At 42.4% G+C, this 288,358-nt stretch overlaps 5 protein-coding genes across 14 annotated transcripts; all 5 read left to right on the forward strand.

Moving 5' to 3' along the window:
- Positions 1 to 53,792: 53,792 nt before the first annotated feature.
- Positions 53,793 to 65,523, forward strand: leap2 (liver-expressed antimicrobial peptide 2). Its single transcript, XM_078211646.1, has 3 exons — positions 53,793 to 53,945; positions 59,911 to 60,062; positions 63,387 to 65,523. The coding sequence occupies exons 1-3, from the start codon at positions 53,877 to 53,879 to the stop codon at positions 63,421 to 63,423; spliced, it is 258 nt and encodes an 85-aa protein (XP_078067772.1). The 5' UTR covers positions 53,793 to 53,876; the 3' UTR covers positions 63,424 to 65,523.
- A 5,353-nt stretch (positions 65,524 to 70,876) lies between these two features.
- phka1a (phosphorylase kinase, alpha 1a (muscle)) lies at positions 70,877 to 165,166 on the forward strand. 8 transcript variants are annotated; one of them, XM_078211655.1, is made up of 33 exons: positions 70,877 to 71,265; positions 77,335 to 77,493; positions 79,026 to 79,073; positions 79,878 to 80,046; positions 85,443 to 85,525; positions 87,315 to 87,395; positions 87,834 to 87,932; positions 89,745 to 89,891; positions 92,176 to 92,229; positions 93,765 to 93,887; positions 96,585 to 96,680; positions 100,120 to 100,227; positions 102,451 to 102,529; positions 106,064 to 106,198; positions 107,837 to 107,946; positions 110,031 to 110,175; positions 112,943 to 113,021; positions 114,847 to 114,926; positions 119,263 to 119,439; positions 123,057 to 123,142; positions 136,127 to 136,266; positions 136,386 to 136,542; positions 137,340 to 137,419; positions 137,506 to 137,584; positions 138,819 to 138,948; positions 142,400 to 142,504; positions 145,816 to 145,922; positions 153,065 to 153,106; positions 155,261 to 155,305; positions 157,310 to 157,483; positions 157,580 to 157,633; positions 162,653 to 162,853; positions 163,637 to 165,166. In XM_078211655.1, exons 1-33 carry the CDS (start codon positions 71,188 to 71,190, stop codon positions 163,808 to 163,810), a joined length of 3,624 nt encoding a protein of 1,207 aa, XP_078067781.1. In that variant the 5' UTR covers positions 70,877 to 71,187; the 3' UTR covers positions 163,811 to 165,166. The 8 variants fall into 8 exon arrangements, with proteins under 8 accessions (XP_078067781.1, XP_078067782.1, XP_078067785.1 ...); XM_078211656.1 differs by having other exon boundaries at positions 142,400 to 142,501; XM_078211663.1 differs by lacking the exon at positions 70,877 to 71,265 and adding an exon at positions 71,436 to 71,550.
- Positions 165,167 to 177,913: 12,747 nt separating this feature from the next.
- On the forward strand, positions 177,914 to 227,918 carry hdac8 (histone deacetylase 8). Of its 3 annotated transcripts, none has more exons than XM_078211647.1 (11): positions 177,914 to 178,040; positions 180,442 to 180,494; positions 186,244 to 186,374; positions 191,833 to 191,974; positions 196,854 to 196,966; positions 201,679 to 201,756; positions 201,847 to 201,955; positions 211,667 to 211,839; positions 212,844 to 212,938; positions 218,978 to 219,083; positions 225,669 to 227,918. In XM_078211647.1, exons 1-11 carry the CDS (start codon positions 177,945 to 177,947, stop codon positions 225,689 to 225,691), a joined length of 1,119 nt encoding a protein of 372 aa, XP_078067773.1. In that variant the 5' UTR covers positions 177,914 to 177,944; the 3' UTR covers positions 225,692 to 227,918. The 3 variants fall into 3 exon arrangements, with proteins under 3 accessions (XP_078067773.1, XP_078067775.1, XP_078067774.1); XM_078211648.1 differs by having other exon boundaries at positions 177,937 to 178,040; positions 201,853 to 201,955; XM_078211649.1 differs by lacking the exons at positions 211,667 to 211,839; positions 212,844 to 212,938; positions 218,978 to 219,083; positions 225,669 to 227,918 and adding an exon at positions 205,047 to 205,909 and having other exon boundaries at positions 177,928 to 178,040.
- A 15,816-nt stretch (positions 227,919 to 243,734) lies between these two features.
- On the forward strand, positions 243,735 to 247,488 carry cited1 (Cbp/p300-interacting transactivator, with Glu/Asp-rich carboxy-terminal domain, 1). Its single transcript, XM_078211666.1, has 2 exons — positions 243,735 to 243,779; positions 246,886 to 247,488. The coding sequence occupies exon 2, from the start codon at positions 246,910 to 246,912 to the stop codon at positions 247,363 to 247,365; it is 456 nt and encodes a 151-aa protein (XP_078067792.1). The 5' UTR covers positions 243,735 to 243,779; positions 246,886 to 246,909; the 3' UTR covers positions 247,366 to 247,488.
- Positions 247,489 to 261,347: 13,859 nt separating this feature from the next.
- Positions 261,348 to 273,268, forward strand: rps4x (ribosomal protein S4 X-linked). Its single transcript, XM_078211665.1, has 7 exons — positions 261,348 to 261,416; positions 261,924 to 262,001; positions 263,683 to 263,863; positions 264,859 to 264,956; positions 267,105 to 267,276; positions 271,314 to 271,471; positions 273,104 to 273,268. Exons 1-7 carry the CDS (start codon positions 261,414 to 261,416, stop codon positions 273,203 to 273,205), a joined length of 792 nt encoding a protein of 263 aa, XP_078067791.1. The 5' UTR covers positions 261,348 to 261,413; the 3' UTR covers positions 273,206 to 273,268.
- The last annotated feature ends 15,090 nt before the right edge of the window (positions 273,269 to 288,358 follow it).

A 288,358-nucleotide genomic window follows, 5' to 3' on the forward strand; every position in this document is an offset into this window, starting at 1 on the left:
TGTGGAACTTTTAAAAAAAAAAATCCTCATTGCGAAGCATGGTGCAATGTCTAAAATAAAGAATAATGAAGAAAAGTTTTGGGCAAAGAGGCAAAAATGAAAAGCTAACCAATGCATACTGCAAAATGCAACAAAGAAAACATGATTATGGGATTTATTTCTTCAAACTTCTCTTTGCTCTGTAAGGGATCAGCTTTACAAGTAAGCCCGGAGGATTCCTGTGGCATCTGCTCCTTTAAGAGTAGTGCTTACGTTGTTGGTGGAGTCTCACAAGAATGTCTAAAATTTGGGCCCTGACAATTTAATATGGGATTTCCATATTTGAATTATACCCTACCTAAAGATAATGCAGTCTCATTTTCACTCCTAAATTGCAAGCCAGAAAATTGGACTCTCAAATGATTGTGGAAGGTCATGCAGCCAATTTTGTACAATCCTGCTAGCACAGGACATCCCAAAATCTCTTAAATAAAGTGAATCTTGAGCTGATTCTCAAGAAGGTACATTTTCAAAGACCTGCCACCAGCACGTCCTGAGCCATGGGTGACACTTAATGCAACCAGTATAAGTCCTTTGAAAATTTACCTTTAAGTTCATCAGTGAAAAATTGAAACATGCAGAACAATGATAATTCCTGAAATAAAAACAGAAAGTTCGAGAAGTAATCAGCTGATCAGGCAGCATCTATGAAGTGAGATAAGATTTGAACTCATTAAAAATCCATCCACTTACAAAGAGTTGAAGTCAAGCACTTTATTAATGACCTTTCATCCACTGATGCTGTCTGACTTGCTGATTATAGAACATAGAACATAGAACAGTACAGCACAGAACAGGCCCTTCGGCCCACGATGTTGTGCCGAGCTTTATCTGAAACCAAGATCAAGCTATCCCACTCCCTATCATCCTGGTGTGCTCCATGTGCCTATCCAATAACCGCTTAAATGTTTCTAAAGTGTCTGACTCCACTATCACTGCAGGCAGTCCATTCCACACCCCAACCACTCTCTGCGTAAAGAACCTACCTCTGATATCCGTCCTGTATCTCCCACCACTAACCCTATAGTTATGCCCCCTTGTAATAGCTCCATCCACCCGAGGAAATAGTCTGGCATTTTCTGCTCTTCTTTCAAATCTACAGCATTTGCAGTATCTTGGTCATGATAATTATTGCATCTGGTCTGTTCTGAGTTATGGGGCTGAATTTTCGCTTTGGGAATGGGAAACAGGAAACAGGCACTGCCACTGCTTAGGTGCCCAAACCTGCCCTTGGGGGTGGGAGGTGAGAATCAGTAACTGATCAGGGAGACTCCCTTTGAAATAGTATGGAGACAGGTACTCTGATAAATTAAGGGCGGTGGGTGAGTTCTCAAGGACTCCCAGTTTAAGAGAAGCAGCAGACTGCAGTAAAGGGTAAGTAATTGAGGAACAGACACTTTGATGGTATCTTCTTACCAATGTTTTTAAAAATTCAAATAAAAAACAAGAAAGGAGCCAGACCACTAATGTTGGTGGGAAGAGGGGGTGGGGGTAAATTCATTTACAGAGCAGCCTTTCTCTGTCTGCACCCACTCCCAGGCAGACAGGGAAGGCCTCCAAGCCTGCCTGGGGCAATGGCCCACAACTTGCAGCCTGTGACTATGTGCCTATCTCTAAGCAGTTCAACCTCTCTCCCATTACAGTACATCAGAAACCTAGAGGCCGACTGGAAAATCCCAGTTACTCTTATTTTAGGGCACTTAGCAAGGCTCTTAATCAGCTTCATTGGCAGGTATTGGTATTTTCATGCCCTATCTACCTCCCTTCCCAACCTCAATGGGATCCAGAAATTCTGCCCAAGAGGGAAGCAATCTGAATGTGTTGTGCTTTTGGCCATTGTTCCACAGAAAGAATTTAGAAATAAGAGTTTCCTTTAATGTTTTTAAGCAAAGCATAATAACTCCACTCAAAAAGAAAATCAAGAGGTTCGTTTGCTAAATGGATGTTGTTTTCCTTATAGATTAAGCAACAAGAAATTGATTAGGTTTCCTCTGTAATAGAAGAATGCTCACACCCACGTTGATATTTCATTGTCGTAACAGAGAGATGAAAAGGGACAAAAAGGAAGAGATATTTGAACCAGGAAGCTTCAAGGCCAGTCAGGTTTGACAAATGGGCCTTCACAAAAGCAAAAGGGTGAGAAATACCGATGACTAGTTAGAAGAGATCTTGTATAAGTCAAGTAACACAGCCTCTTGACAAGGCAAGACAGAATCTTGATTTTGTATCATTATGTGAAGAAAGATTTCACTGCTGGAAATAAGTGAATTTAATTACATCACACATATTCTGTATGTTTACTTGCTGTGAAATAAAGCAGCTTAATGATTCATACCGAGTTTTAACTCCCAGTTATTTGTTTAGTCCACTTATGGTAGGATTGAAGAAAAACATTAGTGAAAGGACACAAATAGCTGATCAGGTCACAAGGAGATACTATTGTTATGTCCCCTGGTTAATCTATTATATAAATAGACATAGGACGATGGGGCAACTTCTATAAAATTAAGACATCCAGATTGCTTACAAATGGCTGATCCCAGTGAAGTTAAGAAATTATCTATGGCAGACTAGAATTTAAAACAAGGGGTTGCAATTTATGGGGGAGATGGTGGCATGGTGTTACTGGACTAGTAATCCAGAGGCCCAGATTTATGTTTTGGGGACAAGGTTTCAAATCCCACCACAGTAGCTGGTGGAATTAAATTCAGTTAATAATCTGGAATTGAAAAGCTGGTCTCAATAATTCCAATTCCCTTCCGGTACCTCGTGGTGCACTAAGGTAGACTTTCATCTGTTTTCATAGCTAATTGTTCCTGGAACAGGTCGCTATTCTGTCGCCGGGGCATGTAGTTTGAGGGGCGCTACTTCACATCAAGCATGGCTGACCAACAGTCTCCTGCTTTTACCACCAGCCATTGGCATGTTTGGAAGGATTTGCAGGTTGACACTCAAGCTGTTTAGCCGCGTTATGAATGTGCCTTCCTTGGCCATCAAGTCCTGAGGTGGGACTCGATCCCAGGGCTTCTGGTTCAGAGGCAGGGATGCTACCAACTGCACTACAAGAAGTCTCAATAATGGTGACCATGAAACCATTGTTGATTGTCATTAAAACACCATCTGGTTCACAAATGCAAAAGGAAATCTGCAATTTTCACCTGATGTGGCCTACATGTGACTCCGACCCACGCCAATGTGATTGACCCTTAACTGCCCTCTGATATGGGCTAGCAAGCCACTTGGATTAAGAGTAATTAGGCATGGGCAACAAATGCTGGCTTTTTCAGTGATGCCCACATCCCACAAAAGGAACAAATAGAACAAATTGGTCACAGGATGGGGAAAAATGGTTATATTTCCCATGAATTAATAAATGAAAATTCTGCTGAAAGTTTACATCTATTGGTGACATGATCAGTCTCGGCTGTGATTCTTCCAGTGAATAATCATGTTGGAAGAAACTCTGTCAGGTTCACACATCAATTATGGACACTTGGTGATCAGCGCCAGTGGAATTCTCCTTGAGTGAGAGGTCAATGCTTTCAAGGGAAAAAGGAATGGGAGGAAATGAAAAAGAAAAATATATGAGGAAAAAATGATTTCAGAAATCATTCACCTGGCTTTTTTTCTCCTTCTTCAAAAACACGTTGCTCTCATTCAATGATAATCCCAAGTAGTAACATAAAATTGTTCAGTACTCCTCATGTGAAAGAATATCTAAGAGTTCTTCACAGAAGGTTACTGAGCCAGAACTTAAAAAACAGTAAGTGACCAAAGACTTGGACTGGAGTTAAGGAGAGAAGTAACAAGAAAAAAAACTATCCACAGAAATCCTTTCCATCTTCAATTTTCCACCTTATTTTATCCCGATCTACCCAACTCAGGTTGCCATGCCTCCTGCTAACATTTGGCCCCTACATTTCAACTGTGATTACACTTCATAAAGTATTTAGTTGATAGCAAAAGGCTTTGGGATGCCCAGCAGTGTTTTATAAATGCAAATTCTTTATCCTTATTGGTGTTGGTGGTTGTGTTATACCTCATGCAATTTATCGCTCTTTATGTGACCATCTGGCCTGTTGACTGATCATTCATTGTTAGAAGAAGGGGTTTTGCAATAACTTGGCGGACACGTGTATTAAACTGGTGTGGTACTGCAGTCCCAGTGACCAGATTGTGTGATTCTTCTTCTTCGCTCTTTTCTCTGTCGGCTGTAGTTAAAGCACTTCAACTGGCCACAATGTTGCTTGGTCAGCTGTGAAGCGAGAACTCGGCCAGTTACCTTGCAGGGCAGTGTGCTTGTGTGTGGGTGTTTGGTGAGAACAAAACCTCTCCTGTGGTGTACACAGCTGAATAGCTAACCAACACACACACAATTAAGATTTAGACCAGCAATTCGAATGAACACCAATAAAACAGTACCCAGAAATAGTCTGCACCTTCAAGAGAAGAGGGGAGAAACCAATAAATCCTATTCTGTACAGAACGCAAAATACTATCAGGAGAAAGTTAAAACTCATATAGACCGGCAGGAACATCCTGCTATTATACTCATGAGCAGCTGTGTGATGGAGAGGAGTCTGAAAAATTAGCAAAGAGAGTAAGCAGAGCCTGATGCGCTCAATGGTTATATGATGCAACAGAGACCTTGCAACTTGTACAGCATGCAAGTATGTAAGTGATACTGGAAAAGGTTACCCTAACTCCCTATGATGTTTCTGTGCAATCATTAGAATTATAGACATGCAAATCTCACCCATTGCTTTCCTGCCTGTTATTTATCCTGTCTGACTGTGACAGTAATTACATTCCGACACATCACTGAACATATCTGTGAGATCAAAACCAAAGCAAGTACAAGCCAATAAACAGGATGAATGCGTTTCTTCCCTACAGACTAGTGCTCAAAGATTTCCAACCTCTCCATCTGTAATGCACTCCATTAAACCCAAAGCAACCTCACACCGAAGATTAATAAGTGATGCAAATATATATGAAGGAGATCTGCAGTGGCAATGCTCAAAGATAACTTTGTTTTATGAGAATAAGAACATTATGCCATGAATATACCCTACATTCCTTTGTTGCTAAACCGCTGATGTGGCTAATCTGCAACCCTACATCAAATTTCAGTTCTTTGCCACTGCTCGCTCAACACAATATGAAGTAGTAGTTGCGGTTACTTTATCCAAACAGTTTAAAATGTTTTATATTTTTATGAGATTCTCCCATTACTCTTGTTCTTTACGAGTGATGAAGTTTGAATTTTTCTAATCTTTCCTCATAGCCAAACCCCTTTTTACCTGAGTGCAGTTTTACTGTTCGTTTCTTTACTCTCTCCAATTCAGATGAACAGGATTAAACACTGCATTCCTTTAAAAGAAAAGTCTCATAAAGGATTTTCATCATAATTTCTTTTTTAATTTGCAATTTTCACCCCAATTCCTCTCTTCTCTTGCCTGCAGGAAAAGATGGCTGAGCATGCTTGATGGGTTTAGTGGCATGGACAGTAGGCATCCTTATGTTTCTTACTCGGTTGATGAATACTCATGGTGACACGAACTTAGAGGACAAGTGTTGAGCAGCTATTCAACTGTGAGAGTATCACAGCTGTGTCTGATCTTGTTGCCACTCAATATACACTTTCCAGCAGGTGTCACTGAATAGTAATCATTAACAAAACACCCTCTCTGGCCTTAGAATTGCAAGGGTTAATTACGGTACTCCAAACCAACGACTATCGGTTAATTCAGCAAAATGGAAAATTAATCTCTCTCCAGCCTGCATGACAGAGCATTATAGCATCGTGCTGTTATCTCTTAGGATAATCTGGAAAATGTGTTTAGTTTTGTTGTTACTGGGAGGTCAAGGGAAAGGGTTAAACCAACACAATGAACAGTGACTGTTTATTCTTGTGTCTGGCTGATGAATTTTTGATTTGATTTGATTTATTATTGTCACATGTATTAGTATACAGTGAAAAATATTGTTTCTTACGTGCTATATAGACAAAGCATACTGTTCATAGAGAAGGAAAGGAGAGGGTGCAGAATGTAGTGTTACAGTCATAGCTAGGGTGTAAAGAAAGATCAAGTTAATGCAATGTAGGTCTATTCAAAAGTCTGACAGCAGCAGGGAAGAAGTTGTTCTTGAGTCAGTTGGTATGTATCCTCAGACTTCTGTATCTGTTTCCTGATGGAAGAAGATGGAGGAGAGTATGTCCAGGATGCGTGGGGTCCTTAACTATGCTGGCTGCTTTTCCAAGGCAGCGGGAAGTGTAGACAGTGTCAATGGATGGGAGGCTGATTTGAGTGATGGACTGGGCTTCGTTCATGACACTTTGTAGTTTCTTATGGTCTTGGATGGAGCAGGAGCTATACCAAGCTGTGAAGCACCTGTAAAAGTTGGTGAGAGTCGTAGCTGACATGCCAAATTTCCTTAGTCTTCTGAGAAAGTAGAGGTGTAGGTGGGCTTTCTTAACTATAGTGTCGGCATGACGGGACCAGGACAGGTTGTTAGTGATCTGGACACCTAAAAACTTGAAGCTCTCGACTATTTCTACTTCATCCCCATTGATGTAGACAGGGGCATGTTCTCCACTATGCTTCCTGAAGTCGATGACTATCTCCTTCGTTTTATTGAAGTTGAGGGAGAGGTTATTTTTGTTGCACCAGTTCACCAGATTCTCTATCTCTTTCCTGTACTCTGTCTCGTCATTGTTTACTATACGACCCACTATGGTGGTGTCATCAGCAAACTTGAAAATTGAGTTGGTGGGGAATTTGGACACACAGTCATAAGTGTGTAAGGAGTATAATAAGGGGCTGAGGACACAGCTTTGTGGGGCACCGGTATTGAGGGTGATCGTGGAGGAGGTGTTGTTGTCTATCCTTACTGATTGCGGTCTGTGGGTTAGGAAGTTTAGGATCCAGTCGCAGAGGGAGGAGTGGAGCCCCAAGCCACGGAGTTTGGAGCTGAGTTTGGTAGGAATATTGGATATTAACAGGAAGCAAGCACAACAAGTGACTCCTGCTGAAAACCTATCTCTTGTGAATGATGTGACATGGGAATTTGCTGTACAACAGATGGGAGGCACCAGAGTGAGGTGTCAGGGAAAACACTTTCTAAAAGGGAAGTCTCGTTATAGAGAGAGGATCCATGTTTCACAAAATTAACAACTGTCTAGAGAGATTAGAGGTTAGAATTTTTTTTTGTTTTCACCTTTAGAGTCGTGAAAAAATAGAGCAGACTCCTGGGAACACACATTGAAAGTAAAATTTATTTATTAGTACAAGTAAGGCTTACATTAACACTGCAATGAAGTTACTGTGAAATTCCCCTAGTTGCCACACTCCGGTGCCTGTTCGGGTCAATGTATCTAACCAGCACGTCTTTCAGGAGGAAACTGGAGCACCCGGAGGAAACCCACGCAGACACGAGGAGAATGTGCAAACTCCACACAGACAGTGACCCAAGCCGGGAATTGAACACAGGTCCCTGGCGCTGTGAGGCAGCAGTGCTAACCACTGTAGCACCATGCCGTCCATTGATTACACAGCTGCTGTTATGAACTGTTTCAGAATGGAGCTGTTGGTTATTGGTGATAATAGACTGAGAGTTGTGCAGAAATCTCCCTCCAGAAATTACATTAGTGAAAAAATGTCCTTTACATTTCAGACAGAGGATACCTGTAAAGCATATGACATGTGTGGCAGGCAGGCCCAACGTGTTCTGTAGGGGCAGTATCAGAACAAGGTTCGCTCCAGTTAAACCACTCTCTACAAACCCACTTACATCAACTGTTATTCGTGTTAATTTGGTAACCAGTCTCTATTTGTGGGGTCTCATGTGCATAGTAACAGCTGCTTCTCTGTTTCTCTGCACATCCCTCTTTTCCTCATCTCTGCCCAGCCTCATTTCATAGTCCCATACAATCACTACCAACATGGGACCCTTCCTTCATCAAGGACATTCTAACATTCAGAAACTGCATATGTAAGTATGAGGTCAGAATCCATCCAGTTAGTCTTTACAGCACAGAAGGAGGCTAATCAGCCCATTGAATTCATGCAGGCCAGTCAATTTCCATTTCCTTACTCTATTACAGCAGTCCTGGAGACATTTCTGTCAAGCCCGATTCAATTTAACTGTCTCTGCATCCACCACCCTTGTAGGCAGCGAGGTTTAGGTCATTGCCACTCACTACATATAGTTCTTCCTTACACTCCTTTGGGGGTGATTTTACCATTGTGTTGTGCCCATTTTTGGGTGCGATGCGGTGGTAAAGTGAAGCATAATGCTTTTATGCGATTGGCACCGGTCGCAAAAACCGGTGCCATTTTACGAGTGTCGGATTTCCGGCATGGTTAGCCTCTCTCCAGAAATGGGGGAGAGGCAGGTTAATGTATTTAAATTTATTTTAATGCTGGTTTACAACTGCTTAGAGAGCCCGGCGCTTAATCGTCCAGGCTCGCCTGCCTTTATTACCTCGCCGGGAAAGGTTCTCGCCGGCCAGGAATAGACATGCTTCTAATGAACGGGGAGCAGTTGACTTGGCCTCGCCAGTGGAACCAGAGGCCATTGAGGCCCTCTGAGGAGGTTGAGGGCAAGAGGGGTGCCCCTTGGGCAGTGCCAGACTGGCAGCGTCACCCTGGCACCTGGGCAATGCCCACTGGCCAATTGGGGAGGGGAGAGTGGAGGCGGGGCTAAAGGGTACAGGGCTAATGGGGGAGGGGCTAATTGGAGGAGGGGCCCGCTGCCACTCTGCAGGGATTAGTGGAGGGGGGGAAGAGTGTTGGGACCATGATTGGTGTAGGGAGGGCGGCAGGTTCATGATCGGTGGGGGGATGGCGGCGGTCTGCCATCAGTGGGGGATGGGCAGCAGTTCCGCGATTGGTGGGGGGAGGGTGGCGGGACCACGATCAGTGGGGAAGGGAGGGTCCACGATCGGTCTGGGCAGCAGGGGAGGGGGATCGGCGGGATCTCTCGGGCCGCGCGATTGCAGGAAGGGAGCTGCTTCAGGCGGCCTGCAGTAGCAGGGGCCTGACAGCTCTCTCTTTTCTGTTTGACCCCTGCTACTGCTAATGCGCATGTGCAGCAGTGGGGGGGGGGGGGGGGGGGGGGCGGCGGGGGGGGGGGGACGGCGGGGGGGGGGGGGGGCGGCGGGGGGGGGGGGGGGCGGCGGGGGGGGGTGCGGCGGGGGGGGGGGGGGCGGCGGGGCGGCGGGGGGGCGGCGGGGGGGGGGGGGGGCGGGGCGGGGGGGGGGGGGCGGGGGGGGGGGCGGGGGGGGGGGGCGGTAGGGAAGGGGGGGGGCCGGTAGGGAAGGGGGGGGGCTGAAAACATGCCCGAAAGACGGAGCTGAAACTCCCATTTTCAAGTCCGCCTGGAACTTAGAAAAACAAATGGTAGAATCGCCCCCAGAGTGTCTCGTGCCCAAAACCTTAAGTCTGTGCCCCCTAGTCTCTGTATCATCAGCAATGAGAACAGCTTTTCTATGTCCATCTTATCTAAACCTGTCATAATCTTGTACACTCCTCTCAGATCACCCCTCAAATTCCTTTGCTCCCAGGAGAACAACCCCAGCTTCTCCAGTCTAGCTAAAATCTCTCACCTGTGGAACGATTCTGGTAAATTTCCTCTATACCCTCTCAGAGCCCCTCCTTCCTAAAGTGTAGTGGCCAGAACTGGACACAGTACTCTAGTTGTGACCTAAAGAGGGCTCTATAAAGGTTCAGTGTCACTTCTCTGCTTCTGCACTCAGTGCTTCTACTGATGTAACCAGATCACATATTCTACTTATGAAAGCAGATCACATATACGTTTCTCTCAGTTTGTCCTGTCATCTTCAAAAATTGATACACATGAACCTTGCAAAATGCATCACCTCATATTTCTCTGTATTAAGCTGTGTCTATCTGCCTGTAGATCGATCAACCCAACTTTACTTCTCCAAGTCTTTTGCTATTAATTCCGGGATGAGTTCAAGTTTGCTTAGAAAATCTAAGTTTTTTTTGGCTTCAATCATTACCTAAATGCTTCTGGTGTACAATCTCAGATCAACCCTAAACTGAACCTTTCATCCATCAGCTACCCGATTGTCAAATTACTTTTCACCTCCAGGGCATTTTGTACTTCTGACCTCTTTCCCACTGCTGCTCAAATCCTATTTCCAAAGAATGGATTAAGGTAGGAGTGCACTCATGGTCCACACCTTTGACATCGGTTTGAAGCAAAAACAAAACACTTTGACGCAATGTTTAATATGGCTTGGAGATTGGGTGATGTTAGAGGGGTTTAGGATAACCTGGGACTAAAAAGACTAATAGATCAGAATACGTTAATTTAGAGTGAATATAGTATAGTAAAAGTACAAAATACCTGGAGTTACAAAGGTACCGTTTGCATAGAAACACATATAACCACTGTTAGAGGATTTAAACATGTATTTTTGAAAACATATCATATTCTGTATCAAAGCATATATCTTGGCCAATTGCACAGTGCTCTAAGCATAATGGGATATACCTAAGTAAGAAGAACCACATTCCTTGAAAACAATACAGCTACAGAGAGAAGCAAATGAACTCTTTTATCAAGTGAGCTTTAGAAAGTACAAGCTTCCCAGACAGTAGAATGAATGGAGTAATATAATGTTCCTGATAAGAAGACAGTGGGAAAAGAAACTTTTGAACTCTACAAACTTACGTATTCTCATGCTGCCAGGGAATGAAATGTTATTGGCCAAAGTAAATGATTCATACTGAAATGATTGGCTCACTCTGGCCAGGGTGAGCAGAGTAGGCAGGCAAATGATTTTTGAAAAAGTATGGGCCCGATTCTCCCATCACGACGCGCATGTTTTTTGGTATGTCAGGTTGGGAGATACACATGTCGGCCATTTCATGGGATTTGCGCATGTGTTTCCGACGAATACGCGTCTCCCACCTCCAGAGAGCAGGCACAGTTGAGATCACGCTGGAAATTGGCGGGAAGACCAGGTAAGTGATTTAAATCTGTTTTTAATGTAATTTAAATGTCGTTATCAAGCCCGGGACTGAATTCTCCAGGCCCGTTAGCATCTCCCACCCCACCAGGAGTGTTTTACTCTGGCGGGGTTTAGAGTAGCTCCCCACATTTGGGGAACTAGCGGGAGACCCCACTGGAGTGAAGGGGGACAATTGGGGCCCCCCAGGGGTTGGGCATTGGGGGGGGTGGTACCCCCCCAGCATGGGCATCCCAGCAATGCCAGCCTGTGCCGCCCATGGGGCAAATGCTCATGCCCAGAGGACACCATGGCAGAGCCCACCAGCCATAGGGCATTTCCAAGGGGATAGGGCCTATTGTGGGCGATGCTTAGGGGTAATCGGTGGTGGTGGTGGGGGGTCCCACTGCCACTCTACATTGGGATTTGGTTGGGGCTGGAGGGTGGCCAGCGATTGGGGCAGGCTGGGGAGAGTGGTCTGCCGGGTGTCTTCCTCCCGGGGGGATAGGATCTGCCTCCCGTGGGGGTACCTTCCGGGATGGGGAGGTCTGCCAGAGTGGAGGGGGTGGGGGGGGGTGGGGGGCTGGCACGCTAATGGACAGGGGGACCATGATCAGGCCGTGGGGGGGGGGGCTGCATTGCGAGGGTCCCGGGCTGGACAGCGATCGAGCTGGCCAGCGATCGGGAGGATGACAGTTCAGGGCCACTGTGCATGTGCAGAGGCCCAAAACTGTCAGCCTCCAGTGTGAATAGGCCCCGTCCCCCGAGCTTTTAATGAGATTCACGATTGTGAGCTCTGCAATGCACAGAGTGTGGGAGATTCTAGTCTGAACTGCCATTGAAAAAACAATCGTGAATTACACTGTTTTTCCCGCTGTGGTGAACCATAGATGGTTGTCACTATGGGTACTTGTACATATGTTACTCTTGTTACTGTTGGGGTTAGGGTTGGGGTGTTCCACCTATTGGTATTGTTCTGTGGTACACTCCGGTTGGCTCCGCCTTCCTATAGGAGTATAAAGGTCACTGCACTTCCTAGTGACCCTTTAGTCTGGGATAGTATTGTTAAGCAGTATGCTCCATTCTTGTTGCGAATAAAAGCCTTTATTTCCCGGGTACGATCCAGCCTCCCGAGTGAATTAATCGCGCATCACCCGCCAATTCAGCACTTAGAATTTTTTTGGAAGAATCTGGCCCTATAATTGTGATACTAATAAGAATGCAATTTAGAATACTTTGTGCTGCCCCAAATCATTCTCCTACATGTGTGGACCAGGCCTGGGCAAATAAAGTAGGTCTTCAACCAGAATTACTGTCTCCGTGAGTTCTTTGTACTTGCTGAGCTGTAATTAATAAAGAGAAATCTCACATGAAGTCCAGCATAATACATAGGTCTATGAAAAGCCCCTACAGGTGCCAAGGCCCATGTTGACTCCAAGGTAAAGTGGAATTAAACTGCTTCCATCTGGAGTCAGTTCAGGCCAGATTCAGGCTGTTATTCTACTGCAATTGTACGGTTACAGCGTGCGTGTTCTCTGGAAAATCAGGAGATAAATTGTGACTTTACCAAAATGAGGATGAAGAGAATTGCTTTAGAAGATATTAAATTTCACCGTGATAATACTTGCAGGACTGCAAAGAAGCAGAGCTCCTTCCACCCAAAATGTTATCTCTGCGCAGTGTAAGTGCATAAATACAGAATTGACCCAGATTGCAGATATTCCTGAAGGCAGAAGTGTTCGGTTAGTTTCATCTGCCCCCACATATCTCTGCTGTGTATGGTTAAAGGCACTCTCATATTACATGAGAATTTAAGACCTTCTTTCTCTTTTATCACCATTCAGTGAGGTTTCCATCTCATGTACTGTATGAAGCGAGGCAACACAAAGCTCATTCCATTCTCCTTTGTGACACAATCTTCAATCTTTGTAATCTTGCCTTCAAACAACTTTCAGAAATTTCTTAGCACGCTGAAAGAAAATACCATTTCTTTCAAGTGATTAGAAGAGAAAAGAATAATGCGATCCCAGTGGGGATTGCAGCAACCTGACTCCACAAATAAAATAGACTGTGTCCCATGATGGAGCGACACTTCAGGCAGAAGGACAGTGTTCAATTAGTCTGGCATTTTGTGAACATTCTGTTCTGTCTCTGCAGTAGCTTGAGTTTTGGAAGCACATTTTCTTTCTTTCTTAACTTTTGAACTTCTGGAATATTCCTTGACTCTCCAGATTTTTTAAAATTAATTTATTAGATGTGGGCGCTACTTGCTAAGGCAGCATTTATTGCCCATCCCTAATTGCCCTTGAGAAGGTGATGGTGAACTGCCTTCTTGAACCATTGCAGTCCCTGTGATGTAGCTATACCCACAGTGCTGTTAGGAAAGGAGTTCCAGGATTTTGACCCAGTGACAGTGAAGGAACAGGACATATTTCCAAGTCAGGATGGTGTGTGAGTTGGAGGGGAACTTCCAGGGGGTGATGTTCCCACTTGTCTGCTGCCCTTAGCTTTCTAGATGGTAGTGGTCATGCGTTAAGAAGGTGCTGCCTAAGGAACCTCGGAGTTCCTGTACTATATCTTGCAGATGGTACACACTGTTCCATAGTTCGTCCGTGGTGGAAGGAGTGAATGTTTGTGGAAGGAAGGCCAATCAAGCAGGCTGCTTTGCCCTGATTAGTATCAAACTTCTTGAATATTGTTGGAGCTGCACTTATCCAAACCAGTGGACAGTATTCCCTCTCACTCCTGACTTGTGCCCTGTAGAAAGTGGACAGGCTTTGAGTGACAGGAGGTGAGTTACTTGCAAAACAATTTCCAGCCTTTGACCCTCTCTTGTAGCCACCTTATGTATATGGCTAGTCCAGTTCAGTTTCTGGTCAATGATATCCCTCAGGATATTGAATGGATTTAGCCATTGCAATAATATTGAATAGAGAGAGGTGATGGTTGGATTCTCTCTTGCTGGAGATGGTCATTACCTGGCACTTGTGTGGAGTGTATGTTACTTGCCACTTGTCATCCCAAACCTAGATATTGTCCAAGTCTTACTGCATTTGGATGTCAACTGACTCAGTATCTGAGGAGTTGGAACTGGTGCTGAACATTGTGTAATCATCAGTGAACATCCACACTTCTGACCTATTTGATTTGATTTATTATTGTCACATGTATTAGTATACAGTGAAAAGTATTGTTTCTTCTGTACTACACAAACAAAGCATACCATTCATAGAGAAGGAAAGGAGAGAGTGCAGAATGTAGTGTTACTGTCGTAGCTAGGGTGTAGTGAAAGATCAACTTAATGCAAGGTAGGTCCATTCATAAGTCTGATGACAGCAGGGAAGGAGCTGTTCTTGAGTTGGTTGGTATGTATTTTTCCCAATGGAAGAAGGTGGAAGAGAGTATGTCCAGGATGCAAAGGGTCCTTGACTATACTGGCTGATTTTCCGAGGCAGCAGGAAGTATAGACAGTCGGGAATCGAAACCAGGTCCCTCACGCAGTGAGACAGCAGTGCTAACCACTGTACCACTGTGCCGCCCTGCCCCCATGCCAGAATAGAGTATGTCTGGGGTGCATGTGGTCCTTGATTATGCTGGCTGCTTTTCTGAGGCAGCGAGAAGTGTAGATGGAGTCAATGGGTGGGAGGCAGGTTTGCATGATGGACTGGGCTACATTCACAACTCTTTGTAGTTTCTTGTGGCCTTAGTCAGAGCAGAAGCCATACCAAGCTGTGATACATCGGGAAAGGATGCTTTCTATGGTGCATCTGTAAAAATTTGTGAAAGTCATAATGGACATGCCGAATTGAGAAAGTAAAGGCGTTGGTGGGCTTTCTTAACTATAGCGCCAGCGTGGTTGAACCAGGACATCTTGTTGGTGATCTGGACTTCTAGAAACTTGAAGCTCTTGACCATTTCCACTTTATCCCCATTGATGTAGACAGGTACATGTCTTCCACTATACTTCCTGAAGTCAATGACTATCTCCTTCGTTTTCCTGACAGTGCGGGAGAGGTTACTGTCGTCGCACCATTTCACCAGATTCTCTGGCCCGATTTTACCATCGCTTTGCACCCATTTTCAGGTGCGAAAGCTTGGTAAAATCGGGCATGAGGTGAGTAGCGCGAAGCGCGCCCGCCTCCGTGCTGGTTCCCCCTTTACCAAGGCCCGAAAATGGCCACGATTGGGACCACCCCCGGGCACAACAGCCGTTTAAATGCATTTGCATGCATTTAAATTGGCTTAATGGGCTGCACTTTACTGGCACTTCCCCCTTTTACCACCGCGTTCGCCCATCCAGAGTCGGTGCGAAACAGACATGCTCCACAGAAGTCCGATTCGGACGCTCCAGTTAGTGAGGAGGTAGATGCCGAGCGTCCGATGGCTCTCGGCTTGAGATCGGTGGGACGGGGTGGGGTGGGAAAGGTGGGTCTGCTGCCACTCTGCCTGAGATCAGTGGAGGAGAAGGGACCTGCGATCGGGCTGGGTGGCGGGAGGGTGGGGGGATAAGGGGGTCAGTAATGTTGTGGGGGGTGGGGCAATGTCTGTGGGGGCCAGGGGGAGGCATTATCCAGCCCAGGGGCGATGTGGCAGGGGAGCAGTATTCTATCTTTTTTTTTTTCTGCGCATACGCAGTTGGAGGTGTCGACCGGAGCTGCAATGTTTCGGATGTGTTAAGCCCTGCCCGCAGGCTTGAGCAGCGCGATTCAGACTCGCTGATATTTTTTCAATCAGAGTGTGTATGGGGGCTCCTGAGAACGGGTCTAAAAGTCAGATCTGAAACTCTCCCAGTTTCAAGTCCACCCAGCACTTAGAATCAAAATGGTAAAGTAGGGCCCTCTATCTTTTTCCTGCTTTCCGTCTCATCATTGTTTGAGATCCGATCCACTATGGTGGTGTCATTAGCAAACAGGAAATGGAGTTGGAGTGGAATTTCCCAACACAGTTATAAATATATAAGGAGTATAGTAAGGGACTGAGGACACAGCCTTGCAATGCACCGGTGTTAAGGATAATTGTGGAGGAGGTGTCGTTGCCTATCCTTACTGATTGCATTCTGTGGGTTAGGAAGTTCAGGATCCAGTCGCAGAGGGAGGAGCTGAGCCCTAAGCCATGAAGTTTGGAGATGAGTTTTGTTGGGATAATGGTGTTGAAGGCTGAGCTGTAGTCAATAAATAGGTGTCTGACATAGTGTCTTTGTTATCCAGGTATTCTAGGATTGAGTGTAGGGCCAGGGAGATGGTGTCTGCTGTGGATCTGTTGTGGCAATAGGCGATCTATAGTGGATCCAGGCAATCTGGGAGACTGGAGTTGATGTGTGCCATGACTAACCTTTCAAAACACTTCACAATGATAAATGCCACCAGGCGATAGTCATTAAGGCACGCTGTCTGGCTTTTCTTTGGTATAGGGATGATGATCGTCTTCTTGAAGCAGGTCGGGAGGGGAACATGAGTGAAGCCTCCTCCTCCAGTGAGATGTTTAATTGTTCACCATTCATGAATGTATGTGGCAGAACTGCAGAGCTAAGATATGATCTGTTGATTGTAGAAATGCTTAGCTTTGTCTATTACTCACTGCTTATCCTGTTTGGCATGCAAGTAGTGTTGTAGCTTTTCTGGAAGGGACGATGACAGAGTGGTTAGCATTGCTGCCTCACAGCGCCAGGGACCAAGGTTCTATTCTGGCCTTGGGTGATTGTCTGGGTGGAGTTTGCACATTCTCCGCGTGTCTGCATGGGTTTCCTCCGAGTGCTCTGGTTTCCTCCCACAGTCCAAAGATGTGCAGGTTAGGTGGGTTGGCCATGCTAAATTTCCCCTTAGTGACCCAGGATGTGTGGGTTAGGGGGATTAGCATTGTAAATGCTTGGGATTACAGGGATGGGGGGGTGGGCCCGGGAAAAATGCTCTGTCAGAAAGTCGTGAAGACTCAATGGTCTGAATGGCCTCCTTCTGCACAGTAAGAGTTTTAACAACACCAGGTTAAAGTCCAACAGGTTTATTTGGTAGCAAATGCCCAACCCTAACCCTAACCCCCACCCCGTGCCTCTGCCAACTCGGAGTTGGTGGTGTTGGCACACTGAACTGGAAACTAATTGGCGAAGAGGATCAAGGGGATGAAGGCGGGCAACGTTTCTCCTGAATGGGATGTTCCCAGTGGGCCAGTCAGATTGGAGGCACCACCATCTGGACCTCGTTACATGCAAATGGACTCGGGATTCTGAATAATAAAACGGAAATAACTGAATAATAAAACGGGCATTTGCTACCAAATAAACCTGTTGGACTTTAACCTGGTGTTGTTAAAACTCTTACTGTGTTTACCCCAGTCCAACGCCGGCATCTCCACGTCATGCCTCCTTCTGCACTGCAGAGGTTCTATGATTTAAAACTTTCCTTAAATAAGGAGACCAAAACAAGTAGTGTTGTAGTTTTTCTGGGAGGGATGGTGACAGAATGGTTAACATTGCTGCCTCACAGCACCAGGGACCAAGGTTCTATTCTTGCCTTGGGTCACTGTCTGTTTGGAGTTTGCACGCTCTCCCCGTGTTTGCGTGGGTTTCCTCCGGGTGGCTCCGGTTTCCTCCCACAGTCCAAAGATGTGCGGGTTAGGTTGATTGGACATGCTTAATTAACCCTTAGTGTCCCAGGGTGTGATAGGTTAGACGGCTTAGCAGGGTAACTAAACGGGGATAGGGCCTGGCTGGGATTGTTGTTGGTGCAGACTCGATGGGCCGAATGGCCTTCTGCACTGTAGGGTTTCTATGATTTCTATGAAAACTGTACACAGTATTCCAGATGTGGTCTCACCAGTGTTCTGTGCAGCTGATGTATAACCTCCTTACTTTGTAATCAATTCCCCTCGCAATAAATGATAACATTCAATTAGCTTTCCTAATACTTGCTGTGCCTGTACACTAACCTTATGTGATTCATGCACTAGGACACCCAGAGCTCTCTGCACCTCAGAGCTCTGCAATCACTCACCGTTTAGATAATCGGCTTCTTTTTTGTTGTTCCTGTCAAAATGGACAAATTGCCCATATTATACTTGCCAAACTCTTGCCCACTCACTTAACCTATCTAATTCCCTTTGTAGCCTCCTTGTGTCTTCTTCAGCAGATTTTGTGGTCAATCTCACAAAAACGAGTTTGCTAAAATTCAGGTGGCCGACCTTGGACATGTGGTGGATTGAGGATAAGTGCTGCCTGGAGTTCCGAAAGCATGCCTATTAGAGAAAAAAGCAGGAGTACTGTCGACAGATCCAACAGTTTTTGAGAAGCTGAAAACCACTTTAGCAAAGGAAGCAGCAGCTCCAGACGTCAACAAAACATTTAAAGCAACCATTAATGCTATTGATCTTAGGGTAAGGGCTTTCCTCATCCAAGAGGATGAATCAGGTGCAGAGAGACCGATTGGAGATTTCTCCCAAGAAATTGAACATCAGAAACACTGTGGAGAGAGAAATCTTAGGATTATTCCGAGCGCTCAAACACTTGGAGATACATGTCCAAAATGGTTACACAGAGACCACAGTCTATACAGAACACAATGCTTTGCCCTTTGTGGAAAAACTCAAAATCAAAAATCATTGTATTTTGTTACTCCAACCATATCACTTAAAACTGAATCACATTGCAGAAAAAAGCAATGTGATAGCAGATGCACTTTCCAGAGTTTAAATCCCACATTGGAACAACAACCCGGGAAAATGTGAATGAATGTATGAGTATGGGTTCTGGTTTTTGTTATTATTTTTCTCCAGTATTGTAACTAAATGGGAATGAATCTAATTTTGACCCACATGGGGTGGAAATAGCACAAGGATTTTTTTTTAAGATACAATTTTAATTTTTCTTTTTCTGGCTGGATTGAAACAAAGCTGAAACTGTCTAAAGGCAATGGAGACTGCCCAGACTGTTACAATACACAGCTTGTATTCCACCAAGTGGGATTCATAAGAACATAAGAAATAGGAGCAGGAGTAGGCCATCGAGCCCCTCAAGCCTGCTCCGCCATTCAATAAGATCATGGCTGATCTGATTCACTAAGTGAGAAGCAACTTAAACTGTTGATCTCTGCTGTACGCGATGGAGGCAACTAAAAACTGAATGTGACTTTAGTGATGTTAAACAGGTCAAGCAGAAAACACAAATAATCAAAGGTTCTCTCTCCAGTCCACTATGCCAAAAAGCACTTGAGGAAGATAAAAATCTGCCATAAATGCTGGAGTTACAAGACTGTTATTGCTTTCAGAGCCAAAGCTACTGAAGTTGAGACTGCCTACTATCACACCTGTAAACATTGGACATTGCTTACGTGCCAGGAAACCACCTGTGAAACACAAAACAATCTATCAGAGTTGCGACTGGAAGAACGTTTCCACTCAGGCAGTTCTTCCTCACACCGGACAGAATGTCCTGCTGCTGGCAAACAGTATGAATCCCATGGAAAACTCAACTACTTTCCTTGTGTTCATCGTTCATCAGCAAAATCAACTCCAACAATCAATATCAACAGAAGGATATCATGTCCATGTATCATGCAAAAGGCTGAGAGAATGTTGCCAATATGGAGAGGAAAGACCTTGAATTTATTTTGATGCTCTCTTTCAGACACATAACCAGCACATATGACCATTGGCTGCTTGAATATAGATGCTCTCATAGATACAGGAGCCTCTATGAATGTTATGGGAGACAAAACAATCAACATATTTCAGGATTGCCCCATTCTCTGCAAACTAGGGAGTACAAAAATCCTCAATCCACCCACTGAACAGCTGAGGTACTTCAGCGCATGATTCAATCTCCACTGTGTTACAGACAGGAGGGTGGTTAATTTAAACTGCTTTGAATTCGTAGAATCGTAGTGCAGAAGGAGGCCATTTGGCCCATCAAACCTGCACCTATCCTCCAACAGAGCGTCTTACCCAGGCCCTATCCCCGTAACCCCACATATTTACCCCACTAATTCCCCTAACATACACATCTTGGGATGGAACTAAGAGGCAAGCGCTGTATGATTCTATGAAACTGGAGCATCCGGAGGAAACCCACGCAGACATGGGGAGAACGTGCAAACTCCACAAAGACAGTCACCTAAGGCCGAAATTGAATCCAGGGTCCTGGCGCTGTGGGGTAGCAAAGTCCAACAGGTTTATTTCATATCATGATTTTTCGGACCGCTGCTCCTTCATCCCACACAGACACGGGGAGAACGTGCAAACTCCACTCAGACAGTCACCTAATGCCGGAATTGAACCCAGGTTCCTGGCACTGTGAGGCAGCAGTGCTAACCACTGTGCCACCGTGCCACCCTCAATGAAGGAGCAGCACTCCGAAAGCTCGTGATACCAAATAAACCTGTTGGACTTTAACCTGGTGTTGTGAGACTTCTTACTGTGCCCACCCCAGTCCAACGCCGGCATCTTCACATCATTTGTAAGCAGAAAGGTGTTTTGATATTTTGTTTGTTTCCCTGTTTATTAGTGGTGGTGTATTTTTCCCAGTCTTTAAATTTGGAATGTTCCAATCCACAATGAATAACTTGTAAAGCGAACTCGAGGTAGGATAAAATATGTGTGTTTTAATTACACACACATGCACACACACAAACATACATACACATGTGTGCATGAGGGGTTTCACAATGCATGCACTTTTACATTCACTCAATAATTGGGGGATAAGGAAAAAGGGAGAGGGCCCAGAGCATGATCATAATACAAGTTATGGGTTTATGTGAATCCAGATTCTGGAATCAGACATGTAATTTAATGTCCCTTCAGAGGAGAAGTTGAGACTTCCACAATGGGAGTGAGGCAGTCTTTGAGGCACAAGTTCCAATTTTCCAGTGGTTTGCAGTTTTGATGAGGGTCAGTATTCTTTCTGCTTCCACCAGCTTGATGGTCGACAGCACAGGCTGTTGCCTGGAAACCTGCTTTCCGTGGTTCAGACAGTAACTGACCATTGGGTCCAAAGACTGTAGCATTACAGAAGTTCAGACAGTCCAGGTCTCAGTCATGTGATACTGGTTTGGAGTGGTTTACGAGGCTCCCCTGTTGAAACCATTATGTTGGAATAGTTAATGCCGAGGCCATTAGAACCATTATTGGAGATTAGGACTTGCAAACGACTGTCATTGTCCAAAGCTGCCTGGAGCAAGCTGACCATCTGCTGGGCCATTGTGTTAGATTGGCTGCAATCTTTATGTGATGCAAAGAGTGTTACATTCCAGACCTTTTGAGGTCTTAATCTTTGTTCACTTTGAAACTGCTCAGAAACTTCTGGAAGCCAGCATGTGACCAGCTGGAACCTCCTTGTCAGCTCAGCCATTGTGTCCTTTATGAAAAGCACAGAAAAAAATGGCTTCATAAAATAGTAAGAAGTTTAACAACACCAGGTTAAAGTCCAACAGGTTTATTTGGTAGCAAAAGCCACACAAGCTTTCGGAGCCTTAAGCCCCTTCTTCAGGTGAGTAGGACTTTAACCTGGTGTTGTTAAACTTCTTACTGTGTTTACCCCAGTCCAACGCCGGCATCTCCACATCACTTTATAAAATAGTCCAGCTGATGAATATATATATATTCTTCATGTCTCTACCATGACAACTGACAACTGCAAGGATTTGCAGGCAAGCTGAGCATCATTGATGACATTCTCATCTATGCTCACAAAGTAAATGAACTTGAGACATATCCACATGCATGTCTACAAAGTCTTAGAGAATGTACCCTCATCTTGAACAAAGACAAGTCCCTGTTCAATGAAAGTAGAATTGAATCCTTTGGTCATGAAAGATTATCACCTCACCTACGAAACTATGAAGCCATTGCAAATGCTGTGCATCCTACAAATGTGCAGGAGGTCTAGAATTTTTTAGGACTTCTCAAGTACTGTAGTCGCTTCATTCCTGATTTTGCTACATTATCTGCCCCCCTCTGTGATCTGACAAAAGAGACTACCAAGAGGGAGTGGTCTAAATCACGCAAATGCTACATACATTAGAAAAAATGATGGTTGTCAGAAAATTACTCAAAAGTCACTTTTGACCCTTAGAAAACCACCTAGCTAGTCATGAATGCAAGCCCAGTTAGCCTAGGTGCCGTTCTCCTGCAGAAAGACAAGACAGATAACCAATCAATTGCTGTGATGGCAAGCAGATCACTAACCCTTTGGAACAACGTTATTCACAGAGAGAGAAACACACTCAATCACATGAGACACCTTATACTTTCATCTCTACTTGTATGGAAGTGAATTTGTAGTAATACCATTGACCACTAGTAAGTTTGCTGAACCTTCCACAAAGCAAACCACCTACTGGAATAGTGTTTTGGGTACTCAAACTACAAGAGTAGGTGCTCCATGTTGATTATCAGCTTAACCCAGCAGACAATCATTCTCAACATTCTTTAATAACAGTTAGTTCCAGTGGTCATGAAGAAATGTTGCTAAATAATATTTTAGCTATGTTAATTTAAACACAGTGCTCAAGTTGCTAAAGTCGGCTGGCATCAAAGTGAAAACTAAACAAGGTGAGGCATTGGGATTATGTATGACAGCTATTGAATCACAAAACTGAGAGGTGTGATTGAGAGAGTGTCTACACAACAAGATCTGCACAATGTTCAAAATGAGCTCGCTGTTAGAATAGAATCCATAGAATCCCTACAGTGCAGAAGGAGGCCATTAGGCCTATCAAGTCTGCACCAACCACAATCCCACGCAGGCCCTATTCCCCATACCCCACATATTTACCCCACTGATCCCCCTGATACCAAGGGTCAATTTAGCATGGCCAATCCACCTAACCTGCACATCTTTGGACTGTGGGAGGAAACCCACTCAGACACGAGGAGAATGTGCAAACTCCACAGACAGTGACCCGAGGAATTGAACCCGGAGCTCTGGCGCTGTGAGGCAGCAGTGCTAACCACTGTGCTACCGTGCCGTCACTAAATCAGATCCATACACAGCAACAATACTGTTATTCCACACTCATTGAAGGAATATGTTATAGATACAGGACATGTAGGTCACCAGGGAAGTCTCAAACCACACAACTCCTTTTTGGAAAAGACATGGTTCCCAGGAATTGTAGAACACAAAATCAATCAGTGATTGTCATGTCAAGCAACCACAATGTCAAATCTTCAAGATCCACTCAAGTAGTGTGATTTTGAGCCCGTATTCCCCATCTGCGGGAATGGTGGCTCATGCTAAAAATCCAGAATCATAGAGGTTTACAACTTGGAAACAGGCCCTTTGGCCCAACTTGTCCATGCTGCCCTTTTTATTTAACCACTAAGCTAGTCCCAATTGCCCGCATTTGGCCCATATCCCTCTATACCCATCTTACCCATGTAACTGTCTAAACGCTTTTTAAAAGACAAAACTGTATCCGCCTCGACTACTATCTCTGGCAACTTATTCCAGACACTCAGCACCCTCTGTGTGAAAATATTGCCCCTCTGGATCTTTTTGTAACTCTCCCCTCTCACCTTAAACCTATGCCCTCTAGCTTTGGACTCCCCTACCTTTGCGAAAAGATATTGACTATCTAGCTGATTTATTTTATAGACTTGGATAAGATCACCCCTAAGTCTCCTACACTCCAGAGAAAAATGTCCCAGTCTATCCAGCCTCTCCATCAAGTCCTAGTAAATCTTTTCTGTACTCTTTCTAGTTTAATAATATTCTTTCTATAATAGGGTGACCAGAACTGTACACAGTATTCCAAGTGTGGCCTTACCAATGTCTTGTACAACTTCAACAAGACGTCCCAACTCCTGTATTCAATGTTCTGACGAATGAAACCAAGCATGCCGAATGCCTTGTTCACCACCCTGTCCACCTGTGATTCCACTTTCAAGGAGCTATGAACATGCACCCCTAGGTCTCTTTGTTCTATAATCCTCCTCAACACCCTACCATTAATTGAGTAAGTCCTGCCCTGGTTCAGTCTGCCAAATGCATCACCTCGCATTTATCTAAATTAAACTCTTTCTGCCATTCTTCAGCCCACTGGCCCAATTGATCAAGATTCTGTTGCAATCCAAGATAACCTTCTTCACTGCCCACTATGCCACCAATCTTGGTGTCATCTGCAAACTTACTAACCATGCCTCCTAAATTCTTATCCAAATCATTAATATATATGACAAATAATAGCGGACCCAACACCGATCCCTGAAGCACACCGCTGATCACAAGCCTCCAGTTTGAAAAGCAACCCTCTACAACCACCCTTTGTCTTCTGTCATCAAGCCAATTTTGTATCCATTTGGCGACCTCACCCTGGATCCACTGAGATTTAATCTCATGCAACAACTTACCATGCAGTACCTTGTCAAAGGCCTTGCTAAAGTCCAAGTAGACAACATCAACTGCTCTGCCTTCATCTACCTTCTTGGTTACCCCTTCAAAAAATTCAATCAAATTTGTGAGACATGATTTTCCACTCACAAAGCCATGCTGACTGCCCCTAATCAGTCCTTGCCTCTCTCAATGCCTGTAGATCTTATCTCTCAGCACACCTTCTAACAACTTACCCACTACAGATGTGAGGCTCACCGGCCTGTATTCCCAGGCTTTTCCTTGCAGCCCTTTTTAAACAAAGGCACAACTTTTGCAGAGAATGTGACACACACTGGTGAGTTTCCGAATTCCGATCTTACCGGCCCCTCGCCGGCGGATTGGCGTGAAACATGCCACGTGACCGCAGAAAGTTCATTTTAACACATCAGCATGTCATTAGCAAGCACTCTCTCTGGAACTTCCCTGTTCCAGGATATTCAGTGGGGGGGCTGGCTCAGACCCGTGGGGACGTGGGCAGAGAAGATGGGATGGTGCCAGATGATCGGGGCAGGGGAGAAAAGGACCAATGATCAGTGGGGTGGGGGGTGAGGGTGAGAAGTGCTGACTCTGATCGTGGTGGGGAGGGAGGAGGCACAGCGCCCTTCATTGTGGGCTGGGGAGGGAGGTTCTGATCGGAGCACCCTTTAAAGATGGCGCCCCGATCTCTGAGCAGCGGGGTTTTGCTGGTGGGCTGAATCCTCGTCCCCATGTATGACGTGTGAAACATGCCACCTTTATTTTATTGGTGGAGTGTCTTAAGATCTGGAGAGAAAACCCACCGGTTTCTCTGGAGAGAAACACACCAGTTTTCTCGCTGGAAACAACATTGCCAATTTTTTGGAAAGATTTTGCCCAAGCTGTCTGAATTATCTCCAGGAGCACGGAATCAGGTCTGCATTGATTTTGCAGACTTACTGGTGAACACCTTCTTCTTGTTACTGGTGACTACAGCAGATTCCCAGTCATAGAATTAGCTACATCTACCTCATTGACAATCTTCATCCCAAAGCTTGACCAGATTTTTGTTTTGTTTGGCCTCCCTCAACCAGTGAGAATTGACAATTGACCCCATTCAACAGCAATGTGGGCACTTGGCACAATGATTAGCACTGCTGCCTCACAGCGCTAGGGACCCAGGTTCAATTCTGGCCTTGGTCACTGTCCGTGTGGAGTTTGCACTTTCTCTCCGTGTCTCTGTGGGTTTCTCCTGGGTGCTCTGGTTTCTTGCCACAGTCCAAGGATGTGCGGGTTAAGTTGAATGGCCATGTTAAATTGACCATACAGTCAGGGGGATTAGCAGGGTAAATGTGTGGGGTTATGGGTATAGGACCTGGGTGGGATTGTGGTCGGTACAGACTCGATGGGCCAAATGGATTTCTTCTGCACCGTACAGATTCTATGATTCAATGAGTTCAATAAATTTGTGAGCTATCAGGACTTCATTCATTGAATAATCACAATTTATGGATTTATTCGAAAAAATTCTCCATACTGCTACAGCTGAGAGCAAGTTGTGGAAGTGAGAGTTGTATCATTTTCTTTGCAATTACAGAACGATTCCTCACTCGAGTATTTCCAACTTTACTTATCGTTGCACGTCCTGTGCATACATACCTTCCTGAGCTTTGTTGTAGAGCTAATGATCAATATAGGCGGCACGGCAGCACAGTGGTTAGCACTGCTGCCTCACAGCACCAGGGACCCAGGTTCAATTCTGGCCTCGGGTCACTGTCTGTGTAGAGTTTGCACATTCTCCCTGTGTCTACGTGGGTTTCCTCTGGGTGCTCCGGTTTCCTCCCACTGTCCAAAAATGTGCGGGTTAGGTTGATTGGCCATGCTAAATTGACCCTAGTGTCAGGGGGATTATTAGGGTAAATATGTGGGGTTACAGGACCTGGGTGCAATTGTTGTCAGGTGCAGACTCGATGGGACGAATGGCCTCCTTCTGCACTGTAGAGATTCTATGCTTCAATGTATGTGAACAAGATTGAGAACAGAAGACTCGAATGAGAGTAAATGCAGAGCAAAACATGAAATTTAAGTTACACTGCTGAAGCCTAGAGGTAACATATTGTGAAACAGAAGGGTCAGGTTGGAAAACAAACAACCCCTCTCTGACATCCAACCATTTGTTGTGATCAACACAAAAGGATGAGTGATCATTGCTAAGCACGGTTTGCAAATCATCACATGAAACACTTCATCCTTAAAAGCACTGAAATCACTGTTTACATGCTTTGAACCTGATCAGCATCTTAGTTGAGATCGCATCTGATGTAAGATGATATTCTACTGGTGAGAGAAAAAGTCCACCATACTTAAGCGATTATGTTACAAGGTGAGCCTTGTAACATAAAGGTATTTTCAGTTGATGAATAAATCATCCATCTCATTGCATATGAGTGAGTGCATTGTTATATTTGTACAAAAGTCAGAATATGTAATACGGTGAAGTTAAATGTTCACATTATGTTTAAATTTACATTTTACACTTTTGGAAAGAACACATTGACATACGTTGTGCCTCTCATTTACTAAGAAGGGGATATGGTGTACTGAAAATTGCATTGTGCATTGGCTCTTAATAATATATCAGGAGCAACTATTGTAACATTTACTGAATAGCACAGAACTTGACTCAATCCCTCCACCATGTGGTCAAAATAACAAACAGGTCAGATGCAACTGGAAAAAATTGCTTCCAAGAAGCTGCCATTTCAGGTGAATTCTGTGCCTTCATGTTTAGGCTCTGAAGGGCTGATTTTAGCTTTTCAATGAGGTCAATGTTGCTTTTTTTCACCATTGCCAAAAGTTAAAAAGAAAACAGAATTCAAATCTCTGCACTTAATTAGTTTGGAATCCATTATTCATTCGATTTGCATCAGTGTTACAAGCAGATTCCACCACATCATTATCCACAGCGTTTTATACAATACACACTAGAGTATTAGACCTAATTAAACACAGTCTACAATATCTATCTTGCATGGCTATCCACAAATGGATCTTTTGAGTGTGCATTGAAATGTATCATCACATTTTTCTGCCTGGGCTATACAGGTGGTATCTTTTAAGTTAATTACCATAGAATTCACACACTGCAGTAAGAGGCCATTCAGCCCATCAGGTCTGCATTGACTCTCCAAAAGAGCCTTCCACCCAGGCCCTCCCCTCCGCCTTATCCCGTAACTCTGCACATTTACCGTAGCTAATCCATCTTTTGGACACTAAAGGGGCGATTCTCTGACCTCACTGCGCCTAGAGCAAGTCACACCGATCACAAAGAATAGCATGTGGGCCTAAAAATTGGTTTTGCAGCTAGTTCATGATTTTCCCGGCCTCTTTCTAATGACACAAATAGGATTGCACCCAGAAAGGGCGTGAGACCGATTTGCATGAGATTGATTGGATTGCAATCTCATTAGCGACTTCGGCACGTGACCCACCCCCCCCCGCAAAGCCTGTCCACCATCTACAAGGTACAGGTCTTTAAGTCTGTCTTCACAGTGGAAAACATAAATAACATGCCAAAATTTGATGACAAGAAGGCTATGGCAGGTGAAGACCTAGAAACGATCATTGCCACTAAGGAGATGATGTTGGGCAAGCTAATGAGGCTAAAGGTAGACAAGTCTCCTGGCCCTGATTGAATGCATCCCAGCGCACTAAAAGAGTTGGCAGTGGAAATAGCAAATACACTTGGAAAGGGAATTCTTTAAGGACATTATAAGCACGGTGGACAGCGAGGAATCAGTGGATGTGGTTGATCTGGATTTCCAGAAGACATTCGACGAGATGCCACACCAAAGGCTGCTGCATAAGATAAAGGTGCATGGCATTACGGATATGTATTAGCATGGATAGAGGATTGGTTAACTAACAGAAAGCAAGGAGTGGGGATAAATGGGTGTTTTTCTGGTTGGCGATTAGTGACTAGTGGTGTGCCTCAGAGATCAGTGTTGGGACCGCAATTGTTTACAATTTACATAGATGGTTTGGAGTTGGGGACCAAGTATAGTGTGTCAAAGTTCGCAGATGACACTAAGATGAATGGCAGAGCAAAGGGTGCAGAGGACACTGAAAGTCTGCAGAGGAATATAAATAGTTCAAGTGAGTGGGCAAGGGTCTGGCAGATGGAGTACAATGTTGGTAAGTATGAGGTCATCCATTTTGGTAGGAATAACAGCAAAATGGACTATTATTTAAATGGTAAAACATTGCAGCATGCTGCTGTGCAGAGGGACCGGGTGTCCTTGTGCATGAATTGCAAAAAGTTGGTTTGCAGGTAGTTAAGAAGGTATATGGAATTTTGTCCTTCATTGCTAGAGGGATGGAGTTTAAAAACAGGGAGATTATGTTGCAGCTGTATAAGGTGCTGGTGAGGCCACACCTGGAGTACTGTGTACAGTTTTGGTCTCCTTATTTGAGAAAGGATGTAGTGGCACTGGAGGGGTGCAGAGGAGATTCACAAGATTGATTCCAGAATTGAGAGTGTTGGTTTATGAAGAGAGACTGAGTAGACTGGGACTATTCTCTTTGGAATTCAGAAGAATGAGCATCTTATAGAAACATATACAATTATGAAGGAAATTGATAAGATAGAAGCAGGGAGGTTATTTCCACAGGCAGGTGAAACTAGAACTAGGGGGCATGGCCTCAAAATAAGGGGGAGCAGATTTAAGACTGAGTTGAGGAGGAACTTCTTCACTCAAAGGGCTGTGAATCTGTGGAATTCCCTGCCCAGTGAAGCAGTTGAGGCTATCTCATTGAATGTTTTTAAGGCAAGGATAGATAAATTTTTAAACAGTAAAGGAATTAAGGGTTATGGTGAGCAGGCGGGTAAGTGGAGCTGAGTCCACAATAAGATCAGCCATGATCTAATTGAATGGTAGAGCAGGCTCGAGGGGCCAGATGGCCTATTCCTGCTCCTAATTCTTATGTTCTTATTAAGTCAGGAGTGTGATGGAATACTCCCCCATTGCCTGGATGGGTGCAACTAGTACTAGTAAAATTGTTCATTCTTCCGAAGTACCAGCTATCACCACACAATAAACAAAATCAATCACTCAAATTATTTTCTCAGATTTATATTGATTTCATATTGTTTCCTCTGCCATTCATTATATGGACTAAATATAAAATTCATTTCACAACAAACATATAGGGTGGAACTTTTCCATCCAAACCGCCAGGGGAATCATAGCGGGCGTGGATTGGGGGGGCGGACCATGCAACGGTCCATTGATCTCGGGCGGGATTTTCCGGTTTTGGGCAGATCGTGGCTGGAAAATTCCACCTAGAATGTTTTGAAACAATTCAGCAAAATAACCAAAACTTCCCAATAAAGTTAATAATTGAACATTAGACATGCTTCCACCAAGTTTCCCCTTCCCAGGCTGGCCCTTCTGTCCGGAATCTGGGGCTTGTGTCCTACTTTGTTCTCGTAAGGTAGATGGTCTAATGAAAGCAATATGCAAAGGAATTGTAATTGCTTTACACATGGCATGAATGATGTGTTAAAGATTAAGTTTGTCGTCTGAAAAAATAATTACTAGAAAATATTAAGTGAATTTAAGGATATGGCTGAAAAGTTATTGGTGGCTGGATCATGCATACATATGAACATATGAATTAGGAGCAGGAGTAGGCCATTCATCCTCAAGCCTACTCCACTATTCAATAAAATCATAGCTGATCTACTTGTAACTTCAACCTCACATTCCTGCCTACCCCGATAACCTTTCACCCCCTTGTTAATCAAGAATCTATCGAGCTCTGCCTTAGAAATATTCAAAGGTTCTGCTTCCACTGCCTTTTGGAGGAAGAGAGATTCAGAGACTAATGACCCTCTGAGAGAAAAGAAATCATCTAATCTCCATCTTAAATGAGCGATCTTTATTTTTAAATAGTGACTCCCTAGTTCTAGATTCTCCAACAAGAGGAAATACCCTATCCACATCCACCCTGTCAATTTACTTTCCTATCTTTGTCTCATCAGCAAATTTAGCAACCATATCTTCAGTCCCTTCATCTGAGTCATTTATATAAATTGTAAAAGGTTGAGGCCCCAGCACTGATCTCTGAGGCACACCACTTGTCACATCCTGCCAGCCAGAAAAAGAATCATTTATGCCAACTCTCTTTTTCCTGTTAGCTAGCCAAACATCAACCTATGCCAATATGTTACTCCCTACATCACAAACTTTTGTTTTACGTAATAACCTTATCAAATACCTTCCGGAAATCTAAGTAGACCGGTTTCCCTTTATCCACAGCACAAGTGACTCATTCAAAGAATTCCAATAAATTGGTTAAACATGATTTCCCTTTCACAAAACCCTGTTGCCTCTTGATTGTTTAACTAGTATGTTTTTCCTCATGCTCGATGGGAATGAGGTGTAGACCTCACTGGCAAGGCCAGCATTTGTTGCCAGCTCTCTAATTGCTCTTGAACTGAGTGGCTTCCTCAGTCAATTTAGAGCCAGTTAAGAGTTAACCACATTGCTATGGGTTTGGAGTCACACAGTAAGAAGTTTAACAACACCAGGTTAAAGTCCAACAGGTTTATTTGGTAGCAAAAGCCACACAAGCTTTCGAAGCTCTAAGCCCCTTCTTCAGGTGAGTGGGAATTCTGTTCACAAACAGAGTTTATAAAGACACAGACTCAATTTACATGAATAATGGTTGGAATGCGAATACTTACAACTAATCAAGTCTTTAAGAAACAAAACAATGGGAGTGGAGAGAGCATCAAGACAGGCTAAAAAGATGTGTATTGTCTCCAGACAAGACAGCCAGTGAAACTGAAAGCAATTGATTAAACTGTGGGAAAATGTCACATCATCCAATATCATGTGAATGGGTATAATGTGAGGAAACCTCTAGGAATACATGCAAACAGAGTTAGCAAGCCCAATTCTTCATATGATGCATTCTTTAACCTATTCAGGTGAACCCTGGTAATTCCTCCTCTGCAGGGAGTCACACGCAGGCCAGATTGGGTAAGGATGGCAGATTCCCGAAAGGACATTGATGAACCAGGTGGGTTTTTGTGACAATTGATGATAGCTTCAATCACCATTTCTGAGGTTAGCTTTATATTCCAGATTATTAATTGAGTTCAAATTCCACCAGCTGCCATGGTGGGATTTGAACTCATGGCCTCAGAGCCTGGGCCCCAGGATTATTAGTTGAGTGACTTTACCACAACGATTTCCCCCAGTTTTGGGATATTTGTCAAAAAGGAACAATGGGGTAATTGGTTTTGAAGTTTGGTTAGTGATATGGAGTAAAAAAACAATTGTGTGTAGATTCTGGAGTACATTTTCTGCAGAGGAGGAATTACCAGGGTTCACCTGAATAGGTTAAAGAATGCATCATATGAAGAATTGGGCTTGCTAACTCTGTTTGCATGTATTCCTAGAGGTTTCCTCACATTATACCCATTCACATGATATTGGATGATGTGACATTTTCCCACAGTTTAATCAATTGCTTTCAGCAGCAGGGAGAATCACCCCCATGCTGTTTCCTCCGTTTTAACTGCTGCATGTCATGGATCTCGCTTATGTCTGAGTTCTGCTTTATGGGATTGATGGCAGGGAGGGTTTGGCGCCAGAACTTGATGGTGACACATCTGAAATCCTCCACATGCAAACCACAGGGATGCAAGCTGGAAACTCAACGTCTGCATTTTCTCCTGGACTGTTTGCAGCAGTGCCATGTGTTTTCCATTTAACAGACTCCAGGGCAATCTCTGAAGTTTGGCAACCTCACTTGGAACTTGAACTTGATAGATATTTAAACTAGTTAACATTGGGAATACCTGTGATATTCTCGGAGAGTTGTATGAGTTGCTGTTTGAAACCACCCTTACAGAAGGCTGATACATTTAGGGTAGGGATTGACAGATTTTTAGATACTAAGGAAATGAAGGGATATGGAAATACTGCAGGAAGGTGGTCTGCCACAGCTCTTCATGTGGCTGAACAGGCTAATTCTCAACCCGCAGATCTTTAGGCACAACTCACAAGGCAAAGGGATCTGGACTACAGGATTTAGGGGCATAGGAATATAGGGGAGCTGGAGTAGGCCATTCAGCCCATCGAGCTGGCTCTGGCATTCAATTAGTTCAGGGCTGAATATATGCAAATTAAAGTTGCCCATTATTATCATACTCACTACATTACAGTAGTTCTAATTTCTTGATTTATACTTTCCCCAATATTAGCATTACAGTTTGGTGGCCTGTACACAACTCCTACCAATGTTTTGCTGCCCCTTGCTGTTTCTTAGCTCCATCCAAACTGACTCTACATCGAAGTGATTCTAACATCTTCTCGCACTGGTGTACTGATCTCTTCCTTTATTAACAATGTTACCCCACCTCTTTTTCCTTTTTGTTTCCTTCTCAGCTGCTGCTCTGCCCCATCTTAAGGCATTTGGACTCAAAGCATGATGTAGCTTTATGGACAAGTTGTCGCCATTTGGAACGATTGCTATCAAGCTCCTCTCAGTCATTAATGCGAGTGCTGCAGTGCTTCAAGGAGAGCTTTAGCCTGTCTTTGGAGTGTTTTCTTTGTTCCAGCCTGAAACGTTCACCATTTAAGAGTCGAGAAGCCAGGACATGGTGGAGAAGACAGTTTTCGGCCATCAGGACACAGTGTCTAGTCTATCTTAGTTGGTTTTTCAGGCGTTTTACCTGACTGCTTGTGGGGTTGACTTCCAGTTTGTTCAGCCCTCCCATTAAATCCAGAGGATGTGGCAGGGACATCGCTGATAGAATTTCTCTAGCGCTCATAGGTATCGCTGATACACAGTCCAGGTCTCACTGAAATATAAGAGTGTGGAGATGACAACTGCTCTATACACAAAGACTTTTGTTGACTTGCGGAGGTATTTGTTGACTAACACTTGCTGCCTTAGTTCATAGAGGTCTGAACTGGTGCAGCTGATCCAGTGTTGGATTTCCTTGTCAATGGTGGCCGTTTGAGAGAGGTGGCTGTCAAGGTCTCTGAGGTGCTTAACATATTCCAAAGTCTCTCCTTCAACATATAAGGGAGGTGAACTATTTATATGAAGTTTTGCTTTGGCAGCATTCAAGGACATGTTGAGTTGCTTGTATGCAGAATTGCAGAGATTGAGATTGGCTTACAAATCTGGTGCAGAGGGGGAAACTGACACTGCAGCCTTTGGCAAACTATAGATCAGTATGTCTATGGTGGTCAGTTTGGTTTTGGCACAAAGACAACTGAGCTTAAAGTGTTTTCCATCGAGGCAATATTTAATACTCATGCCAGAGGGCATTTGTTCTTTAATGAGGAGAACAGCCACTGCCAGATAGATTGTAAAGAGTCTGGTATCCCTCTGGAAGGTCTAAAGCCACACTCTGTCTCTGGGAGGATTTCCTCGAGCACAGGAAGTAGAGATTCAGGATTTTCCCTGCTATGGACAAGAGGAAATGACACTTGCAAATTCCGCTCCAAGTCGCACACCATCCTGACTTGGAACTGTGGGGGCCATATTACCATTTTTTTTCCTACGTGCTGGGCGGACTTGAAACTGGGAGAGTTTCAGATCCGCCTTTTGGCCGTGTTTTCAGGCCCCCCCATACACACTTTGCCTGCAATATTCTGAGCGAGCCTGTTGCTTGCTGCAGAAGCCTGTGGGTGGGGCTTAAGACTGCAGAGGGAGGTAGTATGCGTGTGCAAGCCTCTGATATTGCACATGTGCATTAGCAATAGCAGGGGTCTAACAGAAAAGAGAGAGCTGTCAGGTCCCTACTACTGCAGGCTGCCTGAAGCAGCTCCTCCCTGCAATTGCGGGGGCCTTCGGCCTGAGAGATAGCCCCCGCCGAACCCCACTCCCCCCCTGCCACACAGACCGATTACCGGCCTCCCTCCATCATCGATTGTGGGCCCGCTGCTCTCCCCACCGATCGCTGCAGAGTGGCAGTGAGCCCCATTAGCCCTGCCCCTATTAGCCCACCCCCATTAGCCCTTCACCCATTAGCCCCTCCATGAGCCCCGTCCCCACTTGCCCCTCCCCATTAGGTCTGCCCCCACTGGCCCCACCCCCACTGGTCCCTCCCCCATTACCCCAGATCCCATTAGCCCCACCCCCATTAGCCCTTCGCCCATTAGCCCCTCCATGAGCCCCGTCCCCACTTGCCCCTCCCCATTAGGTCTGCCCCCACTGGCCCCACCCCCACTGGTCCCTCCCCCATTACCCCAGATCCCATTAGCCCCACCCCCACTGGTTCCTCTCCCATTAGCCCCGCCTCCTGGATCTGCCCAGTGAGCATTGCCCAGGTGCCCGGTGGACGTTGCTCAGGTGCCCGGTGGACATTGCCCAGGTGCCCAGTGGGTATTGTCCAGGTGCCAGACTGACACAGCCCAGGTGCCAGGGTGGCACTGCCAGTCTGGTACTGCCCAAGGGTCACATCTCCCCACCTTGCCCTCGGCCTCCCCGGGGGGCCTCACTAGTCTCTGGTTCCACCGGCAAGGCCAAGTCGACTGCTCCTCGTTCATGGGAGCATGTCTATTCCTCACTGGCGAGAACCTTTCCCGGCGAGGTCATAAAGGGGGGTGGGCCTGGATGATTGAGTGCTGGGCTCGCTAAGCAGATGTTAAACAGCAATTAAATAAATTTCCATATATTACCCTGGCTAACCACGCCGGAAAAATGGTGCTCGTTAAATGGCACCGGTCGCGGAAACCAGAGCCAATTGCGCTAAGTGATTTGTGCCCCACTCTACCATCGTGACATGCCCAAAAATGGGCATAACACAACGGTAAAATCTTTCCCTGTATTTTCGTTTCTTCACTGTCGCTCGGTCAAAATCTAGGAACTCCTTCACTAACAGCACTATGGGTGTATCTACACCACATCGACTGCAGCGGTTCAAGAAGGCCGCTCATCACCACCTTCTCAAGGGCAATTAGGGATGGGCAATAAATGTTGGCCTAGCCAGCAACACCCACATCCCGTGAAAGAATAAAAAATCCTTGATCGTTTCCGCAACATGACTTATCATCCTTCTTGAAGATAGTTTGAAGATGGCATTCCAGGATTTAGATGCTTTAAGTGAGATGTAGAGGGTGACAAAAGAGATGGGGATATTGTTTTGCTGATTAGGGAGAATGTTACAACTACACAGAGGGAGGACACCTTGATGGGATCATGCAACGAGGCTATATGGGTAGAACTCAGGAACAGGAGCGATGCAATCACACTGTTGGGGTTGTACTACAGACCTCCCAACAGCCAGCGTGAAGTGGAGGAACTGATATGGGAAGATGTAAAAACAACTGGGTTGTTGTGATGGGCGATCTTAACTTCCTCAATGTAGACTGGGATTCCTTTAGTGCCGGGGATTTGACGGGGCAGAGTTTGTTCAGTGTGTCCAAGAGTGCTTCTTGAGACAATGTGTAGATAGTCCAACTCGGTAAGGGGCGACCTTAGACCTGGTTCAGGGAAATGAGCCTGGACAGGTGATTGATGCCTCAATGGAAGACCATTTTGGGAACAGTGATCACAATTCTGTAAGTTTCAAGATACTTGAAGAAAAGGATAGAAGTAGGATATCATGATTGTCAGCATATTGTGGGATCTCTCGAGCTTTCGCTTCCCATCACATGTCCTTTCTCTTCCAGATTTGTCTTTGGGTGTCAGCTTTGAGCTGTTGGCATGCTAACCTTGCAGCATTGGCTTGTCCTGCCAGGCAATGACAGCTGCTCATTTTTATTCCAGGAGGTCATATATTTCAGCATCATTTTTGTCAATCAGTGTAGGTGATGATGAATCTTGAAGCCAATGTTTATTTGATGCCACTGTTCCAAAGCTGAGTTGGATGTGTGTTGTTTTCCCAGATGGGTTTGTGAGCTGCATTTAGAATTCCTCTATTTTGTTGCGCTGCTTTAGGGCTGAGACATTGATCTTCTTCCTTTTGGACCTTTGATTCTTGTGATATCTTGGGGACAGCTGGATATTCATCACTGATTGAACAAATTGACGTTTGTCCAGCATGTATCAGTTCCTCACATGAATCGAATGATCTAAGACATCACTTACACCTAGACTCGAATGATGATAGAATCCAGGAGGTTCCAGTACATTGATCTAGGATGTCCCTGTGTGGTTTTATATTTGTCCTTCAGACAGAAGAGGATGCTGATTATAATGTAGCCACGCTGAGCATATTATGTCAACAGGATGAGACCATTTGCATTGGCTTTTCCCACCCTGTTTTTCCCAATGGTTCCTGACCAAATATCAAAGTAATTGCCAGCACTGACATTGAAGTCCCCCAGAAGGATGACCTTCCTTCTTTTGGGATAGTAGGTGGACATCATCAAGGTTAGAACAAAGAACAAAGAACAAAGAACAATACAGCACAGGAATAGGCCCTTCGACCCTCCAAGCCCGTGCCGCTCCCTGGTCCAAACTAGACCATTCTTTTGTATCCCTCCATTCCCACTCTGTTCATGTGGCTATCTAGATAAGTCTATAACGTTCCCAATGTGTCCGCCTCCACCACCTTGCCTGGCAGCGCATTCCAGGCCCCCACCACCCTCTGTGTAAAATATGTCCTTCTGATATCTGAGTTAAACCTCCCCCCCTTCACCTTGAACCTATGAGTAGAACTTTTACTTAACATCTTCATTGGAGTCAAAGGTCAGGGCATAATCGTTGATTACAGTAACATATTGGTTACTGCTGCACTGTAGTCAAGTGCCATGAAATAAAAGTAAAATACTGCGGATGCTGGAGATTTGAAGTAAAAACAGAAAGTGTGAGGAAAGCACAGCAGGTCTGGCAGCATCTGTGGAGAGAGAAAAAGGGTTAACGCTTCAAGTCCAATATGGCTCTTCCTTGGAACTCTCATTCACTTTCATTTATACAATTGGGCAGTTCTGGTTGTGCTTCCAAGATCTTATTCCAAGCCAACTCCGTAGACATGAGGGTCACTGTCAGCCTTTCCTTTCCAGGAGGATGTGCAACCCCCTGCTTGTTTCTTCAGCTGCTCCTCTGTGGGAAGTCAGATCTCACTGAGGATGTTTGGAGCCTTGATAGTTCATGTAGTTTGGTTGCAGTTCTACTTTCTGGATGGTCACTCATGAGATTATCATGAACGTTCTGAAATTCCAAGTTTCCAAATTTAGTTTTCTTGTTTTGACCAAAAAGAAGATGATCTGGGCAAGGTGTGGTTTCCCAGCCAGGAGAAATTGGGACAGTCTGTTTCTCGGCCCTTCCCCATTTGGGGTGAGCAAATTATAGTTGTCATTGCTCAAAGACACCTCTGTCCCATCACAGCTGCCCAAAAACCTTTCTGCATCTGTCCAGGTTCACAATCCTGTCCTTGTCACCAATTCTTCATCGCCACAGGACTTGACAAATGGACCCTAGTAGAGGATTTAAACAAAATCACTTGTAAATTTGAGAAAAGTACAAAAATCGCTGCTGCAATTAGAAATTCAGGCCAAACTAATAGCTTGCAGGTTGAATTAGAAACATTTGATGCATGATAGGGTTCGTGCCTCTAACTCAGAATTACACAAAAGCCAAGGGATAGTGTTACAAATGTATTTCTCGACCTCAAAGGGCTAATGAAGCATGGTTTCTGAGCACAGAGCATTAGAAAGCTTCCCCCAGGCATATTACAGCATTCTATCCATAGTCATGAATTTTGCATGTGTGTGTTTTATTATGCAGACAGATTGCTGTCTAGGAGACCAATGATGGCTTGTATAAATAGCCTCGCCTCAACCAACCATAGATTTATAACTGGGACTGCACTGTGTCCCATAACGTAATAGATAATTATCCTGTAGAAATCTTTATCATTTATGTTTGTCCTTATGAATTATACACTTGTCTAGTTACTATTTTTTTTAATTAAATGGTGGGAGTCGGCTACATGTATCTACCAACCAGTGAGAAACAAAAATGCCTGGTTTCAATTGAGGTCTGTTATTTTTGACTTCATATCCACTAGTCCTGTCGCCACACTGATTTAAGTGAAATAATATCTTATTATATTTCGAGCCTGAATTACTTGCTCCAAATATTCTTTTATTTAGCTTATTTGAACACAATGCCCAGTGAAAAATTTGTTATAGGGTCACAGGACCTAGTTCAAATCCCAGACTGCGCTGAGCTCATCAATCTCAAGCAGGTTGTCAGTTGACTCACTACAGTTGGCTTCAATGCCTATTTTAATGTCCCAATTGAAGGGGCAAAATGTAATAATGGATTTTACTCCTAATCCCAGTCAACCCCTCTGTCAGGAAGATTTGTATATGTGCGTGGAAGACAGGTGAGGACAGAATCAAACTCAGATGCTCTCTTCAATCAAACAGCCTATCAACACTCACTGTCTAATGTAACACATGAAGAATGGCCACTTGGTTGAAACATTGAGGGTATCTTCTACTGTGCGCACAATCTTCTGCTCTCACTGGTGGTGAGCTTGGAGCTGTAATTAGGCCAATGCACCAGAACCCCACTGACTTCCCGCCACTGTCAGAATTAAGTTCTGGGTGTGAAGGTCCCTGGTCATCTTGCTGTCCCGCCACCTACTAAGCCCTATAGGTAGCCAATTAATGCCCACTTAAGGGACTCATCCCGCTGTTGCTGGTATTAACCCAGCTGCAGGCAGGCCTGTTACTATGCGGCATGCACAGTAGGTAAAACTGTACGGCCAGTTTGTCACCTCCAGTGTGTGGGGATCCCTTGATCAAAGGCACCCAGTGCCTGATTGAAGAACCCATCATTGGAAAGGGAGGGGGTTCTGAGGGCAACCCCCTGCATTGCCCATTCTGCCAAACCCTTGCAACTCCCATGAAAACCAATAATCTGCCTCCCATACCGTGCCACCTCCTCCGAGTAAGTGTTTTTGCTGCGATAGCCACCGCTCCCCTGTGGCGTGGTTGAGCACAAGGGTTGCCAGTCTCGTATTGGTCGGCAGCTCTCAGTAGGCACAGCTTCTGACGCTGGGGTCTTGATTCCAGGGGATGGCTCATTGGTAGCCTCTGCCCAATTGGTTCGTGGCTCCTGAAACGAGGCAGCACTGGTCTCTTGTCGCTCTCCAGCTGAGCTGGCAGGTGAGACCCCCCCACAACACCTCAACAAGATTCTGCCCTCTGTCGCAGTTTCAAGAAATGACAGGAGTAAACTGGAGAATGGAAATTCCTCTTTTTTTCTGGTGGAAGCATGATTCGTTCTGTAAGCCTGAATCATTATTTACTGCTCCTGGAATCATCCAAGTTATTCCCTTTGTATTCAACCCTTATTTGCAAAATATCCTTTCACACTGTTTACTAAATTTGGATTTACCACTGGATCACAGGAGGGTCCCCCATTAACAAAGCCATTAGAATCAAATGGCAAATGCTATTGGAGCAAATTCAGTCCATAACGTCCATTCATAGGTGCTGTTCTGAAGTCTTAAAGTTTTAAACTTTATTTATTAGTGTCACAAGTAGGCTTACATTTACACTGCAATGAAGTTACTGTGAAAATCGCCTAGTTGCCACACTCCGGCGCCTGTTTGTGTACACTGAGGGAGAATGTTTTTTTTAGAATGGCCAATGCACCCAACCAGCACGTCTTTCGGATTGTGGGAGGAAACTGGAGCACCTGGAGGAAACCCACGCAGACACAAGGAAAACATACAGATTCTGCAGACAGTGACCCAAGCCGGGAATCGAACCCAGGTTCCTGGCACTGGGAGGCAGCAGTGCTAACCACTGCGCCACCGTGCCACCCCATTTGTGCTGCATTTTCATGCTTGACTACAGGCCGGTGAGCCTTACGTCAGTGGTAGGGAAGTTATTGGAGAGGATTCTTTCAGATAGGATTTACCCCCACTTGGAAATAAGTGGACGTATTAGCGAGAGATAACATGGTTTTGTGAAGGGGAGGTTGTGCCTCACTAACTTGAACGAGTTTTTCGAGGAAGTGACGAAGATGATTGATGAGGGTAGGGCAGTGGATGTTGTCTACATGGACTTCAGTAAGGCCTTTGACAAGGTCCCTCATGGCAGACTGGTGCAGAATGTGAAGTTGCATGGTATCAGAGGTGAGCTGGCAAGGTGGATACAGAACTGGCTTGGCCATGGAAGACAGAGGGTAGCAGTGGAAGGGGGCGTTTCTGAATGGAGGGCTGTGACAAGTGGCGTTCCTTAGAGATCAGTACTGGGACTTTTGCTGTTTGTAATATATATAAATGATTTGGAGGAAAATGTAACTGGTTTGATTAGTAAGTTTGCGGACGACACAAAGGTTGGTGGATTTGCGGATAGCGATGAGGACCATCAGGGAATACAGCAGGATATAGATCGGTTGGAGACTTGGGCGGAGAGATGGCAGATGGAGTTTAATCCGGACAAATGTGAGGTAATGCATTTTGGGAGGTCTAATACAGATAGGAAATATACAGTAAATGGCAGAACCCTTAAGAGTATTGATAGGCAGAAGGATCTGGGAGTACAGGTGCTTAGGTCACTGAAAGTGGCAACGCAGGTGGAGAAGGTAGTCAAGAAGGCATACGGCATGCTTACCTTCATCGGCTGGGGCATGGAGTTTAAAAATTGTCAAGTCATTTTGCAGCTTTATAGTACCTCAGTTAGGCCGCACTTGGAATACAGTGTTCAATTCTGGTCGCCACACTACCAGAAGGATATGGAGGCTTTGAAGAGGGTACAGAAAAGATTTACCAGGATGTTGCCTGGTATGGAGGGCATTAGCTATGAGGAGAGGTTGGAGAAACTTGGTTTGTTCTCACTGAAACAACGGAGATTGAGGGGCAACCTGATAGAAGTCTACAAGATTATGAGGGGCATGGACAGAGTGATAGTCAGAAGCTTTTTCCCAGGGTGGAAGAGTCAATTACTAGGGGGCATAGGTTTAAGGTGCGAGGAGCAAGATTTAAAGGAGATGTACGAGGCACATTTTTTACACAGAGGGTGGTGGGTCTCTGGAACTCGCTGCTGGGGGAGGTAGTGGAAGCAGATACAATAGTGACTTTTGAGAGGCGTCCTAACAAATATATGAATAGGATGGTAATGGAGGGATATGATCCCTAGAAGGGTAGGGCGTTTTAGTGCAGTCGGGCAGCATGGTCGGTGCAGGCTTGGAGGGCCGAAGGGCCTGTTCCTGTGCTGTAATTTTCTCTGTTCTTTGTTCTAATGGTGAGTTCCCAATTCTAGCAGAGTTACTCAATGTTCCTGCAAAGGGAAGAAAGGGAAATCAGTGGCTGATTAAACTCTAGGCTACTTTCACTTGCATTCAAGTGGCTGGTTCTGAGTTATATCTCCAGAGGTTTAATCCATCTTCTCAGGTCAAAGTTAATAAGTTACACAATGCTATTAGAGAATGGGGACAAAAATAGAAGCAGAATAATTTTTTTTAAAACCTCAGCTTTTTGAAATGTCCTGTTTTAGTTATGTAGCATTAAAAAAAAACACAGCCTGTGGATTAAAAGTTGTCTCAAGGTCGATTTGCAATAGGTTTGTGACTGACTGATGACCTATGATAATATGACTCTTTGAAACCAGTCTGTTGGGTTACATAATCGTTTTATGAAGAGTAATGAACTCAGTTAAAGGACAGAACACAAGTTTCCAAGAATTTGCCAATGGCATAGAATAAGCTGCAAAATGCAGCTCCCCAGTCTCTGTGGTTTCAATGCTATGGGTGCAGTTTAACATCAAAGTGCTGTCCACGCTGTGCTCACTCATTATGGTGCACTTGCGCTGGTGAGGGTGATACCACTGGCGTTAGGAGTGGGCAACAGACTGTACAGAGTAGAGAGTACAATGCTGATTTGATGCCAGGGTTGCCATTTTTCCCTCACTGCTTGAGCCAACAAAAAACTTCTTTCAGGTTAGTTGCTCATTGATATTTACCTCCTCGGCTTGAATTTATAGAGAAACGGGTTCCTTCTGCTGTTTAAAGTCAATAAAGCTGACAGGGAATGATGCTGAAGACCTTACCTTGACTTCAAGGGTTCTGCTCATACCATTTTCCCCCAGTCATGGACACTGTACTGATCATCCGCCTAGACCTGCAGCATGTCAGGAAGATTGAACAGAGGCAACACAGATGAGGACAAGCTGCTTCACAGAGGGAGGAGGGAAATGGAGAGAAAGGGGCTCTTAGCAGGAGGCCTTATCCATTCAGAGTCTTCAGGAAACTTCAGTAACAGTGCAATGTCTCCATTTTACCATGGAGGTGCTCACTGAAATCTGTCACCTCTTCCAGGCAGACCTGCAGCCTCAGGTCAGGGTGAGTTCGGCATTGCCAGTGGCTGTGAAGGTGACTGTGGGCATAAATTTCATCTCTAACATCTGATAGTTTGCCTGCTGTAAAAGGGAGGCGGATAATGCATTTTATGCCAGGAAAATACACTGTATTCTCTCTAACCAGAGAGAAAAACAGGTGGAGTGTGCACATGGGTTCATCAGGTTAGTGGACTTCCCCATGGTGCTGGATGCCAACGACTGCACACATGTGACTTTGCAGGTGATGCATTTAAATGCAGAGATGTAGCTGTAATTGTAAAAGGTTCCACTCCCTAAACCTGCAGTTGATGTGCAACCATGCAGTTGGATCCCAGTATCCTTCATTGGCATCACCTTCCAAACTTGCTCTTCTGCTACCTAGAAGGACAAGGGCAGCAGGCACATAAGAACACCAGCAGCTGTAACTTTCCTTCTAAGTCACACACCATCTTGACTTGCACCATATCACTGTTCCTTGACTGTTACTGGGTCAACATCCTGGAACTTCCTCTCGAACAGCAGTGTGGGAATACCCACACCACATGGCCAGGAGTGGTCTAATTAAGTGACTCATCAACACCTTCTCGATGGGGATGGACAATAAATGGTGGTCTATATCTCATGAATAAATAGAAAAACCTTGGCAACAGGATGATGCCGTTATTCTGCAACAGTGTACGATTCTCTCAGGATAGGAACCATCGTATCAAACCAGTAAGTGGCCACTGGAGAACAAGGGTGATTAGCTGACCACCTGGCTCATGACTCCTTTGTGAAACCCAAACATATACATGGGCAACATGTACACTGTCAGACTTACGTTACCACAAGAAATATCACAGAGAATGCTGCTGAGATGTGCAATCAACACCTCCACTGCCTGGAATACGCTGGAGGAACCCTGCAGTACTCATTGGAGCATGTGACAATTTATGATGGCTTGCATAACCCTACCATCATGAGATCACAGACTTTGCCATGGGAATTGGAGAAGGTGGAAGAGGAGTAGAAGGAGGTGCAGACACGTTCCCTTTCTAACTGGTTTATCCATGAGTGGATCATATGACTGTGCTAACAGTGAAAATAAACCATATTTCCCAGTTCCCCACAGCTTGCCTTCACTCTGGTCACTGACCATTACTTTGTCCTGTTGGCTAAAATCCTGAAATTAAATCCACCACAAAACAAATGACAACACATTGAGATTGCACAATCTCTCGCTGCATTTCCACTGCATTCAGATGTTGAGTGGCTTATGCTGCAATGGAAGCTGAGACATTGACCGTCAGACTCTCTGTAGTTGAGCTCATGGCTGTAAGTATGAGTTTGAGTGTTAGTGGCTGCATCTTGTTCCCTTTGAACGTCATGTTTCTGGTGCCACCAGCTGACCAAATCACAACTCTTGGGTACCTGGAAGAGAAAGGTATAGGGCTAAGGTTAGGGAAAGAGAAGGAGTGGAAGCAAAGGTGAATGCTTACAGAATATGCAGCTGGTAAATCAAAAGAGAATATAGGATGAGAGTGAAGTGGGATGGGAGATAATGAAGATAGGAAGATACTTTCACTTTCTATGGTTTCAGCCCCACCGCTGGCATGGCCTCTATCACGGCTCCTCTAATGATGACTGTTCCCTCCATCACAGCTAGTTAGCTCCTACTGTCTGTGTTACTTTGGCCAGCAAGAAATAGTGAAGTGTGTGACTTAGTATGATTCAATGGGTTTGAGTGCTGTGCCTACATTAGTTGAGTAGCTTAGAGTTTGTGTAAGCTGTGAGATGTGGGTGTGAAACTTGGATCAGTGAGCGGTGTGTGAAGGTAAGATGAAGCTATGAATGTGAGGTCTGAGTTATGCTTTACATTATAAACATAGGATTACATAGGAGATGCAGCAAAGAAGCAAGGCATTTGGCCTAACCAGTTCGAGCCAGTGTTTATATTCCAGAGGAGCATCCTCCCATTTTTTCTCGTCCAAATTTACCATTTTAACCATCTGTTTCCTTTTCCCTCACATGCTTGAATCATTTCCCATTAAATGCATCTGTACTATGCACTTCAACATTCTCCCTGTGGTTGTGATCTGTACATTCTTAACACTCTTTGGGGTAAGGAAGTTAATTTTGAATTTCTTATTGGATTTCTTGGTAGCTATCTTATATTGATGACCTCTTTGTATCCTTTTCCCCACAGGGTGAAACATTCTTTATGTATCCACTCTATCAAAACCTTTCCTGTTTAGAAATACCTCAATTAGATCATCCCCTCAGACTTCTATTTTTTTCAGGAGAGGAGATCCAGCCTGGCTATCCTTTCTTGATATGTATGCCCATCCATTTCTGGTATCATCCTCGTAAATCTTCTCTACCCTCTCGCCAGTGCTTTTCTATAATTTTTAACATATGGCAACCAGAACTGCAGGTGGTCCTCCAATTGTAGCCGAACCAACTTTCAATACAGCTTGATAGTATGGAGGCTAGTGATTCATTTGTTCAGGATTTTTGAGCCTCATCCAAGTTTTCCCTCAGTGACCTTAAGGACATGTTGGACGTGAGTTTCCTGACCAAACACAAATGTTTTATGAAGCTCAAACTTCAGCCATTATCTGTGGTTTCTTCAGCTTTTATTTACTTTAGATGAGAGATTTGACAAGAGCTGGACTTGAAAACTCACCTGAGTACGCGTATTGTAAACAGAGAAGTTATCTTGTTTTAACTGATATTTTATTTTCTGAGCCAAATGCTCTATTCTTTGCTGGACCTTTGGACAGACTGTTGTGCAGACTCAGGACATTTAATTTTGGGGGAAAGATAGCAAAAGAAAAGAGTGGCCATGAACAGTCCTGTTCCGTAGATCCGCATGTTCACCCAGTTGATTGTGAAGCCATAGTTGGATCCATAGATTACAGATTAAATGTAAGAGATTAGAATAGAGTGTGGGAGAAGAATTGGGAAACTGGGGAATTTTCTTCCAGAGTTAGTGTTTGAAGCAGAAACTTTCTGGATTAGTTTGAATAAATAGATGAAAGGAAAAAGGGTTGAAGGGCTTTGGCAACAAACTTGTTGGATGAGATGGAACTATTTGCCCACGTGGTGGTAAGGGGAGCAATAAACTCTGACACTGATTGAATAGATTCAATGGCTTTTTCCATGCTGTGATTTATCTGTATTTCAAAGTATAACAGTTCTAAAATGTTCATTAGCTGTACTGATACTCACCCAGGGGACAAAGGTGTTTTTGGATTTCCAAAAGGCATTTGATAAGGTGCCTCACAAAAGGTTGCTGAAGAAGATTGGGTCACACGGAGTTGGGGATAGGGTGTTAGCGTGGGTTGGGGATTGGCTATCTGACAGGAAGCAGGGAGTCGGAATAAATGGGTGCTTTTCTGGTTGGCAGATGGTAACTAGTGGCGTGCCGCAGGGATCGGTACTGGGGTCTCAACTATTTACCATTTATATAGACGATCTGGAGGAGGGGACTGAGTGTAGGGTAACAAAGTTTGCAGACGACACAAAGATAAGTGGAAAAGTGAATCGTGTGGAGGGGTCTGCAGAGAGATTTGGACAGGCTGAGTGAGTGGGTGAGGATCTGGCAGATGGAATATAACGTTGACAAATGCGAGGTTATTCACTTTGGAGGAAATAATAGCAAATTGGATTATTATCTAAATGGAAAAAAATTACAACATGCTACTGTGCAAAGGGACCTGGGGGTCCTTGTGCATGAGACGCAAAAACCCAGTCTGCAGGTGCAACAAGGTGATCAAGAAGGCAAATGGGATGTTGGCCTATATCGCAAGGGGGTTAGAATATAAAAGCAGAGATGTCTTGCTGCATCTGTACAGGGCATTGGTGAGGCTGCAGCTGGAATACTGTGTGCAGTATTGGTCCCCTTATTTGCGGAAGGATATACTGGCCTTGGAGGGAGTGCAGAGAAGGTTCACCAGGTTGATACCAGAGACCTATAAGATAATGAAGGGGCTGGATAGGGTAGAGGTGGAGAGATTCTTTCCACTTAGAAAGGAAGCTAGAACTAGAGGGCACAGCCTCAAAATAAAGGGGGGTCAGTTTAGGACAGAGTTGAGGAGGAACTTCTTCTCTCAGAGGGTGGTGAATCTCTGGAATTCTCTGCCCTATTTCTTATGTTCTTAAAGAGGAGCTGCAGTGATGGCAGGATGGTGAAATGTGCTAATCTTATTAATAAAAAGAGATTATAAAGTAGAAAATATAGCACATTCAGCAGCTGAATTTGATAGATTGTCCAGACCAGAAAGTTTCAGATTTAATCCCTTCTCTGATACCCAGTATCGGCTGGACATTGCAGTAGGTATTTATGTCTTTTTGAATAGGGAAGGAATATATTTGGCAGAGTACTTACCCTTTACTGCCATCCATGGTTTCGGATGCAAGAGCACGTGGCTGGTTATTGGTTAAGGACAGAACTGAAAATTGATACGATGCTGCCTTTATATGTTCCAGAAATGCAAACAAGGAGTTAGCCACAGTTTGCTGAACTGGATCAGGGATCCTCTGGGTTGTGGGGAAACCTGCTACCTATTGGCAGCCTACGCCTCTATTTATTGTCATGAGAAGCATCGACCAGTCCTCGATGAAATAGTTCTGCATGCTTGTTGAGAAGCTGGAATGGATTCAATTTGTCCTCAGTTACACCTCACCATTATGCCTTTGTGTGTAATTAATTCAAAGGTTCTGAATAAATATATGTCATTTTGGCTTGGTTGCCACTAACTTTCTGTGGGATCCTGGAAGTGAACTTGTTGTCTCAACTGTAAAGGCAGCATGGTGATACAGTGGTTAGCACTGCTGCCTCACAGCGCCAGAGACCCAGGTTTGATTCCCGGCTTGGGTCACTGTCTGTGTGGAGTTTGCATGTTCTCCCCGAGTCTGCATGGGTTTCCTCTGGGTGCTCTGGTTTCCTCCCACAGTCCAAAAGACGTGCCGGTTAGGTGCATTGGTCATGCTAAATTCTTCCTCAGTGTACCCGAACAGGTGCCGGAGTGTGGGAACTAGGGGATTTTCACAGTAATTTCATTGCAGTGTTAACGTAGGCCTACTTGTGACACTAATAAATAAACTGAAAACTAAACTTTACAGTTCTGTACTGACATTACTATTAGGCACATTGGTTATCTTCACTTGCAGTTTTAAAAGGTACTCTCTGCTTTCTGAGAGAGTAGAGTGGGTAAGAGTAGGTAGATTGGTACACGCTGGTCTGTCAAACATAAACTCTGGCAATGATGGAATAGTTGCACTTAAAGGTGACATTCTCAGATATAACATTGCAATGTGTGGATCTTGTTTGGTCAGTCTACATTTGAGAATTATGGATTTCACTATTATTAAATATGCCCCTCTGGACTAAGGATGCATAAAGCATCACAATGTCGGCTTGATAACTTGAACACCAGGAGCTCTTTATTTAATGTGTGCACTGATTCACAATCATGTCTAAGACTGCCCAACAAGGTCCCACACTGGGAGGAGCTAATTGCCCAGGGGTCACCTGCCCACATTCTTAAAAGGGCAGTCTGCACTCCGAACCCCAACATATAATATACATACATCACAACTATGTAAATCATTCATTCAGTTAGATCTAGTGTAATGAGGAGAAGTGGTGTGATCGTTACCTACTTCTCACATATATCCTGAAGTGGCCTGAAATTGCGGACTGTTATTTGTAATAATCTCTCACCGAATAAACTGAAAATAGCACTTGGTGTGAGTGCGACAGCTGTGCTGCTGTTTTGCACAACTGTCAAATGATGGGCTACTTGGTAAAGTAGTCGATGATTACAGTGAAGTGTGACTTGACTTCAATGTCTTTGTTCTTTTTTTATTCATTCGTGCGATATGTGTGTCGCTGGCTGGACAGCATTTATTGCCCATCCCAAGTTGCCCTTGAGAAGGTGGTGGTGAGCTGCCCTCTTGAAACACTAATGCAACTGAGTGGTCTGCTAGACCAGGGCAGTTTAGAGTCAACCACGTTGCTGTGACTATGGAATCACATGTAGGCCAGACCATGTAAAGACGGCAGATTTCCTTCCCTAAAAGACATTAGTGAATCAGATGGAATTTTCTGACAATTGACAACGGTTTCATGGTCATCAGTAGATTCTTAATTCCAGACGTTTTATTGAATTCAAATTCCACCGTCTGCCATGGCAGGATTCGAACCCGGTCTGCAGAACATTAGCTGAGTTTCTGGATTAATAGTCTAGTGGTAATACCACTAGACCATCACCTCTCAGCTCATTCCAGCTAATAGACTGTGAATCTTTTTGTAGAATCTATGCCTATGTGTGAGCGATGATGTTGTTGAAAAATATCAGGTCACAAAGATTCAAGTATGATGACCTGCCTGGAAGATGCCTAACTTACCCTGATAAGGCCAAGTTGGTCTCACCCATTTGATTTGAATCAGTCCATACTTCAATGATAGTTCTCCAATTTCTGCCATTTCTTTCTTGCAGCTTTGGATAGTCAGATGCTCTTTTCTACAGTAGAAAAGTCAAGTACTAAGGGACATAGGTATAAGATGCGTGGGGAAAAGTTTGGAGGAGATGTGCGAGGCAGGTTTTTTACACAGAGGGTGGTGAATGTCTGGAACGCGTTGCCCGAGGTAGTACATTCTTCAAAATGTACCAGACCAATTGTTGGACTTGCATTTGCCTGTAATGTTGCAGCTCCCTTGAAACTGCTAGTTTTGTCAAAAATAAAACCTGGATATTTCATATTAGTTTGTGAACTGAGGTGATAGGAGCTGTTTCAGAGGTCAGTCTGCTGTGTGGTGTCTGACTAATTCCATGGCCCTAACTCTCCGGTCTTGCACGCCCCACTGCCATTGCCAGCGAGAACGGAGAATTTGGAGGTCAACAAAATTTCTGTTCATAGCATCGGGACCGGAAAATCCCAGCTGCAGGTGAGATCGGAGAATCTGACCCCATGTGTTATCACTAGTGTGAGATCAGAGAATCCGACCCCATGAGTTATTACTAGTGTGAGGTCATGGAATGCTGGTAGACTTGCAATCATCTGGCCTTCAGTCTCCACAATGTCACATATCTGTGAACACCCAAGAGGATTGATTGTACTTGCTCTCCAGAACTATGGAACCTGCACATGGCGTTAGTAAACCATTTTATGCTGAGAGCTTCACTGCAATTGATTTCGCCATGGCCTTGAATGTCGATGGATATGTGTCTTTTAGAACTCGCAGAGACAGTATGTTTGCACTTTCCCCTGTGTCAATCTTGGCCAGTAAAAAGTAGTTAGTTACTTACTTACTTAGGGCAGATAATTTGAATCTTGATAAACACTTCGGATAGTGTGATGGTATCTGTGTTTCCCATGAGATTGATGACACGAAACATGTGTTCACCGCTCTTTGTCCCATCATGCACATCATCATCAGTTTCTGGTTTATCAATCACCTCATGTATATGTTTCTGACAGGATACTGGATGGTCATTCTCATTGATTGAAGTATCCATTGTGTACAGTCTGTTTGGATCAGTGCACGGCTCTTTGTAGCTGCATCATAGAATCATAGTATCATAGAAACCCTACAGTGCAGAGGGAGGCCATTCGGCCCATCCAGTCTGCACCGACAACAATCCCACCCCAGGCCCCATCCCCACAACCCCACACATCTACCCCGCCAATCCCCACAACCTACACATCCCGGGACACAAGGGGCAATTCAGCATGGCCAATCAACCTAACCCACACATCCTTGGACTTTGCTCTAGTGCATGCCTCTGCCGATTGCCCTTCCTGCCACAGGGTCGCACAGTGGCACAGTGGTTAGCACTGCTGCCTCACAGCTTCAGGGACCTGGGTTCAATTCCTGGCTCGGGTCACTGTCTGTGTGGAGTTTGCACATGCTCCCCGTGTCTGTGTGGGTTTCCTCCGGGTACTCTAGTTTCTTCCCACAGTCCAAAGATGTGCGGGTTAGGCCGACTGGCCATGGTAAATTGCCCCCAGTGTCCTGGGATGCATAGGCCGGAGGGATCAGCGGGGCAAATGTGTGGGGCTGCAGGGGCGGGACCCGGGTGGAACCGTTGTCGGTGCAGACTCGACGGGCCAAATAATCTCCCTCTGCAATTGGAAATGCAAAAGGAGGCTATTCTTTGGAAAGCTGGGCATTTCCTTGGTTCATGCAGAGGACCACACCTTCCTATGTCCTGTTAAACTTAGATGTTCTGGTAAGTGCATCAACATTTGGAGTTGTGGTTATGACCTGTAAGTCTCATCGACTTGCAAGGATTGCTTTGTACTTGTTTCCATCCTTGTGTAATCTCTCAATGCTATACCTTTTGGGCTTGTTTAGCAGATCTTTCTGGAAAGGTCCCATGGGAATGAATTCAACTAACCTAACAATAGACTGTTAGTTCTACATCTGAAAGTCACAGTACGTACCCTTTTCTCTGCATCTGCTGACATGTCGATGACCTGTAGGCTGTTGTCAAAATGACATGAATTCTAGTCGATGAATGTGGAAGTTTAGTGAGTCGGAACCTGTCTTTCAATGTTGTGCATCTTTTGGGGATCCTTTAGGTCTTCTGCTGTTAATCCTGACATGTTGAGCCTGTGTAGACCTTCATTCCCAATTACTAGGTGAATTTCTATGGCTTATTTTTCTGGTTCAGACACACCTGAAATCACATCATGAAACTACAGCTCTGAATGCTGTCAAAACATTTTGGGGGGAGATTTTCCTAAAAATATTCTAAATGCCGAATTTGCGTAAAACTGGACTAACTCTTGCTGTTTTTTTTAGCAGGATTTTCAAAATGAATCTCGCAGCCTCTGAGCATTGCAGAGTGCCCTAGCAGGATTCACTCTGAAAATCAGGGACGTGGCCCATTCTCGCTGGAGAGGCTGGCAGCATAGCGCTGAGCAGGCCACTGCGCATACTCCGATCTGTCAGCGCTCAATCGCTGGCCAGCTCCACAGCTCTGCTTTGCTGCCCCTCTGACCCACCCCCACCCGTTTGCTGGCCTTCCCGACCTGTCCGGGCAGCCCCAATGTCCCCAACACCCAGCTGCCAGCTCCGATCCCCCGGCAGTCCCAACCTTCCTTACCCCTCACCCAGATAGCCAATCTCAATCACCCCTTCCCTCCCTTTGCCTGCGATTTCGATTGCAGAGTGGCAGCGGGACCGCCCCCCCACCCCACCCCACAGATCGCTCCCTATAGACTCCACCCAATAGGTCCCATCCCCTCTGGCCCCGCCCCTTGGCACTGCCTGATGGCATTGCTAGTTTGCTCCTTGGGCGGTGTCAGGGGCCCAGGTTGATATTGCCAGGCTGGCACTGTCCAGGAGGCACTGCCCTAACCCTGGACCTCCTGGGGGGGCCTCCATGGCCTCTGTTCACTCCAGCCAGGTCGACCGCCAGTTCCCCGTTCATGGAAAGCTGTTGTTAACCCTGCTGGAGTGAAACACTCCTGAAGGGGCGGGAGGGCCTAGCGAGCCCAGAGACTTCAATTCTGGGCCCACTGACTTCAGAGACCTGGGCCTGCGAATGAAATTGAAATTGAAATATTTAAATCAGCTCCGCACCGATTTCTGGCGCGGAACTGATTATTCCAAAAAACCTTCAGCGGAGATGCACGGAGGCTGTGGCGCCCAGCGGGGAGCCCGCTAAATGGGCTAATGTCTCCTGGTCCGTTGCCCCACTAGAGCAGTGCTGGGAGAATCACACTCTTTGGATTTGATAGAAGATCATTTGCATTCCAATTCAAACTTTTAGACATCCTGACAGTATCCCACTGACCTTCCTTCTCCTTGAATGAGTGTCACTGTAGCCACTTTCTCATGCTTTTCTGAAGCTCTGCCTGTTATAATCCCAACCCCTTCTGGCCAGATTCTTATGACATTTTTGTTTATTTTTTTTGTCTGACCCTCTCTCTTGCCATTGATCTAGTCCCTATGTTGATGACTTGGCTTTTCCCCACTGAGCTAGCCTGGTGCTGGTCCTCTTGATGCCGTTCCCCACTCACTGAATTGGATCTGTCTGTTTAACCAGCTCATCACTTGAGCATAGTGTCTTCCGACACTTTCAGATGTTGTGACCTTTCTGCAGTACAACCAAAATATCAAGGGTCATCTCATGCCTAATAGCATGATCCAAAACTGTTCACCATGTCTTACCTGTATTGAATATTGCTGCCAAGCTCAGCATTATGTGTGGGCGGGATTCTCTGGCCGCGCTCTCCCCAAAGCTGGAAAATTTTGCCCAAGGTCAACGGACCTATGCATAGGTGTGGTATAATGACATAAAAGCACCAATCACTCATAAGGGATTGGGTAAACATGTTGTGGGTTCATTTATTAATTCTAGGTACATGCAAACACATATACATGGACAGAAAGCTTGTTGACATCAGAGCTGCAGAGCTGTGTGTACTTTTGTTTTAAATCAGAAGTGAAAATAAAACTTAATCCCATGACACACTTCCTTCTCATGATGTCATGCTGCACTTCCTTAAAGACATATTACGACAATACCATACACTGACAGGAAAATGTGTGTGCATGTGAAAGGTTAAGGCAGGTTGGAGGCTGGTTTTGCACCCCTCCATAATGGAATAGTTTTGAATAGACAAGCAGCATTTACTCAAGGCTACATTCCCTCAATAGGTGTCAGCAAACAACACATTTTGGTGCGGGGAGGGGTGCAGTAGATTTGCTACCATTTTGGGAGGAACTTACTTTTTTTCCTGCATTTATCCCAAAGGACATGAGGGGGAAAATATTGTATACTCCCAGTTCTGAAGTATTTGATTTTTTAAAGTTTAAAGTTTATTAATTAGTGTCACAAGTGGGCTTACATTAACACTGCAATGAAGGTATGGTGAAAATCCCCTCGTTGCCACACCCCGGCGCCTTCTCAGTTCGATTTGTGAATGTATCTGCCATTCCCAGTTAATTAATAAAACTGACAACGTTTTCACCAGAGTCCAGTCTTGCATTTTTTTGTTCCCTCTTGTTTGAGGAATGACTCATATGTGGTTCATTGCTAAAAGATAATCTTTAAAGTTGCCAAATACTTGGCAAATAATCTGATGCAAGAGCCAATCTGTGCAGATACTGAGAGGTACTGAACAGTCGCTGTCCTTGAGAACTCTACTTATAGAGCCAGACTAGATCCCGCAACCTGCAAACTTCACAACATTTGCCTGACAGGTTTGAAAGATGGAAGCTACAGGTTGGAGAACAGGACTAATGATTGTATGTGTTACTTTATTGGCCTTATGTTCTCAGGTGAGTGAGATTGTTAATCTGATCTGGGCACTTGCAAAATTACAAAAGGTGATTACATATGATAGATGTTTTGACAAAATTCCTTCTTGGGTGGCACAGTGGTTAGCACTGTTGCCTGACAGCGTTAGGGACCCGGGTTCAATTCCAGCTTTGGGTGTCTCCCCGTGTCTACATGGGTTTCCTCCGGGTGTTCCGCTTTCCTTCCTCATTGCAAAGATGCGCAGGTTAGGTGGATTGGCATGCTAAATTACCCCTTAGTGTCCCAAGATGTGTAGATTGGATGAATTAGTCATGGGAAATGTTTGGGTTTATGAGGATAGGGCGGGATTAGGGCCTGGGTGAAATGCTCTGTTGGAGAGTCGGTGCAGACTCTTTGGGCCAAATGGCCTCTTCTGCACTGTAGGAATTCTATGATTCTATGATTTCTGCTTACATAGGTTTCTTTATTTTGGGAAGGAACATGTAAAATCATTGAAGAAAGCACAGGGCAGACATACTGAAGTTGAATCTAAATTCATATTCATTAGTAATGTGTTGTCTTGTTGATAATGTTAAATATTTGAACAGGTCCGATACAAATCTTCTTCATATTTCAAAACAACACCAATTTTAAGAGGTGGAAGTATTTATTTTGAAATCATTAACTGCTCACATGCCAACCAGGTGCATCCAGCAGTTAAAATAATGGGTAGAATTTTCATGCAGCTTGTCCTGAACATTCTGTATAACTTTTAAACCCTAGAGAAATTCCTGAAAAACAGAATACTGCTTCAGTGACACCTAAGAATTAAGAGATCCCTCTGGAAAATCTATCCCAATTACCCAAAATAGTAAAGATAAGAGTTTAATACAACCAATGCTCTAAAAATGGCACATTGAGTAAGTTAGTTGACTAACTAATTCACTCATCAACTATTGCTTTTAAAGGAATGTTGGTTATTCCTTTGGGGTTCTATGCCACATAGATGAACATTGATAGAGAGGCTTGCCTATTCCTTGCTCATTTCTGTTCTAAGATGTATTCTTGTTATAAATTCAGAACTACTGGAGACATCTCATTGAGCTCAGTACTCCTTTAAGTGGTCTATTTTTTATGAAAGATGATTCTCCCAAGGACCTAATATTAACTCATTCAAAAGCCATTCACTTACACAGAGTTAAAACCAGGCCCTGACTCTTCTACATCAACCAGTGCAATAGTAGGACCACAAGGTGTAGTAATGAACTTCACTTATGATCTGCATCAGATTTTCATGGTTTCCGCCTGTGTATTCTTTAATTGAAGGTGCACTTGACTAACACAAATGTGATGCAGTTATTCAAAATGTAAACTATTTTAATCCATGGTAAATTAAACATATAGGACAAAGAAAGCCATTTGGAACAATTGTACAAGATTGATTTATGTACTGTGACAAAGATAAAGAACAGAAGTGCCTGCCAGCTCACTCATATGATTCAACTTAAAGGAACAATCTCTCGGTATCCTATTTTTTAACACCAAGCTATTAGTTGTCAACCTGAATGGTCAGACATTTTAATACATTGGCCATAGTTGGTCTCTGAGAGAAACATCATTCCATCCAGCATATTCATTACTTTTTGTCTGCCTACAGACCCATTACCCTGTGCAGGACTCAGGATAACTACTTTCAGGAAAGCTTTTACCCAAAACATGCTAAACTTTGCTCTTGTCCAGGCCTTTAGTGTGAAAGATTGGTCAAAGAATTCTGAACTCTGAACATTGGCTCAGGGTTCCATAGACCTACAGGGGGAAATTTACTCTGTCTCCATGTAGTAAGATTGGTAATGAGTTCTTTATAAAAGCATTTAAAATTTTCATGCAAAATCATCGACATGAATTCTTCCAGGTTAGTGCTTTAAATTCCTTTGGATCACTAACTCTGTGAGTGTTACACATTCCTTAATTAGTCTGACTGGGTTTGATTTGTACACAAAGACCCCAGTATTTATAGGAAGTGGAGAGAAAATAAAGCTGCTTAAAGTGTTCAACAAATTTAACGTGTTTAACACAATCTAATGGCAGGACCTTTTTAAGATTTATTTTTTCCATTTCCCACATAGCAGCTGGCCAAACTGGTATGCTGGTCGGCTGCTGGGCAGGCAAACCAGTGCCAGGAGGACACAGCCAGGTAGATATGGGAATGGTCCCCAGTAATCTGGAGGAGGAGGGACCAGCGATTGGTTTTGAGTGTGATGTGCGTTATCACACACGAGGCTTGAGATGCTCAGGAAATAAAGGCTTTTATTTGCTGTAACAACGAAGCTACTAATTATATACACGATCCCAGACTGAGGGGTCCCAGACAGAGCAGAGACCTTTATACCTCTCCCAGGAGGCGGGGCCCGACTGGGATGTACCACAATAACTATAATACAAGGTGTAACAGCCCAACCCTAACCCCAACAGCAACAAGTAGAACAACCCATCCCTAACCCCAACAGCAACATATATACATACTTGTAGTACTGGCCAGACCCTGGCTCAGTACTATCTAGTGGGAACCAACGATGGTTCACCACAGAGTGTGGTGGGGAAAGATGGTGATCGTGGTAAGGAGAGAGAGAGAGGCTGACATTGGCAGAGGGGAGGCCGAAGTTTTCCTAAGGAGCAGGATCGGGACACTTCTTCTCCTCTTGGCCTACAAATGTGTTAAAAGGCCATTTAACAGGGGAGACAGAAGCGTAGTGATAATCCAGAGGCATGTGTTCAAATTCTACCAGGGCAGCTGATGGAATTTAAATTTAATAATAAATCTGGAATATAAAGCTTGTGTCAGGAATGACAATTATCATCGTTCAAAAAAATTCTGGTTCATTAGTGTGCTGAAAGGTAGGAAATCTGCCATCCTTACCCAGTCTAATCTATGACTCCATGTGGACAGCAATGGCTGACTCTTACCTACCGCTGAAATGGCCTAAATGGTACTCATTTCAAGGGCAAAATTCAGGCCTAATGTCCACACGTCATGAAATAATTTTTTGAAAACTGCTTGAGCTAGCAATTCCCTTTTGCTACCAGGTTTTTTGAGCTCTGGCAAACTGGCGTGGCAACTGTTAAATACAATTCAGGCTCCCAACTGCATAATGGAAGCTTGATTTGAATATGTTAGTATTTGAAGATAAATATGAACCTCTCCCCCAAGTCAAACAGTTTTAAGCTACAAAACTACTGAGGCATAGAATCGTAGAGGTTTGCAGCATGGAAACGGGTTCTTCGGCCCAACGTGTCCCTGCCGCCCTTTTTTTAAACCCCCCCAAGCTCAGCCCAATTGCCCACATACTCTCATAGCCCTCCATACCCATCTTGCTCATGTAACTATCTAAACGCTTTTTAAAAGACAAAATTGTATCCGCCTCTACTACCCCCTCTGGCAGATTGTTCCAGACACACTTGCATCTGTGTGAAAAAATTGTCCCTCTGGACCCTTTTGTAACTCTCACCTCTCACCTTAAACCTATGCCCTCTAGTTTTAGACTCCCCAACCTTTGGGAAAAGATATTGATTATCTGGCTGATCTGTGCCCCTCATTATTTTATAGACCTCTATAAGATCATCCCTCATCCTCCTACGCTCCAGAGAAAAGAGTCCCAGTCTATCCAGCCTCTCCTTACAACTCAAACCGTCAAATCCCAGTAGCATCCTAGTAAATCTTTTCTACACTCTTTCTAGTTTAATAATATCCTTTCTATAACAGGGTGACCAGAACTGTACACAATACTCCAAGTGTGGCCTTACCAATGTCTTGTACAACTTCAACAAGACGTCCCAACTCCTGTCTTCAATGTTCTGACCAATGAAACCAAGCATGCTGAATGCCTTCTTCACCACTCTGTCCACCTGTGACTCCACCTTCAAGGAGCTATGAACCTGTACCCTCAGATCTCTTTGTTCTGTAACTCTACCCAATGCCCTACCATTAACTGAGTAAGTCCTGCCCTGGTTCGATCTACCAAAATGCATCACCTCGCAATTATCTAAATTAAACTCCATCTGCCATTCGTCAGCCCACTGGCTCAATTGACCAAGATCTCATTGCAATCCGAGATAACCTTCTCACAGTCCACGATGCCACCAATCTTGGTGTCATCTGCAAACTTACTAACCATGCCTCCTATATTCTCATCCAAATCATTAATATAAATGACAAATAACAATGGACCCAGCACTGATCCCTATGACACATCGCTGGTCACAGGCCTCCAGTTTCAAAAACAACCCTCTACAACCACTCTCTGGCTTCTGTCATCAATGTCATCAATCACATTTCCACTCCATCTGACGAAGGAGCAGCGCTCCGAAAGCTTATGGTATTTGCTACCAAATAAACCTGTTGGACTTTAACCTGGTGTTGTGAGACTTCTTATTCTGTCATCAAGCCAATTTTGTATCCATTTAGCTACCTCACCCTGTATCCTGTGAGATTTAATCTTATGCAACAACCAACCATGCGGTACCTTGTCAAAGGCCTTGCTAAAGTCCATGTAGACAACATCAACTGCACTGCCCTTATCTACCTTCTGGGTTACTCCTTCAAATGGGATAATCAAGGGGTAACCACTGCTGTGTAGTAGTGGTAGGGATGTGTGCAATGGGTTGAGGACACTTATCCTGTTGTAAAGTTTTGAACCTCTGCATAATCCTCTCCTGCCCATTGTGTAGGAGTTAATATTGAGGTGCAAAGTCTTTGTGAAGAATTACTCAAAAGATCTTTAGCATTCAGTGTATGTAAATAACTGAACTATTTGGTCCTTCCTAATGTTTTCCGCACTCTACTTTTCTGCCATCCAGTTACTCCATGTAACATTAATGTGAAGAGGATAAGAACATAAGAACATTCAAAATAGGAACAGGACCTTATTGCTTATCGATAACATCATGGCTGAACTTCTCCAGCAAGTCCACCTTCCTAATATCCCGTGTTTAGGTACCTGGAGAAGCCTGGGAGCCAGATTTATGACAGCCAAAGAATGTAGTTCAGTGTGGTCATGTGCTGCTTGTTGCACAACCTCACAAGCCACAGATGCCTATACAGAGCAAAGGCAAGGCTGTAGCAGGGAAGAGAGAGCTGGAGATGTCAGAGATAAGTTGATTGCTCAGAGCCTCAGTTGATGTGTTCATTGCACTCAAATGTATGTAGATTCACCCTAGCACCCTGGACTTTACCTGTCCTCACCCTGCAGTGAAGATCATTGAACCAATTATCTATATATAGGACACCCTGACAATGCAAACTCCCAATTTGCTATGAAAAAACATTGTAAACTGCAAGTTGGGAAATAGCAAGTTTGTTAATTCTTCAGACAATAACCTTAACAATGTGGATGACACGGTGGCACAGTGGTTACCACTGTTGCATCAGAGCATCAGGGACCCAGGTTCAATTCTGGCCCCGGCTGACTGTCTGTGTGGAGTTTGCACGTTCTCCCCGTGTCTGCGTGGGTTTCCTCTGGGTACTCTGGCTTCCTCCCACACTCCAAAAATGTGCGGGCTAGGTGGATTGTCCATGCTAAATTGTCCCTTTGTATCAGGGGGTTTTGCAGGGTAGATACGTGGGTTTACAGGGATAGGACTGAGTGTGATTGTGGTGGTGTAAACTCAAATGGGCCGAATGGCCTCCTTCTGCACTGTAGGGATTCTGTCATCCGTTGTCAGCCCATAGTCCCTTATTTCAATGTTGTTTTAATATTACTATTCCAAAGTGGTTCCTCTCCAGTGACTTCAGCACAGCTGCTAGGTTGCTCAAATGAGAAACCTTGAAATGCTTACAGTCACCCTTTTGTTCATCTCCTGGTCTTTTTTTAAAGTTCTTGTGCCTTTTAAAGTATTGTAACTCAGCTGAATTAATTCATATGCAGGTATTGATTATGAACTTAATGTTTATTTGTGAGTATATTTTTATTTTTCTATTTAGCAATTATTTTGCATTTTTCAAAATTCTAGTTGGATTCAAAGCCCATCCAGAAGGAAGCCTTTCAGATATCTCCTCTTAGACGTGTTTATCGGAACACCCCTTTCTGGAGGATGGTCAGTGGCAGTAAACCCATTCAAGCCTACTGTCAACACAACTATGAGTGTAGCACAAAATTCTGCAGGTACTGCCAGTGTAAGATAGTTATGTTGGGGACAAATAACTGCCTGTGCATAATCCTGTGTAATTGCCAATATCTCCAATCCAGTTCACACCCTACATGTGGTATATCAGCTCAGGCACCAAATGCAGCATAATAACATCAAACATCCTACTCCACATGCACAGTCAAGGTTTGATTTTTGATCCAAGTGATGGGCTGGAAGGAGGAAATGGTGAGAAAAAAGTAGGGGGTGGGGTGCCCATCATTTTTCCACTGCCATGCATTTTACCAGTGGCAGAGAAAGTGGAGAACAATCTCCCACTCTGAAGTCAATTAAGCCACCTAAATGGCCAATTAGGAGAGTTTCTTCCTGCCACTGCTGACATTTTACAATAGGCAGGTGGGCTAGAGTGGCCATTGATGGAGGTCAAGAATATCTGACACCCACCTTTCTTGATCCATGACACGGAAGGAATTCACTTGGCACTAACCTGGATGCCAGGATGAATCTGGTGAACTGGTCTGCTGAGCAGTGAACTATGTGGCTCCTGACCTGGATCTAATCTGGTTATCAATTCAAGTATGTAAGATGGATACTACAACTGAGAACCAGGCCAAATATAGAAGGTTCAGAGGGGAATTGGAAAGGCAAATAAGACAAGCAGAGAGAATTGCAGAGGCACTGGCCATCATTTTCCAAACTTCCTTAGACTTGAGTCAGAGGACTGGAGAATTACAAATGTTATACTCCTGTTCAAAAATGGTAACGATAAGTGCAGCAACTACAGACCAATCAGTTCAACCTCAATGAAAGTTAGAGTTAATAAAATAAAAGGGACAAGAGCAACATGGATACAAAATTGTTTGACTGACAGGAAACAAAGAATAGTGGTGAATGGTTGTTTTTTAGACTGGAGGAAGGTTTACATTGGAGTTTCTCAGGGATCAGTTTAAGACTCCTCTTCTTTCTGATATATGTTAATGACCAAAATCTTCCTGTACACGGCACAAATTTAAAGTTTGTGGTTGACAGAAAACTTGTGAGTATTGTGAATCATGAGGAAGATAGTGTAGATTAGAAATTCAAAAGGATATAGGCAGGTTGGCAGAATGGGCAAACAAGTGGTAGACGTAATTTAATACAGAGAAGTGTGAAATGATTCATTTTGGTGGGAAGAACACAAAAGACAAAATTAAATAAAGGGTATACTTCTAAAGAGGGTGCAAGAGCAGAGGGTCCTGGGTGTATATGTACATAAATCATTGAAGGTGGCAGGACAGGTTGAGGGAGTGGTTAATAGAAGATTTGGCATCCTATGCTTTTTCAATAAGGGCATAGATTACTAAAGCAAGGAAGTTATGTTAAACCTATATAAACCACTGGTTTGGCCTCAACTGGAGCACATCCACACTTTAGGAAGGATGTGAAGACAATGCAGAAAAGATTTAAAAGAATGGTTCCAGGGATGAGGAACTTCAGTTATGTGAATAGATTGGAGCAGAGAAGATTGAGAAAAAGGAAGTCAACGGTGCTATTTCTGATAGAGGTATTCAAAATCATGAGGGGTCTGGCAGAGTAGATAGGGAGAAACTGTTCTCATTGATGAAAGGATTGCGAATGAGAGGGCACAGATTTAAGGTAATCGGCAAAAGAAGCAATGGCAACATGAGGAATAATGTTTACACACAGTGAGTGGTTAAAATCTGGAACATCTGAGAGTGCAGTGGAAGCAAGGTCAATTGAAGCTTTCAAATAGGCATTGGATAATGATTTGGAAATGAAAAATTTACTAGGCAATGGGGAAAAGGCGGGGGAGTGGTACCAAGTGAAGAAAGTATGGACATGATGGGCTATCTGGCCTCCTTCAGTGCTGTAATTATTCTGTAATTTTATGATCTTTTGAATAACAACCCTCCCTACCACAAAGCAGGTCATAACCTAACCTTTTGGTTAGAACTTGGTACCTGGAGTGGAAATGTTACACACGGAGAAAATGTTTGATGATCGAATTTGATCACTCTCTTAGTATGTGGAATCTTCAGTCTCAATCTTTGTATTTTAAACCTTTTACCTCTCTGAGTGTAAATGGCACAATAGTGTCACATACAAGAGTTTTGTGTTGTATGTTTATGGCTACTATGTCTTGAATTGTAACTGGAAGATTGTTGCATACTTTAGAGGGAACATATTTTCAGCCATTTAATTTGGGTTAGGTTCCAAACCAGGTCCCAGATGCAAAAAACTCACAGGGCTGAATTTTGGTGACTGAGTAAGAGAAGCTCAGGGGAAAATTAACCCTTATGTCTAGCCTAATGTATTATCTGGAGTACTGACTCCCAAATAACTTCCATGGGACAGTCTCCAGCTTTAGTAAAAAGGGATTTTGTTATCGATATCTAATCAGCTAAATACAGATTTCCAAATTACATTCAGTACTCTTAGTATTAACATAAAAAACAACTAGGAACTTTTACATTGAAGTTTTGGATTGATCTCCTTAATAAATTATAGAAATAGCACCATTGACTTCTTTTTCCTGTGGCCATTCCCAATAAAACAAGTGGTATGACAGTGCTGTTTGTATCAACGATTCATCACATATTGAGTCTTGGTTGAAACCATGGGACAGAAGTACCAATGGAGATTGGGTGTTTCCTCACCTTTAATTGTTTTTATTCATTTCCCGGTTTTCTCATTTTCTTTCCTGTTCATAAGGTATTGATATCCTAGGGCACAGCACCAGTTATGTGGTACCTCAACTGTTTGGTCAGTGTTCATATTTGAACTTCACGTTGGCAGGACATTTCATTAAAGTAGCTAAAACTAATCCTGTCCTTAACTGTTGTCTGAATTCTTGGCACAATGTTGTGTTTTAAATATGCACTTGACCAAATAGAAATATATTTAATTTGTCTTTAATTTAATGAGACAAATCAATATATTTCTATTTGGTCAAGTGTACTGCAATTCCTTTGATGACTTTTTAAATTAATTTATTTTCTCAGTGTGACAAAAATACAATATAGTTTAATAGCATTAACTGGATCTAAGCTATTGCAAAGACATAAAGAGCCTTAGCCTCTTTCGTGTACATAATCTCTGACTTAAGAGTACTAAGAGTTTCCAAGTATGTTGTGTGAAATTTCAGTTGGGAATGTGCATTGCTAATGGAAATAAGGAGTAAGGATATCTTAGGAATTGAAACAAAAAAAACTTTGACGGTCTCTTTGATCAGCAAGATATGATTTTGGAATACGCTAAGACTTTACTAAAGATTTGCATTGATTGAACAGATATGATTATTTGACATTGTAAAGCAAATTGCATTATTCTGTTTTTCACAGAGATGGGCATTGCACACATTCAAAATTTGTATCCTGAAAAGTCATCCGAGTATGTCATCCATCAAGACAAACCGCATTAAACAAACTGAATGAGGTGCTGATCCAGGATGAAACCTATATTTAGGAATCTTACTTACTCTCCTTTTCCTTTTCATGCTTTTGTTCTGTAAGTAAAAGCATTGTTCACTCCTCCCATACCTCTTCCATTTTTAATTATTTCTATATGACGTTGTACGTCTCTTCTGTTTTGATCTCCCTATGAGAGACAATCAGTGTATTGCTGTTGTTGTTGTGACGTGACCAGTCTGCTTATGGATACAATATTAATATTAAGCATTTATTATTTTATTATAAAATGAATGAAAATTGAAAGAAAAGCATAACTATGCAAAATTGGAATCCAATCTTTTAGACTACTTGATATCCAAGTTGTCTGTGGGTATCCTGAACATGGCTCTGGTCAGTGCAGTTGGTTTGAATCCTTCCCTTTTACGTTAGGTTGAGTGTTCTAAGCCAGCCCAAATTAATGGAATGGGAGTTACCTGTCTCCGTTGGTTGTAAGAACTCAACTTGAAATGTATCTGTCATTCTTCTCCTGGTTCCTGGTGTGAGCTGGTTTTTAGAACAAAACTCCACAATCAGGAGGTCAATCAGCCTGGCTTTTCAATCCAGAATAAAATAAACTCACTTTTCCTATCCCTCCATCTAACTATCTCTTGAATATCTAAGGCATTTGCAATCATTTTTGTACATTGAAAACGATTCAAAGAGCATTTTTTGTATTAAGGAATATTTCCTGACAACTATCCTAAAATTTCCCTTCACTATTTTTACTCTTATCCTGGCTTATCTTGAAATAGTGTTTCCAATTAACCTCACCTACACTATTTATTAAAAATCAGGAGGTCTTGGGCACAGTGAGTAGCATCCCTACCTCTTAGTGTGAAGCTCTGGGTTCGGATCCCACCCTAGATCTTGATGGCCAAGGAAGGTGTGTTCATGTGGTCAACAGCTTAAGTGGGAATCTGCAAAATATTTCCTGCATGCCAATGGCAGTCAGTAAGAGTGGGAAAGATCCCTGGTCAGCCATGCTTGGTGTGGAGTGGCACCCCTCAAGCTATAAACCTCTGGTGACAGGCTAGCAACCTATTCCAGGTTAAAAGAAACAAATAAAAGTTTGCCTTGTGCACCACGAGGTGCAGGAAGAGAAACAACATTTAATATCTTGTATACTTCTAGAGTTATTTTGAAGTAGGCTTCTTTCAACTCTAAAGAGCTCCAGTTTGTCCATTCTTTCTTTGTAATTTAATCCACTGATGCTCTGCATCAGCTCCTCTCTGTGACACCATCATGACTTTCATGTGCTTTTTATTTCATGGTATCTAAAACACAGAACTGTAGGTGAGATCTGAAAAGGGCACTGTCCAGTGATATGCACTAATTGGAAGTGAGCTGGTGGTCAAGAAATATGGCTGATGATGGATTTCGAGAAATAATGTTATGATGGGGTGCTCTTAAGGGTTTGATATTACGATACAGTACATTTTTGTTCTGAAGTTGGTGGAAAGGCATATCACCAAAAAACATCAAGAGTTTTACTCTGTATTTAATGTATGCCATACCTGTTTTAGGAGTGCTTGATGGGGAAATACAAGAGGATCTTTACTTCGCCTCTGATCTTTGTAATACTTGAATTGGAAGTACTTGTAAACAATGGGTATAAAAAATGTTGTTTTGTTGAAATAAATTACATATTTACAGTGCTATTGTGCTTAAAATATTGAACTTAATAAGGGTCATCCGAACATAAAAAGAATCCTTGGTCCCTTTTCAGGTATTCCTTACAAAGAATGGAAGATTATAACGATCAGATTAAGGACAGCAATTGTTGGTATTTATTTTAGTATCTCAAAACCAAACAAATCGTTTATCATTTCAAATGAGCAGCCCTTCTATGTTGAAGACTCCAGAAGTACATCTGCATGTTCTGCAGAATGATATGTATACCTGCACCCAAACTACTTGCTCTGTATATAAAAATGTGTAACATAAAGTAAAATGCATGGTAACTGGAAGCATCAGAGAAACATTAGAAGTGACATTTATTAAAAAGCCCATTAAAAATATTTGAGCCTTTTTTTAATGCAAGTTTTCTTTTATGTCTTTTATCTCTATCTTCAGTTTGTTAGGCTGGGACACCTCTGTGGCCAAGGATCTGACTGATTTGTTGTTTTTAAAAAATTCTTTCATGGGATGTGAGCATCACTAGCAAGGTCAACATTTGTTATGCTTCAGTAGTTGCCCTTGAGAAGCTGGTGGTGAGCCACCTTGATTCATTGCAGTTCTATTTCACTAGACAGCCATTCAGACCTGCCAGAGTTGGCTGTTGTGAAAAATAATTCTCTATTCCCACATTTCCTTACTCACTGTATGAAGAGACCTCAGTGCTTTGAGTTTCACTATTCACCAGGAATCCATCTTTTTGTTATAGTAATTGTTGTTATGTAAGAAAATATTCTCACCCCTGAAAAGTTGAGAATACTGACAATTGAACCAACCTGGCACAAGTTAAGAGACAGAGTGGCAAAGAGGGTGCTCAGTAGAGTGCATACCTCCGTCACACTGTGTTAACATTATTAAAATTACACAACTCTTTGCTGAAGCTTTTTCCTGCTTTGTAACTTTGTAACTATGAAGCTGAAAAAAGAATTTTTTTTTATTGAAAGCTTCCATTTCACAATGGCACAAGACCAATCCACACAACCTGCTCTGAAGACTTTGCTCACATTTTGTGGCAAATTGGACAATAGCAGTTGAGGCAATCCACAACATTCTATAAAAAAGTCAATGTGCCCTGTGAGGTGGCCGTCCCTTTAAGGGTCACATGACCTGGGAAACCAAACAGGAACCAGGTTGGGGGTTTACACCGGTAAGCAGGGGTTTCTGTTCCAGAGCCATCTTGGCAGCTGGCTGCAGCCACGAGGCTGTAAGCCTTGGTATAGCCTTTACCTGTAAATAAACATGTTGTTTTTCCCTTAACTGGTGAACAAGAATGATTACTTTAGCAATGAGGGTAAAAGCCTCAAACTGTGAGCATACAGTTTACATTGAAGTTGAGACAAAGAACAGTAATTACAAAATGCTCCTATTTGAATGGATAGATTCTGTTGATGCCTCCATGGAGGACTGGACACCGTACACAGAGCATTTTGGCCAATACTTTCAGGCCAACAAAATAGAGGAGAAGGGGAAGAGAAAGGTAATTCTCCTGAGTGTGTGTGAGTTTACAATTTGATTTGCAGTTTCACAGCCCCAAGCATACCCAACTCCAAGTCATCCAGTGAGATCATTGAATTGGTAAAGTCACATTTTCATCCGAAACTATTGGTCATATTGCAGAGAGTTTAGTTTAATTCAAGAGGGAGAACCCAGGGCAAACTATTGTGACGTATATCACCGAGTTGAAACAAATCCAGGACCACTGCAACTTTGAATGATGTGCTATGGGACAGATTGGTCTGTGGGATGAATAATGAGGCTATTCAATGTAAGTTACTAGCAGAGACAGATATAAATTTTAAGTGAGCATTGGAGATAGTGCTGGCAATAGAGAATGCTGAAATGGGTGCACAAGAGTTACAAAGCACGCAAAATGGCGACATTCATCAGTTAGGGCAGGAACCTGCAGTCAGTATTGGCACCAACAATGAAGATTTAGTAGTAAAGTGGGAGTGAATTCTGCCACAAATAAACCAAGAAGATTGAGAAGAGGAAATTAAATGGTAAAGATTGAAGCAGGTTATTGTTGTTGGAGGCATCACTCCCCTGAATCCTGCAGGCATAAAGAGGCTGAATGTTTTCTTCTGTCACAGGAAAGGCCATTTAATGCATCAGTGCAAAAGCAAGTCTATCCAGCAGCCAATGATGTAGAGCATCACAAGTATATAATGCGGAAGAAGCTAGCACCAGCAATTTAGATGTTCATTCCCTGTTTAATGCGAAAGTAGGCAAGATAGCCCCCATTACTGTAATGCTCTTGGTAAATGGAAAAGCTCTTAAGATGAAAGTTGACACCGGGGCATCTGCCACTGTGATAGGTCAACATGTGTTTCAGTACTTGAGAGGAGCCTTGCCATTGAATTTAAAGAGTAACGTAGCAGAGTTAACAACTTACAAATAAGTAACAAATATAAAAATAATAGGCACAAGAACAGTACATGTAATCTATGGGCAGTAGTCTGCTCAGCTCTCAGAAACAACAGTACAGGTGAAGGTAAAAGGCTTCTGGGTCACAATTGGCTTCAGGAAATAAAGTTAAATTGGACCAAGATTTTCCAAGTCTGGGAAGGAGGCCTGCTTGAACTGATGAAGAATGGGGAAGTATTTTCAGTGATGAGTTAGGCAAGATAAAAGGCCTGGTGAAGATCTATGTGAACCCAAATGAAAGATCTGGATGACCCTTCATCAGAGCTCTGATGAAGGGTCATCCAGACTTGAAACATTGGCTCTATTCTCTCCCCACAGATGCTGTCAGACCTGCTGAGATTTTCCAGCATTTTCTGTTTTTGTAATGTTCTGGGGACCCTGGTTCATATCTCACCACAGCAGATGGTGGAATCTGAATTCAATAAAACATATCTGGAACTAAGAGTCTACTGATAACCATGAAACTATTGTCGATGATCAGAAAAACACATCTGGTTCACTAATGTCCTTTAGGGAAGGAAATCTGCTGTCCTTCCCTGGTCTGCCTACATCAGACTCCAGAGCCACAGTAATGTGGTTGACTCTCAACTGCCCCCTGAAATGGCCTAGCAAGCCACTCATTTGTATCAGTGTTTCAAGAAGGCAGCTCGTCACCACCTTTTCAAGAGCAACAAGGGATGGGCAATAAGTGCTGGCCAGCCAGCGACACTCATGTCCCATGAATGTGCCTAGAGAGATCATTACAGATAACAGCCCACAATTTCAAGCCATTTCAGGATATGTGTGAGAATTGGGTATTGATCACACCACTTCTTCTCATTATGCTCGATTTAACTGAATGAATGATTTAAATAATTGTGATGTATGTTGGGGTTTGGGGTGTGGACTGCCCCTTTAAGAATGTGGGCAGGTGACTCCTGGGCAATTAGCTCCTCCCAGTGTGGGACCCCATTGTTAGTATATTTCGATCCATTTAGAAAATGGGTGTGAACCTGTGATGCCTCTCCATATGGTTTTGGTGTGGTGTTGTCCCATCAGATGGATGACAGATCTGAAAGGCCAATAGGGTATGTCTTGGGAATCCTCTCAGAACCATCTCAGGAGTTGGCTGCAGGCACAAGGTTGCAAGCCTCTGTATAGCCTTTACCTGTAAATAAACATGTTTTTCCCTTAACTGATGGAGAAGCATTATTATACCCAGTCTTCCAAAGCTAACAAATCCTTTAAAAAATTCCAGGATTTGAAAGCAGATCCACATCTTCATCAAAAACTAACCAGTACCTCTTTGGGCCATATCCTATTTGTGTACCAAGTTTCGTTGAAATCCATCCATTAGATTTTGGGACATATTGTTTACAGCCAAACAAACTAAGAAACAGGGCAGAATATTGGGCTGAATTTGATTGTTTCTGACAGGGTAAGGGAGTTGGAATGGGAAATGGTCTCCACCATTTCCACATGTCAAATAAAACACAGGCTGGCTGGTGGGAATACTTGCAACATAGTCTCGTGGGGCGGGGATGCTCCGTGTCCAATCGAGCATCAAGGGCAGGAGAGGGGTTGGGCTGTGAACCAGAAGTCAGTTCCAGGCACCAATTCTCTCTCTCTCTCTCCTTAATTATGACATGCAGCTATGGTCCTATTTGGAAGTTTTTTCATCAGCCCTTGTGTCGTTTCCTGATACCTGTCGTAAATAATTCCCAATGTTTATTTCTCTCATGCTGCGAGCAAAAAATGGACTGGGCAATGAAAAATGGCAGTCAAATGGCTTTTTAAAAAGCTTGAATGCCTTCATTGAAGTACAGCTCCTCTCTCCAGAGATTTATTAACGTTGTTACTTTTTGTTGCAATCTCTCACAGCTCACATTCTCCCTCCTTTCAGTTCTGACAAAGAGCCAAAGCACTCTAAACATGAACTCTGCTTTCTCTCCTTACAGATGCTGCCAGACCTGCTGCGTTTTTCCAGCACTTTCTGTTTTTTATTCACCTTCTGTTCTTTGGGGGACTGGCAGGATGACATTGGATTGCTGACCCAATGTCCTTGCACCATAAGCCAGTGCGGAGGTGGGGGCAGCCACAGGGTGACCATTTCTAATGAAATAAGGGACACTTCAATCAGAGGTGTTAGTGTTGGTCACCATAAGGGCCAGGGGGAGATGATTTCTCAGGTCAGTGGAGACCCCCAGGCTCAGAATCCCACAGGCTGCCCTCGAACTCCGACAAAAGACATCCCTTAAGGGACTAACAGTCAAAATAAGGGAGAATAGGCCCGAAAATCCAGCCCATTCACTCCGCCCACCAGAAAACCGGCGGAGGGAAACATGAAGGAAGGCCCTTTGACGGTAAGTCCAACTTTTTGACAAAGACACACAAATCATCTGGCAAAATACCAAATAAAACGTCCGGCTACCCACCGCACCATGTACACAGGCCCATTAACCACGTCCATAAATTGTGCGCATGTGCGGTAGGCAGGAGCACCCCCTGGCGGTTGGCGCCGGTGAAGCGGTTATGGGGCGGGGTTTGTGAGGGGGCGGGGTTTGTGAGGGCGGGGCTTACGCGCGGAGTTTCTGGGGGCGTGGCGTGCATGTGGGCGGGGTTTGAGCGGCATCTGTGTCGGGGGAGGGGCTTGATTGTTCTCTGTGGGGACGGGTCTCGTGTGGCGCGACGGGGTTTTAACGGGGTTTTAATCTGGGTGGGCTGTGCGAGGACGGGATTTGACTAGCATTTACTGGGGCGGGGGGTGTGAGTGTGGTGGCGGCGTTTGAGGGGGCTTTAAGGGGACAGTTTGGTGGGGAGTAGTGTTCGAGGGGCCTCTATAGGGGCGGGTTCAATGTGGGGGTGGGGTTTGACTGGCATTCACGGGGCGGGGTTTGCGCATTTGGGGGCGGGGTCAGTGTGGGGGCGTGGTCAGTGGAGGCAGGGTTTGACTGGCGGCAGGGTTTGACTGGCATTCACGGGGGCGGGGTCTATGCGTATGGGGGTGGGGTCAGTGTAGGGGTGGGGTCAGTGTGGGGGTGGGGTCAGTGTAGGGGTGGGGTCAGTGTGGGGGCGGGGTCAGTGTGGAGGTAGCGTTTGACTGGCATTCTCGGGGCGGGGTTTGCGCATTTGGGGGCGGGGTCAGTGTGGGGGCCCGGGTTTGACTGGCATTCACGGGGGCGGGGTCTGTGCGTATGGGGGTGGAGTCAGTGTGGGGGCGGGGTCAGTGTGGGGGCAGTGTTTGACTGGCATTCGCGGGACGGGGTCAGTGTGGGTGCCCGGGTTTGACTGGCATTCACGGAGGCGGGGTTTGCGCGCTTGGGGGCGGGGTCAGTGTGGAAGCCGGGTTTGACTGGCATTCACGGAGGCGGGGTCAGCGCGTTTGGGGGCGGGGCTGCCATTCGCGAGATGCTGGCTGTTTCCCGAGCGCGGCATTGCAGGCAGGCCGGAGCGCCGGTGGCGGTTCGAGGTGACGTGGGCCGCTGGCAGGCTGGTTGCTAGGGGCGGAGACGCTGGGAGCTGGGCCCCGCCTCTGGGCCGGTGGCTGAGGTGAGGTTGCCCCCCTGTCCGCACTGCCCAAACAGCAACTCGGAGCGAGCCGCTCGCAGCTCCGAGGATGAGGAGCCGAAGTAATTCCGGGGTGAGGTTGGACTATTACGGGCGGCTGGTGAACAGCACTATCTTGTGTCACCAGGTGGGTATCAGATATACCATCCATTCACCTTGTCTTACCTGGTGCAGCTTGTCGGAACTACCACCGGCCGCATAATCAATATTGACACATGAAAAGATCGCATTCTTCATGGAAACACTTGGTGCAACTCAGCTTTTGAGCACTTCCATGATATTGTCAGTCGCGATTGAGGTTAACGAGCTTTTAGTTTGCAATTGAAGACAGAGACTCTTTTAGAACATCTAGTATGACATTTCGAAACTCCAGTCACGCTGTCAGTCGCAACAGGTGGTTAACTCGCCAGTGGTATGAATCTTTGCTGCTTTTATCTGCCTTATTTTCTTTTCCCCATTGGGGTTTGGGAGGGAAAAGTACGGTGACTTGCAATGTAGGCAAACTCACAACATTGTTCCCACGTTTTGGATGTCACTGGAAATTTTGCATTCATTGCCTGTCCTCAGGGGCATTAAAGCCAACCATGTAAAGTGGGACTGGAGTCACACATGGGCCAGTCTGGTTCGTGATGACAGGTTGGGTTTTTATGACAATCCAGTACATTCATGATTTTTTAATCTGCTGCCAGCCACAAATCCTAACAGAATTACCATGAGTCCAATACTATGATCACTACCCTCTTGTACACATAGCTGGCTAGGGCAAATTAAAAAAATAATCTTCTTTTGTTAATGTCGATTGATGCAGGGAAAATTGGTGGGAGGAAACTACAGCTCTATACCCTTTATGTAGTACAGTGGGATGTTTAACTTGCATCTGAACCAGCGAAACAGGGCAATATTGGTTTCCATGTAATCTAAAGATGTGGAGATGCTGGCGTTGGATTGGGGTAGACACAGTAAGAAGTCTCACAACACCAGGTTAAAGTCCAACAGGTTTAGTTGGTAGCACGAGCTTTCGGAGCGCTGCCCCTTCACCAGGTGAGTGGCCCCTTCATCACCTGATGAAGGGACAGCACTCTGAAAGCTCGTGCTACCAAATAAGCCTGTTGGACTTTAATCTGGTGTTGTGAGACTTCTTACTGTGTAATTTAAAGGAAAGCACACATGATTATTACTTGTCTGTCGGACTCTACCATGGCATAGTGGTCTTGAAAGTTTCACAAAACTCTTTAAGAAAACACCTGCAAAGGAAAGTATTTGTGCATGCATCATTCCTTTTCAATTGTTTCCAATCATATGTAAACAAAATATTAAAATTACAAGTCTCTAGCAGTATAATAGCACCCTTACTCTGTTGTTTCAATCTCTCTTTTTCTTCATCTCCTTTAATGTTTTAATTTATTACCTCTATTGCTTTACTTGTGCTCTCCTTTTTCTAATCTACTAAAGAGGAAGTAAAATCAGACGCTACATAATGGCAATGAAAATGACTCCAAACAGTGTCCATAAATTACATAACTAACATTCCACCTATCTTTGTATTAATTTATATTAGCCATGGGAAGAATCTCGGCCACTCATTTTTAAACTGTTCCAGTGAATCTTCAATTGCCATACGAGCCTCTAACTTATTCCAAATATTGATAACTGCTCTGCATTATGAAAAAATCCCCAACATTGAACTTAGTTCTATGTTTCAAAATATTAGATGCATGACCCAATTTTTCTAAGCCTAGCTGATTGAACTAGCCTGTCCACATGAATGTAGCCCAAGTCTTCATAACTTAAATTTGTCCCATTAAATTTCCCCTTCAAGAATAAAAAGCTTTTAACCCTTCTTGCAGCTTACATGCAGCAAGACCCAGAACATATTCAGGCTTGGGCTGGTATGTGGCCAGTAACATATGCTTTGCAACTGCCGGGCAATGACCATATCCAACAAGAGAGAATTCTAACCACTTCCCCTAGACATTGAACTGATTATGATCAATGGGCTCCCCATTATCAATTGCCTGGGGGTTACCATTGATCAGAAACTGAACTGGACCAGTCATATAAATACTGTGGCTGCAAGAGGGTGGGAATTCTGTAGTGAGTTACCTGTTCACCATCTATAAGGCAAAAGTCAGGATTGCAATGGAATGCTCTCCACTTGTTCGAATGAGTGAATCTCCAACAACATGAGAGATTTCCACCAACTAGGGCAAAGCTTAATTGGCACTCCATTGACCATCTTAAACATTCACTCCCTCTGCCGTCATGCACAGTGGCAACAATGTGTATCATCTGCATGATGCACTGCAGCAACTCACCAGGGCTCCTTAGACTGCACCTTCAACCTACAATCTCTACAATACAATGTAATTGTTCCTGGTAGCAGTGGCGGAGAATCCCAGCCAGAAACGCTACATCTCAGTTAGCATCATTAGAAGCAGCTGTCTGCCTTAGCCTATCTGTGCTGCAAATACTATGTAACTCAATGTGATTCACTGCTATATATTATATATATAAATAAATGTGTGAATGATACCGGATTTAGCACATCTCCAGAATGTATAAATGCAATGTTGGGTTCAAATGATGTTAGTGAATTGAAGCTTTGTTACACATTTATTCTTCTTTGATGGTCCTGCTTTATGCACCATTTAATCTGTATGTAAATGCAAATCCACGTAAAGTTCATTTTTAATTTTAAGAAACCAAATATTGAATTAGAAGAAACAGATTTGTCAACGCTTAGAAGGGTTTTCCAGGTGTGATACCAGAGGGAAACACCAAATAAGAAACAGTTGGAATCATTGGACTATATGCTCCTTAAGGAAGAATGAATGAAAAGGCCTTCCACAGCCACTTTGATCATACAGCATTTACAAGAATGTTTCCATATTGGAGCTCAGACTGCCTCCTGGTTTGCAGTCTGTGAGTGGTTGATAGTTTTCGCTACTATTCCTATAATGTCCCTGACTTTATAGTATTGCAAAAGCTGAGCCATCCAGCATTTTGAGGATGCAATATCATAAAATATTCATTTTTAAATTTTAAAAGATGTATTCTAATGACTTAAATCAAAGTAGCATCACAACAATGTAAAATAACTTTAGAAAATCCAACTGACTTCTCTAATGACTGTGTTTAAAGTTTATTTAGTGCCATGAGTAGGCTTACATTAACATGGCAGTGAAGTTACTGTAAAAATCCCCTAGTTGCCACACTCCAGCACTCCTGAACAGGTACACTGAGGGAGAATTTAGCATGGCCAATGCATGTAACCAGCACGTCTTTCAGACTGTGGGAGAAAACCGGAGCACCCGGAGGAAACTCACGCAGACATGGGGAGAACGTGCAAACTCCACACCAACAATGAACCAAACTAGGAATTATACCCGGGTCCCTGGCACTGTGAGGCAGCAGTGCTAACCACTGTACCACCGTGCCACCGTAGAATAGTCTTCAGTAGTAGTACAAAGGCACCGGATTTAGTCCCTGATCTCTCCTGCAATCCTATGCTGATAGTGCTGTTATTTTTCACCACAGTTCATCTGAAGTTGGCCAAATGATTGAAAATAAAACTGTGGAACTTAAAGTACGAATTATGTCCTGCACATGTCCAGTTTTTATAATCTTCTGTGCTAGTTTGAACAACATTATACTATTATCTGATCCTCGTAACAGACTGATGGACACAGCTAGATTGAATTAATCACCGTTATGAATTTCTGTTAATTGTGCCCGTTTATATCAAGCTGTTTCTTTAAGGTGCTAGGATACTAATAGGTATGTGTGTAATTAAAAAAATTGAATTTTTAGAAATATGCTAAGAGTATGACTACTGGATGCCAATATATTTATTGAATGATTTTCCTTGTAACATTATATCAGTGCTTAAAGGAGCATTGTCTGATATTTGGGAGGAGCTTGTCCTTAATCACACACTGAACCCAGTAGAAGAAAAGTTAAGATTCTTCAATTGCCACTCTCTATGGAGCTCTGGTAGAATAAAAGGCAGGTGAGGAAGGGTAAATAGAAACCCATGTAGGAAGAAAAAATGTAAGTTAGTTCTCTTGATCTGATCCCTTCCTAGCATGGTTGGATGTTGCCACCGGAAAATCGAAACTTCAAAGAGATAACTGTCTCAATAATCCCTAATTTTACTCTCAAATATAGTTTTTGGTTCAATTATGATTTGTAAAGTTGTTTAAAATTCCTGATGCTGAATATTGCTATGCAGTACAATCGCTGTACTAATACTAGGTGGATGTTTCCATTTGTTGGAGAGACTAGAACCAGGGGACACAGTTTAAAAATAAGAAGTCTACTGTTTAGGATGGAGATGAGGAGACTTTTTTTCTCTCAAAGGTTTAGTAGTCTTGGTTCCTCAAAAAGCTGTGGAGGCTGGGTCATTTAATTTATTCAAGATTTTGATAGATAAGGGAGTTGAGGGTAATGCGGGGCATACAGCAAACCGACGTTGAGACCACAACCATATCAGTTATGATCTTACTGAATGACAAAGCAGTCTCTCAGTGCTAAATGGCATACTACCATTCCTAGGTCCTATGTTCCAGCCTCACAATAATGCATTTAAAGGGAGCTAGCTAAGTACATGTTACAGAAAGAAATAGAAAAAGATACTAATGGGTTTTGTTGAAGTTAGGTGGAGGAGCTTGTTTGGAGCATGAGAATTGGCATTGATTGGTTGGATTCCATAGTTTGTATCTCTGCTATAAATTCTATGTAATATAACTGGCAAATGATTTTGCATAGATTTTTAAAGTAATTTTCAGTTATTTAAAATTGAGTTACTTGCGAATGGAAGACTAGGCACTAATAGAAGACTCCTTATCTTTTGTGGTAAACCCATTTTCTGTATTAATATAACTTTACCAAGTTATGTACCACTCTTAAATATATCAAGGAATGTTTTTAAAGCAAAATTTTTTAAAAGTCTCAAAACTCTGCCTGATTGCATTGGTGATATACAGTTCAGCCTGGCGGAAACTTGAAGCAAAAACCTTTTGAAGCCAGCACAGTTTTAGGCCCAGTTCTTTCTTCATTGCCAAATGTACCCAAAGTGAAAATTCCGGGCCCACATATCAGTGTTAGCAGTTGGAGGAAGGATTATAGTTGGACTCAGGGTCACTGTACAACGGAGTGAAAAAAAAGTGAACCCGTGTTCCTGCTGCTAACCAACAGCTAGCAACATAGCTATAAACTGCATAGATGTATGATGGGTTATTGATGCAGTAACCCACCTTGCAAAAATCAGGTGGTCTTTCAACATTACTTGCAAGGTATAGTTAAGGTAGGCAGGCTTGGACTGTTTTCAAGCAGGCAATATTCAAGGATGTGGATATAAAATTCACAAGCTTAGAGTAAGATTGGCAATTAGGTTATGCGTTTTCAAAATCAAAATGCATATGTGGTTGGAATTATTGTCTGTATAGATGGAAAATAGTCAAATCTGGTTTATATACCTTTGAAAAGCTATTCAATGAATAGCTGTCAAGAAAGGGAATTGAGGGTTCTAAGAATATATTTGTTTAATTGTTAGGACTTTAGTGAAGTGTATAGAGAGTCTGATGGTGGTGTGACAAGGGGCCCACGTGTAGATTATGGAGGTAAAAGGCATTTATTTTGAAGCTGATGACTTTTCCTTATTGCCAGACTTTCCTGTATTCCTGTGTAGACATTTACACCTAAAAACTGTTCACTTTGGTGAGTTACCAGAGGAGAGTGAGAATGAGCCATGTAATGATTAGCTCTTTGATTTTTACCCCTACTTTCAGCAAACTTGACAGCAGAATGTGACTCAATTATAAGTAAACATTTTATTACGTTAAAGGTTCTATATATTTATAAGTTGTTTGCAATTGAGATTTGCTGATGCTTTCTGTTTTGCAACCTTGTGCCCTTCTATAAATGATCTGGTTATTTATGTTTCGGTACATTATATGCTTATGGAATTAGCATCAAGGCAACAGTTTTTGACGGTGGCAGAATATAATAGTACTGTTCAATTAGTATTAATGGCAGCATGTAAACATCTGCAATATTTAACTGTTTAGGTGGAGAGTGACACTATGCTGCAGTGAGTTACACTAAAAAATACCTGTATGTCATTGAAGTGCTATTAAACCGACAAATTATTTAATGCTGCTTAAAGTCTATATATAACCAGTCCCTTTTTTTGTAGAATACTGTAACGGGATTACTGCCTGCTAGCTCTGAACAGCAGGATGCTTGGGTTCGTGATAATGTGTATAGTGTCCTGGCAGTATGGGGCCTGGGAATGGCCTATCGCAAAAATGCTGATCGAGATGAGGATAAAGCAAAAGCTTATGAGCTTGAGCAGGTGAGTGACTGCACATAATTGATATTTCTTGTTACAAAGTGGGTGGGTGGGAGGAGCAATGCTCTTACTAACACCTATAAAGTTCTAGTTCTTTTTAGTTTTTGGTAATTACGAGCAGTCATCAAAAGAACATAAATGAGGATTGATAAATGAGTAAATTGATCTCCCATGTACCAGGTTCACTTGGATTTTCATCTACCTCCTTTCTTGGTATTAAATCTTTTTAACCTGTTAAATTAGAATCTATCCACTTTATTTTATTTCTCAGCCAAAGCCTTGTTTACTGAAGTGGGTTGGTGTCTCTTTCAGAAGTTAACCATTCTTGAGTGTGAGCTAGTTACGCCAAGCTATGTTCAGATGGAAGTTTCCTTGTCTCAATCTGGTTAGTCTTGTTTACTCCAGTTTACGTTTGTTAAAATCCTGGCCTTCATGTCTTTCAGCCTTTGTGCTTCTATTGGGTGAGTTGTTTTAACCAATGATCTGCCAGGTTGCCCTATGGATATTATAGAGAACAGGAGCTTTCTGCTGGTGCTGGGGTTTTGAGGAAGAGGCATCGTCATATAGGGAGAATCACAGTAGAGAAAAGGTGACTGAAATATAGCTGTTCAATGGCTTGAGGAATGTCATAGATGGTAGCATAAAACTGCATGTCAGACTGACATAGCCTGCTAAGTAAGGACATCAAGAACATCATGTTGTGCCTTGGGTGAGCCATGAATACATTTTATGGAATTGAATCCAACAGATCAGCAAGATCCTGAGTTTGTCATGGTCTGTGCTGAGTTAGTTGATTTCAGCTATGGTGGTGATGAGGACGTTACATTTGTGCTTGGCTTCTCTGAGATAACGACATGGAAAAATATCCAGGGTTCCTCAGGATTGACTATCCAGTGATGTCTGCTGGAAAGTGCATTTGTGTGAACACAAAGTGAGGGCCAGGTCTGATTCAACTGCGATGCAGTGTGCCCAAATAGACTATTGCCAGTCTAGGTCCATGTGAAGAACAGCTACTTGTACTGAATTTCTGAAAACTGTTAATGTACTCTGAACAGTACCCAGGAAATGGAAGAAGCAGATATATGTGCAACAATGTGTGACACCCCCCCCACCCCAATTTATTTTTACCAGTTGCGGTAGCTTACATAAAATAATTTAATGAATAGTAATTGAGAAGGAACACACTGTATGTAAAATAGGGAAAATACATTTTAAAATGGAGCAAAGTAAGTTTTTTGTGTGCTAGAATTTTTTGTGATTATTAAATTCTTTTTAAAGTAATTCTGTGTGGTTAGGAATCTTGATTTCAGTTTATTTGCTTAGTATGCTTTCAGTGCTAAAGTTTCTCTATAATGGATCTGCCAAAGTAGTTGTAACTTAATCTCTGAACAGTGTCATCTCAGAACAGTTTGAAAATGTCATGTGAAAGCTGAGGTGGTTGCGGCAATGCCAGGAAAGGGCTGCAGGAGGGTCATGGCCTGATAGGAATTGCTGACTTCATGTAAACATGTACTGGTTTTTATTTCATCTTCCAGAGCGTGGTGAAACTGATGCGAGGGTTGCTGCACTGTATGATGAGACAGGTACGAAACCATTCCAGATGTCACATCAGATCCTTTGCTCATAAAGTAATTAGTCACGTTTATCACTTCAGTTTACTCTGAGTCCTGACATTGGTCCTTGGAGCATAAGTGGACTGTGTTGCTAACTATTAAACAAATCACCATGTTATGAAATCTGCTGAGTTTTTGTGTTTTGTTTGAAATGCATAATGTAAAATGATTTAACTGGTCGAAATTTAACACTGAATCTTGATTTGGGATTTATGAGCCTTTATGTTGAATTTGAAAGAAAACTTATGGAGTAGTAAGACTTAAGAAATATTAGAGTTATATCATGATCTGGAAAAGTGATTAGCTAGGCTGATTAGTAGGACATCAGTTTTCTTTCATCTTCTCCTGAAGACGTGCTCTGATATGGTTCTGTAAGCACTGAAGTATTTCATTCGTTCACTCAAGTAGTTACTCTTCATGTCTGAGGCTACTTAGAGGGTAAGCAGACCTTTAGACAATGGGGAAATTTGCACTTGAATCCTGTTTGGTTCTTAAATGCATTCGCGCACACATTTGTTTCAGAGTCATTGGCTAGTGATTAGGAGCAGGAAACTTTCTCAGTATTTTCCCCCTTCCTAGACTTGAGGACTAGCAGTCTGCTCCAGAACTTCAAGTGCAAAACATGGGTAGTTGACTCATCTCGGTAGCTGTATCTCCCAGCTATGCAAATGGGAAACATTGCCTTATAAAGTTTACGGGGGTCAGTGCAGTACATTAAGATTGATCAATCTACAGTCTCTTACAGGTGACAATTCTATTATTTTATATAAATAGATAAATAAAGTTGAACATTTCAAGCACAGCCAGAGTACAAATGATGCCCTTCATGCAAAATACAACACTGGAACATGTGCTACAGTGGTTCAAGATAATGAGTGGGGTCACCTGCAGATTGACGCTACCTCCATTTTCCTGCTTTTTCTTGCACAAATGACTGCTTCAGGTAAGGAGAACTAATCAAAATTGTCCCAAACACTAGACTGCTAGACAATTTCCGAATTATTGGTGGTGATCCTGGTTTACTACTTAAAAATTTCTGACAGTTGTAGTTCCCAATAATTTGTATAATTAACGGTTTGGCGTTATAGTAGCTTACAAGTGTGAACTTGCATCCTTTATATGGTTGGTTTTGATTAGTAATAAAAACAGAAAATGCTGTAGTAATAAAAATAGTTTTTCCAGCATTTTCTATCAGGTCTGGCAGCATCTGTAGAGAGGAACAGAGTTAACGTTTTGAATACTTATGACTTCTTCAAAACTGAAAAGAGGTGGAATCTAAATGTAGATTGGGTGACCACCTTCGCTCAGTTTGCTAGCATGATCCTGACCTTCCTATTGCTTGCTATTTCAGCTCACCATTTTGCTCTCATGCTCTGTCCTTGGCCTGCTGCAATGTTCCAGTGAAGCTCAATGCAAACTGGAGGTCATATTCCAATTAGGCACTTTACAGACTTCTGGACTTAACACTGAGTTCAACAACTTCAGACCATGAACTCTCTCCTCCATTTTGATCTTTTTTTACAATTTTCTTTCCCCCAACCTCCTCCCCCCACAGGGCAATGTTGTTACTTATTCTTATGTTTTGCTTCCACTGAACAATGACTCTTGTTCTTCTTTTAACACATTGTGCTACCTTCCATTTATGCCACTATTAGCATTCTTTAGTCTTTAACACTATCATTAACACTTCCCTTGTCTTGTGTCCATGATATCTTTGTCAAAACTCTCTTGAGCTCTCATTTAACCCATGACCTATTTTGCTTCCCTGCTCCTCGCCCCTCTTCAACAATATAAAATCCATCAAATTTTTACCTCTCTTCAGCTCTGAAGAAAGGTCATATTGACTTGAAACGTTAACTGTGTTTCTCTCTCCACAGATGCTGCCAGACCTGTTGAGTTTTTTCAGAATCTTCTGTTTTTATTTCAGATTTCCAGCATCCGCAGCATTTTGATTTTGTTTATAGTTTTGATTAATGTTGAGTTCAATTCTAATTAATTCTAATTCTTCACATTGCATCATGCTTATTTCAGTTCACATTTGTGAGCATTTGGCAATGGTGCAGTATCATAACGCCCTTTCTCGCTGCTGTACCTGTGTCATTTAATTAAAGAGATGATATTGCCAAATAGGCCTAATGAATGGTCACTAATATGATTGTAGTCTGTGAATATTTTCAATCAAACTGGTCTAGAAATTGGTCCAAGCAGTGTTCCAGTTTTCAGGCATTATTCTGACTACTTTCCTTACTGAAGGAAGGATGTATTTGCCATAGAGAAAGTGCAGTAAAGATTCACCAAGCTGATTCCTGGGATAGTGGGATTGCCCAATGAGGAGTGATTGAAGGGACTGGCCCGTAGTTTTTTTTAGAGTTTAGAAGAATGAGAAGCATTTCATTGAAATTCAACAATATTATAGGAAGTCAACAGGGTAGATGCAGAAAGGATGTTTCTCTTGGTTGGTAGGGGGAATGTCTAGAACCAGGGGACACAGTCTCAGAATAAGAGGAAAGCCATTTCGGTCTGAGATGAGGAGGAATTTCTTCGTTCAGAGGGTGATGAATCTTTGGAATTCTCTATCCCAGATTGCTGTGGAAGCTCAATTATTGAGCACATTCAAAACAGAAATTGATAGATTTCAGGAGACTAATGACATGAAGGGAACTGGAAATAATGGTGTTGAGTTAGATGATCAGCCATAATCTTAATTAAATGGTGGAGGAGACTACAGAGGTTGGATGGCCTTTTCCTGTGTTTTCAGGACAAGAAGTGTGAGTTTGTTTCTAGACAGGTGTGCTGCCTGTCATGCTAAGTAAGAACAAATAAGAAGCCTCCTCTACTCACACTTGTCCCTTACTGAAAGGCTCCAATGCCTCAAATAGGTTGTAAGAGGAATTTTCTTACGTGTCCCCTGGGGTGCCCTGTATTTGTTGACTTCACTCAGCCAATACATAGACTGCAAAAGACAGTATATAGTAAAAGACTGAAAAGGAATTTATTTGCTAATGCATGCATCAGGAGGGAGACACAGTCAGTGAGGATTGACTGTCCTCTCTGAGCTAATATTGCCCGGTAAAATTATTATATTCTGAACATTTCAATATCCCACCGAGTTACATCAATCAGACTGGAGAGTTCAATCAAAATATTACACGTTATTACCTTAGCCAATGACATTCTGCCTGTCAACAGGAATAGGAGATTATTAGCTCCTGCCCATGCAAGTCCCTCCCCCTTTACCTAGGAACCTAACCCACATCATTACTAGTGTCCAAGACCATAGCTAACATCTGTGATTTTTAATTGGTGAAGGGAGTCACTCTTTTGCTGGAACCGGGGCCTCGTTTATCAGCATGAGAGGCTGCTCCAGCCTCGCTACCCATGAACGAATTTACTCCCTTAAATAGCAGGCCTATTAAACTTGCCTTTCGCATATCCGAAAACATAAGAGAAGTTGTCTTTCTGTGCTCCATTGTATTAAAAGAAGTTGGTCTGTCTATCGCTGTGTTTCCCATTATGGTGCATTCAGATCGAAGTTGGCCAAGGCACACAATACATATATGTTTAAGCTTATAATACTTTGGTTAATTTGTGGTTATACCGTTTATAATACCTTTTAAGTTTATAATACCTTTGCATATTTTGTTCCAGGCACATTGTGAATTCTCACAAGGCATTTTATAATTACTTTAACCTAGTTATGGGCCTCATACTAAAAATTCTATACAACCCCCTCATCATGGGTATTAGAGCCTTTCCTTCAATGTATATGCAAAGGGTGTAATGCTTGACTACCCCACTCCCCTCCCCCACACTGATCAACGCCGCCAGTAAGATTTTTTTGTCCTAAGCTGTATCCAAAAAGGCAAGTAATGTAGCAGAATGTGGAGTCAGGAGAAGCAAAGGTGCTCCTTCATGTCCCTACATTAAAGGAACAAATCACCTACCACACCTGACCTCCTTCCTTTTGTGAACCCTGCACCTGCTTTTCCAGTCCTGTGTTTCTTGCACTCCCAATCCCCTGGACCCACTTAGCTTAAACCTATGCAAGCAGTAGTTAGATTTTCAACCACTCTTTGCTGACAGGTTATAAGACCACATTGGTGCATTCATCCTTTTTGCCCAAGTGTGCTCCTGAATTTCTGAGCCACTATGTTGGGTAAATCCAGTTTGATTCTCTGCTTTTGCTTTACAATGTTGCTTCTTTACGCTGCATTGCATCTTGATCAATTGGGCCAGTGGGCTGATGAATGGCAGATGGAATTTAATTTAGATAAATGTGAGGTGATGCATTTTGGTATATTGAACCAGGGCAGGACTTACTCAGTTAATGGTAGGGTGTTGGGGAAAGTCACAAAACAAAGAGATCTAGGAGTACATGTTCATAGCTCCTGAAAGTGGAGCCACAGGTGGACAGAGTAGTGAAGAAGGCATTCAGCATGCTTGGTTTCATTGGTCAGAACAGTGAATACAGGAGTTGGGACGTCTTGTTGGAGTTGTACAAGACATTGGTAAGGCTTGGAATACTGTGTACAGTTCTGGTCACCCTATTAGCGAAAGGATATTATTAAACTAGAAAGAGTGCAGAAAAGATTCACGAGGATGCCACCGGGACTTGATGGTTTGAGTTATAAGGAGAGGTTGAATAGACTGGGACTTTTTTCTCTGGAGCGTAGAAGGCTGAGGGGTGATCTTATAGTGGTCTATAAAATAATGAGGGGCATAGACAAGGTAGATAGTCAATATCTTTTCCCAAAGGTAGGGGAACCTAAAACTGGAAGGCATAGGTTTAAAGTGAGAGGGGAGAGATATAAAAGGGTCCAGAGGAGCAATTATTTCACACAGGATGGTGAGTGTCTGGAACAAGCTGCCAGAGGTAGTAACAGAGGCGGGTACAATTTTGTCTTTTAAAAAGCATTAAGATGGGTGTAGAGGGACATGGGCCAAATGCGGGCAATTGGGACTAGCTTTGGGGTTTTTAAAAAAAAGGGCAGCATGGACAAGTTGGGCCGAAGGGCCTGTTTCCATGCTGTAAACCTCTATGACTCTATGCTTCCTTTTGTTCTGGCCTGATGCAGACATGGTGGTTGGTCAACAGTTGTGATTTTTTCCACAGTTTGAATCTCCAATGTACAGGAAAGTTAGGAAGACCATGAATCTCTCTACAGAACGTTCTGGAAAACTGGAGCATGAATCACTGTTGGTTCTAATTATTTGGTCTATTGAAAGAGTCATTGCATGGGTATCTTTGGCAGAAACTTGGGAATTGTTGTAATTCTTACAATGAGATTTATTCCTGTGGACAAAAGAGTGGCAGAACTACTGTTTGAGTTTCATTCTGTCCATCCCCTCAGATGAGGTTGATCGATTGCGATTTCCAAGTCCTCTAGTCTAGGAATTACAACACAGAAAGGGGAACTTCCCAATGGTGTTACTATTGTTTTAAGTTTTGTTTTAAACCTTAATTTAAGAAAAAGCAACCTTTTCTAATGGAAAATATTGTAATTGAATGCACATTGAAAACTTCTACGCTGCAATTCAGATCTACTTGAAGTTACGGCTGACAGATTACAAACTTTTGCTCCATAAAGTTATCAAGAAATTTGCATTTTTTGTGTGATTTCTTCACTTTTGTTATTCTGTGAATGGGGTTGATGTGAATCTGCTCTGTTGAGTTATTAAGACTGCACAAATCATCATGCTATTTTCCAGTTAAGCAGATATGAAAGTTTTCCTTTGTTTTGTAGAGCTATTTTCTTTTGAGACATTTCCCTCCTGTGGTTGAGAAAGCATGGCATTCATACCCAGACTTCTGCTCGTGCTGTTACATTCAAGCCTTAAAACAGCAGCCTGGTGATGACCTGCCTGTTTTAATTCCTTCCTGCACCTGAGATTGGGAATTCAATGGCATAGGGAATGGAACTTAAGTATTTCTACCTTAGTACACTGTCACAGCCCGAGCATTACAGAGCCAGCAGAAGCTCTGTTTACTTCATTCCAACTATCTGTGGCTTTGTTTAAATGTGTGGTTTTTAAATGTTTTTGACTGATTCAAACCCTTTGATATCTTTAAATGTTTTCCATAGATGTGAAAATCTATTGACATCACTGATATCTAATTATAAAATTAAGCATCCAGATAAATTTCTTAGATGTCGCTGATTTATGTTTTTCATGGAAAATTGAAGGAATTAAGGAATTCAATCTCAAATACTGGTAAAAATTCTGTGTTTCATATGTAATCAAAGTTGAATCGGAGTTATTTATTATTGTAAACTGTTGTGCCTGATTGTATTCAATTGAATACATTAATAATAATAGGTGTTTGTTTTCTCCCCCTAGGACTTCATATAATTTTTACTCTGGATGAAGTGAATTTTATACAAAATCTTGTGTTTTATATTGAAGTGGCCTACAAAGTTGCAGTGAGTATAAAGTTAAAGTAAAAAGTTTATTTATTAGTCACAAGTAGGCTAACATTAAAACTGTAATGAAGTTACTGTGAAAATCCCCGAGTTGCCACAGTCCGGCGCCTGTTCGGGTACACTGAGGGAGAATTTAGCATGGTCAATGCACCTAACCAATCTGTCTTTCGGACTGTGGAGGAAACCGGAGCATCTGGAGGAAACCCACGCAGACACGGGGAGAACGTGCAGACTCCCCACAGAGAATGACCCAAGCCAGGAATCGAACCCAGGTCCCTGTTGCTGTGGGGCAACAGTGCTAACCACTGTGCTATCGTGCCACCCCAGAGTATCCAGATTTCCTGAGTCTTCTGATTTTAATTTACAATGTCATTGGAAAAGATCATTGTCATTCTCCTAATCTAAATCTTATGGTAGAGATTTAGATAAAACATTCTGAATAGCTAATCTCTGCCACTTTGATATGCTTGCCTTTATATAGTTTTGTTACAAGGTTCGTAGATTCACTGCAGTTGTGTACTGAATCATAATGTGACAATGAAAGGTCCACCTCCACGATACCACACGTGTATGCTGTTTGTTTCAGAAATCAAGTGGAGACAGGGTGTTTCCATAGCTTTGGAAATAGTGAAGAAGAAAATTCAACATTGTTGCAGTGTTTTTTTTCCAAGCATAAAAATGAGCCTCTGCTAACTTTGTGGGGCTTTTTCTGTTGATCATTGAGCCTCTATCTCAGTTGTTTGCTGAAAATGTGCCATCTGTGAAACACCCAAAGATGAGCCATAGTGAATTTAGCTTCCAATAATTTATTGTGGCTCTGGTGGTAACGTCAGCAAATGTACAGAAAAGAATTTAATATTTCCACTTTTTTCCCTTACAAAATATGGGTGGGAGTGGTCATTTAAAAAAAATGTCAAAATAATCAACCTGGAGAATTCCTTTAATATAATCATTTAAGCAAACTGTAGCGTTACTGTTCCATTATTATGTCAGTTGGTAAGTGCATTGCTTTGGACTTGAGCCATGCACCTCGAGCCAGAGAGGACTAACCATCCTGTTTGTTAGTATAAAGATGGTTATGGCTACGGAAGAAATGCAAATCTAGGTTTGATTTTTGGTCTGTAAGAGCTAGCTGATCTCAGCCAGGGTGGGCATGAGCACAAAATGGTTTAAATTATTTTTTATTTTCACAACAGCCGTTGCATGATATGAATACTTGTAGTTTTGTTTTTCTTGATATTTGTTTTTCTTTCTTTATGTTGTAGTGTCTTCTCTGCCTTTCACATCCCAGAGATAGAGATAATGAACATACATTCTCTTTTCCTTGCCACATTTGTCTGGAGAGAGCCTTTGGCCTAGTGGGAGCATTGCTGCCTTTGAGTCAGATGGTTCAAGGTTGGACGCCTGCTCCATACAAACAATTCTGGGTAGACAGTCAGCAGGATATTCGCATCCGGTGGTTGTTGATGGAGCCCTCTTGCCAGATAGGACTAGCCACCCTATTTGTTAGTATAAAGATGGTTATGGCTACGGAAGAAATTTTAATGTAATGAACAGGCTGTTAATCAGCTTGCAATTCCTTCTGCTAATTTCCAATATTATCAAAGAAAGGAACACGATGATACAAAAACAATGACTATTTTTGTATCTCTTCCTAATTGTCTCTATCTGCCTCTGGTATGCATGCATGGCCTCTCCTCCTCCTCTTAGACATACTTTTTCTAGTGTTTCTCCCATATGGTGATTATTAAACTTTATGCTGACATTTATTGCTTTCTTTTTGTGCTAGGATTATGGCATGTGGGAACGTGGTGACAAGACAAACACGGGAATTCCAGAGCTCAATGCCAGTTCTGTAGGTATGGCTAAGGTAAATGATAACTTATATTTTAAGACTCCTATTGTGGGGGTGGAGGGGAAAAGCAATGGAACTGGACTATACAGTGTGTTGGCGTGCTTATTTTTGACGTTTTGAACCTGGACTTGAATCTGACCCAAGCTTGTGCTATGAAAGTCACCTTTCTATGTCAGCTGCACAAATCCTATTATGACACCCCAGTCCAATTCCCTGTGCGTAGAGATTCTCACAGCAATGTGTTTACAATATTCTTGTTCAAAAAAGCCAGTTAACGGGGGGAAAAAACATGTTAATGCTATTCTTGAGTTTGGGACAAGTCAAAGTTGCTTTAATCTGCCAAAAACATGGAAGGGGGATAAAATTAAATAAACACAATATCCTCCTAGAATATCTTCTCAAAATTGCATTTTAAGCAAGGTCAGAAACTCAAACCATTTTTTCTTACCGCAGGCAGCTCTTGAAGCACTTGATGAATTGGACCTCTTTGGTTCTAAGGGAGGCCCCAAATCAGTTATTCATGTCCTGGCTGATGAAGTACAGCTCTGTCAAGTAAGATCTAAACAAAGATGTTGCAATTAAATGTGTGTTGTGGTGACACTGCATTCTAGTTTTTAAAAAAATGTTCTCAGTCAAATTTTAATTATTTCAAGATTTGCAGATTTATCCATGTAATTCAAAATGTTGCCCTGGCATTTTTGAAATGCACAAGGCATTTATGTTAACTTAAATTTTATAGCCAGAATATTTACCCTTAAAAATTGTTTTTTTTCCTGTTACAATGTACTTTGTGGTATAAAAGTCTGTTACACATAAGTAGCATATTGTTTGACTTAGCTGTCCTACAGGAAATACTGTATAACATTAAAATATTGGGAAACAAATAATTTATGCACAAATTTACTCTGCATGCATAAGTATAACTCAAGAGTTTTATATATTAAATTCAGCATGTGAACTGTGCATTTCACAGACTAGTAAGAACTTGTTTCTATGAATAAATCCATTACAGTCCCTGTAGTGCTAATTGTGCCACTAGGTGATACCATTAGGGGTTTTCAGTTTTCTTGTCAGATTTACACTTGCTGTTACACACAGTAGGAACAATGTATGCGTTTAAAAAAACGATTTAAAAAAAAACTCAGCAGTTTCTGGTATAGGACTTGTAATTTTGTTTTGTTACTTTTCCACTCACCTGATGAAGGAGCAGCGCTCCGAAAGCTCATGATACCAAATAAACCTGTTGGACTTTAACCTGGTGCTGTGAGACTTCTTACTGTTCCAACTTTTAGACTTCCATTTTGGTAATTTACCCACAATTCTCCCTGTGGCCATCCATACAGCAGTTAACTGGGCTGCCATTCTCCTTCTCTCCATGATTTCTATAGCCTCCAATCTGAGATTGGAACTCATCTCAGAGTCAACTAGAATGAAAAGGTTGTGAAGGGTTTGGTTCGGCCTCATTCAATGAACGGGAAGAGGGACGTAATCAGTGGCTAAGGAACTGAGATTCTGCAGGGGACCCAAGACAGTGACTTCAGTCTTCCTAATATTTAGTTGGATGAAATTCCAATTGATCAAGATTGTCAGACAAACAGCGCAACAAATCAGAGATGGTTATGAGAAGGGTGGGTAGAGCAGGGTGTCGTCAGTGTATGTGTGGAATGTTACGTCACATTTTCAGATAATGTTACTTAGAGGCATCATGTAGACACAAGTGGAGGATGCCAAGGAATCTTTGGGGGAGACATTAAAAGTAATTGTGAAGGATTGGGAAGAGAAGCCATTGCAGGTCATTCCCTGCTTACAATTAGATAGATCAGAATGGAATTGGGTGCAGGCAGTTCTACCCAGCTGAATGACCGAAAAGAGGCACTGGGCCGAGAATGGTGTGATCAAACATGTCGAAGGATGAGAAGAGATAGTTTGCCAGGCTCACATCTTATAGGATATGATGTATGGTTTTGATCATAGAATCATAAAATGGTTACAGGATGGAAGGAAGGAAGCCAGATGGCCTATCATGTATGTGCCAACTCTGTGCAGGAGCAAAGTACCTACTCCAACTCCCCTGACTATTCACAAAAGCAAAATACTGCAGATGCTATACATTTGATATAAAAACAAAGTGTTGGATTTTAATTTTTTTCCTTGACTCAGTAACATGCTACATTACTTTAGTATGTTTTTCATATTCATAACAATGAGTGAATGACTATTTGTTTTAGAATGCAGTAAAACCCAGATAGCAATCTCAAATTATGTTCCTGGTTGCAGTTTATAAGCAATGACATAGTTGTTATGTTATTAATTGTTTTGTTTCACTATTTTTGCTGATGAAATTATGTGTGCATTTTATTTCAGTTTATTCTACATTCAATGTTACCTAGGGCATCAACTTCCAAAGAGATTGATGCTGGTCTCCTCTCGGTCATCTCCTACCCAGCTTTTGCAGTTGAGAATAGTGAACTTGTAGAGTTAACTAAACAAGAGATCATTACAAAGCTTCAGGTAAGTTTTTTTTTCTCAGTTTGCTCCCCTCTTGATTTAAGACTGATTGCAGTAAGATCCAATTCTATACATATTAGCAGCTTTCTGATACCATTCTAGGGTATCAGAAGTAATACCACTAGATAATACCACTGGGTACCCGGATTTAGAACCTGCCCTGGCAGCTGGTGGAATTTGAAATCAATAAAAAAATATCTGGAATTAAGAATCTACTGATGACCATGAACCCATTGTCAGAAAAACCAATCTGGTTCACTAATGTCCTTCAGGGAAGGAAATCTGCCATCCTTACCTGGTCTGGCCAAATGTGACTCCAGCGCCAGAGCAATGTGCTTAACTCTCAACTGCCCTCTGAAATGGTCTAGCAAGCCATTCAGTTGAAGAGCAACTGGAGATGGGCAATAAATGCTGTCCAGTCAGCGACAGTAAGAAGTTTTCGTCTGATGAATTCCAGCCTGCGACGCTCATGTCCCACGAATAAATTTTTAAAAATTGGCCATTCTTGCATCATCACCTTGGTAGTCAGCGTCAATATACTGTTTGACAATGAGGCAAATTTCAGCTCACTACAATATTGTTACTCATGATGATATAAGTGGTTAGCACTCAGGACTGCAGCTAATAGTTTTTTTTTTCTCCTTCTGACCTGGGAGATACTTGGGCAAGTTGTAGTAGCACGATCACTACGCTGTCTCAGATGACTAACTTATTGTACGGTCTCAGCATCCTGTATCGTGTTAATCAGTATCTTGTAAAACCACTGAACCAGTAGTGAATTTGAGTGAATGGAAGTGCAACTTGAAAGAGGTTCTTCAGCATAAGGATTTGTCCACAATCTTGCAAAGTACCGATCACGAGGGGTCACGGGCTCAAGCTGAGAGGGGCGAAGTATTACTCCGATATCAGAGGGACGTTTTTTACACAGAGGGTGGTGGGGGCCTGGAATGCGCTGCCAAGTAGGGTGGTGGAGGCAGGCACGCTGGCATCGTTTAAGACTTACCTGGATAGTCACATGAGCAGCTTGGGAATGGAGGGATACAAACGATTGGTCTAGTTGGACCAAGGAGCGGCACAGGCTTGGAGGGCCGAAGGGCCTGTTTCCTGTGCTGTACTGTTCTTTGTTCTTTGTTCTTGTTAATCTTCTGCCTACCTGCAGCAGACCGTTGTTGAAATTGGGACTTGTCGCATTATTGTCATTGCTATGTGCAGGCTGGTTGACCATAGATAACCTCTAGCAGCACATTGGGATATAATATTTTGCCAAAATGCACAGATTAATAAAAAAAGAAGTGCAGTCACTTGGTCTTAATTTCCTGTTTTATGTATTATTTGTTTCATTTCTTTATTTGTGATTTTGTTTTGAAAGACATCTCTTGAAGTGACTGAGTTAAAATGGTCTCCTCACCAAAATGCCTTCAGTTGATTCTCTGCTTTCCAATTCTGCGTTCAGAACTGATTCAAGAGCTAAGATTAGGAAGTCACTCAGAGAATTTTGGCTGTAAAAACATGTTTACCGATTCAGTGAAATTGAAGTCCAGCTATGAGAATACTGATTGAGTCAAAGTTATTTCACTTATTCCATATCTGACTCACTTTAGGGCTCATGAACCCGATCAAATTGACTAAGTTTGATTGGGCTTAATTTCTACTCTAAAAAATAAACTTGCTCTCTCTGGTATCAGCTCATGGCTCCCAACCTTCACGTAAGCTGGCCTACCTCTGTCCCTGGCGCCTGGCTTCTGCCCTTTCTCGCTACCTCCTGCATGTGCTCGACCCCTGCTCACTGTCCTGTGCATGCTCTGCTGCCCTGCCCACCTGCCCCCATGCTGCTCTGACCTCTTTCTCCCTGTCTCTACTTCCCTCTCTCTAGTCCCGAGTTGCACCCACTCTCTCCCATGCCTAAGTCCTGATTGCTCTTTTTCTCTGACTACCAGTTCCACTTGCTCTGGATTTGCCTTTTTTTTTTTGCTCCTACTCTCCAGCCTGAGATCAGTCAAGTCAACATAGAATGAGAATAGACTTGAAATCTTCTGGTTCTCTATGACTTAATATGCACTTGTTGCAGTTATATTAATTCTTCATTGCTTTCTGCTCGAACTTCAAAACAAATTATTGCAAACTGCTACTCTTAAAATTCCCAGTAAATCAATTGTATTAAAGAGATGAATTTTAGACATCATGTTCAACGGACGATTGAGTGATGCTGTTAATGATACAGACAGTTTGAATGTCAGTATTGATCACTTGTATCTAATTGTTGTTGCACTTGTCTGCATTACAACAGGGTCGTTATGGTTGCCGTCGGTTTCTTAGAGATGGTTACAAAACTCCAAAAGAGGTATAGTGGTTTTTCTTTGAGGTTTTTCATACTATTCATTTTTCCAACATTCATGCATTGCCTGTAACATTAGCATGATTCATGTTCACATATTTTAAAAAGATTGGTCAGCAGGGAAATGACAGCACTTGCCACCAACCTCAAAGAAAGCTACCCACAAAGATCTAGTGATCCCTGTATCATGTATTTTCCCTCTCTTGGCATTCATTTGAACCTAATGCCAAGTCAAGGGGATTTTCAGGCATCCAGCAACAGTGATGTCGTTAAACAGGGTAAACAACCAGTCACATTGAAGAATTCTCACAGACAGAAAACCAGGAAGTACTCCTTCTCTGTCTATAAATGTTACAAAGTGTGAAATAAAGATTGAGCCATACACATTAGAAGTTTAAGTGTCATTAAAAAATTACATTAACAATCGAGTTTTTAATCGTAATGGAACATTACATATGTATTAAATATATATTATGTAAAGTCATGGCGGGCATAGGATAATTAGAGCAGGATAGATATCTGTTATTGAGTCTTCATTTTAGATTTGTACATTTTGTTCTTATTTTTACTATCTTTCAATTTTTATATTTTATACTTCTATGGTTGAATTACAAAATATGATTAGAGTTGTTTAGACATGCATGCCTCAGCTGTGTCAGATGAGAAGATAGGAGCTATAAAATAGCGCCACCAAGGAACAAAGAAAAGAACAAAGAAAATTATAGCACAGGAACAGGCCCTCCGGCCCTCTAAGCCTGCACTGATCATGCTGCCCGACTTAACTAAAATCCCCTACCCTTCTGGGAACCATATCCCTCTATTCACATCCTATTCATGTATTTGTCAAGACGCCCCTTAAAAATCACTACCGTATCCGCTTCCACTACCGGCAACGACTTCCAGGCACCCACTACTCTCTGTGTAAAAAATCGGCCTCATACATCTCCTTTAAACCTTGCCCCTCGCACCTTAAACTTATGCCCCCTAGTAATTGACTCTTCCATTCTGGGAAAAAAAATGGTGGAATGATTTAATTATGTGACAGGTTTACATGAGAAGTTTCCATTACAAATCTAAAAGTGGGATGTGCATTTTGATGGAAGATTTTTAACATGAATCAATTGATACATCTGTGATAAAAAAAATTTGCGTGTCATGGGTTGTTTCCCAAGTGGGCCGGTAACTATCCCAAATTCATTGACAATGTTCTTTATTGGCTATAAGGAGATAAGTACAAAGGGTCCAAGAAAAAGTTGTCCTCCTGTAGCAAGTTGAAATAACTAACTCCCATCCAACACTCTCGCTCCATAGTTCAACTAAGATCAGGGGATTCTCATTCATGGAGTCACTGATGTGAACCTCCAGTTTACCAATCTGATGCATTCCAGGGATTGCCCTGCCCAAGGGCACCTTGAAAAACAACTGGCTCCCACTTGCTGATACAACAGCTTGGCTCATTCATTGTGGATCATCACTATTTGGGTAGAATTATTTTGGTTTCACTAAGTTAGCTAAAAGTATTTGCCTTGATTTGTTTTCAGGATCCTACCAGGCTTTATTATGAACCTGCAGAACTGAAGTTTTTTGAGAACCTAGAATGTGAATGGCCTTTGTTCTGGACATACATGATACTTGATGGCTTGTTCAGTAAGAATATGCAGCAGGTAAAACAAAGTGTGAAGTAAATTAACTTGAAATGTGTAAATCAAAATATGATGTACTCTTAGATGGTAAGTTATAGTTGCATTACCTAAACTGTTTTTGTATTTATTTCCAAGATATATGGATGATTTGTCAGCTCCTGTGGTGCATAAAAAGTATTTTATAATTGGGATATCTTGTTTCCCTGCAGGTGTCTGCCTTTATTCTGAGGTAGCACTCTCATCTTTAAGTCAGCATCCATTCCAGAGATTTGAGTGCAGAATCTAGACTAACATTCATTGGTGTATTGGGGTTTTGTTGTATTGTTAGAGGTGCGTATCTTTCGAACAAGATTTAAAAGGAGGTCCCATCTACCTTCACAGGTGGATATAACATATCTTATGGCATAAGTATCCTGGTATCTCAGCTATAACATCTCCCTCCTCCAAAACAGAGTATCTCATTGCTGTTTGCTGCATGCATATTGGCAAGTGCATTTTGTGATGTTACAACACTGTTTATTCTTCAAAACAACTTTATTAGATGTGAAAATGTTTTAAAAGACCCTGGGACCATAAGTGGTGCTATATAAATGCAAGTTCTTTATCTATTTCTCGATATACCTTACAAATCTTTAAGAAGCAACCCATTCAACAATGGTATGACTGCCAATGTTGCAGACTTGCCCGCAATAACTGAAGGTGGGCCCAGAACAGTTGATGTTAGCTTTGTCTTGGATAGATTCAAAAATTTAAAGGCACACTGTCATAGTATTATCATAAGGTTTTTTGTTGAAGTTATTGAATGCAGTAACTTTTCACAAAATTAATAAGCTGACAATAATAGCTGCCAATTACTTGCATTGTCTAATTAGCATACACGGAACATTATTGTATGCTCGTGCCATTCTTGAACCTATATTAAACATGTTATTGAGTTGACAATGCGTTCAAACATGTGCTTAATTTCATATTTGTGTTAAGAACCAACAGTTAATTTCACGTAGTGGGGGTGATTCTCCCAAAAGTGCTGAATTGGCAAGAAAACCGGTCTAGATCATGATTGTTTTTTCAGTGCAATCTCCCCACTCTGTGCAATGCAGAGGTCACAACGTAAATATCGTTAAAAACCCAGGGGGAGGGTGGGGCCTATTCACGCCAAAGGCTGACCGCACCTGAATGCTGTGCATGCGCAGTGGCCCCAATCTGTCAGTCTCCCCATTTGCTGGCCAGCCCGGGATCCTCACAGTGCTGCCCCTCCAGCCCCCCCACGGCCTGATCGTGACTCCCGCAAGCATTCCTGGGCCAGCTCCAGCCATCGCCCTCCCCGCGGCAGCCAGGAGTGCCCCAATGTCCGGTCCCCCCCTCCCACCCAGCAGTGACGACCCCCCCCCCCCTCCTCCGATGGGAGGCAGGCCCGCCCCGATTGCTGACCTCTCTCCAGTCCCGACCCCCACAGATTGCCCCCTGGGCCTCGCCCACAGTAGACCCTGCCCCCTTGCCACTGCCTAATGCCCAGTGGACTGTGCCAAGGTGCCCCATTGGCATGGGCATTTTGCCCCTTGGACAGTGCCAGGAGTACAGGCTGGCACTGTCACAGTGCCCATGCCTAGGAGATGGGGAGCTCCTCTAAACCCCGCTGGAGTGAAATACTCCTGGCAGGGTGGGAGATGCTATCGGGCCCGGCAAGTTCTGTGCTGGGCTCGATAATGACATTTAAAATACATTTAAAACACATTAAAAAAAGGTTTAAATCACACACCTCTCTTCCCACCGGTTTCCAGCGCAATCCCGATTGCGACTGTTTTCCGGCTGTGGGCGACGCGCATGTGTTCGGAATGCATGCACAAATCCCGCAAAATGGCCGACACGCGATTCTGTCATCCCGATGCGCCAAAAAACGTGTATATTGAGATGGGAGAATCGCCCTCTGTTTCCCAATGCTCTTTCATGAAGAAGTGGATTATTGTAGTATTAATTACAGACAGTGAAACAGTGTGATATGTTGGTGGGGTGGGGGAGTTACTTAGGTTGTTATTATTTGTGAGGGGTAGAAGCAATTAAGTGGTTTGGGCAAATGAAAATTGTGGGTGTAGTGAACATTGAGAATGAAATTTAAAATGTAAGAATTATGCCACGAATGGAAGTAGGCCCAGTGCTGCAGATCAGCAGAGGGATTTGGAAACTGATTCATAAGACATCAAAAGAAACACCCTAGTAAGATGAGATAAAATAAAAGGAATTAAATTCTGGATTTTACAAGATCTATCGAATATAAAAGCCAATAACATGATGAGTTGACATAAAAGTTTAGTAAGACCTCCTTTTGATTACTGTATATAATATTGGACCCCACACTTAGAGGAGCGGTATTAGATTTAGGAGAGGGTGCATTCGGACTTCTGTGAGAAAATACAAATAAAATGAAGACTGACTTGGAAATTTAATTTTTCCACCTTTTTCTTTTGTTATTCTCTGATCTGATGATCAGTGCAATGCAGATTACAGAGTGATAGTGAAATATTAACATTATAAATGGTGGGTACAGCACTATAGTTAAAAACATAATTGATGATCAAGAACAAGGGGCAATCAATGTAAAAATACATGAAGACCAACTGAACAATTTTTGCAAATATTTATCATCCAATCTCCTGTCAGTGAACATTTATGACTTGAAAAAGAATGAGACTTATTCTTTGTGTTTTTTTCCCATTAAAGGTCGAAGAATACAGGGAAGCCCTGGATGGAATTCTTGTCAAGCAAGAGGGTGGAATACGTTTATTACCTGAGCTTTATAGTGTTCCAGCTGATAAGGTAATTTAAAAATACTTCCTAATGGGTGCAGGATACCTGATTAGAAAATAGGAACAGGAGTAGGTCACTCAGCCTGTTGAGCCTCAACACCAGCCTCTACCTCAACACCACTTTCCTGTGCTATCTTCATATCTCCATGTCATTAGTCACTGGAAATCTATTGATCTCTCTTTTGAATATGCTCAACGATTGAGCTACCACAGCTTTCTGGGGTAGAGAATTCCAAAGATTCACCAACATAGTGAAGAAATTCGTCCTCATTTCAACTAAGATACGGAATTAGTTTGAGTGGAGGTAAGAAACAGCAAGAGGAAGCAAACATTGGTGGAGTTGGTTATCGGCTACAAAATTGTAGTGCAAATGTTGGGCACGGAATAAATCAGGAAATTAGAAATGCATGTAATGTGGGTAATAGAGTAATAATGGTCAACTCCACCAATGTTTGCTTCCTCTTGCTGTTTCTTAGCTCCACTCAAACTGATTCCACATCTTGATCCTTTGAACTAAGATCCTCTCTTCCTAATGTACTTATCTTGTCCTGGGGATTGGGAGCAATTTAAAACCTGACAAAAGAGATATAATGCAATCTAACTTTTTCTGTTAAGCATGGTTGATTTACCTTTGGGTGTTTGTGTCTTAGATTAATATATATTTGTTTTAGACTGGGTAGTATTTCTTTAAATACTAGCCACTTCCTGTATACCATTACATTTTTTAGTGTATTTCCCAATCCACCACAGCCAGCTTGCCCCATATACGATCATAATTTATTTTCTTCAGATTTAAGACTCTACTTTCAGAATGAAAGCATTCAAACTTGATACAAAATTCTATCATATTATGGTCTCTATTTCCCAAAGGCTTCTTTACAAGAGTGTTATTAATTAGCTCTTTCTCATTGCACAATACTAAATCCAAAACAGCTGGATCCCTAGTTGACTCCTCAATGTACTCTTCCAGAAATCCATCTCATACACACTCCAGAAATTTCTCCTCCAGAGCATCAATGTCCGTGTATATTGAAGTTGACAGTTATTACTCTATTACCCACATTACATGCACTTCTAATTTCCTGATTTATACCTTGTCCAACATTAGCACTACAACTTAGTGGCCTATAAACAACTCCACCAATGTTTGCTTCCTTTTGCTGTTTCTTAGCTCCACGCAAACTGATTCCACATGTTGACCCAAGATCCTCTTACAAATGTACTTATCTTATCCCCTATTAAGAGTATTACTCCACCCCTTTTTCATTTTTCCTTGTCCTCTCTAAATGTCGAATATCCTTGGATGTTTGGTTTCCAATCTTGGTCACCCTGTTGCCACTTCTCTAACGGTAATTAAATCATATTACATTAAACTTTACATTAGTTTGTCCATTCAAATCAACAGTTTTGCAAATGTTACATGTATTCAGATAGAGTGCCTTTAATTCTGCTTTTTTAACATTCTCTATTCTGCTCTTATTTGGTGCTTGCCTATGCTTCGTCTGTCTTCTGATTTTGCTTTTTTCTTTTCTATTTCCTTTTACCAGCTTTGCTTCCCTCGAATCTGAGTTCCCTCTCGGGTTTCCACCCCTCAGTCAATCTAGTTGAATCATTTTTTAAAAATGAGATTACATCCAAATCAGGCAGAATATCTTTGTTCCCAAGTAACTTTTAAAAGTATATTTGTCACCAATTACTTACCTACTGTCACAACGTTGTTGACTAGAATAGCCATCTAATGTACATTCTTTCCTTGTGTTAATATGCCAAGCCCCTGAAAACACATTAACTAGGTGTTGGAAATGGAGTGTAGAAATACCAGTCCAATCCCTTGCATAGTGTATTGGACATTTGTTTTGTCTAATTATCACATGCTTTCATTGACTCGTCTATCTGTAATGTATAGCTAACTATCCTTTGTCTGTCTCATGCGAGAATTAAACCCTACTCTTATTGGTGACTTTGTAACACTGCAGTTCTGTCTTTCCCAACTATTCAATCTGTACTGCAGAGAAATTCTTCAGTTCCAACAAACTGTTTCGCTAGCAATGGCCAATTTAAGCATCTTGAGAGACAGATTAATTTGGCACACCTCTTGTAGCTGAATAAAACACTGTGATCTTGGAGTCTTGGCCAATCAATGTTCTGCCTCCTTTCAACAAACTCTTAATAGTCTAAGTAAGATCCTTGTTCCACACAGCTAACCATGTGATCCTAATCGAGAGTAATTGCATCCAGCATACTGTTTTCCCATCGTCCTACCAGAAAACCAAACACCAAGCAATTCTCATATGCAATATTACACTGAATATTTTGATACTTCTGTTGTATCAAAAATGTTTTGTAATAACAAAAACATTATTTTGTTTTGTTACTGTGCATGCTACTTGTGACCACACGAGTTTGTATATGCACTTTTAAAAAATTTCTATTGGTACCCAGGACTAAGAGTTTAAGGTGTGGAAAACTGGAACTTGATTTATTTGAGTGAAGCTGATTTTTTTAACTCCTTCATATCAGTCTCTAATGTGCATGTCCCAACCTTTATTCCATTCTCTGTAAAATGGTTAGAAGGATAATCAACACAGATTTTTTTTTGGTTTGCTATATGTGATAATGCTTCAATATGATTGTCTGCTTACCTTGCATACTGACATCACTGTTGTTGGATGCCTGGAGATAACCTTCAGTGGCGACAGACTAAAATTAATGTCAGAAAAAGGGCAGTCCATATCCCAGAGATTGAGAAATCATTTTGGGCAGCTTTCACTGAGGCCAGCAGATAGACCGACTGCAAAATCTGGATCCATGTTTGTTATCGCTTGTATGGTGCATACAATTTTATAATGGAAACTGTCATTTTCTTATCTCAATGTTACTCTCACCCACATATAAATTACTTTGAACAGACGTGTACACTTCTTAGTTTTGCATTTCCTTACCTTAAGAATTTTATTTTATATTTCTGACTATTTGATATATTTTACTGTCTTGCCTTCTTGCTCTTTCTGCCAATGAAATGTCCTAAGCTCTCGATGTTTCCATACAGATGCAAACATTATGGTACTCACAGGTAATTGAGAACATTAACCATAGAATGGAGCAGTTGTGAAACAAATCACATGTGAGTTAGGGGTGTGGCAAAGTCATTTAACAGACTTTGTTTTAGAGAAAATGAAGTCCCATGTGTTTCATGTATCCATTGTTCCTTGGACTTTGAAAGTAAGTTAGTCAATAAACTATTATCTCTTGATTCCAATGGATTTTCTAACAATGTGGCCAATAGTTGCCAGGTCAATGGATTCTCGTCTTTTTATTTCAATCTGATGTTGTTCGAATTATATTTTGAGATTAACATTTTCTTTACAGAGCTGTACCACCATGGCAATTTTTATGAAGTTAACGGATAATGCAAAAGTGATAACTGTCACATTCATTTTGTTTTCCAGACGGATGAAGAGTGCAAAAATCCACATACTGTCAATAGGTCTCCGATGGGCAAGTTACCACATATGTGGGGGCAATCCTTATACATCCTAGGATGCCTTGTGGCAGAGGTAATTATCACAATCTAAAAGAATGCTTTATTTAAAAGTAATAATTTCTTGACTTTGGGGAGAATGTTCCTGTTCTGTCTGCTACGGGAATCATAGCGGGCAAGGGCTGAACCATGGAAAGGCCTGTTGACCTTGGGCAGGATTTTCAGGTTTCGGGGCAAGTGTGGCCAAGAAATCCCACCCTTTGTGTTATAAGATTATTATGGGGGAAATCTTACCAAAATAATTCCAAGTGCCAAACGAGTGTGAAAATGGGAGAAATTTGCACCTTTTTTTTGGACAACCTTAAAGTCAAATCTTACCACACTCTGGCAAACAAATCTTGACAAACTTGAAATGTGGGGGCCAGTTTGACCCCCACATTAGTGGTCTGTGGGATCATTATGTTCGGGTGAACCAATTGGATCCAGACAATTGATTCCACAAACACAAATGCCAGTGTTGGGAGAATTTTTATGCACACAACTGTTTTTGTGTTTTGCAAATATAGATTTGTAAGTTTCACTCTTTTAGATTTTAATTTATTTTCTCTAGTCAACCTGCTACAAGTAAGTTTTTTTTCCCCCTTTTACTATTTTAATTTTAAATCATCCACTTTCACTTTAGTTGCTACTCATTGTGTTCTAGTTAGATTGCTCTCTCATACAAGCTGTTCTCTCATACTTGCAATTCCTGTTCCTTAATCTCCTAGCCTTTCTGACTTTGGTTTCTACTCCTCTTAGTTTACTTTCTAGTCTTGTGTTCCTTCTCTGAAACAAAGTCCATTAAATTACTTTACTGTTCCCTAACTTTACACACTTGATTTGTTGCCCAACTGCTCCACTCCCTGGCTCATTTCCCCAATTATCTGTGAGTACCATTACATTTGAAGCTACTTGGAAACATGAGCCTCTGGTTAATTTATTCTTAGCCGCACAATTTGGACTGGGAGCTCTCGAATTACGTAATTGCACGCATGATCCTTTTTATTACGACCTTGTGATGAGACATGAATACTTAATCTGGATGTGTGTTTGCATTGTATGCAAAAGATGACCCGGGACAAATCCAGTTGCATAGTTTGGGGGTATGTAGAGTACTCTTAACCAGAATGTAATGGAAAATACCAGTTCTGATAAGATTTTGAGTGAATGAACAAGTAATGTTTCTTGAAATTTAGTGATGTGAAGTTGTTAGCTGTGTAGTTGTATGTTATTTGAGAAGGTGTCTACGATAAAAAATTGCATTTTCAGCTGAATTGAGATATTGATAACCAAGCATGGATGATTTCACAGCTGTTTTGACTCGATGAGGGTGATTTTAACCTAACTCACCAGGAGGCAAATCTGTAGAATTGGGTGAAATGATGGTTTTACATTCTGCCCCATATTATTGCCCATTAACTTCAAAGAAGAATAAAGTTGGTGGAAAATCACTGTAGTACCCAATCTCATTAATTTCCTGACAGGAAGGTTGGGTTAAAATTGTCCTAAATATTCCTTGCAAATTACCATTTTCAGGAGTCTATTCTGTTGATTAGCGAGGTGTGATTTTGGTTTTTTTAAAAATAAATTGGCGGTGCCTGCATTAAAGGACTGTGTTTTTGAAAGTGCCCTATTAATTGAAAGGGTTGTCAGCCTGGCTTTAGACTTTACTATTTAAAAAAAAATTTTGTCTGCAGGATTCCTTCCTGGAGCCCACTAGAGAGCAATTTGCTGACAGTATAAATGGTATTCCTAATATTTTTAATTAGATTTACTGTGATGAGAGAATCTTTCTCTGTTAGCTCAGTATGTCTGTTGGAAAATATCACACTTCTCATCTCTGCTGAGTCTTGCAATCATTTGCCAAAGAATGGAGGGTATAAAATGGGCAGCTCGCAACTGGATCATAGTGAATGTGTGAAGATGGACAGTGATGAGAGACCTTGCTGCATTTGGCACCATTTCTTAACCCTTCTTTGTTGTGATGCGCGTTTCAGCAGAAGTGGTGAGAACTGGAAAGTGGAATGGTGACCTTAACCAGTATACCCTTTCTTAACTAGTAGGCCAATTTTGTCACCCCAACTACTGGCTCACCTGTGATCAACAAGTCAACACAGATTGAAGGTCATGATTAAAGTCTTTCAAAATTGTACATCTTAGCTACACACTACCTGTACCTTTTTAAAAAAAAAGGAGAGAAGAATATTGTCCTTGACTGAAATCTTCAACCTATGTCTTACTACAAATGTGTTACTTCCAGGGATTTCTTGCTGCTGGTGAAATTGATCCATTGAACAGAAGGTTTGCGACTGTTCCCAGACCAGATGTTGTAGTACAAGGTATATTTTTGAATTAGAATTAGGTTCTACTTTAATCATTGTTATAACAGTATTCTAATTTGGACTAAAAGTTTGGGCAGGTTAATATGACCAAAAATACCAACAAACCAATTTAATCCAGTATAGGTTGATTAAGTTGTGCGTTATTCAATGCTTCTACTTCAAATATACATATGAAACATTTGTAGACAGATGAATTCTGAAGTTTATATTCCCAGTTATATTCTGAACATTGTATATAACAGCGCTGGCTTGCAAGACACATGGACTCTTTGACATTGAGTGTGGCACATCCCTTGTGCTGTGAAACCATTACATTGCACATTTGAGGGAGATAAATAGCCAGGTGCAGCTTCGACCATGAACAGCTTCCTTAGGAGAGAACCGGGGAGCATGCAGCAGAACTGGGGAGGGTTAAGATCAACTGTTCATTTCAGCCTGTTGCAAAAATACTTTGGGATTTTCCTGCTAATCTTATGCAAGGTTGTGTGACCCCGAGCACCACTGTCTCTGTGGCTCCCTAACCCACCCTTTCACTGCTAACTTTCCAGCTTGTGGCCTCTGTCTGGAAAGGTAGGAAACAATGTAATAGCGAACAGGGGTTTAAGAATCCACTGTAAGGTAATCTGAATCAAACTTGTTATTCAGTAGGTATATTTTTTTAACCTCGTCTGATTTTCTATTTTCGAAGAGCAAGGCTGTCAAAGTCATTTAAGCAGTGAGTATGTGCTTGGCAGTGAGTATGTGCTTGAATGTTATTGTAGAAGATTTGCCACAGTCTGAATTTTGTGGGAAGGAATTCTGGAAGAAAAGAGAGGTAAAATGTGTCTGTCAAGGTTTTCTGTGTCTTGTGGCTCTTGGGTGTCATGTGGCTCCAGCTTCAAAAGGTTTGGCCACCCTTGGTAGATAGGTTTTCCTATGTTATTTCCAAAATTGATTTAAAAATAGGTCTTTGTACAAGTAAATGAAAAATTGAAATGTACAGTGTTTGACATTTGGTATTTGCTAATACTTGATTGCAATGCAAGTGAAACTAGTTTGAGCAGATCTCTATCCCATTTCTTTAATTTTTTTTGATCCGGTTAGTGATGCACTGTGGAATAAGGGAGGTGGAAATAAGAGATATACACCAGTTAGATTCACCCCATTTGACACTAAGGGTGGTATTTTACCATTTTTTGTCTAAGTGCTGGGCAGACTTGAAACTGGGAGAGTTTCAGATGTCTTTTGGGTGTATCTTATTCCCCCCCCCCCCCCATTGCAGAAGCCTGTGGGCAGGGCTAAATGTGCCCGAAAGCCTGCAGAGGGAGATGGTGCGCATGTGCAGGCCTCTGATGCTGCACATGCGGATTAGCAGTAGCAGGGTTCTGACAAAGAGAGCTATCAGATCCCTGCTACTGCAGGCAACCTGAAGCAGCTCCCCCTTCCTGCAATCGCTAGAGCCCGTGGTCGTAGATGCAGCCCCCACCAACCTCCCTGCCACCCAGACTGATCGCAGACCCCTCCCTCCCCCCCACCGATCACTGCAGAGTGGCAGTGGGCCCCACTGGACCTGCCCCCTTGCATTGCCTTTGGGCATTGCCCAGGTGCCAGGGTGCCAGTCTGACACTGCCCAAGGGGCACCCTTCCTTGCTGTCAGCCTCCCTGAGGGCCCTCAATGGCCTCGCGTTCCACTGGCGAGGCCAAGTCGACTGCTCCCCGTTCATGGAGAGCATGTCTGTTCCTCGCCGGTGAGAACATTTCCTGGCAAGGCCATAAAGGCAGGCGAGCCTGGACGTTGAGTGCCAGGCTTGTTAATGACATGTAAATGCTTATTTAAATAAATTTTAATACATCAACCTGCCTCTCGCCCATTTCTGGCGAGAGGCTGACTGCGCTGGAGTCTGGCACTCCTAAAATGGCACCAGTTGCGAAAACCTGTGCTAATCGCTTTGCATCCCACTTTACGACCACGTTGTGCCCGAAAATGGGCGCAACGCAATGGTAAAATCCCAGCCTAGGAAATGGCTAAGTGCATTGGACAAAGCAAAAGCTGAGAGCCCTGGCAAAATCCTGGCAATGTGTCAAATACCTGTGTACTGGAGCTAGTTGCTGCTCTATTGAAGCTGTTTTTGTACAGCCAAGACAGTGTGCAATCCATAAAACCAGAATATGTCGGCCCTGCCGATTACTGCACTATTTTCATCCTCTCAATCACTGGTAAAGTGGTATTAATAATCCAGTCAAGCAATGCCTTTTCACCAATGTTCATATTGGGTTTTGCCAGTACAACTAGTCTGTATTTTATCACAAGTTTGATCCAAGTGTGAACCCAAAAACTGCATGTTGAAGGGGAGATGAAAGTAACTGCAGCTCATACCATGACAGACATTGACTGAACATGGTACAAAGGAACCCTAGAAAAACTGAAGTCAACAGGCATCAAGGGGAAAACTGTCTAATGGCTGAAGTCATGGGTGGCACAGTGGTTAGCACTGCTGTCTCACAGCGCCAGGGACCTGGGTTCGATTCCCGGCTTGGGATACTGTCTGTGTGGAGTTTGCCCGTTCTCCCCGTGTCTGCGTGGGTTTCTTCCGGGTGCGGTTTCCTCCCACATTCTGAAAGATGTGCTGGTTAGGTTCGTTGACCCGAACAGGTGGCGGACTGTGGCGACTAGGGGAATTTCACAGTAACTTCATTGCAGTGTTAATGTAAGCATTACTTGTGACTAATAAATAAGCTTTACTTTACTCATCCCTAACACAAAAAAGATGGTAGTGATTGTTGAAGATCAGTCAAGATGGCTGACTGTGCAGATGATCATTGGGGAAATTGATTTAATTTGATTTATTATTACCACATGTATTGGGATACAGTGTAAAGTATTGTTTCTTGCGTGCTATACAGACAAAACATACCATTCAGAGTACATAGGGGAGAAGGAAAGGAGAGAGTGCAGAATATAGTGTTACAGTCACAGCTAGGGTGCAGCAAAAGATCAGCTTAATATATGGTAGGCCCATTCAAAAGTCTGATAGCAACAGGGAAGCAGCTGTTCTTGAGTCGGTTGGTTCGTGATCTCAGACTTTTTTATCTTTTTCCTGGTGGAAGAAGGTGGAAGAGAGTATGTCCAGGGTGTGTGGGGTCCTTGACTTTGCTGGCTGCTTTTCCGAGGCAGGAGGAAGTGCAGACGGAGTCAGTGGATGGGAGGCTGGTTTGCATGATTACCTGTGCCCAACCATTTGCAGCTATGACATCAGTGACTTTCCTTCTGTCTTTGGTTCAGAGGCACAAATGATGATTTCTCTAAAATTCATAACTCCTCTAATAGTTAAGTAACCTGTACCAGGTTACAGTAGGAACTGAAAGATATATAGTTGGGCTGACAAGTGGCAGTTAAATTCGTACGACATAAGCGCCAAAGGTAAGCCCAATCATCTTCCCTGAACCTTCACTGGCAACGCCATTAATTAAGTCCCTCGGTACAAACTTGGCTCACAGGTGAAAAAACATTACTTTTTTTTCCATTTCAAACATCTTTCTGTTTAATTTCAGTGGCAATATTGGCAGAAACAGTAGGAATAAAGGAAATTCTGGAGAAGCAAGGTATCAACGTACAATCTATAGCAGAGGTTTTTCCAATCAGAGTGCAGCCGGCTCGTATTCTTTCTCGTATCTATGCAAGACTTGGTGAGAAAATCTCTCCTCATTTAGTGTTACCATGAGATTATTTAATAGACTGAGATGTAATTTTAGCTGTTTTCTGGACATTAATCTTTCCTGTACAGCACTAATGATGATGAATTAACGAGGAAAAATATTAATGGGCAATCCAATATTTTGCAATCATAAATGTTGATGCTGAGTAAAGCACACAAGCCCATTTCAGTTGCAAAGTGTCAGAATTGAATCAACAAAGTCTAGCAAAGAAATTGCAAAATAAGACTGCTTATTCTTTGCCCAGTAATGTGCCCTTGCACAAGGATCAGAAAAGCACCATGTGCACTATAGAAATATTTTTTATTTATGTATTTATTTACATATATCAAATATATATTTATTTAAATCCTAAAATTAACATAAAAGTACAACATGGGCAGAAAGAAAAGATCATCACACCCAACCAATCAAACATTTTGCAGCCACATATACCACCCAGGTGTCCTCTGGCCATGTTGAGCTGAGAATAACAGGCTGCTGTGGTCCCTGTGCACCCCACACTGGCTAAATGTCAGGGGGAGGGCCTATTCTTGCTTTGAACAGCTGCATCACAACTCGACACAGGACTTCTGCCCCTCACCAACAGCAAACCTGGGCAGAATTCTTCCATTTTGAGATTAAGTGCTGTGGTGGGGGCTGGAACATGGAGTGTTTCCCATTGTGGTGTCTGGCAGGAAAGCATGCCAGATATTCCAGCCCTGACCTCGTTAATTATGCACCTGGATGTTTCATGCCAAATTCAGTGGCAGAACAGACCTGGATGGCACATCAACAGCCATTGTGTCCAGTTGCTATATGGAAAAAGTGTCCAACATCACTGACCCACTATTGAAGAAAGAAGGTGGGCGTCCTGAAAATGAGGATAGACTTCTGGGAGCACTCTGTGGGCGGAAGGTGGACCTCCTGAGAACGAAGATGGATCTGCAGGAACATCCTGAGGCTGGAAGATGGACCTCCTCCAGGACACCTAATCTGGTTCTAGGGTTGCCGGCGGTCTCCCTCCTGAACTCTGGAGGCAGTTCCAGGTATTGTTCAGATGATTCCTGACATCTGCATAACATGTTGTCTTTTACACCAGGGTGTTTTCTGTTGGCATCATGGAGAATCTGACATGGGCGGCCAGACCTTCATCTGCATCCCATTAAATGAATTTCACGCTGGTCTCTGGCGGGTTTACCAACCCACCATGGCGGACCCCAGCGAAAGACCTCGCTATCAATTCATACTGGTGTGAAACTGATTTGTGGGCTTCTTGCTATATTCTCCCTTCATACCTGTCATCAGACACACCGATGGGGCCTTAGGAGAATTCTGTCCCTGCCCCATCTCAGGGAGCAGCCTGCCATTCAGAAGATACCATCTCTCCAGTACTGGCAGTGTCACTGGGAGTGGTGGCCATTGCTGGTTTGTAACGAGGCTTGAAGGAAGGCATATTTATTTTGGAGCCAAGACTACAGGTAAGCCTGGGGGTCTCGTTGGGTTGTTGTCCTCTGCAGCTTCTCTAGAGCTTTTATGTTCTTCATTTGGGGACATAACATCCTGGGTTTGCGGATTAGTGGCTTTGGTCTTTAAGACATAACTTACCCACAGATCCAATTCTGTCCACAGGTCGCAATAAGAGACTGATGCTGAGTGGTCGTCCTTATCGGCACATGGGTGTTCTTGGTACATCCAAATTGTATTTCGTTCGGGATGAAATCTTTGTTTTCACACCTCAGGTAAGGGCAGATTCACTTAAAAAAAAAAATTCCATTCAGTTTCCTTTAATGAATAATATATTTCCTCCTTTAGGTTCACAGCAAACTACTTCATAGTCCAGATTCCTCAGCACTTCCCTGATGGCAGCAGATTACAAATTTAGTCAGAACATAGAAATAGGAATAGACCATTTGGTCCCTGTTCTGCTGCTCAATGAGATTATGATGGATCTGTGCGCTTGTTTCATATCTCTTAATACCTTGGTTAAAAGAAACCTGGCAATCTCAAATTTAAAATAACTGTTGGCCCAACATTGACTGCTGTTTATGGAAGAGAGTCCAAGACTCCTACCATGCCTTTCAATGTAGAGTTGTTTCCTAACTTCATCCCTGAAAGGGCTGACTCGAATATTTAGGTTATGTCCCCTAGTCTTCGATTCCCCAAAGAGCAGAAATAGTTTCCCTCCATCTACCCTATCTTTTAAGCTAAATATCTTAAAAACTTTGATAAATCATCAGGATCTTCTCAATTCCAGCAAGTAGAATCTTAGTATGTGTAATCTTTTCTTGTGATTTAATTTACCCCACGGTGTTCAGGTAACATCCTGGTAAATCTACATTGCACTCTCTCCAAGGCCAGTATATCCTTCCTCGGGTATGGGGGTGAGATTCTCCCCCAAAAATTCTAAGTATCAAATTTGCATAAAAGCTGGAGTAAATCACGCTGTTTTTTTCAGCGGGAGTTTCAAAATGAAACTCCCACTCTCTGTGAACTGCAGAGTGCACTAGTGTAAATCACTCCAAAAATCAGGGGGTGGGACCTATTCGCACTGGAGAGGCCGGCAGCATAACGCTGAGTGGGACACTGCGCGTGCGCCGATCTGTCAGTGCCAAGATCAGCACATGCGCAGTAGTCCCGCACTGCCGGCCTCCCGATTGCTGGCCAGCCCTGCGACCCCTGCATCGCCAGCCATGTAACACCACCCCCTCCATGGCCCGATTGCTGACACCCCTGGATGTGTCTGGGCCAGCCTTGACTGACGCCACCCCCCACCCCCCCGCCCCTGCCCACCTCACCTTGCCTCGATCTCTCTCTCCCCCCGCCTCCCACAGCCCTGATCTCTTGATTTCCACCCCCCACCCACCGGCAGCTCCAAGCCCCCCCCAACCCTGATGGTCAGCCCCACTTGCTGGCCTTTCTCCCCCTGTCACTAAGCCCGAGTGAAGAGTGGCAGCAGGACTCCCAATTCCACTGATTGCCCCACCCTCTTGGCACTGCCTGATGCCTGGTGGGCAGTGCCAAGGTGTGGCCCCTGGGCGTTGACAATTTGGCCTGTGGGAAGTGCCGGGGTCTCAGGCTGGCAATGCCCAGGGGGCACCCTCCCAGCACCTAGCCCTCTGGGGGGATTCGATGCCCCCCCATGGGGGAGCTGCAGGGGGGTTTGGGACTGGGGGGGGGAATCAAGACTTGGGGGGAGATCAGGACTGGGGGGTGTTGGGGGGGGGGCGGGGGGGAGGTTAGGGGTAGATTTTGGCGGGCCGTGGGGAGGCTTGGAGGGGTGGGGGCAAGGTTGGCCCGGACACATTCGGGGGGCCCCTTCACTCCAGCGGGATCGGGCCACTAGCTCCCTGCTAGTGGGGAGCTGGAGTAAACCCTCTAGGGAACCACTCCTGCTGGTGAGGGGGAGACGCTAGCGGGCCTGGAGATTTTAGCTCCGGGCCTGCTAATTATATTTAAAATATATTATAATTAGAATTTACTTGCCTATCTTTCCTGTTGCACCTTCCTCAATTAATGAAGCAACATGTTCAATTTTTCAATCTGAAAGGAAATTCTTCGGACAGATTTTATACTTGTGTTGCTGCTGGAGAAAGATAGAATAGCCCACTGTAATATTTCGAATTTCATATAGCATGTTCAGTAAGTTGATCACTCTCATTCCTCTAATAAATTCGGATGCTACTCCTGATCCTACCTATCTCTGATCATTCTGTGATGTGGATTAATACAGTAGCATGTTGTCCAAGCTGGAACTTGAGTACCCTTGCATGGTGTTTTCCTTTTGTATACATCCAATCATTTTTAAAAAAAAATCTGTTTACAGTTTATTGATAAGCAGCAGTTCTACCTGGCCCTTGATAATCGAATGGTTGTTGAGATGCTTCGAACGGAGTTGTCATTCTTGTGTCGTTGCTGGCGAAAGACTGGACGACCCACTGTGACATTTCCAATTTCACAGAACATGCTCGGTAAGTTGAGTACTTTGATTTCTATAAAACGATGCAACTTATGATGAAACATTTTTTTTTAAATCCCCAAATGTTTAATCCTGATAGTACTGAGCTCAGCTAGTATGAAGTTGCTCAGACATTAGCAGTGCTCTGGCATCTTGCATGCACCAGCGGTTTGTACTTCATATTTCAACCAACCAATAAGTGCTGACCAGCTATTCAAGTATGGGTAACATCCGAGCCAATCCTGATTTTGTTCAAATCTGCCATTTACATGCATGTACTTTCTAACAAAGATGCACTAGCTCATGATCAGAAGTAGGAAATAGTCAGGTTATTAATTTATAATATATTACGTATGCCTGTAATCTGTATACTTAGCCGGTGTTTCCTGTGTTTCACAGTTCTTTGTTATATTTCAAGTCTCTCATTCAAATATTTGTGCGGCACTTCAAAATGTAAATGAAAAAAACAATCACATATGATTCTCCCACAACTATAAAAATCCATAGGGAGAATGTCTAGAGCTTTTTAGTTGACCACTTTATTAACTCATCAAATGGTTACTTACTTAGAAATTGCAGTTTGTAAATTTAAAGAGACACATGTAGAAACAGAAGAATAATGCATTTATTTGCTGGTATAATGTTACTGTGCTTGTAAAATGGCAAATTTTCTGACTTAATGGCTGGAAGTCTCTGACCTCAACTGCGGCTGGGATTCCCTGGTCCCATTGCCGTGAGTGGAGATTTGGTTGAGTGCCAAATTCTCTGTTCTCGCTGGCGGGATCGGAGAATTCTGGCCAATGTAAGTAAGAACATCTATTTGTTTATTAAATATGGCATATCAAGGTCACATGATATGACAGATTAAGAGTTATCTTGTGCTATATGCTTCTGAGCTTGACCTTAAATTGACAAATGCATTACAATTTGTAATGATTCTTACTGAAATAGCAAATTAACTCTGCAAGTTGGAGAACTGGGTCCTTCAGACTTCAGCTAGGTCAATTTGTAAAGTACAGAGTTGCCAGTAATACAAAGTTAACAGACCAAACAGCAGCTAAGTTTTCTAAATTGTGAAATTCTGGGCCCACTTTTACCATTGCGTCGTGCCCGTTTTCAGGCGTAAAAGCTTGGTAAAGTCGGGCGTGAGGCCATTAGCATGATCCGCACCCACGTCCACGCAGATGCCCACTTTACCAAGGCCCGAAAATGGCCGCGATTCGAATCTGGCGCAACAGCGATTTAAATGCATTTGCATGCATTTAAGAGAGGCCTGATAATTCTCGGTGGAGGGTGGGGGGGGCAGGGGCAGGGGGGGACCATTGCCACTCTGCGGGCGATCGGTAGGGGGGAAGGGGGGGACCGCTGCCACTCTGTGGGCGATCAGTGGGGGGGAAGGGGGGCAGAGGGTCAGATAAAGCTCGGCACAACATCGTGGGCTGAAGGGCCTGTTCTGAGCTGTACTGTTCTATGTAGAGGGTCGCGATCGGTCTGGGTACCGGAGGGGGGTGGGTGGATAAGGGGGACAGTTCTGTTGTAGGAATGGGGCAATGTCTGGGGGCCATCGCTCCTGGTTTATGCTCCCGGGCCGGTTTTTCTGCTTTTTGCGGCCCGGGAGCAATGTGACAGGGGTGCGTTTTTCAAATTTTGTTTTTCACTGCGCATGCGCAGTTCAAAGCTCCGATCGGAGCTGCAGCGATTTGGGTGCGATAAGCCCCGCCCACAATGCAATTGAGACCTGCGATTGTTTTTCAGGCTAAGTGCGTATGTGGGTGCCTGAGAACAGGTTTCCAAGTCGGATCTGAATTGCGCTCAAATTCAGCACTTAGAATCAATATGGTAGAATTGGGCCCTCTATTTACTTAAGGTTCAACTTCGGGCTGTGAAAGAGACACATTCAACTAATTTTATTATTCATTGATGGATAGAAACACTGGGCAGTATTTAATGTTCCGCAGAGACATTCTTGTTATCAAGCAGCAAGGTGGAAGGTGGCGATGCCATCACTTTCCTGAAACCCCAGGTTAAGTTCTGGACAGAAGGGGGTGAGGATGGTCTCCCTACTCGGAAACCAATCGACCTCAAGTGATCACTTAAAGGCCTGTTTCAGACAGGGTTCGATTATCATTCTGGATCCTGCATTGAGAAAATTTAAAGGTGTTGATGGCAGTGATTGAGAAGGAAACCTGAAACATTCAAATGTGCATGTCCTAACATATACCAGACATTGCATATAAAGTTCTTAAGTTAGCAGCTGTTGGGTTGATTTGTAAAACGCTACTTGTAGAGAGTCAAACAACAAGCAGATCTTGAGCTTGCAGGCTGGATGAGATAGCGAGAGAGAGAATCCATTCTGGGTCATGTCTCTTCTGTTTCTGTCATTGGCCTGGAGAACAGCAGTTTCTTAAGGCACAAAAAAGGGTTAGTTGGCTCATCACATGATCCCCTCTCACCAACTGACCAATTATCCAAACATGGTAATTATGAGATGATTCTAGGTCCATGGATTAAACATGACAAGTTTGCGGCTGGAAAAGCTCTCCTCTCCACCTAGGGTTCATTGTTCAAAGTGCATCTAATGGCTTTTTCCTCATCCAGTTGTTTGGTCTTCATGTTTCCAGACCTTTACATTCAGTTACAGCTGTGCAATAACCAATTTATTTTGAGCAACGCAGCTCTGCTAGTTGTAAAATGAGATGGAATTTTGTTTTGACAAAATTGAATGCAAGTTATAACTCTGATCCCATATATATGACTTTATGTTGAATTTAACTTTGCAGTTGACAATGGAACCAATATTCATCCAAATATTCTATCAACATTAAAAAAACTTCAAGATGGATATTTTGGAGGAGCCAGGTAGGTAATAAGACATCCAATGTGTAGCTGAATGATTGCACATTTTTGAGTAGAAGCCATTGAATAATTATGAGGAACAGGAGATATGACTAATCATTTATATACACTTGCCCAGAATTACTAGAAAAAAATGTATTTGATAATGGCCTGTCTTGATTGAGATCTGCCAATTTGGCAGCGATTGAGAAGGAAACCGGAAACCTTCAAATGTGCACGTCCTAACATATATCGCACATTGCATATAAAACATAGACATTGATAGCATATGGGCTTTTTAATAATCATCCTTGTTCTGTCGATGAGTAAGATCTTAAAAACAATTTACTGCCAAACACTCCTGTGGTATAAAGCAACTTTCTGGTGATTGTAACTTTTTCCTTTCAACTTTTCCCCCTCTTCATTGATTTGATTCTTGTTAAGACTCAGTTCCATGGACACTGATTGCCTTGCATACCTTAGTTAAGTGGGATTTGTACACTCGAGTTGACTTATGAGTGTTGACAGACTGTTCTACCATAATACAAGGGCTTCACAGCTGAGCTAGCTGCTGTCCTTTGATCTCGTTTGTGTCCATATTTTCTGCAAGGCTCATTGAGTAGCTACTAGAAATTTGGATTTTGGTTGATTTTCTCTCTCTTTGTATAGGGTACTGAGCAATTATGCCCTATTCTTACTCTGACAGATCGGCTAACTGGAAATTGAACCTCTCAATTACCAACTGAGTTATTGGGGAAGTCTAGTTTCAATTTATAAAAGTGGTAAAATGTTCCCTCTTGATGTTGGACATGCATATTTGATATTAATAATGGTATAGATGACACAATCCAATTGATAACTTCTATAACCTTTGGCAAATTATATATTGCTGTAGATGCCAAATGGAGGTTGTGTTTTAATTGATTGCATTCTCGGTCTTGTATTTCCTTCTTTGGCAAAGAACTGCAATTTTCTTTGGATCAATAGATCAATATCCCCCACTATTCAACTATTTTTGGCATTACACTTAATGTTTGGTATTTTTAATTTTTTGTTTAATTTCCTATTAAAGAGCAGCCACAAAACTGGATTTTTAAAAATTCATTTGTGGGACATGGGCGTCGCTGGCTGGCCAGCATTTATTGCCCATCCCTAGTTGCCCTTGAGAAGGTGGTGGTGAGCCCCCTTCTTGCTTCGCTGCAGTCCATGTTCTGTGGGTTGACCCACAATGTCGTTAAATCCCTCTAATTTGCTCTATCTTAGATGTTGAACTGCGAAGGAAGGAATTCTTTAGTGTTTAATATAAATATTGTTTCCATTTCCGTTGGCAAGACAAACAACAACCATTCAGTCCAATCCATTCATCTTAACATTTCGGTTATCACTCAGGAACTGGCACAGATCATTTTCACCGTCTTCCAAAATCATAAACCAGGCTGAAACACTCTTTCCCCCTCATGATTTTAGGACCCTGTTGCAGAATTTGGCATTTAGTTCTCAAGGGGTGATTGTGCATTGATCAGGTGCCCCATTTGTTGATCTGCTGATCTGTGCACCAAGCAAATGTTCTGCTGCCTTCAATTTCCATATAGTGCAGAAGGAGGGCATTTGGCCCACCGAGTCCGCACCGACACCCCAAAAGAGCAAATCGACCCTGGTAGAGCTGGAAGCACATACCACAAATTTGTATTGTGCATGAATTTCCAATCACTTCCTTTCATGGCATAGTTCAGAAAATTACTCCTAGAAAATTTCCCCGAACCCCATGATTAAGTGCGCTTGTGGCAGGTCTTGTTGCTCAACTTGAATTAAGATTGCGAAAAACCACTCTTCCTTTTTTTGTTTGCAGAGTTCAGACAGGCAATTTGTCATCATTACTGGTAACTTCATGCTGCACGCATCTCAGTTTTATGGATTTAGGACCTGATGGTAAGACACTTACTGAATGGCTTGAATCGCACACTACAGTAGAAACAGTGGAGCATCTGCATGAATTTCAGCTTTTAGATCTCGGTAAGGATGAGGATCTACACAATTGCCATTTATTTAACAATACAGATTTGACTGCACAAACTGACATTGGTTTCTCAATAATTAGATGTTTGTAAGTGTTTTGTAATTAGGCTATTTTCAGTCTACCACAGTGTTGTGACTGAGTGTGCTGCTGAATAATCCAATAAATTTTAGTCATGCTTTTAAAGTAAGAGCATTCGATTTCAAATACGTACAATTTTTACTTAAATTATAGAGTACTTCTATATTCGAAACTAATTTAAATGTAACGTCTTACAGGAAGCATTAATTACTGTTTGACAGTAGGGTAGATGCTTGTTTAGAGTATTGTTTCATTTAGTTGAACTATGCTCTTAATGTTTGCAATATTTTCATTTTAAAGGAAGATATGGAAGGGGGAATAAAAGGAAACTGCCTTTTTGTATTTCAGAGTGATATTATGTGCATGATGAATAATACTAAGGAAGGCATTTAGACATTTTTGCATTGCACTGATACAGTATATTCTGGGAAAACATCACTTTCAGCTGAATTGTGCACACTTGCTACATTGTGCAGCTTTTCCCAAAATAATAATTAGACGCTCTCTTTTTGCTTACTTTTCAAATTTTGTCTGTATTTCTTCAGAACCCAATGGCTCCAGCTGAGACAGAACTTGAGAGCTGCTGAAACTCCTCCAATAATTTGCTCATTTAGCCATTCTTCATGTAGAAATCAAGATTGTGAATATTTTCAGACAGACCTATCAGTGGAGCAGTGCAGCCTAGACTATCTAATGATCACACACAAACTTTCCAACAGATTGTTTATTTTTCTTTCTGAATCTCTTCTTCAGCCTATTGATGACAGTTGTACAATCCTTGCTACGACCTTGTCATTACAACGCTGATTCTGTTTTCATGCAATTTTTATGTACATTGTAGCAAGGTTTTCTGTTTTCTGAACAGTGATCAGAAACAGGAAACATGGCCATTTTCCTTCCTAGACCAGTTGCATCTAACTCCAGACCAAACTTGCGATATTCCTGATCTGTCTGATTAAAATGGTTTGTATTTAACTGGAATTTAATTATAGGAGAGAAGTGATGTGGTTAGCAATAGCACAAAGATGATTAGCTTCAAACATTTAAAAACTGGTATCCAACTTTCTGATGATATTTATGTATTAAACAAAAGTTTTGGAGAAAGCAGGTTTAAACTCCCAACATGAGTAGATTTTATTTTAGTGGAAGGTTAAGGTATTAGAAATATGAAACAGGAACCCAATTTACCTGCAGTCTCCCAGCTCTGCTTTTAATTGAGGCAGGATGAAGGAGGGGAGTTGTGGTTGGACTAGGGGTGCGGTTGTGATTGGAGTGGTAGGAGGTGGTGACCAACCCGTTCACAGGTTGTAGAAACCTCATGAAGGCAAAGTGCCTCCAGTTTTACAGGGTTTCTATTTCTAACCCAATAGGCTGTGCAAAACAAGGCAAGAAAGGCTGGATCTCTCAGGTAGGTACATTTACAGCACTGCTTATGGGCAAGGAAGAGCAGGAGTGTTTCTTCCAGGCCCAATAAGCTTACCTGTAAGCCTCCTCCACCTTAATTCACCACCACCCCTCCCCACTACCCCCGTCACATCATCACTGATTTCTCCTATTCTGATCTTCTCGCCACAACTCTCTTCCTCTATGCATTACCAACCCCTATTGTCAGTCATCTTACCATCTCTTTCCCCCACTTCTCCATTTTCCCCCTTACCCCTCCAATAATATTCAAACAGCTAGTGATCAACCATGACCCTTCAAACTGCATGTTATGTTGCCCCCACCACTTGCCTAGATTCCAGAAAAGGAATCTTTATCTTAAAAAAACCCCACATGGTATAGTTAAAATTTGTTGTTGAAGAATGGGCAGAATATGAAAAGTACAACGGAAGTTATTTTGAACTGAATGTCAGTCATTCTATTTTATATTGTGAAATGAACCGCTCATTCTCTCATTATTGGGCCAAATGGAATCGAGCTTTATTTTGTGGTCTGTGAAAATCCTCATCGTCATTACATTAAGGTGATTCTGGATTCTGTTGGTGATTGGAATTTGCATTTCTGGTTTTGCTTTATTGCCTATTACGTTATTCCAAATTTTTAGCTATGCTTTTTTAAAAAAGGGCATATGAGATGAAGAAAATCATTTTGCTTTCTGCTCTAGTAGAAGCTAGGTGCATGGATATGTTGAGTCACTTAAGCTTGTCTTGCACTTGGCTATTTACGGTATTAAGTTGTGCATTTTTAATAACATGAAAGTGATGAGGAAAATTATAAATAATGATATACTACGTCGATCTCATTTGCTGTGTTCCGTTTTGATGGAATTTCTGTAGTTCAAGATGTTTCTGGCTTATTGAGGAACTGAAGAGCATGTCAAGCTGTCACCATCTTGCAGTGTGAATTTTACAGCTGCCTTCTGTCCTTTGCTGTCCCTCATTCTCTAGCATAAATGAATCAGGATACACTTAATTTCTGCTAAGATATGAATTTGATGTTGATGTTTCAAACTGGATCTGCTGATTTTAAAGGTTAGCTTGTCATCTATTTTGATGCTTTCAGTACTCTTGAGCAGATTAACTTCTAGCTATCAGAATTTGAGAATGCCAAGCCTGAAACCTTTGTGATTTCCCCCTCTTGTTGTCCTTATCTAATATTTCATCTTTTGTAAATTCTACTATACATGAACTTAAAAATGTTTATATCTATTTGTATCCGTGCATTGACTGGGACTGGGGAGAGACAGATGGTGACACCTTAGTTTGCTCCATTTAATACCAGACAGCAACCTGGTGTTCAAAACATGTATTTTTTTTTGTTTCCAGTCTAGTACTCTCCACAATTCTCCTGAAGGCAGTGACTCATTCAATTCCCTAAGTATTGACATTTAGCTGGTCCTCACTTCAGTGGCCATTAGTCATTTGCGATCATTGGCAGATTAAGGGAAGCATTGCAAATCCAATTCTGTACCGCCCTCACCTGACATCTATGCATTCCCACTTTCTAGGATGTGTTACTGCACAATTAATAAGCATGGGATCCCCTGCCTATCATAGGAACAGAGACGTGTTGTCATTCCTGTATTGCTGTCTTGCTTGAGATAAGTTCGTTTAATAGTAGAGTTTCTATGATTCTATTCTATGAAATCGGTATTTTTTATTTAACTTTTCGCATTTTAAGAAAATTTGATTATGATCAGAAAATTATTTTGTCTAGTGAGCATTATTAGATCTGGAAACAAAGCTCATTGCTACACATGCGACATTCTGAGTAAACTTATCCAATTGAGCACACATTTGCACAAGGCCACCAGCAACTGTATCAGTGTTACTAAGGAATGTGGACCTTTATGAACAGTGAATTCAGAGTTGGACCTAAGATGCACCTCAGCAGTACTCATGTGATGATTAAATCTGGAGCTCCTGTTCCTGTTTAAACTGAAGAAAGTCTTTGCAATCTTCCACAGCATGCAGGTTCATCCAGTCTGCATGAAACCAATGTAGAGATGTGCAGCTGAATACAGAATACAGTAAAACATCTTTAAGTCTACTCTAGCCTAGATCCAAATCAATTTTATGCATTGATATAGGACCTCAGTAAACATTTGGGGTGGGATTTTCCGGCTGTGCTCGCCCCAAGTCTGGAAAATACCGCACAAGGTCAACAGACCTTTGCATGGTCCTGTCCTGCCTGCTACAATTCCCATGGCGGGCGGGATGGGAAAATTCCACCCTTGGTTGGGAACAAGAGGCTAAATGGATGTAGACTGAGATGAAGCACTCATAGAAATAGTTGTTTCTGTGCTATATGGCAGGAGGGCATTGCCATTGTTGCTACTACCTGTTGAAAAGGATATGTAGTCTGTTTCTTTGCCTGATTGTCTTTGGAAAGCAGGAAATCTTTATATAACTGATTTTCTTAGATTAAATGGGTGAGATTAGAGTCCATTCTGAACAGTACATAATCTGCGCAAGGAGTAAATTGACAGACAGGTCTTATTCTTGTTTTTTTCATTGGCTATATTTTCGGTTGTATTACCAAGTTGAATCAGCCAATGTGTTGACTGCAATGAGAACTTTTCATGGCTGCTGCAGAATGCTCATTTCATGTGCATGCATTTGCAAAGCTCAAGGCCTCTTTCTCACTGCCTGTATGGAAGTGCTTGTGTCTTGCTTGACGTCCATCAGGATTTGTACCCATTAAGTATGAGTGTCTTCGTTGCCACAGTGGAAAGACGGGATGAGTTAACCGTGTACTTAAACCAACTGCTGGAGAGCAAGCCGTCACAAACTGAATTGCTGCCGACTGCACAGAAAAAGGGTCTGCATCGTTTCCGTGCTGTTGCACATGCTACCCGGGACCTCCTGTCTCTGGCAAACAAAGCAAAAGGACTTGACATTCAAAGTTAGTTTGGTATCATTGATTTTTTTTCTAGAAAATTTGCTATGACTTTGAGCACTTTTAAGAGGTAATCTGAACTTAAATCTTTGGACAGATGAGTAGCATGCCCATTTGATGAGCCAAGTGATTGTTTCTTCCACAAACAAGGGGACGGGATCCCATCTGTTTCCCTCTTTAAAATAAAGAGCTCTTAGAAAAGTAATTATAACTTGTAACGACGTATTTTTGATGCTGTACGAATGATTATTTTCTCATTTTTACAGTTGAGAAATTATTTTGTTGCCATCAATTAAGAAACTGATGAAGGGGATTTTAAAATTGAATGTGTTAATTCAATTGAAATTGCATATTTCGCAGAAGCACCCAGGACTATTGATGATCTGTATTAATACTAAGACAACTCCATTGGTTGGGTTCCTGGTTCCTTTCTTTCTCTCCATCTTCTTTCCTTGGCTCATTTGCTGTTTGAACAAGAAAGAGATAATATGCTTTAAAGAAGTACTGATGTTTATTACTGTAGCTCACAATTTTACCCTTTACTTTTATTGTCAGTTTTAAAGCAATCCTTATCACTTTTTAAAAGTAGAGGTTATGAGCAGTGTCTTGCAATTTTTATGAATAATATTTTTCATCTAACTATTTTTCAACATGTTTTGGGAAGAAGTCTTCTGTCTGCACTTGTCTAATTCATCTAACCTATCAATCTTGCAAAGGAACCCTCACCCTCTGCTACCTTTATCTGCTTTTCTCTCTCTTGGCAAGGAAAATGAGAAAAAGTCAAAGCCAAAACATTCATATTAAATTCACTGAATTAATAGCACAGATGAATATGAATATGTTTGATTTAATAACAGTTATGGAGTCTTGGTTGCAATGACCAAAGTTGGGAATGAAATATTCCAGGATACTTCTCTTTCAGAAGAGATAAGCAAAATGAAAAAAGGGAGGAGAGGTAGCACGGGTAATAAAAGATGGGAGAAACAAAGTGAAGAGAAAAGATTTTAACTCAGAAAAACAAAAAGTGGAATGTGTGGTGCTGTGAAACAGCAAGGAGCAGAAACGTTGGTGGTAGTTGTTTCAGGCTCCCTAACAATTGTAGCCTCGGGTAGAGTGTAAATCAGGATATTAGAAGCGCACATATTTGGGGTAATGCAGTTATCATAGGGAATTTAAATCGGTATTTAGACTAGGCAAATTAGCAGTAAAAATTGTGGCGGAGTTGTTCACGGAATATATGCAAGATATCATTCAGAATCAGCATGTTGAGGAATGAACTAGGGAGCAGGTTATCTTGAATCTAATATTGTGCATTGAGACCCCTTTACTTCGCTTGGGTTCTGTCATGATCCTTTTTAACTTTGCTGGCCTGGTTTCTGCCCCTTTTGGCTTCTCCTGAACCGCTTCAATCCTCATGGCTTCCAGTATTTGGGCTGATGGTAGTTTTTTCTTCACATGACGTACTCAATCTTGTGCCCCTTGTTCCCAGTGAAACTTATTGTTCAGGACACCAATGTTAGCTTGTGAGGATGTAGCTTACAAGACAGATAATGAAAAATCGGTGGACATAGTACATTCGGATTTCAGAAATCATTCAATATGGTGTCATGCTTCTTGTTCAAGGCCTTGCCCACCCAGTGTAAAATTGCTGTGTGGCTAGCGCAGGCAGGAACTCGGACAGAATTCTGTACCTTCAATTTCACATTTTTCAAATCCCCGCCTAAATACAAGCCGGAGGTGGTGCATGAAATTCTGGCCATATAAAATTATTAAGGGCTGGCAGGTTAGAAATTGTGATCATTTTTCCCCTGGTTGGAGAATCTAGAACATGGGGTTACAAATTCAGAATAAAGGTTTAGAACTGAGGTGAGGAAAAGGTTTTGTAAATCTCTACCCCGGAAAGCTGTGTATCCTCAGCCATTGAATATATTCAAAACATGTTGTTAGATTTTTGGGTGATAAGGAAATTGAGGGAAATGGGGAAGATGGAGTTGAAGTAGAAGATCAGTTATCTTGCTGAATCATGGAGCAGGCTCAAAGAGCCACAGGCCTATTCCAGCAACCATGTTCTTTGTCTTGCTCTCACACTCTCTGACTCATTCTCAATCTCTTTCTGTTTAACAGTCTGTTTCGATCTCTGTCTCTCTTCCTATCTGTCTGTGTCCCTCATGTGCTGCCATCCCACCCTGCTTCTGGCTCTTCACTGATTATCCTGCAGCTAAACTCATAACAATCAAATTTTTAAAAGTTAAGATACATAAATGTAAATTGCTCAGTGAATGCCTCATCTCTTCGCTGCAGCACGTACTCAAGGCTACGTAAGTACCTGAGACTTTACCTCCAATCCAATCAGAGACCAGGAAGCCTGTCTCTCGTAAGTAAATATAACAATGGTCATGACCAGAGAACCAACCAGGAAGGTGTGTGAATATTTTCACCTACCCTCACTGGAGATATGTCTCAGTTGGATAATTCACACCTTCCTCAAGTTCCAATCAAAACTATTTTCTGGCCAGTTTTCATCGGATGAAGGGCAATTATTCAGCCCCTTGAGTCTTTTCTGCTATTCAATGAGTTGACCTGTGTCCTAATAATGTCCACAGACCTTGGGTCCATTTCTCTTGATGCATTTGGCTAGCAAAGGTTTATTGATTTCAGATTTCAAATTACCATTTGAGCTAGCACTGCTTTTTATGGGTGAGAGTGTTTCACACATTTATCACCCTTTGCAAATTGAACCTTTCTACTGAATGGTCTGACGCTGATTTTAAGGTTATCCCCTTGCCCTGTACTCCACTGCCAGTTGAAAATGTTTCCTTCTATTTACACAAACAATTGTCTCAAAATCCTAAATTAAATTGTCCCTTAGCTTTCTATATTTAGGGAAAGCAAGTCTATGTAATCTTTCCATGGAGTCCTGGTAACATTCTGGAGAATTCACATTCATTCCTTCCAAGACTAATATATACTTGCTAAGTTGAGTTCCCCAGACTATATACAACTCCACATGTATCTAGCCAAGGCTTTTTGACAGTAGAAAAACTTCCTCCCATATATTTTCTAGACACTTATTTATTACGGCTAATATCCATTTACCTTTTAATTTTTTTTTGTACTTGACTATTATCAATACTAAATGTATCAGGTCCAATTTGAAGTCCTAGCGTTACACAACTTCACTTAAATGGCCAATTCCTGATTTTCTCCTGTAATCAGTGGATTATTTCAGTTAATGTTGAGTTGAGCAGGACATCTAATGTATTTCTGTTATTTCTGTTGGACTTCTGGACATGATTCAAAAGGTTCCAGTTGAAGAGTTGCAAATGTAATAAATGTACAAGAAGGTGTGAAATAAACATGCAGGGCTCTGGGGAAAGAGCAGAGGAGTAGAATAATTGGACAGCTTTTTCAGAGAACTAACACAGGCGATGATGGGCAAATGACCTCCTATGTTGTAAGATTCTAATAAGCATATTCAGTGTAGTCTGGACATAATGGTATGTTGCGTGTTAAAGCTGAAATCTAGGGCAACGGGTTCTTTCTTAATGACTAAATACTTGTTCTAACTAGTTCAAGTAATATTTTAAATGTAAAATAATTAATTAATTTATTTTCTATTGTAGATCTTTCTCTTTATCTACCCAGCAGCTTGTTAACTATCCCTCGTTCATCGGTAGATCATTCAGACCTACCAAAAGTCAATCAAGAGGTAATAACTTTTTATTTTTACTTTTCATTTAATTGTTACATAGGCCAGGATTTTAAGGCCCTGCCATGGTGTTTCCCCTAGCAGATGCTTTGGTAGGACAGCAATAGAACACCAGGTGGCTAGCGTCACTGCTTCTGAATCAAAAGCTCCTGGTTCGAGTCCCACCCCAGGACTTGATGGCTGGCCAAGGAAGATGTGTTCATAATGTGGCCAATAGATTGACTATCAAACTGCAAAATCCTTCCAACACATGCAGGTGGTGATAGTGGGAGAGAATCCTGGTCAATCAAGCTTAATGCGGAACGGTACACCTCAAGCTATAAGCCTCTGGCAAAAGGGTAGCAACCTGTTCCAAGAAAAGCTAGCTACGTAAACAGATTAAAGTTTGCCTTTTGCACCTCTAGGTATGGGCAAAAAGAAGCAACAGCAGACAAACATTGGTGTTTATCGGGGATGAAATTGGGAGAGGTTATAATGAGGCCCAACATGCTGATCAGCTGCAGAGCAAACCAGACATGTTGGGATGTTGGGTTAAAAAGTTGGAGATGTTGCTTGATGTAGAGGAACACAAAGTTGAATAAACCAGAGAAGGAAAATCATGCAGGTACAACATAAATGGGAACAACCTCCAGGAAATGTCACCAGAGACGAATCTGGGCATTTTACTAGAAAACACCTGAAAAACATCACAACATCGTGCAGCAGTAGTGATTACAAACAGGATGTATTGTTCAAGGAACAGAGTAAAAATCTCTGTGATAATTGGTTTTTACAAAGCATTGCTTCAGCCCATCCTGTTCATGATGAAGACATCCGTGAGGGAGTACAGAAAATGGAGTTATGTCGATAATGGAGTACTATACAGAACAGTATGAATACTGTGTATCTTTATATCAGAGGGTAACAATAAATCAACTAGAATCATGAGTAATATTTTGATATTACTTTAAGCTTTAAGGTAAGGGTAAATGGATTCAAGCTTAGTTGTTACAACAAAATATAATGGGGGCAATTCTCCCAGCTCGCTGCGCTGTTCTAGCAGGATTGAAGGCTCCGGGTCTACTAATGTCTCCACATCCCCTTGCCAGGAGTGTTTCACTCCAGCGGGGTTTACAACAGCCCCCCACTAGCTGGCATTGCCAGCTTGGCAGTGCCAGCCTGGCCCTCTGGCACTGCCCAAGGGGCAAAGTGGCAATGCCCAGGGGGCACCTTGGCACTGCCCATTGGGCAGTGCTAAGGGGTTGGAGCTAGAGTGGGGGGAGGGAGATCGGTCGGCCTACTGGTTGGGTCAGGACCGTGTGGGGGGGGTTGGTGGTAGGGAGGAGATCAAGGTGGGCCAACAGGGAAGTGGGAGGGCAGGTAGGAGCTGGCCTGGACGCATCCATGAGGCCATCGATTGGGGAATGGGGGGTCAGTAAGCCAGCAATGTGGGGTTGCCCAGCAATTGGGAGGCCGGCAGTGCGGGGCTACTGTGCATGTGCCGATCTCTGCTCTGACAGATCGGCACATGCGCAGTGGCCCGCTCAGCGCTATGCTGCCGGCATCTCCAGTGGGAATAGGCTCTGCCCACAGCTTTTCAGTGTAATTCACGTTAGGACACTCTGTAAGGCACAGAATGTAGGAGATTTATTTTTAAAATTCCACTGAAAAAACCAGCAGGATTTATTTCAGTTGTTATGCAAATTCGGCACTTAAAATCATTTTGGAAGAATCCCACCCAACTTTTTTCACACACTGGTATGTGAATAGCCAACTGGGGAGGCAGTAGAAGCAGAGAAAAATCAAAATTTGAGAAGAATGTTGACATTAAGGTTTTGAGCTATTAAAATGGGAAATCTTGTAAAATCTGGGATCTTCAGAATTAGGCTTGTGCAACCAGACTTCTCTGATCCTTTAATATCCTACATTTCTGCATTGGAAAAAATCCATAGTGTGGGGTAGGCATAGTTAAGTATGTTAAGTAATGTTAAAGATTTAACCACAAAATCCAAGAGTTTGATTATGTTAGAAAATTAGAAAATAATTTTCTGCAGTTATCCCACTTGGTTTTTCTTTTTTCCCAGAAGACCACTTACTAGCAATTGGGGTGGATGGTGAACAAAGTTCCACCTGCGAATTGATGCAGTGAATATTAGTAGTCTTTTCTTGCCCTTTTTTAATATCTGTATAAACATTCTTAATAGATACATGAAAGTTTATTGTCTTCAAAGCTACCACACTAATCCACTACTTTTGTTGATGGAGCATAATATGTCTACTTGCAAGTTGCAAGAAGTTGTGAGGTGAATTGGGGCTTTTTTACTTCTGGTTTTGTATGTCATAGAGTTTTACGTGGCTGACATCCCTTCCCTTGAGGACCTTCTCAGCATCATCCCCTTTGACATCCTCACTGGGGGAAATGTGCCACTCCTCCATTTCCTTCTCAGGCAGTTCCTACTCCCATTGCTAACCAGGTTGTGGGGGGAACAGCCAGCGACCACAATACACGGCACCCTCTGCAGATTATATTGCAGAGCTTCACCAGACCAATGCAGGCTCTGGAACTGAAACTTCAGCATCCTTATGGTCTTCTACAAAAGTGAACATTGCAGCATGAGCCTCATTGTATCTTGTCTCAACTGCACTCTGTGGCCTTTGCACTGGCGTCATCAGCCACTTCCTCATTGGGTAGTCCTTGTTTCCAAGGAACCAATCCTGCGGCCTCTGTGAATCCTGGCAGATGTCAGGGATCTGAAAGTGGCTGAGTATGTAGGACTTGTGCACAGTCCCTGGGAATCGAGTACACACCTGCAGGATCTGTTTGATGTGGTCGCAGACCAGCTGGGTAATCAGTGAGTGGAAGCCCTTGCAGTTCACCTTGTTCAGAGCTTGATGCCATGAAGCTGTGAATACTACATGAGTGCAGTCGATTACATCCTGTACTTGTGGGAGATCTATGCAAATCCCATTGCTCTTGCATCATGGCTTGCCTGATCCCAATTGAAATAGACGAAGCTGTGTGCCCTCAAGAAGATTGCATTTGTCACCTCCTGGATGCAATTTTGTGTGGAGACTTGCAAAATCCCTATGGTCATCAATGGAGTCCTGGAAGGACACATTGGTATAACAATTGAATGCTACAGTAACTTTCAGCGACACTGGCAGTAGATGCTCTCCAAGTCCACGTGACAACAAATTATGCAGCAGGTGGCAGATGTGACCAACCAGTTCCCTGGACATACGTTGTCTTCAGCAACGCAGGTTCTGGGACATTTGCAGGTATGTTAGGTGCTGCCTGTAGATTTGATTTGATTTATTATTGTCACATGCATTAGTATACAATGAGAATATTATTTCTTGCGTACTATACAGACAAAGCATACCGTATATAGAGAAGGAGAGGAAAGGGTGCAGAATGTAGTGTTACAGTCATGGCTAGGGCATAGAGAAAAATCAACTTAATATAAGGTAGGTCCATTCAGAAGTTTGATGGCAGGAGGGAAGAAGTTGATTGGTACGTGACCTCAGACTTTTGTGTATTTTTCCCAATGAAAGAAGGTGGAAGAGAGTATGTCCGGGGTCCTGGGGTCCTTGATTATGCTGGCTGCTTTTCCGAGGAAGTGTAGACAGTGTCAGTGGATGGGAGGCTGATTTGAGTGATCGACTGGGCTTCGTCAATGACCCTTTGTGGTCTCTTGCGGTCTTGGACAGAGCAAAAGCCTTACCAAGCTGTGATACAACCAGAAAGAAAGCTTTCTATGGTGCATCTGTAAAAGTTGGTGAGAACCGTAGCGAACATGCCAAATTTCCTTAGTCTTCTGAGAGAGTAGAGGTGGGCTTTCTTAACTATAGTGTCGGCATGGGGGACCAGGACAGGTTGGTGATCTGGACACCTAGAAACTTGAGGCTCTGGCCAATTTCCACTTCAAATCCTGGGTCTAATGAGGTGCTTCCAAGCGGTGGCTCTCTAGGGTTCATCCTCTGTATGCGGAGCAGGCACTGTCACTCCTTCCTCTTCACGGTTCTGCTCCTGCTTTTGGTGAGCTCGGTACTGGCGTATTCTACTTCTTCTCCCCGGCTATAAGTTAAAAAAAATGGCAGTGAGGTCTCCAGGCTCCATCTTCATGATGGTCTTCTCACTGCAGTATCACAGAGAGAGACTTAATGATTAGCATTTGTCCCAAAAACCACTTTTTGTCCATTCATCATCTGAAGCTGACCCTCAAAACCCACTGACTCATGTACTGGCCACAATGTTGATGGCTCGTCCTTCGTTCGAATGCTGCTTGGATAAGACCCCACACTACCCTTGCTCCACACCATATGACTAGTTAACCACTTTGCTGAATCCTGAGCTCTCATCTCAGATGCAGACATTGGCCCAAGCTTCATTCCAAGGCCTTGCACTGCTCTATGGACAGCACTTGCCAATATGCTCCTCAGCACACAGCCAAGGATTTGGAATGCAGTGTGGCATTATCAACTGTCTAAGAGTGTATAGTTACCTGCCTAGCCGGGCAATGGTACATGCACACCATGGCAGTCATTGATTTTGGAAGTCAGTGCGCCAAGGGTTAAAAGGATTGAGCAACAGCCAGTGGCGCACACACAAGTGGTGCCTGAGTGGGCATAATTGCATGATTAGTTAGACTCCAAGCATGTTGAACCGTCTGTCTTAATGACTCCCCATATCCCTCCATGCTTCCTTTCTGTGTGTGAGGCCCTTCCAAGAAGCCCATGCCCGAGACTTCCCATCTCTCTGCAAGGCCCTTATAAGACGCCCGTGTCCCAGAAGGCATCCTCCAAAGCACTGCTTTTCAGATTTGTCTGTGAAACCCTCCACATTGCTGGAGTCAACATCTGATATTCCAGGAGTCAACGGCCAGTCTCCCCCAAGTCTAATCCGGTACCCCCTTGCTCAAACCTGTGTCCCGTGAGTCAGCCTTGGTACCCACTGGGTCAAGCCTTGTTTTCCTCGAGTTAACATTCGTACCCTCTCTCCACCCTAGAGAATTGGAGATGCTCTATAAATGCTGCGCTCAACTCCAAGCTCCCCTCAGAGATCTGCTCACTAGGTCCACGCCTTTTGAAGCCAGTCATGCTTTGCACTGTTCTGACATCATGCTGCCATGAATGGATTTTTTGACATTAGAGAGTGATTCTGGTATATGAGCCCAATAATGATATGCTAATGTATTACAATGAGGGTTCCAACATTGAATGGCAGGAAACGTGGGCCACCACTGACAGGGGGATGGGACGATCACTTTCGGCTTTTACGTCAACGTGTAATGCAACTTAACCTTGCGATATTTTCCACTATCGTCGCTAAATGCACCTAACATGAATGGGAGCAGTACCCATAATCTTATATGCTCGATGTACCTATTTAGTCATTATTGCCAGTGTTTGTTTTGTTCTGTTCAAATTTGTGTAGTAACAATTCTTTAGGTGTTTCAATTTTATCTTGAAGGCCTGCACTTATTTCCTAACCCTGGGTTCTCCCACACATTAAGTTGAGATCCTAACAAGTATCCAGCTTCTCCATAATTCTCATAACTGGGCTCGTAACAAAAACTATCTCTTTGGGATTTTATTATGTTAAAGTGGCACTAAATAAGTGCAACTTGTTATTGGATCTGAAATGCAAGGAGAAACCTGAGCTGAGGTTGCAGAGCAGGAGCAAACTGTCAACTGGACAAATATTGTGCCAAATATGTTCCTTACACCAATGTACTCAAACGAGCATTTGCTGGAAATATAATCAGCTGCTGCTGGTGACAGGCCGGAAAGGCCATTAATCCATATCTTGGCATATGTGAACAGCAAGTGCTTTGAGTGCCATAGATTAAATGAATTGAGCTGCAAACATCCACCTAACACCTGACTTGGGACTGCTCGAAAACATATTGGAGGCGATTCTCCCATCCCGCTGCACTAATTTTTTAGTAAGAAGTCTCACAACACCAGGTTAAAGTCCAACAGGTTTATTTGGTAGTAAATACCATAAGCTTTCGGAGCACTGCTCCTTCGTCAGATGGAGTGGAAATGTCTGTTTGTCAACATTTGAAATGTCTGACATTTCCACTCCATCTGACGAAGGAGCAGTGCTCCGAAAGCTTATGGTATTTGCTACCAAATAAACCTGTTGGACTTTAACCTGGTGTTGTGAGACTTCTTACTGTGTTCACCCCAGTCCAACGCCGGCATCTCCTCATCATGACTAATTTTTTAGCGCAGTGGGCCAGGAGAATGTTGCGGTGGGCGATGCATGAGGTTTGCGCATGCGTTCCTGCCACAATAGCGCCGCCCAGCATCGGATTTCCGGTGGCGGCTGCTTCGCACAGGAAACCGGCGGAGAGGCCCACTGGAAAACACCCACTGGAAAAAACAGAGTGAATTACTCTAGTTTTTGTGCGAATTTGCAACTTAAATGTTTTTGGGAGAATTCCGCCCATTATACTGGATTTTGCGATTAACGGTGAAACAACAGCACTTGTCATTAACCTCTAAGAAACTGACCATAATGATACTTTGATCTGTGACATGGATTTCTCTTTCCCGATAACAGTTTAAATTAGCATCAAGGTAAGGGAATCCCCATAAGTCCAGCAGCAGTGATGTCAATTGCATTGAAGTATTCTCACAGACAGCAAACCTGGAAGTTAAAGGCACTGGTTATCATCACCTTTTCATTTAATTTTTTCAGGTAGTGAAATAAATTATGATTGGATTAAGATTGAAGCCAAACTTTGATTTGATTTATTATTGTCACATGTAGTGGGATACAGTGAAAAATGTTGTTTCTTGCGTGCTGTAAAGACAAAGCATCCCGTTCATAGTGTACGTAGGGGAGAAGGAAAGGAGAGGCTGCAGAATATAGTGTTACAGTCACAACTAGGTTGTAGAGAAAGATCAGCTTAATATATGGCAGGTCCATTCAAAGATCTGATGGCAGCAGGGAAGAAGCTGTTCTTGAGTCGGTTAGTACGTGATCTCAGACTTTTGTATCTTTTTCCCAACGAAATGGTGGAACAGAGTACGTCCAGGGTGTGTGGTGTCCTTGATTATGCTGGCTGCTTTTCTGAGGTAGAGGGAAGTATTGACGAAGTCAATGGATGGGAGGCTCATTTGCGTGATGGACTGGGCTACGTTCACAACCCTTTGTAATTTCTTGCAGTCTTGGTCAGAGTAGGAGCCATACCAAGTTGTGATACATCCGGAAAGGCTGCTCTCTGAGATGCATCTCTAAAAGATTTGATTTGATTTATTATTGTCACATATATTAGCATACAGTGAAAAGTATTGTTTCTTGCGCACTATACAGACAGAGCATACCATTCATAGAGAAGGAAACAAGAGAGTGCAGAATGTAGTGTTACAGTTATAGCTACAGTGTAGAGAGAGATCAACTTAATGCAGGGTAGGTCCATTCAAAAGTCTGATGGCAACAGGGAAGGAGCTGTTCTTGAATCGGTTGGTATGTGACCTCAGACTTTTGTATCTTTTTCTCGATGGAAGAAGGTGGAAGAGAGAATGTCCGGGGTGCGTGGGGTCCTTGATTATGCTGGCAGCTTTGCCGAGGCAGCAGGAAGTGTAGACAGAGTCAATGGATGGGAGGCTGGTTTGTGTGATGGATTGGGCTACATTCACAACCTTTTGTAGTTTCTTGTGGTTTTGGGCAGAGCAGGAACCATACCAAGCTGTGATACAACCAGAGAGAATGCTTTCTCTGGTGCATCTGTAAACATTGGTGAGAGTCGTAGCTGACTTTCAAATTTCCTTGGTCTTCTGAGAAAGTAGAGGCGTTGGAGGGCTTTCTTAACTATAGTGTCAGCATGGGGGGATCAGGACAGGTTGTTGGTGATCTGGACACTTAAAAACTTGAAGCTCTCGACCCTTTCGATTTCGTCTCTGTTGATGTAGACGGGGGCATGTCCTTCCTGAAGTCAATGACTATCTCCTTCATTTTACAGACATTGATTATTGTCGTTGCACCATTCCACCATTTTGAAACATTTAAAAAAGTTTGAAAATGTGGATATTTTTAAATAATGGAGAAATTTGATATTCCACAAGAATAAAATTGGCTTTTCAGGTTCAGTGAGGATGCTTAGCAGTAATTATAAACATCCTACATAATTTAAAAACCTACGGGCCAGTGGGGGTGTTTAGCTGTAATTATAACACATGTGCCATCATTTAAAACCTTGTGACGCTTCATTAATTAAGGTGTAGTGAGACTAATATCATAAAAGTATAGATTTTTGTCAGTTTATTGATTGCTTGGGGATTGCACTTTGAAGGGAGTTCACCTCTGGACGATTTCAATAGCAAACCCTCTGGAGAAACATAGAATTGCTGATAGTAACTTTGGGAATCTAGAAGTTGCTGTTAGTTTCAGTATAGTCAGCAAATGCTGACTTTTACCTTCATTACTAACTTCACACTGCTGCTTACAAATCAGGAGAAAAACTAAATGTAATCTGATGTTCATGACCTAGAAAACTTGTGTAATTTATAAGACTATTACAAGAATGTTGTAGACCAAGAAGGCAATTTATATTAATGGGTTTTTTAAAAATTGATATACACACCTGTCCATTTTAAACATGGGTGTTTTAAGTGGTGGAACTGTACTTTCATATCAAAAGCATGACAAAAATGACCCAAGCAGTTATAGGCTAATGAGACCAGTAACAGGTCAAATAACAAAATTAATTCTAACAGACCATCTTGTTGGAAGAGTACTTGCAGTCGGTATTCCCACTGACCTAAGTTTAGATAATTATTTATTTTGTATTTTATTAGCACAGGATTTAATTAAGTTGATAAATTTGTTTTGCAGTTGTGGAATTGAGGTGGTGCATATCTTTATACTGAAATGAGGTCGAGACCCATAAGTCTGAACTGAGGAAGGCAGCTGGATGGTCATTCTAAGGATTGTGGGATAGTTGCTGTAATGGGGATAGGAGAGCTGATTTAGGTGAAATGCACTGGCAGATAGGAACAATGGTGGTGGCTATCTCTGGTTGTCTTCTTCTTCCTCCTGCTCTTGCTGCTTCTCCTGTACTTGTTGAATTTCAGGTGTTTATAAATCCCTGTACCCCAGAATTACTAAAATGAAAATACCTACAAGAAGTTACATCTATAGACAAGGACAGGAGACCTGGCCAAGCAGTGCAACACCTGCCAGGAAAAGCAGAAGGTCGCACCAACAGCCTCATTGACCTTTTGGAATGGCTGGCAAGTTCCTGAGTGCAAATGTACGCAGACTTTGCAGGACCATTTATGGGTTCTATGTTCTTAATTCTGATTGATGCTCATTCAAAATGGATCCATGTGCACCAGATGGCCTCTACTACCTCTTGCAACACCATAGAAAGACATGGCAATCTTTCTACACACACGGTTATACCTGAGGTCCTTGTAATGGACAACAGGACTCCATTTACCAACAGGGAGTTCCAAACCTTTGTGAACATAAATTGAATGAGGCATATCCGCATGGCACACTATCCCCTTTTTTCAAATAGCCTGGCTAAGCGAGCAGTCCAGGTATTGAAAAAACAAACAAGCTTGCATGTTTCGTTCTCAATTATAGGACAGCACTGTACATGACAGTGGGAAAAGCCCTGGCGGAGCTGTTGATGGGCCGATGCCTTCAGACCAGGCTTAGCCTCACTTTCCTGAATCTTGGCGCAAAACCGAAGAAAAACAAGAAGTCCAAAAAGGTGGCCACGATGGACACATACCTGACAAGACCTTCAAACCAGGAGACACGGGATTTTGGAGACAGCTCCCCGTGGGATCCCAGGAGTTGGCTTCTCAAAAACAGGACCAATGTCATACACGGTAAAGACTACAAAAGAACATGCTGATCACCTCCACCGTTGGGAACTCTCCACGGGGGCAACTGCTGCACCGGAGATACCACCATTAGCACCTTATATGCTGGCCTGCAGACAGAAACTCAACCCAAGAGAAGTATACGAGGACTCAGCCTAAGCAGAAGAGTTGCATTAGGAGATCACCACCGGGGACGAGTCCCCTATATTGGCCCTTCAACACAAGGAAGAGATGTTCTTCCACAAGAAAGAGACATTTGCCCACTCGGTATACGCCTCCCCGACTAAACCATGCAAACGACAGAAATGAGATCACGGGCCAAATGACAAAAATGGCCCATCACCATAGGAGTGAGGGGGAACCCTCGAACTCTTAGGGGAGGGGAGTGATAACCCCCATGAGTTCCATGAGGAATTGCTAATTGATCTCCCTGCGGAGGCATTGAATACGAGTTCCCTTGGTAACAGGCAATGGCCTGCCCAGGTGAAACTCATCACCTGAATCTAAGTAGATACCAGGAAGGGTCTGCAGAACTGTTGTCCCAGTTGAAACTTGTGTACGTCTGCCGCAGAATAGTGGCTTTATTTTGTGTTTAACAATAAATACCATTCCTTTTCCAGTTGGGCTTCCTGAGTCATTACACTTGTGTAATGTTAGTGTGCCCTTAAGAAGTGTAAAGAAAAATGCTCTCTGTAGCAAAGCCTCATTGTGGGAGGAAAAGGAAAATGTGTGCAAATCAGGTGACAAGGGTTGTTTTTAAATTCAGTTCTGGGCTGCTGTGTTAGAAGCATTGCTGAAAGAAGTCTCTCTCCTGTTTTGATTTTGAAAATTTTACCAGTTAACTGAAAGCACAGCTTATTGCTATCCTGCAGTAAAGAATTGGTGTTGTGGGGAGCTGATACCACTACAAACTGCTCTGAGTTTTCAGGATCATTTGAAATCAACATTCAACCCAGGGAACTGGATTCCGGTATCATGTGAGCTTTAGCTTGTGCAGTGATAAATCTGTGAAAGGGTTTTTTGGGTTTTGGTTTTAATTGGAACACATTAGAGATATTCATTAGGAGTTATACATTATAGTGGTTGGTTTGTTTCTTGCTTGTAATTGATAAATGTCCTTGCTAATTTTCTTACTATACATGTTAACTATATTCTTAATTAAACTTTGTTTGATAAAAGCTCCCGAGTGGGTCTTTGGAATTACACCTGAAGTGAAACATCTCATGCTTATCCGAGCCAAATTCAAAATGCAAAACTTATAATTCAGGCGGGCTTCACAAAACACTTCGGAGTTTCTGACCTGAACCATAACGTTTGGCAATTACAATTGCAGGTGGTGGGGAGGAATTTCAGGAGGGCATTCCAGAGGTAGGGGAAGAGTCAGAAGCAGAGGGTCTCTGTCCAGTACCTCATGGCTATACAGAGGATATCTTTTTCCGTGCATATATTATCATTTCATCCTTCCGACCATCTGCTTCACCCTGACAGGAAAGCCATGCCAATTTCCACACTCATGTCCTAGTGGATGCAATTGGTGTGGTCTTGATAGAATATGCTCTTGATTTGCCTAAACTTCATGAGGCTCCTTCCTGCTTTAGGCATGGTTCATGAACCTGCAGGTTAAAATCATGAATAGTAAGAAATGGTGAATTCCAGGCAAGTAAATTACTACTTTTCAAATTAAAGGCAAAATACTGTGGATGCTGGAATGTGAAACAAAAGCAGAAAATGGTGGGAAATCTCAGCAGATCAGACAGCATCTATGGAGAGAGAATAGAGCCAACGTTTCGAGTCAGGATGACCCTTCATCAGACTATATTCATGTTTTCTTTGTTGCACTTTGCAAAAACTGGGAAATACCCAGAAAAATCAACTAATGCATGCAGAAAAATGCAACAAAGAAAATTTGAATATGCTCTGATGAAGGGTCATCCAGACTCAAAGTATTGGCTCTATTCTCTCTCCACCAATGCTGTCAGACCTGCTGAGGTTTTCCAGCATTTTCTGTTTTTGTTTCGTTTTTAATTATCTACCTAGGTTATAATTAGCCCCTGTAATTTTTTCTTGTACCTGAAATGACTTTTTTTCTCAGTGGATGCTGACTGACCTGTTGAGTATGTGTCTCCAGTTTTTGGTCCATGGAGGGATGAAGCGTGACCAAGCATCATTTGGTCCAATTGCAGAGCAGTTGTCTTGCTGGAAATGTGTAAATTTGTAGACATTGAAGACAGAATTGAGCTTAGCTCTGAATGATTTAGTAGCTGTTGACACTGATTGTCCAGACTAAAACAAATATGGCCACACAAGTGAGGTACTGGAAGATTTCCAGAACCTATGAAATAGCAGAAGACTGAAAACTGAATTTTTGTAGCGAATTCTACCTCCGAAACTGTATCACCACCGCAAATTGTGGAAATTTATAGTTATTAGTATCTAGCTTGTGCTACATCTGACCTGAGATGCTCAGTAAGATGGTGTAAAAGAAGTTTTACTTGCATTGCGGTGTCTTCCTCTTGCATTTAACCTGTTGGTGTTAGACTCGTGGTCAATGCCACTCTATTCTCCCTGATTCAAAGTACAATCGGTCTAACAGTGTTTGTTAAATGTAAAGAGAGAAGTTACCTTAGGCTTTATCTGACCTAAAATAGACTCTGGATAAAGAACATTTTCCTCCAAATAAATTTTGTTTCCTCCATGAGCTCAAAAAATTCTTTCAGTAGAATAAAGAATTCAGATTATACATTGAGATGAACTGAAAGTAGTTTTGCTCAAACCATCTATTAAAGACTGTGCTGAGTGATTGTATAGTTACTTTTCAAATAAGGTCCTAGCTGCACATATGCTTTCTTAACAGCTAGCATTAATTTATATTTAGTACGTGGATGGCACAATGCCACATGGGGAGGCTGAATACATTACCCATTCCTTTTTGTCTTTGATACTTCAGAGGGCAATAAAAATCAGTCACATAGTGACAGACAAAACAAATAGGGGTGCAGGTTCTCTTCTCCGAACGGTGTTTAAGAACTATTTGCATTTTCTATGGTAGGCCATAAATTATAAGATTAACATTCATGCATTTTGACTGTACCTATGCTAATGGAAAGCTCACCTGATGTTTTGTGACATTTTGGGCTTGTTCTTATCCCGTATCAGATTCCATCAGACACTGCAAGAAAAGATTTGCCTCACACTGACTCTGATGAAATAGATTGCAAAGGCTTGATCGAACAGTTGAAGATGTGCTCAACCTTGCAAGAACAGTTTGAACTAATCCACGTAATCTATATGGTGAAGTAAGATTTTTCTATATTTCAATGGATACATTATTCAATATTATTGAGGTAATGATTGATACGTGGTTTGATTTGTATTTTTCTGCTTCTCTTTCCAAATCTCCCTGTTCTATGTGTAGGGGTATAGATTGGGATACAAATATGTCTGAAAGTCCTCGCACCACCGTCCGTGACCTCCTAATAGAGCTGTACACAAAAGCTGGCATTGCTCAGCAATGGGGACTAATCCGTTATATTTCTGGTATGCTCCAGAAAAAGATTGAAGAACTTGATGAGGTAGTTAAAAATCTAATACTTCAACATTAAACTGCACAGTGCCTAATATGGTGGTTCCATGTATCTTAATTTTAACATTTTCCAAATCTGAAATCTGCTGGTGCCCCTGGCATTGGCATACTTTCTTAACCTTATTGTTAGTGCGTTTTATATTCATTTTGTGTTGGAATGTCTGTGTACATTAACTAAAAGTGATAGAATTGGAGTACAGCCACTTGATAATGTACAATTCTGAGAATTTGTGAAGTTCCAATTTCATTACAACATGGAATTGAGCCTTTATGTTTATTTAGGTAATATATTTTCAGCTGCTTTCAGTTGTGCTCTATTTTACCACCTCTGCCTTTGAAAGTAATGACCGATTCTAGGCAGCAGTCTTCATTTATTAGCAATGCTTTGACATGTTGATACATGATGAAACGCCTCATGTATCAACCCGGACAATGAATATTAGCTAGTTATTTGATTGTGTACGATATCGCATCTGAGCTTTATCCTTATCCAGAGTAGATAAGGATAACAAATTACTGAATAATCAGGCATGCTATACTATGGTTGTGTTTGTGAACATATGAGAGTCCCACTGCTATCCTGGCTGAGATCGATTAATTTAATACTAATCAGGGATTTATATGATCATGTCATGTGTCATAAAGAATGAATAATGCAATATTTCACTGAGCTGTTGGAACATTGTCTTTGTCAGTAACCGAAATAACTGGTTCTAACTGGTTATTGTGTTTTCTTAGTGTATAAAGTTACGTCCTAAAACTGCATTATGATGGTGTCTCTCACAGGCCTGCACAACACTCTTGTCAAATCAAAAGCATCTGACTGTTGGCCTTCCTCCTGAACCTCGCGAGAGAACAATTTCAGCGTGAGTACTTGACTGAAGATTGGTTGTCAGGTCACATTAGGTTGAAACAGTAATGACATTAATTTATGATTTTCCTTTCTCATTAGACCCTTGCCGCTTAATGAACTTACAAAACTGATCGAAGAAGCTAGTGAACGGAATGAGAGTCTAGTCATCCTCACGCAGGTTGGTTCATAAAATCCTGTTAACAAGTCCAATTTAAAATGCTGTGTATATTTTAAGTTTTAATAGCCATTTAATGCTTCTCCACTGACAATTATCAGTGGATTACATCAGTCATTGTTTAGTTTGACAATAGGTCCTGTTAACTGACACCAAAACATAATTCAAAAAGTTCAGATTGAATAGCATGTGAAGATGATACTATACAAATATAAAGATTGTTCTGCTGCTTAATGTTGATACCATCGGTGCATTTCCTGCTAAAGATGCCTCATTGGATACACTGGTGTGTGTTGTCTATGATGTGTTTGGAATCACTGAATTGATTTCAGGCTTGTCTTGACATTGCAGATCTCATCAAATGGAGCCAGCTTGGAATATTACCTTACAAGGGAGGGAAATTAGAAATGCCACATTTGTTTTAGGGCAGGAAATTTGAGATGGGGGGGTGAAATTAACAATTTTCTAATTTTCTCATGTAATTAATGGGGTTATTGGGGGTTACTTTGTATAGGTAGTACTAAGGCCATGGAATCTTGAATATGTACACGATTAACCAGAACTGGCAGTCAGGACCTCTAGAGGGTAATGTACATTTGTTTAATGCGCAGTTTTTTTTAAAATTCCCTGGTCCATTTGTGTGATTGGTGCCTCAATTTAAAAATTTTACAAGTTGCTGTTCTATAGCACAAAAAAACTATTGTTACTTTTTGGGTTGTATCCCATTACATAAAGTATTCACATGGTAAGACGAGAGAAGTTTGGATTGCTCTCCTTTGAGCAGAAAAGGTTAAAGAGAGATTTAATATAAGCATTCAAAATCATGATAGGTTTTGATAATGTAAATAAGGATAAACTTTCCAGTAATAACAGGACACAGATTCAAGATAATTTAGGCAAAAGATTCAAAGGTGACATGAGAATCTTTAAAAGATCTCACAGTGAATTATATTGATCTGGATATTGATTATATTGATCAAGGTCAAGGTATTGTTGGAATAGATGGTGGCCACATTTTCAAAAGGGAATTAGATAAATACTTGAAAGATAGAAGAATTCAGGATCATGGGGGAACGCAGGGGTGAGGGACTAATTGAATTGCTCTTTCAAAGATTCAACACTAGCATACTGGGTTGAGTGGCCTCCTATTCTGTAAGATTCTATGAATTCAGAATTTATTGTGTACGTTGTATCAGTTGTTTCATTTTACATTTATCATCCTTTCTGTTTTTGGTAGGAAATTGTGGTTTACCTAGCAATGTACATAAAGACAGAACCCAGTTTGTTTGCTGAAATGTTCCGACTGCGTATTGGACTAATTATTCAGGTCATGGCAACCGAGTTGGCCAATTCTCTCATATGTACAGGTAAAGCGTTTCAAAAACATCATCAAACTCTCTCTCTCTCAGGATAGCAAAACAAAATTATCTGAAAACATACACATTCAAACCCTGAATTTGCAGTGTTCAGAACCAGTCCGAATAAAAATAATAGTGGGACAGAGTCTGGGATAAATTTGTGGATGTTTCATCAACTGTGGACAGTCTTCCTAATAGTCCAATCAAATAATGTTGTCTCATTGCTATATCAGGAAGGTTTGTGTATTTATTTTTAAGCTCTCCCTCTTTATAGGAGTGGATCTATTTCTGTAAATATTCCTCCTTCCTCCAAAATCAGATTGGACTAAGTCTTTGGGGGGCACCTTCCTGTAATATCACATTTTATATTCAAAAAAATGTTGTTCCTAGTACACACATTCTTGTTTCTGAATGGAATCCTGACGGGGATGGAGGACAATTGTCATGTTTTGTTTTTTATCTTCCCAGTCCACTTGTTTACAGCATAATTAGCCTCGCACTGGAGAACAGCCTGAGGCTGATTACCATTTGCGGAGGCTGCTCTCCATCTTGTTAGCGAGCCCCGGACTCGATTGTCCAGGCTCGCTAAAGTTTCTGCCTCCACCAGTGGAGATCTACACCAGCGGGGATCATGTATGGTCCCCACCAACGGGGACCAGGCGTGATTGCCTCGCTGGTGGGACAAGAGGCCATTGAGGCCTCCCAAGAGATTGGGGACAGGGGGTTGCCCCATAGGCAGTGCCAGCCTGGCACACTGGGCAATGCCAAGGGAGCAGGGCCTAATGGGGACAGAGCCAGTCCAGGAGGCCAGGGGAAGAAGGAGGGGAGGGAATGGGGCAATTCTACATGGAGGGGAGGGGGGAGGGGTGATGGGACTGGTGGTGGGTTGGGGATCAGTGGGAGGGGGGCAGGGAGGCGAAGGGTGGTCGGAGATTGGTGGACGCCGGGTCCGGCCATTGGGTTGGGGGGGGGGGGGGGTGGCACTTGTCAACTGATCTCGCAGTATAATGGGAGATTGGTGCATGTGCACTGGCCCCCTCTGCAGTCCGATGCTAGCCTCTTGGGTGGGGTTAGGCCTTGCTACTGCCCCGCCACTCCCCACCCCAGTCTCCAAATGGCGTAATTCCCCTGACAGACCCTATGATGCACAGAATGTTGTAAATTCATTCAACTAAGCTAGTCCAAAAAACGGGTTGGAATATTCGCATATTCCCGCCGTTCCCATTGCTTTTCTAATCTTCCTGACAAGGTTGACAGGTTCGCATTTCCCACATGTACTCATTCTGCTAAATTATTGCTTACTCACTTAACCGAACTAAATCCCAAACTAAAGGACTCTCTATGCCCTCATCACTATTTACTTTCCTACCTATCTTTGTGTCATCATCAAATTTAGCAACCATACATCTGGCCTCTTCATTCAAGTCATTTATATATATTATAAATAGTTGAGAACCTAGCACTTACTCCTGAGGAACTCTATTAGTGCCAAACCAAAAATAATTTGGTTATCTCTATTCTGTGTTTCATGTTAGCAAACCAATCCTCTATTCATGATAACATGTTAACCTCTACACCACAATGTCTTATTTTGTGTAATAACCTTTGATGTGCCAGAAGCCAGAGGGTGGTTGTAGAGGGTTGCTTTTCAAACTGGAAGCCTGTGACCAGCGATGTGCTCAGGGATCAGTGCTGGGTCCACTGTTATTTGTCATATATATTAATGATTTGGATGAGAATATAGGAGGCATGGTTAGTAAGTTTGCAGGTGACACTAAGATTGGTGGCATAGTGGACAGTGAAGAAAGTTATCTCCACTTGCAACGGGATCTTGATCAATTGGGACAGTGAAGAAAGTTATCTCCACTTGCAACGGGATCTTGATCAATTGGGCCAGTGGGCTGACGAATTGCAGATGGAGTTTAATTTAGACAAATGCGAGGTGATGCATTTTGGTAGATTGAACCAGGGCAGGACTTACTCAGTTAATGGTAGGGCGTTGGGGAGAGTTACAGAACAAAGAGATCTAGGGGTACATGTTCATTGTTCCTTGAAAGTGGAGTCACAGGTGGACAGAGTGGTGAAGAAGGCATTCAGCATGCTTGGTTTCATCGGTCAGAACATTGAATACAGGAGTTGGGACGTCTTGTTGAAGTTGTACAAGACATTGGTAAGGTCACACTTGGAATACTGTACAGTTCTGGTCACCCTATTATAGAAAGGCTATTATTAAACTAGGAAAAGTGCAGAAAAGATTTACTAGGATGTCACCCGGACTTGATGGTTTTGAGTTATAAGGAGAGGCTGGATAGACTGGGACTTTTTTCTCTGCAGCGTAGGAGACTGAGGTCTATAAAATAATGAGGGGCACAGATCAGCTAGATAGTCAATATCTTTTCCCAAAGGTAGGGGAGTCTAAAACTAGAGGGCATAGGTTTAAGGTGAGAGGGGAGAGATACAAAAGTGGCCAGAGGGGCAATTTCTTCACACAGAGGGTGGTGAGTGTCTGGAACAAGCTGCCAGAGGTAATAGTAGAGGTGGGTACAATTTTGTCTTTTTAAAAGCATTTAGATAGTTACATGGGTATGATGGGTATAGAGGGATATGGGTCAAATGCGGGCAATTGGGATTGGCTTAGGGGTTTAAAAAAAAAAAGGGCAGCATGGACAAGTTGGGCCGAAGGGCCTGTTTCCATGCTGTAAACCTCTATGATTCTAGGTAGCATCTTATTAAATGCTTATTGAAAATCCATGTATACAACATCTAGAGGTTTCTCTTTATCCACAATACTTGTGACTTCCTCAAAGAACTCTAATAAATTAGTCAAACATAATTTCCCTTTAACAAAACCATGTTGCCTGATTGCGTCAAGATTTTCTACATGCCCTGCTATAACTTTAAAACGTTGAAATGTGGGGCACATTCTGTCACCCTCACCTGAAATGCAAGTTTCATTTGTTTCAGTGCTGGAGGACCTATTATTGGCTCTCAGCTTCTTAAATGGATAACAAACCCACTCTCTGGCTGCTAATTTGCCAATTCAGGAAATATCACTGACAAGTAACTGCTCCACACGTGATACAGGGTTGTGATCCCCATTTGATCTGAACAGCAGGGATCCTGATCTAAAAGATAAAGTCCTGCCTTCGGTTTTTGCCATATACATCTGTAACCTCTCTTTTTCTGAAGTTCAAGAGTTTAAATTTCTCATAGCTTGTATCCTTTTATACTCGAGATTGATCTTAGCCTTTCTGTGTCCTGTCTTTTTCCTGCATATGTTTTTTGTGATATGATCAGAATTACATCTCCAAATGTACTAGGATTAGTGTGTTGTAAAGGCTCAACATTACCTCCAAAGTCTTGTGCTGTTGTGTTTTTTGCATGATCATAGCATTATGTTTGCTTTTCTAATTACAATAACCTTCAGTATATTTACTCCTTTCAATTTTGACTTTTTTAGGTGAAGCAGCAACTGAACATTTAATTTCTATGAGACCTTCTGATTTGAAGACACTTCTACACCATATTCTGAGCGGAAAGGAATTTCAAGTTGAGATAAATGGTTGTGTTTTTAATCTCATTATTTTAAAGAACTATGCGCATGGTTATAATGCTGAAGACAAAAAGACAGACCAAAAGTGATATTTAATGCCTTGCAATATGATCTGTCAACATGAGATACTTTTAAAGTGGCTTATGATCTGATTTGACTTTTCTGTCATTGTAAACATAGATTGAGTTATGAAGAGGACGAAGCATAAGTTTGATTTGGTTAAGTGTCAAAACTTTTCAGTTGCCTTCTGTCCTCATCTACACCCAAAAGTGTAAACTCCATTGTTCGACATTTTAAAATATAAAAGTAGAAGTACAATCGTTGCCTTTGTAAGGCCTTGCTGAAGTTTTGTGTGGGACAATAGCTGGCTTTGATCCCCTCACATTGGATAAATATTGAGAATCTGAAACTGATTCCGAGGAGGGCCACATATCAGGCTGGCAGAGAGCTGGGCCGTTTTGTTGAGGAAGAGTACAGGTTTCCAAGGAATATATTGAAGAATTCAGTATTATTAAGGGTTTACACTCTGCCTATTTGAATAAGTTACTTGAGCTAGAGGGCAGATTGCGTTTTGTTTGTGCACAACAGCGTCAGTTCATGTTTATGAGTTCGGTGCTGGAGGAGCCCTTCAGTGAATTCTGCCCTGCAGTAAACTTTCAACAGGATAGAAATGGTGGAAGGATGGGGGCAGGGTTGGTGAGGCTACCTTTGACAGTGGAACTGGAAGATTAAAGCCATAGGATGGGCAGCAATGACATTATCAATCAATGACTTGTGAACAATGTCACCTACCTTGTAAACAGGAGGGCTCAATGGTTGGGGAAATGAGTGTAAGGTAGTTTTAAGTACGGAGCTTTTTCCTCAATCTCAAGATGTGATTGGAAAAAGAGCAATGTGCTGGCTGCGTTCCTCAGGAATCAGAAACATGGAGGTCCAACAAAGCCATCCAAAACCAGCTCAACAGTTTTTCCAGTTCAAATGCTTGTGACAACTCTTTAATATCAAATGGTTTAACAAAGTGACAAATGAAAGTGTACATCAAAGAGAAATGGTGTCACCACTGATGAAGTCAGTGGGAAAAGATAGACCTACATTGATTGTATTCTGAGATTGCCTCACACGAGGATCCTACGGCAGAAACGGAAGTGAAAGCCATGGGGAAACTTCTGGTGGTCAAACACAAGGATCTACAGATCACAGTAACAATAGATGCAAATGAAAGCTGGAAGTAACTGCACAAGACAAAATTCAATTGTGTTGATTGATTATCTTCTTACACAGCTCAATTGCACAGGAAGAGTAGATTTTAAGAGGATGAACGGTTTAACAAAAATCGTGTTCAGGAAGTAAATGTGATCCTTTCAGGAAAGCATTGATATGTGCAAAACAATTATTTTTATTGTTTCATGGGATGTGAGTTTTGCAGGCCAGGCCAGCATTTTCAATGCCCATTCCTAATTGTCTTTGAGAAAGTGGTGCTGAGCTGCTTTTTTTTACAGCTGCAGTCCATCTGTAGGTACACCCAGACTGTGGTTAGGAAGGGTGTTCCAGGATTTTGACCCAGTCATTGTAAAGGAATGATGATATAGTCACAAACCAGGATGGTGTTTGGCTTGGAGGGAACTTGTAGGTGGTTGTCTTCCTATGCAGCTGCTGCCCTTGTCCTTCTAAGTGGCAGAGGTCATCGGTTTGGAAGATGTGTCAAAGGAGCTTTGGTGAGTTACTGCAATGTATCTTGTAGATGGCACACACTGTTGCCACTGTGCATTGGAATGAAGGGAGTGGATGTTGAAGCTGAGGGTTGGAATGCCAATCAAGTAGGCTGCATTGTTCCTGATGGTGTCGAGCTTTGAGTGTTATTGAATTCCAGGCAAGTGCAGAGTATTCCATCACACTCTTGACTTGTGCTTTGTAGATGGTGGGCAGGCTTTGGAGAGTTGGGAGTTGCGTTACTCTCCACCGAATTCCCAGCCTCTGACCTGCTCTTATAGCCACAGTATTTATATGGCTCGTCCAATTCAGTCTTTGGTCAATGGTAACCTCCAAGATGTTGATAATGGTGGATTCATCAATGGTAACGCCAATGAATATCAAGGGAAGGTGGTTAGATTCTCTCTTGTTGGAGGTGGTCATTGTCTGACACTTATCTGGCACAAATGTTACTTACCATTTATCAGCCCAAATTAAAAATTCAATTCTAGATGGAACAGCAATCCCCAAAGCTGGGGTAGTTGGTTATGATTTGATAGATGATAGGAGGAGCTGCATTTAGCCTGCATTTCAGTTTACATGATCATCTACTGTTGACTTTTTAAATTATGTGTGAAGATGAAAGGTTGTAGGTGTTTGTAAAATAGTAGGAACCATTAAGGATATTCAACTATTTCCTCCTTATATAAAATTATGAAGATAAGAAAATGTCCAGGCAATGAAAATAGATCTTGGAAGGTAGAGGGATCAGGTAGCTGGTATAACTAGTTTGTACATGATGGTGAGCTGAATGAGTTAAACCAAGTGTTCTTGTTCCTATTTTACATATAGAATTAAATGTTGCAGTGCCACTAATATAGGGTATAATTCCCAGTGGTGGAATTCTGTCTGATGCATTTAGAAAGAATTACTTTGACCTAATTTGCAGAGTGTTAACCCAACAGGGCAGCACGGTGGCTCAGTGGCTAGCACTGTGCTGCCTCATAGTGCCAGGGATCCGGTTTCGATTCCTGGCTTGGGTCACTGTCTGTGTGGAGAGTGCATGTTCTCCCCGTGTCTGCGTGGGTTTCCTCCGGGTGCTCTGGTTTCCTCTTTGTCTGAAAGACTTGCTGGTTAGGTGGATTGGCCATGTTAAATTGTCCCTCAGTGTACCCGAATAGGCGCCGGAGTGTGGCGACTCGGGGATTTTCACAGTAACTTCATTGCAGTGTTAATGTAAGCCTATTTGTGACACTAATAAATAAACTTTAAAACTGCCAGTGCTTTGAGAATTTTAGGGCAATTTAAATTCTCTTAAATGTCTATCAATTAATTTGTTTCGAGAAGCAATTTCATTCGAGTCAAATCATCCACTACTTTTCAATAGTCACCTTTACCTTGTATTGGGAATATAGTAAATTGAAAGCTATGTATATGAATATTTTGTTCCATTGTTTGTGTTTCACCTTAAATGTGTGTCAGTGAGACTCGTGAAAACTTTTTCCAGCCTTACCCTTTTCACTACCATTCTGTTTGAAATTATGTCGCAACCTCTTTTCAGGTGCATCTGCTATCCAATTTGTTCCATGTATGCAGTTGTTCCAGCTGTAATCATCCTGCTTATCTTTCCATAGTTCGTCACTCTGCCAGGAAATATATTTCTATTCAAGATTTGGATCACACTGGAGCAACAAAAAGTGAGAGAGCTGGAATTAGCAAATTGAAGATTGAAATGAAGCAGGTGAGTAGCCCTGCATATTTGTGGAAATATTTCTAATTGTTGTTAATGAATAAAGATGATGTGTTGTCCAATGTCAAATAAATCTGGTTTAGCCCTAGTATGTGTTCAATTAGCCGATGGCAATCGCAGTGTGCTGCATTGGCTCCCTTGGGTTGAAAAAGGTTTACAAATTTGCCAGATGCAGTTCTTGCCCGTACTTCTTCAAACCAAGCAAGGAAAGCTTCCAATTTATTGCTGGTAATTACTGAGGCCAAGCAGAACCTGTGGAATCATACTTGGCATGGGTCATTGGCCCAGATTTTGTGGCACAGCCTTCAGCACTCGCTGTTATTGTGGACGAAATTGGACAGCGACATGTTGAAAATGGAAATCGTTCTGCCAGGAAATACATTTCTGTTTGTGATGTGGATCACTCTGGAGTGACAAAAGCCGAGAGCTGGAATCGTTCCTGTCTTCCTGCTAGTGTCTGCCACAAGCTTCACTATAATACTTTGCAGAGAGACTCAGCATTAAAATACATAACGTTGTGCTGCTTACTCACCAGTTATCCAAAAAACTTGCTCGGAAAATGTTACTACTTATTCATTCAAGTGTAAATGAACTTTTAACTCTGATAAGTTTTATTTGCTCTCTGACACCGAAAATTTATTTTAACAGGTTGGAGTCTTATTTTTTCAGATTCTATCTATTATTGGAGTTTTAAAAAAATGTTTCTAAAAGCATTTCAGTCTATTTTTAAATATCTCTCTTTTAATCCCATCCTTCTTTATTTCATTATATCTTTTTGTAAATTTCACTTGCTGTTCCTGATTTTATATTGACTCCATGGGTGGAATTTTAACTTAGCAATGCGCTTGGAACAAGATAACCCAGAAGTAGCATGAGGGGTATCCAGAAGTATCTGCAGCACATTTGTTAGTGGTTTTTTAAGCTGGCCGTTGCTTTTGCAATTGTCTTCTGGATTTCCCAACAAATTAACTCGAGGAGGCAAAGTGATGGCCTGGATGAGTCTATTTCAGCTGAACTGCTTAAAGTGACAGTTGATGGATGAATGATGACGGAGGTTGTGAAACAGAGGAAGCGACTGAACAAATGGATTCCCAATGTGGCACAGCTGCATTAAGTTCATAGATATCTCCCTAGATCTGATGCTGTGCTATGTAATGGCTTGCAGGGAAATACTCCTCCCTGATGGTCGGAGGAAGAAGCCTACCTCAGAAAGCTAGAAGACATGGGTGTAGATTACTGAGGTTAGAAGTTGGAGTGTGGTGTCATGCTCCTGGATACAGTGTTGAAATTGCTGTAATGACTAATCAAGATAGGAAAGACGAGTATAGTTGCACAATCAACTATATCCTGACGCGCATATCACCCACCTCTGCCTACCCAAGCCTACTCCTGTACATCTGTTGCAACCACCCTTCTTTGCTCAGGTACCATTTCACATCCCCATCTGATCCACCACTGACGCACACCCTCCTCTTAATACATATTAAACCTATCCCTCATTGTGACCCTCCACAAATGTTGCTCATCCACCTACTCAACACATTCTGTTGCTGAGTGATAGGTCTGTTCTATTCCTCCTTGCAGAAAAAAAGAAAAAAGAATATCAGAGAGAGGTGCTGGAGATAAGCTGAGTCTTTGTGCCTGCCCATTTTAGATGGAGAGTTAAGGGCCTCCCACCTGTCTGGTGATTAAGTAAAATATGATCCCATGCAAAATTATCACTTAACAACTTCTTAACTTGACAGTTCTAATGTATATAATTAAGCTCCCACAGGACCATCACTGTTCTGCAGAAGGTGATGCAGGCGGAGGATGAAGACTCCTCAGAGAAGGTCACTTACTCTAAGGCCACACGCCACAGGAGCCATGAAGACTATGCACCAGCTCAAATATGCACACTTACATGGGACTGGATAGTTGGGTTTTCATCAGGCGCCTCACACTAGTGAGCAAGAGTAGCTGGTGCAGGCAGAGATGGCAATGGAGTCCATGTTGCAGGACATAGGATGATCCAAGCTCTGCTCAGTGGAGGACATATATTGTACCTTGGGGACCATTGAAGCAGAGGACAATTCTGGAGCAGTAGCAACAAAAATGTAAGGTAGCCTGGCAGAACAGAATTGGCAACCTTTCCAGCTGCATTGTATGTGCTTGCAGAGAGATTGAAGTAATCTGTCATAAATAGGAGCGCTGCAACTTTGTGATGGTGTCTTTGTCTAGGAAAAGAAAGGTCCAGGTGAAACAAACTTTAGCAGAGCTCTTGTGAGCTCAAAAACCTAGAGGAGATCAATCAAGCGCATCTTCGCAGTGAGGGCAAGGATCTGAAAAGCCTACGTCTACTGCTGAAGCCAAATGCTGAGAGGAAAGAGACCAAGGATGCGTAGCTGAACAATGTTCATTTTCTGTTTAATTCCTGAGTTATATAAAAGTGATTTATTAATGCCATTTTCCCATCTTGCTTATTTTTTCGCTGCCTGCAAATGGCCGACTCATTTGGGATGAATGGTGAGATTAGATTTTAATGAATAGTTGTGGTTTCAGCTGCAGAGAAGGATGGAGAGTTCAGGGGATTCAGCACGTGGCTGCCAGGTGGGCACAATGGTGCATCCTGACTTGCCATTACGAGGCCATCCCAGGAGTAAAGCTGTTGGTACAGTGGTCATATAATCGTATTTCTCCTCTTCTGAAGAGGCATTGTGCAACGTGCCTTGTTTCTCCTGCAAGGGATATTTGCAGGATTTTGTAGTCGGCAGCTCACAAATGCATCACACAGGTCACCAGTGTCATGTTTGCCAAAGCAGGCACTTTGTCATGGATGGGGCCAGTCAGAATGAGAGGGCGCAGGCAGCTCTAATCCTCACTCCTGCACTTTGTTGTGTAAAACATAGCACATTGTGATCATTCTTGAGAGTATGGCTAGTGCGTATTGAAGAGCACCCCCAGATCTGCCAGGCACATCTTCAGTATCCCAATTGTTTGCTCATTGCGTAATAAAAGTATTTGTTATCTGGCTTTGAATGTAGCAATCTTGGGCCTCATTGCTTGAAGTCCTTCAAGGTATATTCAGTCATGTTTGAAGTAAATAGCCTTAGGCGAGATTCTTTGGCCTCTCCGTGGTGCGTTCTTTGGCAGCGGATGGTGGCTCGCTGTTGGCGGACTGTAGGATCTTCTGGTCCCGCCACTATCAAGGGGATTTCCCTTTGATTCCACACCATGCTGCCAGGAAACCCATAGCAGGGGTGCGCCATCAACGGGACCAGAAAATCCTGCCGACTTGAAAAGCCAAAGATCTTGCTCCTTGTCTTACTGGCAATTAGTCAGTAAGTCTGTTCTGAGGTGTGAAGAACTCAGGGAAGGTAATGGGAGGACACATATCATGGTAGCTCGCTGGGCATTTTGAACGTATAATATTTTTGTGGTTTTGGACATGTTGCAGCTCAATGGATTGAAAGCTCTTAAGGTCGATGAACACTCCTAAATGACCTGGGGTTGCCAAATACGTGCATTCACCCCTCACCCATGGGAAGCCAGTCCAAGCCTCAAATATGAACGTTGGCTCATAATATTCTGACTGGCATCATTGGTGGCAGAGTGTACACCAGTCTACCCGGGCCACATGAAATGAGTTACCTATGTAGACCGTTGACAGAAAATTCCTGCAAATATCTCTTGCACATCACGAAGGAGCCTGAAGTGGATCTTATATATCACAGAATTGTTATGGGACAAAAGGAGGCTATTAACCCATTGTGTCTGCACTGACTGTAAAATGGAAATCAGATGCACAAACCTCCAAAGTAATGAAAGCAATCTGCAATGTAGTGAAAATCAACTCACAAGTAATATAACTCCCCTCCAAAGTAGTGAATTCAACCTCAACATCAGCCTTGATGGGATGTGAACTCTGGTCCCCAGGGCATTACTGGATTACTGGACCAGTGACGATATCGGTGCACATTCCCCCCCCACCCCCCCCCCCCAAATTAATGTACTTGAAACTATGTCTGTAGGCTTTTAATATTGTTGTACATACTTTTCTAAATCTGGATTACCTTGAATAAAACTTCCACAAAAGAAACTTATTTGAGAGAAGAAATTGCATGCAATTTTCCACATGTCATTTCATACAGAGAAAGAATCGAGGTAATATGCAGGAGGAGAGTGATTTATACGAGGGAAACAGAAGACTGGGTACTTTATCTTTATTTACGGAGGAGAGAGTAAGATGGATGTACAAGCTAGCGAGCTACAGACCAGTGAGTCTCACGTCTGTGGTTGGGAAATTATTGGAGAAGATTCTGAAGGAGAGAATCTATCTCCATTTGGAGAGGCAAGGTTTGGTCAGGGAGAGTCAGCATGGTTTTGTTAGTGGGAGGTCATACCCAACAAATTTGAATTTTTTGAGCGTGTAACAAAGTCTGTGGATAAGGGTAGTGCGGTTGATGTAGTTTACATGGATTTCAGCAAACTCTTTGACAAAGTCCCACATGGGAGACTTATTAAGAAGGCTAATGCACGTGGGATTCAGGGTGATCTGACAAGGTGGATTCATAATTGGCTTAGCGGAAGGAGACAGAGGGTGGGACAGACGGCTGCTTTAGTGACTGGAAGCCAGTGACCAATGGCATACCACAGGGATCCATGCTGGGCCCCCTATTGTTCATCATTTATATAAATTACATAGATGACTATATGGGGGGGGGTAGGATCAGTAAGTTTGCCGATGACTCAAAGATTGGCCGGTGGTTAACAGTGAGGTTGAGTGTCTTGGGTTACAGGAAGATATAGACGAGATGGTCAAATGGGTGAATAGAATGGCAGATGGAATTTAACCCTGACAGTGTGAGGTGATGCACTTAGGAAGGAGTAATTTGAAAGGAAGAATACTAAGAAAGGTCTGACACTGGGAAGTTCTGAAGATCAAAGGGACCTTGGCGTGTATGTCATAGATCTCTGAAGGCGGAAAGGCAGGTTAATAGGGTGGTGAAAAAGGCATATGGCATACTCGCCTTTATCAATCAGGGTATAGATTACAAAAACAGAGAGGTCATGATGGTGTTGTATAGAACTTTGGTGAGGCCACAGTTGGAATACTGTGTGCAGTTCTGGTCGCCACATTATAGGAAGGACGTGAACACACTGGAGGGGGTGGAGAGGAGATTTACCAGGATGCTGCCTGGGATGGAACATTTAAGTTCTGAAGAGAGGTTGGATAGGCTTGGGTTGTTTTCGTTGGAGCCAAGAAGACTGAGAAGCGACCAGAATAAGGGTTCAAGATTATGAGGGGCATGGACAGGGCGGATCGGAAGCATCTGTTCCCCTTAGTTGAAGGGTCAGTTACGAGGGGACACAAGTTAAAAGTGAGAGGTGGGAGGTTTAGGGGGGATTTGAGGGAAAACGTTTTTACTTAGCGGGTGGTGACGGTCTGGAATGCACTGCCTGGGAGAGTGGTGGAGGCCCGTTAGCTTAACTTCTGTAGTGGGGAAAATGCTTGAATCTATCATCAAGGAAGAAATAGCAAGACATCTGGATATAAATTGTCCCATTGGTAAGACGCAGCATGGGTTCATGAAGGGCAGGTCATGTTTGACTAATTTGGTGGAATTCTTTGAGAACATTAGATGTGCAGTGGACAATGGGGAACCTGTGGATGTGGTGTATCTGGATTTCCAGAAGGCATTTGACAAGGTGCCACACCAAAGACTGCTACATAAGATAAAGGTGCACAGTGTTACGGGTAATGTATTAGCATGGATAGAGGATTGGTTAACTAACAGAAAGCAAAGAGTGGGGGTAAATGGGTGTTTTTCTGGTTGGCGATCAGTGACTAGTGGTGTGCCTCAGGGATCAGTGTTGGGACCGCAATTGTTTATGATTTACATAGATGATTTGGAGTTGGGGACCAAGTGTAGTGTGTCAAAATTCACAGATGACACTAAGATGGGTGGAAGAGCAAAGTGTGCAGAGGACGCTGAAAGTCTGCAAAGGGATATAGATAATCGAAGTCAGTGGGCGAGGGTCTGGCAGATGGAGTACAATGTTGGTAAATGTGAGGTCATCCATTTTGGTAGGAATAACAGCAAAATGGACTGCTATTTAAATGGTAAAAATTGCAGCATGCTGCTGTGCAGAGGGACCTGGGTTCCTTGTGCAGGAATCTCAAGGAGTTGGTTTGCAGGTGCAGCAGGTAATTAAGAAGACAAATGGAATTTTGTCCTTCATTGCTGGTGGGATGGAGTTTAAAAACAGCGAGGTTATGTTGCAGCTGTATAAGCTGCTGGTGAGGCCACACCTGGAGTACTGTGTACAGTTTTGGTCTCCTTACTTGAGAAAGGATACACTGGCACTGGAGAGGTTGCAGAGGAGATTCACTGGGTTGATTCCGGAGTTGAGAGGGTTGGCTTATGAGGAGAGACTGAGTAGACTGGAGCTATACTCATTGAAATTCAGAAGAATGAGGGGAGATCCTATAGAAACATTTAAAATTATGAAGGGAATAGATAAGATAGAAGCAGGGAAGTTGTTTCCACTGGCGGGTGAAACTAGAACTAGGGGGCATGACCTCAAAATAAGGGGAAGCAGATTTAGGACTGAGTTGAGGAGGAACTTCTTCACACAAAGGGTTGTGAATCTGTGGAATTCCCTGCCCAATGAAGCAGTTGAGGCTACCTCATCGAATGTTTTTAAGGCAAGGATAGATACATTTTTGAACAGTAAAGGAATTGAGGGTTATGGTGAGCGGGCGGGTAAGTGGAGCTGAGTCCACAAACAGATCAGCCATGATCTTATTGAATGGCAGAGCAGGCTCGAGGGGCCAGATGGCCTACTCCTGCTCCTAGTTCTTATGTTCTTATATCCTTTAAAAAGTACCTAGATGAAGACTCGATGGGCCGAAGGACCTCTTCTGCACTGTAATATTCTGTGATTCTATTACACTTTATAGTAAGTTGCAATAGGGGAACATATCCTACATACATGGCTAAGCAGTTTGACTGCCATGGCATTGTGATACCAATGAGTCCGCCATTTTATAGATGTAGCCTTAGAGATATTGTGCCTTTAAAGCATCTCACTCAGAAAATGTTTCCATTTAATGTCACTAATACATCTGGTATTTTTTTCCCTGTTTGTAGATGGATTCACGTAGATTTTCTGCTGGTGTAACCAATAAGGAGGTGACATGTTTGTAGCTGGAACTAGCAGCTTTCACAATTTTTCATCTATTCTTTATTTTCCTAAATACCTAATTACTTCTCCACAGAGCATTAAACATTGTGCATTGCTTTGAAGGTGCAACTTAACCTCCATTTAATGTTTTCAATTAAAACAACATTGCATCACAAATACACTGTACTCTTACAGATGTGTAATTGTTGTTGCATGCTATGATTGATTGCAGTTTTATCTGATGATTGCACGTATGCCGAAAAATATATTTAATCTTTCTCCCTCCTTTTTAACTTAATTTTCTCCCTTCTCCTTAAATATCACTAATTTGTTTGACAAAAAAACAAGCAAATCATTTACTTTTACATCTTTCCCAAACTTCACCATCATCCTTAAATTCTTTCCTTGTGAGAGGATAGCTGGTCTTTTCTCAGCACCTTCTCACAGATCCATATTTAAGCAAAGTGAGGAATGCAATCTGAGCCTAACTACAGTTCCTTAAACTATTATTTTATTCGTGTGCTTCTAGTGATGTTGAAAAACATTGACTAAACTACTTTTGATTCGTGCACAATTGTGAACTTTTAATTGAAGTTTATTTTTGCCAGTATTGGCTTGATGGTACCATTTTCATCTCTGAAGCAACAGAATATTATGGATTCAAATCTACTGCAAAGACTTAAGTACTGGCGCAATGTTAGAGATGCTGTATTTTGGAATCGGTATTAATCTGAGACACAGCCTTCCTGTTTATGTTGATGTAAAAGATCCATAGCACCACTTGAAGAAGAGCAGGGGAATATTTCTGATGTCCTGCCCAACATTTATCCCTCAACCAGCAGCACAAAACACGTTGGGTGGAATTTTTCCATCCCACCCGCCACAGGAATCGTAGCAAGTGGGGACATGGACTATGCAAAGATCTGTTGACCTTAGGTGGGATTTTATGGCTTTGGGGTGAGCGCGGCTGGAAAATCCCGCCCATTAACTGGGACGGGGTTTCCCCCGGTCGTTTAAGAACTCCAATGTCAGGATCAAAAGGTTGGAAGCCCACAAAGAAGCAAACTGTTGCCAAGTGGAGCTTATCCTGGAATTAGCCAATTGTGGCTAGAGGGAGGGCATGTGCAGTTATTACAGGGCCAATAAAAGGCCCTCCAGCACAGAAGAAGCATCAAGCTGCTTTGTTAGGTATGTGAGAGAATCCTTAGCAGCTGGTCACTATTGTGGAAGGGGGTGTTCTTCCAGAGGGTGGCCTGCAACTGCAGTTGAAGCCAGGCAGGTGAAGAGGACCCCATAACCTGCCTGGACTACTGCCCCAACCTGGTTAGCCTCTAACAATAGGCCTTTATAGGCCTTTAAAGTGCCTCAGTTGGCTACTCACCCCTTGTGGGCAAGTAACTGTGCCAGATTTCCTGCTGATCCTACCATGGGAAAATGCCCCGGAGGCAGGATGGTGCTGACAAATCAGTACACCATCCAAAGGCGCAGATTTCCGTACCTGTCCATTTTGGTGCTTGCCCCATCACACCTTAAAGATCCAGGTGCCCCTGGTCTTTTAATTCATTGCTATTTATGGAATTTTGGTGCGTATAAATTGGCTGCTGTGTTTACCTACAGTACAACAATGACTACATTTCAGAAGTACTTCATTGGCTGTGAAGTGTTTTGGAATACCTCAAAGATGCAAAAGGTGCTTTATGAATGTAAGCTAATCCTTTTCCTTTTTTTTGTCTCGGTAAGCTCAATAAATTAATCCATCAAAGTCTCTTTTCACAACTTGATCCTTGAGCTAAACTGTTTCCATCTAGGGATATAAAAATAGTGCCGAAAATCTGAAATAAAATAGAAAATACTAAATATGAAGAAAAGATTGTTCAGCATTTAAAAAAGAAAATGAAGGTGAATGTTTCAAATGAAGCCTTACATAAGAATTCGGGTAGAAACCTACTCAGTAGGAGGTTTACAGGGAAATCTGTTCTAACCATGATTATTAATATTGCATGATGTCTTAAAAATAACTGACCACTTTCCTCACGTTTCATACCTTCAATATTTGAAATCACTAACTTTCAACTTGCTTTAACAGGCCGGAAAACAACAAAATTATATTATGTCTTGTGGAATGTTCTTTAATCTAACTGTATTATTTCCCATTCTTGTAGACTGGAACCCTGATGGCACAGCAAGAGCTGGATGAAACACAAGAGGTGATGACTAGTTAGCAAAATTGCATAAAATTTATTCGTATTTTTGGTAATCGATTTGTCACTCAGTTGTGTCTTCCCAATTTATGTCAGAATCATTGTGTATTAACCAAACTGAGTGTAGCCTTCAATGTCTTCATGACTTTCCTCAGTAAAAAGAAAAGGAATGGACCAGATGCCATGATAGGATCTGGGGCTGAAATCCACTCAGCCAATTAAACAAGCGTGGTCTGCTGCCCATAAGCATTCCAATGCAAAGTGAGTTTACATGGTTTCTATACAGTAGATCGTAATTCTACTGGAGTAAGTGGACTGCCTGTTATACTGGGAGAGCTTCCAGTTATGCCAACACAGTGTATGCTTTTTGTAGGAACCAGAGTTAGATGTCATCTTTCTTCAATCAGGCTTGTTTGCCCTCAGCCGCTGGAAAAACTGATCCATCTGAGGCCCAGGTTATTTCCACATCCTGGACTTCGTGAATATTTATTCCTGCAATGACTATTGATTTTCTGTTTTATCTCCATTATTATGAGAAATTACAGGTGGTACAGTGGTTAGCGCTGCTGCCTCATAGCGCCAGGGACCAGGGTTCAATTCCGGCCTTGGGTCACTGTCTGTGTGGAGAATGCACGTTCTCCCCATGTCCGCATGGGTTTCCTCCGGGTGCTCCGGTTTCCTCCCACGGTCCAAAGATGTGCGGGTTAGATTGATTGGCTATGCTAAATTGAGCCTAGTGTCAGGGGGATGAGCAGGGTAAATGTGTGGGGTTACGGGAATAGGGCCTGGGTGGGATTGTGGTCAGTACAGACTCGATGGGCCAAATAGCCTCCTTCTGCACTGTAGGGATTCTATGGAGCATTTTATCTTATCTAGATCTGGACACAGTAGCTTTTTTCCAATGTGTGGGTGAACACACAGAGCAATGGTTATGACCAGAATCACTAGGTTCAATTTGACTTCAGATGAAAAAATGAATAGCTATGCTAGCCATTTCGGTGGTTTGCTTTGCTTGACTTTTAAACAGATTAACTACCTTTAAACGGCAGGGCACCCTTCTAAGGTCCAACAGCAGGACTTTACTGCAGCTCCTTCTGCTTTTTTGAGCTTCTTGCAGTACTTTGCATGCCTTTTCAGTGTCTGTCCTTTTTTAACAGACGTGCTGCATGTCAAAAATGTGCTCTCATTCCAACCCCCGTCTCACAGATTGACTGAAAGGAAGGATTTTCCATCACCCAGACAAGCAAGCAAATTGCTTATTGCTTTGTCTTTGGAAGAATCGACTTCCATTATTTGAACCGTGGCATGGTGTTGTTGAAAATTATTAAGAATGCACATTGCTTTTAAAATCCTATCATTACAAAGCAGGTTTCCAAATTATTTCTGTGGATAAATTAACTCTTAAACATCCGAAGATTTGGTTGGACGTCAATTCTTCTTGTCCACGGCTACTTCCTGGGCTTCTTTTAGTTAAGTTCCTATTGTATCTGTAAACGACTATGTGGATTATGCTTTGAGTGTTTAAATTTTATCAGCACCTCTTGGGTATCATTTAATAACAAAATTAGACATCCTAGCCAACACTGTCCTACTCTTAGCTAAAAGTAAAAACCGCAGACGCTGGAATCTGAAACAAAAATAGAAAAATGCTGTAAAATCTCAGCAGGTTTGACAGCATCTGTGGGGAGAGATTAGAACCAATGTTTCGAGTCCAGATGAGACTTTGCATAAAATATTCATATGACTTATTAATAGATTAATGTACAGGGATTGCAATGCATAATAAAACCTGCCTTTCCCATTAATAAACTTAATTGCCACAGGTGGTTACTGACATCATGATTCAGTTAGATTTGCCTTTTGCTTGCGTTACGGAGCACAGTCTAGTTTATGTGTGATGATTAAAACTTGAAACTAAGCAATTTAATTAAGAAATTGTGCTTTGCTATGTCTTAAAGTACATCGGAACACGCAATGTAAGCTGATGAATAAGTGACTTGTATATTACAGCTAGCAAGTAACCAATTCCCTCATCTGACTGAGCCTTTGACACATATTCCAATGGAAGATAGTGATGTTGTTGATTCACGCCATGGACAGTGGTTGCGGCGCAGGCGCATTGATGGGGCACTCAATAGAGTCCCTGTTGGTTTTTATCAGCGAGTTTGGAACGTTTTACAAAAGGTCAGTATGCTCAGCAGTGCTTCAGTGAAACACTTTTTTGAATTAATTTTTGTAATATGGAAATCTGTTATAAAGAATCTGGTCTGTTCTTTGCAGTGTCAAGGATTGTCTTTTGAAAATACCATTCTCCGATCATCTACAACTGAAGAGGTAAACCACATCTGTCTTTTTTGGCCTTTAGTAGTTTAGGTTGCCTCACAACAATCTGTTCTAGTGCCAAGTTTACTGCATTATATTTGTAACTCAGTTCACCTATCCAAGACTGACTAAATTTGCCAATTTAATATAAAAATAAATATACCCAGCAGGCTAATGGGGAAGAGAGAGGCACCGTTAATGTTTCAAGCTGACGAATTTTCATCAGAACTGGAAAAAGTTTGAGATGTTAGAGTTTTTTGCTCCACAAAATCAAGTGATGAGAAGGAGAGCTGGAGGCAATCTCTACATACTTTTGTGAATATTTAAATGCACACTTACAAATTACACCAAGCGCCTCCTAACTGTGCAACCAGTTTAAGTGTCTACTTAGAAGGGCACAAATTAATCCCCAGTTAATACTTTCCATTTGCATACAATTAACCACAATTAATATGAAATTAATACTAGGCTTTAAGCAAGTACAGAGGCAGGGAAACGAGGAAAAAATGAAAGGAAAGGAAGGATAGGAAGATAGGAGAGCTTAAATGAACAGGGATGATGTTGGGAGGCAAAAGGAGATTAGGCCACGTCAAGCATGGTTTTGCTGAGTGCTCCCTCAGGACAAGCCAATCCTCAAACAGGCTTTGGGGCCAGCATTCTCCCAAAACAATTCTCATTGGCGAATTCGTTTGAAAACTGGACTAATTCACGCTGTTTTTTTCAGTGGGAATTCAGAGAAGAATCTCCCACACTCTGCACTGTCGAGGTCACCAGCGTGAATATCATTAAAATCTAGGGGGCGGGGCCTATCCCTGCTGGAGAGGCTGAAATCAGTGCGCTGAACAGGCCAAGGCGCATGTGCCGATCTGTCAGTGCCGAGATCAGCACATGTGCAGTGGCCCCACACTGGCCTCCCGATTGCTGGCCAGCTCGATCGCTGGCCAGCCCTACAACCCTCCAATCCCCATGGCCTGATCGTTGGCCCACTTGACCATTCCCAGGCCAGCCCTGAGACCCCCCCCACCCCTCGATTCCCCACCCCCACAGTCCTTGGACCCCGCCCCACCCCGGCTGAGCCCCACCCCACAGCTCGCCCCAAATGCTGCCCTTTGTCCTTCTCCCACGTTCCTATGCAGAGTGGCATCATTCATATGATCGATGGGCAGTGCCAAGTTGCCTCCTAGGCATAGGCACTTTGCCCCTTAGGCAGTGCTGGAGGCACAGGCTGGCACTTCCAGGGTGCCAATGCCCATGGGGCACCCCCAACTGCCCGATTCTCTGGGGGGGCCCTGATTGCTCCCCCTTCACTCCAGCGGGGTTGGGCCACTAATTCCCCGTTAATGGGGAGCTACTCTGAACCCCGCTGGAGTGAACCACTCTGGCGTGGGGGGGGGGGGGGGGGGGGGGGTGGGTGGAGGAGATGCTAGCGGGCCCGGAGACTTCAGTCCGAGCCCTGCTAATCACATTTAAATTCTAAGCAAATGACCATTTAAATGGTCTTTGCACCTTCCCACCAATTTTTGGTGTGGATCTGACACCGCCGGAAATCTGGTGCTGGGAGAAGCTAATGGGGCTGAACATGCGCTTGAACCTGCGAATCGACCTGGGTCTTTTACATAAATAAATTGAGGGGCTCGATGCCTTTTTCTCATAGAAACATAGAAACTAGAAGCAGGAGTAGGCCATTTGGCCCTTTGAGCCTGCTCTGCCATTCATCTTGATCATGGCTGATCATCGAATTCAATAATTGATTCCCCCTTCCTCCCATATCCCTGATCCCTTTAGCCCCAAGAGCTATATCTAATTTCTATTTGTTTTGGCCTCGACTACATTCTCTGGTAGTGACTTCCACACATTCACCACCCTCTGGGTGAAGAAATTTCTCCTCCCTTCAGTTCTAAAAGGTTTCCTCCTTATCCACCAACTATAACCCCCAAGCTCTGGACTCCCCCAACATTCGGAACATTCTTTTTGAATCTACACTGTCTAACCCTGTTCGAACTTTATAAGTTTCTATGAGATCCCCTCTCACTTTTCTAAACTCCACTAAATATAATCCTAACCGACTTGGTCTCTCCTCATATGACAGACCTGCCATCCTAGGAATCAGCCTGGTAAATCTTGCCCCTCATTAGTTCTGTTCACCTTCCCATTCATTCTGTTTAATTTTTTATTGTAATTTGTAATTTACTCCAATTTAATATAACAAAATCTATTTTTTTTAACATGAGACGGGGATAATATTAAGACTCAATTTTAAGTACTTTCCAAGTCCCACTATCGATTTGGGATTTCCAGTATCAAAGTAGAGACCATATAGAATCATAGAAACTCTACAGTGCAGAAGGAGGCCATTCGGCCCATCGAGTCTGCACCGACCACAATCCCACCCAGGCCCTACCCCCACATATTTTACCCGCTAATCCCTCTAACCTACACATCCCAGGACTCTAAGGGGCAATTTTTTAACCTGGCCAATCAACCTAACCCGCACATCTTTGGACTGTGGGAGGAAACCGGAGCACCCGGAGGAAACCCACGTAGACACAAGGAGAATGTGCAAACTCCACACAGACAGTGACCCGAGCCGGGAATCGAACCCGGGACCCTGGAGCTGTGAAGCAGCAGTGCTAACCACTGTGCTACCGTGCCACCATATACTACAGAACAAGTTATCATTCCCACAGTGCTATAGCACTCTTATCTCCTCTGTAAAGTTAACTTTCACTTAACATTTTCAGTGTGACTGTGACAAAGGTAAACTATTCCTCCTGGTCTTTCTTGATCTTTTTGCACTTCCAACGCCTCTCCATTGTCGATCAGCAAGATGGGACTGCCCCTCATCTGGTTTCATTCTTAGCTATCAAATAGTAGCCAGAGTATTACTGACAATGGCTTCTCTTCCTGTTCCCACACCATTACCTCTGGTATCTTCCAAGGATATATCCTTGGCCCCACCTAGTTCTCATCTGCATGATACCCCCTGGCATCAACATCTGAAAGCAATACTTTCACTTGCATGCAAATGACACCCAGCTGTAGTTCACGACTACCTTTCTTGACTCCTTCACTGTCGCTAAATAGTCAGACTGCTTATTTGCCTTTGTCCTTGTTTCAAACTCTATTCCTTAGCTATTGAGCCCATCTCTCGTCTTGGCAACAGTCTGAGACCAAACCAGTCTGTTTGAAACTTGCTGTCATGTTTGAGCTTGAGATGAATTTCTGACCATATATTCATGGGGAAAAGGCAGGGAAGTGGAGTTAGGATGAGATGGAGATCAGCCATGATCATATAGAATGGCGGAGCAGGCTTGAAGGGTTGAGTTGCCTGCTCTCGCTCCTAATTCCTATGTTCCATCATTAAGATTGCCTACTTCCACCTCCATAACATCGCCCAACATTACCTGTCACAGCTCATCTGCTGCTGAAACCCTGATTCATGTCTCATTATCTCTAGACTTGACTCCAATGCACTCTTGACTAGTTTCCTGCATTCCACTCTCTAAACCTGAGGACATCCAGAATTCTACTGTCAGTGTCCTAACACTGATATTTATGCCAGCTGTGTGTCATTGCAGCACACTGTCTATGAAACTAAATTATGTTCAATCAAGGTAGACATTCGGCCTTCTCCATTCAAATTGCTTGTGCAGATGAGAGTCAATTTAAAGTGAAAGCCATTAACATACATGTTTGCTGTCAAACTAGATAGCCATGCATAGAATTATTGATTGTCCACTAAAATTATCCTTAAATTCATTTTTTTACATTTAAACCCTTTTTAACCAATTTTCTCCCATCCTACTTCAATTGTTTTATTTTTGAAATTTCTGAGCATTTTCAGGAATTTACAACTGCATAGGTAGGGTGTGGATGTGATTGGGTGGGTGGGTGGGCATGTGGTAGGATGGGTAGGTGTGTTGAGCTGAGCAAAGGGACAACACAATTAAGTTGTAATGCTGTTCTTAATTGACATTCATTTGGAGATTAAGCCATTCCTTACTTTTGTCCTCTGTGCCTCTATTCAGGGATCCTGAATCCTTTTTAACCACTTTCTGAATCTGCCCTGCTACTTTAACAATTTGTGCACTTATACCCCAAATTTCTGTTGCTGCACCTATTATATTTCTTTAGTTTAAATTGCCTCTCCTCATTCTTTCTACCTAACCAAAATGTGTCTCTGCATTAAACTTCATGTGACATATATCTGTCCATTCCATTAGTCTGTCTGCGGCCTCTTGAAGTTTATCATTATCCTTTCCACAGTACACAATTCATCCAGGTTTTGTGTAGCTTGCAGATGTTAAATTGTGTACTGTACACACAAGTCTAGGTTATGACTATATATCAAGAAAAGCAGTGGTCCTAGTACGGACCACTGCAGAACGCCACTATATACCTTCCTCTACTCCGGAAAAACAACCATTACTACTACTCATAGAATCATAGAATCCCTACAGTGCAGAAGGAGGCCATTCGGCCCCTTGAGTCTGCACTGACCACAATCCCACCCAAGCCCTATTCCCGTAACCCCACATATTTACCCTGTGAATCCCTTGACACTAGGGTCAATTTAGCATGGCCAATCAACTTAACCCACACATCTTTGGACTGTGAGAGGAAACCAGAGCACCCGGAGGAAACCCGCGCAGACATGGGGAGAATGTGCAAACTCCAGACAGACAGCGACCCAGGGGGGAATCGAACCCGGGCCCCTGGTGCTGTGAGACAGCACTGCCAACCACTGTGCCACCGTGCCGCCCAAAAGAGTTATCGGCAAAGGGAGTAGGCAGATTTGTTTCCTGTCACTCGGCCAACTGTATATTCATGCTGCTACTGTCTTTTCTATTCCATGGACTTCAACTTTGCTGATAAGCCCATTGTGTGGCACTTTATCAAATCCATAGCATATCAATCACATTACCCTCCATTGCCTCATCAAAAACAAGCTGACATTTCTCATTGCTAGATACTGAGAATGACATTATGATTTACTTGACCTGCAATTCTTTTTTTCTTCTTTCTAAATAGATGACCCCTGGTGAAATAAAATTTGCTGTTCAGGTAGAGACTTTCCTGAACAGTGTGCCACAGCCAGAGTATCGGCAGCTTCTTGTAGAAACGATTCTCGTCCTCACCATGCTGGCTGATACAGATGTACAAATTATTGGTGAAATAATTTGCATTGATCGCATTGCACACCTGGCAAATAACTTATTTTATGAGGAGCAGGTGATTATTTTTTCATGCACGAGAGTTTTTATTTATTTTTCTCTAGTTCCTCTATCTTCTTCCCTGGCTAGAAAATTTGGAGTGAGATGCAGTGAGATGCAAAAGCCAGTTTATATTCAATTATTGGAATCGCTTTGTGTTGTCTGTTGTCTCGTGTGTTTTTTTTTCTCTTCCCCATTAATCCCCAAACACTACAGCAGCTTCAAAAATTTGTCAACACAATAATTTGGAGAACCCCTGTGTTTCAAGCTCACCATTGGGTGGCCTGACTGCCAGTGGAACAACTAAAGCCCTGAAACGAGCAATTAATTCACACTTGAGACACTCATCCCACCACCACCAGGATTTAAATGGCAGCGGACAGGCCTGCAGCAAGTGGACAAGTGGTTTCCCTGTATGGGTTGGTGATGGATGGGCAGGATCCCTTCTTAACAAGCACCCTTGGCTCATAAAAGGGTCCCTTTAAGATGTAACCCACCCAACCACACAGGTTCTCCCATCTTGCTGGCAACTCCCGCCACCCATCCTACCCATACTTGCTCCTTTCCAGGGATCCAGTGATGGTCCCAGAACTGGCCATCACATTGGATTGGCTGGCAGATCTTTGAGGTAGGACTTCTGTTCCTGACATGCAGAAGTTTCACCTGGCCATTAAATGCTGCAGGGCAGCTTTTTTTCTCCTGGGCAGGTTCCCTCCTGACATTTTAGCCGATAGAGGTGAAGATTCCAGATTATCTTTTATAAAGATGTGGCACTAATTGGATTTTCCATTCTTTTCAATAGATAGCCCTGGGTGCTGATGATATCATGCTGGAGAAGGATCATGCCACTGGGATTTACAAGTTATTATATGACAGTGCCCCAAGCGGTCGCTTTGGCTCCATGACCTATCTTTTGAAGGCTGTAGTCATGTATGTGGATGAATTCTTACCAGGCAGTGGGTGTGCTATGCAGTAAACTAATCATCAAGTTTATTGATGTAATCTAAACCTAAACACTGGACAGTGGCGTTGCTATGTGCAACATTGAAATTGGACGTTACCATGCACTAGTGATCCAAAAACTGTGAAGTCCATGTTGAATCATCTATAGTTGCCAAGGAGAAATGACTAAATGAAATCCTTAAATCAATTAAATTTTCACACAAAGGGAAGCATGACCTAGTGTACATTTCTATATGCCCCTGTTAAGTATGGACCTATTTTCTTTCAGTGAGAATTGGAGAAGATCTGGCATGTTTTTATATAAATCTTTTTAATATACCAGCAAATACAGCAAAATTGTATAATTAAACAAGGCAAAATGTTACACATGGCTAAAAGCATGTTATTTATTGTAGGCTCTTGGGCAAGAAAGCCATTCATTGCAGTTCATGGTTTAAGTATATAACCCTGTATAAACTTCTTAAAAGAAAACACCAATTCTAAACATATTGTGGCACTTTTAGAGAAATTTGTATTTTGTATGCAAACAATATTAACTTATATTAACAATATTAACTTATAAAAGTGAAATAATAGATTCAATGATGCATGCAATCACCTCTTCCCACTATTCTAATGTCTCCTATGTTGCATGACATCTAACACACACATTAATATTACGCAATTTGTATAGGTTTGCTGCAGCTAACCTCAGGATTCGATTTTTAAAAGTTCTTTCATCCCTTAGCAAAATTGTGGAGATCAGGTGTTCAGTTTATGTTTCCTTTCATATATATTTTTTAAAAATTTACACTTTGACAGTAATGATCAGGGTAATGTTGCTGCCTTATCTTGAGTAATAATCTAAAAGAAACTTACTTTTAGAAGTTAAGTACATTTTTTAAAAAATCATAAAGCAGAGAAGAAATATTTATCTATTTTGGCGATATGCTTGTTATTTTGGCATCCTGCTTAACAATTTTAGTTGAGCTGTTTAATATACTAATATGCCTTTATCGTTTGAACACAAGGATAGTCGAGCCTGATAAACGTTAGAATGATTTGTGATTGCAATCATTATGCTGCTCAATTATAGAAAAGTTGTATGTGTAATGCAACAAAGTATAGAGGCTGGTACTTTAAGGCTTAAATGAACATTGTGGGAAAAGGGTGTAAAATAGCTGGGAAACAGAGTGTGTGCCGTCTGTTTTAAATGATGCTTATGAAGATGACATATCAGATCATTATTATTGCCTTCAAAACTGTATCAGATACAAGTAAGAAGAGATCAATTATTCTTCACTTGGTATACTTTTAATACCCAGCTTCACCAAAAATCTGGCTGTTTGGTTCATAAAAACTTTTATTAAAACTAAAAATTCAATATGAAGTTGTTTAGAAATTTGTTTGTTATGCTAACATGTTCTATTTTATCTGAAAAATTATTTGTGTGTACACTTACACAGAAGGCGGTCTTGTTGCTGTCTTTCATAATTTTTAGTTGCTTTTCTTTTAAAAACGTATCCAACTTCCCCACATTTCCAAGTTTGAACCTCTCTAATCATTGTTCTGCCACGACCTCAGCGCTGAAAGTCACAATATGAATTTTGTGACTATTGTACACTCTCCTTATCTGTTTTTTATCTAGATGAACCTTTTACATGGTTGGTCACATCATCTGCCTCCAATGTATCACCTCCATAGTTTATAGCTGTGTGGGAGTGTCCTCCTCTGGTTTTGGTCTTGTCTCTCGTTATACTCCAAGAATCCCTGGCAATTGTTTCTCTTTCTAGTTGTGGACCATTACTTCTAGAGTCCCTAAAGTTCTATCTTTCACCTTCACCGATTTCTCATCCACATAATGCTGCTGAACAACATCTTGCTGTTATGACCCTTGACCAGGTCCCCAGGTTTTTGGTAAGATTTGGCAAGGAACCAAGTAACGCTTTGTTTAAAGTAGACAAAGTTTGACATTCAAGGCAATTACTAAAAGAAAGCCACAAGGGTTTTGAACAAGAAAAAATAAACTTTACAAGGTCAGAAAAATGAAGCAATTTACAATATCTATCTTATATTCTAACATTCAGGGTTTTTATGATGTACGTGTGAATGAACAGACAAACTGGTTAAACACTCCACACTGACAGACGTGACCAAGACAGAGTCCATGGATTTCATACTAACACACGCAGATGTCAGTAACACAGAGTCAATGAATCTCACTAAAAATCTGTCTTTCAAATGAGGGATTCCAGTCTTCACCTTCAAAGATCTAAGCTTAGAATTATCTCCAAAAGAATATTACTGCTCCAAAAGGGGTAGCTTTGCCCTAGTGACCTTCAGCAAGAAATCGCTAATCTTTGGTTGTCGTCTTCACTTAAAATCTGCTTCCTGTAGCCCTTTTCCTGATTGGAACCCATTCCTCTGCTCCCCTCTTTTTAAGTGAACTGGGACTTCTTCCTGTCCCTGTCCCCTCACTGGGATTCTTCTTTTGGGACTTCTCTCTGCCCCCTCTTCGTTTGAGACATCCCCCTTCCCTTGCCTGAGACTGTCTTCTCGATGGGTCTCTGCTCCTGGTCACCTCACCCAGATTTTTGTAATCTCCTATATCCCCTCTTATGTTCAGGCAAGCTGGGCTTGTCCTGGGCCTGAAGAACTTAAACTGCATAACTGGGCATGCACAAAGCTTGATCCGTTGAAAGTTGAAGTTCCAGACTTCCACTCTCAATTCCAAGTATAGTTTTCATAACAATCTGAAGACATAGGGTTAGGTTTTGCTTTTTGTACACCTCAGTAAGGATATATTGGCCGTGTGGGGTATGCAGATCTACCAGAATGATATGTAAATTAAATAATGCGGACAGATAACATAGACTAGGCTTAGGTTCCCTTGTGTCTGGAAGATTAAAGGCGTGATTGTCGTATTTAAGGTGAATAAAGGAACCAAAAGGGTAGCCAGAGAGAAACAGTTTCCTCAGGTGTGGGAGTCCAAAACCAAGGACAAACCTTAAAATTAGAGCTAGACTGTTCAGGGCTGATGTCAGGAAGCAATTCTTTGCACAAAGGGCAGTGGAAATCTGAAAATGACTCCTTCTAAAAGCTAAAGGATAGGTTCTTTGAAAATTTGAAAACTAAGATCATTCCAGCTCAGAGTCATTTTCATCATTCTCTGAATCTTTTCCAAGTCCAAAATTCATCCACAATGTGAGGGAGCTAAAACTGGGTACAGTATTCCAGATGCAGTCTGACCAGTGATTGAAAGTGGAAGATAATTTTCTATTTTTTAGTATAGTTACTATTCCAGCCGATGTTACTACTGAACAGGGTGGAACCCAGCTTGATAGATCCTAACTTTTCTTTGTTTAGAAACATGAAAGGTGGCTTTGAACAGAGTCACAGGAGTCAGCTGACTTAGCAAAAGAAAAAAAAAATTATTAAACAAGAAAAGATAAACTATAATACACTGCTCCTTCACCCCACTATACCTTTACAGATATATACAGATTTGTAAGGATAACACAAGTTACAAAATCTATCTTATATTCTAATACTCTGAGCAAGTATGCAGTCCTTTTAAACCAATAGATCAAATGTGGTCAGACACCCCACACACTGAAACCAAGTGGCAGATGACACCAGCACAGTCCCAAAGATGTCTCAGCAACTCCCCCCAGATGCTTGTCACACTGAGCCAACTAGACTCACTGGAACTCTGTTTTTCGCAGAAGGGTTTCCAACTTCTAATCTCAAAGATACGCCTTGGAATGAAACTTTCTCTCAATGTTTTCACCAAGGATCCACCTCCAAGGTTTCAACTTCTCGTTCCGGTATTCCTCTTTCCTGGATTGCCATGTGCATTTAAGTTTGCACACAGTCTCTCAGATACTCAGCCGTGCCAACAGAATACCATTGCTTCACAGGCTCACCTTGGGATCTCTGGCTTCTTGCAAGCTGACCTTTCCTGGTCTGCACCTTGCTGTCCTGTCTTAAAGTTGGAGTCTCTCTGCTTCTCATTCAGAACTTTTTTCCAGATTCTCATTCTTCACTCTTTGGCTTCACAGTCTTCCTGGAACCTTCTTCTGTCCATTCCTTGGTTTCTGGAACTTTCAGTTTTTTTCATTTGGAATCTGATTTCTGCAGTCTCTCTTCAGGTGCCCGTTCCAGCAGTTACTGTGAAGCGCTCTTTGTTTCCAGGTTACATCTTTCAACCGCACTCAAACTGCTTTCTGTTCCCCTGTGGCCGCTCTGTTACTAGACACCAACCCAAGGTTGTAAAACCTTTTTTACAAATATAGGCAATGGTTAGATTCTCTCTTGTTGGAGATGATCACTTCCTGGCATTTGTGAGGCACAAATGTTGCTAGTCACTTGCCAGCCCAAGCCTGGACACTGTTCAGTTCTTCCTACATTTGGACATGGATTGCTTCCATATCTGCGGAGTCGCGAATGGTGCTGAACATTGTGTAGTCATCAGCAAACATCCCCATTTCTGACCTTATGATGGAAGGAAGGTTGAAGCAGTTGAAAATGGTTGCGCCTAGGGCACTACCATGGAACTGAGATGATTAACCTCCAACCACCACAACCATCTTCTTTTGTACCAGGTATGACTTCAACCAGCAGAGAGTTTAACCCCGATTCCCATTGACTCCAGTTTTGCTAGGGCTCCTTGATGTCACACTCGGTCAAATGCTGCCTTGATGTCAAGGGTAATTGCGTTCCTGGGCAATTTTCCACAATGCCGGAGAGGTTTCAGTGTTGTAGCTTTACAGGAACAGCTTGGCTAAGAGTGTGGCGGGTTATGGAGCAGGAGTCCTTAGTAATATCGCCAGAATATTGTCAAAACTTTGACAATATCCAGTGCCTGCAGCTGTTTCTTGATATCACATGGAGTGAATCAAATTGTCTGACTGACATCTGTGATACTGGGGACCAGGACTGGGACTCCTCCAGAGGAGTCTGAGATGGACCATCCACTCAGCCCATCTCGCTGAATATTATTGTGAATGCTTCAGTCTTATCTTTTGCAGCGCAGGGCTGCTCCATTACTAAGGATGAGGATATTTGTGGAACCACCTACTCCAATGATTTGTTTAATTGTCCACCTCCATTCATGACAGGACTGCAGAGCTTAGATCTGATCCATTGGCTGTGAAATTGCTTAGTTCTGTCTGTTACTTTCTCCTTATGCTACTTGGTACACAAGTAGTCTTTGCAAGTTGTAGATTCACCATTTTTCACTTCAGTTTTAGGATGCCTGGTGTTGCTCCTGGCCTGTCCTCCTGCACTCTTCATTGAACCAGAATTGATCCCCTGGCTTGGTGGTAACCAAGTAGTGGGGTATATGTTGAGCTGTGAGGTTACAGATTGTGGTCGAGTACAATTCTGCTGCTGCTGATAGCCCACAGCGCCTCACTGATGTCCAGTCTTAAGTTGTTAGATTTGTTTTAGGAGGTAGTGCCACATAACACAATGTAGGGTATCCTTAATGTGAAGACAGATCTTGTCTCCACAAGAATTGTGTGGTGGTCACTCCTACCAATACCGTCACGGGCTGATGTATCTGCAGCAGGGAGGTTGGTGAGGATGAGTTCAGGTATGTTTTTCCCTCTTGTTGGTTCCCTCACCACTTAACGCAGACCCAGTCTAGCAGCTATGTCCTTTCGGACCTGGCGAACTGACTTTGAAGTCCACCACCCAAAGTATGTTCTGCACCCTTACCACCCTCCGTGCTTCCTACTTGTTTTCAACATGGAGGAGTATTGACTCATCAGTTGAGGGGCTCGGCCCATGGTAATCAGCAAGCATAATGTTTCCTTGTCCATGTTTGACGTGCTGGGAGACCAAATGGATCCAGACTTGGTGTTGAGGACTCTCAGGGTAGCTGCCTCCAATTGTAACTACTGTACTGCCACCTCTGCTGGGTCTGTCCTGCGGGTGGGACAGGACATATCCAGGGACGATGATTGTGCTGCCTGGAACATTATCTGTAGGTTATGATGCCATGAATATGACACTGTCAGGCTGTTGCTTGACTAATCTGTGAGGCAGCTCTCCCAATTTTGGCACAAGCGCCCAGATTAGTTATGAAGACTTTTTTAGGATTGACAAGGCTGACTTTGCCGTTGTTGTTTCGGGTGTTGTCTGGCTTCCTTTCTTTTTATTGACTTTGTAGCGGTTTGATACAACTGAGTGGCTTGTTAGGCCATTTCAGAGGGCAGTTAAAAGTCATGTAGGCCAGACCAGATAAATTCCACAATGAGTGACAAAGTTGTCACCTTCCTTGGATCAGGATGAAGTTTCAGCTGGTGGTATCCCATGTTAAGCCTAATCTTGCTCGTAGCCAACTCTTGAAAGACTTCATCCACAGTGGCAATTGGATGACTTTCTCTCACTATCACTTCATTCACCTGTCACACATCAATTCAGAGTCTGATGTCACCATTTGATTTAGGCATGACCACAACAGGGCCCACCCAGTGTTGGCCCTTCCATGGGCTCTGTGATGTTCTGGTCTATCAGTTTCTGGATCTTTGCCTAAACTTTCCTTCTCAGACCAAAAGGTGTTCCATGTGTAGGCTAAGCTGCAGGCTTCACGTTCTCGCCAATGGTTAATCTCACTCAGCAATTGTGTAACTTCCCAATTGCTTGAAACTCTGATCAAATCTCCTTCCCAAACGTTGCATAAAAATTCACAGAATTCACTCCCAATCCAATTTGTTGCAGCCCCAAGGCTTGGCCAGTTTCTCTGCTCAGAAGAAGCTCACCATCGTCCTCAATCACTACAAGCTCTTGCCTCTACATTCCAATCCCCAGTTCTCACATCCACAAAGAAGCACCCAACAGTTCAAAGTGGGATTTTAGATGTGTAACAGTACAGCTTTTAACTCAGATGTGCACTTGATTCTTTTTGTCTTCAGTTCCTCCCACAGTGCTCTCTCGATGACGTTACTGTCGGTGCCTGAATCTACAATAATGCTGACTTTGACATCACCGACAATCACTGGAACTTTCTCATAATTGCTCCGACTAACGGATCATGATTGATATTCATGTCCCCACTCTCTGCATCTTCTTCAGTTTGTTTCACAGGTGTTCTACTTTCATCTTTACATTGTTTTTCAGGCTTCTCTCTCTGTTCAGTTTTGCTTATAGAGAGGAGTCATAGAGGTTTACAGCATGGAAACGGGCCCTTCGGCCCAACTTGTCCATACCACCTTTTTCTTTAAACCCCTAAACTAGTCCCAATTGCCCGCATTTGGCCCATATCCCTCTGCACCCATCATACCCATGTAACTGTCTAAATACTTTTTAAAAGACAAAATTGTACCCGTCTCTATTACTACCTCTGGCAACTTGTTCCAGACACTCACCACCCTCTGTGTGGAACAGATTGCCCCTCTGGATGCTTTTGTATCTCTCCCCTCTCACCTTAAACCAATGCCCTCTAGTTTTAGACTCCCCAATCTTTGGGAACAGATATTGACTATCTAGCTGGTCTATGCCCCTCATTATTTTACAGACCTCTATAAGACCACCCCTCAGCCTTCTACGCTCCAGAGAAAAAAGTCCCAGTCTATCCAGCCCCTCCTTATAACTCAAACTATCAAGACCCGATAGCATCCTAGTAAATCTTTTCTGCACTCTTTCTAGTTTAATAATATCCTTTCTACAATAGGGTGACCAGAATTGCACATAGTATTCCAAGTGTGGCCTTACCAATGTCTTGTATAAATTCAACAAGACGTCCCAACTCCTATATTCAATGTTCTGACCAATGAAACCAAACATGCTGAATGCCTTCTTCATCGCTCTGAATACCTGTGACTCCACTTTCAAGGAGCTGTGAATCTGTACCCCTAGATCTCTTTGATCTGTAACTCTCCCCAACACCCTACCATTAACTGAGTAAGTCCTGCCCTAGTTCAATCTACCAAAATGCATCACCTCACATTTATCTAAATTAAACTCCATCTGCCATTCAGCCCACTGGCCCAATTGATCAAGATCCCGTTGCAATCCGAGATAACCTTCTTCACTGTCCACTATGCCATCAATCTTGGTGTCATCTGCAAACTTACTAACCATGCCTCCTTTATTCAAATCATTAATATAAATGACAAATAACAGTGGACCCGGCACTGATCCTGGAGGAACACCGCTGGTCACAGGCCTCCAGTTTGAAAAACAACCCTCTACAACCACCCTCTGGCTTCTGTACTTCTCGCAAAATGGTCTTTGCCCCACATTTTCTACATCAAAAGCACTCTGGGCGCGATTCTCCCGTCCCGCTGCACTAACTTTTTGGCGGGTCAGGCCAGGAGAATCGCGTGTTGGCCGATTTGCAGGATTCACGCATACGTTCCCGATGCGCGCATATCTCCCAGTGCCAGATATCCGGCACAGTCGGGACCACGCTGGAAACCAACGGTAACAGCAGGTAAGTCATCTGAATGTGTTTTCAATTCCCCAGGCCCGATAGTATTTCCCACCCCGCCAGTACAATTTCACTCTAGCGGGATTCAGACTAGCTCCCAACTTCGGGGAACTAGCGACCCAACTCCGCTGGTGTGAAGGGGGGACAATCGGGGCCTCCCAGAAGATCGGGCGGTGGGTGGGTGCTGCCCCTGGGCATGGGCACCCTGACAGTGCAGGCCTGTGCCCCCTGGCACTGCCCATGCCTGGGGACATCTTGGCACTGCCCACTGCATGGGGTGGGGTCTAGGGGGCGGGGCCAACTAGGGCTGGGGCCTAGGGGGCGATCGGTGGGGGGTTCCCGCTGCCACTCTGCATTGGGATCGATCAGGGCTGGAGGGAGGCCAGCATGTGGGCGGGATGGGGGGTGGCCTGCCGGGGAGGTCTGCCTCCCATGGTGGGGGGGGGCATCTGCCGGGGAGGTCTGCCTCCCACTGGGGAGGTCTGCTGGGATTGGGGCTGGCCCGGGAATGCTCGTGGGTTCTGCGATCAGGCCATGGGTTGGCAGCACTGCCAGCGATCAAGCTGGCCAGCAAAGTGTCGGCTGACAAATTGGCCACTGCACATGCGCAGAGTTCCAGACCTATCTGCCTCCGATGAGAATAGGCTCCCCCCCGAGCTTTTAATGATATTCACGTGAATGATCCCTGCATTGCACAGTGTGGGAGATTCTAGTTTGAACTCCCATTGAAAAAACAATCGTGATTTATACCTGTTTTCCCGCGAATTCAGCAGTTAGAACCTTTTTGGGAGAATCGCCCCCTCTGACTTTTGCCATTTACATTTACATGTACATGGATTGTGTCGACAACAGTGGAGGTGGGATCAAGTTTCATGCTGTGAAGTTGTTCATCCGTTGCTTTCGGTTCATGTTTTCAAAAAGTCATCCAACATTAAGTCAGCTCCTCTTTCCAGCAGCCCTTGCCTCAACTTATCCAACTTGTGAAGTTAAACCACTTGATCCATTATCTGGTTATTCATTGCAGCACAATTGCATCAATCGCTGCCTGCCTCAAATGGGCCATAGATTAGGCTAATGTTTCCCTCCTTTCTGTCTCATCTGATGGAAAATAGGCCTTGGCAATGTGGCATGTGGTGTCATCACATAAAGGTCCTTCCAAGCTTTCACTACACATTCACAATCCACCTTTTCTCTACGTCAGGCAACTATATGAAACATTAATGAGGCTACTTCTTGAATATTGGGTGTAGTTCTGGTCACCTCAATATAGAAGGGATGTGAATACACTAGAAATGATACAGAGGAGATTGACGTGGATTTTGCCAGGATTGGAAACTTGCAGCTATAAGGAAAGATTGGATAGACTGGAGTTGTTCTCCTTAGAACAGATTTGATTTGATTTATTATTGTCACATGTAGTAACATACATTGAAAAGTATTGTTTCTTGCGCACTATACAAAGCATACCGTTCATAGAAAAGGAAACTAGAGAGTGCAGAATGTAGTGTTACAGTCATAGCTAGGGTGTAGAGAAAGATCAACTTAATGCAAGGTAGGTCCATTCAAAAGTCTGGACAGCAGCAGGGAAGAAGCTGTTCTTGAGTCGGTTGGTACATGACCTCAGACTTTTGTATCTTTTTCCTGATGGACGAAGGTGGAAGAGAGAATGTCCAGGGTGCATGGGGTCCTTAATTATGCTGGCTGCTTTGCCGAGGCAGCAGGAATTGTAGACAGAGTCAATGGATGGGAGGCTGGTTTGCATGATGGATTGGGCGGAGGAGGAGGTTGAGGAGAAATTGAAATGTACAAAATTGTGAGGAGCCTGGATAGAGTGGGTGGGAGGGTCAATTTACCAGAGGTCAGGGACCAGGAAGCGTAGATTAGGTGATCAGTGATCAAAGGAGAGATGTGAAGAAATCTTAAAACCCAGAGGGTTGTAGGTCTGCAGCAGTCGCTGCCTGAAAGGGTAGTAGAGGCAGAAATACTCAAGCCATTTCAATGATGTCGGATATGTACTTGAAGTTCCATAACCTGCAGGATTACGGACCAAATGCTGGAAACTGAGATTAGGCTGAGTGCTGAATTTCAAAACAAGACACCATGTCAGTATATCTTTAAAGTTTTCCTCACTGAAGCACCTGTATTGAACAGTAAGGCCTTTTGCTGTGCTAGCTTTGGTCCATCCAAAAACAGATTGCGGCTGTCAGCATAAGCTTCAATCTCCTCCAGCCATGCTTTCTATTTCACACTGATGGTACTGCCATAACTCACTATTGGTCAATTCTCCCGAATGCAGATTTTTCAGCTCCAGAAAATGACATATTCCTAAATTTCTCGTTATTTATCTCTGTTGCCAATATGACATCTCGGACACTCAGTCACTGATTTAGCTGCAAGAACATCATTTAGTCTGTTATGCTGGCTAGCTCCCTAACATGTGCAATCTGACCTTCAACCCGGAGGTCAGGTGACCCCCATAGCTAATACAGAGTGGATCCTACAATATCTTATTCAAGTACTGTATAGTATCTAATACTCAAGGCCACATACACATTCAGCTAGCAACATGACATCCTCACTTATGTTCAAAAGGAAACAACCCCAGCCTACCCATTCCTGATAGGTAAAATTATCCAGTCTCTGCAATATCATCTTAAATTTCCTCTGTCCACTCTACTTCCTGTAATGCAGTCACCAGAACAACATGCAGTGCTCTAGTTGTGGCCTACTTACTGTTTAATTATAGAGTTTTAGCATACACACCCTGCTCTTAAAATCAATGCATTAAAAGGAAATGATCCCATATACCAAATCACTTTATCTTGTTGCCCTCCTACTTTATGCTGCCATTCTCAAAGGCAATTAGTGATTGGTAATAAATGCTAACCTTTTAAACAACACCCACATCCTATGAGCATATAAAAAAAAGTCATTGCCAAGATGATTTTTTTGGCAATGTTTTGAACATAACCTAGTGTTGCTGTTTTCTCTTTTTTATATTTATCATTAGCTATAAAGGTTTCTAGAGTTAACCAGAATTCAATTTTTAATGTTAATTCAAATCTTTCCTTGCAAGAATATTGCTGGACTCCCATAGAAATATATTGGCCATGTTATGACCTTAACATTTAGATTTCATCTTCAAGTTCATATTTTCCACCAATAACGATGGAATAAAAACAGAAAATGCTGGAAAAACTCAGCAGCTCCGACAGCATCTGTAGAGAGAAAAGCTGGTTCGTGTTTGCATGAGTCTGCATGACTTCTTCAGAGGAGGAATGTTGTGTATACACAAAGTCCATGGCCATTGTTTTCCTATCAGAATTGTCACTGCGTTACCTGTTTCTTGGAGTCTGTCAGCTAATTTTTTGGGTTTCATTTCAGGAAACTTTAGCTTGTGTATTCAAGCTCTACTTATAAGAAATAGGTGGTGAAGAGTAAGGAAATTTGGCATGTAAGCTACGACTCTCACCAACTTTTACAGATGCACCATAGAAAGCATTCTTTCTGGTTGTATCACAGCTTGGTACGGCTCCTGTTCTGCCCAAAAACCGCATGAAACTACAAAAGGTTGTGAATGTAGCCCAACCCATTATGTAAACCAGCCTCCCATCCGTTGACTCTGTCTACACTTCCTGCTGCCTCGGCAAAGCAGTCAGCATAATTAAGGACCCCACGCACCCCGGACATTCTCTCTTCCACCTTCTTCCATCGGGAAAAAGATACAAAAGTCTGAGGTCGTGTACCAACCGACCCAAGAACAGCTTCTTCTTTGCTGCCATCAGACGTTTGAATGGACCTACCTTGTTGATCCTTCTCTACACCCTAACAATGACTATAACACTACATTCTGCACTCTCTCGTTTACTTCTCTATGAATGGTATGCTTTGCCTGTATAGCGTGCAAGAAACAATACTTTTCACTGTATGCCAATACATGTGACAATTATCAAATCAAAGAATTAATTACTGATTATCAAAGCTGAAAATTAAAGTTTATTTATTAGTGTCACAAGTAGGCTTACATTAACACTGCAATGAAGTTACTGTGAAAATCCCCCTCGTCGTCACACTCCAATTCCTATTCGGTTACACTGAGGGAGAATTTAGCACATCTTTTGGACTGCGGGAGGAAACCAGAGCACCTGGAGGAAACCCATGCAGACATGGGGAGAATGTGCAGACTCCACACAGACAGTGACCCGAGCTGGGAATCGAACCTGGGTCCCTGGTGCTGTGAGGCAGCAGTGCTAACCACTGTGCTACCGTGCCCCCCAATTAAGGTTGCCAACTGTGATTAAATGTATTCCTGGAAGTTTCATTACATGACTTGTAGGATCATGTAATCCTGTCGGATTCTATGACTTGCCCCACGCTGCCGCTATCAATTGGCCAACACATCCATCCCTGAGACACTGCTTATCTACACCAATAAGAAAGCAAAAAGCTTCATTATCCAATTGGATGATGACATTTAGACAAAGAACCTTATTTCCATTTCAATATTTTTTATGTCTGGGAAAGAGAAAAGTTCAAAGAAACTGACATGGAAAAGTTTTCAATGTCCTGACGATGTTCCTCCAGGACTGCGCTCAACAATGTCCTGGAGATTGGTCTTCAACTCCTGGAGACTCCAGGCCAACAGCTAACTGAAACAGAGGAGAATAATTAATAGGACTTTTGGGCTTCCGGATACATATAATCCACTGATCTCGTGGTAACTTCTTCTTGGCCTATTGAAGTTACTTCTCCTTCAAACCACTTCATTAACTGATGTTGTTGACGGTGACGGAACATTTCTCCCCGGGTCATATCGGCAGCTGCGTCAGTCACAAGGACCCACCCGGACCCTTTTGCAGATTGCACGGTGGCCGGGGGACGGATTTCTGGGTTGCACGTGGCCGGGGGACGGATTTCTGGGTTGCACGGTGCCGGGTGGTCGGGGGACGGATTTCTAGGTGGCACGGTGCCGGGTGGTCGGGGGACGGATTTCTGGGTTGCACGGTGCCGGGTGGTCGGGGGACGGATTTCTGGGTTGCACGGTGCCGGGTGGCCGGATTTCTGGGTTGCACGGTGCCGGGTGGGGTCGGGGGACGGATTTCTGGGTTGCATGGTGCTGGGTGGGGTCGGGGGACGGATTTCTGGGTTGCACGGTGCCGGTTGGCCGGGGGACGGATTTCTGGGTTGCACGGTGCCGGGTGGGGTCGGGGGACGGATTTCTGGGTTGCACGGTGCCGGGTGGTCGGGGGACGGATTTCTGGGTTGCACGGTGCCGGGTGGTCGGGGGACGGATTTCTGGGTTGCACGGTGCCGGGTGGTCGGGGGACGGATTTCTAGGTGGCACGGTGCCGGGTGGTCGGGGGACGGATTTCTAGGTGGCACGGTGCCGGGTGGTCGGGGGACGGATTTCTAGGTGGCACGGTGCCGGGTGGTCGGGGGACGGATTTCTAGGTGGCACGGTGCCGGGTGGTCGGGGGACGGATTTCTGGGTTGCACGGTGCCGGGTGGCCGGGGGACGGATTTCTGGGTTGCACGGTGCCGGGTGGGGTCGGGGGACGGATTTCTGGGTTGCACGGTGCCGGGTGGGGTCGGGGGACGGATTTCTGGGTTGCACGGTGCCGGGTGGGGTCGGGGGACGGATTTCTGGGTTGCACGGTGCCGGGTGGGGTCGGGGGACGGATTTCTGGGTTGCACGGTGCCGGGTGGTTGGGGGCGGGTTTTTGTGTTGGAAATGGAGTCTGAGGCGGACGCTGCCAGTAAAGTCTGGTACATCTACACCCCCGGCTACATCGAGACATGCGACTCCCTTGCCAAGGTCACTAGCCGGGTAAGGCGGAAAGCTGCAGCCCCCTTGGAAGAGTCAATAGAAACCAACTCCTGGAGGCGCGATCCTCATTGCTGCCCCTCACCCCCCCCCCCCCCCCCCTCACAACGGCACCAATGTTGAGGTTTTAAACACTGCACACTTTTTTATTCAATAATGGGATGTGGGCATCGATGGCTAGACCAGCATTTGTTGTCAATTTCTGCCCTCTGGAAGTTACTAGTGAGTTGCCTTCTTGAACCACTGCAGTCCTTGAGGGGTAGGTACACCCATAGTGCTGTTAGCGAGGGAGCTCCAGGATTTCACCCAGCGACAGTGAAGGAACAGCAATATACTTCCAAGTCAGGAAGGTGGGTGGCTTGGAGTGGAACTTGCAGGTTGTGGTGCGTCAGCTGTCCTTGTTCTTCTGGACGGCAGTGGTTGTGGGTTTGGAAAGTGCTGTCTAAAGAACATTGCTGAGTTGCTGCAGTACACCTTATAGATGGTACATATGGCTGCCACAGTTTGTTTTGCTGTGGAGGGATTGAATATTTGTGTAAGGGGTAGCAATCAAATAGGCTATGTTGTCCTGGATGGCGTTAACCTTCCTGAGTGTTGTTGAAGCTGCATTTATCCAGGCAAGTGGAGAGTATTCCATTACGCTCTTGACTTGGGCTTGTAGATGGTAGACAGACACTTGGGGAGTAAGGAGGTGAGTTACTCGCTGCAGGATTTCTGGTGTTTAACCTGCTTTGGTCACCACGGTATTAATATGGCTAGTTCAGTTCAGTTTCTGGTCAATGGTAACCCCAGGATGTTGATGTGTGACCTGAGGGAGAAATCTGTGGTTTGTGCTTCCACTGCACCAAAGGGAAGTGAGATGTCACAGCAGGTTGGAGGTATGGCACTAAGGCAGGACAACTTTACCTCATTGATGCAGACCTGTTCAGCAGCATCTCTTTGTGCCTCCAAATTCTTCTCCTCTCTTAGCACCTGCTTATGCTCTTCTCCCAATGAACTATTTCCTTTCAGGGCCTCACCACCTTCAAGGTCCACACCTCTCTCAGGAAGACTATTTCATGGAGAACACTGCAGACCACCACAATACAAGAGCATACTAGAGGATACAACATAACTAGTCCAGGCACAGGAATCACATTTTCTAGTGCCTGATGACTTGTTGAGAAGTGGACCTGTCGAGCAGGTGGCTTTGGTTGTTTCATACCTGTGCTTCTGTCCTGGGCTCCTATAGAGCCTATCTCTGCAATGGATTTCCCTTGTCCTCCAGGATTCACAGTGTTTGGGGTGATGAAATAAAGATCTGAGGCAGCCTGGAGTTGAAGAGGGTGAAGCAATCATGCAGCTGCCAGGAAAGTGAACATCCACATGCAGCAAGCTCACAAAGCAGTTCAACATTGAGAGGGTGAAAACCTTTCCTGTTGTTGCATTTCACTGGCTGGTCACTGGGTGCCTTGATGGCCACAGAGGTGACGTCAATGGAACCCTGCACCTATTGAAATCCAGCAATGGAGGCAAAACCCAATGCCCTCTATTTCTACATGGCCATGCTTGCAATTAATTGAATGTGCTGTCCAGCTCTGGTAAAGAAGGCATCAGTGAGAGGTGGTGATGTACAGCTGTTTTTGAAATAACACTAATCTGATCTTAGGAAAGAGCCAGAAGTGAAGGAATTCAAGGCCATAATGGCTTTGACAGCCACTGGCATATTGATCCGTGCTGTGAGGGCACCGATGTCTGTGGCCCTCTGCCTGGCAAGTCACAGTGTTGGATCCTTTTTTTAAGAGTTTGGTTTCATTGCTTTCCTGCCCTTTATTTGTCTCCTGTGCCCTCCTAATGCCTGTGTTTCTGCCCATCCAGCAATGGCACTGTGCCCTAAATCTGACAATCGTGTCCTCATTGCAAGCTGGATCCTCCCTCTGGACTCGTGTTTTTGACAGCCTCACTCCTGCTCTTCTGTTTGAAACACAAACTGATCAACCATGATCTTATCAAATGTTGGAGCAGGCTCGAGGGGCCAAATGGCCTACTTCTCCTATTTTTGTATATTGGTGAATGTTTGAGACACCTTACACTTCCAAGGTAATCTGAGGTAGACTGGACACTTTTCGGGATTGAGAATGGTAGCCTTAAGTCCATGTATGAGTTTGCATGATATACAGTGAGCAATGATCTGATCCAGGTAACCCTGTCCGTAGGGTGGCTTTGATGTGTCCTATTTCAGCACTTGGCTTGCATGGTGAGTACATGGCTCGGGCCCTTTTTTTACAAGGTTGCCTATCAAGCTAATTGGAAACACATTTCCCAAGGTTAGCCCACTCAGGGTACTGCTTCGTTGGCCCTTTTGTAGTGTATTGTTGATCTTCAGTTCGTGTCTCCTAACTAATCCCTGTTTTTTTACTTCTAGGCCAGTATGGTTCATTCTCTAATTGCCTCTTATGGATTGCTGAAATACATGAGGTACACCTATTTTGTTTACCAGAATTAACTGTTTAGGTATGAAGTTCATGCTTGCCTTTGCTGCCGCTGAACAGGAATGGTTGCATGTACCCACTCTATCAGTCATCGTAGGTGCAGTTTCTCCCACTGCTGACAATACTGTGTGCCTGTTTCCGCCTCTGCTTGCCACTCCTTTACTGCCTCTTTCTCTCACTGCTCACTGCACCTCTCCCGAGCTCATCACCTCACGCAGCCCCCCCTTCTGAACCCTGACTACCCATTTTCTACCTCTCACTTACCAACCCTTCTGGGTGCTCACCAGCGAGGGCTCAGGATAAGGCAGCGAGGGGTTGAGAGAGGGGTAGCGAGTTGAAGTGGACAACTGATGCAAAACGCCAATGTCAGTGATGGGAGAAACTGCATGTGCCCCAGCAGATGGAGTGATTGCTGAGTGGAAAAATGTTCCTGTTTGGGAGGAGGAGGTACAGAGTTAAAATATTCCCAGCTCCATCCACTCGCCTTTTCTTCATATTGTTTAATACACTTGGCAAGCAAAAATCTATCACTCTCCATTTAAAAAATATTAATTGAGCCAGCATCTTTGTTACAAATCTTCGCCCTTTGAGTAGAGTTCTCGAACAGCCTGATTTTGTTTTTTGACATTGTCCTAGGCTCTCCAGTATTTCTCTATCTACCCTAAGAATTTCTTTCAAAACCCTAATCCACCATCAAGTCACTCCTTAACTTTCTATATTCCAGGAATTATAAACCTGGTTTATGTAATATTGCATTATTTAACCCATGGGGTCTTGATACATTTCTCTTTCCAAGAACTGTACGTAATACTAAATGTAATCTAATAAGGACATTGTATGCTGAATATTTTGTGTAGTAATCCAAAATTACGTTTGTGACAAAACTTTGCTCCATTATCCCCATTTGAACTCTACTTCCAGGGTGGTCTTTTGTGCTGATTTTAAAATACAAATATGTGAAAAGAGAAGAAATGTACATATCCCTTTGAAGTTTAACAAAAGTTGCTTGCTCATTTTAGTGGAAGTGTTGTTATTATGAAGAGGAAATTGACATAAATCAAAGCTGTGATGTGTTTCCTAGATGCTGGTTGCGCTCTGTTATACAAACCGTGATCGACACAAGAAGACCCTGTGGTCCATCCAGTCTGCCCCACATTATTATGACACTTTGCATAATACAATCAATACCCTCCCCACCCCAGCCAAACCCATGTGATCTCCTGAGAGAGGAAAACAAATAAATAAAAACACAAGCCGATTGGGGATGAGTGGGTGTAAAATCCTGGGGGATTCCTCTTCGTCCTCTTCACCTCCCTCAAAGTGATTAAAACTAGTCCAGGCAAATGTTCTGGTTTTGATAATTCCTTGCAGTGCCTAGCTTTTTGAGGAGATCTTTGCCCCAGCTACTGTTTGAATGAAGACAGTAAATCAGCTTTCATCACACATGCCTCTTCCAGATGTCCTCTGTCCTCCAGGAAAAGAACGGCCTTCTGACATATAAACTAGATCTGGCCACTTAAAATTAAAATCATGACCCCCCTCGTCCTCCCAAATCAATTTAATTAGGCAAATCATCAGCTGTAATGCAATGTAGTCCCTTCATCACCTGTTTAACATAGATTAGGTCACCCCTAAGTCCTACCCTTCTCTAACATAGCGTCCAAGCTTTTTAAATCTAACTTGATAACTTCTAAATTGAGAATTAGTCCTACAGTTTTCCTTTGTATGCTTTCCGAAATGACCCACCATGGGAGGAGACCAAACGGGACAGGACATGCCAACTGATGCCTGATCAAAGTTTGCTTTATCTTGTAGTCGTTTGTCTTATCAATACGCTGCAACACCCTATTTGCTCTCCCCATTGTTTTGCAGCATTGCTTCTGAACCTTCAGAGATCAAAAGCAAAATACTGCAAATTTGAAATAAACCAGTGGGTGTGGCAGCATTTGCGGAGAGAGAAATAGAGGTTACATTTCAGGTCTGTGATTTTTCATCTGGAGAAGCCAGATACGAACAGCCAGGTCTGTCTCTATCTCAATCTTCTTGAATGTTTTTCTCTGAAGGGTATGGGTATGTTGAGCATTCACATGCAAGTTTATTCAAGTTAAATATAATTTGCCAAACAGGAGCCCAATCTGAGATTTCAAAGCTTTTCAGGGAAATTGAGAAAGGAAACTGACCCTACCAATTTCTAAGGTAACTGAAATTGATATTGGGAACCAAAATTTCACTGGACACAGCCATCAGAGCTCGGAAGATGATTCCAGTGGTGCAGTACAGGCAGGCTGAACAAGATAGAGACTAGATCCAGAATGGGCAAATATGCAGTTGCTGTTACTGAAGATAACATTGGTGGGTCAACACCATACAGAACCCTGAGGAGGTTCTGCAGGTGAGTACCATTTTTTGGTGGAGACCATATCCATGGAATTTGGGTTGGTTGCGTGCAGTTGTCGGCTGGGGATCAATCAGAGAAGAAGTGGAACTGAAATTCTTCATGCGAAAGACAGAGGGTGGGATTCTCCCAAAAAAATTCTAAGTGTTGAATTCGCATAAAAACTGGAGTAAATCCTGCTGTTTTTTCAGCGGGATTTTCAAAATGAATCTTCCACACTCTGTGCACTGCAGAGTGCACTAGTGTGAATATCATTAAAAATCAGTGGGCGAGGCCTATTCCCCCAGGAGAGGTCGGCAGCATAGCGCCAAGTGGGCCACTGCACAAGCGCCAATCTGTCATAGCGGAGATTGGTGCATGCGCAGTAGTCTGCATTACCGATCTCCCGATCGCTGGCCATGCGACCATTGTCACTGGGCATTGTCACTTTGCGCCTTGGGCATTGCCAGGGGGCCTGGGGTTGGCAGTGTCAAGGTGGCAATGCTGGGGGCACCTAACCTACTCCTGATCTCCTGGCTCCCCCTTCACTCCAGCAGGGTCGGGCTAATGAGGAGCTGTTTTAAACCCCGCTGGAGTGATGGGGTGTGGGGGAGAATCTACAGGCCCGAAGACTTCAGTCCCAATCACCAATTAAATCATTTATGCAGCTCCTCGCTGATTTCTGACATGGAGCTAATGGCCTCAGAGACGCGTAGAGGCCATGGTGCCTAGCGAGAAGCCCGCTACATGACCTCCGCTTGAGTCTCCTGGCCGCCTCTGCTTGAGTCTCCTGGCCGCTAAAGCAGTGCAGCGGGCTGGGAGAATCATCCCTAGGATTTTGAAGGACTTTATGCATGGGATTGATGACATAGGCTGAGTGGAATACAGAACCAATTTGCAAGATCTGTCTTGGTTGTATCTGCCGTTTAACATGTAAATTAAAATCAACTGCAATTTGTCAATTCATGCTTAACTTCTGATAATTTTGGGTTTTGGAATATATGTGGTTTCCTAAAATAGTATTTAGTGCTTGGTTTGTTTGACTTCTGTATAGCAAAAATTCATTAGGTTTAAGCTGCGGAGTCTTTCAGTAGATAACTGGGATTTTGTATTTCATTAAAAAAAATTCCTAGTCTCAACTAAGATCCTAACAAATCCCCAACACCTCAAGATCCACTTAAAGCCATAAAGCATCATCTGTAGTCCTGACACTCAGATCTTGGTATCTTCTGCAGATTTGCAAATCATGCTCTCAACACTTACTTTTACATCATTAATAATAATAGTAAGCAGCAACAGTGCCAATGCCAATCCCTGCAAGACACCATTGGTAACCAGTTTCCAAACAACTCCATCTATAACTACTTCCTGCCGATTTCCTTCCAGCCTGTTCTCCATCCAGGATGATATATTATCACTAATACCTCTATCTTATAGAGAAACCTCTTGTTTGGAACCTTGTCAAAGGCTTTCTTGAAGTCTGAGCATCCTCATCCAACATCTTGGTGACTTCTTCAAATAATAAAGGTTGTGAGACATGGCCTTTTTTGAAAACATGTTGGATGTCTATAATATGTTTCTCTCCAAGTAATTATATGTTGCATCCTTAATAATTAATTCAAACATTATTCCTATCAAAGTAATGGCCCTGTATTTTGCCCATTTCTGTCTTTTTTCATTCTTTTAAAAATAACATTAGCCTCTTTCTGTTCTTTGGGAAGCATTCCAGGATGCAGTGAGCTGTTATAAACACGGACAGTGGGCTTACATAGCACTCATCCCATGTTGCTGTGGCTGCTCTGGTGGATACCATCTGGCTCAGCTGCTCTTATCCATTCTCAAGTTCTTAATCTAAAATAATATGCTCATCTAATTTTATAATACCAATTTTATTAGTGTTATCTTTTCATTTGAAGAGCAGAGCATCATCTTAATGAGTGAAGACCGATGCAAGATACTCCATTGATATTTCCACTATACTCAGAGCATCAACTGTCTTTGAGCATCCTTTGGTGGCTCGATAATCTTTTGTGTAACTGAAAAGCTTTTCCCATTACGCCCACAATTGTCTACAATACACACCCCAAGTATTTTCTTTAGCTGTTCCTTGTACTTTGTTTTGAGTATTAGATGCCTTTAGTTTGAAGAACATTTTCGTTCGCATCCTATTTGTCCTTGTACTTCATAGTCAGTCATCTTGCTTTTTTCTTGTCACATTCCATTCTTTTGACTTGATGTACATTTTGCCTTGCATGTTTTTATCATATTCTTAAAAACTTTCCAATTGGATTCAAAGTTGGTTTCATCTCCACCCAGTAGAATTGGCCAATTAACTTGCTCCAAATAGTCTGCCATATTAACAAAGTTTGCCCTTCCGATACAAATTGTAGATGTTCATTTCATTTAATAATAGAATCAAAGGTACTGATATGTTTTTTCATGTACTGGTCTGTACTTCATGTGTAAATCTAGGCAGTGATCATTGGCAGGGCACATACATTTGTTTCCAGCAGATTATTTGATGTATTCATTCATAGGTCATGGGCGTCGCTGGCTGGCCAGCATTTATTGCCCATCCCTAGTTGCCCTTAGGGCAGTTGAGAGTCAACCACATTGCTGTGGCTCTGGAGTCACATGTAGGCCAGACCAGGTAAGGATGGCAGATTTCCTTCCTGAAAGGACATCAGTGAATCAGATGGGTTTTTCCAACAATCGACAAGGGTTTCATGGTCACCATCAGATTCTTAATTCCAGATATGTTTTATTGAATTTGAATTCCACTGTTTGCCGTAGCAGGATTCGATCCCGGGTTCCCAGGACATTAGCTGAGTTTCTGGATTAATAGTCTAGCGATGATACCATTAGACCATCGCCTCCCCATAATCTAGCATCAGCAGTGAGAGCCTTAACTTTGTTCCCCGTCCCCAGCTTGGGGGCACTGATACCAATTGCAGGCCTTATTGAGATCAACCAATCCAGCATAGACCTTCCTGGTTTGTGTAGCTCTTTACCCCATCAGTAATTGAATTAAGTAGATAGTTCAGTCTGGCAGCTAGCTTTAGTATTTCCATGTAGACTTTAATGGTCTGCACTGATTTATTTGGAAAACACAAATAACTCAATTTATTAGGCATTTGGTTTTGTATCATCATCTAGCCAGTTGACTATTAATTATGCTGCACTTTTAAAATATTGAGTGTCCGTTAAGGATGACACATGGGTGTTTGTCAGTCCAGACAAACTTTGAGCTGGAGAATAAACCCCAGCTGCGACTTCATATTTAAGCAAAGAATTAGATTCTGGCATTTTATTTCTAGAAGGTATAAAATCCTAAAGTTGATGCTTTTATTGTTTGCAACAGAGTAGTCAAACCCCGAGTAGCTTCTATGGAAGAAATGGCAATGTTCCATACAGATGCCTACTTGGAACATTTACGGAAAGTGAGTGAGGATGGTGATGATGATGATCCTGAGTCTGCAGAATATGGACTAGGTGAGCAGTCTGACTGTCTCTTTTGAATGTTTTTGCTTTTCCTTTACAATTTTAATCTTCTGACAGATTGTCACCATTAAGAACCTTGAGCTATAATAAGTCAGACGTAAAGTACTTTGCATTCTGCTCTAATCCCAATGGTGCATCAATGTGACTTGCGCATTTTCATCCTAGCCATATCTGTGGCCTCTTGAGTAATCCTGCTAACCAAATAAAAGAATAGTGCTGAATTAATGCACTTGATGGTGATGATCAGGTTTGTGCCTTACCTTTATGACCGATTTGAGATTACTGAATTCCTGCACTGGAAACAAGAAAACTTGTCATTGGCAGAGAGGAAACATTTGATTCCCGTGGCCCCGGTTGGGTACTAAACCAGGACGAAAGGGCAAAATTAATGAAATATTCCATTGGTTTATGTTAGAGTATAGCACCTCCATTTTTCCTGTGGGTTTCCTTGACTACTCTTCAATTTCCACAAAGTGCAGACTGAAAAGTGTGACCTATCCCCAAAGCTCTACCTAAGTTGTTCTGAAATGAATTTCTGTCAGATTCTTCTAACTGGTATTCCTTCTTTTTGTCGCTGCTTAGCAACTTCCCACTCAGTGCAACTGAGCTCAGGAACATGGGATGTTGGGAGAGTGATCACAGGGGTACAGTTTGTGCCACATTGTGTTGGTATTCTGCTGTGCTTCTTGATTTATCAGTAATTCTGTTACTTTGATACCACAATCATTTGAGGTGTACAGCAGTGCAATTTTATGATAGCAGCAGTTATTTTAATACCCTGAGTTTCCATTTGTTTTTTTAGATCTGTTGTTTTGCCTCTGGTGATTATATGGCTGCTAGTAATGGAGAATTGGGGGTTATGTTGCTTAACATGGCTGAATGGGACAGACTCAATGATCTATTTTTTCCAGCTTTTCTTATAAACGTATTTCATGTTCTAGTTGCTCCACAGGCTTTTTTCCTTCTGATTAAGTCCCTATGTTTTAAGAGTTGAATTCAGATAAATCCCAGCTTTATGCCAAGGTATGTACTGCTTGTATCCAGCTTTCTGGAAACTGTAGATACAGTAAGGATCATTTCATTTCTTCATCCCACAATGCATAATTCAATCAAGAAAGTAAAACATGCTGATTGGAAATGCAATTCACACAAGTAATGGGATTTAAATATGGAGATATGTGAAATATGTCTAAAAGTGAATGGGAAGTAGTCTAATATGTAGCGTTTTTATCCATTGGGAATAAATGATTTTCGTTCATCGGGCAGGTTGCAGATAGAATCTGCCTCTGTTTCTTCCTTGAATACTAGTGAATGAAGTTTTTGAATCAGCTCGAGGTGCTAGGTCCACATAACGTTGATTTTTTTTTGTCATTTCCTAATATCTATATGTAATCTGTGTATGACTTTTACTTGGAAACAAATAGCTAATCGAACATTCATTTCCGAAACCTCTACGTTTCAGAAAATCAATTTAAACATTACTGCTCGGAATCTTATAGATAACATTGTTTCATTTTGCAATGATCCAGGGTTTAAGATTTATGCAATTTTTGTACATTGTTACTATCTGAATAACGGTTGATAGTGTACACTCCCAGTGGTTAACTGATTTAGGTAGACATTTGACATCAATGCATTCATCTGTTGCATCTGATTTGAACGAATTTAGGAGCTGGAGAAGACCATTTAAAATAACTTTTGAGAAACAACTCTGACAAGCTATTGTCAAACCGTACAGGTTTTATCATCCTCCTGCAGTTGTGCACTGCTCGTTGCAATACATATTAAAATTCCATATTATAAATGCAGATTTAGAAGATGTATGCATAGAATGGGAGAATATTCCTATCAGCTTGCCAAATACAGATGTATTACTGCCACAGGCCACTAGATGGCATTAATTGCCAATCTTTGGAAAGATCCACGTTGCATGCTTCATTGCTATAAGTACTCGTTAAAGATAATATTAAAGGAGACAGTAGCTTCCAAGGTTATCTCATTTCAGGTGAATTTCAGAGCATAGATTTTAAAAAAAATATTGGCAGAAAGAAATTCATTTATTTAAGCTTTGTGCCACTTCTATGGAGAAACTGTGACTAAGTTGATATTTGTGATTCCAAGGCTGGCTTTATGATTGCTGGTCCAGACTGGCACAGATTCCTAAGTGCTAGCTGATACCTCTGTGAGAAATAATGAATATTGTTGAGGAAGATTACTCGAAACACCCAATAACCTTAATGCCTTGCATTCTTCTTCTTCATTAGAGTGGCACCTGACCTTCCTTGGTGTCTCTGCAAAGTTCTATGATTAAGATGCTGTTGAGTATGAAACATGATGCTGCCTTGTCTAATGTAGTAGTATGCCAAAGCATTTTATTGCTAGTTCACTGATTTTTTTTTCTTAGAAGTGTGAACTGCCAAAATTTATTCACATACTGGAAGCTACATATATTAATACACAGCCCTGTTTTTTGCAGACAGAAAGAACCTGTACACACTTTGCATCTGTTTCAGCTAAACAAAATAAGTGAAGGCCATTTGCTGGTTCATTCAGGGCAATGCCTTGACTAATTAGGGTCAAGCTGCCTGGTTTAAATTTCAAACAATGCTTGGCAGTTAGCTAGCAGTCACTATCAACTGGTGCATTTTTTCATGGCAACACCTCTATCAATCAGAATCCACTTGTTTACCAGTCAGCATACTCTCCTCTCATAGTGTAAATTTGTTGTTTCCCTTGGATTTATATTGTTGCGAAACATCCTGATGAGCACTTTGACAAAAAAAAATCTTTTCAGCAATACTCAAGTTCTCTGCTACCAAATGACTATACAATAAAGCTTTACAAAATACAGTGGATGAGTGTTTGGGTGAGGGGGTTGGTGGGGGAAGGGCGGAGGAATGGGACTAAATGCATAGTTGTTTCAGAGCACCACAGTCTGATGGGCTGAATGTTTTCTGTGCTGTACTATTAATGCTTTTATGGGAATATTAGTAAAGAGTTTTCCCGTGAAGACACAATAGCCTCCGACCATTCTGTATTCATGCTGTGATTGAGTTTTCATGCTGTAATGTAAGTCGACTTCCTTCTTGAATGGCAAGTCACAAAATGAAAACTAACTCTTTCAAAGTACTCACTCACATATTGCAATTAATGTTGATCTTAAAAACACTAAAATAACACACGAGTACATCCTACATAGTCATCTACAAAATGTAGCCGGGCTCTTTCATTCAGATCGCAACCAGACTAGCCCCTCGGTGTGAAACATTGGAAGATGTTTCTTCATCGTGAAAGTATTAACATTTACACACAAGTGAAAATACAGGCTTATAGTGTATGTTTAATATAGTCACGATCAACAAGTGAGCAAAGAACAGATTGCATTGGTAATCTTTGAATCAAATCAACCCCTCCCATTCTGGGCCACCACACTATTTCCAGTTTCTTTGTAGATTTGATACTCAAGGAGTTAACCTTGTTTTACAGCAATACCTGGGACCAGTCTGACTCTCAGAAAAACACCTCTTCATGGTTTCCTCATGGTAATAAATTTGTGAAAAGCTCTGTCTCTCCTGTCTGCCTGTGTCATTGCTGGAGCTGCCAAGCTATTCCCTGTTGCTAGGTGTTACACAGCCTCTCACTGTGCCTTGCAATACTCTATAGATAAGGATTAGCGTCAGTCAGGTTGTCTGAAAGCTGGGACCATTCCAGCAAAGAGGAATTTGAGCTCACAGAACACTCATTATCTTTCACTTAAACCTGATCTAACAAAGGACCTTCTGTGGAACTGTTAGCAGCCAATATTGGAAAAAGACAAAAGCCAACCAGGCTGGTGTTTCCCACCCTGAAATCCCCCACTCTCTGGCTGCCAGTTGACTTTGGAAGAGGGGAACAAAAGCATTGCTGTTGCTTTTTGTACTGCAGGATTCAGATCATCTGTAGAAATGAAGGCTTCATGCTCTGGTGTTGAATGAAATAGGTGTGCAAGGGGTGGTACAAAGTTTGGTGTCTCTACTTGGATGTAAATCTGCAATTTGTTGAAACCCTTCCTATTTCAGAATAATACACTATTTAAACTGTAATGTTTCTTTGCTGTTCTATGGTGCTGTAAACCATTCTGTGCTGAAATATGGTTAAGTGTCCTGCTGTGCACATGTTAACAGAGATACCCACACATAAAGTGACCCAATCTCCCCATCACTTACTGTCTCTTTCTTTGTACTGCCTGAGATTCATATGGGTTTTTAGAAGGACAATTGTTTTTTAAAAGGCTTAATCGGAACAACCTGTAAATTATTTTGGTCCACAGTATGTGGTGTGGACTGGCCCGAGGAAAGTCTTTAAAAGGAGGGAGGCTTGCATTTTGGCAAAATATTACATTGAAATTAAGGCTGATGTGAGGCATTAGCTCATGTTTTGAAACTAAAGAAAGTCAATTATCTCAAGCTGAGCTGCATTTTGAGCTCCTTAATATAAAGTAACTTCATGCACTCTGCATGACAACTGGAATTTACTCCAAAGTGATGTGGATTTGACTTGCACTCTGATTTTTATTTCTTTCCCACGGGTTCCCTCACAGGAGAGGGGAAATAGAAGGATTAGCTGCTTGAAGGAAAATTAGTTACGCTGGGATGGGAGGCTAAAGTGTTGTGATGTATCATCAGTGGTTAAATGATGAGCAGGAGAATATTGTACAAGGATAAACTGAAAATGGGAGTGGAGTTGACAACTCAGTGATTTTATACAGTGAATAGCAAAACTATACAGAATATGGTTCAATTTATCAGTTAGCTAATCTCAGCACAGGCAATGGTAGAGGTGCTATAGTTGGCTTCAGTTAGTTTCAACAACCATGGGTTATGAAAGGGAAAATAAATCAGAGCTCATTATCCTATTCTTCAGCCTTTTGGCTAAGATTGAGCGTCAGATCAAGATCAAGGTCCATGCCATTTCTTGTCAGCTTGGACCTGGTATGTCTCTCATGAGGACCATGAATTGAATTCATTTTGAATTAGTTTTTGGAGCAAGCAAGGTGATGGGTCAAGGGCTTGCCCTGTCCACTCTGCACTTTGGGTTTGTGACATTAAGAAAGGAAAATGTAGGTGTGGTTGAGGATCAGATTGAACTCAGTTGTGATTTGTCCTGTAGATAAACAACCGAGCATTTTCAAAACCCATGCACGAGTACTGGTTGTTTGACTGCAGTACTTTAGCACAAGCAGGACCTGTGGAATCACATCCCAACAAAGACTCGGCACCCACTGGAAAGGAAGGAAATGGTGGCTGAATATGAGGGAAAATTAACTTTAAAAAAAACAAGAAAAAAAGCTTTGTTCCATGACGAGGCCCCATGTGTCTGGGTTGCCCATAGTTCAGGATTCTGTCTGCTCTTGACTAGGCCTATCTGTTCTTTCAGTTTGATGATCTCTTTCCATTTCTGTATTTTACAGGTTATGACTGCCCTACAGCAGAGGGAGTGTTTGATTATGCTGCGGCAGTAGCTGGGGCCACTCTTACAGCTGCACAGTGCCTGATGGACAAAAAATATCAGGTGGCAATAAATTGGCCTGGGGGATGGCATCATGCAAAGAAGTGAGTGCTTGGAAAATCATTCCTTCACCCAGCAAGATAAAAAAAATGACGTACTTCAAAATAGCATTGTTCAATTTATTTTGTGTCATTTAATCTATTCATTAAGCTTTTAATTGAAGACTTTGGCTTTTTCTTAAAGCCTGGGCATAGACTTGATAATTTGCTCAAAGGTTTTGCTGCTGTCTGTTGAATTTAGATTGTTCACCCTGAACATGTTCAGTGTACCTAATTTCCCAGGATTCATCAGTATTCAGCTGTAATAATATTCCTTGCTGCCTGGTATTTTCTTCCCAGTGGCCTTTCGTGAAATAGTCTTGAAACACACAGGCTGAATTTCAAGAGCTGTAATAAAATTTAAGAACTCCTGTCTGTGAAAGAGAAAATGACACTGAGTACATTCATGTTTTAAGGTTTGTGTTCTCGAAGCTTATATTAAATTAAAGGAGGTGGACAGATAGATGAGGTGAAGAGAGATGTGTTGTTAGGGTCCTGGACCTGAACCCCAAAGTATTTTATGAAGCCAGATTAGACCCCAACATTTTTTCTGTTTGACATAAATGTGAGAAAAGGATGCTTTGCTCCAGGAGTAATTCCACTGACAAGTTTAGGGATCTTTTATAGTTAAAAAAAACTTTATTTAATACCACAGTTCAAATATAACTCTAACAAAGCTTTACTATTAACTGTTGAACAATATTTAAAAAGAAACTGAAACAACTTTAATTTCTAACTTAGCACTGTTTCAGTTCCAAATAAGCAACATACAGTGCCACTTTAAATACAGTTATTGCCCATAAATATACTTGCTATAATGAGTGCAGAAGTCTTGAAGCTTTCAGAGAAAGAGAGAATTAGTTTCATGAGCTTGCAGGAAACCTCTGTCTTCAAGCAATTCCCAGGCAGAACTGAAAAGCTGTTTTGTCTGCTCCAGAGCTAGCTCCTCCCATTAACCACACCATCACATGACCCTGCACACCTAAGCCTGCAAGGATCTAGCAGAGAAATAGAAACAAGAGGTTTCTACTGTTCACCATGCAATAGTGTAGGTAAAAGCATGCATTCAGATTGAAGAGACTGGATTTGTGAAGATTTAAACAAAACACAAGACTGGAAGATTTACCTAGCTTTAGCTAGGGGGCAGAATCTCCAGGGTAACCCTTACTGTAAAAGCCAATTTGGGGATTAGAGGTTACAGGGCTGGAAAAGGCAAAGAAGGAAAGTAAGCTCTCAGGAGATGAGAATCACTTTGGACTGGTTCTGGGAGAATAGTGTGTCTAATTGAGGAATAGAGTCAAGCATAACCCTGGAGGGGACTTTTTGGTTGTTTTAAATCTTAAATGGGAGATAATTTATGCACTTTATAGAGTATAAGTTGCCAATTAAATAGTGTTTAATGTTGCTTTTTAGTTTGCCTATTACTGTAAATATCTTAAAACTTGAAATATTGTGTAATTCCTTTACGTTGGATACTGGGAATTTGAATTTATTTTTAAGTTCGTTGTTTCTATAGGGATAGTAACAATTGTGTGATCAGGTCTGTGTAGTTGGATTTGAGCTTACAATTGCCTAATTCACTTGGTGGAACTGAATTTCAGCAAGATCTCAAAGGGGAGCTAAAACTACAGGATCTTGTGTCATGTCAGGAATGTTTCCAAGTTTGAAATCGTTTATCAGAGTGGGTCAAACAGACACATGTTGTAAATGGAGTAGCAGAATAAAGAAGCAGAGCGATAGAAAATAATATAGCTTGTCACATGAATATATAATTCAGTCACTTTGGATTATTTTCCATGTCCCATCACTTAATAATTCTGTGTGTGTTGACTGTAGTCATGATGGTTCCTAAGTAATGTTTTTAGGTCCTGTGTAGACTTCAATTAATGTGCCCGCATATAAAATAAACTTCACTCTTCACTCCTCTGTAATAGACTTGAAAATGTAAGTACCAGTGATTCTGAACTTGCCACCAACTGATTTATATATTTTTGCCAATCAATTGACCCTTGCCTCCAAGTAGTGGACAAAATAGAATTACAGTTAAACACAGCAATACCTTCACACAGTACCAATACTTTAAAACAGTTCCACACAATCTTAATTTAACTACCGTCAGAACTATCTTCGGAAGCAGATCTGATATTTTGGTTTGTGCGCTCACAGACCACTTTATCATTTGAAGTAGTGGGATTACAGAGGCTGGAGCTGAGGCAGATGATCAGCCATCATCAATTGAATGGTGGAACATGTTTGAAGGGCTATTCTACTCCATCACCTGTTTATGTTCCAAATGTTATGAGGCAAGTGCTTCTTTTATGTTAACAGTTGTGGCTTCTTAATATTCTTGAACTGGAGAAATGTTTGAAACTTTTTTTAGGTCTGTACGTTGTTGAATTCTACTTTATAATTCAGTCTTAAGAACATTCAATATAGGTAACTTGGTACCATAGTTAATTGGTGTAGCATTGAACTGGGATCACTGAGGGATGGGATCTGAATCTGGACCTGTGATTTTCTCATTTAATAGAGGGAAAGTGGAAAATACGTTGTGGCAGTTCCTAATCACCCTCCTAGCAGCTTGCTAAATAATTACACTGGCAGAAATATGTGAGCAGGTTGTTTCCTACCCTGACTGGCAGTTTGTACATGACACAAGAGCCCTAAAAAAAGAGAAAATAATGACAGGGATAGGAGAATAGAAGTAAATAAGTATTGAGATAAATATCACAGATCATAGAATTTGTTTTGCAACATGGAAGAAGTCTGTTCACCCCATTGTGCCTGCTCCGGCTGACAGATCGGCATCTGGCCAAATCCCATTCTCCAACTCTTGGTCCATAGCCTTCTGTGTTATGGCACTTCATACCCAAGTATTTTTTAAAATGGTATTTTCTGGGGTTGAGGTTGGTAAAGTATTCAGTAATCATACTTTGGTAACTGTTCAAAAGCACGGTGATTATTGATTTTTGGGATATTGAGTTTTTCCAAATGTTAATCGTATTGTCAAGAATTATTATCCTTTGGTACGGCTGGACTGTATAATGCAGAGCGGCAGCTAATTTGGATTGTATCCAAAATCAGTCACATCAGAAGAACTTAAAATCAATATGATTGTGTTTGATGATAGCAGTATTTCAAGTCACTTTGGTTTTTTTAAAATAAACTTCACTCTTCACTCCTCTGTAATAGACTTGAAAATGTAAGCACCAATGATTCTGAACTTGCCACCAACTGATATTTTTGCCAATCAATTGACCCTTGCCTCCAAATAGTGGACAAAATAGAATTACAGTTAAACACAGCAATACCTTTACACAGTACCAATACTTTAAAACAGTTCCACACAATCTTAATTTAACTACCTTCAGAACTAACCTCCCTCGTATCTGTTCAGCAATTCCTTATAGATTTTAAAAGCTATAAAAGTCCAGTAACTCTCTTACCACACAGTGCCTTTAATTTCTCTTGGGGTGTTTTCTGAGGGTAACAACAACTAGCTTTTCAGATCTGGCTGCATTTGCACTGCCTACTGAGAATTGTCCAGCAATTCCTGTTGTTTGCTGAGATCTAATAGGTTTCTAATAGACTCATAAGCTTCAGTATCTCCTTAAATACATTATTTCCCTTTAATCTCTCTATTGTCTCATCCAGTCTCATTAGAAGTGCTGTCTCAGAGAATTGATTAACTTTATTTCTTTAGCTTTTAGAATTTTAAAAGAAAAGTAAACTTATTCTGTTGATACTTTACTTTTGACACCTTTCTTTTACACCCTGCATCTCTTCTCCTTTGAACCACAATAAACTATTCAAATCTTCTCATGCTGTAAATATCCTTATTAAATTACCTTATGGTAAACATCTGTTTGAAATATTTCTAAACTCATTACCATATCAAAGCCACAATTTAGATTCACACAATCACACTGCCTCTAGTTTAATCACCACTCACATACCCCAGCCATTCAAAAATGATAAGAATATTACCAAAAGAAAAATATTACAAGTTCTTGAATTTTTCTGATAGTCGGTGCACTTGGGATTGTTCAGTAATTGCTGTCCAGTTGCAGAATCACTATGTTATGTGTTTTTCAAGCATGGGGTGGTTGCGTAAGATCAATACTCTGCTACTGTGAATAGCCAAAGAGTTGGGACGTATGGCTATGTAGCTGGCATCATACCGGCACTGTAATCCATACACCGCATTACTCATCTGTGTGGTAATCAAAAACATCCTTTTGGCTTGACAGCACCATCCTGTTTGTGGAAATTACCATGTGTGTTGCTATTGCAAAGGAGCAATGTAAAATGTCTAGCTTCACCTGTTGCCCAAAGTTTTGAGACATCTTGCCCTTCAGGGTAATTTGAGGTAGATTGGGTACATTTCAGGACCGAGAATGGTGGCCTTGGGTCCATTTGCGATTTTGTGCAATATACAGGGAGCAGTGATTTGATTGGGGTTGCCATTATCCCTATTTAGGTTTGCATAATGAGTAAATGTCTCAGGCCCAATTTATGAGGTTGCAAATCAAGCCAATCTTGTAGTGTGTGGAGCTATAGGGAATCCAAAGCATATATTGACCAGCGAAGGTAGGCTTGTGGTAAATGCATTAACAGAGTTCTCACCAACATATCAAAGAAAGAGAGCTCACCTGACCGCTCCATTTCAAAGGTGAATTTGAATGTAGACTGGAGCCCATTTAAGGTGTATCAGGAAATTCATACATGTAGCTTTAAATATAGCAAACATACCATCTACATCTCTGAAATCTTGCCAGTGATGCCCACATCCCATTAATAAATTTTATTTTGAAGTTGGTTATTACCACCTGGAGAAAAACCATCTTGTTCTCATTATCTACCTGTATCTGTTTTTTTCTTAAAGAGATGAAGCATCTGGTTTTTGTTATCTGAATGATGCTGTGCTTGGCATATTAAAACTGCGGAAGAAGTTTGATCGAGTTTTATATATAGACCTGGATCTACACCATGGTGATGGTAAGATTTAATATTTAAATTCATCTTAATTACAATATCATGACAAAAGTTATAAAGAAACCACATTACTGATGGTAAATTGAAGGATATTTTGTGTTATAAGGGCACAAGCATTACTGTACATGCATTCTGCTTGTCTGCTTTGAAACTGAAGGCTGGAGAATTTAATTCCTGTACCATGCTGGGGTCAGTTAGAGGTGAATTGCTTTTCATCAGATATTGAGGTGAATTAAAGTGGCAGGAAATGAATGACTTGTAAGTATGGCAAAGCGTGATACCTGACACAAGACAGATATATCACAAAAACCTTTAGAGTATGAATAGGAGCTGAAGTATGCCATTTGATCCCTTAAAACTGCTCTGCCATTCAGTAAGATTATAGTTAATCTAATTGTGGCCTTAATTTGACTTCTGCCGACCACCCACACCCCATCCCACCCCTCTGAAAAATCCTAGACTCACCAATACATCAAAAATCTAATTTAGCCGAGAATAACCCACCTCAGCTGCTCCCTGGGGAAATGATTTTCTAAGAGTAACAACTCTCTGAAAGAAGAAATTCCTCTTCACCATCTTAATGAGGGAGACCCCTTATTTTGAAACTGTGCCTCTTAGTTCTAGATTCTGTATGAGGGGAAACGTCTTCTCAGTACCTACTCTGTCAACCCCTCTCAGAATCTTAAGTGCCTCAAGAAGATTGCTTCTCATTCTCCTAAACAATAATTATCTATTAGCTCTTGTACACAAAACTTCTTGTCTGTAAAGTTTGACTTCCCCTTGCCTTGCATTCATCACGTGTTCTGCATTAACATTTTCCTTTGCACTTTTCTATATTTACATTTGGAATAGATTTCTGTGTATGTTACTCTGATTGCATTATCTGATCACTAGGTTCCCATAAAATACACAGCACTTGAATCTCAAATTATTTCCTCAGTAACTGAAATTTCTAATATCCAAAATAAGAGTTTAAATAATGTAAATTTAAAATATTGTTTATTTCATTATGACATGATTACATTATCTCATGAATTGTCTTTTAATTTCTTCACTGAACTTTATACTTGCTTGCACCCAAATGTCTGGGCTTAGACTTATTGACACGGACTTTGTCATACCAATACCCCAAGTGATTGAGATGCTTACTGCTATTGAGGGCCGCAGTGATACTTCCAGTTCATCCACTTAACATTTTGAATCTGAAAGTTATGGTGCACCTGAATAGGCTCTGGGAGAGCCATGCTGATGACCCTGCTGGGACTAGTCAGCGTGTAAACCTTGTACTGATTGCACTGAACTTAGCCCAGTATTTGTACTGATTTATTTACGGCTGCTCCTAGCAAGCATAGAGCCTGCTCAGAAACTCAACTCTTTAAATAAACAGGAATGTCAAAACGCACGAGCATTTCTGACACCACCCGTACCTCCCCTTGTCACTTCACCACCCACCCCCTGCACAACGCCCTCAGCTGCTCTCCACTCCTCTGCCGTGTCCCCTACATCCAAGGTTCCTCTCCAGTGCAGCTTTTCATCTGTGTCGGAGAAGATCCAGGAGTGCAGGGACAGTTGGATGCGGCAGTGGGGTTGGAGGGCAGCTACAAATACAAGTTATCAATTTTTAATTTGATCTATCATTTAAATCACTTGGTTGTCACTCTGCTATGATAAAGATAGACCTCAAAGGTAAGCACATAGTTTTTTACCACAGTTAGTAAGGTATATCTCTGCTTTGCTGCTGACTGAGATCCAGGCCAATTATTTTGTTCATTGCTGTGACTGAGGTGAAATTGGGTTATGTGGTATGAGTGTATGCAGATTAATTAATATCTGTACCACACTCCAATATATTGATTGAATATTTTCCTTTAGCTTCTAGCACTTATTGATTATATATTTAATGTTTTTTTATAATGTGACAATGTTTTAGTTAGACACCTGTTGTAGTTTCATTAGTTCCACAAGCTAAAAAAGTATAGCAAGCTGAGGGAGCAAGAAAGACTTTACTTAACATTGCGGCCATTCTGAAAAAAATGAGAATTTTGAGAGCAACACATTATCTCGCCTATGTTTTATTGGTGGTTAGCCAAGCCATCATTGATAGCTTGCCCCCGGGGCATATTGTGATTAGGTAGAGGCCGGAGAGAGCAGAGATGGACAGGGCAGACAGGGAGAAGAGCAAAACACACGAGTAGAGAGAATGAGTTTCTTTCTCAAAACAAAGTGCAATCTTAAAGCTTGTTAAAAAGAAAACGTCTCAAACCGATGTGACATTTGAGGAGCACTATTTTGGGTAGACTCCATCTGAATCTAATCTCCATTCCTAGAACCTTTGAATGTTTAGATTTAACCCCTTGTCAGTAGAATTTAATTTATTAGCATTTTAGCATAAATTAATGCAACAAGTTCCTCCAAGCCAAATATTTAAAAAAAGTGTAAATGTGGCAGAGTGATTATTACAAAGAATGAGAAAGAAGGGAGAAACTTAAAATCTGAATGGAGGGAGAGAGGTAGATACACAAAATGAATTTATTCTTTGCTTTGAATGTGCAACGTAGACTATTGACTTTAGACGGTCTGATTGATACGTTAGTTTAGTCAAGTAGAAGCATGACATGTTTAAAGATATAAACGTACTTGTAATGCATGCTAGAATTTTCACAATAGACCCAACTGTATAATTTTTCTTTCCAATTTCCCCATTACCCCATCCCTGACTCTAGTTTGATCCATGAAGACATCAGAAGAATTTTATTAGAAACCTGCAACATTCGCTGTTGCATTTTCTTAAAAGATAACTTTAAAACCCACGGAGGAATTGAGATATTTTTTGAAGTGTACTGCCCAGAGTTCCAATGACCTGGGTGGGCATCTGTCAGTTTGAAATAAGTTAGATGTTTTAATACTTTAGAGATAAATATGAGATGGTGTCAGAATTTATTGTAGTTGGATACATTTATCACAAATTCTCAAAAGTACCTGTTGAAATTAGTCGAACTGCTGCTCTTAACCCTGATAAATTGAATAACTAGTTTTAAACCAATGAAAAAAGGAGTTGAAGGATTCAGTTAAGATGAAATGTATAAATTGCAAGAGAAACATCAAGGCCATGGGCTAATGTGGCAATCTGGCTAAAGGTAAGTGTGAGAGAGGAAGGGACAAAAACGTTTATGTTGGCAGTGATTAAGATCGAATCAAGTAAAATGCTAAAATTTAAAACTCCTTATCTAAATTCATGAAGTATTTGTAACCCAATAGATTAAATAGTGACACAAATAGAAATTAATGGGTTTGATCTAATAGCCATTACAGCCACATAGATAAGCAATGGTGAACATTTAAAGAAATAATTCATAATTCTCAACAAATATAGATTCTATTGAGAAATAAAAGTAATACATGAAAAGTGACTGATCTGACAAACTAAAAAAGTTAAGAACAGTATTAGTTTAAAAAGAGGCTTATAATATTGCCAAGAAGTGTTGTAAGCCTGAGGATTGGGCAAGTACCAAAAAGCAATAACAGATGACACAGATTGATGAAGGAGAATATAGAAATGAGAGTAAGCTAGCAAGAATTATACAAACAAGTTGTTAGAGCTTCTATATGTTGTTACAATTTTGAGATTTATAGGATTATATTTTGGGACTGTAGCTTTAAATTTAGGGTAAATGAAAGGGAAAATCTAGGGTAAATGAAAGGGGTTATGTGACTTGTTCTACAGTCTGCCAGGCATAATCTGGGTAGTTTGGATGTTAAAGATTAAAGAAAGGCTTAGATTGTTGAACTGAGAAGAAGGTGCGAGGTATTTGTGCTTAGAGACAATAGCAGCAATCTCGTTCACAAAGAGTATACTCTAGAGTACCTCAAAATCCACAAAGCTGTTGAATGCATTGGGTTACTACTCCATAATTATGGTGAGTGCTGATAGCTTCGATTATTACTCTTATACAAAAACATTGATTTGCCTGTTAATCTGCCCTTTAATCTGTGGTTTAAAAATAATTTTGTGAATTTTGCAAGACCTTGTCACAATCCATTAATACTCTGGACACAGTCATAAGCTAATACCGGTTGTACTACTTGGTGTATCATGATATACATCTTGAAGCATTATTAGGAAATGTCCATGTGCAAAAACCGGAACTGTTGGGGCACAATATGATATTTAAATGTTCTCCCTTTGAAATTAATGTGATTATGTCCTTTATGGACAAATGGGATGTTTACAGTCCTTTGTTATAATATTTGATTTTGTTGGTTAAACTTCCTTTTTAATCTTGAAGAATTGTCTCTACTTGTCTTAGTTTTGTTACACACCACAAATTCTTGATCAAGTTAGTGAATCAGTGACTTTTCCCCAAATCTTCAATGCCAATATAAAAATAGATTATCAGTGGTGCTGGGCAATTCCCTGAAGTCACTATTGTGCTGATTGTTCTTCTCTGTCAGAGAAAGATCTGGCCTCCCTCAGCACATCCTCATTTGGCTGCAATGTGTATGTTACTTTGATCAAAAGCTGGAAAGGATCCATAGGCCTACAACTCATTAGTGTTACACATTAGGACAGTATGTTAACAGTCATTTTTGAGACAGTTTGAAAAGGTTAGTCTGCATTTACGAAATTGAGCAGCCTTTTCTTAAAGTCGATGGGGCTTATTGACTTTATTGATCCAATCAGTGATGTTCTTTTTCTTATATTTCATTGCCTGCAGGTGTAGAAGATGCATTCAGTTTTACATCAAAAGTAATGACTGTATCTTTTCACAAGTATTCACCTGGATTCTTCCCAGGTAGGTCTGCTGTCACTTCAGTCCTCCTTCTGGAATGCAGTATTGATACAGAATTTTCCTTTTTATGATTTCTTATGGTTATTTCCCAAGGGACAGGCGATGTGACAGATATTGGAATGGGAAAAGGAAGGTATTACGCTGTGAATGTCCCTTTACAAGATGGCATTCAAGATGAACTGTATTACCAAATATGTGAAAGGTAGGAACTGCTATGAAATTCAGTCAGGTCCTGATTAATGCAGAATTACTTTTTTATAAAACTTGCTTGAATTGGGGTTTCCCTATATTTCATCTACAGCATATAAGTGGGTTTTCTGCCTGTAACTCGACACAAACACAAATGAATTCCTGATATCTTCTGCATTGATGCAGGACACACATGAACTTTTAGGCTAGGTGTCTTCTAGCAAGGGAAGAAGGATCATAGGGCAATTTCCTCCAGCTGATATGCAATTTCCAGATAACTATCAGTGTGATTTAGGCAAAGGCAACCTATGACTTCTGTGGTTTTGTCAGTAGATGTTGATTTCTGAACAGTTGTGTGCTGCACACTTCTGATCACTTGGAACTGCATTGAAACTGCCCAGTCTCATTCTGTCTGTCATTAATTATAGCCAGTTGACAGGGAAGACTTTAAAATGTTATTAATCTGGACAGGATTCTAACTTTGGTTGCAGACGTGTATAGACAATATACCAACACCGCATGAACTTCTATCCCACTCATTAAGTCTTTATTACTTCATCAGTGCAATGATCAGGACCATTTCAAAGGTGGAGCAATCAGATCATTTCTTCATTGACTTGAAATGAGTAGGTTTGTCATTGATTTAGTGAGACAAAATAGTTTATAACATCACATAGTATCCTAGCTACCTAGATTGGTTAGTTCCCTACCTTTGACAAAATTCAGGTCTTGTTCTGGTCTGGAACTAAATCAGCTTTCTTTTATTCAAGTCCACCTTTGGTAAAATATGATTGTGAAAACCAAGATATTGAATGATCAATTTTCAAATGTATGATGTGGTGACAGCGCAGGCAGGAGATTTCTATTGCAAGCACTCCTTTACACCAAAATATTGTTACACCCAGGATGGGAGGAGTGCACGGTTGATCGAGCCCCACTACTTCACAGGTTGTACCATTCACGTAAATATTTAATTCACTCGCCAAGATAGCCAATTGTTTACCTTTGATATTATTAGACCCAGAATAAAAGAGATTTTAACCAGGCTTCTTTCAATAGACTCAGTGATTGATTTATTATTAAACAAAACCCCTTTTTAAAACAAGTTGCAAGAACTGGCTAACACACAATTTGTAATCTGGCAGTGTAACTATCTTTTCTAAGATAGCACGCACGCAAACAAAGGACAAGCGAATAGTGTCCTTTCAGAGACTTGCAGTTATAAAAGAAAAACTTTACGAAAAGGATAAAGTTCATTGGATTTCAATGCTGTCAATTTGGTACTCCCTCATGTTGAGATGGGTCGCAAGTCCCAGTAGATCTCTGGACGTTCTCGCCAACAGAGCTTCGGCATGAAGGAGAAAAGAACCAGATCAATCTTTGGGTTCTCCCCCTCATCTCAGCCTCTCAGATTTCCAAATAGAAACAAGTTCCACTGAGATGAGGATTGCTACCTGGAGACAGATAAGTCACACTATATTTCAGATATGGCATGGAGACTAAGAGTTAGGCATCTTTGCCCTTCTTGTTTTATTCCCAACTGAGTTTATAAAAATGAGTTCAAAATATAAAATTAATTTCCAGTAAATCACCAGGGCCTTCACCGTTAAAAGTTTTTTTTCCCTCAAGCTGTTAAACTAATTACAGTTCAAAGAAGCAAATAGCACTCCACCTCAAGTACCACGCTGGCCATTTCCCTGAAGACGTGTGTGATGTCTTGGAAAGGGCATGCTTACTTACAGTCCAAGGTGAACTTATGACCATTTAAAAAAAAATCCAGGTCAGTTCACCAGTAAAATAAAGCAATCTTTCCAAGTTTAAAAAAAGTATATAGTTCTTGAAGATGTGGTTTCCCAATAATATATTGAAGCTTGGTGAGGGGTGGGACCTAGTGTCTGTGACTGAATTTTACAGCCCTCCAGGAGCAGGCTGGGAAGCATGTGAAATGGCGGGGAAAGGCAAGGGGTGAAGAGACCATTGTCTTCCTGCCCCCATACTATTTCACATGGTTAGTTAGAGTATGGTAATTGTACCCAGATGCTAATTAAGCCACTCATATGGCACGTTAAGGGTCTTTTCCTGCCACCACTGGAATTTTGCCAATGGCTAGTGTGCCCTCAACCATGTGGAGAAACAACATTGTGTGCCTTGACAGTCTCCTTGTGAGCTTGGTGGGTGGGGAAGGATGCACCTATTGGTGCACCGTGACCCATGGGGTGGTGTCCCCCATCCCCAGCTGCACTGCGTGCCCTGCGGCAACCATACATCACTTCCCCGACACCGTACCAAGTTGCCTGATTGACCTTGAGGCCCCCAGACCCCACTTAGCCTGGTTGGGAGGGCAATGCTTCCATGGCATCCTCTTCTTCCAAATGCAGTTACAGTAGTAGTCAGCAGTCCTACTACTGGCAACTACTGCACTGTTGACCTCCCGATTGGCCAACAGCTCCTAGGGGGTTGGGCAGGGATGGAAGCTGCAGTGGCAATTGATTTGTTGCCTGACCCCCGTTGAATGCAACTGGTGTGTCTCAAAGGCTAAGGTGAGATCACTGCCAGCTTTCTGGACCGTCAGTGGGGCCCCCACTATGACGACAAAGTTCAGCCCAACTTGCGTGTGACATGTTGGGTCCAAAAATACAATTATTAGCCAACACTGTTTCTAATGGTCTTAGCGCAAGTTGACATAGTGATTATTATGCACTACATGGATGGATCCATTAACTACAATACCATTGCTCATTCCTTATCATTGTACAGTCACTCTTTTATCAGTGCCTTGATCCTGATATTGTGGGAGCCCCATAGGCTGACAGGAAAATTCCAGTTGGCCTTTGATCAATGTCCTTAATTGGCCTTTCAGTTACCTGAACAAGCCATCTGCCACTTGTCTTCCTGAAAATGGCTTGGGGATGGGAAGATGGCTGGCAGCCTGAAATTAAGAACTCACCTGCCTGAGTTCTCACCCCATTGACCTCCAAATATGCTCTCCCTCATATCTGAAATATATATCAAGAAATTCCATCAAAATGTTGCATGCAATTTCAACCAAAATTTAGCTTTTTAAAAATATTTTCCCCCTTCCTTCTCTTTGGATCTTTCTCTAGGTCACACCAAATCCAATAATGGACTAGCAACTTTTTCACAGGGCTTTACCGTGTAACCAGCTGGATTTTCTTTTTATTCATTCATGAGACATGGGCGTCGCTGGCTGGCCAGCATTTATTGCCCATCCCAGTTGCCTTTGAGAAGGTGGTGATGAGCTGCCTTCTTGAATCGCTGCAGTCCGCGTGCTGTGGGTTGACCCACAATGCCGTTAGGGAGGGAATTCCAGGATTTTGACCCAGCGACTGTGAAGAAACTGCGATATATTTCCAAGTCAATCCAAGGAGGATGCGAAACAGAGTGCGAGAGCAAAGCACTTTGACACCTTTCCTTCCAAATGTAGAAACTGCTTAACTTCTGCTTTGTAAATATTATTGGCACAGTTGAGATCAGCAACTTGCTAAATGGGAACAAGCAGGGTCCTGCCACTTCATGACATGATATGCTGATGCACCAGCAGTTACTTGCTTTTTCCAATATTCAAATTCCACAAGGCAATTGTTTTTCTTCATTATCAAGTCTTGGTGAGCTAATTGGTGTTTCAAATTCCAATCAACACTCTGCAAATGATCGTCAAGATCTGACTGTGTTGCAAACAGTGTCAAACCTCCAGCTGAAACTATTTCTTGTTTGTCATAGTAAAGCAAATGTACTAACCAAAAGCCCAGCACAAATAAACCAAATTGCTTTTTTGCATGTCAGTTTGTGGGATACAGATGTGTTCCATGGATAATGTGATCTATATATAACTTGAAACATCACTGCTCAGAATTTGTGGCTGGAATGAATTGTTGAATATTTTCTACACCCCTGCAAACTAATATCCTGTATCAACCATTTATTTATAAAACTGGAAATTTCAGACAACAGAATTGAGAATTCTTCTGCAAAATCTATATTGATCTTTCATTGTTAACTGTGCCCTCTTGTAATTTTTAGTTGTCAATGTCTTACAGTTTCAAATAGTTAAGTCTCTGACAATTTATCAATGGCAACCAAAACCTAAAGGTGGATTTGGACTTGGTCATACCTGTTTCTGGGCATGACAAGGCCTCTTAGCGTTTCAAAGTGGCACTTGAATGCAGATGTATCCTTCTGAGATGGTCAGGACATATGAGGTCTGCCTGAAATATGCAGACTAGGAAGGATCATGACGTTAGGTGGCATTATGGAACTCCATGCTCCAGCTAATGGCCTCTTTTAACCTCTCACTGCTGAATATGAAGTATGAGGTTAATTCCCTCCCAGCAACCTTCTTAATTTAGAGTTTAGTTGCTGTGTTTTTTTTTCTGGCTGCTGCTTCAATTGAACGCACTTATATTGCTTTTCATAGTTGTTTCAAGTTTTAGATGTCTACAGGGTGTGTTGTGGCAGATAGTGAAGTACTTGCTGACTTCGGTGCTGGATTTTACAGTTCCCCTCCCCAGTTGGTAGATGGATTGGGACTGAAAAATAAACACCATGCCTAGCATCTACCTGTTCATAACACTGGAATTTTACTCATGGTGGGGGAGGCATTGGGAGTAGAGTTGCCAACTGTGATTAAATGTGTTCCTGGGTCTTTCATCACATGACTTGCCACCACAGTCCAGCCATTAGTTGGCCAGCACATCCATCCCAGTGACGCACTGCTTTCCTATACCAACTGGAAAGCAAAAAGACTCATATATAAAGTTTGATTGTCAGCAAAATAGCCTTTTTCAATATTTTTGTATCTGGTGAAGAGAAGTTCTAAGAAAATGACAAAAATAATGTCACGATGATTTTTCTCCAGGGCTGCACATAGCAGTATCCTGGTGATTGATCTTCAATTAATGGGGACTCAATCCCAGAAAATTGGCATTCTCAGTCAGGAGACTCACCTGTCCAATCATTTGAAGCCCTTGAATGGCCAGTTAAAGGTGACTTGAGGACCTTCCCCTGCTGCCTCTGAGATTTTATCTGCAGTGGTGGGAGGCATGAACAAAGCATCCAGGCTGACGCGTTTCACTGGGGCAGATTGGTGACCAGTTGGATTGAAGGGATGGGGGCATATCTGTGCCCTCTGCCCTCTGTGTCCATTGGAGGAGCCCCAGGGTAGCAGCTCGTGGAGGCAGGCCTTCCTCCTCAATGGGAAATTACAATTGGCAATATTGTATGGCAGTCTTTTTTTTTACTTTAATGGACTCATTGACCATCTGTGTTCTAACCTGCAACATACAGAACAGGTGAAAAATCCTGATAAGATGCTATATAAATTAAATCATTCTCGTGCAACAGGAATCAGAATGTTGAATTCCTTCACTGGATTTCAGAGGATTATAAATATCAAATATCCCAATGTGACTAAGAATGTGATACTAAACTAAATGAAACTTCATCTAGAATCCATCTCCAGAATTCTATCGCAGACAGCTTGGGTTTGAGTCCCAATGTAAGTTGATATCTCATACACTACAAATTGAAGACAAAGAAATCATTTTAGTCATAGTTGATGATTCACAATATTAACCTTGTTGCTGAGAGCACCAAAAACCCAGCAAATTTGTACTGGGATGTCAACCTGCGTGAGTGGAGCACTTGTGCAACAGAAAAGACTTCATAACAGGTGATCTCCTGCTGAGGCAATGACTGGGGCTACCCTCTTGAAACTAGAGGCTGCAATACAAACTGAAAAGATAAATCGCCACAAGGAGAAGGAGAGTGGAAAAGTGCATCTCGTTACTTTGAGTAATGCATTAGACATTAACAAATTAAATCACAGATCTATATATGGTGGATGAGTTGTCTCAGCTATGGTATGATTTTTTTAATGTTTAGCAGAGGCCAGGGACAGCCACAGATGGAGTAAGGATTCATCTCCCATGTCAACCAATGGTCTGTTTGAGTGAAATTAATGGCGACCATGGATGGTGTATAAAATGGTGGGACCAAGTAACGGAATTAATTTTAAAGTGACAATGTTATCCTCACCATCCGAGAAAAGTAAGCAGTATTTTCAACATATTTCGTCCCACATCCAGAGCCTTGGAATGTACAAAAAGAAAACTCAAGGTGCATTTCCCAATCAGTTCCATCCAACAAATGAACATAAACTGAGCATAGGCAATTCAAAAATAGAACAGAAATCTGTAATGCTAAATCTCCGATAATTAGTGCCCAGTCAAATATTGAGACAGGATTTTTCATCAGCACAGCAGGAAAATTCATATGATTCAAAACAAAATAACAGGTTACAACACTTAACCAAAAATACAAAGTCTGAGTTTGCATATTCCATTATCTGTGATCACAACTGTGTGCAGATTTGTGAAGACAGAAATCTTTGAATTGAGCAAAGAAAGTGCTGAGTAGATTGAAAGATAGTGAGGTTAAAGTTTAAGGGCTCAGAAAGAACACTTGGCCTCTTCCCAGATGGTACTTGATGCTTTTCTTTATTACATTTTTAAAAAAACATTTTCTAAGGACTTTTCAGTATCTGTTCAGAGTTGCCTGTGCTTTACAATTTAGTTTGTGGGATCCCTCAAGCTGTGGAATTATGCACAAGACTGATTCTCCCCTATCTCCCAACTTGATCTCTCAACATCGCATGCTTTTGTTTTCAAAATTATTTGTGTCAGCTGGCGATAGTAAAATAACACATCATTGCAGAAGGTGCATCACTTTAGTCTATCGCAACAGAATGCCATTCTGCTGAATGTACAAATTACAGAAAAATGCGATGAGAGGCAGAAACCTAACCTCTGTTATCCTCTGGGATGATCTCTGAAATCCACAGCTGAGATTTTAACCTATCAAAATCCATTCACTCTAAGTAGAAAATTTTGATTTAATACTTGGTGCCTTGGATGGCAATATGTTGTTAACCTCCAGCAGTATTCAATATTGTTAGACTTCTGGGAGTAATGTTTTTTGGAAATCTCTATCTCCAATACTGCCACTGTGTCCTTCTTAGGTATTTCACCATTATACTGTTGCTGACGAGTGAGATGGAGGTCTTCCTTTAGACCTTTCTCAATATTTCTTTGTAACCAAATGCTAGAAAATAAGTCAGAATACCAAAGAATAACTGGTCCCAGTTTTATCCTCCTCCCCTAGCCTAAGACAGGCAAGCCATATCCTATGACTCCCATCATACAACGGAGTGAGTACGTGAATCATTCATTCCGTTGCCAATCAACAACAGGAATCTATTCTGAAAATCAAATTTAATTGCAGAATCTAACAATAGTTTTAACTATATTTGCTTCGGGAGAGGGTAATATTTTTGTTAAATGATCAATGTTAATGTTGTCATCAAGTAAGCTGGGTTAGAGGAATTACTGCATCAAATTAAAATGGTGTAATATGACTGATCTGCCTCCCTGCTTTAATCGCATTCCATTGCATTGCCATTCTAACATTGGATTGAATTTTGTTGGGGTAGTCCTACCAGCTGGCTGGAAAACTGGAAACAACCATGCCTCGAAGTTTTTGGGAGCGCTGACCCAATTGTGGCAGGCAAGCAATTAACTGCCTGGAGTTGCAGTTCCTGTCCTTGAAATAAACAATATCTCACCAAGAGCTGCTGACAAATTGGAGTAAGAAGTTTAACAACACCAGGTTAAAGTCCAATAGGTTTATTTGGTAGCAAATGCCACCAGCTTTCGGAGCGCTGCCCCTTCGTCAGGTGGAGTGGAGAAATGCTCACAAACAAATGCTCACAAACCTGACAAAGGGGCAGCACTCCGAAAGCTAGTGGCATTTGCTACCAAATAAACCTGTTGGACTTTAACCTGGTGTTGTTAAACTTCTTACTGTGTTTACCCCAGTCCAACGCTGGGATTTCCACATCATGACAAATTGGAGGCCAGACAGCTCTTCACTCACAGTGGTTCCGCAGGCAGCATTGGCAAATCCTGAAACTGCACCCAGTCCAGAGAAACATCATAGATGCTGTCCTCGGACCGACGTAAGTGGGGTTGGGGTCACTGGAGATAGGTAAGAAGGTTCTGGCAAGATGGGTGGATATTTAATCAGAGGTGGCCTTGTCGCTGGGGAGGATTGCCCGATCACGACAGCCTCTCTGCAGGGAAGCTGCTAGGTTTTACTGGACGGTCGTCCCACATGGCGGAGGCCTTCTCTGCATTCCCCTCCTCCTCCGACACTTGATAGCATGCCAGCAGTGGAGGAAAGATGCCATTAGGCGGCCACTTCAGGGTCTCAATTGACCTCTGGGCAGGAACGCCGTCCTTGACCCTCCCTGCAGCTGAGAGAATTCCAAGGCATTGGGAAGGCAGAGGGTGCCTTCTCTGATCACGCTGCCTCCCAACCTGCACCTGAGGTCCCCATTAAATTCCCTCCAGTGAGTTTGAATGTTTTAACAGTCAATCTCGCTAGTGGGGATATTTGCTGGGATCATGACAAGATCTTGACTTATGATAATCCAGTTTTCCTACATTTCTCAGCCAGAACCCTGTGTAGTTGACTGAATCTGTATTGATCTTAGTTCAGTTGCCTTGAGCTGTCAGACACAGTAATTATTTGCACTACTACCTCATGCTAATGACTTTGGTTTTTCTAATTTAACTGTCTCACGCTGTGAGCACAGGTAATTGCTTCAGTCAGTTATTATGGTGCTGTTCAAGAATATGATGTGCACAATCAACAGAGCCTTCAAAAATATTTTGGTTAATAGGATTTTCTGTTGACCAGACTGGTTCTTGCAGAATTTGAGTTGGTTATTGGGAATATTTAGGGTTAAGCCTAAAAGATCATTTAGCCTTTTTTTTTAATCCAAAGAACAATTGTTCCAAGAAGCGAATTCCGAAAGAGAAATGTGTTGTGCTTATTTAATACTGTTTTAATTATAGTTGTGTAATATTAATCTTGGAGATCCTTTACAAACAATATCTATGATGAAAAAGTTATGTGGAAGCTGTAAGCCATTAGTTGTCAGAGGAGGAATAGCATTGGTATTAAGGGGGACCGTGGTAACTCACTCCAGGTGCCAGCCTGGGATGGTAAGTTTATTCCAGTTAACTATTTAAAGAAAAAAATCTAACTATCTAAAGCAGACATAAACTTTTAACTTTGATTTTATTTAATTTCTATATATTTATTCATAATTGTGCAAATTTAAGAATACTGGTTTTGTGAAGATGTTTTTCTGTATTGGATAATTTGGCCGTGAACAGATTTTTGGATGAATAAGGTGTGAATGCAGCTGTGTGATCAGGCAGTTGAACATTGGATTTTTTTTTTAAGGAAAGTTAATTTCCCTGAAGGAAATGGCATGAGGGATAAAATCAGGTGGAAGATCATCTTAGCGTATTCTCATCAAATTTCCTATTAGTGAATTCAAAACTAGGTTTTCACACCTTTCGCTTGATTGCACTGTATGAATTCTATTCTATTCTATGAAGAATGGCAAATCTTGGATAAGTTGTGAGTCAATGAAGCATAATCCTAGCATTAGACTGACCTATTTTTTCCATTTTTGGATAGTGGGCATTGCTGGCAAGATCAACATTTATTACCCATTCCTATATGGGAATAGGATTGATGATGAGAAAACTACTGATTACAGTCATCCTGCATTGCCACGTACAGCAAATGTCTGTTATCCAATAACATCTATTTCCTTATTTTGTTTCCTCATTAGTGTGTTAAAAGAGGTGTATGCATCATTCAATCCTGAAGCAGTGGTCTGCCAGCTCGGAGCAGATACTATTGCTGGAGACCCAATGTGTTCCTTTAATATGACACCAGTGGGAGTGGGAAAGTGCCTGCGTTACATTCTGAACTGGGAATTGCCAACTTTGATCTTGGGAGGAGGTGAGTCCATCTGTCTTTTGTTGCAACATGTTTAATAGTTACAGAGGTGATTGAAAATTGCAAATTGAAAAGTAACCAGTTCATTGACAAGTTGCAATGTCGACCATAAAGAGGAGTCTATTGCTGTGTGTTTTTTCAAAGTGTATTTTATAAAGGTAGAGCTCTTTAGTAATTGTCCAGATACATACATCATATAGTGTGGTATGCAAGCAAACTGGCCAGGAAGGCCCAGGATCCACCCCAGGTCTGCGCAGAATGAACACATATTTTAGCTGAAATGAAAGTGGAAGTTCTGCAAATTCCATCACTATCCTTGAGTTGGCTAGTAAAGCATCACGGGTTACCACTCCTTATTCATAACAGTGATATTGTCTAGAAGTGTGTGTGTTAAATTCAGGGAGGATTTGAATTAGTCAATGATGCAATCACAGTTAAATAAGTGAGAGATTGTATAGAGCATGGGATCTGAGTTCAAATCAATCCCAGACTGATGGAATGAAACCTCTGTTTGCTGTAAGCATCCTGCACAAAATGAATTTGGGGCAGTTTTAGCTCAGATTATAATAGACATGTCCTTAAAGCACTGAGCCTGGGTAATATACTCTGTCAGTCGGTGTAGATGTGATAGGCCGAATGGCCTCCTTCTGCAGTGATTCTATTATATTGTAGTAGGCCCTGACCTGGGGTTCTGATGAGGCTGTCAATAACGTTAGTCAGTCACATTATTGTGGAAGATTTAAAAAGGTACAGGTACTCAGGCTCCACGTACTGTGAATTAAACGCATTGGTCAACTCAGAAAAACTGTTATTGGATAATAGAGGAAGAAAGAAATATGAAATAATTGGGAATCTTCACAAGCCATTAGGCACCACGACTTCAACCAACTTTTAAAATGTAAATGTGGAAGGATTTTATTAAGGTCAGACAGTAACAGATAACATTGTCACTGTGCCTTCTGCCAAATAAATTATTTCTGTGTGGTTTGCTTTTCTGGTGGAGACAGGGGGCTATAACCATGCTAACACAGCCCGATGCTGGACATATCTGACTGCCGTTGTCCTTGGAAAAACCCTGTCCTCAGAGATTCCGGATCATGAGGTAAAGCTGCAACAGGCTACCTTTTCTTGCTATCTGCTGAGTCACTCTGACTAATCAAACCTGGGACTTTTACTCTGAATACAGTTTTGTAGTCAAATGACAGCACAACAATAATGCACTGTCTCTTCATTTCCCCCAGAATGATGGGCTTGTTCTGGCTGAAGTAAGCTACAACTGTTTGATTCATAAACGGAGCATTTGGCCCTTCTTTAATCATTACTGAGAGGCCTCTCTAGGCTTTCTGCTACCATTAGACTTTGAATTTTCTTTTAGATACGGATAGTATTGTGCTGATTGTATAATTCTTTTCAAACATTTATGTATTTGTTGCTATACAAATACATCGATTCTATAAAAATATAATGTTATGCTTATCTTACAAGTTCCTGTTTTTTTCCTGAATGACTGTTTCTTAGTGTACTGAACAGGGCTACTTATTGTGCAGAGCAAAAGGACTTAATCGGGATTGTAAGGGACAGATTACCAGGGGGTAGAGTTGTAAGTGACCCCAGTACCACAGTTGGACACTCACAACTCATGATCTTGTATGCATTGACATTAGAGAAAATAATTCCTTCCGTCAATGTGGCAAATCTGGTCCAGTTGCATAATGTTTTTAATACAGTTATTCAATTGTTCCTGCACTAAATGAACTTTCTACCAATGCTCTGACCCACCTTTCAGCTATGTATGAGTAGAACTGTAGATCTTATGCTTTCATCAACATGAAAGATCATCCTGTCAACAACCACCTAAGTGTAGGATTGAAGATCATGTTTCAGGTTTCAAATACTGGGCCTAAGTATTTAGAAGGCGGCTTTTAATCAAGGGCAGCATGGTGGCACAGTAGTTAGCACTGCTATCTCAGCACCAGGGACCTGGGTTTGATTCCAGCCTTGGGTGATTGTCTGTGTGGAGTATGCACGTTCTCCCTCCCATGGTCCAAAGATGTGCAGGTTAGGTGGATTGGCCATGCTAAATTGTATCAAGGTGTGCAGGTTAGGGGGATTAGTGGCGTAAATGTGTGGGGTTAAGGGAATAGAGCAGGAGTTGGGGCCTGAGTAAGATGCTCTGTCGGGAATCAGTACAGACTTGATGGGCTGAAAGGCCTCCTTCTGCACTGTAGGGATTCTAGGATACTATGAATGGTAAAGATTGGGGTCAGCCTTCCTGCTTCTCAGCCAATTTAGGGCCGCTCCCACTGCCACAGGGCATTCTACTAGGAGCAGGGGACCCGCACCAAGTAGGCATACCTGGCAGCCTGCCTGTGGGCTCAGAGGTGAGGGTCCCTCTTGATTGGGCACACTGTGCCTCATGGAGGGTTCTTCCAGTGGCAAGGGCTACCCCTGCTATAAAAACACACCTGCGCTACACAACAATCTCCCACCCCAGTGGCAAGCAACTTCCTCTTCTAGGCCTCTAGTGAATGATTCTGGTCTAGGACCTGCCAGAGACCCAGGAGTGACCACTATTTCTGGTGGCACTGCTGGGACTGAAGAGATTTAGATTTAGAATCCCTACCGTGCAGAAGGAGGCCATTCAGCCCATCGTGTGTGTACCAACAACAATCCCACCCAGGCCCTATCCCCATAATCCCACATGTTTATCCTGCTAATCCCCCTGACTCTGAGGGGCAACTTAGCATGCCTATTTCAACGTAACCTGCACATCTTTAGACTGTGGGAGGAAACCGGAGCACCCGGAGGTAACCCACGCAGACACAGGGAAAACGTGCAAACTCCACAGAGACAGTCACCCGAGGCCAGAATTGAACCTGGGTCCCTGGCGCTGTGAGGTAGCAGTGCTAACCACTGTGCCGCCCAACATGTTATGCTAACATGATATAGAATTAGATTGAGGCTGGAGGGAGTGTAAGATTCATCATGCCAGTCACTTAAAAATGTGAGATAGAACAACCTAGAGTAAAAGCAAAATACTGTGGGTGCTGGAAATCTAAAATAAAAACAGAAAATGCTGGATAAATTCAGCAGGTCTGGCAACATCAGTAAATAGAGAGAGAGAAACAGAGTTAATGTTTGAATCCATATGACCGGACTCAAAACATTAACTTCGTTTCTCTCTCCATAGATGCTGCCAGATCTGCTGAGTCTATACAGCATTTTCTGTATTTACAACAATCTACAATACTGACAGGTCTGTCTCATTTGTGTTAAAGGTTTTAGTTAGTTAATTCTAGGTATGGAACAGAGTTTAATATGCCAACAAAGAATGAAATGAGGATATATATTCTAACTATTAAAAAAAATTCTGCACCGTAGGGACTCTATGATAATTTGTGGCTGCCATGCTTTATTTAAAAATACATACCCGGCCTTTTGTAGGGAGTTTATGGCCAAATTAACTGGACACCTCATTATGGAATCCTAATCTAGTTAAATTGTATGTCTGGCCTTTGTATATTGAGATTGTTTACATCTGTGGGATCGTTTGTGAATCAGAAACAGCTGCTTTGATTTATTTGTGACGGATATTTTTTGTCTGCAACTTGGACATCAAAGCAAAGGATGGAATATAATCAGGCATCTGCCGCATTTTTTATTTTTTCATGTTTTGCCGTATTGGTATGTGTTGAGGCTAATTTCTCCTAACACGTTTCATTACTGAAGAGAGCTGCAAATTTTTAGAACTTTTATTGTTTAAAGGAACAGATGAGATGAAGTTAAGTCTTTTACTTGTTGATATTTATCTGCCGATTGCTTTTGTCTCTGCACAATTTTACTTCCAATAAATCAAATTTAGCTGTTTAGTCTGAACTGCACAGTTTGCTCATGTGATGTTCTTCCATAGATATGATATCAGAAGTATGGGTAACTTTCTCCTGCTATTGCTAATCGCCACGGCATGAGAGTTCTTCAGAGTAGAAAAAGCATTGATTTTAAATGCTATCATTATCCTATAGCACAGTGCATTAAGTACCATCCAGCATTGTACAGTACAGGTTATTAATTTGTATCTTGCTAATTGCAGGTTTCCATTCTACTCTTTTAACGCATTAATATAAACATCATAGCAAATGTAATCTGAATTAGTCCACTGGAAACAGTTTGAGAGCCATAGTACGGGGTGGGGGCGGTGGGGGAGGTGGGTGCTATCTCTTGGCTCACTGAGCTGATGATGATCTTTCGTGAGTTATGCAGTGAATATAAGATTCCTTTGACCTCTGTCAGCAGGGAGGTACTCTGTTCCAGGCAAGAACAATTCCTGGAATCTCAAACAGCCTGTTCATTCTGGGTTGCTATGCCAACTGTCAAATGGTGATTTACACAACTTGTGCTTTTATTTCTTCTTGGTACGAGGTAGTTGTTCGTTTGAATCGGTAAATAGATTTTTTTTATTTTTTTCTGTGTGGCACAACAACTGCAAAGGCAGGAAAACATGTTGAGGGGTCGCAGCAAGTGGAAGTGTCACTGTAGTCCTGGAGTGAAGGCTAGTGCTTGTTTCCATTATCAACATGCTGCGCTGGTGGTGATCTTTGATATTTTACTGTGGGAAGGTGCTAAGGGCACTCAGGGTCTATCAATAGTGAGGAAAGCAGACAACTTAGCATGGTTCTGTGCCTCTTACCAACTTGTTTCAGGGCACAATCGGGTGAACCCTGCAAACAGGTCACTCACCCTCCCAATCTGTGAATACCATCTCAAGAGAGGCAATTGGAAAAGATAATAAATTTTACAAAAGCAGCAGAAAAAATAATCAACTGCCACAAATTATAATTTTGAAGTTGCAGAGGGAGGATTAAGATTGTGGTCAAGAATCTAAAAGAACAGGACTGAGAAATGTGGAATGACCTGAAATGAGAACTTCCGTGGTCCCAGTCTAATTTCAGAATGCAGTCTGAGCTTTGAAAGGACGTTAACTGCTCCATTCCCATGGATAATTAATGTCATTGCCTGCACTGAAGGAACTGACATTTCCTCTTGTAATTAAGTTTGTGTGTGCAGATTAGGGCATCTGTTCACACAGTGCTAGTTTGAATTTAATTCTTTATTTCCAATCATTCTCGCTCACAGTGTAGTGAAGCACACTAGTTTTTTGTTATTTTTGTTTTATGTTTTGGAGTATTTTCATGAACATGTGAACAGTAGTTCTTTTTAAAGATTTATCGTTTTTGCTTCACATTCTCTTCCTTGTGCATGTTTAATTGGATACCTTCTCTCAGGACTCTGCTATTCCGGCTGCTACTGACCAAGATGAGGTTTCATTGTGCTACACTACAGCTTTTTAAAGGTTGGATAAGTTTTGAGGAAATAAGATTCAGCATCCTTAAGAAATTGAACGGCACAGTGGCTCAGTGGTTACTGCTGCCTCACAGCGCCAGGGAACCGGGTTCAATTCGGGCCTCGGGTCACTGTCTGTGTGGAGTTTGCACGTTCTCCCCATGTCTGTGTGGGTTTCCTCCGGATGCTCCGGTTTCCTTCCACAGTCCAAAGATGTGTGATAAATTGCCCTTAGTGTCAGGGGAATTGGCAGGGTAAATACCTGGGTTATGAGAATAGGGCCTGGGTGGGATTATGGTCGGTGCAGACTCGATGGCCCGAATGGCCTCCTGCACTGGGATTATCTTCTATGATTATCTTCTTTGATCATGAAAATCCTTGCCATACACTTGCAGAGAGATTACAGGTTTTTATCAGACATCATATCCCACCTCTAGGGGAAAAGTTCGCAATTTGGAAACAAATTTGTGATTCACCATTTCTTGCTTAATGTCTCTTAGCTCCCCCTTTCAGCCTGATTAGATCGTATCGCTCGAGTTTTGGACCACTTCACCAGACCTGGTGATCATTTTAACACAAAGGACGTTTTTGAATATCAACGGCTGGGATTATAATCAAGCCACCAGTGTCGAGATTACATACTTTGCGTGGATCATTGTCAATTTAGACTGAGATTAGAACCTAGCCACCTAGGATATGAATGTGCAATTTTCATTGAAAATATAGTAGACCATTAGTAAACTGAAAACAGTGAGTCAGTGCAACCTGAACTCTGCGCTGCTAATCTCTGGTTGGGTTTACAACTCCATTGTCATGAGTATAATTGGTTCCGCTTGTATGGAGCTTCAAGTTACCTAATTATTTATCAACACCCAGACAGTGTGGTTGGCACTTCCTGCAATTACTTCAGAAGACATTGTATGGCAGAATTTACAGGCAATTGCCCTTACAAATCCTGCCTGTTATACTAAGTAATGAGCTTGAATTGCTCTTTGTAGACGGAAATAATTGATTAAGATTAGTGTTAACTTTTTCACATTAAAGACATGGTCAGATAACCCTATATTGGGAAATGCTCAACGAACTATAGCAATGTGAGTCTTGGAACGTTCCTATTTCACAGTTTGATTATACAGAACAGACAATGCTGGAATCTCCTCAGTTTTTCCAACATTTACTGTTGTCCTTTCAGATTTCCAGCATCCACAGTATTTTGCTTTTGTTTATATTGAAACTACAAGTTCCAATGTAGTTGGGAACCTGCTGCTGTAAATATCATCGAACTTCAGAGTATTGGTATTCCGTACTGCAGGGGTTAAAATAGATCTACCTAAGTAAGACACTACTTCCTATCTTTTCAATTCATTCATGCAATATGAGCATCAATGGCACGCACTGTACTTGTTGCTCATCCCTCACTGTTCTTGAGAAGGTGATAGTGTGCTGCCTTTTTGAATACAACTGAGTGGCTTGTGAGGCTCTTTCAGAGGGTAGCTAAGAGTCAACTATATTGGTTGTTGGTATGGGGTCATATACAGACAAAACCTGATGAGGACGACAGATTTTCTTCCCGAAGAAACATTAGCGAAACAGTTGGCACTTTTAAAACAAGTGGGTAGTTTCATGCTCATCATGACAGATTCAAGCATTTTTTTTCTGATTTGTTTAATTGAATTTAAATTTGGGTTTGAACTTGTGCACTGTACCGCGATCCTTATAACTTCGAATCCGTGTATATGTACTCTGCTTAACATAGTTGCAGATTTTTCAATGCCGTTACTAACCCCAATTGACCTCTCAGTACTTTACAGAGTATGGACCTGATTATGTTCTGGAAATCACCCGAAGCTGTAGGACTGACCAGAATGATCCCCAGCGGATTGAGCAGATACTTAGCACCATCCGAGGTGAGCAGTGAGTACTGTCATGAAATTCAGAAAAGCAGATGAGCTCATATCAAATTGAGGTGAATTTTCTGAATGTGTTCAGGACAGTTTCCTGGAACTATCACAGGGTGGGCCATACTGGAGTTAAAAATAAGTAATGAGCTGGACCTATTTAATAGCCTACTGTGGCATGACATTTATCCATTAGCACCTTAATATGATTGAATACATTGTCCTGTTTGAACGGGAAAGAGGCGAAACAGCTACAAAGATTCAATTAAGGTTGACTTCAACAGGATGAGGCAGACGCTCTCTGCAGTAACATGGTCAAATCTGTTAATGGCTAAAACTGTAGAAGATCAGTGGTGGTGTTCAAATTATAATTTAGTGATACAAATAATACTACTAAGGGGCAAGAGCTCTACCTGCCAAGAAAGAAATAATTGGTGACTAAATTGAATCAATGATGACATAAAACTAATTTAAAAAATAATTCCCAGAACTCTGTATGTGAATCCCTCCAATTGGGTTTCACCTCTGCAAAAGTGCTGAAATAGCTTTTATCAAACTCGCAAATGACATCCTATGTGACTTTGACAAAGGTGAGCTATTCCTCCTGTTCTTCCTTGGCCTATCTGTTGGCTTTGACACAGTTGACCACATTATCTTCCTCCAGTGCTTCTCCATTGTCATCCAGCTAGGTGGAACTGCACTCACCTGTTTTCATTCTTGCCTACCTAAATGTAGTCCGAGATTTATCTACAGTGGTTTTTCTTCCCACTTTTATACTATTCCTGAGGTATGCCCCACAAATCTATCCTTGACATCCTCCTTTTTCTCATATACATACCCTCATTCGGCAACATCATCAGAGGGTGGCACAGCGGTTAGCACTGCTGCCTCACAGCGCCAGGGACCTGGGTTCAATTTCCGGCTTGGGTCACTGTCTTTGCGGAGACTGCTCTCCTTGTGTCTGCGTGGGTTTCCTCCAGATGCTCCAGTTTCTTCTCTCAGTCCAAAAGACTTGCTGGTTAGGTACATTAGCCATGCTAAATTCTCCCTCAATGTACCCGGACAGGCGTGGAGTGTGGGAACTAGGGGATTTTCACAGTAATTGCAATGTTAATGTAAGCCGACTTGTGACACCAATAAATAAACTTTAAAAAAAACATGCTATCCATATATTCACATGTATGGCAATGACACCCATCTCAACCTCACCTCTGCCTCTCTCAATTGCTTCACCGTTTATAAATCAATGTCAGACAAGCAGTCTATTCAGTATTGGATGAGCAAAAATGTTCTCCAACTAAATATAAGGAAGACTAAAACTTATTCTTTTGGTCCCAGCTCCAAATTCCTTTCCCTAATCCCCGGACTCCATCCCTCTCACTAGCATTTGGCATGTTGCTGAATCACATTGTTCACAACCTTGATGTCATATTGGATCTAAAAATGAGCTTCTTAACACTTAACCTGTGCCATCACTAAGACTATTTTCACCTCTGTAACATCACCAGACACCTTCACTGTCTCAGCTCACCTGCTACTGAAACCCTCATCCATGCTTTTCTTACCATCAGACTTGGCTATTCGAATGCATTGATGGCTGGCCTTTAACATTCTCCCCTTGCTAAACTTGAGGTCATCCAAAACTCTGCCTGTGTTCTTACTTTCACTAAGTCCCATTTGTCTGTCACCCCTGTGTTCACTGACCCACCTTGGCTTCCATTAAGCAACACCTCAATTTAAAATTCTCATCCTTGTTATCAATTCCCTGCAATGCCTCACCCCTTCTGTAAATCTCTTCCAGCCCCATAACGTTCCAAGATATCAGCACTCCTCACATTCTGGTCACATGAGCATCCCTATTTATCAGTGGCCATTCCTTCAACTGCGAAGGCCCTAAACTCTGGAATTCACTCTGTACACCTCTGCCTCTCTAGCCCCCCTTTCTCCTTTTAAGTTGCTCCTTTAAAAATTACCTCGTGTCCTAAATGTCCTTGCATTGCTTTTTGTCAAATTTTGCTTTAAAACTCTGCTATGAAGTGCCTTGGGCTGTTTTATTTAATTAGGATTGCTATATAAATGTAAGTTGTAGAAAATGCACACAAGATCCTGTTGAATAGGAAATGCACAAAGAACAGAAATGGGTGACAAAATATAGTAAGAGCTACAAAGAAGGAGTATGAAAATAAACTTGAGGGAAATCAAATTAACACTAATGAAGAAAATAATGGCCAGAAATATAGGCACCCTTAACTGGCCAATGAATGGCCACTTTAAAGTTACCTCCTGCCACAGCTGGTAGCTTACTGGTGGCAAGGGTGCCCATGCCACATGCGACGCTGTCAAGTAAAGGTTGGTAGTGGGGCAGCTGGCTTGGCTGTGGGACGGTTGGGGGTTCCTCCTGCTCAGGCAACCTATACCTAATGAAACCCTCTCCCCATTGCAACAGAAATGGCTGCCCCGCTTCGCACTCCACCCCCTTGTCTCTCAATCATGCCCCTTCATCCCTCCCCTCACCGGGACTCCTTGACTGGCTCCGACGAAGCCTTCAGGGACATTCCATGACTTGACTGATTGCAGCCCAGCAGTGATCACTGCTTATGGACATGTTGCTGGTCATCTGGAGGTAGGATATACTCACATACAGGGACAAAAGCTATACCCTCAGGCAGCTAACTGCCTAACAACTGTAAAATCTGTTAGTGGTTTCCCAGGCCAGGGGAGGTGGGCTCACTCCTGACTTTTCAGCAAGTGGTCAGGGCCAAAACCACGAAAAATTCCAACCAATGCCACTGAAGATTGCTAAATCTTAGATAGTTTTCACATCAGGATTTTAAAGGAAGTAGACAAGAACATTGCAGATGCCTTTACTGTAATTTTCCAATGGAATTGTTCCTTTAGATTGGAGAATTCCCCATGTGATTCCACTGTTTAAGAAAGGCGATAGACGAAAACCAGGGAATCATAGACCAGTTAACCTAACATCTGTTGTCAGCAAGTTACTAAAGTTTATAATTTAGGAAAGGGTCACTGAACATCTGGAACGCTGATAGTAGAGAATCAGCATGGTAAAACAGGTCATGCCTGATAAACCTGTTTGGTTTTGTTTTTTAAAAGGTAACTGAAGTAGTTACAACGGAATCTCGATGGATATCGTTTATATAGTCTTTCAGAAGATAAAATCCTTGATGAGAAATTGGTAGCTAAGCTTGGAAGTCCATGAAATAACTGACTCGGTTAGGAAATCGGCTAAGTAGCGGGTGATAGAAAGTAGGCTGAATAGGCAGATACACTAAATAGCAGTGCTGACTAGTGCTGGGTTCTCAACTATTCACAACATTCACCCGACTTTGGGATCGAGAGCCACGTTTTCAAGCTTGCCAATTCCACAAAGCTGGGAAGCATTGTAAGCAGTGCTGATGGAACATTAAATTACAAAGAAATTAAGTAAATGAGCAAAACTCTGGCAAATGGATTTCAATATAGACAAGTGGGAGGTCTCCACTTTGTATATAAAAAGGTAGAAAAAAGTGTTTTATAAATCATGCAAAGCTAGAAACAATGGCATTCCAAAGAGAATGAGGGTCCATGTAAGTAGATTATTACATATTACAAACAGGTACAAAGATAATCAAAAAGTGAGTGGAATACTGGTGTTTATGTCTAGAAGATTAGAATGTAAGGGGTTTGTAGTTATGCTACAGCTATACAAAGCCTTGGTTTGACTCAGCTGGAGTGCTGTGTTCAGTTCAAACTGATTTATTGGTCTTGGAGGGAGTGCAGTTTAAAATTATTAGAGAACATGGCCTGAAAATAAGAGCCGTGCCTTTCTGGAATTAAATTAGGAAACACTTCTACTTGCAAGGGAAGTTTCGAACTCTCTTCTGCAAAATGCAGTTGTTAATTTTAAATCTGAGATTGATGGATTTCTGTTGAAAGGTATTCAGGAAAATGGAACAAAAGTTGGAAAATGGAGTTAGTTCGTAGATGGGGTCTGATGTCACTGAATGGTGGAACAGGCTCGAGTGGCTAACCGACATACTCCTGTGTTCCAAAAGGTGGAATCACAGGTCAGCGCTGGTTATAATGGGCACTGGTTCATGGGCTTCCTTCAGGAGGTGGCTTTTTCCATTCTGGATTTATAGTCTTAAATCAGGATATCCATTTTCTAGTTAGGCAGAGAAATTCTACAGTAATCAAAAGAGCTATTTGAGTGACTCAAAGATGGTTGTACTTCCAATTTTCCTTCATGGTCCTATCATTGGGAATTTTCCTGTCCCCTTTTCAATACTGAACTTACCCATAAATGTATGGCTAGGATCAGGAGTTCAGGGGGCGGCACGGTAGCACAGTGGTTAGCACTGCTGCTTCACAGCTCCAGGGTCCCGGGTTCGATTCCCAGCTCGGGTCACTGTCTGTGTGGAGTTTGCACATTCTCCTCGTGTCTGCGTGGGTTTCCTCCGGGTGCTCCGGTTTCCTCCCACAGTCCAAAGATGTGCGGGTTAGGTTGATTGGCCAGGTTAAAAATTGCCCCTTAGAGTCCTGATGCGTAGGTTACAGGGACTAGCGGGTAAATATGTGGGGGTAGGGCCTGGGTGGGATTGTGGTCGGTGCAGACTCGATGGGCCGAATGGCCGCCTCCTGCACTGTAGGGTTTCTATTCTATTCTAACAGTATAAGATCAAACTTTTTCCCCACCATAATCAATGGTTAAGTTTACTGGCATAGTGTTCTGTTGATAAAGCCCTTCTTTCCAGAAATATTTATTTATATAGCATCTTTACTGCAGCACAATGTTCCAAGGCACTTCACAGGACTATTATCAATCAATATTTAACAAACTTAAAAAGTGATTAAAACGTATAGCCATGTTCTGAAGTTGGACTTATGCTATGATCTGAGTATTGGGAAAGTTGGCTGGATTACATTTTTTAAGATAATGTCAGATTTGTTGCAAAGAAAAGTAGGCTGCTCCAATTTATCTACACAACAGTGATCAGTCCAACTTCACTGTTTGGGGTCCAGAAAAGGTCTATCAAGAAGCTAAACTGAAATTACATCTATAGTTTACAACCTCCTTTTGAAGTGGAAGCATTTTACTTCCTATTTAAATGTGGCACAGTCAGCGCCATGGACCCGGGTTCGATTCCTGGTTGGGTCACTATCTTTGCGGCGTTTGCATGTTTTCCTCTGTCTGTGTGGGTTTCCTCCCACAGTCGAAAAGATGTGCTCCTTGCAACATTGGGAATGAAAACCTAAGACCTGCAGTGCAACCTCAATGTGGACAGTCAACATAAAATGCACTGAGAACTTCCATAGCAGTAATCCATAAGTCTCATTAGATGCACAAATAATAACATTAGGAAGCTGTCCCAAAATATAACTGGTGAACCTGAGCATCGCCTCAGCCCAAGAGTCTCTTTTTGGACCTTGTGCTATTGAGGAAGCCCTGACTAAAAGAAAACTCACCCTGGCACCCTAGTCCATTGCCACCTTTGTCTAATTCCGTCTGCCCTCCTTTCTGGAAAATCCCTATTAGCATTCAAAATTCAGGTTACATGAGCACCAGCAAATTATTCAATTTGACCAGCCTGTGCTACCTGGCAATATCAGATCATTACTTCACAGGTGCATGGAATATCTTAGCAGCATTGCTGGCAAGTCTGCAAAATGAGATTTTTGTTGCACCTAGCTATAGCTAATCATGCAAAAATATACCTCTGTGAGCTTGTAATAGTGGGTATAGCCAAGCATAAGAGTATTGTGTCTCTAAGCACACCGTACAAAATGCAACCTGAACACAGGAAATGCACTTGTTTAACATGTTAACTAAACTGTCAAGAATGCGTTTCTGCAAGTACCATATGCTCGATGGTGGAATCGCTCAAAGTGCAAAAACAGAAGGTGGCAATACATATATAATAAAACAGTATTTTTTTCTTAGTTGTGATGCATGAATGCCGTTATATAAACAGCATTATATAAACTTAAATTACTAAGATTTTCAGAATAAAATTGTGTTCATTATCACATTTTACTATATCAGGAGTTGGCTATTGGGCCTTACTGATAGGTTTGATAAATTGAAAATTCAAGTTAAGTAAAATTGACTGTTTTGGATTGTGTTCAATCTATTTCTTCATTAAAAGTTTGCACTGACTGGATGATCTGAGTATATCCTGGACCTAAATTGGAATTAATGCTATTGAATGGTGCAGTTAAAAAGATTGGAACACTGCCTGCACACAGATACAGACATGCATCCCATCTTCCCAATAATTGGAAACAGGAACTTGCCATCTGATTAGCCATATTCTGACACCACAGCAGTAAGCATGATCTCTGTTCTAATGGTAATACAGAAACAATCCTCCTAAAGGAGATCCTATTATGGTTGTATGATTTAACATTCATCGTTACTATCTATTTCTGCACTTTACTGAGAATACTGCTCGATTTGATAAAGTGAGGATCTGACTATGTTTGATTCACACTTTTCTGCATGTGGTCTGAAGCTAATATGCTAGTGGCATCGTGCTATGAACCAGGGAGGGCAAAAGTTTATGTAAAAATATTGTTTTTGTGTGTGTTTTCCAGGAAATTTGAAGAATGTAATTTAATAAGTGGTGGGGAGTGAGCGGAAGGCAATAGAAGCCTTTTAACTGAATGCAGTTTGTGGCTGCTGTAGCTGCAGGGGAAATTTGGACAAAATTACTTGCAAGTTCCAGGACAACAGATGTTCATTGAGACTCAAAGCTGCAATTAACCCTTTCTTGTTCAACTATGTGGGACGGAACATTGGACATTCAACGATTGCAGTATCCTGTTGTATTTGTTTTTCTTATTAACCTCGTTATGTTGTAAATATATTTTAACTCATGTTAGTTGCTGCTTTGAAATACACTCTGTAATGGAATTGCAGTTGATTTTGTGGTTGGCCAAAGAGCCTGCCAATTATATATGCTGGGACATGAGTAGCATTTTGCTTTCTGCCCATAGACAGAGTTAATGACTTGGTCCAACTGCAGAGAAATTGCAAAAGTGAATATAAAATTTTATACCAAAATAATCCATGTAGTAATGTATTACTCCAGTGCACTGATTTTCAAGGAAGGATCTGAATATGTATGTTTTTTCTTCTTTATCTAGCAATTTTCTTGACTAAGAGGGTGGGGGGGGGGGGGGGGGGGAGGCATGACTCAGTAAAGATCATGGTCTCATTCAAAGTGGGTGGAAGGAAACAGGAAGTTGAATTTGCCTTCCTCTGGAGCTATTCACGGAGCCTCTTTTAAACTTTGGTTACCAAATGCTGGATGAAACCTGCTCCTTTTGTAGGAATGGTGCATATCATAGAGAAAAGAGATAGTGCGTTTAAATTAGAGCATTTTCAGACAAAATGCTAAGTGAATCATCCACTATGACAACTTGTTTAAGTTAATCTTTAATTCCTCACCGTTTGTTTTCTTTGGTTCTGTGAGAGGATTTTCTGTAGAATCGCATTTCAATCCAAGCATGTATGAATTTTGTATTGTTGTTTACATCCTTTTCCCCTGGGGCCCCTGAGGCAGTCACTCTGTGGTGGGGTGGAACTTAGCCCTCCTGCTGACCTAAACAAGCCAATAGTTTGCAGATGCATGGAGTGGCGATGCCAAAAGCAAATATCTCTCAATTTTATGGTGATTTCTATTTCTAACTCTGAAAAATATCAGTGAAAATACATTTCTGGTGTTTGAGATTAAAAAAACAATTTGGAGCAATAGCTGCAAGCTCCATTTTTTTTGTTTTTTGAAACATTCACAATGAGGATGACAGCTGCCACCAATTACAAACAGTAATTTTAGTTGATAGGCTTACTGGTCAAAATGAATGCCTTTAACTTTATAACATGGGTGCCCAACCTGCAGCCATGTGTAACTCTTGAACTTAAGCAGTTTATCTCATTTTGGTTTATTATATTTGAAGTTGACATGGGTGGAGATTTGGAAATAATATTCTTAGTACTTCAATAGACTAGAACTGCAAGACTTATTAGTAACTTGACGTGAAAATTAATGGAAAAATGGATATAAACTTAACATTATGGGCAAGAGATTGGAAATTCCTGCCTATAGGTTAAATGCCAGCTACACCGAGATATCATTCCAATTGTTTCTTCAAAAATATCAATATTGGTAGTCTTAAGGGTTTAGTTATTAAAAGTTATGATCTTTTTAAATGTATTTGTTTAAATACTGAATTCTGATGCGACAAGACCTGGGTAAAGAGGTTACTGAGCCCAATACCATGAGGGTGCTGAATTAACACCAAAATTTGCATAGTGGCTAATACCAGCTGCTGATTCTGGGCCTAACAGAGCAAAGACTTCTGTAAACTCTCCAACACCTGTATCTCATGAATACAAAAATATACTTCTCAGTGTTTACCAAGACAGGCAGCTAGGAAGATCTTCCTGGCATTGTGTGGGTCTTGGATAAATCCAGTAAGTTGACTTTTCTATTTATAAATGGCAGAATGTGATGTGGAAACTGAAAGCTACTACCTCTACCATGGGTCTAGAATGCCACATAAAAATGGTCAAAAGAACTGAGCACTGACTGGCAAGTATTGCTGAGCCCAGCAAAACTAGGGAAGTGAATTAATAGGTATGCCATTTTAAGTGTTGGTGGTGTAGAATCTAATAATGTGAAACCCCTTTAAACACAGAGTTAAAATAACATGATTGCTAGTTATTGTCTCCACTTCTGTTGGTGTAAATTCAACTCCCTCACACATCAAGCACAGTAACCTTTAACCTCATATTGATTCATCTAATCAGTTTCCACTAATTATGTCATCGCCCCCAGTTTGAACAAGAAAAATTAAAATATAGTAGTTATAAAAAGGCTTTGCTGTTTTGTTGGAGTATGGATAAACTCCACTTCTAGGAATATAAAACACACCATATATTTTATATATATATATATAGAGAGAGAGAGAGAGATACTAACTAGGCTGAATAAGTGAGATTTTTTTCTTGAGCTTGCATTTAATAAGTGCCTTGTCAGTTTTAAATACCTGTGCTCTACTCAATGAACTACTTTTGTAGTGTGGTCACTGTTGATTTAGGCCAGCCTAGCAACAACCCACAAACAGCCGTAAGATGATTCCGTTTTTTTTTTGGCGGTATTGATTGTGGGTGGACTGTTGATTAAAGTACGATCAAAAAAGATCTGCAAAGAATTAAAACCAACAGAGCAAGAATTAAGTTGAGCACAGAGAAAAATAAGAGTGAATAACAGTAAAGAGGATACACAATAATTGAGCAAATAAATCAGGTGAGAAATTTGAATGCTAAAACTAGTTAAAAGGCAGCAGTGACAAATTAATGAAAAGGTTGAAATTAGTGAAAGTATAGAGAAAGATATGCAGTCCGTTTTCTCATCCTTGTTGCCATGATTTTGCCCCGAGCATCATCATCATATCAATGTTAAATTTGTAAGAGATTTAATTGAGCTGGAATTGGCAGTGTCAATATCTGGACCTACTCTTCCCAAGTATCCATAATTTTGCAGACTCTGTCTCTATTGCGATGTCTGCCGTACCACACCCTTTATACACTCACTAAAGCATTCCTGCAAAATGTATTTGTTTATTCTAATGCAGAACAACGTCTTGAGAGAATTGTCACAGTTCATCTATGGAGGTTAATTTTTTTAAAAAGGGATGCTTCAGTCTTAGCCGATCCATTCATTCACCAGCAGCTCTTGTAATTGCTTGTTTTTAACACATTTTTTGAAACTCAAGTCCTATTTGTGTATTTCGAACACAAGTTTTTAACTGTACCTCAACCGTACTAAATAATTTTGTGGCATTTTTACTGAGAGCCAAGCTCTAAAAGTGTTTTGTACATTGTTCCTGTTACTGTTTCTTATTTTTGCAGTTTTTGTGATGGGCAGAAACTATACAATGTGGTTATTAATAAATGGAATTAAAAATGACAACTCCTGTCTTTGTTTTCAGATAGTGCTCCTTTAACAGTGTTTATCGAGGCTAGCCCGATACAGTCATGACTGGGGCTTAGTTCTGATATTTTTCTTTACCTTCTTGTATTTCCATTAAAAACATTCAAAGGAAGTGTTCACTGGAAAGAAACAGCACAGATTAATCCTTTGAATACCGAACCTCTTTTGGAACTTGCACATTTGCTAACTACCAAAGATCATACTGGTTCTTCACATAGCGATGCGTAATATGAAGAAAGCAACTCTTGCACGTAATACTAAATGGATAGCACTATGGAAATTCATGCAAGATGCACAGGGCTTCATTTTACAGGCTGAGATTAAAACTATCTTTCTTATCCACTTGAGGGTATATTATTCATTTTTTAACTTTTGTGGATACAAATCTAAGATAACACTCAGCAAGGATAATGAGGCAACACCCCTTGAAAAGAATTTCTTAACTTCATGTTAGTCATATGTTCTGCTACTGTTCTTGTGCTCGCTACCTCCTATCCATTGGCAATAATTCCTTTCTTGCCATTGCTTCCTCTCCCTGCATGTCTACCACTTCATGGAATTATATTTTTCATTTCAGTCTTTGCTTTTGTGAGAAATGAGGTGGCTTGTCTCCTTGCTGGGTTATAATTTTCATGGGTTCCAGTTACTCTTTGCGTCACCCAAATCACCATTATTCATCCTGTGACAATAAGAGGCTATTAAATCATGGGAGCATTACAGTCAATCCAGATCCTATTCAATGTACATATGTGTAAATTTCCAGCAAGTATAACTTGGCTAGTGACCAGTGCAAGAACCTTGCATGATTTCCCCCTGCCTTTACCATGGCATTGACATAATTAATAACACCGCAAATATCCAATATTCTGGTTAAAAACAGCTAACTCAGAAGACCAGAGATCCGATGGTGAGCTTTTCTGGTCTGTTCAGTTAAGCTGCTGGTGATGTGACAATACCTCATTTATGCTTGGGCTAACGTCATTGGACTTATAGTAGAAATGCTACAATTGGCTGTGGCACTGTCTGGTTCAAGTGGAAAAAGCAATATTTCCTGATTTTAGTCCAGTCACTTTGTGTTTTCTGCGTGCAGGCATTGCATAAATTTAGGAATTGGGCTTGATTGTAATTCATGGTGGTTGAACAGCCTGAAGGCACTCTCTTTGGAGACTTCCACAAATGCTGGAACTTGGTGGGGTAGCAAAAGGCAGCCAACACCCATCTGCTTTCCTGGCTAGAGTCTGGTCACAAACAGCTGTTGTTAATGCTACTGGATCCCAACTGATGGGTTTTACAAAATTGATGGCAATACCAAAATTTGCTGAGACCAGGGTGCAGGAAGGCTCTATGACAAAGAAGGGCTTTCTGAACCACAGAACTTATCTAGCAATATTAATATGTATTTAGTCCTTGGTTTCTATCACCCAGAGAGTGGTTAGCCCACGGACTTTGCTACCACAAGAAGTAGTTGAGGCCAAAACATTGAATACTTTCAAGAAGCAGTTAGATCTAGCACTTGAGGTGAAGGGGATCAAAGGACATTGGGGGAGGGGGTGGGGGAGGTGGGATCGGGCTATTGAATTGGATGATCAGCTTTGATGGTAATGAATGTAGAGCAGGCTAGAAGGTCTCAATGGCCTCCTCCTGCTCCTATTTTCTATGTTTCTGGATAAAAATAGATTGGAACCGTGCAAAACAGAAAATATTTGAAAAGCTATGTAAAAATGTTTGTTGAATATGAACTACTCAATTGCAAACATTCCCATGCCATGCATTTCCGCAGGTAGGGTTCTCATTTCAAGCATCAGTATGGTTCATAAAACAACAACTAAGGGTTGGACAGCAATAGTTAGCTGCTTGTATGCCCTTGTATGGATGAGTGCATCGCCTCCTCTCAATCCATTCCTTAATTAATACCATGGTTTCAATTAAAGGTTTATGTAGAGAATTATGGGAAATTAGCTACATCCATTGTAGTGTCGAACAGTGCATCACTGTCTGTGTGGAGTCTGCACGTTCTCCCCATGTCTGTGTGGGTTTCCTCCGGGTGCTCTGGTTGCCTTCCATACTCCAAAGATGTGCGGGTTAGGTGGATTGGCCATGCTAAATTGCCCCTTTGTGTCCAAAGATGTGTAGATTAGTTGGATTGGCCATGCTAACTTGACCCTAATGTCAGGGATTGATGGGGTAAATATGTGGGGTTACAGGAATAGGGCCTGGGTGGGATTGTGTTCAGTACAGACCTGATGGGCTGAATGGCCTCCTTCTGTACTGTAGGGATTCTATGGATTCTAAGACGTATCATCTTTTGAAAATATTAGCCATTGGTGCTATAATGTGAGGGTTTATTGGTGCTGATTATTTTTTTACATTGAGAAGCCATCACACAGCACTGCTGCTTCACAGCTCCAGGGTCCCGGGTTCGATTCCCGGCTCGGGTCACTGTCTGTGTGGAGTTTGCACATTCTCCTCGTGTCTGCGTGGGTTTCCTCCGGGTGCTCCGGTTTCCTCCCACAGTCCAAAGATGTGCGGGTTAGGTTGATTGGCCAGGTTAAAAATTGCCCCTTAGAGTCCTGGGATGCATAGGTTAGAGGGATTAGTGGGTAAAATTAGCGGGTAAAAAAAAAAAGGGATTAGCGGGTAGGGCCTGGGTGGGATTGTGGTCGGTGCAGACTCGATGGGCCGAATGGCCTCCTTCTGCACTGTAGGGTTTCTATGATTTCTATGATTTCACATGTATGGTATGATTCATTGTAACAGGTTAAACTATATGGTGGATCTTATATCCATTTTCTACTCTTTTTGTCCCTTTTAGATGCAAAAGTAATTGTCTGGGACCTCACTGCCATGATCATCTTTTATGTGTGAGCCTCAAAAATTACAGTTTTTAAGCTATTTCATTGCGTGGTGAGGGAGTATTTGTACACTGATAATTAGCCCTCATTAAACATTCACACTTTGCAACAGATCTTCCAGTATTTCAATTGGAAAGATATGGCTGAGGGGTAACCTAATAGAGGTCTTTAAAATTATGAAATGCATTTTCACTTGTAGGAAATAACAAGAGTAAAGGCCTTTAATACAGGATAATCATCAAGAAATCAATTAGGGAATTCAAGGAAATTTCTTTACGCAGGGAATACTGAGAATATGGAACTTAATACCACAGAGTGGAATTGAAGCAAATAGTATAGGTCTGTTTGGGGGGAGCTAAATAAGCATATGGGGGAGAAGGCAATAGCAATTTGTGCTGATGGGATTAGATGAAGAAGGACAGGATGAAGCTCAATTGGAGAACAAGTGCTGGCATGTTGACTGGCTGAGCCAAATGGTCTGTTTCTGTATACTCTGTAATCACAGTTAAAACACTGGCTATTTATTTTATCACCTTATCTCCAGGGCAGCACGGTGGCGTAGTGGTTCGTACTGCTGCCTCACAGCTCCAAGGACTTGGGTTTGATTCCCGACTCAGGTCACTGTCCATGTTGAGTTTGCACATTTTCCCCGTGTCTGCGTGGATTTCCTCCAGGTGCTCCAGTTTCCTCCCACAGTCCAAAGATGTGCAGGTTAGCTTGATTGGCCATGCTACACTGCCCCTTAGCGTCCTGGGATGCTTAGGTTAGAGGGAGCAGCAGGGTAAATATGTGGGTTACGGGGATAGGGCCTGGGTGGGATTATTGTTGATGCAGACTCAATGGGCTGAATGGCCTCCTTCTGCACTGTAGGTTTCTATGGTTTCTAATCTTGGAACCTAAGGCTAATTCTAGCACCCCAAAATTGCTTCAATTGAGAATGGCAAAGTCAGTCGAATTGAACCTGGCATCTTCCTAACCTGTATGGTTCATAACCAACCATGCAGTGATTTCACTAACTAGGTAATTGTACTGTTGCTTTTCGCCACCACACCCATTCATAGTTAGCATTTAATGACTAAAATTAACATTTTATTCACTGTTTTTGAGTGGAAAAGAAAATCTCATTTTGAAAAAATTGATAAAGCACAAAGAATTGGGATTGTCAGACTTTCATAAGCCTAAAGAATGTAATCAAACAACAATATTCCATGTAGGAGTTACTTTGAGAAAGGATCTGAAGGAACTTCCCTTTGTTAAAGAAAAGGAGGCTGTGCTGTGAATAATTATCTCCACTGGTGAAGTATTGAAATGAGACGAGTTCTGTCAGCAGCTGTCACCTCAGCTGTCTCCTGCTTTACTGAGTTAATTCCATCCCCAGCATCTCCTGCCAGGTGGATGAATTATGTATTAAGATTTAAATTGTGCTGATCTGCTACTTGAAGAGAACACAAACAATATTGCTATTATGTAGACAATTTGCTGACCTGTCAAAGATGGGTTAGAGGAATCCTTAAAATTCAATTAATTTTTTTTGCATTACTTGCATGTGTTAATATTTTGCTGTGAAACTGAATCATTATTCTTGCCCCTTTGAAGGTGGTAATTTTTCACCAAAATGTCCATTCTGCACATGGAAGTTTAAACTTGAATGTCATTCGGCTTTTTAATCATGGGAGGCATTCGAGCTGAGCTACATTTTGTACATCTAGCAGCTTCCAACGCAATGGAAAATAGTTGTAATTGTTGGAGGCTAATCATCTCACGCCAAATCATAACTGAAAAGTTAATCATGGTTATGTTCTAGGCCCAGCCATTTTCAGCTATTTCATCAATGACCTCCCTCCGTTATAGGGCCAGAAGTGGGGATGTTAACTGATGATTGTATAGGGTTCAGTACTATTTGCAACTCGTCAGATACTGAAGCAGTGCAAGCGCATGTGCAGCAAGACCTGGGTAATGTTCAGACTTGAGTTGATAAGAGGCAAATAACGGACACAAATGCCAGGCAATAGCGCTCTCCAGCAAGAGAGAACCAAACCAACTCTCCTTGATGTTTAATGGCATTACCATTCCTGAAACCCCACCATCAACACCCTGCAGTTTACCATTAATCAGAAACCTAACTGGACTGATCCAGTTATATAAATACTGTGGTTACTAGAGCAGGTCAGGGGTTGGGAATTCTTCAGCAAGTAACGCATCTCCTAACTCCCTAAAGTATGGGCGGCACGGTAGCACAGTGGTTAGCACTGCTGCTTCACAGCTCCAGGGTCCTGGGTTCGATTCCCGGCTCGGGTCACTGTCTGTGTGGAGTTTGCACATTCTCCTCGTGTCTGTGTGGGTTTCCTCCGGGTGCTCCGGTTTCCTCCCACAGTCCAAAGATGTGCGGGTTAGGTTGATTGGCCAGGTTAAAAAAAAAATTGCCCCTTAGAGTCCTGGGATGCGTAGGTTAGAGGGATTAGCGGGTAAAATATGTGGGGGTAGGGCCTGGGTGGGATTGTGGTCGGTGCAGACTCGATGGGCCGAATGGCCTCCTTCTGCACTGTAGGGTTTCTATGATTTCTATGATGTGCAGCATCTATAAGGATCAAGTCAGGATTGTGGTGGAATACTGTCTTCTTTCTTTCGTATGCACCTTCAACAGCATTCATGAAGCTGCACCATCTAGCACAAAGCAGCCCATTTGATCCGCACCCCATCTACCACATTATGTATTCACTCCTTCATCCACTGATTCACAGTAGCATCAGTGTGCACAATTTGCAAGATACACAATAGCAACTTGATGAATATCCTTCAGTAGGACCTTCAAAACCCTTGACCTCTACCACTTAGAAGGACAAGGGCAACAAACTCATTGGATGACCACCACTTGCAAGTTCCTCTCAGAGCCACACACCATCTTCACTTGGAACTTTATCTCTGTTTCTCCACCATTGCTGGATCAAAATCCTGAAATTATTTCTGTACCTACACTAGATGGACTGCTGTGGTTCAAGAAGATGGGCTCACTACCAACTTCTCAAGAGCAATTAGGGATGGACAACAAAAGCCGGCCTTGCAAGAGACACAGGAATTAATCTAACAAAACGTTTCTCACATATATGGTGCTAAATATTGCTGGAGTCAATTACTTTGAAACTAAGCTACCTCCAAATGACTACAGCACTGGAACATTAACTGGAGCACTTCTCCCAAAATACAACGGTCTTAATTAGTGATCTAAAATACCATTTAAGTTTTTCCCCACAAATCTTCTCTTGTTTCTGTTGTTCAACATTGCAATGAAGTTGCTGTGAAGATCTCCTTGTCGCCACACTCCGGCTCCTGTTTGGGTACACTGAGGGAGAATTTAGCATAGCCAATGCACCCACCCAGTACATTTTTCGGACTGTGAGAGGAAACCGGAGCACTTGGAGGAAACCCACACAGACACAGAGGAAATATGCACAAAACTTTGACAAAGGGTCATCTGGACTCGAAACGTCAGCTCTTTTCTCTCCTTACAGATACTGCCAGATCTGCTGAGATTTTCCAGCATTTTCTCTTTTGGCTTTGCATTTGCTAGATTAACTGTAGTTTCAGTCATATGGTAAAAGGCCATTGACACTCAATATAAGATCATTTGTAGTCTCTTGCGCTTCCTTTGTGGACAACTGGTCTCAATAGCTTTCCTTTGTAACACCGTAAAACTGGTATCATAGCGTCTAGGAATCTATTGTCTCTGTGTTTTTGAGTAAACTCTGACAATAACACAGGAGTGCTGTTTCGGCATATCTATTCAAGGGGAGACCTCCACCCATTATAATTCAATTTGGAACTTTCCAGAAGCTAGTTAGTCTATTGAAGTTGCAAAGGATCACCGAACACTCTTGACCATCTTAATAGTTTACCAGGGTCCATTTTATAAGAATTAGATTTTAATAAGTTGCAATATCTTTATGCCTGTACTGGCATGACACTGACATCTCCATTTTAGAAATAACTATTTTAAAAAGCAGAGGAGCAGGAGGACAGTTTGTCCCCTTGAACCTGTTGCACCAGTCGACGAGACCATGGCTGATCTGTTACATAAGTTGATATACCCTGCTTTACCCAATATCCCTTAATATCTTCAGTTAACAAAAATCTATCAAGATCAGATTTTAAATTAATAATTGATCTAGCAACAATTGCTATTTATGGAAGAAAATTCCAAATTTCTACCCTTAGTGTGTAGAAATGTTTCCTAATTTGTAGACTAAGTTTAAGTGTCACAAGTAGGCTTACATTAACACTGCAATGAAGTTACTGTGAAAAATCCCCTAGTCTCCGCACTCCAGCACCTGTTCGGGTATACTGAGGGAGAATGTAGCATGGCCAATGCACCTAACCAGCACATCTTTCGGACAGTAGGAGGAAACCAGAGCACCCGGAGAAAATCCACACAGACACAGGGAGAACATTGCATTAAGTTGATCTTTCTCTACACCCTGGCTATGACTGTAACACTACATTCTGTACTCTCTTGTTCGCTTCTCTATGAATATGTATAACGCGCAAGAAACAATATTTTTCACTGTATGCTAATACATGTGACAATAATAAATCAAATCAGACTCCGCACAAACAGTAACCCAAGCTAGGAATCGAACCCAGGTCTCTGGCGCTGTGAAGCAGCAGTGCTAACCATTGTGTCACCAGTAGCTCTCAGTCTTAGATTCCTAGTCAGTGGAAATAGTTTACCTCTTTCCATCTTATTTGTTCCCCCTGATATCGCAAAAGCTTCAATCAAATCACCCATTAACTGTCTAAATTCCAGCCAATACAACCTTAGTTTGTGTGATCTCTCCTTGTAACTTAACCCTTGGAGGTTGATTCTAGTAAATCAATGCTTCATTCCTTCCTAGGCCACTATTTCCTTACTAAGAGTCCAGAAATGCAAAACCAAGGTTGTATATAGCTGAAACACAATTTCCATCCCCTTATACTCTCATCCTTATATAAAGGCCAGCATTCTATTAGTCTTTTTAAATTATCTTTTAGTACCTGCTCATGATATTTTAATGATCTTGGATTTGCACCTCTGAGACTTTTTTGGCCTCCACTGATGCTACCTGTTCATCAGTTCTTTTGGGTTCAAAGTGGATGCCCTTGCATTTGCTGCCATCAAAATCCATTGGCCACAGTTTTGCCCACTTAAACAATATATCGATATATCTGCAATTTAATGCCTAGATCCACATTGCTTACAATGCTGTCTATCTTTATATCGTAAGAGTTTTAACAACACCAGGTTAAAGTCCAACAGGTTTATTTGGTAGCAAATGCCATTAGCTTTCGGAGCGCTGCTCCTTCGTCAGATGGAGTGGATATCTGCTCTCAAACAGGGCATACAGAGACCCAAAATCAAGTTACAGAATACTGATTAGAATGTGAATCTCTACAGCCAACCAGGTCTGAAAGATACAGACAATGTGAGTGGAGGGAGCATTAAGCACAGGTTAAAGAGATGTGTATTGTCTCCAGACAGGACAGCCAGTGAGATTCTGCAAGTCCAGGAGGCAAGCTGGGGGGGTTAATGATAGTGTGACATAAATCCAAGATCCCGGTTTAGGTCGTCCTCATGTGTCGAGTGGTGTTCATTCATCCGTTGTCGTAGCGTCTGCATGGTTTCCCCAATGTACCATGCCTCGGGACCATGTCATTGATGAAGACGAACATCTCGCCAAGGCCATCCCCACACCCCCACTTCTTGCCTTCAAACAACTGCACAACCTCAAACAGACCATTGTCCGCAGCAAACTACCCAGCCTTCAGGAGAACAGTGACCACGACACCACACACCCCTGCCACAGCAACCTCTGCAAGACGTGCCAGATCATCGACACGGATGCCATCATCTCACGTGAGAACACCATCTACCATGTACACGGTACCTACTCTTGCAACTCAGCCAATGTTGTCTACCTGATACGCTGCAGGAAAGGATGTCCCGCGGCATGGTACACTGGGGAAACCATGCAGACGCTACGACAACGGATGAATGAACACCACTCGACAATCACCAGGCAAGACTGTTCTCTTCCTGTGGGGGAGCACTTCAGCAGTCACGGGCATTCAGCCTCTGATCTTCGGGTAAGCGTTCTCCAAGGCGGCCTTCACGACACACGACAGCGCAGAGAGGCTGAGCAGAAACTGAGAGCCAAGTTCCGCACACATGAGGACAGCCTAAACCGGGATCTTGGATTTATGTCACACTATCAGTAACCCCCACAGCTTGCCTCCTGGACTTGCAGAATCTCACTGGCTGTCCTGTCTGGAGACAATACACATCTCTTTAACCTGTGCTTAATGCTCCCTCCACTCACCTTGTCTGTATCTTTAAGACCTGGTTGGCTGTAGAGATTCACATTCTAATCAGTATTCTGTAACTTGATTTTGTGTCTCTGTATGCCTTGTTTGAGAGCAGATATCCACTCCATCTGACGAAGGAGTAGCGCTCCGAGAGCGAATGGCATTTGCTACCAAATAAACCTGTTGGACTTTAACCTGGTGTTGTTAAAACTCTTACTGTGTTTACCCCAGTCCAACGCCAGCATCTCCACATCATATCTTTATATCAGCAATTTTATATATGTGGCTTTCCATCCTATTTTCAAATAATTGTAAATAAATTTGGTGAATATTTGAGCCCCAACAGGATTACTGTGAGACACTGCTAATTACAACCTGACAATTATAAAACCTGCTCAACTTTAGCTAAGAGTCTCTTATCAAGGATTTTATCAATGCTTCACATAATTTCATATAAATAGCATCCATTAAAATTCCCCTGTCCACTTCTTCAAAACCCCTTCAAAAATCTCAATCAAGTTTGTCAGGCATGACATATTCTTTACAAATCCATGCTGCTCTGTCTGAGCAGTTGAAAATGTCCCAGGTTTTTTTTGTACCTTTCAGTAGTTTAATTCTAATCAATAAAGCCAATTCAAATTACGTCCAATCATGCTTCCCACATGAAGGACAAACCAGATCCAAGCTGACAATACAAGATATTATATCCCATCTTGTGCTTGATCAAACAAGATCCAAGCTGACAGGATGAGACATTGCACCCCCTCCCGGGCTCGATCTAACACTTCATCTTAGCCAAAAGGGCGAGATGGCTTTGAAAAATTGCATCAGGTACCTGCCTCGGTTTAACCTCATTAGCTACCCTGATCCTTTACCTTAGCCTGGGCAAATCACCATTGCAGGCATCAGCACACACCAAGTGCAATGAGCTAGCCTTGTCACCTGCCTGATCATGGTTTCCCACTGCAAGGTAAGTATTTAGTCACCCTATCATTAATTATAAACTTTAGCAATTTCTCTACAACAGATGTTAGGCTACTTGATCTATGACTCCCTGTTTTCCCTCTTTCGCCTTACTTAAATAGCAAAGCAATGTGTGTCATTTTCCAATCTAAAGGAAAAAATCGAGAGAAATTTGGCAGTTTATGGCTTGGGCATCTGCAATGTTCTTAGCTATTTCTTTTAAAATTTGCCCTTGGATTTATCATTTTTAGTCCCGTTATATAATTAGTTTGCATTTGTCCCTGATACAATATTTCTTTCCTTGGGATGTCCAGCATGCTGACTTCTTCCTCCACTGTAAATGCAAACACAAAGTAATTGTTCAACATATATGCCATTTCTTTACATTTGTTGACAATATAACTGTTCTCAGTTTCCAAGGAGCTCACATTGATCCTGACCACACCCTTTTCACTAGTGTACTTGTAATTATATTTTTGGTGCGTCTTCATGTTCAAAACACCTGAGTTAGAGACAGAGTTTTGGCTTTCCATTATGCCACTTTCAGACCAGCCCCATTGTTCCAGAATCCCATCAGTAGACTGCTTAAAGCTTTAGTCCTGGTGGGAGTGTTGTCAACAGCTGGGCAGTTGAAAGATCATAAGGCTTGGGAGCATGAGTAGGCCATTAGGTCCCTCAAGTCTGTCGCCATTCAATGAGATCATGACTGATTTGATGTGATAATCCTCAATTCCACTTTCCTGCCTTATTCCCATAACTCTCAATTTCCTTACTGATTAAAAATTCATCTCAGCCTTGAACATACTTATGTTTTAGTGATAATACCGAGTGGCCAGGTTTCTAACAAATCATTTCCAGTTGTGCGGTTTTTTTGCTTAAGAAGGTAGACAGGCTTTCCTTTCTCGATGTTGGAGGGAGGGGGAGGTGGGGAGAGATGAGAAAATGTTCAATTTTAAGAAAAAAAAGCCACCCTTCGGCCTTAACAGAAGACTATGCTAGCTCATCGCCACTCCCTTGATTTATGATAACCAGATTGCTTGGTAACTCGCCTAAGCAAACAAGAATTATACTGGATGTGAGTGCTTTGAGTGGTTCCATTATCACCTCCCATATGGAGAGCAATAAAGGTGGTCTGGAAGGTTTACTGTAGACAGTTAGAATAAGTAGCATCCCATTCAGATGGACTCTCGTGGGTGTGCTGGCCTTGCAAATGGATCTAGTTTAAATAGCTACCCGCTATCTCCTGGCAATCTTCCAGACACACATAAAATTCAACATCGTTTGCAGAGAACAAAAGGCCACAAATGAAGCTGAACAGCTGGACGTGCGGCTAGAAAGATCCTGGTTTGCTGAAGTGACTGGTGGAGCTATTCCTCCCAGGCAAAGACACACTGAGGCATCAACCCTGGAATGCTTCAAGAATCCAGAAGAAATACAGGAATTTGTGCTGACAGCCCAAACAGAGACATCAACAGATCTGATGGTCTGAGGGCGGATGATGCCATTCCTGAGGACAGATTATCCTGCCACAGTCAGGGAAGGAGTTCGGTTCTTTCATGCACTGGTGTCAGTGCTGATTTACATGTGTAAGCTGAACGTTTTAAAAAGAATGAACTCTTCAAGTAATACTATATTAATAAATATTTCAAAGACAGGGGAGATCAGTTGTGACAACTTAGTGAGCTCAGTTTGTCACGCCTGCCTCTTGAAATATATCTTGCTCAACCTCTCAGACTTGCCTGCTTAAATGTTATAAATGTGGGTATTGATTAGCAGGTGAGCTATGCTAATATATATGCTATGTTAATAAGATGCTGTTATCACTGTGAGCGATAGATGGACAGATGTGAATTTGGCAAATCAAAGTTGAGAGATAACTATAGGCAGATCTATAGCTAAGCGATTGAAAATAACGTAAAGCACAATAATCTAATCTGTGCCGCTCTTGTGGAAATTGTGAGGCTGTAACGTTCCCACTGGAAGAAAAAGCAGTTTGAAATACAAAGCGCTGGATAAGATGGCATTGAAAAGTAAGTATGTTTAACGGGTGGTCTTCAAATTGCCCTGAATACTGAGGTATAGTGTTATTGAAGTGCCGATTAGACAGCTACTTTTGTGCAAAAAAACCCTGAACATCTGCCCTTTCCGATGAATGGAAATGGATTGTTGCAAAACCTGGAGGAATGAGTGTGGCAACATGGGTTGATCGCAGTCTGAGACTGCTTCAGGGTAGCGCTCAGTTTGTGATGTTTCCTACGCTGAGTAGTAATTCAAAATGAGGATCACAGGAACTAAAGCAGAATATTCTGAATGTTGCAAATCTGAAATAAAAATAGAAAATGCCGAAAACACTCAGCAGATCAACACAACATCCATAGAAAAAGAAATAGAGGCAATGATTCAGCTCAATGACTGTTCCATCAGAATTGGTGATTTTTGGCTTTACTGTCCAATAACATGTACTTTCTTTCTTATTCCCTTCTTTCTGCACTCGCACACTCTCACCCACGCATATCCTTGTTCCTCACTTATTCGACACCCCATGGCCTCAAATGCCGTCATCTCCTAGGTGCCAACTCAAGTCCTGAAATGCATAACCTTGGTGCCTTGCTCAACTCATTCCCCTGAACCCAATCTGTCAGAAACAGGAGAAAGTGTTCTGGGTGCACGCAAAGAGTAAAATAAAGAGTATTGTTAAAGGTACTGCTAAAAAGGGAATTGTACAAGGCAAATGTGGGTTTACTTGACATTTTCTGATTTGCTTTATGTGTAAGAAATACCAATGTTAATTTCTAAGTACAAAAGAATTCCCCATTTTTAGTTAAGAATTCCCATTTTTTCACCTGATTTCCCCTTTCTGTTTGACATTCATATCTGTCTGAGGCTGTTACTGTAGGTGTCATTGGATCAGGAAGACTCCAAAACATGAATGGCAAAAGCCCAATGCTAATGAAAAATGTTGTTAATACTGTACTTCAAAATAGTTGTCTACACTTGTAATGATTAGACACAGGGCGGCATGGTGGCACAGTGATTAGCACTGTTGCTTCACAGTACCAGGGAGCCGGGTTCGATTCCTGGCTTGGGTCACTGTCTGTGCTGAGCCTGCGTGTTCTTCCCGTGTCTGCGTGGGTTTCCTCTGGATGCTCCAGTTTCCTTCCACAGTCTGAAAAATGTACTGGTTAGGTGCACTGGCCATACTAAATTCTCCCTCAGTATACCCGAACAAGCACCGGAGTGTGGCGACTAGGGGTTTTTTCACAGTAACTTCATTGCAGTGTTAATGTAAGCCTACTTGTGACACTAATAAATAAACTTGAAAAACAAGCTGCATTCACTTGATCACAAGGGATAAAGGTTGTGTTGTGCTGCCAGCTAAGAAAAAACACACAATTCCAATTTACTTCCTAATGATTTTAATGTAGACAAAGCCCACTGTGTGTGGCCTGATCACATGTAAGTGTTACTGCTGAGTCTACTGCTCTTCAGAAACAGGGGGGAGCCTGAAACATGACTCTGCTCAGGCCTCGGGTGGGAAGTAGGGGGAGGCACCTCCATCCATGCCTATCTTTCAACATCAGCCCCCCACAAAAAAAGGTCTGACTCTGTGGGTGCCCCCCCCCCACCTCTCCACCAACACCCCCTCCACTGAGGCTCTAAGTTAGGAAAAATATTGCTGCTGCTGGAAATCTGAAACTAAAAGAGAAAATGCTGGAAAAAGTCAGCAGGTCTGGCAGCATCTGTAGAGAACAAAAATACAGTTAACGTTTTGAGTCCGTATGACTCTTCTTCAGAGCTCTGGAGAATAAAGTGGGGCTGTCTGAGTGGGAGGGAAGACGTGCTGGTTAGATGGATTGGCCATGCTAAATTCTCCCTCAGTGTACGAACAGGGGCAGGAGTGTGGCGACTAGGGGATTTTCACAGTAACTTCATTGCAGTATTAATGTAAGCCTTCTTGTGGACACTAACAAATAGACTTTAAACTTTAAGTCAGCATGTACCGCATTACTTTGGTGGTGCGGTGACATTGTTGTGATTGGAGGAATGACTGGAGAAGAGGATCCAGACCAGGTTTTGCAGAGGTTCCACCCGGTTACATTTCCACCTTGTGTCAGTGAATGCTGATGGAGCAAGGTCAGGATAACATCCCGAGAGCACAGAAAAGCTCTTTCATTGCCAGTGGGGATTCACAGAGGGAGCGGCGCTGATCATTCACATCGAGCTATTCTCTGCGAACGGTCTCCTAACTCCTGGCAACTCGAGTCAGGACATTTGCCCGAGAGAAACTCTGCAGCCGCGGCAGCCACCACTCCGGACCCGATTCACAACTCTGAGCTGACTGGGAGTTGAGCCCCTCTCTCCGGAGATATCTCCAGGGCATCAACCGAGCCCCAGCACCAAGCCGGCGAGGACAGGGTCCCATCACAGAGTGTGGACATTTGGGGGTCGCTATCTGGGGGGCGGAGGGGGAGGGGTTGTTATGCCTGCTCCCGGAATCGGATCAATAGAGTCAGAAGAAGTCTGAGAAATTGGCTCGGGAAGCAACCTTGGAGAAGGTAAGACTGAACACCCCTTTCCTCCTTTGTTTCACATTCAGTACATATTCGCAATCATTTGAATTGAGTGCAGACTAGATGATAAAGCTTACTACTTTATAAAGTACTGATTAGCCATTGTTCACTCTAAGGGGCTGTGGGCTTGGCTGTTTTTCGGTGCAAAGCTGCAGAAGGATCTCCCAGTAAATGCTTGCTGGTTGAAATTATATCTCATGAGATGAATCCCGCAAGAACTGGAGCCAGGCCGCCCAGACTCTCCCGGTCCAATATTTACAGAAACCCTGTTTATGCAAACAGCTCGTTGAATTTCGTTAAAGCCAAAGCCAATGCCACCTCCCGGGAGGCTGGGTCCCGCCACACGCTAGTGACATCTTCCTAACCATGGGTGAAGATGAAATGCATTTACTGGGACTCTGTTTGGGACACATGGGTCTGGATCATCGTTAAACATGTCAAACAGAACATGCCAACCACAAAATATATGTATTTATCTGGATAGCTATCTACATCTTCAACCTTTGTAATGTTCTTGTCCTGCATTTATGTAGACACTTCATGGTAGACAAGACCCGTTCTATGGATATTACTGAAATCTTAGGGGGACTAGCTAGGGTAAATGCATGGGGTTATGGAGATATGGGCCGAATGGCCTCCTTCTGCATTGTAGAGATTCTATGATTCTACTGAAATCCTCTCAATTTAGGATTAACTGAACGATTTAAAATGTTTATTACACTGGCTCTTTAGGCTTTGAAAAGTTAAATAAAGTACAGCAAGGTGCTTGCAATGGGAGGCGAGCCGGGGAGTGCAGAGGAGAGAAATATCAGCCGGTGGTCAAACATAACACAAAGAAACATTCTGCCGGTGTTCCAGCAGCTCAGGGGTCATTGAAAGAAGTCCGAATGCGGGAAGGAAGGCGGAAATGGGGGGAAACGGGCTGAAAATTAAAATGTCACTGCAGGAATGAATATGTTTTGGTGAAATGTCCATCAAACATCAGTTTGTTCCCTGTTGTTAGACAATTTGAAAGTCAGTGTGGCAAATGTCTTTGATAGGTTAAAGGGGTTTAACATGTGTAAATCCTCAGGAGCACATGATGAAAGATCCCCAGGAGGCCAGACAGGAGATTTGGCGGAACTGGTTATCACTGCTGAGGTAGACAAGTGTAATACCCGGGGTTACAAACTTTGGGCAATTGATCACCAGAACATTGAGATAGGAAACAGGTTCACCGGGCTCTGGCGACTGAATAAACAACTTACATTGTGAACATGCACGACTTTGGATGATGTTTCAGGAAAAACACCAGTGTCATGGGAGAGTCCAACACATTTCCGTGAAAGCTGCAAATCAGAGTATTTGGTTGTGAGGAAAAAGCTGGAGGCAGTTAGGGTGATGGGAGTAATCGCATGGAGGTTTTTCAACGACATTGACACTGTAACAGCAAAAATCTATTTAAAATCAAGCCAGGGAAGACTAGGGAATATCAAGTTGAATGAAAAATAAATAGAAATAGGAGGAACCTCTTTATTCAAAAGCGATACATGTCTGGGATTCCGAGAAACACGGGGCCATCAGGTGGAGGCGGGTACAATTTTGTCTTTTCAAAAGCGTTTAGACAGTTACATGGGTAAAATGGGTATAGAGGAATGTGGGCCAAACGCGGGCAATTGGGACCAGCTTAGGGGTTAAAAAAGGGGCGGCATGGACAAGTTGGGACAAAGGGTCTGTTTCCATGTTTAAATCTCTATGACTTTATCAACATGCAGTGGTTTGGTTAAATGATTGAAGAGTGAGGGCCAGCGACCTTTCCTGATCCTGCTCTTTCCTCAGGGATGAAGAGGTTAGGCTTGTCTTTTCAACATTCCTTTAGTTAGATTAGCTTCGGTTGTCTACAGCAGTTTCACTTTAATTAGATTTCAGTGACAGCATTCTGTCTACAGAGCCTGGGGATGTCACTTTCACACCAACTGCCCCTCTGAAAATGTCCTCACAATCTCACTTGGATCAAACTGTTAGCCACCAGGTCCCAAACGCTCCTTCGCTACTTAGAGCCAGCGTTGTGCTGGGTGGGCACAGTAAGAAGTCTCACAACACCAGGTTAAAGTCCAACAGGTTTATTTGGTATCTCGAGCTTTGGGAGCGCTGCTCCTTCACCAGGTGAGTGGAGAGGTAGGTTTCACAAACACAGCATATATAGACAGAAACACAATTGCAAGATAATGATTGAAATGCGAGTCTTTTCAGGTAATCAAGTCTTTACAGGTCCAGACAATGCAACGTACCTGTAAAGACTTTGATTACCTGAAAAGACTCGCATTCCAAGCATTATCTTACAATTGTGTCTTTGTCTGTGTATGGCCTGTTTTTGAAACCTACCTCTCCACTCACCTGATGAAGGAGCAGCGCTCCGAAAGCTCGTGATACCAAATAAACCTGTTGGACTTTTAACCTGGTGTTGTGAGTCTTCTTAGAGTTAGACCAACTTCGCAAACCTTATTTTTGTTTTGCCCTGAAACATGATCAATGAAAAATCGACCTTTAAGATACACTTCAGGGTGTTAGTCTGAAGAGAATCTGGTAAGGAGTGTGAAAACAGTAAGAAGTCTCACAACACCAGGTTAAAGTCCAACAGGTTTATTTGGTAGCAAATACCATAAGCTTTCGGAGCACAGCTCCTTCGTCAGATGGAGTTCTGACGAAGGAGCTGTGCTCCGAAAGCTTATGGTATTTGCTACCAAATAAACCTGTTGGACTTTAACCTGGTGTCGTGAGACTTCTTACTGTGCTTACCCCAGTTCAACGCCGGCATCTCCACATCAGGAGTGTGAAAGACAGAGCAATTCTCAATGCTAACATGTTGCAACTTAGTGACTAGCTGCATGTAAAAAGTCCCAGAGTGAACATGTTTCTGGCATCTGCTCTTTACTGAGAGTGCAGTGTTTGTTTTTGAGATTCTCTTCCACAGTGTTGCTGATTTAAAGTCCTCATATGGACTGGAAATATTAACTCTGTTCCTCTCTCCACAGACGCTGCCAGACGCTGAGTTTTTCCATCGTTTTCTGGTTGCATTGCTAATTTAAAGTTGTTGTCCCCTCCGCCTCAGGTTGTTAGTTGATTCAGTGGGTCGATGAGTTCTCTGGTGTGTCCGGGACGGAAGGAACGGGAAGCCGTCACGATGCTGCACTATGGGGAGTCGGTAACTCGCAGCAGGCTTGCTGGTGGCAGCAGTGGGCAGTTTAACTCGGGGCTGGTCGCCTCTACGTGCGGAGTCCGGCAGCAGCAATTCAGCTTGCACAGCCCACAGCTGCTGGCCAGCCTGCAGCTGCAGAAACTCAACAGCCAGTACCACAGCTCGGCTCTGCAGCCAGCTCCAACCCCCGGAGAGAGCCAGCCACCGGCTGCCCCTCAGCCCCCAGCCTCCCCGGGGATCATTGACACCGACCTCATCGACGAGGATGTGCTGATGACCTTAGTGCTGGATTTGGGCTTGGACCGAGTGGACGAGCTGCCAGAACTCTGGCTGGGACACAACGAGTTTGACTTCACCTCAGATGTGAGTTCGGGGAATGCAGTGAGCTGCTGACAGTGGGCCAGGCTGGAGATATATTGTGGACTGTTTGAAACAGAACTGAGCTGAGAATGACTGCATTCAGTTCCCCATTTACAACCTGCACCAATACTGTACACTCAGACAGTGAACTGGCTTTTTGTTTGCCAAGTGTTATGACTTTATACAACGTATATTGCCATCTCCCCAGGAAAGGTTTTCACACTGACTGGATGAAGGAGATTTCTTCGCAGTGACACCGGTGAGATGTGTTCGACACAAATAAAGCTGGCACTTTGAAATCCTAATTTATTAGAAACACTAAAGGATCGATGATCTTGTTTGATGTGCCTTAAAAAGTTGACGACGTTCTTGCTGTTTTCTTTTCTCACCTGGAAGCTGGAGAGAGTTAGTCAGGACTGTAAACACCCCCTTCAAGTTATATCATTCACAGAGAAGGCATTTCGAAGGCAGCTGGTTTAGACTCTGAGCTCTGCAGGAGAACACACTAAACATCTGTGGACAAAGATGGAAAAAGCCAGACTGCTTTGTTGAACTTCTGAAGTCACTGTGTTTAATTTGAGACCGAGATAGGCAATAACATAAGGACCTTGTCTCACCAGGTCCGTACTGCCATACACCAACTGTTTTATTTAACTTGAACACCAACCTTGACATAAACTTGTGGTAGTTTCCTTTTGGATTGTAAGAGCAGCTCTGTAATATAGCATTATGCCCTAGTAGATAGGGAGAAATAGCCTCTCCTTCAGGCTATTTACAGTCTTCTGGGTCTGATCCATTGCCTTGACCCTCCTCATCAGCTGTACAAGAACTGGTTAAAGAAACACAAAAGAAAAAAGTATATAGAAAACTACCAAATACAGCAGAAGGTTTCCTGTTCAGGGTCAAATCAGAGGGGCAGCAGTGGCCATATCCCACGATACACACTGTTGAGCATTCAGTCTTCCTCCCCGTTTTCTATGTTTTGTGTCCCATACCAATGAGTCCGGCTCACTTCAGAGTTGTGGTGTTTATATAGCTCATATATAAGCGATAAAGTCATCATAGTCCCAAATGACTATAGGTAACTCTTCCCTTTGAGGGAGGCAGCTGACTGGTGGTGATTTAACCTGAGGATCACCACACCTCAGGTGAGGGGCAAGGATGAGAAGGCAGGGCCTTCATCAAGAACCTTGCCGGTATGGGATTTGAACTCATGCTGTTGTTCCGCATCAGAACCAGCCATCCAGCCAACTGTATAGATATAGCATATATATCAATGGTAGTACTGGTGGTGCTATGCCCCTGGTCTGTAAGGGAGGGGGGGGGGGGCACATGGAGACACTTCTCCCCAGTAAAGAGGGAAAATCAGAATGCCTGCCACTCACTGTGGACAACTCTTGTGCTCCTTGTAGTCAGTTTCAAAATGATACTGACAGAATTCTGAGAAGTTACCTGGCTCCTTTCTCCTTTTCCTGAGCTGGGTTACTGCATGATATACAAATCCCAATGGGGGATGTTAAGAGCCCTATTAGACATTCAGATTCCACTAGGTAATAAAATAGACAAAATCATGTGGAGGCAGGGCATGGACCTGTACTGCAGTTCAACGCAGTGAGGTTTATCACTCAGTTTGTCATTGGAGGAAGGGCCTGGGAGTGTTAGATGCTTTTCTCAGGGAGGAGAAGGCAAAATTAATCAATCCTCACATCAGTCCTTACACCGCACTCACTGGAGCTGGTTATAGAGCACCATATGAACATATGAATTAGGAGCAGGAGTAGACCACTTGGTCCTCTTCATCCTGCTCAACAATTCAGTTAAATCATGGCTGATCCGATTGTAAGCAGAATTCCACATGCCTGCTTACCCCTGATAACTTTTCACCCCCCCCCCTTGTTATTCAAGAATCTACCTAGCTCTGCCTTCCACTGTCTTTTGAGGAAAGAGTTTCAGAGGCTCACGACACTTTGAGAAAAATAATTTCTCTTCATCTCTGTCTTTAATGATCAACCCCTTATTTTTAAACAGTGACCCCAGTTCTAGATTCTCCAACAGGGGGAAGCACCCTCTCCACATTCACCCTGTCAGGATCTTAAAGGTTTCAATAAAGTTGCCTCTTACTCTTCTAAACTTTAGTGGGTACAAATCTAACCTCTCCAACTTTTCCTCATAAAATAACCTGCCCATTCCTGGTATTAATCTAGTCATCCTTCTCTGTACTGCTTCTAACATGTTTACATCTTTCCTTAAATAAGGAAACCAATACTGTACACATGTGGTCTCACCAATGTCCTGTGCAACTCAAGCATAACATCCCTACTTTTGTAATTGATTCCCCTCACAATAATTTGCAACATTAAATTAGCTTTCCTAATGACTTGCTGTACCTGTATACTGGCCTTTTGTGATTCTTGTACTAGGACACCCAGATCCCTCTGCACCTCAAATCTCTGCAATCTCTCACCATTTAAATAATATGCTTCTTTGCCAAAATAGACAATTTCACATTTGGCCACATTATATTCCATTTGCCAGATTTTTACCCACTCACTTAATCTATTTATGTAACTTTGTCGCCCCCTTGTGCCCTCTTCACAATTTACTTTCCGATCGACCTTTATGTCATCAGCAAAGTTAGCAACCATCCATCAGTGTCTTCATTCAAGTCATTTATATAAATTGTAAAATGTTGAGGCTCCAGCACTGATCCTGTGGCACACCGCCCAGCACATCCTTCCAATAAAAGATCCATTTATGTCAACTCTATTTCCTGTTAGCAAGCCAATCTTCAATCCATGGCCCCTATTTTACCCCCTACACCATGAGCTTTTATTTTCCACAATGACTTTTGATGTGGCACCTTATCAAATGTCTTCTGGAAATCTAAGTACATTACATTCCCTTTATCCACAACACAGATGACTCCTTCCAAGAACTCCAATAAGTTGGTTAAACATGATTTCCCTTTCACAAAACCATGTTGACTCTGCCTGATTGCCTCAATTTTTTCCAATTGCCCTGCTATAACATATTTAATAATGGCTTCCAACATTTCCCTCTGACAGACGTTAAGCTAACTGGCCTGTAGTTTCCTGCTCTCTGTCTTTCTCCCTTTTTGAATAAAAGAGTTACATTTTCTATCTTCTAATGTAATGGAACCTTCCCTGAGTCTAGGAAATTTTGGAAAGTTAAAACCAGTGCACCTACTATCTCATTAGCCACTTCTTTCAAGGGCCTGGAATGAAGTCTATCCGGACCCAGGGATTTGTCAGCCTGCAGCCCCAAGACTTCACTCAATACCACTTCCCTGGTGATTGTAATTTCCCCGAGTTCCTCCCTCCTTTTCATTTCCTGATTTACAGCTATTTCTGGGATGTTACTTGTGTCCTCTATAGTGAAGAGTGATGCAAAATACCTGTTTAATTCATTCACCAATGCCCTACTTTCCATTATCAATTCTTCAAACGCACTTTTTATAGGACCAATGGTCACTTTGTTAATGCTTTTCTTATTCAAATATCTATAGAAACTCTCACTATCCATCTTAATATTACTAGCTAGCTGTCTCTAGTACTTTAGTTTCTCCCCTCATTATCAATTGTATTGTTATTCTTTGATGTTCTTTGTATCCTTTCCAATTTTCTGACCTGCCATTTGTTTTTGTGCAAATATATACTTTTACTTTAAGTTTAATACTATCTTTAACTTATTTAGTTAACCACAGATGACAGACCCTCCTCTTGGAATTTTTCTTTCTCATTGGAATGTGTCTATTCTCTGCTTTCTGAAATCTCTTTAAATGTCTGCCACCAAACCTCTATTGACCTATCCCTTAAGCACATTTGTCAGTTCACTTTAGCTAGCTCCACTTTCATACCCTCACAGTTGCCCTTACTTCGGTTTAAAATACTAGTCTTGGACACACTCTTCTCTCCCTCAAACTGAATGTGAAATTCAATCATATTGAATTTCACCCAGGAGTGCCTTCTCTATGAGGTTAGCAATTAACCCTATCTCATTTCAGGTCTAATCACCAGGTCTATCTCACCACCAGGTCTAATGTAACCTGCTGTCTGGTTGGTTCCAGAATGTGGAACTAAGAAACTATCTCGAAAACATTCAATAAACTCCCCACCTGACTTTTCCAATATATATGTAGATTAAAATCCCTCATAATTATCACCATTGTAAAAGAGGGCCTTTTTAAATTCTTTCACGGGATGTGGGTGTTGTTTTAGAAATGAATTTGCGATTGTCATCAGTAAAGAGAAAAAACAGAAAATTTAATTGTCAAATGATTGGAAAAGTAAGGGTGAAGAGAAGGAAATCATAATTTGAGCAGTGAAGCTGAGTAATTGAATAAGTTCAATGTTATCTCCAAGTGGAGAGACGGGCATTGGGAATTTAAAATAGCTGATAATTACACTGTAGCAGTGGTTATGATCTGGAAACACTGACAGGTTGGTAGAGGCAGATTCAACCATGGCTTTCACAAGGGATCTGGAATAAGCATCTGAAGGGAAAATATTTGCAGGGCTGTGGAGAGTGGGACTAATTAAAGTGCTCTTACAAAGAACTGGCCCAGCTTACTGGGTTTAATGCCCTCCTGTGTTGTAACCATTCTATAATTTTATTCTATAAATCTTACAATTGATTAAGTGCAAACAATGGGAAACAGTTTTCTCAAAATATTCTGAAGAACCCAGATGTGATGAGTCAATCTGGATATAAAGTTTAAAGTTTATTAGTGTCATAAGTAGGCTTACGTTAACAATGCAATGAAGTTACTTTGAAAATCCTTTAGTTGCCACACTCCGGCACCTGTTTGGGTACACTGTGGGTGAACTCAGCATGGCCAATGCACCCAACCAGCATGTCTTTTGGACTGTGAGAGGAAACCGGAACACCCGGAGGAAATCCACCCAGAATGGGGAGAACACACAGACAGTGACCCAAGCCAGGAATCAAGCCTTCCCTGGAGTTGTGAGGCAGCAATGCTAACCATTGTGGATATTCAGCAAATATCAATCAGTCACTTAATCGTGATATCATTGTGATGGAAATAACCCCTTTCCTACCATGGGGCTTAAGAACAGTTTTTCTTGAATAAAAATATGAAGTTTCTCTTACCATTCCTAGTTTTTAATTGGACCATGTTCATACTAGTTTAGTAATAAAAATAGAAACTGATGGAAGTACTCTGCAGGTCAGGCAAGCATTACCTGTGGAGAGAAACAGAATTCATGGACTTTATTTTACTTGGCCCCAGCAGGCATGTTCACCACAGGGGGGTACATAAAATGGGTGTTCACCCATCCCCAGCACCTTCCTGCCCACCCCTGAGCTCACCCCTATAATACAGGCTGGGGGAGGGGGGCACCAAAATTGGCAGTCCCCCTGCCATATTAAAATGATGAACTAAGGGTCAATTAGGCTTGTTATCAGATCTATTGACCTGCGCAGACCATAATATATTTGGTGTGGACAACAGGGTCGGTATGGGAAGTCTGATTTTTAAACGCAAATGATTAAAGGGCGGGTTGGAAGGGGCACAGGGGGGTTTCACTCTTCTGAGGCTACCCTTTGCTGACCGCTGGGCCTCTCAGACTGAACCCCCTTTTGCTTCCCATCCTCTCCATCCCTCCACCCCCACCCCACTGCCCCAATGTCTAACGCTCCCAAACCCTCCTGGCCCGAGGGCTCAGATTTACTTGCTCTGGGGATCCTAGACCTTGTGTTCCTCACTTCAGCTGCAATCCTGGCAGCTGCCAGTGACACCTTTCTGGCGCTGCCAGGACTGATGGAGTTGCTGCCCAATTAGATTGGCTGGCAGCTGCAGAGGGCAGGACCTCTGCCCCAACAAATGTTGGAAGTCCCACTCAGTTCTCGTTAATGAGCCCCGCAGTGCTTTGTTGCTGCGGGGCTGGTTGAGATGAAGCCTGCTGACGTGGTTATGGAGGGGGTTCAGGTGCCACTCATATCCCTGTATTATTCTGCCCAATGTTTCAGGTCCCAATGACCCTTCATTAGAACAGTTGTGATGAAGGGCCACAGACCTGAAACATTAACACTATTTTCCTCCACGGATGCTACCTGAACTGCTGAATATTTCCAGCATTTTCTGTTTTTATTTCAGACTTCCAGATTCTTCAATATTTTGATTTTACTCGACTATTTAATTCACACTAATTTGAACTTTAAGTAGCTGCACACACAATTTCCACCCTTTTCCCTTCCTTTACCATTCTGCAGGTACTTAAAGCAGGGATAAAATGAGAAAAGTACAGGAATTGTGTTACCTTAATGTCCTACATCACAGTTGTGAAACATTCTACGATTTCCAGAAGTTTGTTTCGAGTAAATTCTGCAATTTTTAAAGACTTGTTTACAGCACAAAATAAATTACTAATGACCATGTCAAAGGTGGAACATTACTTTATACAATATAATGCTGTCAACTTAGACCATTTCATAGGGCCATTCACAGTTGGACCATTGATAATTGTACGCACTAGAAATATCTAGATGACCTAAAACTATGGCACTTTTGTCTTATTCTGGGTGAAATGTTGTAGAACCATTTAAAACATCCCAAAATTATTTTACCAGCACTGTTACTTAATAAACATGCAATTTGTCATTTTGGTTGGAACTTAAGCGAGAATAACAGAGCGATCTGTGTCAATCTCTCAGGCGCGCTCAGCACTGCAGTCATCCCACACTCAGTCACTTTTTCGGAAATTGCTGAGTTGTGCACTGGTACTGGGGGGAGAGGGGGTGGGGTGTGGGGCTTAAACATGCCGGTGAGCCTAACTTCAGAACACTCAGGCACTGTTCCACAAAGGTCTGGCGATCTCAGTGCACTGGGAAACCCCCTCCCTCCCCCCATCGTCATCAGGAGCCCTCCTCATTGGTGGCATGTTCCCCCACCTCCTCCCTGGTAGGGGTCTCCGGCAATGGGGCATTGAGGCCCTCCCTATGGGGCTCCCCTGCCTGACCCCAAACATGACCCCCATCATGACTCCAGACATGCCCCGTTCAGGACAACCCGACATGCCCCCCCCATCATGACCACCTTCATGATCCACCTCTGCACGATGCCCCCTGCAGAGCTCCCATCATTGCTCCCTGTCTTAGCCCCCCTGCATAGCCCCCACTCAGGCCCCACTCCCTTGACACTGCTCCTGGCACACTGGCCATGGCCAAATGGTGCAGCCAGGTGCTTGGTGGCTGCTGCTGGGGTGTCTGGGGGCCAAGTGCCTGGTGGCCACTGCTGGGGTGTCCAGTGGGCACTCCTGGGGAGACTGGTGGGCACTGCCAGAGTGTCCGGTGAGTACTGCCAGGGTGTCCGGTGAGCGCTGCCAAATGGACACTTTCCGGCCATGGTCCCAACCACCTGGGGGCTTCAATGGCTTCTGAGCCCCCTGCCATGGGCATTGCGCCAGTCTCTGCTGGTGGAGACCAGTTCACAGTGATTCTCACCGTTATCGCGCCACGTTTGAAGGCCAGGAGATTCCATTTACTGAGAATCAAATGAGCTATACATATTTAAATATCACTTTAAATATGCTAATTGGCCTCACGCCCATCTGGTTTGTGCCATTGGAAAGGGACCAGGGCAATTGCAAACTATTTGGTGCTGGGCACAAAGTCGAGTTTTAGGCCCGAACGCCCTCTCTCCCTTACCTGCAATGGCATTCTGCAGTTCATTCCACGCTAGGGGGTTTCCTATTGGTCTTCCAACTTCAAGAGACCACCGCCGTCTTTAATTGGATAGCGAGACATTGATCTGTCCACTGATTGAATAAACAAGACCAAATCATGGTGAGGTGACTGTTCCTGACATGGAATGGAGTCAGGACTTGCGTTTAACCCCAATGGTGAGAGGTCTGACCCAAAATGCAAGACACTGTCCCATATCTCTGTATTTTATCTTTAAATCTTTTTTTCTTCTTATTCTCATTACTCCTTTTCTGCGAACTGTGTTTTTTTGCTTCTTATCCATCTCTCTCGGCGCTCTATCATTTTGTTTCACTTATCTGATAAGTACTTTGATCTATATTAGTTCGGCTTTTCCCACTTGTTAATATGTGACATTTAAAATGCCAGTTCAAGTGGAAAAGATTTAGAAAAAGTCGACATAGCACATTGGTACTCTGAAGAATTCTGCCCTAGCATGGTAGGGCGCTCAATGATATCCATGAAGCCTCACTCTGCAAATCGGGATATAGCTGACAGCTATGTGCCATCAATAGGGAACATTGGAGGGTGAGTGACATGCACATGCTTCCCACGTCCCCACTCAAAATGTACTTTGTAAACTGTGGGAGAGGTTGGGGTTAGCTTGGAAAAACCTAAGAAATTAAGAAGAAGATGGGGTACATTATAAATAGCTGGATAGGAAATCTTCACATGCCCTGTCTCTAGCAGCTTTACTGGCAGTTACAGCTCGAAAACTTTCCTTTTTATTCACCCAGGCCTTAAAATTACACCACAAGACTCTCGTGTGCAAATACTTAATGCATTCACCAGAAATTCATCTTACTTCTCTTTTAATGAAGGTTTCTATTTTTCAGACAATATTTTATCTGTATCCAAGGGGTTCATGCTAAAATACTGAACTACAGTAGAGCATACATTGGAGAGAGTTGTGCTTGGATGGGACGGTGGTCTAATCAGATTATGGCTGGGATTCTCCCAAAACAAAACGAAGTGCCCAGCAGGCAGCAAAACGGAAATATTTCCCACCTATTTTTTGGGTGTACTTACCTGATTGAATCTCTGACACTCGGAGCATTGCAGAGTGCCTCACATTGAACCACCCTGAAAAACCGGGGGTGGGGCTTATTCCCGCTGGAGAGGCCGGCAGCATAGCACTCAGCGAGCCACTGCACATGTGCCAATCTGTCAGTGCAGAGATTGGCACACACGCACTGGTCGAACCCTCTCGCCAGCCTCCAATCACTGGCCCACCAGACCTCCCCGGGTCAGCCCTGATCTCCCTCCCCGCCAGCCATCCCCGACCTCCCTCCACGCCCCATGGCAAGCTGCAATCCCCCGATTGCCATCTGCGTCCCACCCCACCCTGATAACCAGCCCCGACCTGCTCCCCCGCCCCAGATAACCAGGCCCTATCGCCCTCCTCCCTCCCTCTCCCACCTATTCAAATGCAGAGTGGCAGCAGGTCCCCCCCCCCCACCAATCGTCCTGCCCCGATCGGTCATCCCAATATGCCCCACCTTCTCTGGCCCCAACCCCTTGGCACAGCCCACCGGTCAGTGCCAAGGTGCTTGTTTGGTGCGTGGTCAGTTTGCCCCTTGGGCAGTGCCAGGGTCCCAGGCTGGCACTGCCCAAGGGAAACCCCCCTACCCTCGACCCCCCTGAGGGGCTTCAGTGGCCTCTGTCCCTACCAGTGGAGTGAGGACGCCTGTTCCCCGTTAGTGGGGAGTAGTTGTAGACCCCGCTGGTGGGAATCACTCCCAGCCAGGGCGAGGGAGACACTAGCAGGCCTGGAGAATACTGTCAACTTCCATGACATTTCCATATGATAATCAGGTCTGCGCCGATTTCCGGAATGGACCTTATTGCGCTAAAACAAAGTGCTTCGGAGACTCTTGGCTGTTGCGAAATGCCTCCCGCTGTTGTCTCCCAGCCTGCTGGACTGCATGAGTAGCGCAGCGGGCTGGGAGAATCTCAGCCTATACGTTGATTATCGTATTCAGATCTAGTTATCATAACATGAGGGTAACATTCTCATAAGGAAATGCTGCCACGAATCACGGCAGGACAGATTACCAGCGTCAGAAAATATATCTGTGAGGAAAGAATGACAATAATGGAGATGTTTAGTCTGGAAAGGAAGCCATAAGATAATCTTATAGAGATATAGTAAAGGTAAATTCTATATATTACTTCAAATTAAATTTTGTACACAAATAGTGGTATTTACAAGTAAGTAATAGTATATACAATTTAGACCAAAGGCCCCAATTGTTCAACCTGTGGCAATCATTTACACCATCTTCCACAATTATTAATGCTGCTAACTTAGGGGGAGGGGGGAAAGTGTGAGATTTTTAAAAAATGGTTTATATCATGAATAATTCTGGGAAATTACTTCCCGATTTTTCAAAGATAATCAAGCAGGCTCCAGTAAGCTACAGTTACCACTAATATAATTAATTAATCTCCCCTCTCAATGTGTTCCAATGCCTTTAGAGACATAGCTATGTATTGGGCTCAAAAAGACAATTACTAACCTTCAGGATGGTGGTAAATACTCAATAATCCATTTTTTTACTGTTCTCTACCTTTAATTCTTAATGGTCTTTCTTCATTTTTCTTCCCCCCCCTCTTTCCCCTACTTTATACCCCCTTCCTTACCTTTTCTCCCCTTTTGTTTTCCCTTTCTCTAAATTTTACCTCTCTCCCACCCATTCTCCCCTCCCCCCAACATTTTCATCTATCACAGTTTACCCTCTGATTTCAGCTTCTCTTTTGTTTGGCCATTTACACCCTTTATTCTCTCTGTAGACTGCAGCCTTTTCCCCCCGGTTTCTGTGGCTATGACTCACAAAGAACAAAGAACAATACAGCACAGGAACAGGCCCTTCGGCCCTCCAAGCCCGCGCCGCTCCCCAGTCCAGGATTGAATCCTGAATCCAGGATCCCCGCCCAATTTTCCAGCCTATCTACATACCAATATCCTATCCACCGAGCTGTCCCTCACAGCTACGATGCTTTGTTCATTACAACCTATTAACTCACCCCCACCCCCCCATTCCAGACCATGTGATCTCCAGGGAGAGGCGAAAACCCAGAGTGAAAACCCCAGGGCCAATATGGGGAAAAAAAATCTGGGAAATTCCTCTCCGACCCCCTGAGGCGATCGAAACGAGTCCAGGAGATCACAATGGCCCCGATCGGAAAATGCTTCCCAACCCTAGTCATTTCCACTTCCACGAACACCATATGAATTCCCTGCCCCCGAGACAGGTTCCCAACTATCCGCAGTCACCTTTTATTCCCTCACCCTGCCGTATAAATATCTCCCACTTTCTATGCCTTTTAGCTTTGACAAAGGGTCATCTGGACTCGAAACATCAACTCTCCTTACAGATGCTGCCAGACCTGCTGAGATTTTCCAGCATTTTCTCTTTTGGTTTCAGATTCCAGCATCCACAGTAATTTGCTTTTATCAGTAATCCATTTTGTATGGCAAACTCTGCAATCGCACTAACAGTAAAAATATATCCATCACTCTCCCAAAAACTATAACATTGAACAGATCAACAAGCTTCCTGGATTGGTTATTCCACATACTCGTCCTCTGTGTGGGGAAGTGATATTTTAACATTGCATTTGCCTATTCTCAAGTAAATGCGAGGTTAAGGAGACTTTACAGACATCATCTATTTGGATTTTCAAAAGGCTTTTGGTACATCAGGAATTGTGCAGAAGTTTTAAGTCTAATGGTATGGTGAGGTAATGGGGAATGCATTAAAGCTAATAAGATTGAATGAAAGGTAGTTTAAAATGAAATCTTTTTAGGCCACCCCTCAGAGTCGAGGCTGACTTGCTTCCACACTAAAACTGAGTTCTCAGACTGAGGAGTCCAATGAGTGACCTATAGTCTTTGTCAACGGTGACTGGATAGTGGTTGGAGGAGTGGGTAGGTGTGTTGCCTGGGTTGCCATGTGCTCCTGGCAATGCTCTTGGCAATGCAACTCGAAGTGGAACACTGCTTCCTGAATGCTTTTCCTCCACTTCAGGTGGTATTGGGATTAGATGTTGATTATCATATCCACATCTACTTATTGGGTCAGGGATTCCCGGTGTTAGTGGGGATGTTACCCTTTTTCAAGGAGGCTTTGAGAATATCCTTGAAGCGTTTTCTCTACCCTCCTGGCGCTCACTTGCTGTGTCAAAGCTCCAAGTAGAGCACTTTTTCAAGAGTCTCCTGTCAAGCATAGGGAAAATGTGGTCAGCCCAACAGAGCTGATCGAGGTGGTCAAGGCTTCACTGCTGGGGATGTTGGCCTAAGCAAGAACACTGACACTGAAGGCAGCATGGTGGCACAGTGGTTAGCACTGCTGCCAGGGACCCAGGTTCGATTCCTGTGTGGGTCATTGTCTGTGCAGAGTCTGCATGTTTTCCCCGTGTCTGCGTGGGTTTCCTCTGGGTGCTTGGGCTTCCTCCCACAGTCCAAAAGATGTGCTGGTTAGGTACATTGGCCATGTTAAATTCTGCCCCAGTTACCTGAACAGCTGCCGGAGTAATGTGAAATAGGGGATTTTCACAGTAACTTCATTGCAGTGTTAATATAAGCCTACTTGTGACACTAATTCATTTATGGGATGTGGACGTTGCTGGCTACACCAGCGTTTATTGTCCATCCCTCGTTGCCCTTGAGAAGGTGCTGGTGAGTTGCCTTCTTGAACTGCTGTGTCACTGAGGTGTAGGTATACCTATAGTGCTTTTAAGGAGGGTGTTCCAGGATTTTGACCCAGTAACAGTGAAGGAGCGGCAATAAATTTCCAAACTTCCTGAACTTCATTTTAAAACTGGAAGATGCCTGTGCGTGAGTTCTTTTAATGCGGAATGGCCGCTGGACACCAGCTATCAGCAAAGCCTTGGTTCAGTGGCAAGAGGATCCAAGACATTTGAAGGTTGTATGGGCCTAGAACCCTACGAAAGTTCTTCAATCCTGAGTTAGTGTTTGGTTCCTTCTCAAGGGTCAGTGTTTGGTTCCTTCTGTTTATTATATTCATTAATGATCTGGAGGGTGACATTGATGCCTCATTTGTGGATGAACCCATATCACCAATGGAAATAGATGGCTCAGTGTTCTTGAATCATGCTAACAAACTGACGGAAGGTTTGGAAGTGTAAGCTACATGGACCAATGTTTGCTTCTTCCTCAAAACAATTACAATGTGGTGAATTCTAGCAACAGGAAATGGGGTGAAGACCAGGATGGATGTTGGAACTGGAAAAGACAAACTTTTAACTGAAGCAAGATAGTTCTTCTCAAGAAGAGCAAGCAGCAGGGGTTGGGCTGTCATATAAACTGGGATTGCCAACACTGTTGGACTTATTCCTGGGCTACACATTAAACAGCTTCCTTTCCTCAGATTTTTGTTACTAATAAATGAAAAGAGACAGTTTTTGTTTGAAAGCTCCTATAAAGTTTCTCACAGTAATATCCATTCCAAGAGAATAATCTTTAATTCCAGGAGGGTTAGAAAGTCTAATGTAAAATGGTGTAAAGTGAAAAAAAAACCCTAGAATTGTTGAGGAGAGCAGAGGCTTTGCTGAAGTCTATTCATTGTGCTGCTGACACTATCTGACCATGATGTGGAGATGCCGGCGTTGGACTGGGGTAAACACAGTAAGAGTTTTAACAACACTTGGCGGCACGGTAGCACAGTGGTTAGCACTGCTGCTTCACAGCTCCAGGGTCCTGGGTTCGATTCCCGGCTCGGGTCACTGTCTGTGTGGAGTTTGCACATTCTCCTCGTGTCTGCGTGGGTTTCCTCCGGGTGCTCCGGTTTCCTCCCACAGTCCAAAGATGTGCGGGTTAGGTTGATTGGCCAGGTTAAAAAATTGCCCCTTAGAGTCCTGGGATGTGTAGGTTAGAGGGATTAGCAGATAAAATATGTGGGGGTGGGGCCTGGGTGGGATAGTGGTCGGTGCAGACTCGATGGGCCGAATGGCCTCCTTCTGCACTGTAGGGTTTCTATGATTCTATGAACACCAGGTTAAAGTCCAACAGGTTTATTTGGTAGCAAATGCCGTTAGCTTTCGGAGCACTGCTCCTTCGTCAGATGGAGTGGAAATCTGCAGATTCCAGGAGGGTTATCTGCAAATCTGCAGATTTCCACTCCATCTGATGAAGGAGCAGCGCTCCGAAAGCTAATGGCATTTGCTACCAAATAAAACTGTTGGACTTTAACCTGGTGTTGTTAAAACTCTTACTATCTGACCAGCCACTGCCTTGTGGAGGGAGCAGTGCGCAGGCGCGATGCGGCCTGGTTGCGCGGTGCATTGTGGACAGCGCTCCTTTTCCTGCAGCTACAGAGATGGTGAGGATCGCCGGGTCTGAGAGCGCGGGGCGAATCCATCAACATCCACTCCGGAAAGCGGCCAAACACCACCAATCTCACCGCCACCCCTTCATGAACGGCCAGGGAATCAAGCCCTGGGCTGATTTGCGCAAAGCGAGCGGCAGCTTTCTGGATATTTGAGCACCAACTGCGGCGGGGCCGCCGGGCGGACAGCGGCGGCCATTGCTGCCCGGGGCCCCGGAGCGCTTTATGCCCGGGCAACCCGCCCTGCTTAACTCACCTCATTGCTGTGCGGTTGGCGCTGATTTAACGATTGACTCCTTTTGCTGTCGGGCGATGTAGGCCCAGGGCGGCGGCGGCCTGGAGTTACAGCGTCAGCCCGGGGTTCCTCCATGAGTTAGGCGCACCAGTCTACCTTGGGGGGCAGGGGAGGGAGCTGCTGCTGCGGCCCCGGGGATCTGGGCACTACAGGATTGAGAGTTTCAGTTGCAGCCACAAACTAAACGGTTTCTCCTCTTCACACAGGCCCGAGGCCCAAAGAAGCACCTGAAGCGCCTAGCGGCACCCCGGCATTGGATGCTGGATAAACTGACTGGGGTATTTGTAAGTATCTCTGCAGCATCAAAGGACACATTCATACCTGATTGCCGATACTCTGGGTGAATTTAGATGTGATGGAATTTTGTAGCTCTCATTTATTTTACTACAGTTGAAGTTAGTGGGTACACAAACTTCGTAAAGTTTATTTATTAGTCACAAGCAGGCTTACATTAACACTGTAATGAAGTTACTGTGAAAATCCCCTAGTTACCACACTCCGGCGCCTGTTTGGGTACACTGAGGGAGAATTTAGTATGGCCAATGCACCTAACCCGTACGCCTTTGGACTGTGGGAGGCAACCGGATCACCTGGAGGAAACCCACACAGACACGGGGAGAACGTGCAGACTCTGCACAGACTCAAGCCAGGAATCGAACCCAGGTCCCTGGTGTTGTGAGATTCACTGGTTCACAGGCTCCGAAGACTGCCCTTTCTGTGGCCTTGAGTCCGTGGACCATGTCTATGTTGTGTGTCTTAGGCTGCACTACCTTTTTATTTTCCTAAAGAACCTTTTATTGATGTTTTGTTTGCACTTCAATCCCACGCTCCTGATCTACGGACACCCGGTGCGGAGAGGGGAGGGTTGGGATGGCGATCTCCTCGTGAACCTGCTCCTGGGCCTGGTGAAACGTGCCATTTTCCGGTCCAGGCAGTGGGCGATCGAGGGGGCCGTCCATCCTGACTGTCTTCCCCTCTACCGCGGCTACGTTCGCGGCCAGGTGTCCCTGGAGAGGGAGCATGCGGTGTCCACGGGCGCGGTTGATGCCTTCCGCGCCCGTTGGGCACCGCAGGGGTTGGGGTGCGTTATTGACCCTGACAATCACATTTTAATTTGATGTTTTTAAGTTTCCTTTGTACTTTGATTTCTGTTCGGGCTCTTCCCCCTCCTTTTGGGGAGCTGCCCCTTTTACTTTGTCCTGACTTAATCTGAGTTTGTTTATTTGGTTTGACCTAAAAAGAGGGCAAGCAGTGCTAACCACTGTGCCACTATGCCGTGTTCTGCTGAATGGTGAGTTTTGCAGCCTAGCCTTGCAAACTGTTATCAGTGTCCTAGTATATTTAATGTCCAAAGAAGTGTTTAGCTGGCAAAGTTAATGCCTTTTAATTTTTTATTCCTATTTGAAATAACCTACATTTTTAACAGGTTGTACTTGAGTCAGTTTACAAACAGAGTGACTAGTTCACAAGGGTCTTTTACTCCTTTGAATTTGGTAGTGCCTTTTCGTACATGTACGCTTGAAATTTGATTCTTTTGAGTGCTCCACCTGTATTCAGGGTCAAAAATGGTATAGGGCTGCAGTTGCTAAATGATTTGTTGTGTGATCCTACAATTGCTTTTTAAAGGCTGTCACAATTTGTTATCCTCTTGGGTGAAGATCGAAGTAGGCCTTTTCGAAATTGATGCATTTTGATACCTGGGGTTTGGCAAAAATATTAAACAAGTTTGTGGACTTGTTTCCATGGATTGTAGATGAGGAAGGAAGATGAGAGATAAAATGCCATGAGAGCAATGTGGCTTCAGATAAAAAAAAGCAGATGGTTTAGCTTGATGGTGAAAGCAGGGTTACTGAGAATATTCCAGTTATAAAACATCTTTTGAGTAAGTGAATGTACTGTCCAGTTGAGTATCTGGGAGTCGAGGTATGTTGCATACTGAGTGTATAAATTGTTTTACTTTATTAGGCTCCCCGTCCATCTACTGGTCCCCACAAGCTCAGGGAGTGTCTCCCGCTCATCATTTTCCTCAGAAATCGCCTGAAGTATGCTCTGACTGGTGATGAGGTGAAGAAGATCTGTATGCAGAGATTCATCAAAATTGATGGCAAAGTCCGTACGGATATCACCTACCCAACTGGATTCATGGGTAATTATGGCTTTAAATGCATTTGAAGCTCCATATCCCTTGCATGTTTTTTCTGAATTGCAGATTGGTTTCAGCAGATTGATCTTAGTTTCTAAGTCAAATAAAATTCAAACATTGCTTTGCTATTTCTTGGGAGACTGCACACATTTCCTGATAAACTGGGTGTTTTTGGAAAGGTTTCCTCCAAGTTACACCGCATCCTGACTTGGAACTATTTTTTGGCTGCTGGATTGAAAACCGAGAGCTTCCTCTCTAACATTACTGTGGACGTGCCTTTGCCAAATGGGCAGCAGTGGTTCAAGAAAGTTGCTCCCCACCAAATTTTCGAGGGCAATTAGGGATGGGTAATGAACGCTCACCTTGCCAGTGATATTAAGGACCCCGGACATTCTCTCTTCCATCATCTTCCGTCGGGAAAAGATACAAAAGTCTGAGGTTACGTACCAACTGACTCAAGAACAGCTTCTTCCCTGCTGCCGTCAGACTTGAATGGACTTGCCTTGCGTTAAGTTTATCTTTCTCTACACCCTAGCTATGACTGTAACACTACATTCTGCGCTCTCATTTCTTTTTCTATGAACAGTATGCTCTGTACAGCATGCAAGAAACAACACTTTTCACTGTTAATACATGTGACCATAATAAATCAAATCAAAATCAGATCCCATGAAAGAACAATGGGTACTTGGTTGAATCCGTCCTGATTCAAATATGACAGGCGAGAAGAAAGGATGACCTGAAGGAAATGGGATGTGTGTATTGGGGAGGTCGGAGGTGGAAATTCGAAGCTTACCCAGTGAAGGAAATTCTATGATTCTGGTGCTGCTTGTTTTTGTAAACTGCCAGTTGTAGCTCCTGCGACCTCACAAAAAATGATCTACTGTTTGGTTGACAGCTTTTTTATTTTGGGAAAATTTGTGTTTGTACTGTAGTTGCATGCTATGGGTTGTCGCTTCATTTATGAATTTGTGTACAATGTGGTTCTTTATTTGCAGATGTGATCAGCATTGATAAAACAAGTGAACATTTCCGTCTGATCTACGATACCAAGGGTCGTTTTGCTGTACATCGAATTACAGCTGAGGAGGCCAAGGTAATTGCCCTTATGAATATTGTTGACGGGACATGTTTCTTGTTTCTGCTTCAGCCGGCACCAGGAGTAATGTGCTCAAGAACAGCTTGAATATTTATTTCTGTTGACCTTTCCCTTTGTTGAAGCTTGCTTCACCTGTCTTTATTTTTGTGTATTTGGTTGTGACTGGCATAAATGACATGAATCTGTGTCCTATGCAATGAAAGGAAGAATATTTTGACAACCTTTCATGATCAGCATTAGCTTGGCTTCCTTGGCCCCTAAGAGTCTGAAATCACTGCTTGTGGGTGATGGTCAAGCTACTTGAGTGTCGAGAAATGAGGTCTAACCTGCTGTATCCTGGCAGTTGAGAAAATGCTGTGTTCTTGCCAAGCTGAACGCTTGGATAGGTTGCAGCATTATACTGATTCTTGATTTACAATGAGGTTGCCATCAAAGGTGAAGGCTTGGCAGCATTTGGAATAACACTTATGGAACCTCTTGTAATAGATGAATTCTACTGTATGTTTTTGAGTTAAATTGTATTTTCAGTCTCTTGCAGCACTCCATTGAGCTGCACTGACTGATTAGTAATAGCGAGAAACTAGTTTTGTTTTCTCTTTGGTATTGTTTACACTTGGTGAACCAAATTGCCACTTGGATCAGGCAGCATCCAAGTGCTTCCAATACTTTTTGATCGTGCTTCTAACATCTGTCACATTTTGCTTTGTTTTACTGTCATTAAATAGCGAGCATTAAACTCCAGATCATTGCTCATTATCTACCTCTCTCCACTTATTCACAGTGCCCCGATAGTCACTTCATAATGAGTGCAAAGGTCTCAGTGATGGTAGCCTTGAATATACTCAATGATGGAGCATTTGTATCTCTGGGCTAGATAGAGAACTCTAAATATTAACAACATTGCAAGAGATTCCTCCTAAATGGCTGACCCTTTAAACTGAAGTTATGCCCCCTCTTGCCAGGAAGTTGAAAGTGTCTACCTTATCAGGCCCTTTTAGAATCTTTTGTCTTGCATGGAGATCACCTCTCATTACATTTAAACTCCAAAGAATGTAGGCACATTCTACTCTATTTCTCCACACTTTTGTGCCTCCTCTTCCTGGGACTGACTGAGACAGTTCTGGCTTTGTCTGGACCCAAACCACAGCATCAGTTTTGCGTCATCGATTTTCCCCAGCCAGTTGAAAGCTGTGTAAAAATCCTGATTATCATTCTAGGTGTTGCTGTAAAGTTTGGCAGAATAATGCAGTTCCTCAGCTTTGAATGTTAATCACTATTTTTATTTTGCTCTAATGAGGGAACCAGATAGATATGTTTGTTGCTGCCAGAAGTATGCCGATTTAAAGGTGGTTTTATAAACCTTTTAATAGCTTCCTGACCCATTCACTGGGATCTGCAGATGGGTATGGTGATGTTGGAGCAAGTAATGATAACTGACTGAGCAAAAACCTCAAGTAAACTAATAAATCAATGAAACAAATGAGTGAAACATGATATTTATTCATTTGGAATTTGTACCATTTCATTGGGTTTTATGTTCTTGCACCTCATATTTACACACTGGAAGACGGATTGCTTTGGCCTTTAAGGGTGAATGCCATTTTTAATTGCTGCCCAGGCTAACTTCAAATCCCAATTCTAACCAGGTTAAATGCACTTGACTTTGGTTTTGTGTTGACCTGGTGAGAGTACAGAAACTGTCTATTTGCTGTGGAAGGTTGAAACTGCAGAGTTGTTCCTTATCATTTATTCACAGGGGTGCACTGCAGCACAAATTGGATTGTTTATGCTACAGTGTTGGTTTGTAATTAAATTGTGTTGGATAGTAGAAATGAATTGGATTCAACAATGTTGAGATGCAAGATGTTATTGCCATTTACTCTGTCTCTTCCCCTTCCCAGTATTTTCTACAAGGAAATACTTTTTGGAGGTAGTGTAGGATAAGGTGATAACCTCATACTTCAGCACCTTAAAAGTGCTTAACTGTTGTTATCTTGATTAGAAGTGGCAACATGTTCAAGATGAAGTTACAAGGCATAGCAGTTGATACCACAAGTAGGGAATATTTTAAATTGTAGAATTTAGATTTAAGGTTTGTTTTAGACAGTGTCAGCGAAGAGTGACATAATTTAATTCATTTTCCAGTACAAGCTGTGTAAAGTAAGGAAGATCCAAGTGGGCACCAAGGGAATCCCTCACCTGGTTACACATGATGCGCGAACCATTCGCTACCCAGATCCTTTGATTAAGGTCAATGACACCGTACAGATTGATCTGGATACTGGCAAGATCACAGACTTCATCAAGTTTGACACAGGTAATTAGGTTGTTATGACTAAATTGGAAAATATCCTTATGGTGGTCTGAGACATTATGGTCAAAATCTTTGCCTCTGCTCATTTAGGAGATGTGTTAAGATGGAAATTAATTTTAAATGTCTGCATAGACAGTAGAAAGGACAAACAAGGCAATATGCAATGCTAAAGAATTTTCAAAGTAAAATCAAAATCTTATGATAAGATACAGAGACATGGGTGGTCACGACTGGGAGTTAATTATACACGGGTATCAGACTATTCGGAAGGAAAACAGGAAGGTAAGGGAGGTGGTGTTGCTCTGATATTTAAGGATGACATCAGGGTGGTAGTGAGAGATGATATAGGTTCTATGGAGAAAAGGGTTGAATCCATTTGGGTGGGAATTAGAAATAGTAAGGAGAAAAAGTCACTGATGGTGTAGTCTATAGGCCACCAAATAATGACATCATGGTGGGGCGAGCAATAAACAAAGAAATAATTGATGCATATAAAAATGGTACGGCAATTATAGGGGATTTTAATCTACATGTCGATTGGTCAAGGCAGCCTTGAGGAGTTCATAGAATGTATCCATGATAGTTTTCTCGAACAGTATGTAATGGAACCTACGAGGGAGCAAGATATCATAGATCTGGTCCTGTGTAATGAGACAAGAATAATTAATGACCTCACAGTTAGGGATCCTCTCGGAAGAAGTAATCGCAGTATGGTTGAATTTAAAATATAGATGGAACGTGAGAAGGTAAAATCCAATACCAGTGTCCTGTGCTCAAACAAAGGAGATTGCAGTGGGATGAGAGCGAAGTTGGCTAAGGTAGACTGGGAGCAAAAACTTTATGGTGGGACAATTGAGAAACAGTGAAGGACTTTCAAAATGATTTTTTTCACTGTATATACTAGTGATAAGGAAAGACTAGAAAAAAAGATAAAGAGCCACGGATATCTAAGGAAATAAAGGAGGGTATCAAATTAAAAGAAAGTGCATATAAAGTGGCAAAGATTGGTGTGAAACTAGAGGATTGGGAAATCTTTAAAGGTCAACAGAGCCATGAAAAAAGATATAAAGAAAAGTAAGATTGAGAGTAAAGTAGCTCAGAATATAAAAATAGCAAAAGTTTCTACAAATATGTAAAAGAGAGTGGCTACGGTAGACATTGGCCCTTTAAAGGATGAGAAGAGGGATTTGATAACAGGAAATGGCCGAGGCATTGAAAGGTATTGTGTCAGTCTTCACAGTGAAAGACACAAATGACATGCCAAAAATTGATGACAAGAAGGCTATGGCAGGTGAGGACCTGTAAACGATCATTAATACTACAGCAAGCTAACAGGACTAAAGGTAGACAAGTCTCCTGGCCCTGATGGAATGCAACCCAGGGTACTAAAAGAGAAGGCGGGGGAAATAGCAAATATACTCGTGGTAATTTGCCAAAATTCGCTGGACTCTGAGGCAGTTCTGGCAGATTGGAAAACAGCACATATGATGTCATTGTTTAAAAACAGGAGGTGGACAAAAGGTGGGTAACTATAGGCTGGTTAGCTGAACTTCTGTAGTGGGGAAATTGCTTGAATTTGTCATCAAGGAAATAGTGAGGCATCTGGATAGAAAATGTCCCATTGGGAAGACGCGGTGTGAGTTCATGAAAAGCAGGTCATGTTTAACTAATTTACTGGAATTCTTTGAGGACATTACGAGCGCAGTGGACAACGGGGAACTGGTGTGTGTGATATATCCGGATTTCCAGTAGGCATTTGACAAGGTGCCGCACAAAAGGCTGTTGCATAAGATAAAGGTGCACGGCGTTACGGGTAATGTATTTGTATGGATTGAGGATTGGTTAACTGACAAAGCAAAAAGTGGGGGTAAGTGGGTGTTTTTCTGGTTGGTGATCAGTGACTAGTGGTGTGCCTCAGGGATCAATGTTGGGACCGTAATTGCTCACAATTTACAGAGATGATTTGGAATTGGGGACCAAGTATAATGTGTCAAAAGTTGCAGATGACACTAAGATGAGTGGTGGAGCAAAGTGTGCAGAGGACACGGAACGTCTGCAAAGGGATATAGATATTTCAAGTGATGGGCTAGGGTCTGGCAGATGGAGTGCAATGTTGGTAAATGAGGTCATCATTTTGGTAGGAAGAACTGCAAAATGGACTATTATTTAAATGGTAAAAAAATTGCAGCATGCTGCTGTGCAGAGGGACCTGGTTGTCCTTGTGCATGAATTGCAAAAAATTGGTTTGCAGGTAATTAAGAAGGCAAATGGAATTTTGTCCTTCATTGTTAGAAGGATGGAGTTTAAAAACAGCGAGATTATGTTGCAGCTGTATAAGGTGCTGGTGAGCCCACACCTGGAGTACTGTGTACAGTTTTGGTCTCCTTACTTGAGAAAGGATATACTGGCACTGGAGGGGATGCAGAGGAGATTGACTAGGTTGATTCCAGAGTTGAGAGGGTTGGCTTATGAGGAGAGGCTGAGTTGACTGGGACTATGGACTATACTCATTGGAATTTAGAAGAATGAGGGGGGGATCTTATAGAAACATAAGATTATAAACGGAATGGATAAGATAGAAGCAGGGAGGTGGGTGAAAGTAGAGCTAGGGGGCATAGCCTCAAAATAAGGGGAGGTAGATTTTGAATTGAGTTAAGGAGGAACTTCTTAGGGTTGTGAATCTGTGGAATTCCCTGCCCAGTGAAGCAGTTGAGGCTACCTCATTGAATGTTTTTAAGGCAAGGATAGATAAATTTTTGAAGAGCAAAGAAATCAAGGGTTATAGTGAGCGGGTGGCTAAGTGAAGCTGAGTCCACAAAAAGGCCAGCAATGATCTTATTGAATGGCAGAGCAGGCTCGAGAGGCCAGTTGGCCTACTCCAGCTCCTTGTTATGTTTTTAAGATTCCTGTAATTTTCTCTGGTTGAAGCTGGGTATGATTCTATTCTCCAGGTGGTTATTAAATTTTTGCCTTAAGTTACAAATTAAAACTTTTGCGAAGCATGGGGAGATGCAGAGTGAAATTAAAGTTAACTTTAAATACCCAGATGATTTCAATTTTACATTTTTTAAGTAGAGGGATCCATTTTAATAGTGTTCTATTTCTTACGGTACCTGATGGTGGCACAGCGGTTAGCACTGCTGCCTCAGAGCCAGGGACCCAGGTCCGATTCTCGGCTTGGGTCATTGTCTGTGTGGAGTCTGCATGTTCTCCCCGTGTCTGCATGGGTTTTCTCTGGGTGCTCCGGTTTCCCCCCTCAGTCTGAAAGATATGCTTGTTAGGTGTATTGGCCGTGCTAAATTCTCCCTCACTGTACCCGAACATGTGCCGGAGTGTGGCAAGTAGGGGACTTTCACAGTAGCATTGCAGTGTTAATGTAAGCCTACTTGTGACACTAATAAACTTTAAAAAAAACCTTGGATGCAGTTCGTATATTCTGCACAGTAATTATTCTCCAATTAGAAGCTCTTTAATCAGGGCTTCAGTGGCAACTAAACTATGGTATTACTCATTAGGTCCACCTAACTAGCCACCACTGATTTTTTGTTCCATATGGTTCATGCATTTTAAGGGAACCTGGATCAACCATGAGGGTGAAAGAAATAGGAAGATATGCTGATGGGATTCCTTAAAAATAATGTATCCCACACACATCGGATGAATACCTCCTTTTCAGCATCTTAACCTCTGACAGACTGGAAGAGAGAAAGAAATTGCAGTGTAAATCGTTCCTTGGCTGACGTTCCCACGTATATCTTCAGCTCTCTTCAACAGTAGATCAACAAATGAATACCCACTTAAATTGCAATAAGACAATGATAGTCTGGGAGCTTTTTCGGGGACACTGGAATGTGAGGAATATTAATTTTTACAGACTGTTGATATTGTGATGCAGTAAGTTGTTTGCACATCATGTAGTGGGAATGCTCTTTAAAAAGAAATTGAGTAAATAATTTTATAGGGAATGTTTTATACATAATTATTTATAAAGTATCCGTGGCCCCTTGATCTATTGTCACTTGTTTCTTTGTCCCCCACAGGTAATTTGTGCATGGTGATAGGAGGTGCTAACTTGGGTCGTATTGGAGTGATCACTAATCGTGAGAGACACCCTGGCTCTTTTGATGTTGTTCATGCAAAGGACGCTAATGGTAACAGCTTTGCTACCAGGCTTTCCAACATTTTTGTTATTGGGAAGGTGAGTATGAATTCTGGTGCCATTGGAAAGCAAGTGTGTGCGTGTGTGTTTTTATTTACTTAATTGACGGTAGGCAATTGTGGGTTCAGCTATCAGAAGTGGTTCTGCTTTACCAAGATAATTCTTGGTGAAGGTCATTACAGCAGCGGTAAGCTACGGCATGGCTATGAGCCTGTTAATGCTTTGGGTGTGTACACTGATTTTCAAAACGAAAGTAATATTTTATCATACAGTCATATACATATTTGCCCGATGTTCACCAGTTCAGTGAGACGTTTATTTTGGTGTTTCAGTCTTGGCTCAGTTGGTAGTATTCTCAGCTCCGAATCATAAGCTTCCTATTCTTGGGCATGAGCACAAAGGGCAAGATTGACATCCTAGTGCAGAAGTGAGTAGCACTGAAGTGTCAGAGGTGCCCTCTTTCAGATGGAACCTAAAACCCAAGGTCCCTTCTGTCTCCTTATCAGGTGGATGGAAAGTCCCATGGCACTATTTCGAAGATGAGCAGGCAAATTATCCCCGTGTCCTGACTAATATCTGCCCCTTAATCAACATCGCAAAAGCAGATTATCTGGCCATTATCACTGCTATTTATGGGATATTGCTGAATGTGTATTGACTGCTGTTTCCTAAGTTTATAGAAGTGACTGCATTTCATAAATACTTAATAGTGTTTCGAGGCATGTTGTGGAGTGCTATATAAATGCAAGGCCTCTGTTTTGCCTGGGGAGAGGGTCTAGTTAAGCTACTCTGTCAGTGCACTGTTGGTGCAGATTCGATGGGACAAATGGCTCCTTCTGCACTGTAGGGATTCTGTACAGAACTTTAGTTGTGCCTGCCTCTGAGTCTTAAATTTATGTATTCAAGACTTTTGTAGAGACTTGAACATATGACACTCCAGTGCAGTATTCAGTGACTGCCCACACTTTGGATGAGATGTTAAATTGATCCCCCATGGAACAAAAAAAATCCCATGGGACTGCGAAAAAGAAACTAATTTGTTCCATGGCTAATATCACAAATGACTGGTCCCTCGCTACATTGCCACAATGATTACACTTCAGAAGTACTTAATAGGTAGTGAAGTACTTGGAGGTGTCCTTTGACTGTGAAAGGCACTGTATGAAAATGCAAATTCTTCTCTGAATGTTTAACTGGTAGGCTACATTTAATTCAGGCAATTATATTCTGGTTGCTGCATTTTGATTCATCCTCTTTTTTGAGAAATTCTGTACTTGTGAATTTGAACCAGTCGATGACTTAATTGTGAAGTGAAAGTGGTTTTCTCAGACAAGATTGACTGTGTTCCCACTGTCAGCATCTATTGTGAAAGTGGATTAAGGCAGTTATTCTGTATGGTTGGTCAAAACTCCCTTCTTTGTAGCAACTTGTTAGGAATTTGTATTTATAAGATGTGCCATTAGAAGTTCCCATGGCCGACTGGTTGTAATGTGGCTGAATTTTGAGGTGTTCCAAGCCAGGGGTGGGAAAGGTTGAAATGGTGAAAAGTTAACGGTGCTTGGAAACAAATGACCATTGGGGTTGTGCTGCTGATAATGGACTCAAAAGTTGCAGAAAAATGCATTTTATGTATTTACTTCCCCCAATTTAATAAACTTTCTTTATTCTTAGGGTAATAAGCCATGGGTTTCTCTGCCTCGTGGAAAGGGTATTCGTCTCACCATTGCTGAAGAGAGAGACAAGAGGCTGGCTGCAAAGCAGAGTAACAACTAAATATCAGAACTATACAGTGGTAATACCACCCCCAGGCAGAATTAAAGGCATTCTTTATATACACTCCTCTGTGCAGTTTGTTTTGTTTTCTTCGCTATCCTCGTACAGAAAATGCTTGGTAATATGTCCTAGGTGTATTCCCAAAGCCACGTGTCTTTGCAGAATAAAAGTTGCTAGATCAATACTGTAGAACTTGCTTTTTATTGAGCTGCATTGTGTTTCAGTTAGAGTATCCCATTCTAAAATATACATTGATAAACGGATCAAAGACATTGGCAATTCTGGAGCCCACAATACATTAGATTATAAACCTGCAAGAAATGGGTACAGGGTTGAATACTGCTACTGAATCTCCCCTTAAGCTCTTTTAAGCGTGGAACAGTGGTTAGCACTGCTGCCTCAGATAATGACCTTCGGTGACTGTTTGCAGATTCTCCCCATGTCTGTGGGTTTCCTCCGGGTGCTCCAGTTTCCTCCCACAATCCAAAGATGTGCAGGTTATGTTAATTGGCTATGTTAATTTGCCCCTTGGTGTCCCAAGATGTGTACATTAGGGTAAATATGTGGGGTTACAGGGATAGGGCCAAATATTTCATCAGAAAGTCAGTGCAGACCCAATGGGCTAAATGGCCTCTGTCTGCACTGTAGGCATTCTAAGTGGAACATTTCCATTTTCACCAGCTGTCTCGTTTAATCAGGGCACCTTATTTCTGAAAGGTTTTGGTTTTGAAATATTTGTATAAGGCATTCTCATTACCAAGTGCAGAGAATGGAATGGAACTTAGTGGAAACAAAGGAGCGTCTAACTAAAATTTTGCTTTCCTTTGCCACATTTAATCAGCTCAATTAATTTGAGAAGTGAGAATGTGGGCATTTGATCTCCGCTAGCCCAGTTATGAAGCTAGTGGTGGGCTTGTTAAAAGCCTGGCTCCCACACTTTTTCCGTTTCCCTGGAAGGGGCCAGAATTTAGCAGCTGTCTAAATCAGACTGACTGCATGGAGGAGATGGCCATGTCTGGGGCAAGTCCTGAGGCAGAAAAAGTAAGTAAAAACGTTGAATTGGCGGAGGAACCAGCATCTTGCCAGTTCTGGAAGTCATCAGTTGAGAGCTCCAAGCATCAAGAGGCCAGAGGAGAGGGATGATGGCGAGGTCACCACCTATAGGCAGAGGTGAAGAGAATTCTAGATGACAAAACCAGTGCCAAAGGAGACTGATCAAGCAGATGGTCACAGAAATTTGAGTCCTTGCCAGTGTGGACTTCTGCGGTATCTCTCCGATGGCTCCGCTCCAGGAGATCTAGAGGGAATTTGTGACGTGAATCGAACTCATTGCCTGAAAGGGTGGTAGAGATGGGAACCCTAACAACATTTAAGCATTTAGATGAGCACTTGAAACAACATAGCCTATGAAGCTATGGATGAAGTGCTGGAAAATGGGATTAGAATAGATAGGTGCTTGATGGATGGCACAGACGCAATGAGCTGAAGGGCCTCTCTGTGCTGTAAAACTATGAACAAGCCCAATTGGCTGCTGTTGCACCTACCTTCCTGCAATATGGAGTGACATTGTAGTGTTTGATCTTTGGATGGATTTCAATTGGAATCAACGCAATACACTGGTAATTCATTTTAACTTGGGTTTCAAACAAGACTTTAAAACCACATAAGGCGAGACTGCAGGTAGAGAACGTAAAAAAGTTTTATTTAAAGAAAAATGATATACAATGAAGGAATTCTGCAGAATTAAATCAAAATTTATAAGAATAATTCATACAGTTAAACTTGAGGATCACAAGGTCATTTATGTGCAGATCCACAAGAGATGGGGGAGATCCTAAATGAATATTTCTCATCAGCGTTTACTGTTGAGAAAGGCATGGATGTTAGGGAACTTGGGGAAATAAATAGTGATGAGTGTACATAAAACAGAGGAGGTGGTGTTGGAAGCCTTAAAGCGCAATAAGGTCGATAAATCCCTGGGATCTGATTAAGTGTATCCCAAGACGTGGGAGGCTAGGGAAGAAATTGTGGATCCCCTAGCAGAGATATTTGAATCATAGACAGCCATAGGTGAGGTGCCTGAAGATTGGAGGGTTGCAAGTGTTGTGCCTTTGTTTAAAAAGAGCAGCAGGGAAAAGGCTGGGAATTACAGGCTGGTGAGCCTCACATCTGCAGTGGGTAAGTTTTCAGAAGGTATTCTGAGAAACGGGATCTACAGGCATTTAGAGAGGCAAGGGCTGATTAGGAACAGTCAGCATAGCTTTGAGAGTGGAAAATCATGTCTCTCAAATTTGAGTGAGTTTTTTGAAGGGTTAACCAAGAAGGTAGATGAAGGCAGTGCAATTGAGGTTGTCTACTTGGACTTTAACAAGGCCTTTGACAAGGTACCGCATGGTGGGTTGTTGCATAAGGTTAAATCTCACGGGATCCAGGGTGAAGTAGCCAAATGGATACAAAATTGACTTGACAGAAGACGGGGGCGGGGGGGTTGTAGAGAGTTTTTCAAACTGGAGGCCTGTGACCAGCGGTGTGCCTCGGATTGGTGCTGGGCCCACTGTTATTTGTCATTTATATTAATGATTTGGATGAGAACGTCGGATCATGGTTAGTAAGTTTGCAGATGACACCAAGATTGGTGGCATAGTGGACAGTGAAGAAGGTTATTCAGGATTGCAACAGGATCTTGATCAATTGGGCCAGTGGGTTGACGAATGGCAGATGGAGTTTAATTCAGATAAATGCGAGGTGATGCATTTTGGTAGATCGAACCAGGGCAGGACTTATTCAGTTAATGGTAGGGCATTGGGTGATCAGTTCCACAAAAGCTTGCATCTTCTTCCTCCTTTTGGATAAGTATCTTCAGTCAGGATATAGCTAACTAATGGTGTCTCTGGAGATGGGATTTTTAACACCTAGAAAAAATTCAGATCTTCCCCCTCCATGTGTTAATGGGAGCTTGTCACCTGTTTGGCTGACATTCTATAATTTACCTTAATTGATTTTGACCTTTTGTGTATAATTAATCTTGATAATATAAGAAACCTGTTAAATGTGTTCTTTTGATCTTATATCAGACCTGCAACTTTTAGTTTCTAAATTTACTTCTAATGTGATTAAAATACATGTTTAGCTATTTTAACTGAAAGCTTCATAAAATCATAGAATCCCTACAGTACAGAAGGAGGCCATTTGTCCCATTGAGTCTGTACCAACCACAATCCCACCCAGGCCCTATTCCCATAACCCCACACATTTACTCTGCTAATCCCCCTAATACTAGGGTCAATTTAGTTTAGCATAGCTGATCTATGGACTGTGGGTGGAAACCCACGCAGACATGGGGAGAAAGTGCAAACTCCACGTAGACAGTGACCGGAGGCAGGAATTGTACCTGGGTCCCTGTCATTGTGAGGCAGCAGTGCTGCTTGTTAGAAAACTGTACCAAATATCCAATATCATTAAGGACATCCTAGTGTTAACCTGTGTAAGTTTAAAGACCAATCTTGTCGTAAAACAATTAATTGTTATTTAATTATAATTGAGGCTCAACCTTCGTTTCCGGGCTGGGGTCCACCCATTCAAAAGAGTTGATGAATCAAGGTCTCCTGTGGTCCTTATCTGTTGTTTCCAAGTTAAATGTGTTCTAATGGTGCAGATTTATTTTCAACTACAAAAATAACCAAGTTAATAATTTAAATGGAAAGCCGGAAGTAACATAACATGTTGTATACATAAAAAGGTGAACTAATAATGCAAGTTCACTTAATGATCAAGGGTTAAATCACATTACAGAATTGTTATGGCAGAAAAGGAAGCATTTGGTCCATCATGTGTGCACCAGCATTCCAAACAAGCATCAGGGCTTAGTGCCATATCCCTGTACCCGTGCACTTTGTTTCCATTCAAGTTATCATCTAACACCAAAAGAGAAAATGCTGGAAAATCTCAGCAGGTCTGCCAGCATCTGTAAGGAGAGAAAAGAGCTGACGTTTTGAGTCCAGATGACCCTTTGTCAAATCATCTAACATTCTCTTGAATGTCTTGATTGAATCTGCCTGCACCACATTTCCAGGCAGTACATTCCAGACCCAAACCACTTGCTGTGTGAAAAGATTTTTCCTACATCACATTTGCTTCTTTTGGAAATCACTAAATCTGTGCCCTCTTGTTCTTGATCCTTTTACGAGCGGGAACGGTTTCTCCCTATGTACTCTGTCCAGCCCTATTGTGATTTTGAACATTCCTATTAAATCTCCTCTTACCTTCTCTCCAAGGAAAATAATCCCAACCTCTGAGTGTATCCTCAACTGAAGTTTCTTATCCCTGGAACCATTTTGTTAACCTTTTCTGCACTCTCTAATGTGTTCACATTCTTCCTATGGTGTGGAATACAGAACTGTACACAATACTCCAGCTGAGGTTTAACTAATACCTTGTACAAATTCAGCATAAATCTCTCGCTCATGTACTCTATGCCCCCATTAATAAAGCCCAGAATACTATATGCGTTATTAACTGCTCTCTCCATGTGTCCTGCCACCTTCAATGATCTATGCACATATACAACCAGGTCCCTTTCCTTAGCTACACTCTTCCTCCTCATATACACAAAAATCCTTGGGATTCTTCTTAATCCTGCCTGCTGAGGACATTTCATGCCCCTTTTTGCACTTCTAAGTCCCTGTTTAAGATCTTTCCTGCTACCTTTGTATTCCTCAAGAGCTTTATCCATTTTCAATTTCTTGAAATTTATGTATGTCTCCATTTTCACCAAGCTCACAATCTCTTGTCACCAGGGTTCCTGATTCTTGGTATCTTTATCCTTCACTTTTACAGGGACATACTTGTCCTGAATTGTTAACAACTGACTTTTAATATATCGATGTGGATTTACCCTCAAATAGCCGCCCCCAGTCTACAATCCCTAGCTCCTGCCTGATACTGTCACAATGAGCCTTCCCCCAGTTTAGTACTTTCACTCTGGGACTACTAGCCTTTTCTACAAGTATCTTGAAACTTATAGTCCAAAGATGTGCAGGTTAGGTGAATTGGCCATGCTAAATTGCCCCTTAGTGTCAAGGGGTTTAGCAGGATAAATATGTGGGGTTACGGGGTGTTGTGGGGAAATTTGAAGATGGACAATTGTGTCTTAATTTAGACAATTCAAAATTTGCAAGGCAAATATCTCTCTGCAAAGATGTAACAAATTTATTTTACAAATAAAACATAGACCAAACAGATATACACACAGCTGACTGGAGACTCCCAAAGTGTTAAGTAGCTCTGGGAATAGAGCGACACAACATCTCCGAAAGATCTAACGTACATAGTTAAATACAAATCAATATAGTTTTTTCTAATCAATATTTCTGCCTTTTATTAGTTTAAAATCAATCTCATTTAGCAGGCATACATCAGTATAAATCTCTGTCAAGTACCTCAGCCAACCATATGATACTTAATAGCATGATGATATCTTATTTGTCCAGCACGTCTGGACGTTATCTCCCTTCTTGGCTCTAACCATTTCCCTGTTGCCTGGTAATGGCAGATGTTACCATAATGTCAAAGTAGATGTTCTCACTGGCTCACTGCCAAGTTGAATAGACATGTGTTGCTGCGTCCAAGGGCATATCTATCCTTGTGTCTGGACAGTGCATGCACCTATTCATTAGTGTTGCAAAATATGTTCCCTCATAGGAATCCTTCCAATATGACTACTGCTGACTAGCAGGTTTCCAGACCTCTGGTTTAAACTATTGTCATTTACACCATGCCTTTTGATAACTTTGCTTGGTTAAAGTGAATGATACATTTAAAATATCATAAAATATCAGCATATATGTTTTGAAATCGTAACTACTTGTTTTGATTCTCTTACTGCATTCACATATGTTTAAACTGTTTGTGTTAGCTTGTCTTAAGAATCATTTAACTCCTTACTGATCAGTCCTCTGAAAGACTGCATTCTGCCTATGAATCTTATTAGCTGGTTAGAAATCCCCTTCTTCACGGGGATAGGGCCTGTGTGGGATTGTTGTTGATGCAGGCTTGATGGGCCGAATGGTCTCTTTCTGCACTTTAGGGATTCTATAGAATTGTGATCACTGATCCCAAAATGGTCCCTCACTGAGACATCAATCACCTGTCCGGGCTCGCTTCCCAGATAGCTCCTTCCCGAGTTGGATTATCTACATATTGCCTCAAGAAGCACTCTTGGGACACACTGAACAAATTCTGCCCCGTCCAAGCCCCTCATCCCTGGAACCATTCTTATGAAGCTTTTCTGCACCCTCCCCAATACCTTCATATGACATCTGTAGACCTGGTGGTCATGTGATGTGGTAATTTAGGAGGTCACATGGCAGAAGCATGGAAGTTCTGGGGGGGGGGGGGGGGGGGGGGTGGTGGGCAGAGTACAAGCATGTAACAGCTGCTCAGCTAGTGAATAAACTTGTTTAAATCCTCGGTGACCAGTCTTTGGGAACCCAACCCTTCTACATGGTGGTAGGAATTGACAGTGAGGCTTCGCTGCACTGAGCTATTCTATTTGATGAAAATATTGCAGACAACAGGGCCAAATTTGAGAAGGAGTGGCATATATATTACGGTGCTGAATTATTGGACTAATCAAAAAAAGGTACCAGTTGCATCTTGCTAAGTCTATTGGCTCGGAGTCCGTCAGGAAGTTCAAGTCATTTGTGTTTCAAATGGAGGAGAAAGAGGACCCTAAAGTAATTCTAAAAATCATTTGAGAACATTTGCCTGCCAGTGAAGAATATAATACTCGATATGCACACACTTAACTTTACAAACCAAAGATCTGATTAATTGATACAGTCATACACGGCAACTTTGAAAACCTTAGCAACGAAATGTGCATTATTGATGAGTTAATCAGGGATCGAATAGTCTGTGGGGGTCACAGTATGCTCGTCCGCAAATTGCTGCAAGAGAAAGATTTAACACTACAATCAGCTATCAGCATCTGCACGCTAAACAAACAGTCTGTAAAAAAAACAGCAAGGAGCTTAAAAGGAAACTGAAGTTTTCGTGGTCCAGGGTGTGTGTGACCCCAACTGTGGTGGCCATCACCCTCAGAACAGAGGAGTATGTTTGGTATACGGTAAATGCTGCAATAAATATGGGAAATGGAATTACTTTGTGAAATGCTGCAGATTGAAATCGCAGCAGCTTTCTTTTGATAAGAGCCCCATTGCAGCTTATCAATCCTCCAAGGTTAGGAGCGTCAGCAAAGTGAAAGAACTGGTGCTCAGCCAGAACAACCAAACCACTGAGTCTCCAATAACACCACTGTGAGAATGTCAACACCGTCACAGAAAAGAGATCTTCACCACCCTGAACATGATTTTCAACCATGCAAAACTGAAAATAAGACACTGGATCAAAGTGTAATGTATTGCCCAGCCGAATGCTATGGGAACTAGACCCATATGCAGCACCAGACCCTAATACCCAGGTGGACCTCATGGCCTATGACAGACTGGCCATCTACACAGAAGGTGTGGCCCACTCTCCATTGCACACAGGGTAATGTCAAGTTGACCAGAACATAAGGCCTTGCTAGGTTTTCAGGAAAGCATCGCATTGGGGCTTATCCAATGTTGTACTGAGGTACATGCTCCACAATACCAGGTCTTCAAACAATGTCAACTTTATATGTCATGGCAACCTCTATACTATTAAAATATTTTGAGGCACATCTCCTATTTTCTTTGCCTTCTTCCCTACTGGGAACTTTGTTTTTAACTTCTCCCTGTCTTCATGCCAGTTTTTAAAAAAACCTCTCCCTGTCTCTCTTGCTTCTTCCAGGGCTTTTGTGCACTTTCTGAGCTTTTGCTTTTTGTGTGGCACCTTTGTCTTCAGCTCCAAGTCCCGTTGGTCATGTGCGTGGTCTTGACCAACATAAAAAATCAAAATCACGCATGTGCGGCTCTTTGCCAGCTGGTACATATGTGGGAGGCTTAAGATTCCTCGGAGATGCAAACCACAGAGTTGAAGATGAAGGGAGTTTTAGTTTAATTACATGAATTTTTGAATCATTTTGAATCTTTCTTCGTGGCACACTTCACGGCAGACTGGTTGGAAATTAGTCTTTGCCTGTCAGAAATTTCATGACTTCATATGTGGTCGTCCTGCAACTGTTGAAATTGATCATCAGCCACTCATAACTATCCTAAAAAAAAGCCTCTCCACACAGATGCTGTCCTCTCGTAGAATCCAGGAACTCAAAGATGCCTTATATGCTGATATCACATGCAGACAACTGCACAACATTATGAGGCACTAACCTGTGTCCTCAAGAGAGTTTCCCCATGATCTCTGCCCATTCTTCACCATCAGAGTTGAACCGTACAGGATGGACTGATACTATGTGGTGAGCAATTTGTCATTCCTAATTCTCTTCAGAGGTACTACATCCAGCAATTTCACCTGGGGCACCCTGGGTTTGGAAGCAACCAGATACAACACCACTGCACTGACTCTCCATGTATGCAGACATGGAGTAAGCAGTCTCCAGATGTGCAATGCACTCAAGATGCTGCAAGCAAAAGAATCGCTGCACCTACTTGAGGTCCCGTACCTCCCATGATCATTCACTGTGGCTGGCATCTTCGAATGCGTATTCCAGATAGTTTGACCTCGACTATCTGCCAAACATGATGAATAACACAGTCATCATCAATCTCAAGAGACACTTGGCTACACACGGCATCCCTCAGAGACTCATGACAGACAATACTCACCAATTCGACTCCACCAAATGTAGACACTCTGCACACACATGGGACTTTCAGTACATCACGAGCAGCTCCCTATACCAGCATCCAATGGCTGGGTGGAACAGGCAGTATTCTCATCTTCTGGAGAAATGTCCCCAGAATCACACAGATTACTATGCTGCACTCCTTAGCCTGTGAAACATGCCACAACAGGGTCTACCCTTGTCAATGCAATGGCTGTACTTTAGGCACACCAGGACTACAATTCCCACTTCCAAGGCTCTTTTGCAGCCCAAACACAAAGCCAACGTGAAAGCCTTGTGGAATGCCGATTAAGAGGAAAACTGCATTATGATCACAATGCTCATAGACCTGCCCCTCGACACCTGGTCAAATTGTTAGGATCCAGACCACATGTGGCCATGACAAGTTGGCAGTTGTATACAGCCATGCCCCACAGCCAAACATAGAAAAACTACAGCACAAACAGGCCCTTCGGCCCACAAGTTGTGCCAAACACATCCCTACCTTCGAGACCTACCTATAACCCTCCATCCTATTAAGTCCCATGTACTCATCCAGGAATCTTTTAAAAGACCCTATTGAGTTCGCCTCCACCACCACTGACGGCAGCCGATTCCACTCGCCCACCACCCTCTGTGTGAAAAACTTCCCCCTAACATTTCCCCTGTACCTACCCCAAGCACCCTAAACCTGTGTCCTCTCGTAGCAGACATTTCCACCCTGAGAAAAAGCCTCTGAGAGTCCACCCGATCTATGCCTCTCAACATCTTATACACCTCTATTAGGTCTCCTCTCATCCTTCGTCTCTCCAAGGAGAAAAGACCGAGCTCCCTCAGCCTATCCTCATAAGGCATGCCACTCAATCCAGGCAACATCCTTGTAAATCTCCTCTGCACCCTTTCAATCTTTTCCACATCCTTCCTATAGTGAGGCAACCAGAACTGAGCACAGTACTCCAAGTGGGGTCTGACGAGGGTCTTATATAGCTGCATCATTATCCCCGGACTCCTAAACTCAATCCCTCGATTGATAAAGGCCAGCACACCATACGCCTTCTTAACCACCTCCTCCACCTGCGGGGCCGATTTCAGAGTCCTATGGACCTGGACTCCAAGGTCCTTTGCATGGTAGACACGATGGGCTATGCACCAACTGCAACAGCTCTGTGTTTCACCCTATGGCATAGATATGTATTAGTTTGTTCAGTCTGTATGTTTTAAAATGGTTTGTACACTATTAACATTTGTGCACATGGTTACATCTCAGCACCACCAATTATCCCAATTTAAACGGGAAAGATGTAGACTGAGTAGTCACATGATCACGTGGTCACGTGATGGACGCACAGGAGTTCTCCTCAGAGCGTGAGCAGAGTGTAAGCATGTAATAGCTGTTCAGCTAGTCAATAAATGGGTGTTTGTTTTAAGTCCTTGTCAGTCTTTGTGAAACCAGCACTTCTACAACACCAATGTGGTGCCCAAAATTAGACACAATGCTCCAGTTGAGGTGGAAGCAGTGTTTTATAAATGTTCACCTTAACTGCCTTTTCTGTCTTTATAAAACCCAAGATCCCATAGATCTTATTAACATTTTCTCAATCTACACAGCCACCTTTCAAGATTTGTGTATGCGTACCCTCAGGTCTCCCTGCTCTTCCACCTCCTTCAAGAATTGTGCACTTTATATTACCGACCTCTCCTTGTTCTTCTTCTGAAAATGTGTTATTTCACATTTCTCTACATTAAATTTCACCTGTTGTGGGTCTGCCCATACAGCTGTAAAGCCTGTTATCCCTGTGAAGTCTATTGTTATCCCCACATTTTGATATCTTCATCAAATGTTGGCAATTACGCCCTGGACATTCTATTTTAGATCAGTGTGGTATGTGAGGGTCCTCTCAGTGTTTGGTGGGCTGGTTCAAAATGCAAGTCACTGAAGTGAGTATTGAGTGAGGAAAAATGGGCTTGTGGCTTTATGTACCGTCCGAGGATCCTGAACTTGCTGCTTCAACCCTGAAGTACCAGCTGCCATTCCCCCTGACATACAGCTGTGATTTGATTTATTATTGTCACTTGTATTGGGATACAGTGAAAAGTATTCTTTCTTGCACGTTATACAGACAAAGCATACCATTCATAGCGTACATAGGGGAAAAGGAAAGCAGAGGGTGTAGAATATAGTGTTGCATTATAGCTAGGGTGCAGAGAAAGATCTGCTTAATATATGGTGGGTCCATTCAAGGGTCTGATAGCAGCAGGGAAGAAGCTGTTCTTGAGTCGGTTGGTATATCAGCTCCGACTTTTGTATCTTTTTCCCGATGGAAGAAGAACCATGAGGTGTTTTTCAATACTTGGACTGAAAACAAAGCCGAGGAACTGGCCGAAGCTGGAGCCTGATGTGAGACTGAAGCTCTTCAGGTTGCAACCAAACATTGGGTGGCCCAGTGGTTAGCACTGCTGCCTCACAGCGCCAGGGACCCGGGTTCAATTCTGGCCTCGGGTGACTGCGTGGAGTTTGCACGTTCTCCTCGTGTCTGCGTGGGTTTCCTCCGGGTGCTCCGGTTTCCTCCCACAGTCCAAAGATGTGCGGGTTAGGTTGATTGGCCATGCTAAATTGCCCCTTAGTGTCAGGGGTATTAGCAGGGTAAATATGTGGGGTTTTGGGAAGAGGGCCTGGGTGGGATTGTGGTCGGTGCAGACTCGATGGGCCGAAAGGTCTCCTTCTGCACTGTAGATTCTATGATTCTATGATCACCATGCGTGTCCCAACAAAAGCTATACCATTCTCCACATTCATTCATTCTGATTATTTTTTTGTTGTGTATTGGAAGCAAGAGTGTGTAGGATAAAACCATTTGGTGGTCCACGGGGTCTTCTGGTGGTTTGTCATGAACAATTTGATAATTATCAGTCTACACCCTTCTTTATAGATATCTTTTTAATGAAGCCTCTGGTCAACTTCTTTCCTGGCTAGGGGTCACTCTCTGTGTGGAGTTTGCATGTTTTCTCCGTGTCTGCATGGGTTTCCTCCCACAATCCAAAGATGTGTGGGTTAAGTGGATTGTAAGAAGTTTAACAACACCAGGTTAAAGTCCAACAGGTTTATTTGGTAGCAAAAGCCACACAAGCTTTCGAGGCTCTAAGCCCCTTCTTCAGGTGAGTGGGAATTCTGTTCACAAACAGAACTTATAAAGACACAGACTCAATTTACATGAATAATGGTTGGAATGCGAATACTTACAACTAATCCAGTCTTTAAGAAACAAAACAATGGGAGTGGAGAGAGCATCAAGACAGGCTAAAAAGATGTGTATTGTCTCCAGACAAGACAGCCAGTGAAACTCTGCAGGTCCACGCAACTGTGGGAGTTACAAATAGTGTGACATGAACCCAATATCCCGGTTGAGGCCGTCCTTGTGTGTGCGGAACTTGGCTATCAGTTTCTGCTCAGCGACTCTGCGCTGTCGTGTGTCGCGAAGGCCGCCTTGGAGAACGCTTACCCGAATATCAGAGGCCGAATGCCTGTGACCGCTGAAGTGCTCCCCAACAGGAAGAGAACAGTCTTGCCTGGTGATTGTCGAGCGGTGTTCATTCATCCGTTGTCGCAGCGTCTGCATAGTTTCCCCAATGTACCATGCCTCGGGACATCCTTTCTTGCAGCGTATGTCCCGAGGCATGGTACATTGGGGAAACTATGCAGACGCTGCGACAACGGATGAATGAACACCGCTCGACAATCACCAGGCAAGACTGTTCTCTTCCTGTTGGGGAGCACTTCAGCGGTCACAGGCATTCGGCCTCTGATATTCGGGTAAGCGTTCTCCAAGGCGGCCTTCGCGACACACAACAGCGCAGAGTCGCTGAGCAGAAACTGATAGCCAAGTTCCGCACACACAAGGACGGCCTCAACCGGGATATTGGGTTCATGTCACACTATTTGTAACTCCCACAGTTGCGTGGACCTGCAGAGTTTCACTGGCTGTCTTGTCTGGAGACAATACACATCTTTTTAGCCTGTCTTGATGCTCTCTCCACTCCCATTGTTTTGTTTCTTAAAGACTGGATTAGTTGCAAGTATTCGCATTCCAACCATTATTCATGTAAATTGAGTCTGTGTCTTTATAAGTTCTGTTTGTGAACAGAATTCCCACTCACCTGAAGAAGGGGCTTAGAGCCTCGAAAGCTTGTGTGGCTTTTGCTACCAAATAAACCTGTTGGACTTTAACCTGGTGTTGTTAAACTTCTTACTGTGTTTACCCCAGTCCAACGCCGGCATCTCCACATTAAGTGGATTGGCCATGCTAAATTGTCCGTTAGTGTCAGGGGGACTAGCAGGGTTACGGGGATAGGGCCTGGGTGGGATTGTAGTCGGTGCAGACGCGAAGGGCCGAATGGCCTCCTTCTGCACTGTAGGGATTCTATGTCTCTGTGTTTTGCAAGTGTTTTCCGTGAGACTAAAAGTGCAACGTACAAGTACATCGTTTTGCAATAATTCTGTGTGAAGCTTGTGATAAAATTGATTTACAGATGTTGGAAGATTAATTTTCAACTCTTGTGGTTCTTGTCAAATAAAAGCAATCTTATGAAAATATAATGACACATATCTCTTCATGTTACTTCTGTATTTGTGTAATGTGCCTGGTAATTAGCACTCCCTAAGGGAGAGTGGTTTTGTTACAGGTTAGTGCTGCTACCTTGTGGTCTCAATTCACTCAGCAATATCTTTTCATCTTTAGGAATGCCAATGTCTTTAGGGAAAAGGTTCAAGTCCAGCGTCAAACTGTCTTGACCTCATCAGTGCCTGGCCTGGGAGGTTTTGATATACTCCACCAGTCAGAGAGGGCAACGTCAGAAAACAGCTTCTTCCCTGCTGCCATCGGACTTTTGAATGAGCCTACCTTATATTAAGTTGATCTTCCTCTACACCCTAGCTATGACTGTAACATTATATTCTGCACCCTCTCCTTTCCTTCTCAATGAACGATATGCTTTGTATAGCGCGCAAGAAACAATACTTTTCCCTGTATGCATGTGACAATAATAAATCAAATCAAAAATTCCTGCATTATGCCAATTGTATCATGAAAACAACAACTTATATTTATATAGCATATTTAGGGTAATGAAGGCACTTTCAAAACATCCAGTACCTCAACTAAATCCCCATTTACCACATACTCCACATCAACCTTCACTCTGCAGAACATTACATTTCTCTTTATTAAATTGCACCTGCCATTTCTGCTCCAATTGAAATACGTTTTCCATTACTATAGTTACATAGATAAATGCAGCAGCCAGTTTAGATACTATGGTATAATTATGGATGAGAAAGGCCATTCAGTCCATCTTTATTCTACCAATTAGGGTGTTTAACCCCCCAACACTGCAGAAACTGATTATTCCTTCAACGATTTCAAAACTTTTTGCCTCCACTGCTTAATCAGGATAACAGTTGCACCTGTAGATCAGACTTTGTTTACAATCAAGCCCAACAACAACAGCTTCCTCGTTCTTTCCTCAAGAGGTTGTTGTACAAAACCGAGGAGACTGGATCCCATGGATATGGCAGCTTCAATCCACTAGGTGCCTGTACGTGCGAGCCAGCTCTGCCTTACTATCAGCCCCACACTCAACCCACTCCCTGCCTGGTCACTATTGCTCCACCAAGACTTCGCTAGTCGCAGATCCCTGTGCATGCTGACCTCCGCAGTAACTGCTGCCTGCCCTTTGTCTGAGATTGCTCTGCTCTTTTGCCTTGGACTGTCTGTCAGCATAATGTGTCTCCTGGTCTACTCCGCCATATATTTGCTGTAGCAGGCGTCTCACAACTTCCACATTTTGACACAAGTCTGCATGTGTTTTCCTCCGGGTGCTCCAGTTCCTTCCCACAGTCCAAAAATGCGCATGTTAGGTTGATTGGCCATGCTAAATTGTCCCTTCATGTAAAGGGTAAGTCCGTGGGGTGAGGGGGATAGGGCCTACATGAGAGTGTTGTTGGTGCAGACCCAATGGGCCAAATGGCCTCAAACTGCACTGTAGTGATCCTATGATTCTAATACTAAATTTCACTTTGATATAAAGCTGCCAGAGTTGAGAATTGGAGAACCGGTCAGAGTGCAAACATTCAACACTCTCAACAAAAGCTAGCGCTTCTTCTCCCTGTCAGAATGTGATGGCACCTTCCTGAATTCAGGAGGCACAGGGGCACCAGGAGGGAGATCAAGGTGCCTCATTGCTGCCTTGCCTAGTCAATGCTGTATGGAGCCCGTGGCCACAGTAACAGAATACAGGTCTGAGCACAGATTCGACAGGTAATATGTTTTCTGCTGGACCTGGCTTCTCTATGGCGGTCACCAACCTCTCCATGGAGAAAGCCAGAGCCA

Source organism: Mustelus asterias, chromosome 4 (assembly GCF_964213995.1).
Source record: "Mustelus asterias chromosome 4, sMusAst1.hap1.1, whole genome shotgun sequence".
Classification (NCBI taxonomy): domain Eukaryota; kingdom Metazoa; phylum Chordata; class Chondrichthyes; order Carcharhiniformes; family Triakidae; genus Mustelus; species Mustelus asterias.

Coding starts and splice junctions, on each gene's coding strand:
- leap2 (XM_078211646.1), top strand. CDS start 53,877: ATGGAAGCTACAGGTTGGAGAACAGGACTAATGATTGTATGTGTTACT. Junction 53,946..59,910: donor TATTGGCCTTATGTTCTCAG/GTGAGTGAGATT, acceptor TCAAAATTCTAG/TTGGATTCAAAGCCCATCCA. Junction 60,063..63,386: donor TGTAGCACAAAATTCTGCAG/GTACTGCCAGTG, acceptor TGTTTTTCACAG/AGATGGGCATTGCACACATT.
- phka1a (XM_078211655.1), top strand. CDS start 71,188: ATGAGGAGCCGAAGTAATTCCGGGGTGAGGTTGGACTATTACGGGCGG. Junction 87,396..87,833: donor GTTCTGTAGGTATGGCTAAG/GTAAATGATAAC, acceptor TTCTTACCGCAG/GCAGCTCTTGAAGCACTTGA. Junction 113,022..114,846: donor GGATATTTTGGAGGAGCCAG/GTAGGTAATAAG, acceptor TTTTGTTTGCAG/AGTTCAGACAGGCAATTTGT.
- hdac8 (XM_078211647.1), top strand. CDS start 177,945: ATGGAGTCTGAGGCGGACGCTGCCAGTAAAGTCTGGTACATCTACACC. Junction 180,495..186,243: donor GGATTGCTGAAATACATGAG/GTACACCTATTT, acceptor TGTTTGCAACAG/AGTAGTCAAACCCCGAGTAG. Junction 191,975..196,853: donor GGATGGCATCATGCAAAGAA/GTGAGTGCTTGG, acceptor TTTTTCTTAAAG/AGATGAAGCATCTGGTTTTT.
- cited1 (XM_078211666.1), top strand. CDS start 246,910: ATGAGTTCTCTGGTGTGTCCGGGACGGAAGGAACGGGAAGCCGTCACG.
- rps4x (XM_078211665.1), top strand. Junction 263,864..264,858: donor CTACCCAACTGGATTCATGG/GTAATTATGGCT, acceptor CTTTATTTGCAG/ATGTGATCAGCATTGATAAA. Junction 267,277..271,313: donor CTTCATCAAGTTTGACACAG/GTAATTAGGTTG, acceptor TGTCCCCCACAG/GTAATTTGTGCATGGTGATA.